This window comes from Zalophus californianus, chromosome 10, assembly GCF_009762305.2.
Source record: "Zalophus californianus isolate mZalCal1 chromosome 10, mZalCal1.pri.v2, whole genome shotgun sequence".
NCBI classification, from domain to species: Eukaryota; Metazoa; Chordata; class Mammalia; order Carnivora; family Otariidae; genus Zalophus; species Zalophus californianus.
The window spans coordinates 48,270,399-48,524,089 of record NC_045604.1 but is presented as its reverse complement, the minus strand read 5'-3'; the positions used below and the strand labels follow the sequence as shown (position 1 = coordinate 48,524,089).

The window sequence follows — 253,691 nt, the reverse complement described above, 5'->3', positions numbered from 1 at the left end:
GCCCTCCGGAGAAGCCCCAGGCCTCAGCACTTGTCAGGGGGCCTCCTCTGTCATCCCCTGTCATCGTCAATAGGCCCTGCTCTTGCTGTCCCTCAGCTCACTTCCTCCAAGACGCCCTGGAGAATTTTCCTCTAAATTCAAAGACGGCATCATCTTCCACTTGGTCCTGCAGTAACTAACCTTCACGACTAACCTACCCGGGGAGATCAGTCTGTAGAAGTTCGGAGAGGACCGGTCTGTAGAAGTTCGGAGAGGTTCTGGCCCCACGCAGGCTCTCCTGACTCAGAAATGACGGGCGAGTACACAGGCCCATCTCAAGGGCTTTGAGCTGGAGGGAATGGGATGGGAGGGCAGACCCCACAGGGTCAAGACACTTTTTCCTTGTGGACTCACACAGCAGCCCTGGAGTGGAGCCTTTCCCCAGGAGGTGACACGAGAGCTGAATCTTGAAAAATGGAGCACGTTCAGGGGAAGGGGGACAGCATTTGCAGAAAGCCAGGAGGCAGGAGTTGTGAGGCCTCGGGCATCTCTGGGGTGTGAAAAGCAGGATGTGACAGTTGCTGAGCCTGGAGAGAGGCTAGGAGCCTGATCACAAATGACCTCGCCTACCATGGTGCGCCCACCACTGCTTAACCAGTAGCTGTGAGCGGAGTTGGGGAAGTCGCTGATTTGTAATGTTTGTGCCAACTTCCGGGACGAAATGTCTCCGGGCAGGTATCTATCTACTGAGAGTTTAATAACCAACTCACAAAAATTCCTGAAAATGGGACAATCAGCTTGTGAGCTGATAAAGGCCGGTTCCAACACACTGCGGCCTCTGGGGTCACATAGAGACCCCTCTCCCTTCCCTATGTCCCTGGGGGGAGGGGCGGCCATTAGTTAGTTAGGCTGCAGGTTTCTGCCACAGGCTTTGGGTGTCCTCACCTCCCCCCTGCCCATAGCTGGTCCTTCTCTACCCCTCAGGGACACAGGTATGGAGCTCGGTCACTTCTCCTGGAGTTCCACACAAAACACCCCACACTCACCCAGGGCAGCCCACCTGTGGAAACGGAGCCCGTTACAACAACGCTAAATCAGCCAAACAAAATATTAAGTTGCCCATTCTTAAAATTTTCCTTAGTCATTTCCACTGTCCTGAGTTTTGTTCTCCCACCGTATTTCTTTGCCCCCCTCTCTCCATCCTTGACTAACTCCCTTTGCCCTTGACACTCCTCCTCCCTAAGTCCTTCTGTCTACAACCAGGAATAAACCGACCCTTCCTCACCAGCTTCACTCAGGCACGTGCTTTCTGGTGCATATTCAGAACACTGATGGCTCATCAAGTCTGAAGAGCCTCTGGGCAATGGAGAGGAATGTTGACTACTATTTACACATGGTTTGATGCCCATTTTAAAAAATTTTTAATTGAAGTATAGTTAACCTATAATATTAAATCAGTTTCAGGCATACAACATAGTGATTCGACAGTTTTATACCTTTGAAAATGCTCACCACGGTGTCTTACAATATTATTGACTATATTCCCTACACTGTGCTTTTCATCCCCATGACTTATTTTACTACTGGAAATTTGTACTTCTTAATCCCCTTCACCCATTCCCCCCCACCCTGGCAACCACCAGTTTGTTCTCTATATTTATGAGTCTTGTTTCTCTCCCTTTTTTGTTATTATTGTGTGCTTGTTGTGTTTTTTTCCACATAAGAGATCATGTGGTATTTGTCTTTGTCTGGCTTATTTCACTTCATATAATACCCTCTAGGTCCATTCATATTGTTGTGAATGGCAAAACTGGATTCCTTTTTATGGCTGAGTAATATTCCATTGTGTATACACCACCTCTTCTTTATCCATTCATCTATCGATGGGCACTTTTGTGGCTTCCATATCTTGGCTACTGTAAATAATGGAGCAATGAACATGAGGGTGTATATATCTTTTCCAATTAGTGGTTTTGTTTTCTTCAGATAAATACCCCAAAGTGGAATTACTGGGTTGTATGGTACTTCTGTTTTCAGTTTTTTGAGGAACCTCCATACTGTTTCCCACAGTGGCTGCACCAATTTACATTCCCACAGAGCACAAGGGCTCCCTTTTCTCCACACTGTCACCAACACTTGTTATTTCTTGTGTTTTTTTTATTCGAGGCATCCCAACTGGTGTGAGGTGATATCTCATTGTGGCTTTGATTTTCATTTCCTCATCAAATTCATTGTAAGCAACAATGAGATATCACTACCCACCTCTTAGAATGGCCAACACCCCAAACAGTGACAGCAACAAATGCTGGTGAGGATGTGGAGCCACAGGAACTTTCATTCATCACTGGGGGGCATTGCTGGGGGGATGGGGGGGGCATGCAAAACGGTATCACCACTTTGGAAGGTAGATGGCAGTTTCTTACAAAATTGAACACACTCCCATATGATCCAGCAATTGTGCTCCTTGGCATTTTACCCAATGGAGTTGAAAACTTCTGTCCCCACAAAAACCAATACACAGATATTTATAGCAGCTTTATTCATAATTTGCAAAACCTGCAAGCAAACGCAATGTCCTTTTTTTTTTTTTAAAGATTTAATTTATTTATTTGACAGAGAGAGACACAGCGAGAGAGGGAACACAAGCAGGGGGAGTGGGAGAGGGAGAAGCAGACTTCCACCGAGCAGGGAGCCCAATGCGGGGCTCCATTCCAGGACCCTGGGATCATGACCTGAGCCGAAGGCAGACGCTTAACGACTGAGCCACCCAGGCGCCCTGCGCAATGTCCTTTTGTAAGCGAACAGATGAACAAACTGTGGCACACCTAGACCATGGAATATTATTCAGCCCTAAAGGGAGAAAAAATGAGCTAGCAAGCCATGAAGACATGCAGGAAACATAAGCACATGTTACAGAGTGAAAGAAGCCAAACTGTCAATGCTACATACTATACGGCTCTAACTATAGGACAGCCTGGAAAAGGCAAAACTAGAGAGGCAGTGAAAAGATCAGAGGTTGCCAGGGACTAGTGGGAAGGAAAGCGTGAGCAGACAGAGCACAGAGGAGGTTTAGGACGTGGGACTATTCCGTGGGGCACTGTAATGGTGGATACATGTCATTATACATTTGTCAAGACTCATAGACTGTACACCACCAAGGGTGAACCTAATGTCAGCTGTGGACTTTGGTTGATAATGATGTGTCAGTGTGGGTTCACGGATTGTAATAAATGTTCCACTCTGCTGGGGAATGCTGGGAGTGTTGGGAGGCTGTGTGCCATTGGGGGCAAGTGAGTATAGGGGAACTCTCCACTTTCTGCTCAGTTTTGCTATAAACCTAAAGCTGTTCTAAAAAAATAAGATCTTTTTTTTAAAAAAATTCAGGCATTTAGCACATTGGATTTTCACAAACATTTAACATTGATTGCCAGCTTAAAGAAACACCTCCAAGCATTTAATAAAATTTACAAATTTAATACAGCAGACCCTTTTAAAAACTCTAAATGTATTAAATATACAAAACATCGCAATTCCAAAACGGCTTAATACCTTTGTTATCAAAACCCGTTATAAAAGTGCTAATAATGTGGATTTCACTCTGTTTCTCATCCTAAATTCCACACCTTCCTGGGGTGCCAATTTTGACACCTTCCTAGGATTTCAGTGATTTTACCAAATACTATTTTTACCTTCCTAGAGATTTTAACAATCTTACCAGACCAAAAGGAAGAGAACCATCCCAAACCACTGGAGTCTGTGAAAATCTGAGTGGTTGAAGAATCGATTCTGGGTCAGGCTGTGAGCCTGGGTTGCAAAGTCTGATGAGAAGAGATCAAATATGGGGAGCTTCCCTTGTATAATTAAATTTTGTTACTTCACTAAGACTTGTCAAGTCCACACCTTTCAGGAAGTTTTTGGTTTTGCGGCATTACATTTTCCCCCTGAAATGAGATGAATCGGCATCTTGCTTGGCCAGCCTTATGTCATGATATATTGCCCTGGTCTGTTAGCGTTATTAAAAATGTGCGTCTCCTTGCTGATGGTATATTATCACCTAGAGGGGCCATCTCGAACTTTCATCCTCTAAGGAAGGAGGTGCCAAATCTCTGCAGTTCTCTTCCCCCCTGGGCCCCCTGTGAACACAGGGGGACCTTGCTTTGCTCAGTTGTCCTGCGTGACCTCAGGATTGAGAAGCCCTGTCCTGGGACAGTGCCCACTTTTTCCAAAAAAAAAAAAAAAAAAAGTTGGCTGCCTCAGAGTTCCCTGCATTTATTCTTTCTTCCTTTCACAGTTAGAAACAAGCACACATCTATCTTTTATAAACAGATTTATAATTAAGAGAAGAAACAAAAGACCTGTTTCTATGAAATGCCCCACTTACTAAAGTCAATACAAATTAACATAGCCCATTATATTCACCCTCTTTGTGATCTCCAACCACTTCTCTGTACACTTTAAAGGGTTCTTTTTTTAGTATTATAATGAATCCACATTCCTTCTCTGGATCAACTTGTCCTAATTAATGCCCTAATGGTCAAGGCTGGGTTCAGGAACCCCTTGGTTTGGCTTCTTGGTCCTCACAGCACTGCCCTTGACATTCTTGAAAGCATTCTTGCTTTCTGGCAACAACAAGACATTCCAGACCCCATCCTGATTTTTTTCCCTGCCTCTTAAAGACATGGAATCAGCTGTCCTCTATGGAATCCTCATTCCTGTTAGTGGAGAATGATATTAGAGACCACAGTCTGGGAGCTTGGGGTGCACGTGAGCATGGGGGGCAGGGGAGGTGAGGGACGGGGGCAAGGGTGCTGCCTTGGTGGTAATAGACACTGAAAAATATTTATTTTTAAGATAAGGTGTTCATAGCCGTCTTTCCAACTTAACACAATGTGCCTTGTAGCTTTCACCTACTTTTTTTACAACATGAACCTTCAGTGACCACTAAGTCTTTCTCTGTGCTGCCCTAAACAGTAAGTCACAAATTCAGCCATTCTCACCTGTTCTCCCCACTCCTTGCTGCAAGGGGAAGGAAGCTGGACAGAGATCTATAGCCCCACTCACAGAGACTGGACCACCACCTCGCCCTTAGAGGGATGCTACCCGGCAATGAATGGTTTTCATTACATTTCAAGGGAGTGGGGCAGGGCACTCGATCGGCTTCATATTTTGGATGGACTCCCCTGGTAGCTGGGTCAAGGATGATTTTGAGAACGGACAGGACAGAGGTAGGATGATCATCAAAGAGTTGGTTGTGACAGTTCAGAATGAGACCCTTAAACCAAGGAAGCAGCAGAAATGGGAAGGAAAATGGGGAGCTGGGGACTGCCTGGTGTCTGGATAGAAGAGACAAGGGTGTGTCCCACATGCCTGGTTCTGGTCTCTGGGAGGAGAACCCGCCACTGAGTGAGAGAGAGACAGAGAGAACAAAGTGGACATATAGGGCTGTCAAGGGTCGGGGGAGACTTTGGCTGTGACCTGTTGAGTTTGAGGTGTTTCCATTCAGATGGAAATATCCACGAGTCAGTTGGACATATGGGTCAGAATTTCTAACCTGAACCACAGGCAGAGAAAATCTCCCTAGTTAAAGGCAGGTGGTGTGGAGCTGGCTGTTGCCAAGGGGTATTCTCCAGGGGCTGTCCACAGCTTGGGCTGTTGTTTGCTTACACTTCTTGGGAAGACTTGGAGACTCTTCTGTTTTTCTAAGTCTCCTTTCGTCTGAGTCCTTGCCAGGGATCCCTGATGTTTTTACTTAACACCGGAGTTCCAACCAAAATTAGCGAACAACCCAAGAGGCTGGGACCCAGAGAAGGGGCTGACCACCTCCCCCATTGCCAACCCTAGAGAACAAGGTGACGGGGTGGTGGTGGAGCCCCAGAATCGAGGTGTAGAGGCTTTTGGAGCAAGCCCCAGCCATTTCAGAAGATGGTCACTGCCTCCCCCGGTTTTCCTGGTAGGTCTGGATCCTCTGGAGGAACCACAGAGGTGAGGAACAGAGGGGGCATTGCAGAGAAAGGATCCTCTCCCACCCCCCCAAGGAGCCATCCTGGTGGTGGTGTGCAGCGGGTCTGACCTGAGCGTCACCGGCCCCCAGAACTCAGCCCTTGGCCAAGGCAGTGGCTAAGCCTCACCCTCAGAGTCACCACCGCTCTTTCCTGGGACCATCTGCAGGACTGCACTAATCAGAGTGTTGTTTGAATTGAGACAGGCACTAGACAGACTGTTTTCACTCAGGGTCTGGACTTGGCAGCGTGGATCTCGGTTGTTTACCTAATCTAGTGTTGGGTTATGTTTTTCCCCTTGACTGATTACAAGAAGGTGCCAAATGTAATCAACCCCCTCGCCCTCATCACTGTTCTCCACTCTGAGCCAGAGAAAGAGCTCTCTCCAGGCTAACGGCTTGTCCAGGGGCCCTGCTTCCAGCCTGATTTCTTTCCCCAACGCAGACCCAACCTAGTGAGTGCTGTCTCCTCACTGGTCCCCCACTCACCCCACACACCCCCTGCCCATTCCCATCTCCCAGCCTGGCTTGCCCTTCCCATGTCTTTATACCAACTGGGATCACACCCATCCTTCCCAGCCAAGCTCAGGAGGCTGGCCCCACCATGGTGGGGACTCATCAATTCTCAAGGTCAAAGTAGAGTGTAACCCAGACGCTGCCTTCCAGAAGCTTCTCGCACAGATGGAGGCACAGCGCATACCTTAAAAATGACAACCACAATGGAGAGGGATAGGAACTTCCTCTCGGGTGTTTGCAGGAAAACCCCAAGTGGACTTAGACCTTTGCCTTCTTCGGCTCTCCCGGGAGCTTCTGCCTGTCACCTCATTGTCATCCCCCCCCCACCGCCCCAACACCCCAGCCCCTCTTCCTGCCCAGTGGGGTGTGGCTCCAAAGTTCCAGCTGCTTCCTGAGGTTGTTGGAAATGACAGCTTTTGCTGTGTTGAGACTTCCTGACTCCCTAGGGCTTGGGAGTGATGGAAAGCCGCCGCGCTGGGACTGGAGCCCCTGATCAGCACCTACCCGCTCCTAGAGACAGATGGATCCTTCCCGCTCCGGGGCCGCCTCTGTCAAACACCTACCCCAGCGTGTGAGACGATGCAGGAAGCTCACTGGCATGAAGCCGTAGTGTCGGGGCACGCGGCCCTCACGCGGGGACCCCAGCGGCACGACTGCGAGGTGCACACTCCCTCCGCGCCCCCTCGCATCCTGTGGACCGCGCACTGTTCTGCCTCCAGCCGCCCTAGTCAATCGCCTTCCGACGTGGGTCGGGTTTTGCAAAACCGTAAGCAGGGAGAGCGCCGCCGGTCCCGGAGCCTGAGACCGCGCAGAAGTGGCCGGGGGTGCGCGGGACGCGGCTGGACGTGGGGCGGTGGCCACGGCCCTGCCTCGGGAGCCTGGCTGGGGCAGACACAGCCCAGGCGACAGAGGGTCTGCCTGCCGTCTTACCCCACGGCCCCACACAGCAGTCCCGGCCTCCCTGCCCCACCGAGGGGAGCGTGTGGACAGAGGTGTCCATCCCGCGCTTACGGGCAAGATGAACCGTCATTTTCGGCTATTGGGGAACGATTTGACCACGGCACAAACTAGGCGACAGAAGACTCTGCACATGGTAGATCGGGTCCGCGTGAGGGGGAGCCTACGAAAACATGTTTATAACCTGGTTAGAAGTAAAAGAAGCAGAGCACAAAATTGTTTATAAGCAATGCGATTAGAACGAAGTTTGAAACAATGTGCATGTCTCCAACTAAAGATTAGAAAGTAGCAGGAAGGAAAACAGCTGTGGAAGAGGAGTCGGTAAGATTATACACTGCACGGTTTTCTCTTTAAATTCCTTTAATGTTATCGTAAGGTTACGTTAATAATAAAAATGTCATATAAAATTAAAGTGCCAGCCCACTGTCCCAGGCTGAGTACGTCCATGTCATGGCGGTGGCGGCCAGTGTGTGTGTATTTGGAGCTGAAAGAAGGCTCTTGGGATCGGGGCGGTGGGGGGGGAGGGGCTGCCTCCTGAGCTGAAGAGGAGCCTCTAGGAGGTGAGGCCGTGGGTGGGATGGAGTGCAGCCAGGGCTCTGCCGCCCCAACAGGTGGGCTGTCTCCTCACCGGGCTGGAGAGTTCCAGGACCCTGGTGGCCATAGAGACCCCCCAGCATGCCTCTGGGCTCCCCCCATGGGCCAGGTCCACAAGGGTCAAGAGGTACCATGCAGGAGACAGACCACCAGGCTATGGTGTGGGTTATCAGGGCAGGAAGTAAGTCACTGAGGTCTCCAAAGACGAGGAGGACCTTGCCAGGTGAAGAAGAGCTCTCAGTTGACAGCAGTGAACAGGGTGAGGCCCGTGCTGGGAGGCATGGTGCTCCACCTGAGTAAGCAGGGACTTTGCAACCTGAGTTTGGATCCCAGTGCCATCACTTCCTACCCAGGTGACCTGGAGCAAGTGATTAACCTCCCTGAGGTTTAGTTTTGTCATCTGTGAAATGGGCATGAATGATCCCCACCTGAGTACGGAGAGGCCAAGGATGAGAAGGTACCGTTCCTGCTCATGGCAGGCACTCAACAAATGTTGTTTTCCAACACGTATTGTTGGTGGAGCTGGAGGGGAAGCAGAGCAGTCCGTCTCCAAACCCCTGATGCTCCCACCGAATCACATGCTGGGAGGGACAGAAAGAGCACTGGGAATCAGAGCCGGAAGCAGAGAGACCCCAGACAGCTTCCCAGAGAGTATGGCGTGTGTGCAGCCTCAGACACCCCACTGCGTGTGGTTCTTTCTTCCAGATTTTTACCCCCGGCGAGTTCATGTTTAACCTTCACCGTCGCTATCAACCTCAGTACCAAGACACTCTACACCTGTCCTCAGAAATTGGGCGATGTCTCCCTGAAGGACTTTGCCCTTTGGGTTTGCTAAAAGTCAGGGGAGGGGAGCGGCTGCCCCACGCAAGTTCTCTGATCAAAGTCAAGTGGGATCTCACAACCTCTCTTGACAAAATCGGCCAACCCAGACCCTTGAGTTGTGACATGCGTGGCTGGAGGGAGTCTCCCCCTGTGACAGGATGAGCACTGGCCTGGGGTTCAGGACCCTGGAGCTGGATTCATATCCTGCTCCCACTGCATATGACAAGTCCTCATGGAGGTAATTTGACCCCTCTGGCTACAGGTGCCTCATGGGCAAGATGGGGACTTTGAGCTTGTTCGGACCTCACCCCTAATGCAAATTAGGATCACCTGGAGACCTAACAAAACCACACAGACCAAAGGATGCCCAGGCACCCAGAGAGCCTATTTTCATTGGTTTGGGATGAGGCTAAGGCATGGGGATTTCTTTAAAGCTCCCTACATCACCTTCTTTCAAACCTGGCTATACCCTGGAGTCACCTAGGGCATTTTAAAGGTGATAGATGCTTGGGTCCCACCACAGCATTGCCGTGGCGTGAAGCCTGGACGGTGGCATGCTCAACGCTCCCCAGGTGATCCTAATGTGCAGCAGAAACACACCTCACCTGGAGGTGGTACCACAGGAGGCTTGCATTTCATTCGTGCTCAGAAACAGGTGCCTGAAGACAGAGTCTGGAGGGCCCAGAGGCCAGGAATGCCCAGCGCAGCTTGCGAAGCTGAGGCCCCAGTGATGGGCCCATGGCCCTGGCTACAGAGATGCATATTGGGTGCCTGCGCCCTCCCCACCCCAGGCAAGGTGAGTGTGCTGGCTGGACATGGGCTTCGTGGGGCCATGTGCCTCTGGCCCTCACCCCCCCCCCCAGGCAGCGCCTACAGACCCCCGGGACAGACCAGGGCAGGGGAACCCAACGCAGCTGACACTGGAGACGGGTTTGGGGCTTGGTTTTAATACGGGGGGGCAGGGGGGTCTTGTGTGGGCCCTCACTCTCCACTTCATTTCTTCATACGTGTTTTCCACCAGCATTTATCCAACGCTCTGCTGGGCCCAGATGAAAAGGATGAAGTGGTGTAGGTGATCGCCGGGCAGAAAGGTGTGGGAGGAGACCACGCAGGCAGAGGAGCGGACCCAGCAGAGGCGGGGGGCTGTCTGCAGCGGGATGAGGGTGGTACAGCCCAAGGGATAGGCAGGGGCCCCACGAAGGAGCTTGGGCCTTCTCCTGTCGGCCTCCACTTCTCGTGCACAGGAGTCTCAGTTGAGTCAAATAGCATCAGACAAACAGTGTTGTTCTCTCTACCCCCACCTGCCATCGTGGGACCCCTGCTTCAAGGGGCCATAGTTCTGGGAGGCCCCTGGGGGTGTCTCAGTGCGTGCAAGACAGCCCTGCAGCGCCCGCCCCACTCCTGCCGTGCCTTCCTCCCAGCCCCTGGAAAGGTTTCCACTGCCCAGTGCTCCCCAGAGCCCAAGAAGGACCCCTGGGCCCCTGGGATGGCCGCTGAGCATGCCTGCATGCTACCTCGTCGTGTGGGCCCCTGATGGCACTTAGCGGAATCCCTCCACCCTTATGTCTATTGACATTTCTGCTAGAGCGCCCCAGAGGTACTTGAAGCCACTCCTCTCCTTCAGACAGCCACCCCTAAGGCCTGCCCCTGCCCCTTCCTTCCCTGAGGACAAGTTCTCCCCTAGGAGGCTCCGTGGTCCGTCCTGGAAGCGCTCCCCAGCCTCCAGAATCCTGGGACCCGCACTTGCTGTTGGCCATGCAGAGCACCCAAGATGGGAAGGTAAGCCAGAGAGTGACAACATCTGCTTTCCTTTGTGGAAAAAAAAATATATATATATATAGAAAACTGTAAATTTGTGTGTCATCCTCGGGGCAGGTGCAGGCTCTTGAGCATCAAGGCCTGAGCACAAAGTGAGATGAGTATCCACTCCATGACAGCCACCTCTAGCTGTTAGAGCTTCACAACTTAAAAGTGGGTTCACTGGCATTTTCTCACAGATTCCCAACGAGCCTGGGAGGTGGGAGTTGTTCTTGGCTTCATTTCACGAATAATGTAAAACAAGGCTCAGAGAGGTTAGGTGATTTACCCAGGGTTGCACAGCTAGGATCAGGAATCAGAATCCAAGTGTTTTGGCTCCAAAAAACTGGCTAGATCAAACTGCTGACAGAATTTTTGAAACTATGAAGTGTTACACAAAGGTCAGGCATTAATAATTATTATCGCTTGCACCACATGGCGCTTGGCCTGACTCCCCCGTAGAGCCTGCATTTCAGGCCCGCTGCACTGTACGTGCTCCCTCCCCACGGCCTGTCCCTAACGGGTCCGTTAGGAATGGGTAGAGCTATCCTGAGACTCTCATGGCCCAGGCTCCCCGACACAAATCTGCATCCCTGTCTGGTTTCACGAAAGCCTTTGTACTGTCTGGTTGTCCCGACTCCAAGGGTGTAAAGAGACTCTGAGCTCCCCGAAGCTGCCTCCACTGTTTCCAAACTAGTGCTCAGGGAGCAGGACACACATGGAGCGGCCGAGGGCAGCCAGTGTGACTCAGTGTGAGGCTCGGAGGTGACAGCCCTGGGGGGAGGTCCCCGGGGCATCTCAGCGGCCCAGAGCCATTAGGCCTTCTCAGAGTATAGGCTTACGGCTTCCCCCCAGGTTCGCCTTTGCTGGAATGTGAATTCCTGTTTCTAAAGTGTTGGGGTTGCAGGAGAGAAGGAGAGGAAGGTGGGGGAAGTCTGAGGATTTTGCAAGTCAAATACTCCCGAGGAAACATTTCAGCGTATTAAAGGTTGAGAAACATATGGATTGAATTTTCCCGGAAAATACATATATATTTGAAAATTAAAGGGCAGGGATAGGGTTTGGATTTTTTTTTTTTTTTTTGGATGATTGGGTGTTTTTCCTCCGCAAAGCACAATTGGAGAATTTTACTGGCAGCCAAACCACTTAAAACATCCTGAGATGTTAACCAGACATAGAATCATCCAGGTGACCCATCACCCAGCTCAGCAGGTTACCAATCTGTTTGCGCCCCGCCCCCGCCCCCCCCCCCCCCCGTTTTGGAGCACACATTCCTGCCTTGCTCCACGTCCAGAGACTGCATGTGTGTAAGGAAATGCGGCTCGCACACTCTGACCGCGGCCTGGGGGCTGGTTGCCTGGGTTCATCCACAGTAAATGTGGGTGAGCTCCACAGTGTGACTAGAAGTCCAGCAGAGACCAGCGGGTCTGGTCTCCACCTATCTGTCCTGCGTTTTCCTCCTCTGACAAGTGGGAATAACCATAGCCCTTGCCGCCCATTTAAAATGAGTAAAGTGGGCGCCTGGGTGGCTCAGATGGTTAAGCGTCTGCCTTCGGCTCAGGTCATGATCCCGGGGTCCTGGGATCGAGCCCCACATCAGGCTCCCTGCTCGGCGGGAAGCCTGCTTCTCCCTCTCCTACTCCCCCTGCTTGTGTTCCCTCTCTTGCTGTGTCTCTCGCTATCAAATAAATAAATAAAAATTTAAAAAATGATTAAAAAATAAAAATAAAATGAAATGAATAATGAAATTCATGACGATAATTCAAAAAAAGATATGAAAATGTCCAATGTGACTGAGAAGTAGGGAAACAAGCAGGCATACATTGCTGGTAGATAGGTGATTTAGGTTACATTTACACAATGAACTATCATTGACCTAGACCTACATATTTATTTAAATGAAATATTCCAAATGAAAAATTACAATAGAGATTACAGAATATATAAAGAGCATCACCTCACTTTGGTAACTAAGTAACTATAAATAAATTTTTATTTAATTCTAATTTATAATTGCACATATTTCTATGTAAGTTTGTAGAAATCTATAGCAAACTGGTGATTTTTATTTATCTAAAGATATTGACATTGGGGCACCTGGGTGGCTCAGTTTGTTGAGCGTAGGACTCTTGATTTCAACTCAGGTCAGGATCTCAGAGTTGTAAGATCAAGCCCCACCCAGGGCTTGGCGCTGAGCATGGAGCCTGCTTAAGATTCTCTCTCTCTGGGCGCCTGGGTGGCTCAGATGGTTAAGCGTCTGCCTTCGGCTCAGGTCATGATCCCGGGGTCCTGGGATCGAGGCCCGCATCGGGCTCCCTGCTCCTCGGGAGCCTGCTTCTCCCTCTGCCTCTCTCTCTCTCTCATGAATAAATAAATAAAATTAAAAAAAAAATAAAATGAGTAAAGTACGTGCGAAATGCTGAGATCTGTGCCTCACAACCTTCTAGGTGCTTGGCACTCAAAAAAATTATAACTATCATATGTAATATGTATCAAGTGGGGTTTTTAAATTCAGGACTTTAAAGGAGACGACAAAGAGATTCATTAAAAATTCATTAATTTAATCAGTATTTACGGAGGGCCTACTGTATCCATCTGCAGTAACAAATATCCCCAATATCCTAGTGACTTAGGACAGGGCCATGGTCACCTCAGGCTGCAGGGGCTCGGCTGCACCCGGTCCCGACCAAGGGACAAGGGCAAACAAAGCCACCACCACCGCCTGGGGAGGCACCGCCGATCCCTGCACCAGGATGACCGGGGAATTGCAACCATCATATACCAGTTCTTAAACGTCCCTTCTGGAAGGAGCACACGTTCCTTTTACTCACCTTTCAGAGCCCAAACAAATGACAAGGCCATCCCAGGGGTTGGGGCAGTGTAGTTGTACGCATGGCAGAAGGGGCAGACCAGAAAGGTCAGAACTGGAAGGGGCAGAAGGAGCAGACTGGGAGTGGCTGCAGAGACCGCTAAGTCGGCCTATAGTCCAGCAACTATCATGGAGGCTGGAAATCTAGCAGTAAACAAAACAGACCAAACCCCTGCCCCCGGGGAGCTTAGTGAAAGGAGAAAGACAAGCAGCTTAGTAAGCTAAGGGCTGCAATTTTAAATAGGATGGTCAGGGTGGGCCTCATTATGAAGGTGAACTTTGAGCAAAGACTTGAAGGAGGCGAGGGAGTGAGCCACCCTGATATCTGGAGGAAGAGTTCTAGATGGAGGGAACAGCCCATGCAGAGCTCAGAGCCTGGCGTGTTTCAGGGAGAGCCGAAGGCCGTGAGGCCAGGATGGGGTGAGCGGTGAGCAAGGGGAGGGTGAGTAACCGCTGGAGAGGTCGGACTAAAAATTTAACAGGATAGTTAAGAGTGGTTTTTGGTCTCCTTTTTTCCTTTGTTCGGTTGTGTTTCTTAAATTCCACATGTGAGTGAAATCATATGGTATTTGTCTTTCTCTGACTTACTTCACTTAGCATGATACGCTCTAGATCCATCCATGTTGTTGCAAATGGTATGATCTCATTCCTGTGGTTGAGTAATATTCCAATATATATATATATATATATTATACCACATCTTCATCCATTCATCTATAGAATTATTGAATCACTATCTTGGACACCTGAAAGTAATATAACACTGTATGTTAATTATACTGGAATTTAAAACTTTTTTTTAAAAAAGAAAGAAACTGGCAAGTGAAGAAACCGTGATTTAACAGGATACAGAGCTGCTCTTTGGAGGGTAGACCATGGGGAATCTGGGAGACCAGTCCGGAGAGAAATGGCAGCTCAGCCACCCTCCATGACAAGAATGCATATGACCTGCTGCTCCAGGACACATCTGCTTGTTACCTCCTGACAAGACGGACACTTGCTCAGCCCTGCTGGTCTCTTCAAACTGGGCTCACAGTCCTGGGCAAGTGGGGTCAGAGTTTCTTCTGCACTTCTCACGTGCAAGGGTGGGGGAGTTCAGGGCAGAGAGCATTGTTAGTTTAAAGAGTTGTTGAAAAAAAGGATATCTTCTTGCTCTTGTTTCCCACATGGATTTAAATTAGGCACCACCTCTGCCCCCTCCCCAAACCCCTGCCAAACATTCTCTCTGGCTGCCCTACTCTCTCCCCTCAGCAACAGACGCACAAGACCTAACTACTTAGTCACACAATGGCATTAGTATGACCTGCGTCTTATTTAGGATGAGACAGGGTTCCTAAGCAGATGGTGGCCAGTGTTCACTGGCCCTCGGGAAATGTGTGGTCACTGAGTCTTCCCCAGGGCTGTGTGGGCCACTGGGAAGGGCTGTGGGCTGGCCATCTGGCCTGGGTGCCACATCTGGCTCTGCCACTGGTAATCCCTGGGTCTGTGTGGAGCACTTTCAAAGAAACCCACCATAACCCTCCATTATCCTCTGAGCCATTTTACAGATAGAGGAACCAGCCCAGAGAGGCCAAATCACGTGAGACCTACATATGACAGAGGTAAAATTTTAACCCAGGTCCCCATACCAAGCGTATGATTGTTTGACTACATCACATGACTGCTGGGAGCACTGCACACCCCTTTCTGCCACTCCCATTGAGGCCTCCCTCTGAATCTGGCCTGGCCCTATGACCTGTTTTAACCACTAAAATGTGGCGGAAATGACACTGCATAATTTCTGAGGCTGGGCCTCCCGAGATCCACAGCTTCTGTGAGTCTTCACCATTTGGAACTCCCCCTCTTGAAAATCTGGTGCCATGTCAGAAGTCCAGCTAGTCCATGGCCACCATTCTCTGAGCAAGTTCAAGCCTCATGGAGGGAGAGAGTCTGCACAGTGGAGCGTGGGAATGCCAGATGTATGAATGAAGTCTTCTTGACCTTCCAAGCCACCCGTCAAATACAGCCAAGTGGATGGCTTCTGCCAGCATGTGTGGAGAAGAGACCCCCAGCAGAGCCCTACCTGGATTCCTGACCCACAGAATCAGGGGCAAATAAAACAGTTACTGTTTTAAGACCCTAAGTGTGGGAGTGGTTTGGGGTGCAGCAATAGATCATCGAAACACCTTCCTATGGCAAGAGAAGAGCAACAGTCAACTTGATTCCTCTCTCCTTCTCTTCCTTCTTCCCTCCTTCCATCCCTCCCTCCTTCCCTCTGCAAATGTTTATCAAGTACCTACTACATGCAAGGCATTATGCTAGGTGCTGATACAGAAATGAGCAAGGCAGTCATGGCCCTTCAGGAGCCTAGGAGATAGTAGGAGAGACCATGTATGGAAAGACATATATGTTAAAGCACAAAATACAAAGCAAAGAAAGGGCACAGAGTCAAGGGGGCTCAACTTCCCAGGAACACACGTCCATGAAGACTTCACCGAGATGACATAATAAAATCTAAAGAAATTGTTACGGAACCTGGACTAGATCGCCCGACGGAAGAACCAAGCAGCACTCAGAGATCTTGGAGGACAAGAGGTTTATTTAATGCTGCAGGCTCAGAGGAGAGTGGTCTCCAAAGGTCTGAGCCTTGAGCACAAACAAAGGGGCAATTTATACACTTCTACTTCCGCATACTTGGCATTTTGGGCGTGGCATGCGCAAAGCGGGGCAGGGAGGAGAACCCGGATTGGTGCGCAGGGGAAGCAGAGCAGGGAGAAGAACTGGAAGAGCCCCGGGGCAAGGACTGGGACTCTCTCGCTGGCTTGGTCAGCCATCTTAGGACACAGAGTTTCCTTATCAAAACGATTGCACGTTTCTTGACTAGACGAAGGCAGAAGGCCATTGTAGGCAGAAGAAAGAGTTCAGAGACACAAGACACAAGAGCATGACACAAAGGGAGGTTGAGGGGTCTGCACAGTGAGTTCCTCCTAGAAGCCAGGCTCTGTGCTGGGGTTCGGTTATCTATCCATCTCCCCACCCCCAGCTCAGGGCAGGCTTCACTTGCGTTAACTGCTTTATCTGTCACCATGCAAATGATTAAGATGTTGAATGGCATAGGCCCAGGGAAGATGCACCCTGTATACGTCAATTTAGGTCTGCCCTGATTCCTGCCACCCCCCCACCTTGATAGAATTTCATTAAGAAACACTTTTTAAGAACTTTCGTTGAGCCAGCCACAAACCCATCTGTGTTCATCTGCTCAGGCTTCCATAATTGAATAGCATAGACTGGGTGGCTAAGCCAACAGAGATTTATTGTCTTGCAGCTCTAGAGACTAAATGTGTGAGGCCAGGGTGTCAGCAGGGTTGGGTTCTGGCGAGAGCCATGCTCCCGGCTGGCTGCCTCCTTGCTGTGTCCTCACACGGGAGAAAGAGAGCTCAGATGTCTCTTCCTTTTCTTACAAGGGCACTAACCCCATCATGAAGGCCCCATCCTCAGGACCTCATCAGAGCCTAAGTATGTCCCAAAGGCTCCACCTTCAAATGCCAGGACCTTGGGGGTTAGGGCTTCAACATGCGGACTTGGGAGGGACGCGAGCGTTCAGTCCATAACACCGTTTCACCAGGTTACCATCCGGAGGGCAGTTCTTCATCCTGGCCTTGAGAGGTCTGGGTGGGAGGCTTTGTTAAGGTTCATGTTTCACCCCAGAGCATGACACCCCAGGAGTCCTCCAGCCTGGAGAATCCCATTATTAAAGGAAACAAGACCATCTCCTCTGCTAATGGCTTACAAACTATGTGTTTAATAATCTTTTCAGAAGGTTTTGCCAATGTTCGGTTCTGTCGGTTTTGGAATCTACCCCTTTTTCCATTTTTAAAAAACCAGTTTAAAAACCTGCTAGTCTCCTGGCACCTTCTGCCTTCCCAAGAGACTCCTCCAAGAGGCCCAAGCAGGGGGCGTGGATATTCTTTTCAGGTTCTTGCCATGCTCTGGGATGTAAAGGAATTAGCTCAAAGATGCTGGGCACTCCCTTCCTTGTGTGATGGGATAATTTCTTGAAGTCTTGATGGGGGCATTTTCATCTTTAAATGTCCTGGTCCCCAGATTGGTGAAAGTAGCTGGATCTGTGTGTATTTCCACTCCCCTTTCTATTTTGAGGCCCAAAACAGAAGTATTTGCTTGGCTGTCTATACCTGGCATTGGTTGAAGAGAAGATGATAAATATTTTTAATGGCAACTGATTCCTTGAGACAAAAAAAAGTCATTAATCACAGTAGAGGAGGGAGCAGGTCTGGGCAGTGCAGAGCGTGTGGTAGGACCTGGGTGGCCGGCTGCACAGTGCCCCTGGGGAGGGCACAGGTGCCAGGGTACCTCATCTTAGCAGTGGTTACCCCACATGTGGCACTGAGACAGCGAGGACCTGCAAGGAGCTACTGCCGGGAAGGACAGGGAGGATGTTGACCACAACCATAATGGCCTGGGGCTGTGTGGCCTCAGGCGAGTTACTGAACCTCTCTGGGTCTCAGTTTCTTCACACGTCAAATAGGGATATTAGGACTACTCGTCTCGGGATTGTAATGAGTTCATATGTGTAAGTACTCAGAACGGTGCCAGGCACAGAGTGGTGTGATGAGGAGGAGTAACTATTCAGAGGGGCAGCCTCTGTATTCTGGGGTAAAGAGAAGCTTTGGTAATAATTTGTGTTTCCTGCCAAATTGGCAGGATGGGAACTTGGAGTCAGGTTGAAGTCAATTTGAAGAAATTAGCTAAATGTGGCCTTTCTTGCACATTTGAATTCGTGAGCCAAGATTCTCATCTGCTCCACTATCTCACTCTCGTGTAGGATCGCAGTGCCCTCTTAATACTGCTCGTGTTCCCTTTGTGGGGCAGGCAGCATCTGCACGGGCTCTGACAGCCACTAACACCTACCACCTTCCCCACGCTGGGGCTCTGCCCCGTTCTTATCCATCTTTCTTATTAACCCTCTTCCCCCAAAAAACTCCCAAACTTCCCATAAAACAGAATGGTCCCCAAAGATGTCCACACCCTCAACCTCAGAATCTATGAATGTCATGCTCCGTGGCTAAGACAATAGAGGTGGGTTAAGGAATGTAAGGTTGCAGGTGGAATTAAGACTGTTAGTCAGTGGCTCTTAAATTAGGGAGATTATCCTGGGGGACCCGAGGTCATCACAGGAAGACAGGAAAGGGAGAAGCAGAGAGACGGCAGCATGAGGAAGACAGGGCTGAACATCCCTGGCCTTGGAGATGGAAGAAGGCGCCACTAGGCAAGGAATGCGGGCCACCTCCAGAAGCCACGGTGAGGACAAGGAAACCGATTCTCCCCTAGAGCTTCCAGAAGGGAATGCAGACCTGTGACACCTCCATTTTAGTCCAATGAGACTGGTGTCAGACTTCTGACCTCCAGAATTGTCAAATTATGAGTTTGTGTGGTTTTAGGTCACTGTATCAAATATACAAACAACAACAGTAACAATGAACAAAAAATTAAACACTTGTCTTGGGCTCCTGGGTGGCTCAGTTGGTTAAGCGTCTGCCTTCAGCTCGGGTCATGATCCCAAGGTCCTGGGATCAAGTCCGGCATCGGGCTCCCTGCTCGGCAGGGAGCCTGCTTCTGCCTCTCCCTCTGCTCCTCCGCCCTGCTCATGCACTCTCTCTCTGTGTCAAGTAAATAAATAAAATCTTTTTTAAAAAAAAAACTGTTTTTTGCAAAGCTGTAGCTTTCCTGACACTACTCAGGAAGTGTTCTTGAGGTCTGAAAGCCTGGAAGCTCCTGGTTTTGGCGCCTGTGGGAGCCCTGAACCACCATGAGTGCGCTAGGCTCCACTCAGTCTCCCCACTCCTGAGTATACGGTAGATTTCCTCACACGTTCACATGTATATATCTGTCTTTTCACTCTCTTCCACATTCACACGCTCAAGTACAAGTCAGCCCCTGCTGACACCAGTTACAATGAAGCACAACCAAGGTTAGCCAAAGACAGTCCTATCTAGCTGCCCTGGGGCCCTCAGCAAGCCTGAGAGCCGGAAGGAAGAGGTAGCCAGCCAGGTGGAAATGCGAAGGAAGGTCCTGGACTGCTAGGATCACTTGGGGGAGCTTCCACAAATCTCGACCTTCGGGCCACTGCTCGTGCCAGTGAAATCAGAATCTCTGGGTGTGGGGCCCCAGGCCTCAGTATTGGCCGGTGACTCCTACAGGCAGCCCAGTCGGAGAACCAAAGATCTTCAGCCATCATCGAACACAGGCCTGCAGGAAGGATGTAGACAGTTTTTAATTGTAAGATTCATAGAACATAAAATCAGCTAATTTAAAGTATACGGTACAGTGGCATCTCGTGCATTCGCAGTGTTGGGCAACAATCACCCCTAGCTTGAAAACCTTTCATCACCCCAAAAGGAAACCCCATACATAGCAAGCAGCCCCTGGCAACCACAAATTTGCTTGGTCTCTGTAGATTTACCCACTTTGGGTATTTCACATAAATGGAACCACACAAACTATACGACCTTTTGTTTCCGGCTGCTTTCACTCACCGTGGGTCCGTCACGTTGTAGCAGGCATCAGAACCTCCTTCCACCTCATGGCTGAGTCGTATTCCCCTGTACGGACACACCAACTGATGGACAGTCGAGTTGTTTCTACCCTCTGGCTATTGTGAGGAGTGCTGCCGGGAGCATTCATGTACAAGTCTTTGTTTGAATATCTGGTTTTGATTCTTTGAGGGTATAGACCCAGAAGTGGAATTGTTGGGTCATATGGTAATTCTATGTCTAAACTTTTTTTTTTTGTTAAGATTTTATTTATTTGAGAGAGAGAGAGCAGGAGAGAGCACAAGCAGGAGGAGTGGGAGAGGGAGAAGCAGGCTCCCCGCGGAGCAGGGAACCTGATGTGGGACTCGATCCCAGGACTCTGGGATCATGACCTGAGCCACCCAGACACCCCCGTTTAACCTTTTGAGAAACTGCTCACCTGTCTCTCATAGTAGCCAGACTGTTTCATGTTCCCCCCAGCAATGCATGAGGGCTCCAGTTTCTCCCCAGGCTCACCAACACTGGTTATTTTTCATTTTTCTGTTCTTACTGTAGCCATCCTAGTGGGTATGGACTGCCATCTTGCCAAGGTTTTAATGTGCATTGCCCTCATGACTAACAATGTGGAGCAGCTTTCGTGTGCTCGTTGACTGTGTGTACATCTCCTCTGGAGAAATGCCCATTCAAGACCCAGATATTTTGTACCCCCCAATCCTCACTCCACCACTGAGAGGAGAAGATCGTCCATGTTTTTATAGATGAAGAAACAGAGGCTCAGAGAGGCTAGGTTGCCCTGGTGGAAAGCAAGGTCAGTCTGATCCTGAAATTCACAGCACACACATGCCCCAAACTTTTAAGTCCACAGATGCTAGTGCCAAATGGAAATTGCAGTCAAAGAGATTTGGGGTGTGGAGGGAGGTGAGCTCACAAACGTGGAGCCCCCCCGGGGGGGTCTTCAGGTGAGAAGTTGGGAGGGGGTGGCACATGGGTTCCCAGGGACAAAGTTCTCAGTGACAGAGGCCCCAGCAGGGCCCCATGAAGGGGACCCCTTTGGCCAGGCCTGTGTCCGCAGCAGAGAAGGACATGGCCGGGGTGTGCAGCTGGGAGCCACTCGGGTTTTGAGCTCTGGGCTCACATCCCGGGAACTGTCCTGGCGTGGTCATCCTCGGCTCCAGCTACAGATTGTAGGACGGGTGCAGACAGACCCAGTCTCACCCCAGGTCACTCACATGGAAGCAGTAAGTCAGTGCCCGGTGCTGGGGGCCGCCAGAGCTGCAGGAAACGTGGAGGTGTGAGATGGTATTTCTGTTAAACTGTCAGCTTCATCAGGAATCCGCGCCAGAAAATGGCTTTACAGTTCTGTGTGTGTGTGTGTGTGTGTGTGTGTGTGTGTGTGTGTGTGTGTGTGTGTGTGTGTGTGTGTGTGTGTGTGTGTGTGTGTGTGTGTGTGTGTGTGTGTGTATGTGTATACATGGACTCCAACACCCTTTAAGAAGTGATCTACCCCAAGAGGTGAGAGAGAGGTGGGGTGCGCTGCAAGGGGGTGAGAGGGCTCAGATGATCTGAGGTTGAGGAGAAATAAGGACCAGAGCGGCTCTTGGGCCCTGGCAAGGAGCCTTCCTCTCTGGAAATGAGGCTGAAATATTTCAGCCTCTCCCCTGGGGCTTCCTGTTTCCTATTTGGCCTCTGGTTTCCAGGCAACACACAAGCACCCCCAAAGTCCTGACATGTGCAGGTCTCCAGTGCCCCCTCTGACTCCGGGGCTCACATCTGTAACGAGTTTCCCGCCTGTGGGTCTCCCCGGGCAGCCCAGCCCTTCTGCTCTCTGGGGAGGACAAGAGCCATTGAAGATGCTTTGTGGCTCGGTGGGGGGTGTGGGGAGGGCTGTTTTCCTCCTCTGTAGGTTCCACCAGCTTAAATCCTCCTGCAAAGTCAGTTTGGCTGGATCTGGTGTGGGGGTGGGGCAGGAGATTTAGGGTTTGCAGCTTTGATTTAGTAAAGCACAGAGTCGTGGCGGGAGGCCAGCAGCCTGGAAGGAAGGTGGGGGGAGAAGGGCAGAGCTTGACCCGCTGGGGCGCTGTTGGCTGCCTTCCTGCCTTCCAAGCTGCTGCTTTAGGTAACCCTGGTTGGCTGTGGGGGCTCTGAGCCCTTCCTTAGATGCACGGTGAGCCGGCTTCCCAGGGCAGAGGGCCTGGTGGGGAGCAGTGTCTCATGACGGCAGGCAGCGTTTTGCGGACCTGCCATTTTTGTGCTTAGCATCATAACCCAGGGTGCATGTTTTTCAAAGGGAAATAGTACTTCAAGGCTCCCGTCCTCCTCTGAGCCCCAACCCCAGGGGCAACCACCTTTATTTCCTTGAGCTATTTTTAAATATTTACCTCCATATTTATAAGACGATTTGTCACCATCATGTTAGGCATTCTTTACAGACTTCCACCATGAGAGATAAGGATTGGTCTCTCTTGCACACCCCCCCACACACACACATACATAAAACCCCCTCTCCCACCTCACGGTAAGCTGTGCGGCCATATTTAAAACACAGTGTTCAGTATTTGCGTCATGACGAGGTACCTGCTGTTCCCAGGGAGACACCAGATAATATTTCCTTCCCTGCACAGTTTCCTCACCTCTGCCCCATTCCCACATTAAGAACTGCCTTGTTTTGTGGGTTCTGTTCTCTATGTACCTATCACTAATTTTTCTCCCAAACCCCTCTCTCTGTGTGTGATCCAGGTAATGGGCCATTTTTGTTTTTCCTCTGAGACATCAGTCCCCCAGCCCTCAGCCTCCTGCTCTTATCTGGGCCTGGGAGAGTTCAGAGCCGTCATCCGGGCCTTCCTGCACCCTTAGCCTGGAGATTTCTGCCCCCTCTCTCCTGGGTCCCTTACATCCCCCATCTTTCTCTCTCTCTCTCTCTCTCTCTCTATTCACTCCCTCATTTTGGTGGGGAGCTCCCACTCCAGTAGCTTCCTAGGAAAAGGGAGAGTGAAGGGTAAATCATTTTGAAGTAATGCATGCCTGTGAAAATGCCTTTAGTCTGTCCTCCCAAGATGAAGAGTTTAGCTGGAAACAGAATTTGATATTGGAAGTCATTTCTCCCCTTATTTTAGAGGTACGATTCCCTGTCTTCGAGTTCCCAGTGGTGCTGGTGAGAAACCTCACCCCCTTCTCATTACTGATCTTCGTATGTGACTTTATTCCTCAGCTGCATACACTGATAATATCATCTCTTTATTCTTGACATTTTGACAATCCAAGATTAAGTACCTTGGTGTAGGTCTATTTTCATTCTTCTTTCTGATGCAGTGTGGGTCCTTTCAAACTGGTAATTTGTGGCCTCAGTGCTGAAAATGTTTCTTGTGTTCATTTATAGATAATATCCTCTCAATTTTCTCTCGTCTCTCCCACTGAAACTTCTTTCGTATATTTGACCTTCTTATTTTCCATCTCCCTTTTTGTTCTCCTTTCCGAGAGATTTTCATGAGTTTATGCTCCATGCCTCCTACTTAATTTATTTTGACCATTGTATTTTAAATTTCTAAGAGCTGTTTCTTGTTCTCTGGGTGTTCCTTTGTATTTATCTATCTATCTATCTTTGGCTTGTTTTGGCTCAGTCTTTAATGTTGGGGGTTGTCTGGTATAGATGAAAAATACCTAAGCAGAAAAAAAAAAAAAAACAGAAATGAACCTCCCTTTAGAAAAAAAATATAATAAAAAATATGTAAGCTCCCCTCTTAAAAAAAATTGGGTTTCTTTTCAACAAAATGCTTTGCTAGGGGGGTGGGAGGGATGGTGTGGCTGGGTGATAGACATTGGGGAGGGTATGTGCTACGGTGAGCGCTGTGAATTGTGCAAGACTGTTGAATCACAGATCTGTACCTCTGAAACAAATAACGCAACATATTTTAAGAAAAAAGAAGAAGAAGATAACAGGAGAGGAAGAATGAAGGAGAGTAAGTCGGAGGGGGAGACGAACCATGAGAGACGATGGACTCTGAAAAACAAACTGAGGGTTCTAGAGGGGAGGGGGGTGGGAGGATGGGTTAGCCTGGTGATGGGTATTAAAGAGGGCACGTTCTGCATGGAGCACTGGATGTTATGCACAAACAATGAATCATGGAACACTACATCAAAAACTAATGATGTAATATATGGTGATTAACATAACAATAAAAAAATAAAAAATAAATAAAATGCTTTGCTAGGTAGTCACTAGGATAAAATTTACAATCCCAAATCAGATTGCATTTTGCTATATATTGTATTTTCCATTCTTAAAAGCTCCTGACATCCAAGAAATAAAAAAATAAGAAAATGTATTTCCATTAAAACTTGTTTTTAATATAAGAAATACATAGAAAACACTTCCTAATCTTGAATCAGTCACCAGGTTTGTAAAACTTTAAATAATTACATTAATCATAAATCTATGGCTATGTGAATAATATTAATGATTCTGTTAAACTTAAAAACTGTCAGTTTTTTAACAGCAAAAAATGGGTCTATTCAGGAATAGCGGAGAATTGCTACTTGGGACGAGCCAGCTACAGCTAAGCCATAGGCAAGTCTGGAGAACAAAGGAGACAAATACTCTTTCTTGGAGGAAAGAGTGAAGTTGGGAGGGCTGTTGTAACAAAAGGCCCATTGGTGTAACTTGGGAGTTTGAAGTATACTGGTTTCTCATTGGCTGGGCTGTTGCTAGGGTGGAGGAAAGCCTTCCTTACTCCTTCTGGGGCCGTCAGGTAGTATCTTTTTTTTTTTTTTAAAGATTTTATTTATTTATTCATGAGAGACAGAGGGAGACAGAGGGAGAGAGAGAGAGAGAGAGAAGCAGAGGGAGAAGCAGGCTCCCAAGGAGCAGGGAGCCCAATGCAGGGCTCGGTCCCAGGACCCTGGGATCATGACCTGAGCCGAAGGCAGACACTTAACCAACTGAGCCACCCAGGCGTCCCAAAACTTCAAATATGTTCTAAAACAGTATTGTCACCTTGAAAGAACTGCTTAGAACCAAATGTGTTAGCAAGAATACCGCCTCTCGGGTTGCAAATCCAGAAACCATGAATGTGGATAAGAATCCAAAGTCAGTTCAGAGTTCAGATGAAGGAAAGGTTTTTGTGAGTTCTGAACCTTCTAACCCTTCCAAAAAGCGTACAGGATCCAGATGATGCTGATTTCAAATCCAAATAAGGGTTCCCCTCCTTTTTGCAAGTGTTTGGGGAATACAAGATCATTTTCTTTTCATAAAAGGGATCAAAGAAGCAAAGAGTGAGAGAAAGTTAGACAGGCCTCGGCCAGACATTATGGGAAAGTTGTCTTGTTGCATGTCGCCTGCTTCAAGTCCAGGAAATCTTTCAGGTCACCAGATGGGTGTGCAAGTCCAGTCTGGTTTTGGTGCTGGCTTTAGATGGGTCACGTGAGGCCAGGAGCCTCTTTCCTGGAGCGTGGCTGCCCACGGGTTGGCTTATGGTCCTTGATAAGGGCCTTTCCAGCGAGGTTGAAAGGAGTCTTTCTGGAGGTGTCTTTTTTTTTTAAAGATTTTATTTATTTATTTGACAGAGAGAGACACAGAAAGAGAGGGAACACAAGCAGGGGGATTGCAGGCAGAGGGAGAGGGAGAAGCAGGCTCCTTGCTGAGCAGGGAGCCTGATGACATGGGACTCGATCCCTGGATCCCAGGATCATGACCCGAGCCGAAGGCAGACGCTTAACAACTGAGCTACCCAGGCGCCCTGGAGATGCCTTTTGCAATAGAAAATATCTCCAGGGGGCGCCTGGGTGGCTCAGTTGGTTGAGCGACTGCCTTCGGCTCAGGTCATGATCCTGGAGTCCCAGGATCAAGTCCCAGGATCGAGTCCCGCATCGCGCTCCCTACTCAGGGTGTCTGCTTCTCCCTCTGACCTTCCCCCCTCTCATGTGCTCTCTCTCTCTCATTCTCTCTCTCTCTCAAATAAATAAATAAAATCTTTAAAAAAAAATATCTCCAGGGTTCAAAGTGTGATGTGTGGGGTCTCTGTCTCCCAGGAGTGCGATACGAGGAGACTGCTCTACCAAAGCATGGTTATTTCTGATCGAAGCACTTAGGCCTTTACAGCATTAAGTAGATCTCCTTTTATCAACTGTGGATCGAAGGAGGCAGAGGCCAAGTACATTGGATGTCCTGTGACTATCTCAAAGCGTGACAGTCTAGAAGTTCCAAAGGGGGTAGATCTGAGATTCAGAAGCACTGAGGGCAATGCTTTCGGCCAAGGTACTTGGCAGGTCTCTACAAAATTTTGCCAGTTTAAGTCCTGATGCTGCCATTAGTGCGTTCAACTAACCCTGAAGATTGAGGATGATGTGCACAATGAAAATGTGGTAAAGTCAGCCAGACAACATGGACTTGTTGAAGCACCTGACTGGTGAAGTAGGCTCCCCAGTCACTCTGAAGTTCAAGAGGGGTCCCCAGGTGAAGATAATCTTTTCTAATGGAATTTTAACCACAGAAGAAGACTTGGCCTATCTACAGAAAGTTTTGGTCCAATGAGAAAATAGACAAACCATGACTAAAATATATGTATATTCATGAGACGGGGCAGCTATAGGAAAATCCATCGGTATAAACAGGTTTCCCTGGATTATAGTTTGGACAAGTGGGACAAGCAAGGTTGGCGATTTTGCAGCCTATTATTACTTCCCCACCCATGCTGGTTCATGAACACTTCCATTTTGTCAGTAGACCAATGCTTTATGGCATATATGGTGGTAAGTAGTGGGAGTTTTAGAATTTCTGGTAGGGCCACATTGTTATCTGGTCTAAATCAGTCTAAAACCAGATAACCAGAATTCTATCTTTTTATTAAACCGAAAATTATTAGATTTCCAATATTGTCTTTCATTTTATGGGGCCAGTTGTTGGGTGCCTCTGTTCAATTTTCCGACGTTATCTTCTAGGGGAACATCCATTTGGAACATGACAAGAGGTTTAACTATTGGTTTCCTTGAGAGCAGTTTTTTTGTTTTTTGGGTTTTTTTTGGCAGAAGTATCAGGAAGGTGGGTTCCTTTGGCCTCCAGTGAGTCAAGTCTTGAATGCCCAGGAATGAATCTTAATAATAGCCAGATCCACTGGCAAAAGTGTGGCATCTCATAAATTTTGAACATAGGAGCCATTTTAAGTTTTGTCCCCATTGGAGGTAAGGATATCTTGTTGTTTCCATAATATTCCAAAGTCATGAGCTACCCCAAAGGCATACTGACTATTAGTATGAATGTTTGTGGTTTTACACTTGGCTAACGTACAAGCTTAGGTAAGGGCATTTACTCGGCCTATTGGGCTGAAGTAGCCAGCGGTTAAGGTGCTGTCTCAATGACTTCAAAAGACGTGCGGTAGCATCCAGCACAATAATTACCATTTTTGTACCATCAGTAGGGGCACCCAGGTGGCTCAGTTGGTTGGGTGACCGATTCTTGATTTCAGCTCAGATCATGATCTCAGGGTCATGAGATCGAGCCCCAAGTCGGGCTCCGTGCTCAGTGGGGAGTCTGCTTGAGGATTTATCTCCCTCTCCCTCTGTCCCACCCCCTACTTGTATGCACTCTCTCTCTCCCTCTCAAATAAATACATAAATTTAAAAAAAAAAAGTCAGTAAACCACAAAAAATCTGCATCTGTTAGAGAGCTTCCTATAAATTGCCACAGGGTCAAATGCTAATCTATCTGCATTAAGCAGTCATGAGGGGTTTCATCTGAATCCAGATGTAGTCCTTGGTCCCAGATCAGATGCCCTAAGTATTGAAGCTGCATCTGAGCAAACTGCAATTTTTCTTTGGAGACTTTATATCCCTTTAGGGCCAAAAGTTTTACCAGGTGGATGCTGTCACCCGTGAAGAGGTTTGAGAAAGGGAGCAGAGAAGCAAGTCATCTACATATTCTAACAAAGTAGAACCTACAGAAAGCTTTCTATCACCCATTTCAGCTTTTAAGGTTTGTGAAAAATGAGAAGGACTCTGGGTAATCCTGGGGCATGACTGTCCAGGTGTGTTTCCGTTCTTCCCAAGTGAAGGGGAGACTCACCATCCTTATCAGCTGGAATACTAAAAACGCAGTGCGTAGATCAGTTACAGTGAACAATTTGCTTCCGGTGAGAATGGACGTCAGTAGCACATGGGGGGTTAGAAGCCACAGGGTGTACAGCAATAGCAGCATTATTTATTGCTCAGAGGTCTCAGACAAGCTTCCATCCTTGGCCATTGGGTTTTCTCACGGGTAGAATAGAGGTATTACAGGGACTGATGGGGGGTTCATGAGGCCCTGAGCCTTATTATCTTCCATTATGGGCTTGGTGCCTTGAAGGACTTCTTTATTTATAGGGTATTGATTAGTTCCAGGGAGAGGTTTTGGGGGATCTATTTGAATCTTGATGAGCGATGCCCCGTGGATTCTGCCAATATCAGTTGAAGATTCTGCTCGTAAAAAGAATGGTAGCTGGTCCCTCAGGAACGAACAATCAGTGTCCTCAGGACCAGCCACAGTGCTGTCAGAGACAGAGCAAATGAAAGATGTCAGAGAGTCACTTAATTCACCTGCTTGGCTAGTTTGATTACTGTCACATTCTAGATTCCTTCTCCCTTTTGGGAGAAAAATTCCAGCATGCCACTTTTCTAAGAAATTTCAGCCCAGGGGCGCCTGGGTGGCTCAGTCATTAAGCGTCTACCTTCGGCTCAGGTCGTGATCCCAGGGTCCTGGGATCGAGCCCCATGTCCGGCTCCCTGCTCCGCGGGAAGCCTGCTTCTCCCTCTCCCACTCCCCCTGCTTGTGTTCCCTCTCTCGCTGTGTCTCTGTCTGTCAAATAAATAAATAAAATCTTTAAAAAAAAGAGGAAAAAAAAAGAAATCTCAGCCCAAAAAATGAATGGGGTGGAGGAACCAAGAAGAAAAGAGTGTGTATCTCTCAAGGGGCCTAGACAAAAGGGAACAGGTTCAGAAACAGGAATATGTTGAGGCTTGTTGGAGACCCCCATTTCTTGAACTGGTGTCATACTTTAGTATAGGGGCTACCTTATAGCAGAAGGGCTGAGCACCGAGGGTGTAGCTCTGGTGTCAATGACAGTAGAGAGAGAGATTCATTCCTAGCTGGGGAGTGGTTTCTCTGAGCCAAATAAGAGGGAAAATTGGGAGGAGCCCCTGCAGTTCCTCAGAGCCCTGTCAGTGGGGATTAGGAGGACATTGGCAAGGCTGGCTAGAGGGTTGAAGGTGCCTGAGTTCTTAAATTTATAATGCTATTTGCCGCAGTGTCCTGGCTCTTTGCAATAATAGCAGAAACTTTTGGTTTTGTTTAGGGACATTATTTGCCGAGTTGAAAGTTGAGAATTTTAGCAGCCTTTCTTTTAGGTGACTCATCTAGGGTGCAAAAGAGCTGGCTTGCCAAATTAATTAAATCTGGAGTGGACATAGTTTCCTAGTCTATCATGGTTTCTTTTCAACTAAAAGAGAGAGATCTCGGTTCAGTCATTTAATAAACAGAGTTAAATGCTACCCAGCTGAAGTCAATATCTAAAGGAAGACCAGAATTTTCTTTGAAGACAATTTGGAGTCAATAATATTAGTCATGAACAGGTTCGTCAGGCCTTTGTGTGCAAGCCTAAATTCTGTTCCAATCAACAGGCTTAGGAAAAGCTACTGCAATTGCTTGGTGGAGGTTTCCAGCGAGTGTTCTAGCATCTTGCCAAAAGTTAGAGGTTTGTTTCTCTACACCCTTTCAGGATGTTCCCATCAGGCTATTTTCATTCAGTGTTTGGCTTGCCCCTCACCAAGAGTCATGTGGATTAACTGATATAAATCTGAGAAACCAGGTTGTTAAGTTTGAGTAACTAAGTTAAATTCTTCAGCAAACCTATAGGGGTCCTCGGTTACTTCAGGAAACTGTGGCTCAAAATTCATCCTTAATCTAGGGAACATAAGAAATTTGGGATTTATCTGGATCCTCAGAACACTTTTTTTTTTTTTTTAATTTTTTAAGAAGGCTCCACATTCAGCCTGGAGCCCAACATGGGGCTTCAACTCCGGACCCTGAGATTAAGACCTGAGCTGGGATCAAGAGTCGGGGGCTTAACCAGCCAAGCCACCAAAGACCCTGAGAACTTAACTTTAAAGAGACAGGTTTTCAGGCACCTGGGTGGCTCAGTTGGTTAAGCGACTGCCTTCGGCTCAGGTCATGATCCTGGAGTCCTGGGATCAAGTCCCGCATCAGGCTCCCTGCTTAGTGAGGAGTCTGCTTCTCCCTCTAACCCTCCCCCCTCTCATGTACTCTCTCTCTCATTCTCACTCTCTCAAATAAATAATCTTTTAAAAAAATAAAATAAGCATCCCATTCAATTTTTGGTTTTGCTTTTTTCAGAGCTGTGGCTTGTCTAATTTAATCTTGAGTAAAACAAAATTTGGGGAGATCAAAAGTTCCCCATAATGGTCACTGAAATTCTAAATGACTCTTGGTTAAGTTGGTCCACTTAGAAATGTGCTTGAGGAGGGACCACAGTTTTTACCCATAAAACCAGGCGAGAACCCAGAAGGGGCGGGGCCGGGGGAGGGTAGACCCTCTTAAGGCATTTTGATGACTGGTATCCCATTTTTTAGAGATTTTTCTCTAGAGTAAAAAGGAAAAATTCCTAAACAATACAGTTTCAACAGGAACAGCCTGGCTCCAAAAGGAGTCAGACCAAAGGCCAAACAAGTTCTCTCAGAAAGGACAAGACCTGAGACCAATTCTGAATAAAACCTGGAGAGCTCAAAATACAAAGAAAGTGCAGCTTAAAAGCCCAGAGCAAACTTACCCTCAGACTCCAGGGTTGGCAAGACGCACTGAGCTCAACTGGTTTTATGGGCACAAGCACCTGTTTGTTCATCAGCCTTGGAGTTGTTGGGGGGATCTTCACTGGATCCCACTTCTGATCACCAAGTGCTGTTAATCTTAAATCTGTCCATTATTGGGGCTCCTGGGTGGCTAAGTTGGTTGAGTGTCTGCCTTCAGCTCAAGTCATGATCCTGGAGTCACAGGACTGAGTCCCACATCAGGCTCCCTGCTCAGCAGGGAGTCTGCTTCTCCCCTGACCCTCCCCAGCTCATGCTCTCTCTCTCTCTCTTTCAAATAAATAAATAAATAAAATCTTTAAAAAAAACCTGTCCATTATTTTAATAGCAAAAATGGGCCTATTCAGGATTGGCAGAGAGTTGCAATTTGGGACAAGCAAGCTACAGCCAAACCATAGGCAAGTCCAGAGAACAAAGAAGAAGGCTCTTTGACAGAGGCAAGAGGGAAGGCGGGAGGGCTGTTGTAAAGGAAAAGTCCACTGAAGTTCCAAGGATACTGGCCTCTCACTGGCTGGGTTGTGAGTCTCTCATTGGCTGGGCTGTTGCCAGGGGAGGAGAAAAACCTTCCTCCTGGTGGGGTTGCAAAGGAGCAGCCTAAGTAGTGTCAATTTATAAGGCATCTCTCTTTCCTTGGGTCTGCAATTGATGAGAAGTTGTAGGGTGTGAGAGCTCCCCCTTCTGGCCTCCTGCCTCCATTATAAATGAGGTTCTCTTATTAATTTTCACAATTCAAAGTTGATGTAAGCCTTTTTTTCATAAAAAAACAAGGCTTTCAACCCTCAGCACAGACTCCTAGCAGATAAGAATAATTTCACTTGTTTTCTGCAGTAGAGGGGTGGTGGTTTTTAAATATAGTGTTTTCTCAGCATTTCCCCTGCTGGTTGAACACAAGGCAAAGTTTGTGTTCGTTTGGCTTACCCACGATTTCCTCCCACCTTGACGACCCCGGACTGTCTGTGGGTGGTTGTATGGGGGCATCTCTGAGCACGGGGACAGGGTGTGGGGACTGCATGCAGAGTATCTGTACAGAGTGACCAGTTTGAGATTAGCATATTTTGATGGGGGGACCCAAATTTCGGTCACTGTAGGTCTCTTAGGCTGGTCAGTTTTTCCAGAGAAGAATCCTCCAGTTGCCTACCTGCAAGGTAGCAGCCAGGCTTACTCCGATCAGAGTGGAAAAGCATCTCCAGGGCCCCAGGGCCCAGGCTGGGGACTTGCACTCCATTGCCCTGAACTCAGTGTGAGCCTTTCTCCCCAACGCGCTGGGCCTGGTGACCTGGAATCTGGGTGTGTCTGGTCTATCTCTGCAGAGGGTGAACTTCCTGTCTCCTACCAGGGTGAGGGGAAGAAAGAAAGATGGGTTCTTAGTGTCCCTGTGTCCTCTGTGACACTTCTTCCCTGACCTTCTGAGGAAGCCAATGTCCATGGCAGCCTTGTTGGCCCTGACAGGCGAGTTCCAATTATTCAATAGTCTACCAAGCAGCTGTTGACATCTCTTATCTTTGTCCTTGGGACTGTACATCGGTTGTGTTTCTTAATAAAACTTCTTAAATGCAGTGTGGGGAAGGAAGAGAGATGTACAGATGTTTTCAATCCATTTGGTTTAACTAAAAGTTTTCATTTTTCTTTTGTGACATCCAGAGATTGTGCCGGGTAGCTGGCAGCCCCTTCCCAAATGCCTTCTCGACTACCCATTCCTTTGCTTATCTAGTAATTTAACCAAGTTGGCTGGTTGGTTGGTTTCAGTGCCCCACCCCAGCCTCAGAGCCTGGTGGCTGGAGTGATATGAACCAAAGAGACATCGACACTCCGCCCACAAGTGTCCTGGCCCCCAAAACTCTCTCAGTCCTCTAGCTTGAAATCATATCCTCACTGAGGCTGGGATAGTGTTTCCAAATTTTTGAACAGATGTTTAATGTCAGAATTCAGGAATAAGAAATTGGAATCCCTGGGAATTCTTGGAAATTCCCCAAATCCTAAGTTGTTCTTAAAACACCTCCAACATTCTTCATATGCTTTACTCATATGTATATCTTAACATTTTTGTTTAACATCTAAGAATTGCTAAGGTTGGTAGTATTCACAAAGCACCACTGCCTACGGTAGATATTCAAACACTGGAAAAAAACAGTGCACATTGTCGGGTGGTGTTTGTATACGCAACATTCGGGTCTTTTAGCAAAGTGAATAGCACTACACACAATCATGTGTTAGAATTTGCCAATTTGGGGATCTATTTTTGCTTTCAAGTCTTTTTTTTCTTGGAACACCACTCATAAGATTTATGAAAGGTATACTAAGTGTATAAACCTATTAATATTTATTTTGTTTGCAACACAACTCAGCACCAGAGCAAGGCCACACACACAATATTAAAACAGCTACAAGCAAGACTGATTATATAATGAGCACATCTCTCCCGTGTGTTCCTGTTCCTGTCCTCCAGAACATCAACCTTAACCTTCAACTTGGCGTTGTTAGCACTTTCCACTCCTGGTTTCACTTGACGTCAATGGAATCCTTCAAACCTGTCATGTCTCTATGTTGATTGTTAAGCTTCAGTTCTCACAGGAGAATTATAGTGTTTTTCCTATTTTCCCAATTGATTTTTCTCAGGATTCGTGGTTTGGAAAAACGTGCTAATTTCCCCCGAGAAATGCTCAGAAGAAATCCCTGCATAAAAACGTCAGGCTGCGAGTTGGTCTTTGCCTGATTTCTAAAGGACGAACCTTGTTAAACAAAATAGCATCACAAATGAGAACATGCACCAAAAAAGGGGATGCAGAAGGTTTGGCCTGCTTACCTAGTTGCTGCCTATTATGGGCAGTCCCCTTGCCTTCACAGGCCTGTGGCCATTCACACCCAACGCAGTCTTTCTTATTCCCTCTGGGGCCATCTGGGGACAGGCAGATGCCCCAGCCCTGTTCCACCCTTCAAATTCAGCATTCATTGAGCACCAACTGTGTACCAAGAACTACGCTAGGCACAGGAGACACAGCCTCTTGCCGCCCTCAGGAAGCCTGGTGTCATCCGGGGAACAGCTCAGGATGGGGTCTGGTGGAGCCAAGCAGAGAGGTGACAGTGACCCCAACCTTGGCCACCAGGTGCCCCGGCCTCTATCCCATTTGTCTACCCAGAACTTCAACCTTAACTCCAGGAATAAAAGCCCCAATAGATCCTAAATCCATTTTCCTTAGAAATATTGTTACTGACTTTAGGCCTCCGATCATAGCTGGGGGTGCATCATAACACCTGTATGTGACTTGGTCTTTCAGGGGCACCCAATGGAAAGAAGGTAATGGCACATTCGAAGAAATCCACTTTATTCCCTATGTCTGTGGTCTCTAGCTGCCAAATCAGTGGAAAGCTTAGAAGGGCTATATGTTTCCTGGAAGGAAGGACGAGGCCCCAGAGGGGCTAGGGACTGAGACCTGCTCTGCCTTCCACCTGGAAGGGAAAAAATTCCTCCACCAGAAGCAACACGAGTTGGGTGGGGGAGAGCAAAGAAGACGAGGAGAAAGGAAAGAGTGATGGATTCCAGATAAGGGTGAGTTTAGCTAATGAAGCTTAGGCTTTAGGACCCCTCACTTGCAAGGACCTCTTCCAAGTTCCTGGGAGAGGCCCTTAGCAATTGCTTACAATTTGGAAAAGTGTGGTATATATAAACCATAGTCAATTAAGACTCCGGTGTTTTCCCACTCTGACATTCTTTGCTCACTCTTCCTGTCATGTTGGGTAGTGTTTGGAGTGGCTGGGGCATTATTAAGTGTCCAGCTAATGAGAAACTGAGTTAAGAGTGCATTTATATATATGATCTTCAGTCACTTCCTAGTACAGCTCAATGATTTCTAGCATCCTTCCCCCAGGATAGGAATGGCTTCTAGAATATTCCTACTGGCCACTGTACTGACTCATGACCCATGGTCACATGGCAGCAGGAATGTGACCTGGGGGCCCCTGGCACGTGAAGTAGGTGGGAAGTGTAAGAGAAACAAGGCTCTGGATGCAGAGTCAGAAGCAAGCTTGTGTGAAAGAGAGTTTTCTTTCAGTCATCATAAATGAAGAAGCAGGGTTTATGCTCACTGAGGTCTTGTCAAAGCTGTCTTCTGCCAGGAGGTTCTCCTCTCAGGAACAGACTTCATAATGCAGCATTTACAATTACACATTGTATTTGTTTTCCTCTTTGTTGGGATTGACAAGACAGACTGTACCAATGTCCCAAGTTTGTAAGCACAAACCTGTAGCACTATTACGCCACATTTTGATCGAGCACACTAGAGAGAGAGCTAGATGGTCTTTCTATTCTCCCTGTAGAGAATGATGTTACCAAATCATTGGCAAGTGAAGTGGTCATCAACCTGGGAAAATATTCTAGAGGTCTGTCAGCCAGTTAATAAAAATGTGATTTTTCTGGATTTTGTGGTATCTGTACTACTTGTCCCCTTTTAAAAATTTATAATTTGATGTAATCTATTTTCTCATTCTAACTAAATATTTGCTTTTAGGCTAAAGTTTACATTTGTAATGTTATACTATTTTTCTTGAAAAGATCCTCAAATGGTATAAACTTCAGGCCACATAAAGCCTACGTGGGGCTCAGGGGTTAATACCAGCCAGTCCTGGCCCTCGGACTCTCTTGGGGGCCCTAGCCCCCTCTGCCCTGCCTCCAAGTCTCCACCCTGACCTTCATGTCTTAGGCCCTGGGAGCCATCAACAGCCTGAGGCCAAGGAACACCTAGTCTTTTGGCGAGTGGGATGGTACATGAGCCAGTGAGACACGCATGTGCTGGTTTCCATCTCTGGGGGCTTTCCCTGCAGCAAAGCCCTGCCCCGCAAGGTGACTGGCCACCCTCCTGGCAGGGTGAAACTCCTGGGTCCTGTGGCCTGGCCTGAGGGTCCTGTGGTTATTAAAAACAGGACTAGCAGAGGTGGTCTGCAGCTGATTGGAACCACCAGATCTTCCTGACGGGTGTGACACCCTGTCTTTGCAAGGTCACATAATTCAGCCGTCGTCCCTGCTCTGGCAGATCTTCCTGGCCACCCCACATCAGTCCACATGAGCGCTTACCGCTGGTTAATCAGAGAGCCCCAAGCCAGCGTGCGCAGAGCATGGGGGCAGGGCCCCAAGTTGCCTCTCAGGGAAAGGACGTGACCGTGGAACCATCTGCTGTTCTTCCTCCTCCCCAGACCTTGGGGTCCCTCTCCCCTAAGGGGCCACATTGCTTGCAGTCTCAGCGAAGTTTTCTCAATTAGAGAATTCTGCAGAAAGACTGCAGAGCTAGCTGTGGAGTTCAGCGCCGTCCCAGGCCGCCGCGCCAGCCCAAGCATGAAAGCACAGTGACCCCGTGTGGCCACTTTTGGAGGTGCAGCTTCAGAGGAGAACCCATGGGAGAGTTGGTCCTTCTTCACGGACACTGCGATCAAGGGCCCCTAAAAAGAAAGTGCCATGCTTGGGACAGCCAAGGAAGAGGCTCAGAAAAGTTAAATACTGTGTCTCAAGTCAAAGCTACTCTGTCTGTAAGCAGCCAAGCTGGGGTTTGAACAACACAATAAAAATACAACACAGGCAAAGCTGTGGGGCTCCTGGGTCCATGCCCAGCCCCCCTGCACCCTGTAGCTTCTAAGGGAACAAAAGCCTAACTAGTTAGCGTCCAGGGCTTCTATCTCCCCACCCTCAATCCACTTTCTCCAGCCATAAAAAAGAATGAAATCTCACCATTTGCAATGACATGGATGGAACTAGGGACTATAACACTAAGCAAAATAAGTCTGTCAGAGAAAGACAAATACATATAATTTCACACACTCACATGTGGAATTTAAGAAACAAAACAGGAGCGTCCGGGTGGTTCAGTTGGTTTGGCGCCCAACTCTTGATTTCAGCTCAGGTCATGATCTCAGGATCGTGGGATTGAGCCCCATGTCAGGATCCACACTCGGCGGGGTGTCTTCTTGTCACTTTCTCTCTCTCTCTGCTCCCCCCCCCCACAGGCTTACTCATGCTTTCTCTCTCTCAAATAAATTGTTTTAAAAAAGAAACAAAACAAACAAGCAAAGGGAGAAAAAGAGAGAAGCAAACCAAGAAACAGACTCTTAACTACAGAGAACAAACTCATGGTCACCAGAAGGGAGGTGGGGGGCGATGGGTGAAACAGGTGATGGGGATGAAGGAGTGCACTTGTCGTGATGAGGGCTGGGTGATGTACGGAAGTGTTGAATCACTATATTGTACACCTGAAACTCATAGAAGACTGTTTGCTAACTTACAGGAATTAAAATTAGAACTTAAAAAAAAAAAATTCTCTCTCCCCATTGTGTCAGGGTTGCTATCTAAAAGGCACATCTGATCATACCACTGCCTGCTCAGAGGAGTTGGCAGTTCTTCCCCGGAGCATTTGTCTTCATTCCTCACCTTGCCCCCCCACTCTGGCCACAGCACTCCATCCTTCTCTACTGCTGCGGGAGCCTTCAGGCAGCCCTATAACTCAGCGCCTCTCAGACCTGGATGTGCAAACCAGTCACCTGGAGATTTTGATTAAAATGCAGATTCTGATTCCTAGGCCTGAGGTCGAGCTCTGGCTCCTAAATTCTAACAAGCACCCAGGTCATGCCATGGTCTGCAGGTCGACAGACCATAGGTGAGTGACAAGGGGCTAAACACACCCTATCCCCCTTACCTTTGACCCCTTACCTTCGACCTCTGCATAAACTGTTGTTTTGGTCTCAAACCTTTTCCCCTTGCCCCATCTCCTCCCCACTCTCACTTTGACTTGGCTGCTACTCTTCTTCCTTCTCCAAGCCTCAGTTTGGGTGCCCCCCACCTCCAGGAAGCTCTCCAGCCCCGTTTGAGACTGATTAGGGCGTGGCTCATCCTTTCAAGCAACAAACAGAAATCGGAAATAAGTGAGATGATAGGGTTATCTGGGATTGGTTTTAAAATACTCAAGAAAAAAAGTAGGGGCAGGAAATGAAATAAGAATGACAGAATATTGACAATTGTTGAAACCAGGTGATGGATACATGAGGATTCATTGTACTATTCTCTCAACATTTGCATTTGTTTGGAAGTTTCCAAAAGAAAAAGTTTAAAAAAAAAAAGAAGGCCTGGGTCAGGAGTCTCTGCTATGTGCCTCCTTAGCCCCTGCCCCTGCCTGTCCCCATCCCCAGGCCAACGTGTACCCCACTGCATGGCGGGTTGCATACTGTGTTCAAGGGCTGAGACTGGGCTGTGTTTTGTTAGCTTTTGTACACTGGCCTCTAGCACATGAACTGGCACAGAGTCAATTTTCAACATCTTTCTGTTGAATGAATGAAAATCCTCCAGTTTGGGTTCGTTGGCAGAAAAGAAGCAAATCCTTAAAAATATATGTTGAAACAAAACAATGCATATTGTTCTGCCTACTTAGATCCATGTTGCATCTGCTCCTTCAATCCTCTGTGAAGGCCAAGAAAGATTTAATAGCACTTGAGAGAATCGGTTTGAATGGTGATGAAGAAAGCGAATGTGGACACTGGACCCATCAGTGTGGATGTGTGTTTCAGAGGTGTTGGAACACAAATAGTATAGATTCATTCATTCAATCCCAGAGACTAGTTCATTGTCAGCATGTCTGCATGTTGGAGGCACCTCTTCAAAGTACCTACTTGGCATGAGTTTACATGAACGGAAGTGTGAAAAATTTTTTTTCAACTGAGTAATTTTTAAAGATCTTCTTGGCATTATTCAATGGTTCATGAGTCAGGCAGCATCTAATCTATCAGACAGAAAGGAACTCCAAGGACCTATACAACAGGAAAGGCTTTTAAAGGCAGGAGGGAGCAGGAGTAAGGAAGTGACAATGGACAAAAATGTGGGTCGGTTACTATAAAGTTACTTTCCTCTCTGAATGGTAGGAGTCTATCAGGCAGATTACCCAAGTAGTGCTGATCAGGTGAGTCCTGGTTGTTTAAGATTCCATTTCTGGGAGAGCTAAAAGTGTAGTTAAGTCTCAGTTCAGTGACATAGGGCTTGGCATAAGCAACTCCATTTTGAGCCTGTTGTCTTGTTTTTAAAAGAAGCTTGTGGTTTGGCCAAATGAACGAGGCAGAAGTGGCGGGGGGCATGAAAGGGGGAGGGGTGTTTTGTTCAGGGGAACTTAAAAAGAAAGAAAAGGGAATAGGGCAATGTGGGATGGTGAGATCTCTGGGCTGCTTTCCAGTTGAACGAAAGGAGTAAGTTACGGCCGGAGGTTAAAGACCTATCTTTGCAGGACCCTGACTATCAGCACAGCTGATAAACCACTCTCCTCCACTCCATTTCCTATACCCATCTGCTCAGACCCAATGCTGCTTTAATGCTCAGTGATCTCGTGGTGGCCATTAGAAGCAGGAGACAAAGAGAGGAGCCTCACCTCAGTTTTTGGGCTTGAACAATGGGGTGAATGGTGATGCCATTCAAAATCACAAGGAACACAGTGGGAAGAGCAAGCTTGAAGGAAACGTGGCAAGTTCACACATGGAGACTGTTCTCTAGATGATCCCCCTTACTGTGGGTGAGGGCAAACCCAAAGAGGAGTTTGCCCAGTTCCCTGACAGGGAGCAAGCTTCCATGACTCATCACCCTAAGAGGCAGGAACTGAGGCTGGAGCTACACACAGATTCACAAAAGGTGGGTGAGTCCAAGAGTCAGGAGAGACAGAGATTAGGGGAATTAGGACGCATCATGGCAAGCTTCAAACTTCTGAAGCAGACAGTAAGAAAGGCACCAGAAAAGAAGACATCCAGTTGGCCAACAGATATATGACAAGATGCTCCACATCACTCATCATCAGGGAAATACAAATCAAAACCACAATGAGAGATACCACTTCACACCTGCAGCATGACTAGAATCAAAAAGACAAGAAATAACCATTGTTGATGAAGATGTGGAGAAAAGGGAACCCTCGCGCATTGTTGGTAGGAATGTAAATTGGTACAGCCACTGTGGGAAAAAGTATGCAAGTTCCTTTAAAAATTAAAAATAGAAATACCAGGGCACCTGGGTGGCTTCCCAGTTGGTTAAGCGACGGCCTTCGGCTCAGGTCATGATCCTGGAGTCCTGGGATCGAGTCCCGCATCGGGCTCCCTTCTCAGCAGGGAGCCTGCTTCTCCCCCGACCCTCCTCCCTCTTGTGCTCTCTATCTCTCATTCTCTCTCTCAAATAAATAAATAAAATCTTTAAAAAAAAATAGAAATACCATATGACCTAGTAATTCCATTATTGGGTATTTACCCAAGGAAAATGAAAAACATTAATTCAAAAATATATATGCACCCCCTATATTGCCAAGATATGGAAACTGTCCATTGAAAGATGAGTGGACAAAGATGTATACACACACACACACACACACACACACACACACACACACACACACACACCCTGGAATATTACTGAGCCATAAAAAAGATGAGATCTTGCCCTTTGTGACAACGTGGATGTAACTAGAAGGTATTATGCTAAATGAAATAAGTCAGAGAACGACAAACACCGTATGATTTCACATATGTGTAGAATCTAAGAAACGAAACAAATGAATAAACAAATAAACAAAAAGCAGAAACAGACCCATGAACGCAGAGACAAACTGATGGTTGCCAGAGGGGGAGCAAGGTGGGGGTTGGGCAAAATGGGTGAAGAGGAGTGGGAGGTACAGGCTTCCCGTTATGGAATGAATAAGTCATAGGGAATATAGTCAATGGTAATGTGACAGTGTTGTGTGGTGACAGATGGTATCTACCCTTGTGGTGAGCATAGCATCGTGTATAGACTTGTCAAGTCACTACATTGTACACCTGAAACTAACGTACATTCTGTATCAACTATAATTCATTTTAAAATGTATGCGTTACATAAGTCCTACGAAAAGAAGAAAGTCAACAGAGTCCTTTGACAGCTCATCTTTGTCCCGGAGTGGCAGAACTTACACACTTGCCGATCTCGTGTTCAGAAGCTGGCTGGCTTCCACAAAACCATGCAATTTTTGCGGACAGTCCCAATGTCCTAGCCATTTCTGTACAACAAGCCCTCGCACAATGTCTACCTCAAAGAGGGTGCTGAGTCAACGTTTGAAAAATTAGACAATGACATGAATGTGCTTGGAATGGTGTTGATTTTAGCTCCGCCCCAAAGCTGGAATGATTCCTCAAGCTCACGCCTATTCCTCGTTGTTGTTATTATCTTGGTGACTGTGTTTATATAGCATTTAACAACTCCCTTGGTCTCCCAAACTTGAGGGAAGTTGAAGCGTCCGTAACAAGGGAAATCTTCACTTGATTGTTTTCTGTGGGAAGTCAGCCTCGGCTCACATCTGGTGGTCTGCGTGAAGTCCTCACTGCTAGTGAGATTTTTGTCTTTCTCCTGCTGCCTGCTAGATCCAAACCTTAAAGAAACAGACTGTCTTTCCATTAAGAGGAAGTTTCGTCTCGTCTGGACTCTGTCTTGGTTAGGGCCTGATTTTAGGTAGGCAGAGCAGACTTGAGCAAAAAAACAGGGCGGAGAGAGGCTCCTGCTGTTTGGGTCAGGTGTTTCCTGGTGAGGGGAGGCCTGGAGGCTAGAAGGAGGAGTAGCCTTCACCTTGGAGACCCCACCTATCTGGGTGGGCCTATCAGATGTGGGCCTGGTACCTGACTCACCAGATACTCCATCCTCTTTTCGTGCCACCTCCTGGTCCTGATTTGTCCCCCGTTCTTCTCCGGACTTCCCTGCTGCTTGCTCACCTAGCTCCCAGCCATATTCCTTCACTCCACATCCGGGTCTATGGACTTTAGGATGCAGCGAGTCTGGTGCCCTTTGAACAATGTTCATTCATTCAACAACTATGTATTGAGCCCCCAAAATGTACCAAGCGCTGTTCTATCAAGCATCCGGAATATAGAGTAAACAAGACAGATACATTCCTGACCTCATACAGTTTATATTCCAGTGGGGGGAATGCTATATTATTGCTGAACGAATGAACATGCTGCAAACTTCCTGAAACAGGATGCGCCGAGAGGTGCCTCCCTGAAAGGTCATCATTTACTCCAACACCCCCCTCACCAACCACATTAAACAGGTAAAGCCTGATCCATGTGAACCACTATGACAATGACCAGCACAGCCACGGCTCACATTTGGCAGAGCTGGGACTTTAACCCAAGCAGTCTGGAGGCGGCACTCATGTATTTGCCTTTCTGCTATACCTCCCAGGGATAGGAAAGGAAAATGATCTCATCAAGGGACAATGTGCAATGCTGAAATGGCGGAAGAAAGGCTTTGGGGTCTGAGGGAAGTGAGAGGGTACAAATGGCCTGATTCCCCTCCATCCTAAACCACTGGTGTGTATGTGTGTGTGTTCGTGTGTGTGCACACACACAGAAGCACAGAAGCACACACATATTCCTTGAGCCTTATACCCAGAACTCATGGTCAGCACCATCTCCTTCTCCTTCCATGGCCTGGGCTAATCCTTCTTCCTAAAGCTGGGAAGAAAGCAGGGCACTCAGGTGACTGGCTGATGGACATGTCATTGAAACTATTCTGCTTAGTTACATTTGTAGGGCTAGTGTTAGTTAGTTGAAGCAACTATCATATCCCTTCTAGAGTAATTAAACATGCTATTTTTAATAATGGAAAACAACACTGAGCATTTATAATGTCCAAATCACTGTGTTGGGATGCTTTAAATATGAATTACGTATTGCTTTTAGAAAAGGCCAACCTGACTTAAAGAGGTTCAAGAGAGCCTGCCAAGTCCTGAATCCAACTTCTTCAACTGTGTTACTTGGAGTTGTGATAAATTTATAAATTAAATTACAATTTCAAGGCCACCTGCCCATTTGGTAGGTGGAATTGCTAGATGATATTTAATACAGGTGAGGCTGACCATGCCACAACTTTTGCATGGCAGAGAAAAGAGAACCAATAAGACGAGGGCCGTGGGAGTGGCTTCTGAAATTGCTCCAGCTACCTTCCCCTGAGCCCCGCCCCCACCTTCAGGAAGCCTGTGTAGATGGAACAGGTTTGTTCTGACACCCCCACCACTAGCTGTCACAACTGAAATGCTTAAAAACCATGATTCCCACCAGAATGGCTAAAGATTGGAAATTGACCATAGCAAGAGGAGCAATAGGAACTCTCATGAACCGCTGCTGGTCAGAGTGGAAATGAGGAGGCCACTTTGACAACTCTCTGGCAATATTCACTCAGAATGGTATTGGTGAACACATGTACACTTTATGAGCCAGCCATTCCACACCTAGGTATAGAGCCACACGAAGTGCATGAAATATGTGCATCAAAAGACATGAGCAAGAAGGTTCATAGTAGCACTTTTTGTAAGAACCCAACTGGAAATAACCCACATGTCCAGCTACAGGAGGATAACAACTCCGTAGTGTAGTCACTCCATGGAGTGATCTATAGCAAGAAGAATAAATGGTCTACAACCACATGCAATTATGTGGATGACTTAGTCAATGTAATGTTGAGTGAAAAGGTCAGACAGAAGAGAAATACAACTGCATGTTTCCAATTATATATATCCCTGCATATAAAGTTCAAAAACAAGCAAAATTCATCTATGCTGCTAAAAGCCAGGATAGTGGTTACTTTTGAGAAAGACCAAGTAGAGATTGGGAGATGCAGGTGGGGGCTCCCGGAATGCTGGAAATGTTCTCTGTCTTGACCTGAGTGGTTGTTACCTGCGTGTGTTCGCTTTGTGCTCATTTATTTATCTGTAAGCTTATGATTTTTAAACTTTTCTGGAAACATACTTCATTTCAATAAAAAAAAAGTTTTCATGATTAGACTGTACTCCTAAAAAGATAGATGATGTACATATAACTTATACAGTAGGATAGCGTCACAAGCCCAAGGGCATAAGCAAATGAAGTCTTCTGGCTATCCCATCAGCCCCCTTGGACACAGGGCTGGAGGCCCTGGATGTGACAACTCCCTCAGGGGTGTCTCACTTCATTAGAGAAGCAATTATATCACTGGACAGCAACCTGTCTCATTCTCCCCATCAGAAAGGTCCTTACTCAATACAGAGCCTGGCCGGTTGTGAAGAGTAGTCAGCACTGTGATCCGGGAGGAAAGGCCAGTCACCCCCTGCCCCCCGCCCAAATCCCAATCTCCCAGGATTTACCAAAGGGTTTGTGGGAAAGGCACTCTGAGGACCTTTGAGGTGGGTAGCCCAGCTATACAGAACCTCCCAGGCCATGCAAGTTTTCAGAAAGGACATCCGCCCCTCCCCCTTCTTCCCACTCACACCACAAAAAGCACCATTTGTCCCCGGACCAATGTCCGTTTTCTCTCTGAGGAGATCACTAGCCAAGTTTACATACTTCATACAGCTACCATTCTCCTGCAAAGAAAGGTCAACACGGATAACTTTTATTTTTATTTTTTTAAGATTTTATTTATTTATTTGAGATAGAGTGAGAGAGAGAGGCAGACTCCCCACTGAGCAGGGAGGCTGATGCAGGGTGCGATTCCAGGACCCCAGGATCATGACCTGAGCCAAAGGCAAACGCTTAACTGACTGAGCCAACCAGGTGCCCCCAGACAACTTAATTTTTTAAAAGAGACAAAAGATTTAAACAGGCCCTCACAAAAGAGGATATCCAAATGGCCAATAAACATACTGAGATGCTCAGCATCATTAGGCATCAGGGTAATGAGAATTAAAACCACAATGAGATTCCGCTATCCTTCCCCTGGAAGGTCTAAAATGAAGACCTAACAATGCCTAGTGTCGGGACGCAGACCACTCTTCCACATTCCTGCTGAGACCACAAATAGGTCCACCCTTTGGAAGACAGTCTGGCATTTTCTCCCCATACTACACATACCCAGTCATTTTATTCCTGGGTATTTACCCAACAGAAATGAGTGCTTGTGTCCACCAGAAACACAGAAATGTTTAGACAAGAATATTCAGAGCAGTCAAAAACTGGATCCGACCCAAATGTCCGTCATAGTAGAGTGAATAAATGTGTTGAGGCATATTCCTATAATGCAACATTACTCAGCTATATAAAAAAGCCCGAGATGCTGTACCACACACACGTGGACCCAGGCAAATTTCACATAATGGTCAGTGAAGAGAAGGCAGACACCAGATTACATACTGTATGATCTCACGTAAATGCAGTTCTCACACAAGCAGCACTCATCTGTGGGGATGGAAGTCAAGAGAGAAATTCCTTTGTGGGACTGGGGGGTATTTACAGGGAGGAGGTGCTGGAAATGTTCCCTATCTTCACCTGGGTAGCAGTTACATGGGTGTAACTACATATCTAGCTTTACACCGAAGATGGCACGTAAGTTCCACTCCAATAAAATGTGAAAGACAGAAAAAACAAAGGAAGAAAAGAAGGCGAGTAGGAAAGAAGGGATGAATGAAGGATCATCTGAACTCTGGCCTCTCAATTGCAAAATGGAACAGCCATTCTGGAACACAGGCACATTCTTAAGAAGGTAAACCGTCGCCTCTCATGGGACCCAACATCCCACTTCTAGTTATTTATCCTAGAGAAATGAGAATTTATTTCACATCAAGCCCTATATGTGAATGTTTATAGCAGCATTTTTCACAATGGCCAAAAACTGGGGACAACAGAATATCTTTCAGTGATAAGCGGGCAAACTGTTAGATCCATACAATGAAATACTTCCCAGCGATGCAGAGGAATGGGCTACTGACGCATGCAGGAACATGGGTGACTCTCCAGTGTGTTATGCTGAGTGAAAACCCAGCCTCAAAGTTTCCATACTACATGATTCCATTCATGGAACATTCTGGAAAAGATAAAAATGTAGGAACAGAGAACAGATCAGTAGTTGTCAGAGTTTAGGGATAGGGGAAAGGTGTGACTAAAAAGCGGCAGCATGAGAGAAATCTCGGGGGTATTGGAAGTGATCTGTATCCTGTCTGAGGTAGCCGTTATGAGAATCTGTATGTGTGTAAAAATGCAGACTGTACACCTCCCCCAAAAAAGTAACTTTGATTATATGCAAAAAAAAAAAAATGTTAGGAAAAGCCAAAACAAACAGGAAAAGCCCACAAAAAAACTTTGCCCTCTCCTCATGGCCTTCACTCCCAGCTCAAAGAAGAAGATGGTAGAGGCCTTCAGGGACTACGACAGGGCCTGACTCAGAGCAGACATGGATAAGCTTCATTTCCTCTCCTACCATCATTCATGCAGCTTAGGAATTGTCACTGTCCTTTGAAATGTCATTAGCTTACCATCCATCCCTACGTGTTTGCTTTTTAATTCTTAGACCTGACCACTCAGAAGCAGCTAAGCTGCCGCCATGACTCCCTCAGGGGGACTTTCTTGTCTGAGATCATGGCGAAAGCAGAGTCCTTCCGGAGACACAGAGGCAAACGCATCGCCCACCAGATCCATCTTCCTCACAATGCAGGCCTCCTCTCAGCTGGTGGGGCGGGGCCGTGAGCTGTTACTGCTCCACACGGAGAGAACTGAGGGCACTTAGCCTTGGTCATACAGCCTGCCTGCCATTCCCCCGAGGGCGTGTCCTGTCACCCCGTTCAGCGCCTGCACATCTGTAAGACCCCACCACAATGCCACCTCCCCCGCGAGGCCTCCCCTGACCACTCTGCCCTCCTTCCATCTCCCAGGAACATTTCCTTGATTCAACAAGGGCCACACCCACCCACTTACTGGGCATCAGGCCAGTGAACGGGTTGCATAAGGACCCTGCCCCTGGAGGAGTTGCCATTCTCCTGGGCAAGACTGCTGATGACTACGGACACCCACACTGTAGTTTGAGAGTAACTGAGGAGCCGGGCTGGAAGGTTCGAGGATGGCGTGGAGGCCTCACCGGGAGAAGCCTCAGAAGCAGGGGCCCCCTCCGTGCTCCTGAGCACTTTGCCTTCTTTATGACCTCCTCTTGGAGGGCTGCCAGATGTAGCAAATCAAATTATTGCATGGGACATACACCAAAAGCGTGTGATTTGTTCATCAGATGTAACTGGCTGTCATGTATTTTATCAGGCAACCCAAGGTCTAGGGTCTCGTACCCTCAGGACCCAGCACTGGGGCTGGCTCACAGCGAGGATTCAAACAGTGAAAGAATGATCCAGCAAATGTTGCATTTTTTATTTGCATAGTGACTTCCCAGGACAAGGTAACTTCCTCCGTGGGGGGGGGGGGGGGGCGGAGACTTGGGGCGGGGGGGGGGCTGTGACTGCCTCCTCTACTTCCCCACATAATAATAAGGAAAACATTTTTAAAGCGGTGATCTATGTAATATGGCAAACCAACATTTTTTTCAATCTTAGGCACATGAAAGCATCTTTGGAAATCTTTGCTATATTTATTCGCGTATGATCTAAGAAGACACTGTTCCAACCAGGTCCCTGGCTACCTGCTTCCAACCCCAGGGGCTCCCCTGAGCACCTCCGCTGTGGCGAGCGTGTCGCTCGCACCAAGAGCTTGCGGGTAGGTGTTTGTTAAATGAGCGGGTAGCATGAACAGCATGAACGTCTTGTGACTGGGTGTCAAGGTCTGTCTCCCCACCAACCTGGTACCCCCTGTCATTCCCGGACCCAGCATGTGGCACCAGGTCAGGGAAATGTGGGTTGAAAGGCTGACTCTCAAGAGCAACAGACGAGAGCTGACATTAAAGCTCCCACCTTGGTGTGCTTGGCCAGAGGAAGGCTACTTCACAAGCAAACCCCATATTGCCCTCTGGAGGTCAGCAATCCTATCAAGGCCCCACCTAAGCCCCGGGGCAAGCAGCGGCCCACAAGGGTGTGGTCTAACTGCCCAGCAAGTTCTATGAATAAGCCCAGTCTTCACTCACACTTCATGAAAGGAGCACTGTCCCAGAGCAGCCTCAGCTCCTGTTGGTTTCAACTCAGAAGGAGAATGTTGTTGCTTGGGTTTTAAAAAGGACAAGGAGAGGCACTGTATAAAATGTTTTACTTCTGAATTTTTTCTTCACTAACTCCAAACTGTTGGACGTTGAAAACCGTGCATTTACTTATGAATTGCTGGTCTGTGTTTGTGTATGGAGGAGGGTAAAGACTGGAAGGGACAAACTTAGTTTCATTTTCCTTGTAAGTTTCTCCATAACTTAGCTTTTCACTGAGCATTCTATATTTATTTCTGTGTAATTGTGTCATTATTTGGTGCATTTTGTAACTGGAGATGCTGAGAGGGGCTCTCCCCCATATGATGTGCTTAAGTCCGATGGGCCAAGATGGCGGCACAGCGCCCACCAGAAGTTAGAAGGGCCCGATTTCTCCGTGGAAGACCATCCTGTCTAAGCACACTGATTTAGCTAGGAGAATGAGCACAGAAACATTGCACGTTATGGTGTCAAAGACCAACTCAAAGACATTAAATTAATTATTAGCACACTGTTTACTTGTGTGCAACGGAAGCCAGTAATAGATTTATTTCATATGTTGAAGGCAAAATTAGGAGTTAAATGAGAAATAGAGGAGAAAGAGAAGAAGGAAAACCTGAAAACAAGTTGAAAATCAGGAACTTTGCCTTTTCTCAGGTACAGGCAGCTAAGAAGGCATTCCGGATGTTCTGCCCTTGGTAGCTGGATGGGCCATCAAAGAAAATTCTAGTTGTTTACGGATTCTCTGGAGCCCCGGGGAGTGTAACTGTGCTGTGTACATGCCAAGCTGCTCTGTGTTGTGTGTCAGGGTCCTGGGTGAGCACCTCCATCTCTGTTATACTCCACGACCCTCATAAAAATGTCTCAGTAACAGGGGCGCCTGGGTGGCTCAGTCGTTAGGCGTCTGCCTTCAGTTCAGGTCATGATCCCAGGGTCGTGGGATCAAGTCCCACATCGGGCTCCCTGCTCAGCAGGAAGCCTGCTTCTCCCTCTCCCACTCCCCCTGCTTGCGCTCCTGCTCTCGCCTCTCTCTCTCGGTCAAATAAATAAATAAAATCTTTAAAAAAAAAATGTCTCGGTAACAAATGCAAACAACCTAAACATCCAACAAATGGAAATCTGCTACTATCCTCAGCAGGGAATGCCAAAGATCTTTTAAAATATTGTAATAATTTAAGGAAATGTTGTAGTAACAGAATATGTAATAGTGGGAAGCTGTTCATGATACACGGTTAAGTTAAAAATTTAAAAAATAGACTTCAAAAAAATATATACAAGGAATTCTGGGTAAGGACGGCTTTTTTGGTTCTTCCCCAAACCCTACTAAAACAACAATAAAAGGATTTTTCCCTAGATATAATAAGCTCTTTATTAGAATCTTAGCAGTGAGGTTAATAAACATAGATCCTATACAAAGGATAACAAGTAAATGAAAATTTGCTTTAAAGCAAGGCCAAAAAAGCATAAACATGGGCCTATAAGGAAAGCCCCAAAAGGTATTTTGAAAGACATACACCTGCAAAGACAGGGAGGAAGAAACAGACAAAAATGACAAAATCTGGAAGCATGGATGAGTGATCCACACAGCAGGCCCCAGATGCCCAACATGATGTAAAAGGCAGACTAGGGAAAAAGAGCAAAAGGTGGTGTGGGAATGAGCCCGAGATCTCCAAGGAAAGATTTCTTAAGGTGAAAATGAGAATAACTAATATGTTTGTGTTTACAGAGAGGAGATACACTTTACGGGCTGACACATTTGGATTGAAATAATAACAGTAGGGAAAACTAAACAAAATGAAAAAATGTATCATTACTCCAAAAAAAAAAAAAACCCACAAAACCCCAAAAACAAAAAACAAAACCAGAAGCACAATCAGAAGAGAGCTATATCCATCAGGGTCCAACCAGGGAGTAGAAACTTAGTAATTTGAACAAAGAAAGTTGAAGACGAAGAATTATTCACTGTAACTGTGGGTTGGAGTAAGGAGGGATTGGCTTGTAAAAAGTGAACAGAACTCTACAGAATCCAAAAGAAGCAGCTACAAAGGGCAGCCACCATCCTGCCCTGTCCGGCTGAGCCAGAGCGCCAGGACAGCCCCTCCCCTCCCGAGGCTGAGATCCAGACTCTGCTGCAGAGGGCGTAGCGGGGGCTCACTTAGTAGCGGCAGACAGATCATGGTGGTGCTGCAATGGAAGACTGGCTAGAAATCTCTAAACTTGCTCAAAACCCACCCTCTAGGATGCTAACGAAAGTCACGTATGCAGGCACCTGCAGGCACCAGGTACTGGGTGAAAACACCTCTTCAGGCGTCTGGCCACCTGAGCGGGTCACACCAGAACCACGGAGGACGTGCCTCACCAGCGCCCTCTACTGACAAAGCTCAACATGGTGCCATCAGCAAAAGAAAAGTGTTTACAAGGTCCGATCTACTTTTGCCGGAGTAGGCAATGAAGCGTGTGGCTTGGAGCTCTGAGGCCATACATTGATAATTGGCCCAAAGATCTTCTCGAGATTGTTGTGGGGACAAAATGAGATAACTTAGGTGCTGCTCTTAGCACTGGGCTTGGCAAACAAAATGAGTTCTCAGTTAATGATAGTTAACTATACTGGGTGATTCGGTGGCTGTTGACAAAGAAGTCATTCAGTATATTCTTGGGCAGCCAAATGGGTTGTCAAAGAAATAATTTGTTTCTTTGGGATTATCCAGAAGACTTCAGAAGTTCAACTGAGGGGTGTCGATGGCAGTTAATACCGCGAGTGTATGAAGGATAGACTGGAGCGGGAGAGCCCCAAAGGAGAACACCCACGAGCAAAGTAAGCAGTCGTCTAGGAAAGAAATGAGGAAGCCCTGGACAAGGGGTGGCAGGGGTAATGACAAGGAGCACGGACCACTCCCTAAGGAGACACGAATGCGGGCGCCTGGGTGGCTCAGTTGGTTGAGCATCCGCCTTCGGCTCGGGTCACGATCCTGGAGTCCCGGGATCGAGTCCCGAATCGGGCTCCTTGCTCAGCGGGGAGTCTGCTTCTCCCTCTGGCCCTCCCCCCTCTCATGCTCTTCTCTCTCAAATAAATAAAATCTTAAAAGAGAGAGAGAGAGAGAGACCCTAATGCTCTGCCCCGGTGGCGATGGGTGACCCACATGTCAGAAAATGGTTGGCCTTTAAAGGGAAGATGCCAATCAGGGTAAGGCCCCTTGACTTGCCCTTGTAGAGTGCCTTAGCCAGCAAGCTCCAGGCTGCATGCAACAAACTCTGACTAGCCATTGCTTAAACACTCATGTTGGAAGTAGATCATTCCAGGTTCGGTTAATTCCGTGGCTCAGGAAGCATACAGGTGGCAAGAATGTGGGGCTACTGCCACTCGTACACTGCTAACATGGATATAAATTGGTTCCACTTTTGGAAAACTGGCACTTTCTACTAATGCTGAACGTAAGCATACCCAGTGACCTAGCCCCTCCCCTCCTAAGTAAACCCAAACATTCTCCATGGCAGAAAGAATGCTCAGGGCAACACTGTTTGTAACCGCCAAAATCTGGAAACTACCCACATCTCCATCGAGAGTAAAAATGGATAAATAAATTGTAACATAGTCTCCCGATGGAACTTTCTTCAGCAATAAGAATGAATGATCTATAACTTTAGGACGCGGATGGCAGTAAAGTGTTGACTCCTTTCTCCCCGGGCTCCAAGTCCTACTATGTCAGATATCTTGTCCTCCCCTGGTCTGAGCCACCCGTCTGTGCCATGAACAGCCATCTTCTAGGGCAGGGTCACAAGCTGCAGGCCTGAGCACCAGACTTCCTCCATCCATGTGATTCATTCGGCCTGCCCCATATTTTAGATTTATATATTCTTAAATGTAAATGCCTATGAAAGAGGGACCAGATTCTCTTTGTCATGTTCCCTCAACACCTCTGGTTGTCTCACCCTTGGTCTGCTCCTCCCATTTCCCTCCCTGCATGGCCGCCACGGGCTTCTGAATGTTTAAGCTCCACTGCAAGGAGAGATGCAGGGGGTCTGGTCCATCGAGGTGAAGCATCTTGACCACCCAGGGCATTGGCTTCCCCGTCCCATCTTTCTCTTTCTCACCCTCCTGCACTGCAGAGCAGGGTTTTGGAGAGAAATGACTGGTTTCCTATGGAATACCTTTCGAAAGACCAATCTTTCCTCCCGCTCAAAAATAAAAACCGATTGCCTGCATAGTAGATTGAATCACATGAAACTGCCAATATTCAACCAGTTTCACCTTACAGAGGTGGCAATTTCACGGGGTTCAACATGATCTTGGCTTAGCCTCTGGTAGAACAGTGGTCCTCAGCCTGGGTTGCAAATGAGAATAAGCTGGGAGCTTTGTAAAAAAAAAAATACCATTGCCAGGCCCTCCCCCTAAGACAATTAAACTCAAATCTTTGGGGGGGGGTACAGGCATAGGGATTCAGATTGAAGACTGCAGCTTTTTTTTTTTTTAAAGATTTTATTTATTTATTCATGAGAGACAGAGAGAGAGAGAGTGAGAGTGAGAGGGGCAGAGGGAGAAGCAGGCTCCCAAGGAGCAGGGAGCCTGATGCGGGACTCAATCCCAGGACCCTGGGATCATGACCTGAGCCGAAGGCAGATGCTTAACCATCTGAGCCACCCAGGCGCCCTGAAGACTGCAGCTTTATCCTATCCCGGGCTCAGTCATAAGAGAGGCTCAAAGAGCCCTCTGCTTAACTCTTCGCACATCACTTGTGGGTGAGGGGAGCTGAATTTGAGGAACCCAGAACTTCCAGGTGGCTGTAATTACCTCATGCAGTCATTAATGCAATTACCTCATGCATTAAATTGGGCTAATAAAAATTAAAGAGCTTCCATCACAGCAAAAAGAAAAAAGATGTGTATTAAATACCCATGTGCATGTGGTACCCTCCTAAGCACATTACAAAATGATTGCCTTGTGGGAATTAGCAATCTGGAGTTGGCAATATTATCTCTGTCAAACCCACTGAAGAGCCTATTGGCATTAGAGGAAGGCACAACAGACTGGAAAATGTTCCAAGACGTGGCCCCCGGATGTTTACTCAGGAGCATATACCACAACAAAGTGTACATCTTGGAGTGGTTAATTAAATGACTACAGCCAGACAACGGCAGTGAAGTGAGCTTCGAGAGCTAGGATTCCTTTGCGTTCTTCATCATTCTAGGAGTTTCACTGTCCCCTTGAGGTATTTTTCTTCTTGGCTTTAATAAGCAAATTAAAAAAAAAACGCTAAATGAACAAATATATTTTCAGAGGAAAAGAAAATAGCCCAAATTACTTTTTGGGGTGATGAACATGTTCTAGACTATGGTGATAATTGCTCAACTCCGTACATATACTAAAAACCATTGGATTGTCCAATTTAAACAGGTGAATGTTATGGTATGTAAATTATATATATCTCAGTAACGCTGCTTTAAAAAAATACTAGGATGGAAAGAAACAACTGAAGGATTTGCACCACTTTCAGATATAGGCATCCTGAACAATTCCTTGGCAGAGAGGCCGGATGGGGTGGGGTGGGGTCTCTGGGGCTTGAGAGGCCCACTCAGATGACAGACACGCTCTGTGAAGGGTTAAGTGGGCAGTCCCAGTTCTGTAAGCAAGCGGTAGACTAGGAGTAGCTCTGTAGAGCCGGTGGCAAAGGGCCACAGCTGGGAAAAAAATGCGGAAGCAGCAGTCCACAGAGACCCCCAGGCAGAGAACAATCCTGCCCTGAGGCAGCGGACCCAGGCTCCAGCTCCCATTCCTGGCAGGGACACCTGTGCGCCTTCACTCAGTAATCCTCCCGTTTCCCTCTCCCTGGCTCCTAGCACCGCGCACCGGGAGAGCTCGCCTCCAGCTCCTTTCCAGCTTTCTTTCTTTTTCTCTTAATTTCTTTATTTTTATTTACATATAATGTTTGTGTCAGGGGTACAGGTCTGTGATTCATCGGTCTTACACAATTCACAGCGCTCACCATAGCACATACCCTGCCCGGTGTCTATTACCCAGCGCCCCCATCCCTCCCACCCACCTCCACTCCAGCAACCCTCAGTTTGTTTCGTGAGATTAAGAGTCTCTTCCCTTCATCTTTTTTGTTGTAGTATTAACTTAGTTTTAGTAGGATCCATCACGGTGGGTGTATTCTCTTAAAAGGAGTGTGTGTGTGTGTGTGTGTGTGTGTGTGTGTGTGTGTGTGTGTGTGTGTGTTCTATTGGTACTGGTGTATACGGGCACCCTCAGACACTACTTCCCTTATACCTTGGGATTGCTGGACTGCTATTTGAGTCCTGGGGCTTGACAAATCGGCAGGGACCTGGAAATTCTGAAACAGGAAAAGGAAAACACAATGATGAAGAGGCCAAGAAAGAAACCTCTGGTGCTTCTGATTCCCCATGTCTACAGGACCTGTTTTTTTTTTTTTAAAGATTTTATTTATTTGTTCATGAGAGACAGAGAGAGAGAGAGGCAGAGGGAGAAGCAGGCTCCCAAGGAGCAGGGAGCCCGATGCGGGACTCGATCCCAGAACCCTGGGATCATGACCTGAGCCAAAGGCAGATGCTTAACCATCTAAGCCACCCAGGCGCCCTACAGGACCTGTTCTAAAACTTATTTTTCAAGTGTTGAATGTTCACCATGGGCCACGGACAGTGTTAGTGCTAAGGAAGATACAGATGTGAATAAAACACTGTCCTTGGCCCTGAAGGGTTTACAATCCAGGGGAAGGGATCAGAGATATCCCCAAACATAACAATACAAACCATACTGCAAAAGAGGCACAAAGGACAGTCTTAGAAGCCCAGGAGTACACGGACAGTTGCAAAGGCCAGGAAAGGCTTCATGAACAAATGGTATTTGAAAGATATATAACATTTTCACAGGAGGAGATGGGGTTGGGGTGAGGTGGGAGCCCCAGAGGAAGAATCTAGATGATTACAACCATGGGTGCAGAAAAGGGGATGTTCTCAGAGCAAGTAAGTCCTTTAGGGTGGAAGGTAAGAGATTAGCAGAACGTGGGCCTGGAAAGGTGCACTGGGCCTGGAAATGCCAAGCAGAGAACTTGCTAATGAATTCTGCAGGCCGTGGACAAGCCACTGGAGGATTCTGCACTGGGCTACTAACCAAGATTCCTCTACTGAGGACAGAGCTAGAACTACATCACAAGTTCTGAAAGAAGCATCCCAGAAGCTTCTGCAAAGTCTCAGACCTTCCTAATGGGGGTTCTGCCTGACCTGTTCATTTCCCAAGACTAGGCTGTCAGCTTCTCAAGGATGAGAACCAGGCTTTCTTCAGCCTTTCCATGGGCTGAGTCCAGCTCAGTGTCTGGCACTTAGTAGACATTCACTGAAGGATGGAAGGAAGGAAGAAAATTCTCCCATTCTCTATCATTGGCTGAGATGTCTGCCTTTAAGTTCACATAGCATGACCTAACTTCGGTTCATATTTTCCCTCTCTTCTCCCACCCATATTTTGCTCACCTTAATCCTCCCTCGCTGGCACTACGAGCCCACACTATATTCCTGAACCCTGCTTCTTTCAGCGATCACAGCGTCTGTGCTGCATAAGTTAAGTCCCCCGAATCCCTTGTAGCTGCTTCCTGGGGTCCAGTCATGTAAACTCTTTGAGGACAGCATCCCTTCTTAAAGGACTGCATCCCTCACAGTACCTAGAATATATTGACGGTCGATTGGTTGGGAAACAAGGTGCATTCCCGGAAGAGAGGGCAGAAAAGAACACGGTGGAGGGTCAGGACTGTGTTGGTGCTGCATACACATTCACAGAGAGCCTGGATCATGTGGCCCAGTGAAGAGAAAAGTGGGGGGCTGAAATTTTGCTGTCTGAAAGCAGGAAGGTCCTGAATCCTGGGCTCACCATCTATAAAGAGAAGAGGAGAGAGTGTCTCTCCTGCAGCCTATGGGGTGGATGGAAGGATCTGACGGATGTGAAATTAAGCCCTGGAATGGCTTGCCCAGAGAAACCATGAACCCACCCCTCTCAATGTCCTTAGTGCCAGAAGGGATCGCCAGGAAGCTGAAGCTGTAGGCTGTGCTGGCCTTCCCCTGAGCAGTGACGGTTTGACAGTCAACCCTCACTACCCTTGATAGAGTTCCAGGCAAGAAAGGAGGAGAGTCCTCCTTCAGGTAAAGGATCTTAGAGGAACTGTGGCTTTGCGCTGTCGGTTTATGATCTTCTGATGTCGTGAACAAGCTTCAGGGAGATTATATGATGGCAATCAGACCAATGTTCCTGTGCAGAGAAATTAGGTAGACTCTCAACTATCCAGCTCATTTCCTTAAGAATTATGTATGCCATGGTCAGAAAATGACCCCCAAGCCCTTTCCACTACAACCAGTAAAAAGCTGATACAGCTCCTCCTGTATTTGACAGTGGACTCCTTGCAGCGACTGTTTTCTGCAGAGGGGCAGCCTCCCTAACTAGACTGTCTGGGACTGGTGTCAAGCCCAGTTATTTCTCTAGGCTCTTCTGATGGTAAGTGCTCAGTAAATACACACATGCACAATAACTCATATATTATACAATAAGGCAAAAGTACTTTCCCCACACATTTCCTAATTTGGCCCTCACAACAACCTTGTTGAAATAGGGACTATGATTAACTCCTATTTTGCAGATAAGGAAACCTATACTCTGAGCGGTTCAGTGGCACACCCAATATCACACTACCCTTAAGGAGGCGTTCTACCCACTACACCCTACTGCTTAAATGAACTACGTAGCCTGAACAAAGTGTTAGCTCGGTCTTTCCCCCCCTCACACATCTTATCCCACAAAGCAACGTGCATTATATTTCAGACATACACTAAGTCCAAGCTTAGCATATGGTGAATATTATACAGCAGATGATCTGGATGCAGTCAGTGGAAAGGAAGCAACTTAAAGGGAAGGAGAATTTTCATGCAAACCATTTACAGGGAGTCTGCTGTGTGTCGGGCATTGGAGACAGGGACACGCTGCCCTGCCCTCGTGGGGCTTACAGTCCACTGCAAGAGACAGACATTAAACAACTAAGAGTTCAGTAAACTGATCACAGTTTTGCGAAATGCTACTAACTGTAGCAGGGAGTTTGCTCTGGTCCCAAGAAAGAGCGACTTGTGCGCGCTGTAGGAAGGCTGGCCTCTTTTGGGCAAGGGGGATACACTTTGATAGGCAGAAGCATCAGTCGAGGCAGATTAAATGGGCAGAAGGAGTAGGGAAATCGCTTCTCACAAGTAGAACTGGACCTACAGGACCTCAACTCTCCAGTCCCGCTGCCTGGTCTCCTACCTGCTTCCGAAAATCAGGAAAGGAAAAGCGAAAGCAAGAGAGAAGTTCGAGGTCAGTTTCTGCAAGCGGTGCGGGCGGCAGGGAGGAGGAGGAGGAGATACGGGAGTCGGCGCCGAGGGAGTTAAACGGGGCTGGCCCGGGACGGGAAGGGTTAAGCGGGGCCGTCCGGAGAGAGCCTGGTAGGCCCGCCCACCGGAGGGCGGGGGCGGGGCCTCGCAGAATGAGCCCTGGGATTGGTCGCAGGGAAGGCGTTACGCTAGGACGGTACCAAGAGCCGGGCGCCGCGGAGGCGGGGGGGGGGGTGGGTGTGGGACCGCCGGCTCTGCGCGGGGAGAGTGGCCAGGGAATGGCCGGGCCGGGGGTGGGCGGGAGCCGCAGTGGCGGCGGCGGCTGGGGGCGGTGAGCGCGGCGTGGGGCTGCCCCTCCCCGGAGGTGGCGGGGGCGGCCGGGCCGCACCGCACCGCGCGGGAGGCCATGGAGCGAGCCTAGGGCCCGGCAGGTGAGCGGCGTGGGGGCGGGGAGGACGCGCGACCCCCGCCCCCGGCGCGGCGGGCGGGAAAGTGCGGGCCGGCCCGCGGGCGGGGTGCGGTGCGTGGCGCGCGCCGGGCGGGGGCCGCTTGGGGGCGGGGCGCCTCCCGAGGGGCCGGGCGCGCCGGTGCCCCGAGCGGTCCCCAAGCGACCGCGGGCGGGTCCCGGATCGGGCCCGGCTGTTGCCTCGGAGACCGGCCCGGGCCGCGCGCCCCGCCTCGCCGGCCCCCAGGCGGGCTCCTGCGGGCGGGCGCGTCTGGGCGCCTCTTCGGCCCGCCTAAGGCGCGGCCTTACCTGGGGCCGCTCGGGGTCCTTCTAGTGAGCGCCCCTCGCGCCCAGGCGCTGTCCCCGGAGGCGACCGGCCCCGGTGCCGCCCTCGCGCCCCGCCGAGCGCCGGTTGTGGCGGCCCGGGGAAGATCGCGCGCCGGCGGGCCCACCTCGTGGCCGAAAAGCGCAAGTGACCACCAGGCCCGAGGCGGGAGGCGGAGTAACTGTGCCCGAGGTCCGCGGTCTCTTGGGGTCGTGCACCCGGCACTCGCAGTCGGGCACAACTTAAGGAAATGATACGGTAGTCCAAAGTGGGTTGCGCTTGAGATTTCATTTCCGGGTGTAATGGCCCCGCGATTAAAAGCGAGCCGAAACGTTGCCGTTAATGATGAATGTGAGTAGTTGTCAAGCTGCGCCCTTGATTGTGGGAATCTGATTAGAGTTTCCTTCTCATCACGCTTCTGTTGTCCGCAAGTCTTCTGGTAGGAAGACAAGGGGTGGAAGGATGTTGGAGGGAAAGTGGAGAGAACAGGGCATGATTGGTCGTTATGGAATTTTAGTCCTTTAAATGGCTATATCATCGCTTGGATGGGTGAGGAGTTTATAATTTGGGAAAATTAGAGATGCTTGATAGTGTGACTTGTGGTTAGCTAGAGCCAGGTATCAGTGTCTTCCCCACCCAGCCAGTTTCCCATCTCACCTTGAAAAGAAGGAATAGGAGTGTAGGATCTTCTACTAGCTTTTAAATTGTAGGACTTATACATTTGTATTCTGGTGATTAAGATTGATGTTTGCTAACTATTCCTGTCCTCCTGGTGTTATAAATTAATACATAAATTTCATTGGGGTTGATTTTAAAAATTGAGGTAGAGACCTCAGTTGCCTATTCCTTGAGTTTATGCAGGACCTTTGAGTAAAGCCTTAGAGCACTTCCACATGCATTATTGATCATCAAGACATGGCTTTGGGAAACTGAGGTACAGGTGTTAAAGATGCTAAATCATTCCCCTGGACTCAGAGCCAACCTCAGGTAGATTTAAAATTAACGTTCTGTGTGAAGTTAATAACTTTCCTGAAGTTTATGAAGTCGTTGGACTTTGCAGTGGAATCAGCCAACAGGAAGGGCTTCCCCATTTGAAAGTGCTTACCAAAGGTGAATAAAAAGGCACAAGCAAGTAATTGGGTTTCTCAGCCTCACTCACAAGAAAGTGAAGCAATAGGGCGCCTGGGTGGCTCAGTTGGTTAAGCGACTGCCTTCGGCTCAGGTCATGATCCTGGAGTCCTGGGATCGAGTCCCGCATCGGGCTTCCTGCTCAGCAGGGAGTCTGCTTCTTCCTCTGACCCTCTTCCCTCTCGTGCTTTCTATCTCTCATTCTCTCTGTCTCTGAAATAAATAAATAAAATCTTTAAAAAAAAAAGTGCAGCAATAGAATGGACGTGGCAAAGATAAGCAAATCTTGGAGCTCACAGCTTCTCTTTAGTGCGGCTGGTGAAAATGTGGCATTGATTTGTTCTCCTGTTTCTCTGAAGCCAGTAGGCAACTAGCTACGATTTGGCTAAAGAGTGAAAACTTTTTTTTTAAAGCTGCTTCTTTTTTTTTTTTAAGATTTTATTTATTTATTTGACAGAGACATAGCGAGAGCAGGAACACAAGCAGGGGGAGTGGGAACGGGAGAAGCAGGCTTCCAGCTGAGCAGGGAGCCCGATGTGGGACTCGATCCCAGGACTCTGGGATCAGGACCTGAGCCGAAGGCAAACGCTTAATGACTGAGCCACCCAGGCGCCCTAAAGAGTGAAAACTTGAAAACACATGCCCTTCTCTTCTTTCTGGGTACTTTGAATCAGGGAACAAACGAACAAATCATTTACGTCCTAGAATTATTTTATGTTGAGTTGAAACTCTTTGACTTTCAGTTGGTTCTCTTCATTTCCATTTGTAGACTCCAGCTCTCTCATGTAGCCTGAAAGCTTCTGCTTTCTGTCTTTGAACTGTGAATTTCTAAATGAAATTTATTTGTTTGTTTGTTTACTTGCAGGGCAGACTTCAGCTTCCTACACTTTGTGTGACCATCATTTCTGTGGTGTGAGCCCTGAAGCCAGATACTTCAGGTCTTGAATTGATAACTTTTTAAAATAGCAACCACAGTGGTTGTCTTGTTTGGTGCAGTCTCATCATAGAGGCAGAGGCTGCTCCCTCTATCCTGTGGCCACAGTTGCAAACAATAAAAAGGAGACAGTCTTCTGAAGCTGATGTCAGGTCACCCTGGGACCAAGTGCCATGTGGTTTTGTAGATTGAGGTAGGAAGTGGCCTTAACAACAAGGCACTACAGTATATTGTAACAGTGATGATAATTGGCATACTTTTTTCTCCGCACCTATAGTGCAGAGTAGGTGTGCAGGAAGTGTTTGGTGGTTGAACGAGTGAATGGAATACAGTATGAAGGAGGGGGAGATACTCTAGTACATAAATTGGTTAGTTCCTCTTTTCATTAAGAAGAAAAAGGACAAGAAAACGTGTTGCAGATTACTGTTGAAAGTTGCTGGTGAGCTGGGTATCTGTATATTGCTTAAATGGTAGAGTTGAAGGCTTACCAATATTAATAATCTGATTAAATTTCATACAAAGGCAGATATGATCCAGAGCTTTCCATTTACTGTAACATCTTTAAGAGTTAAAACTACGTGCTGTTGTAACTGAGCCTCGATTGAACTGAAAACAATCTTTTTTTTTTTTTTAAGATTTTATTTATTTATTTGACAGAGACAGCGGGAGCAGGAACACAAGCAGGGGGAGTGGGAGAGGGAGAATCAGGCCTCCTGCTGAGCAGGGAGCCCAATGTGGGGCTCAATCCCAGGACCCTGGGATCATGACCTGAGCCGAAGGCAGACGCTTAACGACTGAGCCACCCAGGCGCCCCGAACTGAGAACAATCTTGAAAATAGAAACATTTAATAAAATGTATTATATAATAGAATAAAATAGCTAAATATTCCTTTAAAAAAAAAAAAGATGGGTACCTGTAAAGGGTATACCATACTGGACCAGCCTTGCGATTTGACTCTGTGACTGTATGGTATTCTAGCAGTCTGGGGGCAGCCCATGGTGCCCTGGTCAGGCTCAGCTTCACAGACTTGGCTCCTGGAGCCTTTCTGGCTAGACTAATTGAGCAGTTGGGTTGGTAGTCAATATTTTTGCCTTAAGAAAAGAACTGGAGGGCGCCTGGGTGGCTCAGTTGGTTGGGCGACTGCCTTCGGCTCAGGTCATGATCCTGGAGTCCCGGGATCGAGTCCTGCATCCGGCTCCCTGCTCAGCGGGGGAGTCTGCTTCTCCCTCTGACCCTCTTCCCTCTCATGCTCTCTGTCTCTCATGTAAATAAATAAAATCTTAAAAAAAAAAAACTGGAGCTCTTGGTAATGGCCACGCCATTATCATTGACCCTGATTGTCTGTCTTCTCATCCCTTACATGGTGGGATGGGAAAGGAGAGCTGTCCCTCCCCGAAGTGCTTCTCCAGCAGCTCCTTATTGCAGACCTGTATATCTCTCCCTCTTTTCCGTACTTGCACTGCCTCTGTGACCCCCAAGGACTAATGAATTCACTAACACAGATCTAGTGTCCAGGAGACCTTACTTTGCAACTGAAACCAGCTTCTGACCAACTTAAAATGTCACCACGACTGCTAGAGCCATCCCGGAGAGAATATAATGCAGAGATCTCACTTGTGATTTTGTCTTGCCTATTCAAAAGCAAAAGAGGAAAGAAAGGCCTAGCTCCAGGCTTGATGAGTCTTGGGGGTGCATCTGTCATCCCAGGAGGAGATAAGAAATGGAGCCTGATGCAGAAAAGAGCTTTGGTGTGTGTTTGGAGGTTTGTACTTTCTGACACGGTAACAGCCCTACAGAAGGGAGGGTGTTACTTTGGGGACATGATAAAAGAAGGTCAAGGAATCCGGAATTATGCGTGTGTAACAGACCTTATACAGAGCCAGCCCATCATACCATGCTCTCAAATGCTTCCCACCCTACGTATATGGCAGCGCTTCATCTGTCTTCTGTTTTTAGGGAATTAGGTGTTAGGTGTGCAAATTCTTGTTTTGGCTAGACTTATGGAAAAAAAGTTCACAATATATTATGTGCTTTGTTTGCTTTTTAAACAGTATGGTTTCACCTTTCTTTAGTGACTTGAGGTGGTGCTACTAGTATCCATTACTGACCGTAATCGAGCAAGGCTTTGAAGCCCCTGAGACATGCAGGTTGTGTGCCCCCTCTGCGTTTTGAATTCTTGAATCCACTTTTAATAGTCAGTCTCTGCTTTCAGAGGTGGGAAAGCTGGGCTTTTGCTTTTGTTAGTGTCCCCGCTGCCCTCTTTTAAATGGGCAGCTTCTGATCTTTGGTGGAGTAGCCACCCGGCTCACTGTGCTTCCTGCTTAACTGTGAGACAGCTAAGCGGGCTTCTCGAGGGTCTGCAGCTCTTCCCCAGCGGGGATGAGCTTTGTGACCACGGCTTTGGCTAGCCCAAGACCTTTTCTTCGTTGATTCCTCATTTCTTATTCTTGGTTCAGATAGCGACCTTGCACACTGTCTGGGTACATTGATGTTCCTGTGGGTCTCTTGTAGAAAAGAGAAAACGATACGGAAGTACTGTCAGTTCTCATTTCAGAAAGCGTGGCCAGGAACACTTGAAGATCTGGTTCCAGCCCTGTCTCATGTCATTCTTGGGCAATGTCTTGGACCATCTCCAGTCTTCTTAGTATTTGCAGATTGTCTTTACTCCCAGTCCCAACCAACGGCAGGAACAAGGTTGGCAGTAGTTGTTGCCTTGAAGGGTGGAAGCAGGGTATACAGAGGCGGCGATTTAAAGTTGGTGTTTATGTCTGATATTTCTGCATTTTTATACTGTACTGTATATCTGAATTCATTACAGGACTTAGTTTCTCTTTGTCTGTAAAAGAAGCCATCTTTAGACCGAGGAGCTGAAGAAATTTTTCTAACCTTAAAGCTTTCTCTTCCTTGCTCTTCACTCCTTTTATTCGGTATTCATTTATTGAGTACCTCTCCTGCACCCCGCACTCTGCCAGCTTCTGTGGAGGCACAAAGAGAGTAAAATATATCCCCTGTCCCCGAGGAACTCAGAATAGTAGAGGAGACAGGCATGCCCAAAAATGTATGTGTGTATGTGTTTATATTCATATTTTAACAAAGGGATCATGCCTGGAGCCACTCAGCCCCAATTCAGCCCGGACCTGCATAGGGGTTCTGCTGTTGCCGTTTCTAGAGTGATCTGTGGCCCGTCAGCTTGACACACCTGGAACGTAAGGTTAATAATGTGAGGTGTTATTGTTGCATAAAGCTAATACACCTTTCTGTAAACTGTGGTGAACTGAAAGGTAAAGGCGGAAAATAGGAAAATCTGGAGGAAAATGTTATATTCTTTGAAATTCCATATTTCTGCACTCTATGGGAATTACTTTCTATGCTATAGTCTTCAATGGTGGTTATATAGTGACAACTGAGCAGTGAAATACCTAGAACGTGGGAAGGTTCATTGTACCTGGCCCATTTGAAACAGAATGCAAATTCTTGGGCATTTCCACAGAGTTTCTAGATCAGTAAACACAGCCTATGTTGGTTTTTTAGAACAGACCTCACTAGTAGTATGAGCTAAAGATTTTTTCTTTTCATTTTTCAAGGAATAGGGTTAGAGAGTTGCCCTAAATCAGGGTTTAAATGGGACAGGTTACAGGAATTGAATTTTTTCAGAGGAAGCAAACTCTTTATTGCCTGTTTTGTTTTTGCTCTCACGCCCAGGAAGAAAGGCTACCTTAATGCCTCGTTAATGCCTGCTGATCATTTTAGTTGCCTTCCTTCATGAAAAACTGTTAGAGGATTTCATGTAGGGCATTGCGAGTTTACAGATATGAATAAATGTTTAAGTGGAAGTGAAAACGGTGAGGAAAATGTAACACTCAGTAATTTGGACTATGTGGGAGTTCAGTTTTCTATACCTGTAGCTTTAAGTTATTCCTAAGGCTTTACCTTAACTTTAGGACAGGGGCGCCTGGGGGGCTCAGTCAGTTAAGCATCCGACTCTTGGTTTCAGCTCAGGTCACGATCTCAGGGTCATGGGCTCTTGGTTTCTGCTCAGGTCATGATTTCACTGTCCTGGGAGCGAGCCCTGTGGAGGCTCTATGACCAGCAGGGAGTCAGCTTGAAGATTCTCCCTCTGCCCCTCCCCCACTCTGTTGTGCACATGCTCTCTCTTTAAATAAATAAATCTTTAAAAAAGAGCTTTAGGACATGCAAAGCTGTCATCTTTAAAACAGAGAGCTTATTTTCCAAACTGAAGAAGATTGTGAAACCATTTTATTTCAGCCTTTTTCATGGAATAGAATAGAAGAATCCTAATGCTTTTATTAATCATTGACTGTGGTAGAATTGAACTTTGTAGAGAAGAGAAATAGGTTGGTCCCATTAGTGACATAGCCTCCCAGTGTTCTACTTCAGCCCCTCACTCTGCACCCTAGAAGACAACATGACTAGGGAGGGTTATTTTCTTTGTCATTCTTTCTTCTTTCAGGTCGTCCTCTTTGGGTTTTTGATCTGGTGGTAATGACGAACAAGTGATCACTACGGGTTGTCCAGGCACAGTATATGTGGTAATGTCGTCATTCATGTTTAGCAACTCTGTGAGTTAGGTAGTAGTGTTTTTTTTTTTTTTTAATTTAATTTTATTATGTTAGTGGTAATAGTCTTATTTTACTTTTCATATGAAAGAACTGAGGTCCAGAGAGGTTCGGCATTAAATTACTTTCCCAAGTCCCATAGTAGGTGGTAAAGCAGACATTCTGAATCCAGAGCACCCCCCTCTTAACCCTTCTGCCTCGGAAGAGTTTATATTTAGAATAAGCAGGTGAATTAAGAACCTCTTTTTTTTTTCTTTAAATTTAATTCCAGTGTAGTTAATGTACAGTGTTATATTAGTTTCGGGTGTACAAGGTAGTGATTCAACACTTCTCTACATTGCTCAGTGCTCATCTTGATGAGTATACTCTTAATCCCCTATACCTGTTTCACCCATCACCCCCCTCTCCCCTCTGGTAACCACCGGTTTTCTATAGTTAAGAGTCTGGGTTGTTTTTTGTTTTTTTTTTTTTGGTTTGTCTCTTACCCCCACTGCTTTGTTCATTTGTTTTGTTTCTTAAATTCCACATATGAGTGAAATCATAATGGTATTTGTCTTTAAGAAGTATTTCTTAAGCAGAGAATTGGCAGAGAAAGGAAAACTATATGTAGATACTGATTAATATTATTTGGTATTTTTGTTTTAGTTGAAGACCTATTTGAAGATAAAAAGAATACGCTCTTGTGGTGGGCAGTGGGTGGCAGTGCAGGAATGGGCTGGTTTTCTGGGGATACTCAGGATTTATTCAGGTACTAAACACTTGATGCCCTTTGGTATTGGTGCTTTGACTTCCTGTATAGAAAGAAGCATACAGTGCTAAATGGAAAGATTTTTGGATACTCTGATTTTACTTAGAATTGCCAGTAACCATCAGGAAAAACTGCATTTATTTCTAGGGGACAGCACAATGCTCTGATGTCACTACCAATTAGAAAACAAAAGGGAGGGGTGCCTGGGTGGTTCAGTCGATAAGCGTCTGCCTTCGGCTCAGGTCATGATCCCAGGGTCCAGGGATCGAGCCCCGCATTGGGCTCCCTGCTCCGCGGGAAGCCTGCTTCTCCCTCTTCTACTCCCCCGGCTTGTGTTCCCTCTCTCACTGTGTCTCTCTCTATTAAATAAATAAAATCTTTAAAAAAGAAAAACAACAAAAAAAACCCAAAAGGGCATTATATTAGATTCAGCCCAGGGCGAAAGTATATTGTTTTCTAATTTTTTTTTTTTGTACTTCAGTACAGGTTGTGATTTTTGCTATTATTTATGCTTTGGCTGAAGTATGAATGGTAGGTTTTATAAACTGGGCATGTGTATTTGTGTGAGGGTGCCAGGTTAGCCTTGATTATTCTAAAGTATGTAAGTGGTTTTTAGTAAATGATCCAGGTGAGAATATATTTTTTCCTTGTGCTACCTTAAAGAGACCTTAATTATGTATCTTCTTAAGCATCTACAACGAAGACAAAATAAGTAGAAATGGTGTGTAACTTTCATAATGAGTTTATTGCTCTGTAGAAGGCATTAATAATCATTTACAAATAAGACCTAACAATTTATTAATCCAATGTTTATTTATATTTAATGGTTACTATAATGTTTTCCTTCTTTCTGAGAGAATTGTTTTCAGTCACATGATTTATTTCCCTGTGTCTTCTCCCTCAATATTTTTAATGTCTCCAAAATAGTTAATAAGGACAGACTAGACGTGAGAATGTTGGATTTTACAAGCTACCCCAAAATTTAGTGGCTTAAAGTAGTGATTGGTTATTTCTTACAATCATGCAAGTCAGCTGGGCTCAGCCTGTTGGTTCTTCTGTCCCTAGGGTTTATAGACTGGGATCACATGTATGACCCCATTCAACTGGGGCTTCAAGTGGAACTGGAATGGCTTCACTTCTGTGTCTGGCACCTCAGCTGGGGCTGGTCAGACCTCTCTCTCCATATAGGTCCCTCATCATTTAGTAGTCTAGCCCAACCTGCTTTACGTAGTGGCTGGGTCCCAGCTGGAAGCTGCCAGGTCTTTTAAGGACTAGTTCCAGACCTGGCACACAGTTGCTTCCACTGCATTCTGTTGGCCAAAGCAAGTTACAGAGCCAGGCCAGGTTCCGGGGGAGGAAAAAATAGATTCTGCTTTTTTCTTTTTTCCTTAAGATTTTATTTATTTATTCATTCATTTGAGAGAGAGAGAGCACACGAGTGGGGCGAGGGGCTGAGGGTGAGGGAGAAGCAGACTCTCCACTGAGCAGGGAGCCTGATTTGGGACTCAGTCCCAGGACCCTGGGATCATGACCTGAGCTGAAGGCAGATACTTAACCAAGTGAACCCAGGCACCCCTAGATTCTACTTCTTGATGGAAGGAATTGTTGGTGTCTGTCTTTGTAGATAATCAACCAAAAACTCTTAAGTAAATTCAGGCCTTACCTCTTCTTATACTCACCAGGCCATCAGAGCTTTGCTGAAACCAACAGTTACTTAAAGAAGAAGTTTGTAAAACGGTCCTTGTTAACTCCTACCGAAGATCAAGGGCAAGGAGGTTATGTGAGTAAATAATGATACTAGTTATATATATATATACATATATATATATGTATATATATATATACTAGTTATATAATAAATTCCACCTGCTCTGCCCGAAATCTCCTTTGTTAATAGCCTTCTGCATGAAATGTTTTTCCTCTGAACATTTTCCTCACAGTACTTTACACTCGCAGACATGTTACATTCTATTTATGTGAAAGAACTTGATTTGACCATTGAACTGAATACACAAGGAAGGGTTAGTCCTGAAGCTTTCACTTTTCAGTTACTCTGCACAAAGGTTGGGATTTCTTCTCCATGACCTGAGGAGAAATAGTGTGAGGGTGTCCGTTGATCAGAGGGAGATTCAAGGGGGTACTGCTGCCAACAAGACTCGGAAGCTCACTGGTGGCTTGTGGGGAGTCTCTAGTAAGGTAGTGAGTAAGGGGCCAGGTGTTCTCATGTTCCTCAGCAGCCACAGATGTTGTATCTTGTCACACAGTGACTTAGACCTGTGCACTGACATGTGTTTCTGGAAACGTTCCACCAGCACTGAATGGAGGACTTCATACTAAGACTTCACTTTTGTTCTGTGGAATCTGTGTCTCTTCTCCCCAGGCAACTTAATAGTCATAAGTTTGTCCTCATAAAACAACTGTCATGTGTGTAGGATGGTGTGTGTGTGTGAGAGAGAGAGTGTGAAGAATGAGCCTCCATAGCAAGCCTTATTGAGGTGATGGAGCTGTGGGTGAAACCAGGGTTCAGGAGCAAAATTCCTCATAAAGGTCTACTTTCCAGAGCTCCAATTTGAGAGCTTATGCCAGCTTTTAGTGCAAAAACTACCATTTGCATTGCCTTTTTTTGTGCTTAACATTTTTTGACTTATGTTATTGCCTTGAGTCTATTTGTTCTTTGAGCTGGGCTCTGTTCCACATAACAGAACCATTAAAATAAATGACCATAATATAAACTGGACAGTGTTACACTGTTGGAAGCATTTATGGGAGAAGGTGAAGGCATGAAATAGAGCAGACAGAGTCCTCTGGGAATGCAAGTGAAATTTTCATGAGTAAGTTGGAATATACTCAGTGATCCTGCTTTAATTTCCTCAGTATCTGTAATGGGGTATCTTCTTAGAAACCCAGTTTGCAGAGTGCATGGCATGTATGCTGTTGTTTCCAGCAAGACAAGAAGATGGCCCCATGGGTATCCTGGAAACCCCGTCCTGGGTACCCTCCCTTCTCAGGCATACAGGGGTGAAGGGGATCATTGTGAAGAGTAAGAAGTATACCATCACTAGAGGATGGTATGATTCCGTATCATGCATCTCAGACATTTTTCTGGAGTTGGAGAGACTTTTCTTCAGTATAAATTCCACTATAATCCCTACATTGTCGATTTCTTAAATATCTTTGTGCTTGCCCTGTGGGCTGAAGGAATAACAACTTTCCAGCTAAAAGAAAACCTCATTCTGAACTGTGTTTCTTCAGAAAAAGAAACTATAGGGGCACCTGGGTGGCTCAGTCGGTTAAGCATCTGCCTTTCTTTCTTTCTTTCTTTTCTTTTCTTTTCTTTTCTTTTCTTTTTAAGATTTTATTTATTTATTTGACAGAGATATAGCGAGAGAGAGAGCACAAGCAGGGGGAGTAGGAGAGGGAGAAGCAGGCTTCCCGCTGAGCAGGGAGCCCGATGCGGGGCTCGATCCCAGGACCATGGGATCATGACCTGAGCGAAGGCAGATGCTTAACGACTGGGCCACCCAGGCACCCCAAGTGTCTGCCTTTCACCTCAGGTCATGAACTCAGGGTTCTGGGATCAAGCCCCACATCCGCATCAGGCTCCTTGCTCAGCAGGGAGCCCGCTTCTCCTCCCTCTGCCATTCCCCCTACTTGTGCTCTCTGGCTCTCATTCTCTCTCTCAAATAAATAAAAATGTTAAAAAAAGAAAGAAACTATACTCTGAACTAAACCGAGTAGTTAGAGCGTCAGTAGAGAAATAGATTTGCCAAACAAAAGAAGAAAGCTGATAAAGGAGTGCCAGCTTGAAGGTGCCACACACTCGTGATCCCACATATCGAAGGAAGTAAACACCAGAGTCCCAAGATATTTGTATTGGTTTGTTCAGGTGAATAAAGCATCTCCCCTTACTATGCTAGGTACTATAGGGATCGGGAAGGCAGTTGAGATCAGCAAGGAGCCAAGTTTCTGAGAAGGCAATTGAAAACTACATAGGAGAAGATACTGAACAAGGCAGAATGTAGTTAAGTGCTGGTCTAAAGGAGAAAGATTACTCTAGGATGTGGAGAGGGACCAAAAATGGCTTTGGAGATGGCCCTCGAAAAATAGATTAGGCTTTAAACAGGAGTAGATGGGGAAAAAGGGTAGGAGCAAGAATTTTGAGGAAGTCCCAGGGTGAGGAATGACAAGGGCAGAGGTCAGCCCCACACCTGGCGGGGAGGGCAGAGCATGGTCGTGGTCCGTTTGGGTTGAAGCTGAGAAGAGGGATGCCTGGCGAAGCCGACTGGCTGAAGCCATTTAGGGTAGGGCTTTCCCGCCTCGCTAAGGAATCTGTAGAAAGCAGAAGTGGCGTATGATCAGAACAGTGAGTATGGCGCCTCATCTGGTCCGCATCGGAGAACCTGGAGGCCCAGAAGGCGGTTCTTGCAGTGATTCAGTAGAAGGGGCTGAGCACTAAATCAAGGCGGTGGCTGTGGGAATGAAGGGCAGTTGTAGAGAACCATGCCAAATTGCTATCTTGTTCTACCAGGATGTGGTGACTAATTGCGAACGAAACCTCCTTTAGGCTCTCGCAACCTGTGCTCACTCCTGACCTGCAGAGGTGAATAGTGAAACAATCCAACAGCTGAACTCTTCAGTTCACATCATAGAAACTCCTCTCCTAGTTGAGTGGATGCGTTGTTTGCAGCCCCGAATTGAGGAAGGGACCTATTCAAAGGGTAGCGAGGTTTCGGAACTTAAAAGCACACAAAGACTACAGAATCAGTTTGTTGTGTCCGAATTTTGGAGTTGCTGGAATTTCCTATTGCATTAGTAATTAAAACAAAACCTCAATCTCCCTAGCGTTTATGGTGAGTGTTTAGATATGAAATGTTTTATAACATGAGGGAGGAACTTATCTAAATGAAATGAGCAGCATCATCAGAAGTTTAGGGGTTAACCAGACTTGAGTCCTGAAGACTGCGTTCTAGGAGGAGGAAGGCCGCCCACCCTGCTTCCCCCTCTGCACCAGAAGTATCCCAGGCCTGTTGCTTGCTGCAGCCGGAGGGGCTGAGAAAGGGACCCCTGGCAGAGCGAGATTTCCATGTTAACCTTCTGTCACCGTGGCCGTGATGTGTCCCATGGAACGGATCATTGGAGGAGCTGTGTGGTTGAGGTCGCGCTGGGACGAGCAGAAACCTTGGAAATCCGCTCTCCTCGCACTGCGCGTGCCTGTAATCCCACAGAGCCCTTGTGCTGAGTTTCACACCAAACCCGCTACCCTCACAGTTGCGTTCTGGATGCGCTTGAATAACCGTTGCTTCAGCGAGAAGTGTTACGTACTTCCCGGGAGTTGAGGAGGACACAAAACAGGTGGCTGGCGACCCTTAGAATTTGACTTCAACTCTCACCTTCCGCCTCTTCCTGCAATCGAACGGGGTCTCCAGTTGGGGTGGGAGTCTGCCCTGTCATTTGTACTGGCATTATGTCTTTAATGGTCTGAGTTGTTAAAGGAATTGGGGTCAAGCCGCTCCCTGTTACCTTCTGTCTCCTTTGTCTCAGCCCAGGGCCGTGCTGTCCATAGGCATACAGCACAGCAGGCTCGTGCGCGGAGCCGAAAGCCACCTGTCAGCATGCAAATGAGACTGAACTGTGTGTTCTTGACACCCTTGCAGAAATCTAGTGTTTGGAGTCTGTGAGCTTGAGACCTGACCAGAGTGTGGTCTGCTCCACACCGGAGGCAGGTGCTGCTTGATATCTGTGGCATCAGTCCCTTTGTCCTCTGCCCGACCAGTCCAGACTCCATAGTGTTGCTGTAGCACCAGGTTTCTTTCGTTTTCTGGTCGTGTTCTACTAATAGCTAGTTGGGATAGGGATATGTTTTTGCTTTGCTTAATTTATCCAGCTTTGATTACCCCTAATTTACAGGGATTTTAATTTTGGAAAATAATTAGTGGAAGACTGATGAAGTAGAGCTACACGTCTGGGTGTTGTATTTAAATATGTGAACAACAGACAGGACACTTCCAGGGTGGCTGGGGATTCGGATTCGGAGGAGTTAGTACTCTCCTCTGGATCCTCTGTGGCGTTTTTAGGAGTTCCTGACTTACAACATGTCATAAAACATACATTTAGAGAAGATAAGAACTGGAAAGTTTCCTAATACTGGTGGTTTGTTCAGAAGTCCTTTATGGATTTTGAAAGGTAAAAATGAAAGTGAAGGAGTTAGGCATCTCTTCATGTTGCTTTCGTTGTGCTTTTTCTCATTGTGTTGGTGTTCTGGAATTTGTAGGCAGTCCCATGGATCCTAGCTGACTCTGCACCCTATTAAAACGAGAATTTGCTTTAAAAATTTTATTGTACTGGGTTCTTACCTATGAAGTCCTTCCCCACACTAGTTTGTTTTAAACTATTGGATCCTCTCAAGCATGGGATTACCGAGGATGAAACACAATGAGTAATATGGTGGAGGCTTGTGAAAGATTCAGGGGTGGAAGGGACAGAATTTCTGACTGAATTTTGCTTTGTACTTGGGCTTGCAGGAATTGTGGGAGGCGCTTCAGTGAAGAAATGGACCAGTGTGCATAATCATGGACTCTCCTTGCTGACCATCACCACCTGCTCTCCTTGATAAGTGAGAGAGAGTGGGTCAGGGGAGAAGGAAAAGAGGTCAACATGAAGCTAAAGCAGCGAGTCGTGCTGTTAGCGATTCTTCTTGTCATCTTTATCTTCACCAAAGTTTTCCTGATTGACAACCTAGACACATCAGCTGCAAACCGAGAGGACCAGAGGGCTTTTCACAGAATGATGGCTGGCTTGCGGGTGGAGCTGGTGCCCAAGCTGGACCACACCTTGCAGTCTCCCTGGGAGATTGCAGCCCAGTGGGTGGTTCCCCGGGAAGTGTACCCAGAAGAGACACCAGAGCTGGGGGCAATCATGCATGCCATGGCCACCAAGAAAATCATTAAAGCTGATGTGGGTTATAAAGGGACACAACTGAAAGCCTTACTCATACTTGAAGGAGGACAGAAAGTTGTCTTCAAACCTAAGCGGTAAGTCTTCATCTTGGAAGTTCTATGTGCTAGTTGGTTGATTCACATAGCTTGCAATTTATATAAGACTTTATTTCCTTCTCTTGGTATTCTCTTCCATAAAATGAGAAGAGTAGACCACAAGATCTCTGAAGTATTTTCTAGCTCTTAATGTTCTATAATTCTTTGAGTAGGGGAAATTTATGGGAACGTGTTTTGGTTCTGTATAAGACTTGAACATTTTACACTTAAAGCTCTCCTTAATTTCTGAATTTATCAAATGTGTGCTTTGTGCCAGATGTGAGCGTTACAAAATGAACTGGTTAGGAACTAAGTGACTTGTCACCAAAAGTGTGCAGTTGGAGGCTGGATAACTAACCACATGTCAGGGATGCGGTAGAGCAGGAGTTAGCCAGAGCTGGAGTGGGTTTGGGCAGGTGACTAAAGTCCCCTTGAAGTACTGAAGCAATGATTCTTTCACATGGGTTTTGTTTCAATTAATAAACTTTATTTTTTGGAGCAGTTACAGGTTTACAGAAAAATCAAGAGGAAAGTATAGAGAGAGCTTCCCCACCTACCCCCAGTGTCCCCATTATTAACATCTAGTAGTGTAGCACATTTGTTACAGTGGTTGAGCCAGTATTAATTTATTAACTCAAGTTCCTTGTTTGCAGTTAGGTTCACGCTCTATGTGGTACCTTCTGTGGATTTTGATAAACATACAATGACAAGTATCTACCGTTACTGTATCCTACAGAACAGCTTCCGTGCCCTAAAAATCCCCTTTGTTCCACTTACTCATCCTTCTGTCCCCCCACCAAACCCCTGGCAACAACTGATCTTTTTACAGTCTCCATAGTTTGGCCTTCTGCAGAGTGCTATATAATTGGAATCATACCTTTGTAGCCTTTTCGGATTGGCTTCTCACACTTAGCAATGTGCATTTAAGTTTCCTCCACGTCTTTTTGTGGATTGATGCTCATTTCTTTTTATTACTGAACAATATTGCATTGTCTGGATGTACCACATTTTGTTTATCCATTTACCTACTGAAGGACATCTTGGTCCCAAGCTTCCACATTTTGGCAAATACGAATAAAGCTACTACAAACATTCATGTTTGTATTTTTTTTGTAGATGGAAGTCTTCAGCTCATTTGGTTAAATACCAAGGAGCACGATTGCTGGATCATATGCTAAGAGTATGTTTAATTTTGTAAGAAACTGCCAAACTGTCTTCCAAAGTAGCTGTACTTTTTTACATTTCCACCAGCAATGAAATGAGAGTTCCTGTTATTCCACGTCCTCACTAACATTTTGTGTTGTCAGTGTTTTGGATTTTAGCCATTCTGATATGTGTGTAGTGATGCCTTGTTGTTGTTCTACCTGGTTTAAGGAGAGAACTGAGCATTTTAGCTCCCTCAGTCCAAAATCTGAGAAAGTGAGCTCTGAGTCGTATGTTGTTAGACAGTGATCCCTTGGGGACTTCTCTAAGGCTCTACAGAGATAATTTGTGTGGCAATTTTTAAATCGTTTTCTGTGAGTATATGAATTTGAAATAGGTTAACATGATGGTGATTCAGATTCTTTTGCTAGGAATTAGTTACCAGTGAATTTTCTCAAAGTCGGTAATGTCTGAAATTTTCTATGTACTAAACGTTTTTTTCATTCCTTAATAGAGCTTTTGAGTCTCTTGCTGGGATGGGATAAGAAATATGGGGTAAAGATGTACAGAATTCAACTGTGACAAAAGTAGTTAGCTTAGCCGTCTTCACAACCCTACCATCACTTAGATAATAGACGGCCGGAGAGCAAATCTATTGGGATCCCAGAAAGGGAGGAAGTCTGTATTTGCCTGGAACTGGGAAGCGTGATGTATGGAAGATATGGAAATTAGGAAAGTTAAAAATACAGTATGCTTTTGGAGAATAGAAAAGTCTGATTGGCAGGTGATGTGGAAAAAGTGTGGTTATGTGGGCCTTGCGATATATTTTCCACTGGACACACACCGTTCACCAGGCACCACACTAAGTACTTTTGTCTCTGTCCATGCTTTCAGCCTCCATCACAACTGTGGGCAGTTACACCTCTTATTTCTAGAGTAAGAAACTGAGCCTGAGGGAGAATAACTAACTTGACAGGGTCATCCCGCCGTAAGTGGCATTGGGATCTGAGTCTGAGCGGCTGGTGTTCTGCCACACACGTGTAGTTCTCTTCAGTTTGTTTGCCTTCCTGTGAGTGTGATGACAGGCAGCACCCGTCATCAAAAATCACTAGCTTGGTTTTGAAATGTAGTTCTTGACGTCTTGGTTGGTGGCCTGGGCGAGTAGCAGTGTAAGCAGAAAGAAGGCAGAGTAAAAACAAAAATGAAATTCGTGGACAGAGATGAGCTGTGGGCATTTCGTGTTTAAAGAAGAGGATGTCCCCTGCATAAGCACCGTCTGTACTGGGGGCACTGGGGGTAAGGTGGGCCAGCAGGAGGCGTTAGAAGGCAGGTACTCTGGGTAGTGTGCACTGTCCGTGCTAGTCCAGGCGCTTGGCAGGTAGGCCCAGGGTGTTCAGACCGGGTAGAAGTGGAGGGAGGGGAGGCCTGGCTGGTGACCAGGGGAGGTGGCAGCAGAGGACCGCACAAACTAACCTGGTCACTGTCACTTCATCTCCTGTCTCTTCCCACCACCGCAGCTGTCCCCTTACCTCCCTCTCCCACACCCTGCTGAGGGCCCCTTTCATTCCCCCTCCAAATGCCCATGTGAGCACTGTGTTCCCAGCTTTAAAACGTCCAGGGACCTCCGGTTGCTCACCGGACAAAACCCAGCCTCCACAGCGTCATGGTCCACCCCTGGCAGGCCGGTCCTCCCCTCTACACCCTGCTCTCAATTCCTGCCCCACTGGTCCCCGCACCCCCCCAGCCCACGTCACTCCCAGCCCTAGGGAACTGTCCTCCCCCCACCCACCAGCTGCAAGGGCCCTGCCGTGGGGGGTCGCGCCCTTGGTCACGGCCCACGCTGACCTGCGCTGGTGACACCCGGCCCTGTTGCAGGCTGCGGGTGGTGGGTGCACGTCTCAGTGCTTGTAGAAATTGACTCTGGCCCGGAGACACCCAGCAAATTGCTATTCTGACCCTGGGGGCCTCCGAGGCTATTTAGTCCTAGTGTAAGTGCAAATTAATGTCCTTGGTCAGACGCCGATGTCCTTCAGCAGAAGGGTAGGAGTGATTTATTGGCAGTTGGTGTATGAATTTTGCTGCTCTGCCAGTGACAAGATGGATCACTCTCTGCTGAGAGGAGGCTCCGCGCCCCTGCTGCTGAGGCGGCGCGTGCACCCTTCTTTATGAGCCGCTTGTGGTTCCCGCGCTTCCGGAGCCCGGATGGCCGTGTCCTCCTGTCAGAGACAGGAGACGCGTGTGGTGGGTGGAATTTATGGGAAGACAGTGATGCTTTTATTTGCACGTTTTGCCTTACATTAGAAAAGTGATTTTTTTTTTTTTTCCTCAGTGTAGCTGTCGGCCTTCTGGAAGTAGATGGGCCTTCACAGGCAAAGCCTGCAGTTATGGTGGGAAGGCAACAAGATGGCAGGGTAGGCCTCGGAGTGGGGAGACGTGAGGGAGTGATCCTAGCATGTGCGGGAAGGGACCTTGGGGATGGGCCGGCCGGGCCAGCTGTTCCTTTGACGGGTGAGACGTGCCACAGTTCACACAGCCCACGGGGAGCCAGGGAGTTAGATCTCCTGACTCTGCCGCAGCTCTTTGATTCTTATTCCTTCCCTCTTCTTTCCCTCCCTTCCCCTCCAGGCCACCCCCAATGTCCCTGGATTCCCCTAGGGTTTAACATTCCACCACGAGCCGCCTTTCGAGGTATTGGAAAGCTCTCGAACATTTCACTGGAAGGAGTGGACCGCACAGTGTACACATGTCCCTGTGGCTCCGCTGGAGCCCTGACAGAGAAAGCGTTCAGGACTGTCCCCCAGCTCTATGGACAGCCTGCAGCTGTGGTGAAGAGAGACGTGCTCGAATATAGTGTCCGCTTTTGCTGCAGTTCTATTTAAAAATGGAGGCTTTATTGGGGAGGCAGCCAGTGGAATCCTAGGTAGCCTGACTAATGCTTTGACACTAGGAATGAGCAAGCGATGTTTGAGGATGCTGACCGTGCTAAGAAGAAACTGGCCTCCAACCAGGGGGTGACGCACGGCTGTCTTCTCTCAGAAGTGTTCCGTCACTTTGCCTTGAAAATGTGTTCTGTGGGCATGGTTTGTTTCACTTTAGACGCCAAGGTCATTTACACTGAAGCTCACAGCCTTTGATAGCACCGTCTCCCACTCCCGCAATCCAGGTGTCCCCAGCGGAGCAGCTGCCTCTTCCCTCCAGCTTCTGTTCATTTCTGTTTTACACTTGCCTGTAAAGCCTAATAGGTCTTTTGATTTGGGGAAATGCAGGCGAACAGTAGAGGTCATAAGTGGATTTAGTATCTCTTTCTTCCCGATTAACCATTAAATGGTATCTGTCTTTATGACTGGTAGAAAGAAATATGCCAGCTTTTATTTTCTTTTGTTTATGTCATGCATGTGATGGAAAAATCATCAGAGTGGAGTTTGAGATGAAAGAGATCTTGGAAATTGCCCCCTAGTCTAGTATGTTATAGATGTAGAATCTAAGACCCAGAGAAGAGAACAGTTTTGCTCAAGGTTACCCAGACAGGTAATGACAGAACTATACACCTGGCTCTCACGCCAGTCCAGTATTTCTGTCGCTGCATCATCATAAATGTAAACAGACAAAAAAAAAAGATGGTTATTCAAACAGCTTTTTTCAAATGCACCTTTGCTTACTCATTAAACGAACACTGAGGCATATCAAGACCGTTTATTTCCAAGAAATTTAAACTTCTCTTATAAGCCTTGCCATAGCCATTCTGGTAACACAAACATTTTAATTGTATGTTTTCCTTCATTTCTTCAGTTCAGTCTAATAAAAACGTTAGCAAACGTTTATTAAGCACGAGCTGTAGGTAGAGATGCAGAGATAGTCCTTGCCCTCCAGAAAATGACCTTTGAGTTTTACTCAAACTCCATGGAAAGAGGGGTAGAAATAACATCTTGCATGTTTTATTCGTAGAGTGACTGCTGCAGCAGATAGAGAAATCTAGTTTCCCTTCTCCACTTCATCTCCACCCCCTTTACCAGTGATTCATCTGAATCCACACCTCTGCTCAGGTTTGACAGGGAAGGCGTCTGTAGGGCGGAGTCAGGCTTGCTAACGTTCTCTTGTGCTGTCTCGTGCGGTGCCGATGTAACTCACGTCTACATCTGTGCTTCCCATTCACTCTGCAGGTATAACCGAGACTATGTGGTAGAAGGGGAGCCCTATGCTGGTTATGATAGACACAATGCAGAGGTAGCAGCCTTTCACTTGGACAGGTATGTGTCACCACGGAGGGTTACATTTGCTTTGTTTCCTTTTTTAAAAACCTCTTGGAGAGGACTTGTGGACTCCTTCGAAAGGGAGCAACACTCATAACTTTGACTTGGTACCTACGTGAGATAGCTGATGGACGGATCCCACTAAATTTGCATGAGTCCTTAGCGAGAACCTTAGTGGTTCTCGGAATGCCAGAGTAAATATCTTCACTTCAAACTTTTTAAGATCATTTCATTCTGGTATGCCCTCTGCCACCATGAGTGAAGATATTCTTGGTAAATAAAATGGCAGGATGAAAACCAGAGTTGGAACTCAAGTCCCTAAATTGAATTGATCATTAATTGGGCCTGAGAGTACTGTTTTGTTTGTTTGTTTTGCTTTATTTTTGTTTTGAGTAAGTAAGTCACTTACCCCATATGCTAGAAGCATACAGCATGACATATATAATGAATTTTATTGTCCTTCATACAAAATACGCTTGGCTTCGGTAACCAGAATAATTCCAAAAGAAAAATGGATATAAATTCGAAATGTGTAAGCTAACTAGGAAGATTAATATTTTTTCACCGCGGGGCTGGGCTAGCCGGGAGCCTGGTAACAGGAACGTCTGGTAGCCCACTTCCCCGTCTGAGCAACATCTCCATCAGGGCATGTTGACAGACTTTAAAAGAAATATTCACAATATTTGTTAAATGAATATATAAAAACCAGAAGAAAATAAAGGTGAATTTTTGTCGTTTTCTGGATTAGGAAGGATTTTGTAGGCATAAAAGCAATAATTAAAAGATTGCAAAGGAAAAGCTATTCAGTAGACTCAGCTAAATACAATTAACTCCTGTGTCAGGAAACATCAAATGAAGTTTGAAAGCAAACTAGGAGAAAATACTTGAATCTAATGTAATCCAAGCATTAACAACCTTAATATATAAATGTTTATACAAATCTATATATATGCTAAAACTTTAATAGAAAATGATCTAAGGACACAATTGACTGAATAGAAATTATCAATTGCTGATAAATATGGAGGGCAGGGGGGTGGTTCATCCTCACCAGTAACAAGAACAAATCCAGTTGAAACAATGGGATACTATTTTCTTCTGCTGAAAATGGCCAGGATTAAAAAAAAAAAAAAAAAAAAAAGTAGTATTTTATTGGCAGGAATGCATTGAGATTGTGGCATTGTTAATCAGTTCAGTCTTTTGAAGAACTCTGGCATTATGTATTGGAAACCTGAATGCTCCTACCCTTTGGATGAGTAACTACCTTTTTACTCAAATATCTAAGATATTTCTAGGAAGGTATTTCTAGGAAGTACCCTGGAGAAGGAATGAAATCCAGAGTTACATATATCCAGGATCTTAGCTGTAGAGTTTTCAGTAGTGAAAAACTAGTAGCAGTCTAAATATCGAGTGATAATGGAAAAGGTTAAATAAATGTTTGTTCACAATACCATGAATTTTCACTGCCTCTTTTAGGACCTAGTGGTAGAGAATTAGGTAAATCCTGCTCCTCACTTAAAGGCATGCTAGAATCAGTCTTTCCAAGAGCTCATTTGTTTCCCTGTTGTCTTCATTCCCAAACCCTATTTCCCAACTGACGGACACCAGCAATGCATGAAGATCATTTTCCCCTATCTATACCAATATTTCATAAACCAATATTTCATCCAACACACAAATTTGTGTTAATCTATGTAAAATGGTACCTCATTGTTAGTTATTTGTTTTTCCCCAGTTATTATTGTTAGCAAAATTTAACATCTCCTTATCTTTAGGAATAGCATAACAGCTATTCGTTAACTTAGAGTGAAATAGTCTTTGTACAGAAATCACTCCCTTTGATGTTAATTAAATATACTAATGTTTTAGTTCATGACTTGTGCTCTGGGGGGTCTTGCATTTAAAAGTCCTTCCCTACCTCAAAGTCGAAAAGTTCTCTAGCCAGGGCCCCTACCTGTTTTGTTAACTGCTACCCCAGCTGAGCTCAAGTGACGTGGCCCCTCAGCACTCCACTGGCTGCTGGTCGTTGGCCTGGCGTGGTCAGTGGGGGAGAAAAAGGACTTCTCCACTCTCTTTGCCATCCACGGCTCCTGATCCTTTTCTGCTCTGGGTTGCTGTTTCTCCATTACATTAGGATTTAACCACCTTCTCTGGCCCCGGGAGGTTCTCTAGATTTTTCTGTTATTTTGACCCATCTGTTGATCTACTTGCTTTTGTGGCTTTTCAAAGATTGAGTGTAAGACAGTCAGGAGCCCTGAATAATGGATTATTTCTTTGTGCAGCTGTTTCGAAAGGTTTTATCATGACATGAGAAAAGGCTTATAATGATGAGTGAAAAGCAGGATACAAAACTGCGCATAATGTAATCTTAATTGTGTGTCTATACACAAGAGTGTGTATGTGTTTATATATATATGAGTAAAGGAAAAAAATGCTCATATGCCAAAATGTCAGTAGTTACTTCTGGGCTGTGGAATTATGGATGATCTTTATTTTCTTCATCATAACTTTTCTGTATGTTCCAAATCCTGCCCCTCCAACTTTTCTTCAGGGAGTGTGTATTTTTTAGCCAGGAAATTTCATTTTTTTAAAAAATGATTTTGCTCAACCATAAGGTTGTATTTTTAGACCATTAGAGAGAAGTATCTTCCAATATATCTGTATTTAGTTGTCCTATGGGCTTGCCCTTTTAGATTAATCTATATAGTTTTCTGTCAGTGTGCTTTTATCCAAAGCTTTGAACCTTTGTATGGGTTTAAGCCCATTTTTTTTTGATGCTTTGTTAAAATTTATTTAAAACTTTTACTATGAAAAATTTCTAACAAATTAGAATAGTTTAATGAATCCATATACCCATTCCCCAGATTTAGCAGTTGCTCACATTTTGCTAGATTTGCCTTATCCTTTTTGCTGAAGTGCATATTAAAATACATTACATACATCTTGATGTTAAACTCATAAATATATGTACCTTTAAAATATATTGACCTGCAGGGGTGCCGGGCTGGCTCAGTCAGTAGAGCATGGGACTCTTGATCTCAGGGTCGTGAGTTCAAGTCCCACATGGGGGGTAGAGATTACTTTAAAAAAATAAAATCTTTAAAATACGTGTAAGTATAAATATACATATATACCTACCAATCAGCAATATCTTTTCTAAGACTACTTTATAAAATACACCCCCCAAAGATTTTTCTCTTCTGTTCTTCAACCTCCCAAACCAGGATTCTGGGTTTCCGCCGAGCCCCCTTGGTGGTTGGCAGATATGTTAATCTACGGACAGAGATCAAGCCCGTTGCCACGGAGCAGCTCTTGAGCACCTTCCTAACCGTAGGTAAGATTATAGAGGACATTTAAATAGGGGAATAGTTAATAAGTTAAGTGGGACATCATTGAGCAAGCTGGTTTGTGACTTTTAAGAATTGAAGAACTCAAGGGACTACAAAAGTAAATTGGGCCATTTGGGTTTTCAGGCTCTTGGGGGAAATGGATCTAACAGTAGGTGGCCAGAAAGTGAAAATTTTCCCTAACGTGCTTGGTTGTGTCTGTGAAGTTCAGAAGTGAGGTCATTTACTGATAGTGTAAGTAGGTGATAAATAACTTTACTTGCTTCCGCCTGATCTTTTTTTTTTTTTAAGGTTTTATTTATTTAAGAGAGAGAGCGAGCATGAGCAGGGGGAAGGGGCAGAAGCAGGCTCCCCGCTGAGCAGGGAGACTTATGGCGGGACTCGATCCCAGGACCTTGGGAACATGACCTGAGCCGAAGGCAGCCGCTTAACTGACTGAGCCACCCAGGCACCTCTCCTGCTGCCTGATCTAAACTCTGATTTTGGCCTAAATCCGTTATTGTATGTATATCATTGACTTGGTGGTTTTTTCATATACGTGTACTTTCTTGGGAACTGTCCCCTTAGAATTGAGGGAACTGTAAGGCAGCTCTGAAGGAGGGTTAGAAATGCCCTTGGAGGGTTGGGTTTGGGCCTGGAAGGTCACCACTGTCCTTCTACCGTACAAGGGTCAGCCTGTATACAACCCACTGTGCATGGACTTGACCCTGGTCCCTCTGGCCTCGGTGCTCTGTTGTCTCGCTCTGAGTAAGGCATTCGAGCTAAAATTCTTATTCCTATTCTCCTCATGGGCACAGTGAGAATGGGAAGAAGTCAGAGAGGCCGGGGTCTCTTGTCTCAGCCTCATTGTGGTGACATTCTCAGTGACACAGAGCTCTGCTTTACAATATGACTGTTGAAACAGACATTGCCAGATGGATTTCACCTTGCTTTGCCAGAATGAATGGATTTATATTTGAAATGAGGTGAAATTGAATATTTAAAGGACTTGTGACAGAGTCATCTTTCAGACTTTAAACCTCCAAGGCTAAGGCTAAGGCTGCTCTTACAAATAATCCAAAGCGGACGGTGTCACTGATTTGTTTCATATGTTTTCTAATCACTTTTGCTTGTCCAATTTTATGCTCAGGCAGACATGAATTCCTGATGGATGAGAGGAGGTCAGGAAGAATAGGCCAGAGTCCCAGCTCTCTGGAGACTCACAGAAGGTTAACTCTCGTACATGGTGCCAGGTGTGGGGGACGGAGAGGGCAGGCAAAGGTTTGTAGAGGAGGCTTTTAGCAACTAGACTGATTATTGAAGAATCAATAAGAGCTACCCAGGCAGCAAAGAGGAAAGGGCATGAGGCACAATAACAGGAAGTCATAATGAGAACGAGGGCCTAAAGACCTGAAAGTACACAGGATTGGTACCTTTGGGGAATGAGCTCCTGGATACAGCCTGCAGCGCAGGACAGTGTCTTAGTGGGGGCTGCCGTCACAAGACAATCATGGACGATGTGGCTTGAACAGTAGAGATTTATTCCTCACAATTCTGGAGGTGGGAAGTCCGAATCAGGGTGCCAGCACGCTGGGGTTCTGGTGAGGACCCTCGTCCTGGTGTATAGTCAGCCACTGTCGTGCTGTGTCCTCACACGGCAGAGAGAGAATGAGAGAGGAGTCGTCACTCCTGTCTCTTCTTAGAAGGGCACTAATCCCAGTGTGAGGGCTCCTCCCAAAAGTCCCACCTCCAGATACCACCACACTGGGATTAGGGGTTCAACATCTGAATTTGGGGGTACACAAACATTCGGGCAGATAGAGGGATTGCACAGGAGATAGGCTTTAAATAATGAGCTGACCTTAGCACAATTTTTAAAAATATGTTCTTAGACAACTTGGTATTTTTAGATAACTTGATATAATAACAACTAACTTCTGAGTAACCCTTGCAGCTTGACAAAGCACTTTCACACAGTTACCTTGTTTTGATCCTCTTGACAAAACAGTGCAGTAAGTAAGGGAGATTTACCCACAGTTTATACTGAGAAAGAGGCTCAGAAGAGTTCGAGGACTTTCCTGAGTCACATAGCTACTACCTCTTAGCCAGGATTCAGACCTGGATTTTCAGACTCTCACATATTTCATCTGCTTATATTCTTTCAACACAATTTTATTTCACTTCTGTGTGGTAGGCTCTGAACTAGGTGCTGAATATCCAGAAATGAATGACACCTCCCTGCCTTCAAGGAGCTTTGTCTGATGGGGAAACCAGACATGTACAGAGGGTCTATGGCAGTGTGGATGGAAAGGGGAGATGCGCTGGTCAAGGTGTTGGTTCCTTGGTGAAGGTGGCGTTTCATACAGGTCTTAAAGGGAAAATAGCAATCCCCCAGGGAGGTACAGTGGGAAAGAACGTCCTAGGTGTTGAGACTCTTAACCTTTTTTGTACTGCAGACTCTTGGCATGCTAGAGAAGCTTGGGGATCTTTCCTCACAATAGTGTTTTTCAATGCATACATTCGAATACATAGACTTACAAATGAAACCAATAATACTGAAATCTGGTTTTGTTATCAAAAATATACTAGCATGTGCTTCATTATTATTTAACACGTTAAATAATAGATCTCGCAGTGATCCAGTAACTCATAATTTCAGACTGAGTATAAATGATACTTTGCAGTGTCTGCAACAATGGTTGATATGCTATGAAAAGTCTGTGGTTTCTTCTGGTGAAAAAGTCACAGGTAATGCTTATACCACCATGGTTTGCTTCCTACTATCATAGTTGAAGGAATGCTGAAGTTTAAGATGGAACTTAATGAAAGTAAAGGGGCGCCTGGGTGGCTCAGTCAGCTAAGCATCCAGCTCTTGGTTTCAGCTCAGGTTGTGATCTCAGGGTCGTGGGATTGAGCCCCATGTCAGGCTCCACACTCAGCAAAGTCTCTCTCTCTCCCTCTCGCTCTGCCCCTCTCCCTCAACTCGTACATGCTTTCTCTCAAAAATGAATAAATCTTTAAAAAAAAAGTTAATGAAAATAAGAATGTAATTTTGTTCCCGTCCAGTGCACAGGCTCCAAGTTAACCCCGCTTCAGGCGGAGGACAGCACATAGACAAGGGTGATGAGAAGTGAGAAGCCCGTGGCAAGCTCGGGGGACTGTGTAGTTGAGCCGAAGTGAAGGGAGATGTGGGGCTGGTGAGGGAGGAAGGCGGGTGGTCAGGACGGTGTCACTGACGGGCCTCATGCAGCAGGCTTAGAACGGGACACCTTTTCCTTAGACACTCAGAGGCCATGAAAAGAGCTGGAGCTTGGGAAAATCAGATTGGAGTGTTGGAAAACCGGCCGCGGCAGCATCGTGGAGGCTGCCCTGGGAAGGGGGTGAGGTGAGGGCTGGAAGGACGTGGCGGCTGCTGTACCCCCTGTGGGTGCAGGGCGAGTCACGGCTCGAGCAAGGACAGCGGGGAGGAAGCGTTAAGAGACACTCAGCAATTAGAATGGAACGAATTTGGTGAACATTTGGGCTGAGTGGGACAACTGAGAGAGAAGGAAAAAATTAAGAATGACTCCCCAGTTCCTGGATTGGATGACTCAGTGTATAACAAAGCTGTTAGCTGTCTTAGGAATGTATGAAGAGGAGGAAGATTGTGAATCAAATTTTGGACATTTTGTTTCCTTGTGTGAAATAACAAGGAATACATGTATTGGTCTCTGCCTCCGGGTGCCTGACACAGAGCAGAGCTCGTAAAACCCTGGTAAATTCCTAAGCCATAAGAGCACAAGGAATAGCTTTTGTTCTAATGAGGTGACTCCAAGTGGGCTAGTCACCAGAAAAACAAGCCATAATTGGAAGCTTGGAATTTTCAGCTCCCTGCCTCCCATTCTCCAGAGAGGGGAGAGGGGTTGAGAAGAGAGTTAGCAATAGATCATGCCTACGTGAGAAAGCCTCCATAAGAATCCCAATAGTATGGGGTTTGGGAGTTTCCAGGTTGGTGAACCAGGACGCTTCCATGTGTCACTGACCAGGCCCCGAACTCCATGAGAACAGAAGCTCCTGGGTCTGGGACCTTGCCCTGTGTGTCTGTCGGGCTTTTGACATGTATCCTTTGTAATAAACCAGTAATCTAGTGAGTAAACTGGTTTCCTGAGTCCTGTGAGCCTCCCCAGCAACTTTTTTTATCGAGGTATGATTGACATACAACATTTATATTAGTCTCGGGTATGCGTTGTAATGACTTGAAATTTTATATATTGTGAAATGATCACCACAGCATCTGGTTAACACCCATCACTGTACATAGTTACGGAATTTTTTTCTTGTGATGAGAACTCTTAAGATCTATTCACTTAGCAACTTTCATTATAGTATTATTAACTATAGGCGCCATGCTATACTTTCCATCTCCGGACTTACTTATCTTATAACTGGAAGTTTGTGCCTTTTGACCCCTTCATCCATTTCACCCACCTCTGGCAGCTACCAGTCTGTTCTCTGTATCTAAGAACTTGGTTTTGGATTGTTTTTGTTTTTGTTTTTAGATTCTGCGTGTAAGTGAGAACATACGGTATTTGTCTTTCTCTGTCTGACTTGTTTCATTTAGCATAATGCCCTCAAAGTCCATCCATGTTGTTGCAGATGGCAAGATTTCATTCTTTTTTTATAGCTGAATAATATTCCATTGTGTATATATGGCACATCTTCTTCATTCACTCATCAGTGGACACTTAAGTTGTTTCCATATCTTGGTTATTATAAATAATGCGGTGAACATGGAGGTGCAGATATCTTTTCAAGTTAGTATTTTCTTTTCTTTTTTTCAGATACTGAGAAGTAGAACTGCTGGATCATATGGTAGTTCCATTTTTCAGTTGTTTGAGAAACCTCCATAGTGTTTACCATAGTGGCTACGCCAATTCACAGATCTTCTGCTCATTTTTTAATCAGATTGTTTTTTGCTATTGAGTTGTAGAACTTTTTTATATATTTTGGATACTAGCCCCTTTTCATTTTGTCGATGGTTTCTTTGGCTGTGCAGAAGCTTTTTGGTTTGATGTAGTCCTGCTTGTTCATTTTCACTTTTGTTGCTTTTGCTCTTGGTGTCATAGCCAAAAAATCTTCACCTCATCACCCAGACCGATGTCAGGGAACTTACTGCCTGTGTATTATTCTAGGAGTTTTATGGTTTCAGGTCTTACGTTCCAGTCTTCAGTCCACTTTGAGTTAATGTTTGTCTGTGGTGTAAGATAGTGGTCCAGTTTCATTCTTCTGCATATGGCTGTCCAGTGTTCCCAATAGCATTTACTGAAGAGACTGTCCTTTCCCCATTGTATATTCTTCTGCCCTAGCAAGTTAACCAAACCCCAAGATGGGGCTCATGGAAACCTCAGATTTGTAAGCCAGCCAGGTCAGAAGCGCAGGTGACAACCCAGACTTGCAGCTGGCCTCTGAATTGGAGCGCAGTCTCGTGGGCCCGAGGCTTCAACCTGTGGGATCGGTTCCTGTCTCTGGGTAGACAGTGTCAGAATTGAGTGGAATTGTGGGATACCCAGCTGGTGTCCAAGAATGCAGTTCTCCACAATGGAATTGGGTACAGAATCTTACCTTGACAGGAGCATCCAGGAGTAAATGTTGACTGGTCATTTAGGTGCTTTAGACTTAGTCTACAGCTTAGGAGAGAAGTGTGGGCTGGAGGTTTAGAGTTGGTTATTAGAGGTGGTAGTTCATCCAAGGAGAGCACAGAGACCAGGTTGTTGATCAGAAAACCAGTTATAAAAGTTACAAAATCCAGGAAATAATAAAAGATTTCGGAGCCTAGGTAAACGGGGATATTGAAGTCTGGAAAGAGATTGGAGCGAGATTATTAATAATAAATAGCCGGCATTGATTGGTCTCTGACACTATGTCAGGCTTTGTGCTGAGCATTACTGTGGATTTATTTATCTCATTTACTCCTCACAGTCCAGTGGTAGGGGACTGGTATCCATTTTGCAGAGAAAGCTTAGAGAGGTAAAATCACATCCCCAAAGTCTCACGTCTAATGACTGTTGATGGTCCATATTTTAATCCCAGAAACATGACCCTACTTCCCACTCAACCAATACACCATACTCCATTCACTTATGAAGGGTCTTACCAAACTCAGGAGTTTGGATTTTATCGTGTAGGCAGCAGGTTTCCTACACCAAGCAGTGTTTTGCTTTGTTTTTTAATTGTTTTTTCAATCAGTAATACATTCATATAACTCAAAATTTTTAAAAAAATATTAGAAAGATTGCAATGAGGGACGCCTGGGTCGCTCAGTTGTTAAGCGTCTGCCTTCGGCTCAGGTCATGGTCCCAGGGTCCTGGGATCAAGCCCCACATCGGGCTCCCTGCTTGGCGGGGAGCCTGCTTCTCCCTCTCCCACTCCCTCTGCTGTGTTCCCTCTCTCTCTTGCTGTGTCTCTCTCTGTCAAATAAATAAATAAAATCTTAAAAAAAAAAAGATTGCAATGAGAAGTTTTCCTTTCATCCCTCTGTTCCTTCTCCTTCCTCCCGGTGGTCATCTCTATTGGTAATTTCTTTATGTCCTTTCTGTACAAAATAGGAATATATATTTTTATTTAACTGCCATTATATAAAACATCACACTGTACATACTTCTGCATCTTATTCTTTTACCTGATAAATCTTTTACCTAACAGATCTTGGAAATCTATTATCACATAAAGAGCTTCTTCATTCTTTTGTTGTGTCACTAGCTGCAAAGTGCTGCGTCTTATGGATCTACCCTAATTCATTTAACCAGACCTTTAGTCCACATACACGTTCCAATCCTTTTTTTACTACCAGTGTTGCCCAGAATTAACACGAACAGATGTTACTTCACACATGATCAAATATATCCAGAAGTGAAAGCACAGAGTCAAAGGGCACAGGTCAAAGGTTATGTTCCTGGTAGTGACGCGAGAGAAGGTCTCTTTTCCACTAGTGGCACCAGCGCCATGTTTCCCAGCTTTGGCTTTTGTCTGTTTCACGTGTAGCAGCTTTATATTTAAGAGGCATTTGTATTTTCTTTTACCTGTCTTTGTGTATCCTTTGTTCATTTTCAGCTCTGCCCTGATCTTCTCAGTGTATAGGAGTTCATACACAGGGAAAATAGTCCTTTGTGATAGAAATATTTTTTCCCAATTCTTTTATTTCTTTTGATTTTGCTTATGGTAATTTTTTTTGCCTTTATAGACATTTTTGTTTGTTTTTAATATAATCAGTCCATTTAGAGATTTTCTGATTGTGAATCATAGCCTTGCTTACTCGAAGATTATGGAAGAATTCCGCCTTTTTTTATTTTAAGTACTTTTATAGTTTTATTTTTCATGTTTAAGTTTTTGACATAGTTTTAGAATTTATCCTAGTATGTGGAATGAAGTATGGCTCCAGCTGGTTGGGGTTTTTTTTTTTCCACTGAAATAAATTTTCGTTTCTATGTATTTTCATTTCTGGATTTTCTGTTCTCCTGTCTGTTCATGAATTGATCTGTTTTGATACCTGGTAAGATTAGTCCCCTCTCTGCTATTTAAGAGTTTGCTAGCAGTTCTTTCTTTTTCCTTATAACCTTAAAAATCATCCTTTCCAGGGGTGCCTGGGTGGCTCAGTCAGTTAAGTGTCTGCCTTCAGCTCAGGTCCTGGGATCGAGCTCCATATCGGGCTCCCTGCTCAGTGGAGAGTCGCTTCTTCCTCTCCCCACCCCTTGGCTCATGCTCTCTCTCTCTCTCTCTCGCTTGCTCTCTCTCTCTCAAGTAAATAAAATCTTAAAAAAAAATCCGGGGCGCCTGGGTGGCTGTCGGTTAAGCATCTGCCCTCGGCTCAGGTCATGATCTTAGGGTCCTGGGATCGAGCCCTGCATCAGGATCTCTGCTCAGCAGGGAGTCTGCTTCTCTGTCTCACTCTCCCTCTGTGCTCTCTCTCTCTTTCTCAAATAAAGAAAATCTTTTTTTTAAAAATCCATTTTACCCTTTAAAAGATCTGTTGGTATTTCTGATGAGATCAAGTTAAATTTATAAGTTTATATTTTTATAGTTATAAACATTATATATGTGGTATATTGTTCCATCAGTTCAAATATTCTTTACTTAGAAACGTTTTTAAGGTAGAAGAATGATAGCATCAGCTTCGTGGGTGGGTGTGGAGTGTGCGCTGTACCAGGGGTTGGAAACACTAAGGCTTGAGGGCTGCTCGTCTCTTCAGGGACACACGTGCGTGAGAACCGAACAGTCATTAAAGGAGTATGTGAGGGGTTTACAGGCAGGAAATCGGCTCATTTCATTTGATGGCTGTATTTAATAGGGATGGAGCGTCAAGAAGGCATTACTTACCTTTTTAGATCGTTTCGTTTTTTACACTTTTTATTTTGAGATAATTTGGAATTTATATAAAAGTTGCAGAGGTGGTCCAGAGTCCCCCAGATTCCTTAATTAGTAACACTCTCAGACCATTTGAGAATAACGTGTGACACGAGTGCTCCTTACACCAGCGTGTGAAGACTTCGGTACTCCCTAACCACCAGGACCCTCTCCTGCACGACCGCATCCAGTCATCGACAGTGAGGGATGCGCGCTGATGCAGCGCCAGCATCTGACCCATGGACCCCGTCCACGTTTTGCCACTTGTTCCTGTAATGCCCTGTAGAAGTCCAGAACTCAGTCTAGGATCACACGTTGTGTTCGTTGTCATGTCATTTTAGCCTCTGTCCTTCTGGAACAATTCCTCACTCTCATTTTTTTTGTGACCTTGACATTCGGTAGGAGTGTAGGTCAGTTACTTTAAAGAGCATCTCTTTATTTGAGTGTTTCCGATATTTCCTCATGATTTAAAAATGCTGGCAGGAATACTAGAGAAGTGCTCTTGTGCTTTTCTTGGTACGTCCTGTCAGGAGACACACGATGGAGATTTGTTGCTGTGTCCCGTTACTGGTGATACTAGCTTGTATCCCTCGATTAAGGTGGTAGGTCTCTGTAAGGTTTCTCCAGTGTCCAGTTAATAAGTATTTTATTAATGGAGTACTTTGGAGTATATCACTGTGAACTCTCAGACTCTTAATTTACTCAGTTATGATTTGCTATTATTTATTTTGATGCTCAAACTGTCCCAGAGTTGACCAGCGGAAACTCCTACACACTGTCTCGTGAGTCCTTTGGAATGTCCCCATCATTCTCTCAGTGCTTCCTTACCCTGGCATAGCAGTCAGATGCAGGCCTATCTTGTACTTTCTTTGCCCCAGCCCTAGAGTCACCTGTTTGTCCAAGGAGCCCTGGGTCCCTTTAATACAGTAGTAAAACGATATTTAGAAACTGATGTGTGAGTGCTAGGTGTTTACTGCCATTGCTGCCTGGTCTCCATTGTTTCTAGGCTCTCTTGAGGGACAGAGGGAGGAAAGCTGTACACACACACACACACACACACACACACACACACACACACACACACACACACACACACACACACACAAGCATCTGTATCTTTTTCTAGATCTCTCTTCTGACCAGTCGCTCCAGTCCAGTTCTAATTCAACACCACAAGATTTATTCTGGCTTTCTCCCTTTCTATGAGTTAACCTCCCTTCTCCATCTGTGAAAAACTTTGTTCCCATTATCCTCAGTGTATTTATTTATCTGCTTGACACCGCACCCCCCAGTACCCACACTCCTGGCCCAGAGCCTGTCCCTGGACGGGCCCACTCTCCCTCCCGCAGGCACTCTGGCCAAAGTGTCGGCTCTGACAGAAGAGGAGAGGGCATGACTTTCCTTTACTTAGACTTGACTCCTGGGAGAGGGACTGGGTAGCAGGGCCCCGAGGGCAAGGAGACTTTGATATACATCCTTTCCTGCCCTTTGACTTTTTTTTCCCACTGTGTGCTTTTTTTTTTATGACCTGTATAGAAAATAAATGTTTAAATATCATTCAGGATCATTGTTTTCACAGGATCTGTTCACTTAGCTGCTCCCTTCTACATCATTAGGGAGAATTCAGAGTCTTCCTTTTTTCCTTAAGTGTATTTGGCTCCTTTCTCTCCTGTAGGAAATAACACTTGTTTCTATGGGAAGTGTTATTACTGCCGAGAAACAGAGCCGGCTTGTGCTGATGGAGACACGATGGAGGGATCTGTCACACTTTGGCTTCCAGATGTGTGGCCTCTGCAGAAACACCGACACCCATGGGGCAGGACTTACCGCGAGGGCAAACTGGCCAGGTGAGTCTCCCGTGAGCCCCCACTTCGTTCTGTCCACGGAGGTGGGGCTGAGGGCAGACCTGCCAGGCAGGGACGCCTCTTCTCTGTGTTTTCAACAGGGCCAGCTACAGGGGCACCTGGGTGGCTCCGTTGGTTATGCATCCGACTCTGGGTTTCGGCTCAGGTCGTGATCTCAGGGTCATGAGATGGAGCCCCGTGTAGGGCTGTGCACTGGGCGCAGAGCCTGCTGGGGATTCTGTCTTTCCTTCTGCCCCCGCCCTGCCCTTGCGTTCTCTCTCTCTCTCAGAACAAAACAGTGCCAGGTACAGGGCTGGCACCCAGTAACCCTGGTGGTGCTCTTTGCCTCCAGGTGGGAGTACGACGAGAGCTACTGTGATGCTGTGAAGAAAACATCCCCCTATGACTCAGGTCCCCGCCTCTTGGACATCATTGACACCGCCATCTTTGATTACCTGATCGGCAATGCTGACCGCCATCACTACGAGAGTTTTCAAGATGATGAAGGCGCCAGTATGCTCATCCTTCTTGATAATGCCAAAAGGTAGGACCACAGGACCATCCTCGTCAGTTAGGGCCTGGTCAGGGTCTTTGCTTTTGGCACCCATCCTTCCATCCTGCTCAGGGCTCGTACTCCTTCTGCCCTCAGGGTTCTGAGGACTTTAAAAAATGGAGAAGTGGGTTTTTTTCCAAGGAGGCCAAGACTCTATGATTCTCAACACAGACAACTGGACGCCAAGGTCTTTGATGTATTGCTACCTATATCGTTCTTCCTTGACTGTGATGTCTAGAATCTTGAGAGATACATATTTAATAGAACATGAAATTTAGGGGTGCTTGGGTGGCTCAATCATTAAGCATCTGCCTTCGACTCAGGTCATGATCCCGGGGTCCTGGGATCAAGCCCTGGATCGGGCTCCCTGTTCAGTGGGGAGCCTGCTTCTCCCTCTCCTGCTCCCCCTCCTTGTGTTCCTTCTCTCGCTGTGTCTCTGTCAAATAAATAAATAAAATCTAAAAAAAAGAAAAAACATGAAATATAATTCCTGTTAAATTGATGCTGTCCAAAGGCTCATGTAGTTTAAAAAATTAATTTGTTTGATAGGATGTTTTGCTGTATTTATGGCAGTCTAGACCCAGACTTTTTGCGATCATGAGAAGAGTAGTGCCTTTTGATATATAAAAACAAGTTACTTTTGTCTTGATTAAGACAGTCTTATTTATTTTGAATAAATGGATGGTCCTTAATTTTTTTAGGGGTGCGCTCTTTGAAGAGCATATAATGTTTTCAGTTTGCCCTGTGCCTTCTCTGTCGTGCCTGATTCAGTACCGTACTTTTAGTGACATTTAGTGTTTGCTAAATAGAATACTTCCTTGGAGCCCAGAATTGTCCAGGCTCTAGGTCACTATCACTAACATTGGTTGCTGAGAATAACCTGAGACGGTTAATAACCCTGAATAACCTCAGCGAATAATGGCCGAGTGGCACTTGTGGGTGGCGCCCCCGTATTATCCCGAGCAAGGGCCTGACGCCTGCAGAAAGTGGGTGCCGGCACACACAGCAGAGCTGGTAGGGGCCAGTGCTACGTGTGTTCCTGAAAACCTGCACTGTGACTTACACACATGATCTTTTTGTGTGTGTTTAATGAGTGTATGCACTGTGGAAATACACATGGAAATAGTCTTTGCTGTTTACTATTGGAGGGCTGCACTGTGCTCAGGGCTCCCAGACCTTCCAGCTATCACGGTGAGCTTCCAGGAGAAGAATAAAAGTTGAGAGTTTTCCCAGAACCGGTTCTCCTCGTGTAACTCTGAATTACTGCTAAGGTCATTATTACAGATGTTTTGAATTACTGTTTTCTCAGCTTCCGTGAGCCGTTTGTCCAGTTTGAATCTGGCCATATACTTACTTGTAGGGGTAGGATAATCCTGCTCTTTTCTCATGGGTGATTTCAAGGTAGAAAACTTGTTACAAGTGACGACTATCTGTGTGTTAGTGGGAACCATGTGGATAGCCTTTATTTCTCTCTCCCCCTCCCCGCCCCCATAAAACCTCCAGGTCTTGGGGTCCTCCCTTTGGTCCATGGGCTCCGCACTGTGTTGTGTGGTTATGCTTCAGCACCTCGCCGTAGCTGGCAGAAGACAGGAGGCTTGTAAATGAGGGCATTTGTTTTTGATACCACGTGCAGACTGTTAGGAATCCTGTGTCTGATTGGTCGCGCCCCGTTTATTTTTAATTTAAGTGATTTGAGCCGTGGGAGCATGAAATTATCTAGGATCACATTTGGGTCGTCTTAGAGAATTTGCTCTCGCTTTGATGCTAAGAAGGCAACTGGTGCCACTGAGTAATTCACTAAGTTTTAATTTAATTTTCAGCTTTGGGAACCCGTCGCTGGATGAGAGAAGCATTCTTGCCCCCCTCTATCAGTGTTGCATGTAAGTTCCGCACAGCAAATACATGGGCCTGTGTCATCTTCCTTTCCAGGCTCACGTAACAGTACATCCGTTTCCTGGGCCTTAAAACTTCCTAAGACCTGAGCAAGTGCTTTTCATGCTTTTCCATCCCAGAACCCATGGAGCTCAAAATTCATTTCAAATTTTATATGAATAGGAATCTTCAGCCTATTAAATAATATGTATTCATGTTTGTTTTAATATCAGAATATGATCCTTTGCCAGAACTCTAGTACAGTCTGTGTCCCTGGCTGCTCTACCGTGTTTACCTTGGGGTTTGAAGTGCTCTCACTCCCCACCACAGATCATCTGTGGTTTGCAGATCTCAATTTGAAATTGTATAAACCAGATGTAACTTTTTCGGAGGCATTTAGTCATGTGTTTTTTTAAAGACTGTATTAGAAAACAAAGAAATTAAAAGGTAAATCAAAATGAGATGAAGACCGGGCTCTAAGGAGCTCCTTTTCAGAGGATTATTGCTGGTTTAAAATTTAAAGGGGAGCATTAAGAATCAGCTGGGTTGTACATCGCTCAGCCACAAGGAAACAGGAATCCAGGAGCACACCACATCCTCCCGGGTAACTGCCCGAGACATTCACATCACATCCGACTGCCCCTCCTGGCAGCCGGGCTCTTTCTCTTGTCTCTCTTTTTAATAGCAGCAGTACGGTATTCTGCATTGAGTACTGACCCAAGCACCCCTTGTTTTCATTAATAGGAGGCGATAGTACGGCTAGTCAAAAACCACGTCTTTGAAAGAAGATGTTTTTGTGTAATAGTCAGTGTTGTCCGTCTGATCCAGTCAGAAGCTAGAAAAAACACAGTAGGTTAAATGGGAAAGTTGAGTATAAAGAAGCTCTGATACAAGCGTAACTATAAAAGGAAACTTCTTAGGGCTGAGGGAGAGTACCCTAGGAAGGACAAACTTGGAAGGGAACCCTGTCCCCAAGGCTAGGGTGTGGACCTCCATGAAGGACAGTCCGGTCCACAGGAGAGTGGAGAAGTTGGCCAGTTTGCAGGCCCTGGGCGAGCAGGAAGCAGCCCTCTGGGGTGCAAGTTGAGGCAATGACTTGCACCTGGGGTCAGGGCATCATGGAGGGAGGGACGAAACCACCTGGGCTGCAGGCAGGGCACATGTGCGGGCCTGCAAAGGGAGTTGGGGCGCCAGCATGGGCAAGTGGCCCTCGGGGCCCGGGTTTCCATGTCAAGAGGGCCTGCTAATCCTGGCACTGTGGCCGGGGCGGAGCGACGTCTGGTGACACCTCCCCCTGACTCCCGACCCGCTTGTGCAGCAACCGGAAGTGTCTGCAGTATCCCTCCAGTGACATCGACGGAGAAAGCTTGACAGGAGAGATGCTTCAAGGAATTCTCCGCGTTATAGCAGAGCATACATATATGGAGAGCAAATGTGGGGCTGAGAGGCGGACAAGGGATGCCTTAGTCACACAAGGGAAGCTCTGATGCTCTGGGCATTTATGGACTTGACAATAGCAAAATCACACCCCTTCCATGCTTTGTCCAAAGGTCGCTCTTCCTTTTTCAATAGACGCAGGACGGGCTGCCTCTTGCAGAGTCAGACTTCTATGTCTACCTCGTAATTCCCACATTACCCACAGGAAGTGGGTAGAATTATAATATTGATATTATAACTGAATTATAATATTAATGGTAGGAATTTTTAACATTCAGAAACACAAAAAGAAGAAAATTAAAACTATCCATTAAGATGTAAGGGTAACTCCTGTTAACATTGCAGTGACTTCATTCCAGTCATGTGTGTCTGTCTGTATATGTATGTATGTGTGTTTGTACATACATACACATTTTCTTTCCCCACAGATTTGGAGTAAAACTTTCTCCCTTTAACTTTTTTCTCCCACCCAATATTATATCACAGGCATTTTTCAAGCCACTAAATTTTCAAAACTGTTTTTAACAGCTGCATGGTATTCCCTTGAATGGATAAGTCATACATTTGTTTCCCGGTAGCTGAACATTCAGATCTTTCACGTTTTTCCGTTACAAATTTAGTACACATTGGGATGAACATCTTTGCATATACCTCTGATGAATTACCTAGAAAAACATATCAAAATGTGGTAATGTGACTTTTTCATCATGTAGAGGTCCTTCAGAAACAGATTTTTTTTTTAGTTGAAGCATTTTACATAATTATTTCCCCAGCAGGCTTTCATCTCCTCTCGATAGTAAGAGGTTTCACATAATCTGCCTTAAAACCCTCTCTTCCAGCATTCGGGTGTCCACCTGGAATAGACTGAACTACCTGAAGGATGGTGTGCTCAAGTCTGCCTTAAAGTCTGCCACGGCCCACGACCCCATCGCCCCCGTGCTGTCTGAGCCTCACCTGGACGCCGCCGACCAGCGGCTCCTGAGTGTCCTGGCCACTGTGAAGCAGTGCACTGACCAGTTCGGGGCAGACGCCGTGCTGGTGGAAGATAGGATGCCTCTTTCCCACTTGTAATCGCACCACAGGATAAGCGAGACTCCTTTTTACAAAGCGAGAGAAACAGCACAATCACTTCCGAACGGTCTGGGGTGGATCGGAAACGGCCGGCAGCAAGCTCTGGTGACGGGGGCGGGGGGTAGGGGGGCCTTGGATGCCTTTGGCGATTTCTGTAGGAGAAGCGAAAGCAAAGACTACAGGTGTCCGAGCACAGGAGCGTTGCTGCTGAACCACCCGGCGTCCCCGGCCTCGGCCCCTCCAGCGGCAGGCCTCCTGGCTGGTCCGGCCTCCCTCGCGCGCTGCGGGACAGACAGAGGTGTGACGTTTGGCTAGGCTAATGCTGGGATTGGTTCCGGAGTGTGTAGTTTGAGTTCATCCTTAGAATCCTTTCTCCGCTCGTGTGGAGTTTCTGAAAACACTTGGCCAGCTCTGGAGTCCTTTTTTCACTGGGACTAGTCCAACTGGGAATTTGACGGCCTCCTGAGGAGGGGCAGCCGGGAAAACCTGGCCTTCTCTTGAGCCAGAATAGCATGCTCTTTGGGAAGGGATACGTGTTTGGGATAGAATTAGTGGGAACGACAAAAGCAGGCAAGATGCTTGGGCTTTTAAGCAATTGGCTGGTAGTGCTTTTCCTGATCTCTTAGAGGAGGGAGGAAGAGACGGCACCGGAAGCGGGGGGGGGCCTCCCAGTATTTGAGTTCTGCGGGTGTGGAAAAGCAAACATGACTGGAACCTCAGTAAGATCTGCATGCTCACAGCTGTGTCCCAGTTAGCCCCCAAACTGTCCAAGCAGGATTCTCTCATGGAGACTTTTCTTTCTCCCTTTTGCCCCAAGCAGGCAAATCCTTTCTGAATTAACAAAGCAAACTGAGCTAACCCCTTGAATGAGAGTTAAGTTGCCTGCGATCTCTGCCACCGTGATTTCTCATCTGAGATGAGTTTCCACCTCAGCCTTTAAGGCATTCACTCACTGAAGCTGCTCTTCCCAAGAGATTGGCAGTCCCGTCTGTATCTTTCTCGTGGGAAAAGTCAGCTCCCTGGCTCGGCTGACCGCGCACGTTCTGCTGGTGGCTGGGCCTGTCTTGTGATGTGGGCCGTGCCGATGACGGGGAACGAAGAGTTGAAGCTCTCAGAGCCTCAAAATGAAGGAGGTTACCAGGAAGAGCCTTAAGATTTTGATTTATGTCAAGCCCTCATTTCCTTGTTTAATTTCATCGGGCATTTGGAGGTGGTGGTGGAGCGCCGGTGTCCCTGGCCCGGGCGACAGAAGCCCAGGCTCAGCTCCGTCTGTGTTCCAGCAGAGCCTCTCGGACCTGTGAGCCGTCGCAGCCTGCCTGGAGGCCGGGCCAGCCTTGCACTCCTGTCAAGCAGGGGCTGCTATTTAAACAGTGTGGGGGAGCAAATGTAATGCCAGCCAGTGGAGACCAGTGTGGGGCAGCTTCCCTTTCAAAAACAGCCTAGAATCTATGTTCTCACTTTCTCGCATTGAAAGACAGCTGAGTAACCTATAACTGTTAACAGCGTGAGGTCAGGATGCTTTTGTACTTTGTATGTACATTTTGAGACATCCACAAGAATGGGTTGAGTTATAAAAAGAAGGTATTGAACTTAACTAAGAAACCAGGTATTAGCACTAAACACTGAAACGGTGTTAACAAAAGGAGGCCTTAGATTCCAATTTTAAGGTCATTTCCTGTGTGCGTCAAGTAAAATTCCCAGTTGAGCTGGAGAATACCGTGGATGGTGCTCACGCAGAGCGTCGGGGAGCTGGCTGGAGGGAGGCAGCGGGCAGGAGGCAGCGCGCTCGCCTGGGTGAATGTTGGTTCAACTAAATGATGGACCAGTGTTCTTGCAGACACAGGGTGCCTGTAGTCTGCCACAGTGGAATGAGTAAGAATTGTTCCCCAACTGGGAGCTTCATTCATAATGTTGAAGGCAGAAGATATTGCTAAGGAAACGGGAGGGAATGTCGCATCGTTTTTTCAAAACACTGCAGAAAATGTATAATTTCATTCTCTTTCCTACTGTTTTAAAATTCATGATCTTAAGAGGTGTTCAGATCTATTGAGGTTGAAGTCTTAAGCTGATAGGGTGGTGTCACAGGACTCTTGGAACATAGATTTATGTTCTCATCAGGATTGGATTAAGCTAAGTTTAGGCAAATCTTAGAGAAAACCGACCAAAAGCTTATAGCCATGAAATGCACAAAAACCAAATTCTGTTTGAAAAACAGAGGCTGATATCTTTTTTTTTGTAAGTTTTGTCACCGGGTCCTCTTTGTGGTTTCTTTAGCACTAATATACTCAGACAAGTCACTAGAAGGGTTCTTGGGCAGCCCTAGGTTGGGTGTGCCTAGCCAACATCTAAAGGTAGAGGTGGATACATTTTATATAATCCCGTTAGGAAAATGAGAACTGACTGCCATTTCCTCATCTCCTCCCACTCCATAAATACGTTTATTCCAGAGTTAGAGTGGGGAAATATGGGTATAGAAGTTTTATTCTAAATTGTTCTTTTAATATGAGGCTATATTGTGGGTTTGGGTGTAAATAATTTTCTGTGCAAAACAAATTAATAGGATCTGTGATTTGCTCAGAGTGTTGTTCGATAATATATTAATAAGGCATTTCTCCCTGTTGCACTCAGGACTAATAGATCAAATGAAATTTAAGGAGGAAATGGAAGAATTCAGGTACATCCATTGCATATTATTTGAGGAAAGATGAATCCTGTACGTGGCAATTTTTCAGTGTCACCTGAACAAGTTCTTCCAAGGAAATTCGTCTTTTCTTTTCCATAAAAAAGAAAAGAAAAAAGGCTTTTGGCTTTTCCTTCGCATCCACCATATTCCTTCAGTGTCCATTCTCAGTGGCCCCTGTATCATCTCATTTGACTGTAAGTGACCACACCTCAGTGGCGATAAAACCGCGTCTGTCAGTGAGCTGTCCTATAGGCGTGATCTTGTGAGCTTGAGCTTCAGGAAACATGAGTAAAGGCATATGTATGTATATAGTCATATCTGTATTGTAGCAAGAAAAAAATGTATTTATTTTGACACAGGGAAACACTGACTTATGTTGCTGAAGAACTTGAAGCTAGTGAAAGGGTCACTCCTCAGTCTCTGCGAGTGGCCCCGACGTGACATAAAAGACCATTCAGCCGGCACCTGCTGGGCAGCTGTGGTGAGCCGGCCGCAGCTAGGCACACGCGGGAGCCAGACACACCTGACTTCGTGCAGCCTGTTGTCCAGGGGAAGGCCAGTTTCTCTCCCTTCGATGCCTCCAGTCTGGGTTGGAAAGGCAGGGGCTGGGGAGCCACTGCCACAGGTTTTTAAAGGAACTAAGGTGTTACTCACAAATACAAACATAAGGGGGGGAGCTGGGAATAACTTACTGGGAAGCTAATTTATTTGCTTAAAAGGGATGTGTAGGAACCACTACCCTCTGTTTTGATCTGCCAAGGATTTCCTCTCAGCGCTGCCGCACGGTAGGGGATTGGGCTTGGTAAGACACCATACAGGACAGATACGCACCGAAATTTCTAATGCGTTCTATGGGTTTCAATTCTGAAAAAGAAAAAAAAAAAGAATAAAGATTTTAATAAGTATCGATGTATCATCTTTTCCTCTTACTCCTTTTTCCCCTTTCAAGCTATTTTCAATGTTCTGTTCCAACTTCCTGTTTTGTTAGGGGACGGAAAAAGACCCCTTCTGCTCCCACTTCAACCTTCGCAGGGACTGTTCCATAGTATCTGATGAGTAAGACCTTTGCACGTGCTCGCTAGCCTCCAAAAGGCCAATCCCAGGTTGTGGCTCTACCAGAAATTTCCATTGGATAATTCTTGGGTGCTTTTTGTATATTTGGTATAAGTTCAGCCCATTCCTGCAGCTTTTATAAGTAAAACATTATAAATCCTGAAGAACATGTCAGCACAGTACTGTACAGACATGGGAGAAGACCAGGGCCCTGATTATTATTCTTCAGACAGCCAGATTTTTAACTTTTGAAACAGAAATCCAGCATCATAAGCCTCAACTAGACAACGAAGCAGACTTCTTAAGTTTTTACTTGGTTTGCCGCATTTTTGTTTGCGCCGCCTTTTGTCCCGTGCACTTGGATACCGGTGGGAGGCTGCCACCTTGTGTTCTTCACTGACTCCCCTGCGATCCTTTTTCAGGTGGGCTTCCGGCTTTGCTTCTCAGGCGTATTAGAAGGACTGGTATTAAAACTCGGGAAAGGCAGCTGGGAGTAGGGAGGGTTCCTGGAGTGTTCAGTCTTCGGTAGATATTTGGGCTTTGGGAGTCCCCTCAGAGAACTGACGGTCCCAACAGAAGGAAACTGTGAAGCGCCCAATGTGTCAGGAATGATGTCAATGATTTACAGTAGAAATGCAAGCAGGAACAAATCACTGGGGGTCAGAAGGGTGAGAGGTAGGCAGAGCCCACATGGAAGAAAGGGAGAGTGAGCCAGGCCTGCTGTGTGTGTAGAAGCCCGATTTCCAAAGTACACAGCCTCCTGGGCCTGTACCCTGTTTCATCCCTTCAGGGCTGCGGGAAACCATGGGAAGGTTTTCATCGGGCACGTCCTGTCTCTTGAAAGGACCCTCCGAGTCCACTGTCGTTTCAGTTGCTCCTTAGTAATAAACATTAAACAAGCCACTGGTGTAGAGATGAGCTGTGAAATATTGATTTTATGTTTTCAGAGTTTGCTTTTTACATGCCAAGTGTAACGAGATAAAGGCTTGATTTTTACTCAGAGATTGTTTTCAGGGCAGAGAGAGTTCTGCCTGCCTCCAGCCGGGTCGGTGTGTGGCAAAGCTTGGTGCCATTTCAATGACCTCAGATAGGTGTTGCGTGTCCATTTTCTCTTAGACTTCGTTAAAATGCAGATTTTGATTGAGTAGGTTTGAGGCCTGGGATTCTGAATTTCTAATGAGCTCCGGGATGAAACCAGTGCTGCTGGTCCCTGGAGCACGCTTGAGTAGCAGCAGGAGCGGGGTTTGCTTGCTAAGGAATCATGGCGACCTGTAGTTTTCAAGACAGCCTCTAGATGTCCCCATCGTCCACGAGATCTCGCTCCTAGACTCCGAACCAACTGCCTCCAAGCCCTGAGAATGAAATGTTGGCGGTTTACTGAAACCAGAGGCTTGTCTAAAAACTGGTGTTTGGATCCATTGTTTCTGTGTGGAACTGACAACGGTGGAAAAAAAATGTTTACTTTTAGGAAAAAAAAGTCATCTTGAAATCAAGATGTTTGTCCAAGAACTTTCCAGCTATCTCCTTTATTTACCACTAAGTGCCAAATTCAAATCAGAACACTGCAGAAATTAGCAGTTAGTCCTACATGAAAGTTAAAAGCAGAGACTGTTATTTTCACAGTCCTAAAACTTGGGTTTTTAAAAGAAACTAGTGTTACTATTGGTAATTTTATCACCATAAATTCACTTGTAAACATCACTACTATAAAATCATCCAAGCCTCCTGTGTAGACCATCCAGAGCCTCATACATAATAAAAGTCAGCATGTAACTGAATGAGCCCATGAACCCTTAGAGCCTCCCGTCAAGTGACTGTTTTATTCTGCCATTTGATCGGTGGGGAATCAGGCATAGGGCAAATAATACCCGAGGTGACACACAGAAAATGGCAGGGGCCATACTGGGTTGCCAGTCACCCGCATTCACTGGATGAGTTCGTGTTTTCAATTTCCAGATAAGCAGAAGGGCATGTTCCTTGGTAGCGGTCCGCGCGAGCTCTCCTGGGCTTGATTGCGCTCGCAGCAGGGCTGGGAACTGGCCGCGGCTCCGTGGGAGGCTTGGCTTCGGTGTTCCCATCACTCGGAGGGGCTGAGACCTACAGTACGCACATCCCTAAGCCCTCTGCAGTCTGTGGTGGTGTCCTAACAGGTGCACGGCTGAGTTCCGGTGCTGTTTGAGCGCGAGCCAGGGCGGATGTGGTGAGCGGCTGCGGGACGAGTGGCCGCGGCACCGAGTGCGATCTGAGAGACGGGGACATCGTGAGCTGGCCCCGGGATGCCGCAGAACCCAGCCTCGAAGCCGCGGAGCCTGTGCCATCAGTCGAGTCCCACGACTTCTAGACAGCACTTTGTTCCAAGGGCAAGAGGGCCCCGATGGGCCAGTGGCTTCAGTCACTCAGGTGATTTTGAAAAATGCATTAAGCTCTTCTGAAATGCGACAGGCACGCGGCAGGCTCATGCTGTGGAGAAGGGGCCCCAGAGGAAAGGCGCCCTCAGGTCTTGCCTGTGGTATCTGAGGAGCTGCTCAATGTCACCAGCGCTTCAAAGCGGCAAGCGGGGCCGAGAGAGTGCACACAGTAATCAGCCGAACTTCCTTCCGTGATGCTCCCCCGGCTGGGAGTTTCCAGAAGCCGAGGATCTCCAGCCTGGAGGCTTCGGGCTTCCACTGGCCCCGGGCGGACTCCCAGCCGTGGAAACCTGGGGCTGCTCGCAGCGGTTTCACTTCCCGGGGTGGCGGACCCGTGTGGCTCCCCGCCCCCCGCCCCCAGGGCCTCTCTCCACCCGGCGCCGGGTGACACGCCGCCCGAGCCGGCCCGGGGCTGAGCTGCCGCCAGGGGCAGGGCATAAACGGGGGGCCCTTACTGGGTCGGCGTCGGACGGGCCCCGGGGCTGCCGAAGGGAGTCGCCGGGTGGCCGGCGGTGACCTTTCCGAGGCCTGACTGCGCCTCCTCGGCGACCGCGGGCTCCCCAGTTCAGCGCGCGACCGGAAGAGAGCCCCGGCGGTGGGCGGTGCCTGCGGGCGGCCTCGGGGTGCGCTCGGGCCGCGGGCCTAGGCCTCGGTTCCCGCGGCCACGCCCGCCGCCGTCCGGGCACTACCGGGAGCGGGGCGGCGGGAGAGCCATGCGTCGCCTGCGCCTGCTGCTGCTGCTGCTGCTGCTGCTCCTGCCGCGGCCGGGCGCCCCGGGACCCGGCGACGACGCGAGCCCGCCCGACGCGGCCCAGGAGCCCCTCCCGGGCCTGCGCGAGCGGTTGCGGGAGGCCGCCGCCCTCTCCCGACGGTACTGGGCGCTCCTGCGCTGCCGCGTGTGGCCCAAAGACTGTGAGCGCGCCGAGGAGGCTGGCGCGGGGCTCCTGGGTAAGAGCGGCCGCCCGGGCTCCTCCGGCCGCGGCCCCCGTGGGGGGGGGGGGGGGCCTGGGGGGAGGGGCAGGCGGGGGGCCGGGACGTGCGCTGGCCGGGGGAAGCCGGGCGCCGCTGTCCCAGCCGCCGGGCCGCGGCCACCAGGCAGGCGCCCAGGCTGCCCGCCCTACCGCCCCGCCCGGCCTCGGGCGCCTCTGGGGACGCGGCCGCCTCCCCGGCCTGTGTCCGTCACAAGACCATCTCCTTCCCCCGGGTGCCCCGCCCTCGGCGCCCGTCCGTGACCCCTCCAGACAGCTCACACTTCCTTGAGTCGGCCAGCCCACCTGGCATTATTCCAAGGAGCTGCTCTTTCCCGCCTTCTTCTGGGCTTTTCGGCAAAGTCCCCGGCTGGACACCTGTGTTCTGATTCCCACTCCGTCAGTGACAAATCTGGCATGGACCAGATGCTCTCTGAGGCTCCTTGCAGTCTGTGGAGATCATTCTAGGTTCCTAATGCAATTCTGATGGCAGTCCTACAATGGTGCTGTAAATGTCTTTCATTTCAATCAAAAGATTTCTAAATCCCAGTGGTTGGGCTTTGTTTGGTTGCGTTTCTGCTAGTGCTGGCAATGTTCAAACTGACATTTGACAAAAGAATTGAGAGGCCCTTGGGGTTGGCTGGGATCACACCATTTTGGAATTCACAGCAAGTAGGCAGAATGATCATCACCAGCGGCTGTTGGTCTCCCTGCCAGACTTCAAACTCCTTGTGGGCAGCTCTGGGTTTCTTACGCTTCTGGCACACGGTGCTTAAGGCATATATGTTGAGCAAATTGACCTTTGCTGGATCTGTATCCGCAACAAGGCCATCGACTTCCTCCAAGCTGGGGGCGCCCCCTCCTGCTCAGTCCCTGGCTAGGCACAAGGAAGGCCCAGGGAAGAGCAGTCAGGAGCAGCCCTGGAGGGAGGACCAAGGACAGGAAGAACTGCTCTGCTTGGTTGCGGGGAGACAGTGTCCACCTTCCCCGTGGCCCTGGGTTCTGTCCCAGTCTCACAGCTCCCCCTTTTCCAGGCTGGAGCCTTCCCCTGTTGGGCCAGCAGTACCTGGACATCCTGACCTCGTGGTACTGCAGCTTCCAGGCCTGCTGCGACAGTGGGGACTGCAGGATCTCCAACAACTTCACAGGTGGCACCTTGCATGGCCCTGAGGGGCTGGGGATCTGTGGGGAGGAGAGGCAGTCCGGGGGCAATGCAAGGCACCCTTCATCGTCCTGCCCCCAGCTGACAGCACGCCCTTCCTGTCTCCGCCATGGCTCCCAGAGCCCCTGTCTCCACACCCTGTAACCTCATGGCTGGAAGGAAGGCATCGCAGAGGACTCTGAACACACTAGCTGCCCTCAACAAGTGTTTGCTGAATTGAATTTATTCATGTGAGGGAGTCTCCATAAATCACCTAGGGGTTCCTGAAACCTCTGGGTGGGAGCAACCTCTTGGGCATCAGGGATGGGCTTCCTTCTCCAGACAGGACTCTGCCAACCATTCTTTTTTTTTTTTCAAGATTATTTTTTTGAGAGAGAGAGAGCGTGCACACGAGTGGGGGGAGGGGCAGAGGGAGAAGCAGGCTCCCCGCCGAGCAAGGGAGCCCCTAGGGGGCTCGATCCCAGGACCCTGAGATCATGACCTGAGCCAAAGGCAGCCGCTTAACCAACTGAGCCACCCAGGCGCCCTCTGCCAACCCCTCCCCCAGCTCAGGGATGTTCAGAGGTGTCTCCCAGCCATCACGGAGCCTGGTGGGGACCCCATCTGTGCCACCGCACCATGGCGGCTTCTTTCCCCCTCCTAGGCCTGGAATGGGACCTGAGTGTGCGACTGCACGGCCAGCATCTGGCCCGGGAGCTGGTCCTGACGACGGTGAGGGACTACTTAGAGCTGCCCCGGCCGGACAAGGCCCTGGCTCTGTCGTTCCACGGCTGGTCGGGCACAGGCAAGAACTTCGTGGCTCGGCTGCTGGCAGAGAATCTATACAGGGACGGGCTGCGGAGCGACTGTGTTGAGACATTCATCGCCACCCTACACTTCCCTCACCCGAAGTATGTGGACCTGTACAAGGTGAGGCTGCGGGGTGCTCTGCCGGGGGGCTCTGCCAGCGGGTCGGGCCCGAGGCTCGGCCAACCTGAGCCGCAGCCTTCTGGGATGGGACGGACGCCCTGAAAGCAGCCCTTCCCTGCGAGGGGGTGGCCTCGGAGACGCCTGAGTGTGGGCATTGGCGGCCCTGGTGACAAGCCCTGTAACCCACAGAGACATCCACTCCACAGAGATACGGCCCTGAGCGTGTGGAGGAAAGATTCATATTCAAACACTGCGCGTCTTGAGCCCTGTCTCCTTATCAGCTGCCCACTGAGTTTAAACAGAGAATCCACGTGATAGTTGTCTGTTCTCGAAGTAGTGGTAATTGTGCAGGAAATGGGGAACAGACAAAAGCAAAAACTTTATCGGAATCTCCACACACAGACACAAGCACAGTTCGCATTTGGGTGTACTTCCTTCAGGTTTTATGTCATTGTGATTAATACTGGACAGAAAGTTGTAGATCCTGTTTTTTTGGGAGGCTGTGCAAGAGGGAGAGGGAGAGAGAATCTTAAGCAGGCTCCACACCCAGCGTGGAGCCCGATGCAGAGCTCAATCTCATGACCCTGAGATCATGACCTGAGCCGAAATCAAGAGTCAGGCGCTTCACGGATTGAGCCACCCAGGCACCCATATCCTGCCCTTTTTTTTTTAAGAGGCGTATCATATAAGATTTTCCATGTCTTCCCCAAATCGCCAACAGGTAGGGAGACAAAAATTGTCCTTGCCACTCTGCTCTTTTGGCTTTCTTCCATTCAGACATGTATTTCAGATAAGCCGGACGATGGGCAAAACCCCATTGCAGCGTGACAGAGAGGACTACATTGTCTCTGGGTTTCCGTCCCACTTTCTGCAGTGTGTTACCCTGGGAAGATGTTGTGAGGCTCCGAGCACAGAGCCGGCTGAGCCAGCTGCAGGTGCAGCACGGTGCTGGAGGGCCAGCGACTGGTGGCTAGTCCGCCAGGCCTTCCCAGAAAGAACAAACGGGCTCTGTGGCAGAACTGCTCTGGATCTCTGCTTCCCCACTGTGAAAACAGACCTGTGCACTCTCTCTCTCTCCCTCTCTCCCCCCCACACACAGTAGGGTGATGAGGGGCCGAGGTCAGACCCAGGGAGGCCAGAGGTGGATGGAGTGGGGGCTCTGCTGACACACCCACCAGGTTCGGGAGCTGGCCCCCTTCTGCTGTAGCCTTCAGAGGGCTTTCGACTCTCTGGCCGGGGGTGGGGCACCCCTGGGGGCCAGTTGGCTGAGTCCTGGACAGGTCCCACCCAGGCTTCTCCCCTGAGGTCTCAGCCTAGCCTGGGTACTAGTGAGCACCCAGTCCGGGGAGTTCAAGACAGGGGGCTGGGGTGGCCTGTGGGCACGTGAACCTGCTGTGCCCGCCTCCCCGATATTAGAGCCTGGCTCCTGCCCCCCAGGGAGGCTGATTGGACGTTGATTCTGGGATGGGACCTCATCCTGGAGCGCGGGGAGCAGGGCGAAGCCTGGGGCCTGTTTCCAAGGCCAGGCCAGCCCGCTTCCTCTCCCCAAAGCCCAGGATGCGTGAGAATCACCTGGGAAGCTCATCAGAGGTGTGGGCCCTAGCCCCACCCCGACACGTGTGGATTGGTAGTTGTCGGGCGGGACCCCAGGTGATCCTTTGCAGATGCCAAGCGCGGCCCTCAGGGCTGGGGGATGGGAACGGCCGCCCCCCCCCCCCCCCCCCCCCCCAGCTCGCAACAGCTCCCTGTATTCCGTGCAGGAGAAGCTGGCAAGTCAGATCAAGGAGACGCAGGAGCGCTGCCGCCAGACCCTGTTCATTTTCGATGAGGCCGAGAAGCTACATCCGGGAATGCTGGAGGCCCTCAGGCCACACCTGGAACGCCAGGCTCCCGAGAACCACAGGGTAGAGTCCCAGAAAACCATCTTTCTTTTTCTCAGGTGAGGTCTGAGGAACAGTAGTCAGGAGGGCTGGGGGAGGGGAGGGAGGCGCCTCCGTCCAGGTGCCGTTTGGGCCGGGCTTGGGAGTCAGCCGACGGAGGGGCGGTGCTTCCACGCTCCCCGGGGCTGCAGACCCTTCTCTGCTCGGGAAACCGAGAGGAAACAGGAGCCTGGCTGCTTGGGTGGTAGCAGCGGTGCGGAGCCCTAGGCTCCCTGGTCCTGCCCTGATCCTACCGCTAAGGCTCCTGGAAGGACTGACTCCCACCTCCCGGCCCCCCATCGCCGGCTCGGGCCACCCGCCGGAAGAGCAGAGCAGCTATCCCTCACCTGTCCTCCCCTGCCCAGCACCCCCGTGGCTGTCTGAGGGCGGTGAGGCTCCCCTCCGACTCCCTAGAGCACACAGCCCCCTCGGGGACGGACCACTCACATATAGGAATCCCCCCTTCGAAGGGCATTTTGCGGGCCTTTTTTATTGACCTATAATTGACAGACAGCATTAGTTCCAGGTGTGCAACATGAGTCAGCGTTTGTGTATGCGGTATTGCGAAATGACTGCAGTAAGTCTGATTAACACCCGTCACTATACATGATTACACAACTTTTTTCAAGATCTGCTCTGGGCAGCTTTCAAATATGTGATGCGGTGTTACTAACCCCGGTCGCCACCACGCTGTACTCTGCGTCCCATGACTTACTCATTACTTAACGCCGCCGGCCTCCGGCAGCCGGCCCTCTGTTCTGGGTCTCTGTGAGCTTGGTTCCTTGTTCTTGTTACTGTTTTAGGAGTTACTGTTACTGTTACTGTCTTTCTCTTATTTCATTTCACATGATGCCCTCAAGGTTGTTGTTGCAAATGGCAAGATTTCATTGTTTTATGGAGTTTTATGAATAATACTCCACTGTGTGTGTGTGTGTGTGTGTGTGTGTGTGTAGCACATTTTCATCATCCATCCGTCAGTGGGCACTTAGGTGGTTCCCATATTTTGGCTAGTGTAAATAATGCTGCGGTGAACATGGGGGCATGTATATCTTTTTAAATATTTTTGTTACCTTTGGATAAATCCCCAGAAGTGGAATGGCTGGATCATAGGGTAATTTTTACCTTTAGCTTTCTGGGGAGCCTCCACAGTGTTTCCCACAGTGGCTGCACCAGTTACATTCCCACCCCCAGCGCACAAGCATTCCCTTTCCTCCACATCCTCAATAACACTTGGTATTTCTGGTCTTTTTGGGTATAGCCATTTTCACAGATGTGAGGTGGTATCTCATTGTGCTTTTGATTTGCATTTCCCTGACAATCAGTGATGTTCAGCACCTTCTTATCTACCTGTTGGCCATCTCTTTGCCTCCTTTGGAAAAATGTCTATTCGGATCCTCTACCCATTTTTAATCAGATTATTTTTTGCTACTGAGTTGTATGAGCTCTTTATATTTTTTTATGTTAACCCTTATCAGATATATGATTTGCAAATATTTTCTCCCATTCAGTAGGTTGCCTTTTCATTTTGTTGGCTTCCTTTGCTTTGCAGAACTTTTTAGCTTGATGTGGTCCCACTTGCTTATTTTTGCTTTTGGTGTCAAATCCAAAAAATCATTGCCAAGACCGATGTCAGAGAGCTTACTGCCTGATTTTTTTCTTAAGAGTTTTATGGTTTCAGGTCTCACATTTAAGTCTAATCCATTTTGAGTTAATTTTTGTGTACAGTTTGAGGTAGTGATCCAGTTTCATTCCTTTATATTTGACTGTTCAGTTTTCCCAACACCATTTATTGAAGAGACTGTCCTTTCTCCATTGTATATTCTTGGCTCCTTTGTCATAAATTGACTATATGTGCCTGGGTTTATTTCTGGGCTATTTTGTTCTACTGATCTATGGGTGTCTGTTTTTATGCCAATACCATATTGTTTTGATTATTACAGCTTTGTAATAGTTTGGAATATAACTCACATACTGTGAATCCCTTCTAAATAGGGCATTAAGTTTTCAAAGCAGCACATTTGTTGAAAATTAAGTACAAACTATCCTTGAAAATTCCCAAGGTAGACTCAGTTGGAGGATGGTGTCCCATTAAGTCCAATGTGGCTGGTTCTTTCTCCAGCCTTGGAAGGTCTGTTTCTTCTCTGATCACGAGAGGAAGTCACTGGCTCAAAATTCAGGGTATGTTGTGTTGAATGAAAAGCTCATGCTTTCACACCTGTGCTGAGATCTGCACCCTGACCATGCAGGACTCTAATGTCACTATATGACATTACCTGTTTTGTTTGCCTGTATACTCTGGAAGTGGCTTTGTAAAAAGTGAATTGAGAAAGCAGCTTGTCCAATCCTATCTTTTTTGTGGTGGCTCCAACTGGGAAAGTCCTGCCCAACGTCTGTTAGAAGTCAAGTTTGGGTTCTTGTTGGCCCAGCCTGAAATGCTTCACAAGCCGCTTCTTACACTCAGAGTGGAAGAATAACCCATTGCTCCCGCTCCCCAAACCCCTTTCTCCCGTTTGGTAGTACGGGCTGGCTAGGGGCTTTTCTTCAGTTTTGCATGCACCCTCTGAAGGTAGAGAAATAGGGAGTCTGGATTTTCATCCAGTTTGGAACGTGTGGAGGCAGATCCTGTGTCACTGTGGACCCACAAGACAAGATGGAACCAGTTGAAACTTGCCCCGTTGGGATTTCAGTGTGGTGACGGCAGCTTCACCGCATTTCCTAATGTGACCCAGGTGACCTTGCGGTCTCTAGGCAACTGTTTGCCTTTGTAGTATTTTGGTCATTGACCTGCGGGCAGTGCCCTAGTCTCCTTTAGCCCTGCCCTTTCCCCCAGTGACCTGGCCTCTGTGCAGTGTCCGAGGCCAGGCAGTCACCAGGGAATGGACAGGAGGCTGGGGTGGCGGCCGGGCCTGTGGGGAGAGCCACCGGGGGCGGGGGGAAGCCACCCCGTGGGACCCACACTTGCTGGGGGATGCAGAGGCTGTGCCAGCTCTCCATGCGGAACCCCTGGGGAGGACACACACCTGTGACAAGGCTCGAGGGAGTGGTCTCCGGTTCCAGGGGCTCTGGTGCAGGCCTGGGCCCGGCCTAGGGAGTCAGTGGGGTTTGACAGGCCTGGGTGCCAGCTGACCCCGTGCAGCTCAGCGCCATCCCCACCCCTGCCCCCGGGCACCCAGAGAGCAGCACTTCTAAACCGTGAAGGTTTCCAGGTACAGGTCTTCATCAGTTTGCAGTGGGATTATGTCCCAATAAGCTCATCTAAGTTGAAAATGTATTTAACACACCTAACCTACCGAACACTACAGCTCAGCCTAGCTTACTTTAAATGTGCTCACAACACACACATTAGCCTGCAGTTGGGCAAAATCATCCAACACAAAGCCCATCTTCTAACAGTGTTGACCGTCTCATGTAACTGGCTGAATGGCGTACTGACAGGAAGAGCGTGGTTGTGCGGGTGCAGATGGTTGTAAGGGTGTCACTTGTCAACCCCTGTGATCGCGTAGCCGCTACCCAGCATCACGAGTCAGGATCAGACTGTGTGCTTCGCTAGCCCAGGAAAAGATCAAAATTCACAGTGAGACTTCTGAATGCTTACTGCCTTTGTATCCTTGTCAAGTAGAAAAATCGTTAAGTCAGGGGCTGTCTGTATTCTAGGGATGGGCCGGGGAAGGCCATATTTGAGTCTCTGGATTTGAGGTCTACGGTGGCCTCACCCCTGTGCTGAGGGCTCTTGTGTTTGAAAGGAAAGCACGGCTGATTCGAGCTGTTGGTGGGAACAAGTCACATTCATTGAAGGCCAGCAGTTTAATCCTGACAAAACTCCTAAACGTGCTGCTTGAAGTGAGGTGCTGTGGGGTTGCAGTCCTGCCCCGTGATGGTGGCAGTCGGAGCAGGGGTGTCCTGGGCGCCAGGCTCGAGGGCCTCCACTAACGCCGAGGACTTTCACCTGTCTCTGCCATTCTAGAGAGTGCTCCTGGAATGGGGTTGTGGAACTCTGGTCCTCTTCTTAGGGAAGCGGTCCGTGAAAGGAAAGGAGAGAAAGGACTTTGAACAATTAAAAGAGCAATACGAATGTAAATTGTTCATGGAATCAAAAGCCTTGTAGAAATGTGTATTTGTTGATGATTGAACCTAAGGTGACATAAGGGGGCAATCAAATTGGTCCAATTCTCTTATTTTACAAATAAGGACACTGAGGTTCTACAAGATTAGTAAGTGTTTGTTTATATCTCTTTTAGAAAGACTTAGCAATTAAGGTTTGGGGTTTAAGAGTTCTGGAGAGGCCTCTGAAGTCCCCTTCCTTTGGGGTCTTGGGGCTAAGGGCTGGGAAGAGGACATGTCCTGTCCCAGAGCCAGGGGACAGGCTGGGCTCCAGAGGTGCCTTCAGTGCCTTCAGTGCCTCAGCAGCCAGGGACGACCTGGGAGGATGTGGAGAACGGAGGTCCTCCAGGAAGGCCCCAGCTCTCTAAAGGAGCAGTCCTGGTGCCAGAGGAGCAGTCCCGAGGAGCTGAAGACTAGGGCAGGTGAATAGAGACGGGGCTCAGGGTCTGTCTTGGTGGGTGAGAGAGAGGAAGAAGACATGGGCGATGGGACAAAGAAGAGAAATTGAGGAGGGATGCAACAGTGTAGACAAATGTGCAGACCCATGTGTCGATTTTTTAAATAACGTTTATTGAGCACCAAGCACAGCAGTCCATGCTCCTGGGGCTGGATGAGTGCATCGCGCTCCAGTCCACCCCTGTGTCCACCTGCCCTTGCCTCCCGCGGGGGATGCAGGATGGGGCAATCCCTTGGCAGGGGACAGCTCTTGCCTCTGGCCTCTGCTGATGGAAGATGGCCTGCCTGGCAGGCCTTCCTACAGCAGCCTCCCTGCGTGCAGGTGTCACGAGAAGTCTGGCTGGGCAGCTGAACTTGAGCAAGGGGTGGGGGCGAGTCCCCCAGCTGGGACTCAGGCCCCCTGGGACAATCTGGCTGGGAGGGGTGCACCAGCGCCCACGGGAAGGAGGCACTGGATCACTGGGCAGTCCTGGCTCACACAGCAGCGGCGGCAGGCAGGGGGAGAGCCTGGCACACGGGACACACTCTAACACCAAACAAGCAGACAAATGGGTTAATGTACCTGTGAGTGTCAGATGGCCAGCCAGAGCTTCGGGAGAAGAGAACGGAGTTACCCCCTCACGCTGGGAGCCTGAGCAGGGCTTGGTTTAAGGAGCTGGCGGGGGGGGGGGGGGGGGGGGGGAGGGCGCCACGGAGGAAGTGCTGCCGGCCCCAGGTCCCCACCTCCTCCTAGCTTCCCCGGTGCTGGCTTTTTTTTTTTTTAAGATTTTATTTATTTATTTGAGACAGAGAGAATGAGATAGAGAGCACGAGAGGGAAGAGGGTCAGAGGGAGAAGCAGACTCCCCGCCAAGCAGGGAGCCCGATGCGGGACTCGATCCCGGGACTCCAGGATCATGACCCGAGCCGAAGGCAGTCGCCCAACTGAGCCACCCAGGCGCCCTACACCCATATGAGGCTTGAACTCACAACCCAGAGATCAAGAGTCGCATGTTCCTCCAACTGGGTCAGCCAGGCGCCCCTGATTTCTTCTCTCCTTACCCCGTCTCCCCCATCTCTCTAACCCGGTCCTCTCTCTTGTGCTTTGGACCCATCCTTCCAGTTGCCTATTGCTGTCACAACCCTTAGCTCGCAAGCAGGTGTAAAATGTGTGTGCACGCGCATGCGTAGATCCAAGCTTTCATCACGACCCTTCTCCTACACTCCTGCCACCCAGCGGCGGCTGGGAAACAGCAGGCAGCTTACGACAAATGCGTGTGTGTTTTGATGACTTCCTTTCCCTCACTTCTCACATCCCTCAGTCACAGAGGCCTGGCCATTGGGCCTCAACTAGTTCTTCAATTCTTCCCTCTACCTCTAAACAGGGACTGTTGCCAAAAGCTCCCTGACCTACTTTCTGTAACCATCCCATGCCTCTTCAATCCAACCTCTGTGGCCCTAGAATGATCTTAGGCAGTAAACCAAATCAGGTCACCCCACCACCCTCCACTCCCACGTTCAAACCCCTGCAGTGGTTCTCTCTGGCCTGTAAGCTAACTTCTGTGTGTGTGTGTGTCAGACAGTAGCCTCCACCTACCTCCATGCCTCTGCTGCTCCAGCCCTGAACCCCACACGCCCCCTGCTCATCCAGGCTGCGACATGCATGCTGTCCCGTCAGTTTGCACTCAGAAGCCACATCCTTCCTCTTAAGGCTTCTCCCTGGGCCTTAGGCGCTCCTGCTTTAGCACCTGCCCTGCAGTCCTGGAGTCACAAGCCCTGTCCTTCCCCATTGAGGTCAAGGGAAAGCTCCACATCCTACCATTGCTGTGCGCCCTGCACTTTGCATGGACTTGTGTGTCAAAAGGGAACAAGACCGGGAAGACAATGTCTTCTGTGCAGACTTGGGGGTGGGACAAGATCTCCTGGAGAAGGAGAGGCCTTCGACCTCCATTCTTCCAGTCATGCATGCAGTGGCCTCAGTGGGTCTGTACAGCTAAATAGGAAAAGAATAAGATGTGTTCACAAGCTCTTGTCTCTTTCAGTAACATTGGCGGCAATACCATCAATGAAGCTGTCCTGACTCTGCTTCAGGCCGGAGGGGCCCGGGAAGAAATCAGGCTGGACCAGCTGGCACCCCAGCTCCAGGCCGAGATGGCGGAGTCCACAGGTAAGTGGCTCCCAGCCTCTGGGGACGGCTGCGGGGGGGGGAGGGGGTCTGGACTGGAAGGTGGGCTTCTGAGGTTGGCAAGGCAACCGTATCATCACCTAACTGTCAGCTCCAGGTAGACACAAGAGAAGGTCCAAGAAAGCTGAACTCCTCTGAAAACGCTTTCAGAGTAGTTGCCCCAGCCCTGGAAACCCAGGCAGCAGACCCTGAGCAAGAGTGTCTGTGAGCTCAGTGGTTCGTGCTATGAAATGAAACCATAAACATGCAGGCAGTGTCCCACTGTCCCGCTTCACCTGGGGCACACATTCGGAGTTAGCCAGGACACGCTTTCGCTCTCAAGTTCTTGACATGGGCTTTAGGGTCGGGGACACCTTAAAACTCCAGTTGGGGTCAGCCCCAAGGTAGGCGTCATGTAACTCTGCTCTTGATTTCAGACACTGGCTTTGGCCACAGCTGTCTTGTCAAGGAAAACCTGATTGACTTCTTCATCCCCTTCCTGCCCCTGGAGTACCACCACGTGAGGCTGTGCGCACGCGACGCTTTCCTGAGCCAGGGACTCCCGTACACAGAAGAGGCCCTGGACCAAATTGCCAAGATGATGGTGTATATCCCCAAGGAGGAGCAACTCTTCTCTTCTCAGGGCTGCAAATCTATTTCCCAGAGAATTAGCTATTTCCTGCCTTGAGGGCTCGAGGAAGACTTCCTGCAGCTGCCGGTCTTCCACCACCAGGACCCTGGGGCCGGTCAGGGCACACTGTCTGGGACTCAGGGCAGGAGGATAGGCTGGCCTCCAGCCGTCACTCACGTACAAAAGGTGTGTAAAAAGGGAAGGCCTTAAATCAGAAACAGAGCCAACGCTTTAAATCACTTGGTGCCTTAAAGAGCCACATTTTAAAATGTGGGCCAGGCGGCTGGAGAAAGCCATAGGCCAGATGAATCCCAAGGCCTGGCTAGCATCTCTGCCCTTGCCCGCAGAGGCCTGGACTTGGGGGTGAGGCCAGAGGTCGCGGGGTCCTCATTGACAGGGAAGGGAGAATCAAGCTCTGCTTACCAGTGGCCAGGCTGCACCTCGGGTGTGCAGGCACAGGGGCTTAGCTTTCAAGTTGTTCCCACAGGGAAGCGGAGCAGGTTTGTCAGCAAAGAGCCTCAGGCTGAAGGAAAAGTACACAAAGGAAGAATTTTATATATATGTATGTGTGTGTGTGTGTGTGTGTGTGTGTGTGTATAAAATCATGTCAGTGGAGGTTAAGATTTGTACTCAGATTTAAAAGAAAAATTTAAGCAAGGGGCTTTGACATGGCTGTGTCATGTGTAAAGATTAAAAGTTTGTATTTTTCTAAAACCCTCAGCCTCCTTTCTTACTGAGACCTAGTAATCACGCTCACTCAGCTGGGGGCGGATGCTGGTGCTGAGGGCGGACGCGGTGACTGCCCGCTCTGCCAGGTCACTTCTTGTGGCTTCGCGCAGAGGCCGAACCGTTACTTCAGCCTCTTACTGAGGGGCCTCTCACAGCAGAGCGCTCTGTACATGAAAACGTCACTCCCGACCTCCCAGCTGTAAAAAGAAAGTCATTTTTGAGGTTTGAATGGCCACACATAAATGTGTACATTGTATTTCTAGACACACAGGGGATGTGCGTTGTGTCTTTTCCCTTCTCTTGTTCTTTTGCTTTTCTGGAATTGCACACAGGTCTATTTGTCATCACCTCACGTATCCCTTATTTAAAGCCTTCCCCAAGCCCTCCTACCTTTAGCCCTGGAAAAACAGAACGCTTCGGGCTCTCTCCGATTGAGCACTTGATGGCACGCACTCATTTACACTGTCTCAAGTCAGGGAGGACCTATAGCCTGAGCCATGTTACGGATGTTGTCTCAGTCTAGAGTATCTCGGGAAGAAGATGCAGGATACCTGATCCTGTTACAACCCCAGCTCTATACTCTGTAAATACAATTTTATTTCTTTAAGATTTTGAGAGCAGTGTGCATGAGTGGGGGGAGGGGGAAGCAGGCTCCCCATTGAGCAGGGAGCCAGACCCAAGGCCTGATCCCAGGACCAATCATAGGACCCTGGGATCGTGACCTGAGCCAAAGGCAGACGCTTAACCAACAGCCACCCAGGCGGCCCTATAGACAGACACTTTACAAGGTATACTCTCTGTCTTTAGGTTTCAGAGCACACTCCAGCAGCCATCCTTTTAGCACTGGCTAGCCACAGCTGATGGCATAAATATAGGGTCTGACCCACTCTGCACCTCAGGGACAAAGGCAGGTAGCAGGACATGGTGGCTCTGCACCCTTCTCGGGCGCCCGGCCCACAGTGCGGGGGCTCAGCCGCCTAGCACTGTGAGACCACAGAAGGCTACCAACCGCAGCTGAGCCTTGCTTGCTAGTTTTGTAAAAGTGAGCATCACTGCACTTCCCTCACAGAGTTGCTGTGAGGATAAAGCCAATCCATCTTTATAAAGTGCGTAGGACACAGCCCTTTGGTGTTTAATAAAGTACAGTCTAATAAAAATGCTGTCAGTTGGCACCATACTCCCAGCCAAGGGGGGGCGTCTCCCCCCACCCCCGTTCTAGTCCACGTGACCCCAGCTGAAGTCTGTTGTCGGCAACCAACATTTGAGAACTTACCACGTGCCCCGCATGCACTGCGCTAAGCACTTTATAGCCATTACTTCATGTCACCTTTAACGCTGGCTTCGACGATGAGGAAATTGAGGCTCTGAGAAGTAAAAGATTGTGCACAAAGTCACAGAGCTAGTCAGTGGATTGGAGGGGCTCAACCCAGGCAGTCCGAATCCAGCTTTCCTCGACTTGTTCCTAAAACAGATTTCCTCAGCTGTGCAGAATGTTACAAGTAATACAAAAGAGGGAAAAAATCAAAATGGAAGGTTCTCCTCCGGCGATTCTAAAACAAGATTTCCCAACTAAACCAAAAATGGGCAGGAGGAAAGGACTGCAGGGGGAGCGCGAGGAGGTAAGATGTTTAACAGCCCTTCCACCTGGACCTCACTGTGCACCACATGAATACAGCCTACTCCTACCTAATTACAACAGTACTTCTAAAAGCAATGACTCACGTTTTTAAAAAACTGAAGACCCAAGTCAAGCAAGGGTAGAATGTTCCATGTGACATTCTACACATGCTCTATTAATGCTACTTTGGCTTAAAACTTTCAGAACCAAGGCGTCTGCCTTTGGCTCAGGTCACGATCCCAGGGTCCTGGGATCGAGCCCCACGTTGGCCTCTCTGCTCAGCAGGGAGTCTGCTTCTCCCTCTCCCTCTGCCTGCCGCTCTGCCTACTTGTGCTGTCAAATGAATAAAAAATCTTTAAAAAAACACCTTTCTATTAATACAATTGGCACTTGGATAAAAGTTTTCAGAACCTATTTGGAGTGTCCTCAGAGTGGACTCTGAGAGAATTAAGTCTCCCTTTACAGTCACCTTATGTTAGACACAGACATGCACGTACATCCATTACCCACCATATGTACCTGCTTGGCTCCAGATGATGCCTTTGGCCGTTTCCAAAAAGTTTAATTCATCGAAGAACGAGCATTCACTCCCACACAGGACAATCTAAAGAATGTGCCAGAGGGATGTTGCCAAAACCAGCTTCACCTTAGCCTTCTGTTTTATTGTGGGAAAAGATACATTCTGCACAGATTCCCTCTCAGTTAAAACTGTGGGAGAAACACTCCAATCAGAGGCCTACTTTGCCAATAAAATATTGCAACCTTTATTTAAAATAAAACACAAGTTGGCAAGCCTTGTGAGACAACAGGCAGACAGCATTCCCCTTTCAAGGGCCTCATTTATTTACATCAAGTTTAACACTGTTAGCAGTTCACAGTCAGACAACAGGGTGAGAGAATTAAATTAGAAAAACAAAACACCTGAAAATATATTACAAGAACAAATACCTGACAACACTGGTAGTGTGACCCATGATTGATGTGTTTCCAGTGAAATCCCGTACTGTCTCCCTGTGTCCCCTCAGCGATGCACAGTGCCAGGCCCTCCAGGCCTCACCCCCGTGCATCCACCACGCATACACCTGCGGAGCGTGACCTTTGGTATAAACGTTAAACGAGTTTTAAAGACTGAATCATAGGCTGTAGGACAAAGTTCCGTCAACCACCATGAAATGTTCAAACTTCTTTTTGACAAACAAGCATAAAACTGGGTTTCTCCACTGATAGTCATTTCAGAATCAGATTGCAAGAAGTAAAAGTGTGGGGTCTACCCAGGAGATGGGGCGTTCTGAGGATGCATACACAGTTCAGTCAGCCTGCTCGTGGCCAACACACCAAACCAGGGCACAGCTTCTCTTCACCACAGGGAAAGATCTGAGTAACTCCTCTTTCACCGACTCCCCTCCTTTCTCAGCCCAATGGTGTAGGTACAGAATGTGGACAGAAGACAGACCCTCTATATAGATCTGAGAGCTGAGGGTTTTCAAACATATGCCCTAAAGAACTCTAAGAAGAGTACCTCATTGTCCTTTCTAGTTTCTGAATACTAATTTCTCTGAAGGATAATCACCCTAATCAAGGTGATTTCTCAAGATCTCAGAAAATTTCTCTCATAACGGAATCCCAAGAACAGTGGCCACAGTGAAAAACAGCTTGTCCATATGGAGGCAGGCTGGCTTACCTGGCCTTCACCTACAAGAAACATCTCGGTCTCTTGGCAGGCCTGCCAACTCTCAACACATGGTATGGTACTTCTGAATTGTGCAGAACAGTATTTGGGATTCACCAGTGAGGATACTAAAGCCCTACAGGATCCTGCAATATCTTCTGAATCAAGAATAAATTTATTAGGCATACCTGTGTTACTGTTGGGTTACAACCGATGAAAACTATCCTTACATGTGAAAATTTTATTAACTAGAAGTCCCATTCTCCAATTGAAGTTTACGGTGCTTAATTACATGATTTGAAACTTCTATCCTGAGGCTCAGAAGCAAACCTAATAAGCAAGCTTCAATGAGACGAACTATTTCCTTTCTTGAAGGCCACCAGCATTGGACCACTCACCTCCACCATGTCCTAAAGAATTGACTAGAATGCTCCCAGACCTCAAGCCCTGCATGTAGAGCTCAGCAGCTTGGAGTGACATGCAGGACCCAGAAACTTGCTCCTCTGAGTAAAATGATGAACAAAGGATTTCACAGAACAGACACAGAGGGCACGAATTGGGTGTGGTCTGAGGAGAAAGTGGAGCCTAAGCTTTCGACTTAAAGGAGACACCCTTTCCTTCAGATGGTCTGCAGGTTAGATCTGTTCACACGCCATCTGTGACCCTGGGCTGTTACCAGGGCCTTGTTACTGTGCTCACTATGTATACTTAACAATGGGAAAGTTAAAGGATGTAATTTTTCTAAGAGACGTAAACAGTTTCAAATTCCTAACTGAAAACAAAAGCAAAGAAGTTCACCTGGAGGGAGGGAAGGGTCTAGTTAGAGCAGCCTTCCCCCAGCTCCCCAAGCGGGCTGGAGAAAAGTGCAGTCTGTCACATCAGCGCCCTGTATGGGGGGAACATCTCAAGCAGGGACTCTCACTGACTGGGGCATTGAGCCCCCGCCACCCACCTAACCAGTTCTAGCTCACGAAGTGTGCACCATCAACCCAGCTTCCAAGTCTCTCCTCCGCAAAACGCACAAAACCCATCTTTGAAGGCACAATCCTCAGAGTGACTTCTACCACTCCAAGTCATCCTAGAATCAAGACGACCTGCCTAGGCCTCCTCACCCAGGGAGCAGCATGCGCTCTTCCTACCCCATCCTGCTCTTGCGATCTAGGGTGCAGAGGCAGAAATGAAGGAAATAGCGCCTTACACATGTGTTATCTTCAAGATGAACCCTTTCAGCTCCGGTATGGCATGGGAAAGCAGCCCCAGAGCAGGAAAACCCCTCCTATGGGGACGCTGCAGTAAACGTCAAGCCAGACAGACTTGGAGGCTGTCTTAGACACCTGTGTAGACACTGCACAGGTGGCGCGCTGCACAGCCCGGAAATCCAGCCACACTTCCCGGCGATACAGGAGGGCAGGGAATGGCCCTAAAGTTCTGGCAGTAACAGGGCAGGTAACAACAATCATCGTCACTCCAGGTGCTTGCCCAGAAAAGCAAGCCTTGCATTTGAATTTTCAAAATTCTGACAGTTGGAAAACTGGAATTCTATCCAAAAGAATTAACTATCCTGACTGTTATGAGTGGGACAAACTTTAGAACCAGCCCCAGGCCTCTCCTCTCTGACTAGTGAGGCCAGCAGCAATTTCCTGGGTTGTTGCACGGATGGGACAGGCATCTGTGGGGCTGCCTTGCCCTGCCTCTGTCAGAAGGATAGAGGCTCCCTCCAGGCTGCCTTTCCAGCTCTCTTTCCCACTCCCACACATCCCAAACCAAAACAGACATTTACAGAAGAACTGAGCTACTGGCTTGACAGAGATACAGACAGCTGGGGGTCTATTAATTCATAAGAAACTTACATCCAGAGACCCATCTACATAAGAAAACTCGTCATAACAAATGCTTAGGGCACAGAGTGGACCCAAATCCAGATAAAACAAATTAATGCCAAGCAAGATGACAAAACCCAAAAATCGTGATGAACGAAAACGTTGACAACCCTGTCAGCCCAATGTGAACTCCTGTGGGAGCATAGCCTGACAGTACGATGACATCCATAACAAACATTGGAAGGCAGAGGTCAGAGTGCGGTGATGCTCGAACTCAAAAGTGGCCACCAATGCGATTTACTCTGGGGCATTTTATAATCTAATAGGCAAATCGTGCTTAGCTACTCATTTTAGAAAAACACACACACACACACACACACACACACACACACACACACACACACACACTGAATGTCAAGATCACTTCTAACTGGTAGGAAATCCTAGAAAATTCCCAAAGTGCACTGGTTCTACGGCCATCCAATCCCACACCTCCGCTCCCCTCCAAGAAACCCCAACAAAACCACGCTGGACATCCGTTAAAAAAGACACCACCAACATCGACAGGTACGAGTCTGCGCCCACCATGTCAGGATGCTAACTGGCTGAACACGTAACCTAAAAGGTTACGTAGGATAACGCAGGATAAAAGGGCCTCAATTCTTCCTGAGTCAAGGTCCCTGGAAGAGCCTCTTTATTCTGGTACACATTACTACTTTTTAATGATTATAATTAAACCAGAAAGTTGGTCCGTAGTTTTCTGAAGTTATTCGGCTGAGCTACAATTTTAGCAAAACACTTACTATGCCTGCACATATTCATTTAGCGGTTTCATATTTACAAATGTGATAAGTCACAGGGGTGATTATTTATATATTTGCATTTTCTGGTCTCCCACAGGTAAAAGTGTATTAAGTCAATCAGCATCTAACCAACTGTTTGATCTTCTAAACAGACAGTAATAACACAACCTTATAGTTAAATTATATTTGATACTTTTCTCAAAGTGCTTTCATATACATTACCTCATAGTCATTAAAATGATACGATAAAATTGTTTTGTTTTGAAGAAAAAGGAATGTAGGACTAGGTTTTTTAAAACTCGAGTTAGTATTTCTTTATTACAAAGTGCACAGACTACTGCTGTGTTGCCGGGGTCTGTCCAAAAGAATGGCCCCCCCCACATTTTTCTAAATTACTGAGCTCTACTGCATGCCTGCTTCGCCAGTGTTGCCATTACTCAGTACGCAAGCCCCTTACAGTCAGAGCGTGCCAGAAGCGTGTGCTTTAGAAAGTGTGCAGCACTGTGCAGACTGATTGTCTATCTGAGCCACTTTTTTTTTTTTTTGCAGTGTCTCACAAGGCAGCAGGAAGGGTGGAAAGACCCCACAACCAGAAAGTCATGAGACCTGAACCCTATAGCCTTGGCTCTGCCACTAATTAACTGAGATAATGGGCAAGTAACTTCACCATCCTCTCTTCCAACTTCTGAAGCTATGAAGGAAAGGGTTGGGGTCCTGATAGTGTTCAGACAGTGCTGGGTATCTAAAACACCTGGAGGGATTCTCGGCTGAGACCTCACCCCACTGGGAAGTCTAATCTGGGGTGAGCCAATGCATCAGACTGTTTTTTTTTTAATTCCAGGGATTTTGTTGCCCATCCCTGGCGAAGACCCACTAGACTAAGTGGTAATAACAGCAGGAGCAGTGACCATTTATGGAGTGCTCATTATGCGCCAGGCACTCAAGCTAAGTATCTTACATACATTATCTCATTTAATCCTTACAACAACCCTGAGGTAGTTACTATTATTATCCCTGTTTTCCAACGTGGAAACTAAGGCTCAGGAAGGTTAAATGACTTGCCTTCTGGACTGGCTTCAGAGTCTCAACTCTTAATCACTATCTATACTGTATCCTTTAAAACTCAAAAGCTCCAGGACTTTAAATAAACACGGCCTGTACCTTAGCTAAGTCAGCATGTTTTATTAACTGGGTATGATTTTACTAGCCAATTTTCAATTGAATTGTAAGAAAATTCTAATTTAAACCCCAAAAATGCAACTGGCAAAGGATCTCTACTCTAATGATATCAGTGAATAGGGGTTCATTTGGAAAAACACTGAATGAATTTCTTAGGGCCAATCTTTTTTAAGGCTATATCTCTGAAAATCACAATGGAAGTCTGTAGGAAAATATACATACACACTTTAATTTTACACAAAGCCTTTTAAGAAAATACTTCATGTAGAACACAATCAAGATGTATTCCACACAAAACACTGCATTTTAAGGTAAGAAATATAAGCTGAAATTATATTGTCTGTACGTGAAAGGACTCAAGTGGTGCCAGCCCGAAGGTTATGTATACCAACCACTTTAGAGAGTTGTCAACACCTTGTAGAAGGCCTCTTGCTCCTGGCTTTGCTTTTAAACTAGAGAGACTATGTTTTTAGTTTCGAGAAGCAGTTTTCTCTGCTTTGAGTTCAAACTTTTGAATTTACATAAGGTTATTTTAAAAATCTGGTCCTTTTCAATTAGAAAAAGGAGCAGTCAAGTGATACTTTTCTAGTAAGTTGACAGTGCCTCTTTCACCTGACCCCTGGAGTCCCACACAGTTCAAGCATCATGTGGATGGGCTGTGCTACAATCGTTCATGCTGCTTGACAGTGTTGAGAAAAAGCAATTCATTTCATGAACTTCTTGAGCACCTACTGTAGGCAAGACAGAGCCAGGTGCTGCCCCTGAGTAAGACACAGTCCCCGCCCTCAAGACTGTTCTGCGGTGAGAAAACCAGGGAGCTTACACACACTCAGTAGTGTTCCTCTAAGGCTTATTTTCAGAGCTCTCAAGGAAAGATCCCTTGCTTAAAAAAAAAAAAAAAAAAAAAAAAAAAAAAAAAAACCCCTAAAAAACACAATTATAATTAACCCCTCAACTTGCATCCCACAATGACAGATAAACTTAAAAAGCAGCATAATATTCTAAAGTTTTAGCTTTCCCTGTCCCACCCTTAAAAGGCTAATGGCTAAAACGATTTCAAGTTCATGGAAATGACTGCTGACGGGGAGCAGCAGAGAGGAAGGTGGGATGACCGTGGGCCTCCATCCATGTTGAAAGGAACTCTGCCTTCTCGTCCAACCACCACGGAAAGCCCGGCTGGATGGCTAGCCGCCTGTGCTGCACCTGACCGTGACCTACGGATGCAGCTCACCCATGCCCTGCCAGCGAGGCCCGGGACTTTCTCCCCCCGCTCCTGGCCTGGGCCTCCTTTGGTGCAGTCACAATAAGATTTTCTTTCTAATGAAAACTAAATTTCCTTCTTGGTCAAAGATGACAAACTGTCCAAAACATAGCTTTTCCTCCTTAGTATTCAAGCCCAGTTAGCATCATCTCAGCAGTTCAACATTTCCATTATCTGCTCCTGAGCGAAAAACAATGGAAATCTTTCAACGTAACAACGCTGCACTGAAGTGGCTCTCAAAGGGACAGCTATACACTCATTTGCAAAAGACCCCTGAGAAGATGTAGCATTACCTTCATTTAACAGATTAAGAGATGGGGCTGTGGCTTGACAGTGGATCGATGACAGAGCCAGGAAAAAAACTCACAGGTCATCAATGTTCACTTCCTATCTTCCTAAGTTAATGTTCCTTTGGGAGGAAAAAAATAGTGTATTTATTCTTTTGTATCAGGTTCTCCTTGGGCGGGTGGGGAGTGGTGGTCGTAAAGCTTTAAAAAGAGAATGAAGTGTTAATTAAAATTAGACCTGATATCAAGAATATGAGTAGTATCTAACCGATTAGGTTCAGTTCCATATGATCCTAATTAGTTTCCATAATAATAACTGAATAGGAAAGGAAAAGGCCCATTTTTCAACAGCAAAACATATTTGGGGGTTAAGTCATTAGGTCTCTAGGATTTAATCAGTGTTTCCTGGAAATGACCTGCCCCTTCAATTATGCATTCTTCTAAGAGAGGTGAAATGACAAAATAAATATCAAAGCGTATTCCCAATAGGATATTTACAGACAAGCACAGCAACGGGGCGGGGGGGGGGGATATGTGAAAGGAGAAAAGCATATAAGAATAATTTGGGGTGATTCATTTGAAATCCACAGAGAGTGAGAGAATGTTTCTCCTTGCTCTCTACCTAGCCTGGGTCTAAGGTGATAAGGGAGGAGAAAGGTACAGAGAAATGGCCATTGGGACCGAGTCAGCTTCTCGAAAACTCTCAGTCACAGACCTCTGGACCTGGCCACTGGATTCCTAGAAGAGACCTCCCTCTCTGGTAGTTTAGCTGATAAAGAAATATAGAGCTGCTCAATTCCTTGGCCAGTATGTCAGTATGCAGGGGCACCGTATCAGAAAAGGATTCCTGAGAGAACCTGTACATGACCACTATTTTCAAAATCAACGTTGGTCAATGCCCTGAATACTGCCAGAGATAAAGGAGGACAGCCTGCCCAGCAAAGAGCAGAGAGGAACCACTAAGGAAACCCCTATGCCTATGATTTATAGACGGGCACCAGCAAGCAGAAAGCCAATCCTGGTCCACTAGGAGATAACCTATGAGACGGGGAGAAATGACTTTTGCTCATCAGTGGAGAAGATGTGAGGAGGAAGTTTCAATCTCCCTGACGACTTCCTGCACCAGCTAGCACCCCCATGGGCAAGAGGGCAGGAGCACACCCTAGCAATCTGATCCGCAGTTCTTACTGCAGCAGGGAGCCCTGTGGAAACAGCTGCATTCAACAGCCTCAAAGGAAAGGTCCCTCGGTACATTCCCAGCTTTCCCCTCCTCTGTCCCACCCGATTCATTCGGCGAGGTGGCGCGTCATCACCGATCGTAACCCCCTGGAGCCCCAAGCCAACACCCCAGTGTGTGGTGTGGAATGAGTGCCACCACCAGTCCCCGGGCAGGCACAGGCCTGCGGCCTTGCCGAGAGCAGCCCCGTGTCACCAGCGCATGGCATTCCGGGTAGGAGCAGGCTGGACTGGGTTCTTCGTGGCCTGACACACACACGTTCCCTGATGTTCCGGTGCACCTTCCAATCCTGTCTGCGACTGCTCCGCCCCATCTCATTTCCCTGTCCTATGTGTTTTGCTTTTTGTCGTTTTTGAGATGAACCTGTAAACGTGAGAACTCAGAGATCTGAGGTACTTCACATAAACACACTCAAGTATCAGTCTTTCATTTTTTGAAAACAAGAACACAGGAAAACAAGCCCCTCTCCCTCTCCCCTCAGAGCTGTGAGCGTCTTCCCACGAGGCTCACAGTGGCTACCTCTGTACCACGTCGCTGATCTCCTGTACACATGACAATAAGTTATTAAGGACAGGGTTGGCCCCGGGCACGCCGGCAGCCGCTGAAGACACCTGCAGCTCCTGCAGGCTGAGTTCCAGTTTGCTCACAGCCTCTCGGAAAGCAAATTTGTTGCGCGTTTGAGGGATGCAGTCCACATAGCCTGAGCAGTAGTCGAGGAGCTGGTGGCCAGTGTCCACGAGCTGGCTGTTCGGCACAGGCTCCGTGATGGCACTGGACAGTAGGTCAGCACATTCCAGCAGGGCCTCTTTGCTGATTTTGTCTGCTGAGATTTTCTCAGCCACCTGTTTGGTTTTTCTCAGAGCCACTTTAGTACCTGCTGTGCCATTAGCCATTTTGGCTGGCGAGATGGAAGATGTGGGCAGAGGCACTTGAGGGGGAGGCATCACTGGCCTCCCGGCTTTCCCACCGCCAGGCACTGCCCCCGGAGCGGCCTTTTTCCCTCCTTCCTGTGTTTCTGCCATGGGCTGTCCTGCAGTTGAGGCGGTCGGCTCTTCCATGGGGTCTGCGCACATGGACGGATGCTGCAGTAGTCTCATCACTGGGGGTGGGGGTGGGGCACACTTTGGTTTTACCCGTCGGGGTCGGTCCTTGTCTCCAGAGGATGTGACCTGATGCTCAGATAAGAGTTTGAATTTATTGCCCTGAGAGTCTGTGCCAATGAGCTGCACGTCAGCTGGAGTGTGCTTCAGAGTGGGTGAGATAAGGACTGGCACTTTGTGGTTGTGAGTGGTTGGGAGGGCTGCTGCAGCCTTGGCCGGAGAAGACCAGCCTGTCTGCTCGCCATCCTCTGGGACTCCAGCCATGCCAAGTCGCGCCCCACCATTCCTCTCCTTGCTCTTTGGGGCGGCTGCCACTCCAGCCACCCCCGCCCCTGGAGAGTCCTTCTCTGTAATGGCTGGATCCCCAGAGGGGGTTCTGAGAGGAAGAGCCGTGGCTCCTCTGGGCAAAAGTTTGGCTTTTGGTCTCTCCCTACTTGGAGCAGCACCTTCCTCTGATTTTTTTGGAAGCATGTCATTGGCCCTGTCCACATTCTCTTCTGGCTGAGAAGAGGTGGACACTGTCCTTTCCAGCTGGAGTTTGGACCTCTGGCAGTTCCTGGGAAGGGTCATTGCCATCCTATCCTGCTCTGGAAGCCCTGAGGACATGGAAGATGTAGAGTTTGACCTTGGAAAAGGCTTGGAAGTGTCATCACTGGCTGTGGGTTTCCCCGCTCGTAAGCCCAGTGTCTTTTTGATTAAGCGTGGTGTAAAGAAGCCTGTGATGCCAGACCACCCGCCCCCAGCAGTGCCACTGCCCCCGCCCCCACCACCATCGTCATTACAGAGGTTCCTCTGTGCAAAGCTCCCCCCAAAGCACTTGGGTGGCACCAGATTCGCCTCTTGCTGGGCAGGAGTGAAAGAGAACCCATCAGCATGCTGTAGAGAAGCAACAGATGAGAAGTTACCCGTGAGTTCATATTTCTTGTGGGGTTGATTCTCCATTTCTCGGAAGGAGCTGCTGCGTTTGGGGGGTGTGGGAGCATTTCTCTTTTTCATGAAGGAGCTGAAGAAGCCTCCCTTCCTATCCCTGGTGAAGCATGTCTCTTTGGCATCTTCCAAGAGGCTGCTGGGTGACTTGTCTCTTTGTTTTCGAGGCAATGCTGGGGACCCACTAGGGGCCTGTACACCTCTAAGGAACCCTGATGAGAAATGGCCAATCAGTAATGTGAAAGACAAACAGTGACTCCATTACACTTGAGTAACTAAGGCTTCACTGTAAGTTTTGTCAGGATCTCTTAAATGTCAGGTATTAGCAGGACTCAGAGGAAACTAATAAATATGTTATTTCACACCGATGAGTTCCAAATACAACATGGGATATAAATGCGAAGAAACAACCTGCTGGTTTTCACCTTGACATCTGTCTTTTCTCTAAAAACCACAGCACACCCTGGCCTCATCTATCAGGCTCAAAGAAGCAGTTTTTGCCAGAACTGTAAAGACGCTAAGCGTCTGGGACTTGGGAGCTGAGGAAAGAGAGCGGGAGGCCGAGCTGTGGGGCGGACGGAGAGAGCGGGACTACCGCTGGCACTGCGGGGCCGGGCACAAGAGCGGGAGCTGTTTCAACGCCAGCCGGTCCCTCCTCAGGGAAGACGGACAGAAAGGGGAGATCGAGCATCATACCCCAAGGTTCTTGGAATGAGACGTTTCATTCTACTCGCCTAGTGACCCATACCTGGTGCTGAACTAGAAGCAGAATTTTCTGTGGCGTCCTGTGCCCCTTCGATATTCTCCTTGTTCTCCCCCTGCTTCTTGAGTGTCCGCATCTTGGAAGGAAGTACCGGCAGTCGGGGCAGGTATGGGACAACAGATGAGGCGGCGGCGGCTCGCCCAAGCTCCTCAGCTACCTCTGTGAGGAAGAAGGGACTGATCAGACCAGTGTCATGACACAGAAAAGGTTTTCTTTTCAGAAAAGATATACAACTGAGAAAAAAAACTGGAGAAAAGAGCACCAAAATATGTAATGGAATCACAGAGTATGGACTCTTTTATGTCTGGCTTCTTTGGCTCAACACCATGACTGCAGATCCCTCTGCGCTGTTGCACGTGGCAGGGGCTTTCATGCGTACTGTCCAAACGTGTGAATCTACCAAAATCAGGCCGTTCCTCTTTTGATGGATATTTACGTTATTTCTGGTTTGGGGCTATTGTGAATATGCCACTAGGAACACCCGGCTACGTGTCCTTTGCTTCAGAATCGTACGTACGTCGGCTGGGTACATACCCAGAAGCAGGACCGGTGGGTTACAGGGTGCACATAATTCAGCTTCGCTGGGTCCTGCCAAACTGTCTCCCAAAATGGCTGTATACTCCCACTAGCACTGTATAAAAGTTCTGGTTACTCTGCATGCTTGCCAGAGTTTGATATTATGAGGTTTTTGGGTTCGATTTTAATTTTAGCCATTCTGGTGCTAGGATACAGTGGTATCTCATTGTTCCATTTTGGACTTCTCTGATGAGGAGTAATGTTAAGAAGCATGGTTTCATAGGCTTTCATATCATTTGACTAGACTTGTTTACTGAGTGCTTGTTCAGAGGCTGAACAAAGCGGATAGATTTCTGGAGTTACTTTTATTTTGAGGTTGTACCTTACACCAAGAAGGAGGATGGATACATTTCATTTCATTTCATGCAAATGAAGCAAATGAGGCTCCTGAAAAAGTGTTCACCCTTTTGAACAGGGTTATGTGTTTTGTGGCTTCTACTAGGGCAAAGGCATGCTTTGCTATTCATTCCTGAACAAAAATGAAGCAAGTGAGATCAACTAAATTGTGATATATTGTGATTTTTCTTACATTTTTGGGCAACTATTTTAAAAATTGACTCCCCCACAAGAATGGGTACATGGCATATAACCCAAGCCAGGCCAGCGAGACTCCTTTCCTACGCTGCTATATACAGCATCTGGGAGACAGACGTAAGCATGAAGATATGACCTCAAGGATGCTAGCAACTGTGCCCCATGCCTCTTCGAAGATTCTGAGGATGAGATCAACGTAGAGGCAAAAGTAAAGTGATACTGGGTGGGAGTGGCTGGGGAAGGAGTAAGTTCCGAAGCTACTTGAGTCTGTGGCTTCTACTGACTCTGAACCACACAAGGGTCTGGTTATGAGCCAATAAATCCTCCTTCTATTGCTTTGGAAAGCTTGAGTTAGGTTTCTTCCACTCACAACTAACCAATAAATACATCTTTTTAAGGTAGGAACTATGTCTTATCCCTGTGTCTTCAGTAAAGTGCTTGCCACAGATTAAACGCTTAATAAAATACGGGTTAAATAATCTTAAATTTCTTGTTTAGCAATTTTGAATTGCAATTACCTTTGAAACTTGATAATGGTTGATTTTCTAAAAGGATAGAACATTTTCAAGAGAAACAGAAATATTTAACTAAGGATTCAACAGAAGTTAAAAGCTGACACAGAAGCACCAAAGAAATGGAGCCTGTGATTCCTACCACTTGAACTCCACATGAGGCAAAACACAGTGAGGAAAGAAGAGGGCCGTGAGGGGCAGCTGCTCAGTCTGGCCCAAAGGGTGATGTGCACAAGTTTCAGCTAGCAAAGGACTAAGAAGAAAATACTTTTCATTCAACTTCAATGTTGTACTTTTCCCTTTCTTATCAGAAATGATATTTCGCTAATGGAAGACAACAAAATTCAACTTGCCTGATTTCCTCTTCTTGTATTTTAAAACCTGAACTTAAGTCGTAAGCTCTATGTTCAATTATGAAGGAAAGAAAAAATTTGAAAAATATGTGCGAAACTCTGGAGCTGTACTGAAGAATCCAATCAGCACACATAACTAAGAATTCTGTTTTTAGCTCTCTAGGAACAGCCTGTCTACATAACAAGTGTACTGTCTGACTTCAGCATGTAATTGTAGAGTTGCCGTGTACTCATGTCAGAAGCTGCCTGCAGGCACCCATACACCGGTTTTTCAGATACGAAAAGGGCTCTCACTGTTCATAGCTTAATATGCTCATTTTTAAACTATTTTCCATGTCAACATATTTTAGAATATCATTTTAAATATTCAATTGTGTGAATGTAATAATTAGCATCCCACTGGATTTTTAAATTGCTCATTTTTCAATATTAAAAACTACACGCTGATGTAACATCCTTGTAGCTAAATCTTTATTCATACCCTTAATTATTTCCTTAAGATCTATTTCCAGAAATGAAATTTCTGGATATTGCTTTCATGATTTGAGTTTGCTACTGTCTTTGTAGATATGGTTCAGGGAGGTGGAATATTCTTCATACTCATTTTTTCTTCCCTTCCATATATGGTTAAGTGTTGGTGCTTTAAGAACTACCAAACTTCTTCTCTTTATGAAGAGACTGAATTCCTAATTAAAATACAATTTCAATGTTAGAAATAAGCTTGAGACATAGAGACACATTTAAAAATAGCAAAAAAAAAAAAAAAAAGGACAAAACAAGAATAAAGGCCAAGAATTAATTCAGTCCCCTGAGATGGAGTCCCAAACTAGAGGAGCCTATCATTTTTGAAATGTTAATTATCACCCCTACCACCACCCAGACCTGGCCACCACCAGTAAACTGCCAGATTCCCACCTTCAGAAATGCTGGAGTCATGGAACATGGTTTCAAAAGCCTGATGTGTTTCAGCAAAAGAAGGCCTGTCGGCAGGGCTCCACTTCCAGCCTATGTAACAAAGAAGGAAATACTGAAAGCTCCTTTCAGAAATTAAATATCCAGTGGCACACCTGTGAGTGAGGCTACTGAGGCAGAGGTCCAGGATGTTCACAATGACAGTGAGGCGGCTGCTTCTCAGTTCCAGACTCAGGTGTAATAAACCATTTCCTAGGGCTGGTCTTTCTATTCTTTCTACTACAGGGATAAAGAGGGGTAGGGAAATGGTTTCTAAAATGGAAAGTTGTTTTCTACTGGAAAAATGAAAGAAGTGAGACCTATCTTCAAACTCATTCTAACCTTATAATCAGCTGTCCATGTTCAGAAATATAACGGGATATCAGAAAGGAGGAACTTAAGAGTTCACTTTGACAAAAACAGGACAATAGGGAAAATAACAAGACATATGCTTAAACACAATGCAATTTAATTCCCTACTCACCTTCCAGCTTTCTCATCTGTAAGAAGTCAGATGCTTCTGTTTATTCATGAGAGGTTACTTTCAAGTATTCTACAGTCTTTGGTAATCATTTTTATCTGGTTGAAAGCAGCCTTCCCCTACCCAAACTCTAAACCCAACTTTTTTTTTTTTTACAGATTTTATTTGACAGAGAGAGACAGCGAGAGAGGGAACACAAGCAGAGGGAGTAGGAGAGAGAGAAGCAGGCTTCCCACTGAGCAAGGAGCCTGATGTGGGGCTTGATCCCAGGACCCTGAGATCATGACCTGAGCCGAAGGCAGAGGCTTAACGACTGAGCCACCCAGGCGCCCCTAAACCCAATTTCTTATTATCCTTATTATGCAACTGGTTTGAGGAAATTTAGTCAATACATGGACCATGGACAACTGTTGTTAGGATTCCAATTAAACTTGATGGTTTATCATATATGCCAACTGGCCGATCAATGACCAACCTTTTTTTTTTTTTTTAAGATTTTATTTATTTATTTGAGAGAGAGAGAGCCGGGGGGGAGGAGGCAGAGGCAGAGGGAAAAGCAAACTCCCCGCTGAGCTCAGAGCCCAACGTGGGGCTCAATTCCAGGGCCCTGAGATCATGACCTGAGCTGAAGGCAGACGCTTAACTGACTGAGCCACCGAGGCGCCCCTGACCAACCCTTTATATGTCAGGAGGTTGGATTAAATCTAACACTGAGAGGAAAACAGTTTCTTATTTTGTTAATCATGCTGAATCACTGACTTAACCCTTCAAAATTAAAATATAAAAGAAAACACTCACATGCTCTCATAAGTTCATAAACCTTAGGGGGGCATCCTTCAGGTTGTTCCATTCGATATCCTTTTTCCAATAGATCATACACCTGAGACAGGTCAATACCTGGATACGGTGACATTCCATATGTAGCAATTTCCCACAACAGTACCCCGAAAGCTGCAAAAGGGATTTTAAAAAAAAAGCTGAATGTTTCTTCTCTGATTTGTTATCTATTTTATACTATTAGGTAACTTCTCTTCAAATTTTGGATAACATTCACACTGTTACAACATTAGTATACTCTTCTAATTCTTACAGCATTCTAGTTCTTACAGCTGAACTTGTCCTTCTAAGATACCTGCCACAAAATGCTTCAGATATAACCTCAAGGCTGTTTCTGTAAGTTTCCCAATTTTTTTTTTTTTACAGATTTTATTTATTTGACAGAGAGAGACACAGCGAGAGAGGGAACACAAGCAGGGGGAGTGGGAGAGGGAGAAGCAGGTTCCCCACTGAGCAGGGAGCCCGATGTGGGGCTCGATCCCAGGACCCTGGGATCATGACCTGAGCTGAAAGCAGACGCTTAATGACTGAGGCACCCAGCCACCCCCAATTTCCCAATTTTTTAAAAAAGAGTTTTTATTTAAGAGAAAGAGCATGCATGAGCACACATCGTGTGAGTGGGGATGGGAGGGGCAGGAGAGGGACAGAGAATCCCAAGCAGACTCCCCACTAAGTGCGAGCAGGGCTCGATCCCACGTCACCAAGACACCAAGATCACAACCCAAGCCAAAACCAAGAGTCCGATGCTCAACCAACTGAGCTACCCAGGTGCCCCATAAATTTTCCAATTTTTATTTAGATCCCTTTTACTGTAGTGAGGGAGAATAAATTATGACCATAAAAGTCTGGGACGGAACCAAACTACTCTTAGAACAGTCTATGATCTATTTAATGAGTTCCAGTTTTTAGATCAGCTAATATTAAAGGAGTAAAATAGAAATGAACTCCTTTAAAATCAGGGGGAAAAATCACACTAGCAAAGAAAATTTGGTTGATTTTGTCACACATTATTTCTTAGTTTGAGATTTCTGGTAAAAGTGATTTAACATCTTACAACTATTTCTGCTGGCCTACAACCCAAATTTCTATACCTGTTCAGTCCATGAGCCTCTGCTAAATGAGACTGCTTTCCAGGGCAACCAAAACAAGATGAGTTAGTTACAAGGATAAACTCTAGGTGCAATTCCATCATGCCTTCTTTGAAAAGAAGAGGCTACTCTGTGTCACAGTACTCAGAAAATGAGCTATGGAAAACAGGGAGCTTCACAGAGAGAGGATCAGTAAAATTCCAATGCAATCCTAGATCTAGACTATGAGCTTCCTGAAAGCAGGGACTTGTTTTTTTTTTTTTCCCCACTTTCTTCTTTACATTTTTCTATGCTAAGTGCCTAACACAATGCCTGGCAGATAATAGGTATTTAATAAATTCTTGCTGAATGACTGATGAAGGATGGGGGTCAAGGCAGAGTTTACTGATTACATAAATGAGAAGCTCTAAATAATTAAGAACATTTGTTTAAAAACATAAAATGACAGACACAGAAGCCCCTTCCGACCTTACCCCAGACGTCAGATTTAATTGAGAAGGTATTGTAGGCAAGACTCTCTGGTGCTGTCCATTTAATAGGAAATTTGGCTCCCGCATGAGCAGTATAGGTGTCTCCAGTCATCAGTCTACTCAAACCAAAGTCAGCCACTTTTACCACATGGTTTTCTCCCACTAGGCAGTTACGGGCTGCAAGATCTCTGTGGAGAAGAGAACCCTGATGTGATTCCATTCAGATGGTGAGGAAAATGGTCATGAACACTCTCTTCTCGGTTCTCTGCGCTACAAGCAGAGTTGGTAAGTCCATGCTGACAGACACAGCAGCATCTGCTGACAGCTGCTAACATGGCAGAAAGTCACTAATTATCTGTCACTTGTAGAGTCATCATCAAGAGGCAGTTGTGATACTAGAATGAGGCAGACTTCAGAAAATGGCTTCCTATTTACGAGTACACTGAGAGAGGTTTCAGAGGTGAGCAAAAGATGCTTTTCTACAAGGCTTTACTTTAAGTTCTTTACCAAGATAGAAAACTATTTTTAAAATTAAGCCATTAGATAGAGCAAAAGGCTCTTCGAAATGGTCCTGGGCAAAATAAAGAGCATTCTGTTTTGAGAATTAGCAAAGGCCCATTAATACTTTAACCAAAATACAGTAGGTTTATAAGCTGGAAATCACATTATAGTAGGCAAGCCCTATGAAAGAGAAAATTGCTTTTCTGAATCATCTGGAAATTTCTGGGAAGGTTCTCACATTCTTTTATTTGCACCTCAAGCAAGGTAGCTTCATGGTTAGTCACAGGCAATAACCAGGCTTTACATACCTATGGATGAAATTCTTCTTCTCTAGATACTCCATTGCAGAAGAGATCTGAGTGGCCATGTACAGCAGGACAACTGCAGTCACCTCTTCTCGACTGCATTCTCGGAGATAATCAAGCAAGTTGCCATACGGCATGTACTCAGTCACAATGTAAAATGGTGGCTCCAAAGTACACACACCTGATAGTTGAAGAACAGAGCTTGTTTTATTAGTATATTTCCAAAAATTCCCAACCACTTCAGCAAGAATAACAGACACATTTTAAAGTCTAGCTCAGCAGTTATCTTTTCCCTTCTCACCATCACATTCTCCTAAAATAACACAGCAAAGTTAAGATGAAGGTGTTGTTGGCTTCCACGACATCATTCTCTGGAAATCCACATGCATCTGAGTATTTGCCTGTTTGGGCAAAAGCATTAATTCCACAAGGGGTCAAGAAGACCAAAATGTCTTGAGTTCTGTATATGCCTGTGATTCCCATCCTCACCTGCACACTAACAATATCTATCCAAAACTAACAGCAACTGTGTGTATGTTGAAGAGCATGTGAGCCCAGCTCGTATCATGCTTTGTAAAAAGACTGCTTCCATAGTCAAGGATTTCACTGATACACGGCAGATTCCTTGTAAAGAATCAACAAGAGACTATTTCCTTTGGGACAATTTGGCTCAAGGTGAACCCCCAAAGAAACTGGCCCTCCTCTCAAAAGGGCTGAGAGTTCAGTCACTAGTTTCTTTGTGACCTGAACAGGTGAGGAGCCATTCTACACAGGCTACCACCTGCTGCTTAGCAAGGTAAACCGATGGGTGTGGCCACAATTTGTAATCTGCTTTTCAACAGTTCTTTATGTCTCTTTATTTTGTAAAAATATTTTGTGACAATGTTTGGTTTGGTATCATTTTGAGTGATTCTAACCTTGAATCTGGGGCAATTACCACAAGCTGGGCAGTTATATATATTGTAATCAATCCAGGCCATTTTTTCCTGGGCAATTTTTATTAAAATCTGTTGAATTAATTTATGTTTGTAATCTCTACACCAAACATGGGGCTTGAATTCATGACCCCAAGATCAAGAGTCAGATGTTCTACTGAGCCAGCCAGGACCCCGTTCCAGGGCAATTTTAAACAGAGAGCCTGCTGATTAAAATGACAACCATCTACTGAAGCAGATTTGCACCTGGAGCTTCCACCATGGTGATTCAAAAGCAGCATTTGCAAATTACGGGGATGGGAGACAAGGACCTTCAAGGAAACCTATGGTTCAGGCAAGCTTCCTCACCTAATAGTTGGACCAGATTAGGATGCTTGATTTCCTTCATCACTGCAGCTTCCTTCAGGAACTCTTCCACCTCCATGGTATCTTCCTGGAAAGGGGGAAAAATAAGAGAAAAACAAAAAACAAAACAGGAGAGGGACAAACCCCCATTTTAATCATTTGAGTCAACTCACAATCCTAAAACTACAGCTTTAAAAGGAGGTATCTTTTGAATATTTTAGCTAATATTACTTAAAGAAATTTTATCAGAACCAGTAATATGCTCCAGAGACATCCAATTAAGAAAGAAAAATGTCCCCAAATTTATCCAATATTTGAAACTGGAGTGAAAATTACAAGGGCAAGCAAAATTCAGCCACCGCATCCTATCACGACTGAGACCTAGGAGACCTGGATGGATAACTCAGTGCTCTTGACAGTTTACTTCCCTAGATAGCTAAGCCTTCAAAAGAGCAGAGAGAAGAGTTAGCTGTTTACACATCTGTCTTCCTGACAAATTCCTTAAGGAGCAATACATGTTTGCAAAGCCATGCATATTGTCTCAGACTCAAAATATGCTTAATAAATGTTTGCTGACCAGAACTGATTACACTCATAGCCAAAGAGCAGCTCTTACACAGGATACGCCAGAGCTACGGAGGCATATGGGAGATCTTCAGAGAATGGAATGAGTGACAACACTGTAATTGGATACTAGGTTGCTTAAAGAAGACAACGGCATCAGGAAAAAGATTTCTGTGACTGTTAGGAACAAGAAAAAGTGATCTAAGAGAGATGGGGGAGCACAAGGCAGAGAGCTCAAGGACAGAAGAGAGAGCCCGTGATCCTTGAGCACTGCATGAACAATACTATCCAGCAGGGGTCATCCTCAGGAAGCAAAACAGCTTGTTTTGCTTTTATAACTTAAAATCTGCTCCTAACCTTCCACTAAGACCTACATCAACAGCCTCCAGAGACCAACCTTCCCCACATGTGGGTTTCACTGCGTTGCAGTGAATAATCTGCCCCTGCACTGTCAGCAATGGCACTAAGGTTAATCATCAATTTGTTGATGTGCTTGGCACCAGTGGGTGGAAAGCGTTCCAAAGTTAAAGAAGGGCACACTCATATTTCCAAGTGATTCAGCACAAATTAAAAAAAAAAAAGCCTGGAAACTGTAATTCTCAGCAACCCACCTTCAATGTTTTCACAGCAACCGTAAGGCTGTATTTCTTCCAGACGCCAACATAAACTTCTCCATACTGACCGCCCCCAAGTTTGTGCTTCATGGTAATATCTGTTCGTTCCATTTCCCATTTGTCATGGATGGGGGACACACCATAGACTGTGGGCTTATTACACTTGGGCGCTGGGTAGTGTAATGTTGTCACCAGCCCGTCGGCCACAGTGGAGTGATGGTGCACGAGTTCCGCCAGGGTGCTAAAGCGGCTCTCAGCAGTGACGTACACCTGGTGAGGCAGGCAGGAGAAAAGCTAAAGCAACTAGAAAAGAGGGCAGAAAACCTTTTTCAAAGCCCATTAATTTCACTGGTCTGAAGATACGAAGATAGGAGGTTATCTTACAGAGGTAAATGAAAGAATTAAATGATGATGAGAAGGGGAAACACAGAACTTAAGTTTAATCCTCTTTACACCACTCTTCCCGTGTTTCCTAAAGAAGCTTGGGGCGAGGCGGGGTGCGGGGGGCGGGTGGCGGGGGCAGCTTCCAAGCTATCAAGATCACTGGTCTTCAAATATTTTGAAGCACCAAGACTGTGAAACCCAAATCCGTAAGACAGAGGCAGAGATGCTGATTTAAGTAGGGAAGGGGGGAGACCTGCCCTCTTCTGAAAGGCCATGAAATACCAACTCAGAATCTTGTACAGAACATAACTTGAGAACCACTGGTTTCCATTTTTTTTTGGTAGGAAGAGAGTATTTAGGATCTTACGATTTTTACTTAATTAGGATGTGCTTTTGAGTAGCTAGGCCATTAAAAAAAGAGCCACAATTTTATATCAGGGTTGTTAACAAAACAGTTATTTGTGACAAGTAATTAAAGTACAAAAGATGAGCAGTCTTTGAACCCTATCTCCCAAGGGAGCTAGCTTATTTTTTAAAAAGAAACTTGTGTTGTATACAGAAGAATACATAGTACATGCAGAATTGATGATTTTTACAAGGTGAGCCACCCACATAAACCTCTCCCACACCAAGAATTATAACACTACCAGCACCCTCCCAGCTAAGCTATTCACTCCTTCAAAGATAACCACTCTCCTGACTTCTAACACCTTACATTAGCTTTGCCTGCTTCTGAACTTACACAAATGGAATCATACAATATGCACTGTTGTGCCTGCCTTTCTTTCATTCCACTTTTCTTTATTGTGATATAATTCACATACCATTATATCCACCATTTTCAAGTATACAATTCAGTGGCTTTAATACATTCACAAAGTTGTCCAACCATCACCACTATGTAACTCCAGAACACTTCCATCAGCCTACAAAGAAACCCCATACCATCAGCAGCCATTCACATTCCCTTCACGCCCAACCCCTGACAATCACTAACTCCTTTCACTCAGCTTTACATGTGTGAGACTCACCTACGACATGGGTCAACACACTTCTGCAGAGGGCCAGAGAGTAAATATTTTAGGCTTGTGGCCATGGTGCCTCTGTCATAACTACTCAAAGCTGCTGTAAGAATGAAGAAGCAGCCAGACAATACATAAACAAGTGAGTGTGGCTGTGTTCCAATAAAATTTTATTTACAGAAGCAGGCAACTGGGCGGGCCACAGATTTTCGTCAGACTGTATACAGTAGTACTACATTCATTTTTTGTTGTTGTATGAGATTCTATTTTATGAATACACAATTTATTAATTCATTCTGTTGTTAGACAATTTTGTGTTTCTAATTTGGGACTATGACAAATAATGTGACTACGAACATTATGTACGTGTCTTCTGTACATATATGCACTCATTTCTGTTCGGTATGTAACCAGAAGTAGAGCTGCTAGGTCCCTCCTACATTATCACTTATCTGATTCTATGTGGTTTCATCAGGAGACAATATGTCTGTAAGGTGATGCAAAAGAGAAACAGAATTAATAATTATTTCCTACTTTGTAGCAGCCATTATGTTTTAAGGAAATTACTTCATTTAATCCTCATGACGATCCAGTAAATTGGGATGAAAAATTGAGGCTTAGAGTAAGGTCACAAAGTTAACAAATATCAACGGTGGAGGTACCCAGCAAACTAGGTCCGCTTGCTCTTGGCAAACCCTGTGCTTTCCCCTACTATGCATATCACACAGATGGAAAGAACAGAACAAATGACTCAATGTAAATTTACTGTTCAACAGAATGGACATAAACCTATGTATGCTTCACAGTTTATAAAGTAAAACAGCTCCATTCTAACACAACCACTCTACAATGGTTGGTCTTTCCAACATGTACATTGCTAAATGGCTGATTAATCTATTTATAGTAACATACATTACGCATCAATCCCAGTCTCAGAAGCCCAAATTCTTACTCTGTGAACTTTCTGGTAGAGATTATTATAATTTTCAAAGATCCAAGGCTTAATTTGTCAATTCTCTACAACATATTGGAAGTACCTATATCTGTATATTGATGATGATTAGACTGCTAACTTATAACCGTTTCCTTCACTCACCTTCAAATCTATCTCATCATTAAACTATTAATGTAATACTGTTTTTAATTCCCATTACCATATTCTTTTGAAAAGAGTAAGCTCTCACATGCCAAATAGGCCAAATTCACATCAGTGATTATTTTATTTCATGTCTGACATAAAAACTATATTCTTTAGTCATTCTGAGTATTTTTTCTAAAGAACAGCCAGTCCACACCTACAGGCGGTGCTGGCCAGTCTTACCTTGCCATCCGTGGTGGTATTGATCCTGTAGTGATACACACGCCCCTCATACCTGAGCGAGATCGACAGCTGCCCGGGGCTGCTCTCGCTTTCTCGCACCAGGAAACTGCCATTGATTAGACTGCTGAGTAGATACTCTGCTGCACTGCGCGACACTGGTCCATGGTACCAGGAATGTTTCTCCAAGCTGTTCACTGGGGTGATGTAGTTGCTTGGTACCCAACCTTGTCCATTCTTGGAGCGAACTTCACTCCACTCACCATTCTGGTTATAACCAAGGACTCGCAGCTTTTCACCTAGCCAGGAAGTCATCAGAGAAGAGAAGATGTTAGGGCTTTACCTCAAGCAGCAGCAGTCTATTGTCAAACTCAGAACTCAGTGAAAAATCAATCATGAACTCTTATGCCAACATTTTTTTAAAAAACAATGAAAACAAACTTGGCTGTTCATCATATCCTGATTGATCTCTTTAGCCTGTAGCTTAAACAGAGCAGCCTAGTTAGATATAACCTTCTGGCACTTACTAATGGTTTTTACACCAACTAAAAAAATTTCTTTAGGAAACCCCATGTGTGGTATAGTATGGTGGCATACAAAGATAGAAAGGTTATGAACCCATAAATACAAAGACAACGATGGTTGCCAGAGGGGAGAGGGTGGGGCAATGGGCAAAATGGGTTAAGGGGAGTAGGAGATACAGGCTTAAATCCCTTTAGAGAATGAATAAATCACCAAGATAAAAGGTACAACAGCATAGGGAATATAGTTGATGGTATTGTAATAGTATTGTGTAGTGACAGATGGTAGCTACACTTGAAGTGAGCAAAGTATAACGTATAGAGTAAATCACTATGTTGTATATCTGGGAGTAATGTAATATTGTGTGTCGACTATACTTCAGTTAAAAAAAAGACAGAAAGGTTATTCTGGAAAATGACACAGTCTCACCCCTCAAAAAAAATTCATTTTTTCTCTTAACAGTTTGTCAAGGAATATATCTCATATATGGTTCAATGTTAATAACAATCAAGGTTTAGGGATAAGAAATATGAAATACAAAGTTACTTCTAAATTTCAGTTGGCACCGAGTCCACAAAACCATTTATGTAAAAAACAAAAAAATAAGAAAACAAAACAAAATAGAAGCACAGACCATAGAGCTACTGCTTGGGGGGTGGGCAAGTAGAACTCCCAAAGCACATTCCAGGACTCAAGTTTTAACAGTTATAGTTTCCCAACTTCCCTCCCATTCCCCATGAATATGAGTCAGTCCTATTCATTCCTCTAAAATTAGTATGTGGGAAGGGAAGCTGACACTGAAGCTGGAAGCCAAGACAAGTTACTCAGAATGTCTTTGCTTGCTATCAACGTCAATGTCCTTGATCTCTCTGTTAAAAGTTGTGAACACCAACTTTAAACTCCTTAATATACATTTTTCCCCTAAACTTGCAACTCAGACAAAACAGGAAAGGATGAGAGATATCATTAGTAACAACTAATAACCTAAAGAAATGCTATAAGGTCTTAGGCCCTTATCTCTGAGAGATGCACGCCTTCCTACAGAGTTCACACCTACTTCTCAGTGTCAGCAGAAGAAAACCAAACCAATTAAAAGCACATGGCCCACTAGTTATCAGACAAAGGCCACTGAGGAAAAGCTCAAAATCATTATTCTGGAAGTCATCAAACTTTTCCAGCAACCCAGAGAAATGTTTATCATAGGACAACTTTATCAGCTCCCACTATCTCACATTGACACCTGGATGTGAGACATTCAATGACAAAAACCTAGGAGTATGTACTCATAAAATACACGTATGTACAGATGGATAGATAGGTGTGTGTGTGGTGTGGTGTGGTTGCGGAAATGCACCAGTGCACAGATAAATACTCCCCAGCCATATTTGCAGGAAAACAAAAACAAAAAACTCAGTGCTACTACAAAAGCTAAGTAAAACTTGTTCCTCTGCAGCTTTTCTCTATTGTACCACAAGAACTAGAAAAAATAGACATCAAGTATATCATTGTTGCTTCCTGACAAATAACTGGTAATGGCAGGTCATCATAAGTAGGATACAGTCAAAAACCCTAGGTTTTTGTTTGTTTTCCTCCCTTTGGAAGTTAGGAGGAGAATTTCCTACTCTGGAAGTTGAGTACCATGGAAATTGACAGGGGTATGACTAATGGGATGTACTGACGGAGAAATGTTGGGAGAACTCTGTTTTGTAATTCAAGCAAAAAACAATCTCAAAGAAGGAACTAAAATAAGTATCATTATTTTTCAAATATATTTTCTTGTCCTTTAAAATAAAATAGCTTTAGGGCGCCTGGGTGGCTCAGTTGGTTAAGCGACTGCCTTCGGCTCAGGTCATGACCCCGGACTCGATCCCAGGATCAAGTCCCACATCGGGCTCCCTGCTCAGTAAGGGAGCCTGCTTCTCCCTCTGACCCTCCCCCCTCTCATGTACTCTCTCTCATTCTCTCTCTCTCAAATAAATAAATAAATCTTTAAAAAAATAAATAAATAAAATAGCTTTAGCATGACATTTTTTTTTAAGATTTTATTTATTTATGTGAGAGAGAGCATGAGTGGAGAGGGTCAGAGGGAGAAGCAGACTCCCCGCTGAGCAGGGAGCCTGATGCGGGACTCAATCCTGGGACTCCGGGATCATGACCTGAGCCGAAGGCAGTCGCTTAACCAACTGAGCCACCGAGGCACCCGCATGACATCATTTTATATCAATAAGAACCTGATAGAAAAATCTGACATTTCAGGGAGTTTAAGACAAATCACTGTTCGCCATGAAAGAACAAGAATCCCAGCACTTGAGCTGCACACTAGCAGTTGCCATAACCGGTAACTAAGGTATCAACAGACTGTCTTTATCGATGTTTCCTTGGTGACGGAACTATCTTGGAAAATGGTGACATGAAAAGCATATCTAGGAAAGAATGTACTGAGTCACTGCTTCACAAACTTCTCCACTGAAGTACTGATAAAGGTAAAAGGGTGTGTTGTAGCCCAAAGAAACTACTGCACAGTATAAAATTCTTTGAAATCCTGTTTTATCCTAAAACTTTGTGTAAAATTTTCCCTCAATGCATAAACCTCACACACATACAAATACTACCACCATCCCCCCCCCGCCAAAACCATCCAAAGTCTTCAAGTAACTTGACACTAGGGGATCACACACATTACTTTTCCTACACCTTTGACACCTCCTGGCATAGGTATATGTATCTGCCTCACACCCACTCTGGAACACGTCTCTACCCCAGTTTGAGTTACAGGTTTCTGTTCTTGATTAATGTGGCTGGATTTAAAAAATGGATGCATATAAAAATTTTATAAAAGGGTAAAATTCCCTGAATGGAGGCCTATCTTAATTTGGTATATTCACTCCCATTTAATACCTCATTCTGAACCTTACAAAAAGAAAAGGCATATGTTTGACAAATTATCATTTAAATTACAATTTCACTTAAGTTAAAAATTATCCTGAAATAGGAGGAGGCATTCATAGGTTCAAAAGAACAAGCTTATGCAGATTAGCAATCCAATTCAAGGACACAATGAGAATGTCCCATGCTGCTTTCTTTCATTTTTTTTTTTAAAGTAATCTCTACACCCAATGAGGGGCTCAAACTCATAACCCCAAGATCAAGAGTCACACACTCTACCGACTGAGCCAGCCAGGCATCCTTTCTCATAAAAGTTCCACATTTTCTTTGTTCAAAAAAACTAATAATGGATGATTTTACTTGGTCATGTTCTTAGTCCTCCCTTTTACAAGAATTTCCTACTGAAATAAACTACTACTCTCTTGAGAGCATTACTACAATAGAAACCCTTCCTATGACTCCTTTCACTAACCCATTTAAACAGAGATGAGACATTTGTCTCGGCCAGTGCTACTCAAAGCAAGTCCACAATAAGACACATTGCGCCAGAATATGAAATCACTGGACTACTTTCTTCTTGTTCAAAATCTTGTTCCCAAAAAAAAAAAAAAAAATGTCAGCTGAACTAAACAGTAAGTAGTATGCTTAGTGATATAGTCAGTTTACATATTGGGAACAAGTACTTAATCTTAACAATGAGGACTGGTAACGAACTGTTCTCAGACAGGCAGTCAGCTCAGGGACAACACTAAGTAGCACCCGGCTATGGCAACATGACTCATCTCAGCCACAGCTCCATTAGAAGAGGTGTATAGTAAACCTTACCGTCACAAAAGATGAATGCTGGCATATTACAGAGAGTACTGAGTCCTGAGAATGAGAAAAGTTTATGTATATACCGTGAGGCGCTTTTTCTAAAGTACTTTATCTCCTCTTACCCTTAATAAGCCCTATAAAGGAGACAAATTAACACTATCCCATACACAGGTTTTTTTTAAAAAACAAAAATAAAACAAAACCAAGATAATGAACCCAAAGTATTTGGGCCCAAATCACCTAATTTTAGTCAGAGACAGAATCTAGAACAGACCCCTTTATTTCTTAAGCATTAATGAAAACTGAAAAGTGAAGCTCACCTTTAGTGATGCTGAGTGTGTTATCACCACTGGCTACAAAATCATAAAGTGCAACAAAGAGATTAGGGTCGCTCTCAGTGGCTCCAAGTAAGTTCTCCTTGGAGCTCCACCTGATGGCTTCGTTCAGTGCCTGGGGTTCAACATCACAACCATAGGGGCGGTGCAAGGCTTCTGAAAGACATAAAAAGAGAAAGGAATTCACAGTAAGTTCAACAGTTAAAAATTCACTTGAATTCAGTACGTACATAGTATTTTAGCTGCTGGCATGTATACACTGATGGCTCCAGAGTGGAAAAGAACTGTATAATATGGAGCCATGAAGAATGAGCAAATGGCACTGTCTCCTAAGCTTGAGAGAAGTCTACTTGTTGAAAATGTAACGAGACAGAGAATAGATCACAAAATGAGCATTTAGCTGTGATTTATATGTACTCACCAAAATCAGAAATAGAAAAAGCAGTTTTCTCAAAATGGAAAAAAAACAAAAAATGGCAATTCGTTTTATAAAACATATAGGCTATTTTGTGGTGATGGCGGTTTTAAGTTCTGTTTTATAAGTCCTCCCAAACTACCCTTCTTCCCTGATTCTCTCCACATAAAACAAACTGTGGAAAAGATAACAGAGACTTTAAGAAATATGAATATATTGCATAAATCCAGATCCTCCACTTACACATAGAAAAATTATAGAAACAGTGCTTCCAAAAAAAAACAAAAATACTAAAATTATCTGTTAAACAACAGAAAAATCTTTTGGCTTTATACAAATATTCTTGGCACTCCAAAATACCTTTGTATTACTATGCACTGTCTAAAATATAACAGCTTCCAACGGTTGTTTTAAAAAGTTTTTACCTTATTTTCTTTTCCTAGGTGGTACATTTTTGTAAATATCTTGAGAACTTAATTGAAGGCTCTAGAAAATATCACCAATAGCCATCTGAGTATCTACCATGTGTAAGGGTTGAAGCCTTGTAAGACCTGGTTTTTTCCTCAAGGCTTTATGGGTTCCTAAATTTAGTCACACTACACAAAACAGGTGATCCCTATAAAGATCACCTGCTTCTTGCAATCCAGGTCACTTACACAAAAAATACACTGTCTTCAGTAGTGATTTGCTCGATCACAGGAACTGTTTATAGCGGCTGTCTGCCACTCTCCAATTACCTATTGTGATGTAACAACACTTTTCTAGCATCTCTCTCTCTCCTCCCTCCACTCATTCTTAATTTAAAATTGACTATTATATCTGAAGGAGAAAAACCCTTGAATCTGTGGCTTTATTTTTTTTCAACCCCACCCCCTCCTCTCCATCTCTACTGCCAATGCCTCAGATCAGATCCCCACCATCTCTCACCTGGACTACTGCCTCCAGTCTTGTCTCCCTCAAAGCCATCCTCCACACAGCTGGCAAAGTGATCTATTTAAAACAAAAATTTGACCAGGTCACTCTTCTTAAGATTCTTTAATAGTTCACCATCACGCTAAAATCTCTTTAATGGCCTTCAAGGTCTTTTATGATCAGGTCTCTCCTACCTACTTCTCCTGCTTACACTTCCCCCCTCCAAACTTCAAATTCTAAACTTTAACACACACCACGCTTGCTCCTTTTTTGTGCCTTTGTTCACATAGTCCTGGCTACATGGGATGTGATCTCATCCCACCCTTCTTTTGACTGGCTCACTTATTTTATAACACTCAGCTCCAACGTACCCTCCCCTAGGAAGCCTCACACGCTCCCTACTCCCTATATACACTTGCTGCATTTGGACCCTCTATCTTTATCTTTACAATATCCTCAACTGATGTTTACTTCCCAAACTTTACAATATACTCCTTAGCATGAAAACTGTATCTTTTTTCTAGCAAGTTACATACTATGTGTTCAATAACTGCTGACTGACCAAATTATACAAAAATATAAGTGATGGGAAATAGTGAGATGTATTCTAATCTTAAAACAGCATTAACCAATGTTTTAAAAATGGCTCCATAACGGTCTACAGAAATTTCTGTAGTAGGTTGGATTGTAATTTTCCTAATAGTTTCAGAGTTCACTTCATCACATTCCTTCCTCCTCTTAAAAGGAATGTATCTTTATAATTTCAGAGCTAATTTTGTTTCCCATTAAGAATATTAGGACAGGAGCAGCCTGGGTGACTCAGTCGATTAAGCGGCTGCCTTCAGCTCAGGTCATGATCCCGGAGGCCTGGGATCACGCCCCACGTCGGGCTCCTTCCTCAGTGGGGAGCCTGCTTCTCCCTCTCCCTCTGCTTGCCACTCCACCTGCTTGTGCTCTCTATCTCTATCAAATAAATAAATAAAATCTTAAAAAAAAGATTATGACAAATCTGAAGGTATGCCCAGATGCCCTGAAAAGTTAATATGAATCAGATGTATTGCTCCTTGTTTAAATGCAGTTACAAGGAATGAATGGAAACAGCTATATTATGTACTAAGATAACCAATTAGGATTACCAAACAAAACACCATATTCTATGATACATCCTTCAAACAAGTCACATGTACTATGTTTCTCTTTATGCTTGGGAAAGTATCCACTCAGAATTTCCATGGGGCTACAAAATGCCAATCCTTTATTAAAATGAAAAGAACTGCCAAAAGAGTATAGAGAATATTTTAATATTTATTAGATTCTATACTGAGTATCACATGATCCTCACTAATAGATGTTTCTTGCCAATGATGGTGTTAACATTATAATGTTTGATAACAGTTCAAGTACACGTTCTTCTTTTTGGACAGAAGTCCCCCTTGTTTGCGATTATAAGAGGAACAAAAATCAAGGGTAATAAGAATTTCTGTACTATCAATGATGAAGTTAGAAACAATAATTAAACAGATATTGAAACTAACTCTTAAATCCTAGCAGGCCAAAACCAGTAAATGCCATACAATTATACTTACTTTGTGAAACCCAACATATGAACACTTAAGGTTTACAAAACTAATAATTTTAGTGAACATCTACTATACGTCATTCTGAGCTTCAGAATATAAAGATTATAAATCACTAATAACACTATTTGGGCTTAGAGAAAAACACTCTCCGTTCTTTCCCCAAATCTGCTTCTCCCCCCAGAATTTCCCATCTCAGTTAGAGGCAATTTCTTCTTTTCAGCTGCTCAGGCCAAAAACCTTGAAGTTTGAATACAAACTTCTAGCTATAAGATGAGTAAATTCTGGGCAACTAACATATAGCACAGTGATTATAGTTAGTAATACTGTATTATCTACTTGAAAGTTGCTAAGAGACTAGATACTAAATGTTCTCACCACAAAAAAAGAAATAATTTTGTGATGTGATGCAGGTATTAGCTAAGGCTGTGGTGGTAATCACTACGCAATATGCAACTATCAAATTGACAAACTGTACACCTTAAACTTACACAATTAATTTGTCAATTAGATCAATAAAACTGGGGGGGAGGACACAAAAGGAAAAACCTTGGAATCACTCAGGACTCCTTTTTTGCATCCAATCCATAAGGAAACCTTCTTTTGGCACTGCCTTCCAAAATATACCGAGAATCTATCCACTTCTCACTCTCTCCACTACTACCCTGTTACCACCATCATCTCTCTCCTGGGTTTTACCACACTCCTGATTTCCACACTTCGAGCCTTGTTCTCGGTCTATTCTCAACATTCCAGCCAGTTTTTAAAGCATAAGTCAGACTGTGTTCCTCCTCCACAGCAAACTCTTTGATGGTTCCCTACCTTAGAGTAAAAAGCAAAAGCCTTATGAGAGCCTGTGAGGCTCTTCACAACTTGTCTTGCCCATACTTGCCTACACTCCCTCCCCCAGTTTACCTCATTCTGGACACTGGCGTCCCTGCTATTACTTGAACAAGGTAGGCACCCTCCTGTCTCAGGATTTCTGTACTGGCTATTTCTTCTGTCTAAAAAATTCCTCCCCCAAGACATTCACTTCACTCAAATGTGACCCTCTTGGTACAGCATTCTCTGACTCTCCTATTTTAAAATGGGGCTATTCCTGACAACACTCCCACCTCCCCCCATGTCTCCTTCCCTATGTTCTCTCCATAGCTCTTATTACCACAAACGATATAATTTACCTATTATATTTATGTATATTATCTAACTCCCCCCAACCAGAATATCAATTTTATGAGGACAAGGATTTTTGCCTGCTTTGTTCACTGATAAATTCCAAGCACTCAGAATAGTGCATGTATATAAGAGTCTCTCAAAAAGCAAGGAATCATATGTACTGTTATACTCACATGCTGTACTGCTATGAGAGGACAGAACAGAAAACAAAACTCTGGATCAAAAAAGGTTTCAGAGAAGAGAAGGCATTTAAATTAGATGAGCAGGAATTGTGCACCGATGACAGAGTGACAGGCTGTCAACATGCAAGGACATGCGATTCATCTGTACTGGAGACAAGCTCCGTCAGCTCAAGGGAGGTTTGTTAAAGGCAAGTTCAGCTTCTTAAAAACCATGTTATTTGAAAAAAGGCAAAGAGCACAATTTGATGTAAATTTACAAAGATGTATATAGGCCAAACAACACTGTACATTTCTCAAATATACAAAACAACAAATACAGGATAAAAGCAATTTTTGAGGCCAAAGTACTAAAAGAACCATGACTTGGAAAACAATACTTTTTATTCCCCACTCCCTGTCTTCCCATCCCTGCTTCTATGATCTTTTTGGTCAAGTCAAAGATCTTATTTCCTTCCTTTCTTCTTTCTTCCCACTCATGCTTTTGTTCTCAGAGAACTAAGGGTCAATTTCCTGTACAATCCATCTGCACAGGATATCCACTTAAACACCATCCTATCTGCTAGCACCAAACAAAAGGGAAAATATTTCAGAGACAAAAAACAGCATAACATTTTCCTGAGGCCAAGAATGAACATGTATTAAATCATAAAGAGTTAAAGAACTAAATGCAGGAGAACAAGCCAAGGAATAAAGGCCAAAAAAAAAAAAAAAAAGCCTATAGGAAGGGCAAGTAAATGTCACAGTGTTATCCAGTGGGTCTAATCTATGCCATTTTCATTAGCTTAAAACAGACACAGCTGGATGCTTCAGATGTACTGTACCCGCACAAATGCAAGCGTGAAGGCTGGGAATGGGTTTTTATGAACAATGTGAAGTGACTACTATATATTAGGTGCCTTAGTGGGTTAATCTTTCATTAATCGCTGTTACTGAGGTAGATCACGGACTTAAGATGAGACAACAAGAAGACTTGATTTTCACTTATGTAAACAGGACCCAAGTAAGAGAAATATGATTAAGTGAAGGCAATTTTATTACTTTTTTTCTGATAGACTTGCAGAAGACGATAAAAATAAGGCAAAACATAGAAATAGCAGTTTGTACAAAGTATATTACCAGGATTAAACAAGTTAAAATCCTGAATAAGACTCAGACTCAAATCCAGAGATAATTCCTAAATTTAATGTTTAATTTTATTAAAAAACACTGTCACCAATTAGTCATTCAATAACTTTCATCATTTTAATTAGAAATTTGTCAGGTAAGTAACTGGAGAAATAAATATAAAATTTTTTCAGTTGAGGCATTTATTTCCAAGCATTTTACAAATCCTTATCTTGCCAGAATTCTACTTTATCTGATTGCTTATTCTCTAAGAAACCACTACTTTTTAATACCTCTTTTAAAAACTATGTAAAGTGGTTGGATAAATCATTCAACAGTTCTCAATATAGCTTAAGTTCTTCATATCAAGCCATATATCTTAACACCACAAAATATTACCTATTATTCACTTGTTCGTTCTTTCAGTAAGTTCTTACTGAGATCCTACTATGAAATACCAGAAACAAAGCACATAATTATAACTTCACCGGCCAACAATGAGGACAGTAAAGGAGAGAATTTTTTTGAAATCTCCGTTCACGCTTGACTGCTGTGATTATCTACCCCCCCCCCAACCTATCACCTCTGAACCATACCTGTCAAGTTGGGTACAGCAGTGTCTGAGGCCTCACTACTACACAGGCAGCAAAGCGACAACGTGTCCTGATCTCTGCCATAACTATTGGGTGGAAGCAGGACTGTTCCAAGGACCATTCCTCTGCCCAGAAGCACAAAAGTTAAACTGTTCTGTGTAGAGAAGTCTTAGAATTCCACTCCCTGACAAGCAATACCACATGCATGTGGCGTTTACTCATGTACTCAGTGGCCAGAGGGAACCAATAGGAGGGTAAGCATTTACAAGTCCCCAAGTGGGTGGGGAGTAACCTAAAGGAAAATGTCTAGTAATCAGCAAAGACTGAGTCAGAACAGGGTTATTTAGAAGATCCTCTGGGAATGTTTTGAAAAAATAAGTAAAATAAAAAGGAAAACACATGAGTCACAAATAATAAAATATGTAGGGATCAGTCAGTACATATTGATGGGATTTTGTTCCTAAATGGATGATGAAGTAAGCCTGTAGAAAAAAGTTTCCTTGGAGAAAACCTGTTTACAATAAAACACCAAATACACTTTTAAAAGAGGAAACGCCCTAAGGAGACTCATCTTTTGCATCACTTAAATTAGCTCAAGTAACCACAAATCCAAAGTCAAAGAAATAGTTACAATCTGATTCATGAGCACAGAAACCAGGAAATAACTGCCTTCACTAACATTTGGCTCTACAGCTTAATACAGTTAAAAATATGGCATAAAAAAAATACGGCATGATTGCGACAACATGGAGAGACCTAGAGGGCGTTATGCTAAGTGAAATTACTCAGAGAAAGACAAATACCATATGATTTCACTTAAATGTGAAATCTAAAAAACAAAACAAACGAATAAACAAACGAAAAGCAGAAACAGACCTATACAGAGATCTGATGGCTGTCGGGGGTGGGGGAGGGGTGGGGGGAGGGGGGATGGGTGGGTGACACAGGTTTCCAGTTATGCAATAAATAAGTCACGGGGATGAAAGGTACAGTGTAGGGAATACAGTCAATGTCACTGTGCTAGCACTGTGTGGCGACATATAACTACACTTGGGGGGGGCACAGCATAGCATATAAACTTGTTCAATCACTCTGTATACACCTGAAACTAATGCAACATTGTGTCAATTAGACTTCAATTTAAAAAACAGATAAAATTTTAGGGGCGTAGCTGGCTCAGCTGGAAGAGCATGTGACCTTTTTTTTTTTTTAAGATTTATTTATCCATTAGAGAGAGGGAGCATGAGCAGGAGGGGCAGAGGGAGAGGGAATCTCAAGCAGACTCCTTGCCAAGCGTGGAGCTGGACACGGCTTTATCTCACAATCCTGACATCAAGGCCCCAAGAAGACGACCTGAACTGAAAATAAGAGTCTGACGGTTAACCGACTGCACCACCCAGGTGCCCCAAAAGAGTGTGCAACTCTTGATTTCAGGTGGTGAGTTTGAGCCCACGTTGGGTGTAGAGATTACTTAAATAAACTTAAGATAAAAATAAATTTTTTTAAAATAAATAAAAACATGGTATGACAGTGTTGAAAACTTCTGAATGTTAAAACTTTTAAAAGCAAATCTTTACTAATATATAGGAACAAAGTTAAATAAAATGTAAAAATCTGAAGATGAGAGTACCTTGTTGAGAATTTAGTAAAATCTGCAAATAATACACTGAGTTATTTAGTGGTATTATCTACTGAAATAACACAAGAATGTTTCTAACTGGGCGCCTGGGTGGCTCAGTCAGTTAAGCATCTGCCTTCGGCTCAGGTCATGATCCCAGGGTTCTGGGATCAAGTGCCACATCAGGTGCCCTGCTCAGCCGGGAGTCTGCTTCTCCTTCTCCCTCTGCCTCTCACCCCTGCTCGTGTCCACTCTCTCTGTCTCTCTCAAATAAATAAAATCTTAAAAAAAAAATACTTCTAACTGTACAGCTAAGAAAACTCATTGATCAATATTTAATAAGCACCTACTATTACCAGCCACTGTGCTATGTTTCAGGTCCATAAAGGAAACAGGATAAAATTATAATATACCAGGACTGAAACAGCCTTCGCTAAAGTTGAAACAAAATTATAATGTAATCTTAGAGAAAGAATGCCTCTGAAGTAGCTAATTATTAATAGCTTAAAAAAAACAAAGCTTATACTTTCAATGAAATTAACCTTTTATAAAGCCAGTATTGTTAACATCATGGGAAAAGCAAGAGTTAAATGATTAATGGTTACCTCAATTAATGACTCAGTGTTTCAAATACCAGGTCGAATTTCTCCTTCCCTAGATAATCTTTAAAAATAAAATGGAAAGGAGCTCCATAATCCATATTCTATACATACCTATATTCCATACCATATAATTTACTAGTCAGTAAATCTGCTCTTCAAATTACCAATAATTAATAGTTACAAATCAGAAAACTAGAAAAATTGACACTATGAAAGTATAATATAAAGAAAATAAATACTTTTGTGATTCTATGCTGCTTATAACTATCTAAACCATCTAATAGCTTTTAAACAGTTTAAAGAATAAAATGAAAAAGAATGCACGTAGGGGGCACCTGGGTGGCTCAGTTGGTTAAGCAACTGCCTTCGGCTCAGGTCATGATCCTGGAGTCCTGGGATCGTGTCCCGCATCGGCTCCTTGCTCAGCAGAGTCCGCTTCTCCCTTGGACCCTCCCCCCTCTCATGCTCTCTGTCTCTCAAATAAAATAAAATCTTAAAAAAAAGAAAAGAAAAAAAATGCACGTAAAACTGATCACCAAAAATTGATACGTTTGAAACCTAAGATTAAACCCCAAACTATTAGAAAGACATGTTATTTTTTAAATTGTTTTCAGTTTATAAAAGTGACACATGCTCATTATAGAAAATTTGGAAACTATAAATAAAAAGACAACACATCACCCACTTCTACAGCCCCAATTGTTATATTATTAAAATAACATTGATACCTTTGCATTTGGCCCTTTTAATCTGCATAATGTTTCATTCATTCAGCCAATATTTCTTGAGTAGCTACTATGTGCAAAAAGCACTTCACTAGGCAGGAAATATGAGGTGCTAGGCAAGAAATAAAGTCCATAAGAGATGAAGATAACGGGTTGGGGAGGAATTTCACTACTTTAAAGAAGGTGAGGGGTGCCTGGGTGGCTCAGTCAGTTAAGGGTCTGCCTTTAGCTAAGGTCATGATCCCCAGGGTCCTTGTCAGGCTCCCTGCTCTTGCTTCTCCTTCTCCCTCTGCCCCTCTCCTGCTCATTCTCTCTCTCTCTCTCAAATAAACAAAATCAAGAAGAAAGAAAGAAGGAAAAAGATGGTGACACTTAAGCAAATGCTGAAAGCCAAAGAATCTAAGCCGGGATAATGTAGCAAGTGCAAAAATCTGAAAGCAGGAAAGAACTTACTTGCCATGCAGAGGAAATGCAAAGTGTGGCTGTAATTGAGAAAGTCAGAAGAGAAGCATGAAAAGAAGTTAGTAAGACCATCCGGACGGCCAGACCAAGCCCATAAAAATTTAGAATTCTTTTCCAAGTACAATGGAAACCCATGAACAGTTTTAAGGAGGGAGATCATATGTTCCAACTCCCATTTGGTAAAAGACCACTCTGGCTACAGGGTGGAAAAAAAATGGATTAGATAAGAAACAAAATTAGAAATAGGTAAATATGCAGTAGTTCAGGAATGGGTTCAGGTTGGCTTCGAAAAGAACGGGGTCATGAAGACAAAGAAAAGTCGAAGAACTTAAAAATCCGGTTTAGAGATGGAACTGACAGGGCTTGCAGATTACTTGGATATAAAATAAGAAGAGACAGGGTAAAAATAAAGAATGGCTGCCAAGCTGCAGGCTTGAGTGAATGGGCAGATGGCCATGTAATTCACTCAAAAGCAACAGCAGTATAAATCAAAAGTTCCACTGCAGACAAGTATATGTGAGGGATATAATTAAACACCTTGATATATAAATCTGTAGCTCAGAGAAGATCCTGGGCTGCAGACATCAGCATAAAGAGGGTATCTAAAACCATGCATCTGGATGAGATTACTTAGGGAGACTACAGTCAGATGAAAGTGCAGGATCATGCTTAACGGGGAATCATGACTGGAATTCTGCAGATTTCTCGTTTGAAACCATGGAGGCTAGAAAGAAGTGAGAAAACATTAAGTGCTTAGAGAAAAAACCGTCAACCCAAAATTCTATGTCCACAGAAAATATCCTTCAGAAATGAAGATGAAATAAAGACATCCTCAGTAAAGGGAAGAACTTGTTGCCAGTAGACCTGCTCTAAAAGAATTCAATTCAGACATAATGGAAATTTTACCAGTAGGAAATTTTGGAACATTAGGAATAAAAGAAATAATGATGGTAAACAACAGACTATTGAGTTCTTAATATACGATAGTTGAAAGCACACAGTGTAACACCATCGGTAGGGACTTCTCAATGCATGTAGATATAATATATGACAACTATATAACACAGGGAAAAGAAAAATCTGTATGAGGGCAAGGTTCCCGTATTTCAACTGAGGTGGCAAAATACTGAATCTAAGTAGTGTGAAAAGTTCACTATGTATATTGAAATCCCTACAGCAACCACAGGAAAACCTATACAAAGAAATACAGCCAGAAACAACAGATAAGTGAATATGAATATTAAAAAGACATGTTAATAATCCAAGACAAAGCAGGAAAGGGAAAGAGAAGAAATAACAGAAAAATAATATGGTAGACCTAAATCCAAGCATATGAATGGTTAACATTAAATGAAAATGACCTAAATATAATTATAAGCTAGTTTGTCATAGTAGATATGTATGATCCAACTATAGACTATCTAAAAGAAACTCACTTCAAATATAACCATAGAAGTCGGTTAAAAATAAAAGGATGAAAACTTATGTCCACAGAAAAACCTGTGTATGAACCTTCATAGCATTATTAATAATAGCCAAAAGTGGAAACAACCGAAATGTCCCATCAATTAATAAATGGATAAATAAAACAGCTCAGCAATAAAAAGGAAGTACTAAAACATGTTATAACATAGATGAACCTTGAAAACATGCCAAATGAAAGAAGCCAGTCAAAATGAACACATGTTGGTGTGATTCCATTTAGATGAAAGGTCTAGAATTGGTAAATCCATAGAGACAGAAAGTAGATTAGTGGTAGCCTAGGGTCGGGATGTGAAAAGGAATATGGAATGATTGCTAATGGCTATGGGGTTTCTTTTTGGGGTGATGAAACATAAGAGTAGACTGTACTGATGGCTGAAGAACTTTACACTAAAACCACTGAATCATATACTTTAAATGGGTGAATTTTATATGTGGATTTAAACATTAGCATTAAAAACATTATGCTATGTGAAAAAGGCCAGATTTAAAGTCTACATATTGCATGATTCCATTCATATGAAATACCCAAAAGAACATGTATATAGAGACAGAAAGCAAATTAGTGGTTACCTGGGACTGGGGTACGATTGCCAACTGACTATAAAATAGTACAAGGAAGCTTTTGGGTGATGGAAATCCTCTAAAACTGGATTGTGGTAAGGGTTACACAACTATGTACATTTTTAAAAAATTATATATCTTTTAAAACTTAAGTTTTAGGAAATGGAAATCATAGCTCAATAAAGCTATTTTTCTCAAAGCACAAAAGGTACAAAACAAGCAAAATCAGACTTTTGTTCTCTGAAAGATATTGTTAAGAATCAACGATAAGCCACAGACAGGAGAAAATATCTGCAAGTTATATGTCTGACAAAGGATACAGATCCAGAATATATCAAGAACTCTCAAACTCAACAGTATGAAAACAAACCACTCAATTTAAAAATGGATAAAAATTCTCTTCAACAAAGATAATACAGGAATGACAAGATGCTCAACATCAGCAACCATTAAAGAAATGCAAATTAAAACCACAATGAGATACCACTACACATGTATTAGAGTGACTAACTTAAAAACAGTAAGAATACCAGGTGGTAACTACAGATGCAAGCCAACTGGAACTCTCATAAATTGCTGGGGTGAAATGCCAAATGGTACAGCCAATCTAGAAAGCAATCTGGCAATTTCTTGTAAAACATCACTTATATGACCCAGCAATACCACTCCTAAGTATCTGTCCCGGAGAAATGAAAACCTACATTCAAACAAAAACCTATATATAAATACTTATGGCAGCTCTATTCCTAACCACCCCAAACTGGAAATAATCTACATGTCCTTTAATGGATGAACAAACTGTAGTATGTCCATACAATGGAATACCACTCAGCAATAAAAAAGGAATGAACTACTGATACAACAACCAGAATGGATCTCAAAGGCATTATGCCGAGCTTCCCAAAGAAGCTGGTATTGAAAGCATACGTTCTGGGGCACCTGGGTGGCTCAGTCATTACGCGTCTGCCTTCGGCTCAGGTCATGGTCCCAGGGTCCTGGGATCAAGCCCCGCATCTGGCTCCCTGTTCGGCAGGAAGCCTGTTTCTCCCTCTCCCACTCCCCCTGCTTGTGTTCTCTCTCTCACTGTGCCTCTCTCTGTCAAATAAATAAATAAATAAAACTTAAAAAAAAAAAGCAAGCAAAAATTCTCCAGAAGACAAAACCACTGTGGTTGCCAGGGGTCAGGAGTAGGGAAAGTGTAACTACAAAGTGAGCCAATGGACATCTGGGGAAAATGATATGGCTATTCTGTTTCCCGAGAGTGGTGGTGGTTACACATATCTATGCATGGGCTAAAACTCACAGAACTGTACCTGCCCCAAAAGAGTTGATTTTACTACATGTTAGTTAAAAAAATTTTTTGAAGTTCAGGATCCAGTACTAAGCCCTAAAGAACAGCCACATTTAGAGAGCAAACAGAAAGAGGAGAAGTCAGCAAAGGAGACTAAGAACAGTCAGCAAGGAAGGAAAACACCAAAAGCTGAAAAGGGGGACTGTATGCGGAAGGAGGGAAGGATCGACAGGGTTAACTACTGCTGACATGTTAATAAATGCGTACATAAGAGTATTCATTGCTTTTATAAGCTATATATCAAAAATTTCCCCATATTCTTATAAATCTTCAAAATCTTCTTTTTAATGGTTATATATATTTCATCTTGCAGAGGTACCACCATTTCCAATAACACTTACATGTACCTAGTTACAAGTCACCTAATAATACCTATATGTACTTCATAACCCCAATTTTTCTCTGATTAACATGACCTCATTAGAACAAATTTTCTAGTCAAAGGAAATTTCAACACTCATGATACATATTTCCAAACCACTTTCCAAAAAGTTTTACCACTTTACACTCACAACGATGTATAAATCTTCATTTCACCAAGGTGTTTATATGTCTTTTTATTTTAAAGGCAAACAGTAACTTGTTAAATTCACAATTCACTTCCCATTTCTTTTGCTAACTACACAGCAACTTATTCCTTATTTCTCATTTCTTTTGCTGTTATGTTTCCTATTTTGCAAGCTATTAGAGGCACAGGCAGTAAATCAAAATAAACAAATGGGAAATATACAAAATATAACTTCTAGTAGCACTCTTACCTCTAGAGATGGCAGAGAAAAAATTCTGATTCTTCCCTATGTAGGCCCTCAATTTCAAACACCTCACAATTGGAGCTATCATTTTTATAACAGCATGTATTCTTCGAATGGACAGTCACACCAGATGAACTATCCCCCAACAGCCCACCTATCACTTTTCCTATCAGCATCAGACAGACAGCAGTACAGAATCCAGTGCACACACAGGTACTTCTAAGACAGGGGTCTTTCAAGTAATATTTTGGGATGGAATGGTAGACCTTAAAACATGTTCAATTCCATTATTATTGAGATGAAGAAAACAAAGCTAGTGTCAGAACCAGATGATCTCCAGGGTGGCAGTTGCCACAGTCCTGCCTGCTATTAACCCTCGCCCCTCTGCCTCCCAACACAGCAGCTGACTAGAATTCTAAGAAAGCACAGCACCAATTCCATGTCATGCTACTTCACTCTTAGTTTTCATCTCCTTACCTTTCCTTTTATGAACTCAAGGCTTTAGGAACAAAACTTGGCCTCTCATTACAAAACCAATCCCTAATGTTAAGTTTTTTGTATGTTTTTCTTAATCCAAGAGCTCAGGCCCTCTATTAAGTAGCCCTGGGCTCTGCCATTCAAAAAGTGAGGTGTCAACTTGGTTATTTACAATATCTGAGCATAAAATCTTCATTCGTAAAGCAGGAAGAAAATGGTTAAGTACTTTTACGGAGTCCTTAAATGAGATTAAACGCATGTAAAGTGCTTAGTGGAAAACCTGATACCATAACTTAAAACTTTAGTTCGTTCTGTAATCTAAAAGGGGTGCGTTCCTGCCTGGAAAAGACATCTATTAAAAGATAAGAATAAATGTTTTGGGTTTGAGTTAGACTGTATAGCTAATAAGAAGTCAAAGGTACAGAAAAAAAGCAACTCTAAACTTTTGCAAAAGTAACCCTCTTAAGGTCAGTTAGTAATAGTATAGATGATCTCCCCAGCTCCCATATACTCTCTATTTGAGTATATCACAAAAAGTCACAAAAATCAAAACGCTATTTTAGAGGTATAGGTCTGTGATTCATCAGTAGACCTGTACCTCTGAAACAAATAATATATTATATGTTAAAAAAAAAAAGAAGAAGAAGAAGAAGAAGAAGAAGATAGTAGGAAGGGAAAAATGAAGGGGGGAAATCGGAGGGGGAGACGAACCATGAAAGACTATGGACTCTGAGAAACAAACTGAGGGTTCTAGAGGGGAGGGGAGTGGGGGGATAGGTTAGCCTGGTGATGGGTATTAAAGAGGGCATGTATTGAATGGAGTACTAGGTGTTATATGCAAACAATGAATCATGGAACACTACATCAAAAACTAATGATGTAATGTATGGTGATTAAAATAATAAAATAAAATTTTTAAAAAATAAATAAAAAGAGCAAATAAAAGTAAAAAAAAAAAAAAAACCACCAAAAAACGCTATTTTAATCAGGACCATGCTTACCCTCCTCCTGCGTCTATTCAAATTCTGTATTATCGGGACACCTGCGTGGCTCAGTCAGTTAAACATCTGCCTTCAGCTCAGGTCATGATCCCAGGGTCCTGGGATCCAGTCCCGCATCGGGCTCCCTGCTCAGCGGGGAGTCTGCTTCTCCTTCTCCCTCTGCCCCTCCACCCTGCTCACGCTTTCACTCACTCTGTCTCAAATAAATAAATAAAATCTTAAAAAAAAAAAAATTCTGCGGGGCGCCTGGGTGGCTTAGTCCGTTAGGCGTCTGCCTTTCGGCTCAGGTCATGATCCCAGGGTCCTGGGATTGAGCCCCGCATCAGGCTCCCTGCTCAGCCGGGAGCCTGCTTCTCCCTCTCCCTCTGCCCCCCGTCCCCGCTTGTGATCTCTCTCTCTGTCAAATAAATAAATAAAGTCTTTTAAAAAAAATTCTGTATTATCTTTCAAAGTGTAGCTCAAGTTCCTAGATTCTCCCTGAACCTGACCTCTCTGACCATTTCTGATTAAGTAATCTCTGCCTTTGCCTAGAACAGCAACTGTCATACTATATTGGGACATCGTCTAGAGTGTATTTGCTATAATTTATTACTTCCTTTTTTGAGTGTCTTTTTTCCTCCAATAATATTAAGTTTCTACAGGTACAGAACCATTATGTTTCTCTGTCCAATGAAACCCAGCAAAGTGTTTTACTAATAAATAATGACTGGTAAAAAGGATTAACTCATTTAAAAAATTCAGTTCCAGAAATAAATAAATAAAACCTATTAACAGCATCTTTTCCCTTTCTCTACACCAGCGTTTCTCAAACTTTCATTTTCATTACCACTATGCTAAGGACTAAAATTACATTTAACTTAACTAAATAATGTAACTTAATTCAATTTCTCCCTAACAAGAGAAAATAAAAACTAAAAGGATAAGATTTGGTAGGGTAGCACTGAGCTTTGGAGGGTCAGAAACCACTGTATATACCTAAGTTATTATCACTCCTGTTGAGAATGCATGCTCTATATTTAACCAAATCCTCCAAACACTTGAAGGTCCAAATAGGACTCATTTGTTCCTATTAGAGTAGGAGCTTTCTCTAATTACAAAACCAAAGATGTGAACATACTTTGGACTCAAAGTTTTCTGTTACAGAGAGAGGAAGAGCACATTTTTCTAAGCAAGGGGTAAGACCATAAACACACACACACACACACACACACACACACACGCAGAGAAGAAAAAGCATTGAGTATTGTAAGTTTTACAAGACCAGACCAAGAATGTGGGAACCTGGGTAGGCTAATAATTAATACATCTTCAAAACAACACTCCTTAAATATGTATTCAACATTTACTCGGCAAGAAGCCTGAAGTTTGCGCTAAGGAAGAAGGGAAAACAGAAATGAAGACGTAGTCCTGAATAATTCATCTCTGGCCCTAAACTCAGGAGTTCTGACTCAGCAAAAGACCCTGCAGCTAACCAGAACTACCCACCTCAGCAGGCACTGTCCCCTGCCCTTTGGTGGTCTCAGGCTCTAGCCCAAACAGCTTATGAAATATTCCCCAACATCACAGATAATATCCTTTATGAGAGGATTTTTAGAAAACAACTTCTTCTCCCTGTTACACTTCCAGTGAACCTTTAGAAATCGACACTCTGGAGAGGAGCCCAGCTGGCCCATTCCTTAATCCAGCTCAGTGATTTTGCTGCATGAGAAACTTGGCCTGATTAGAAGAGAAGAGAAGCCTGGAAATGTATGTGTGTCTTAGCCAAATAATGTGAGATATTTGTGGGCCAAATGACAGACAACCTTAACATCCAGAAAAAAGAATTCACACTATATTGGGATATAACAGTTAATCACTGTAGATTTGTGAGAAGTAGTAACACATTGATTGTGCTATTTAGAGAAGACGGCTCTAGGACACCTGGGTGGTTCAGTCAGTTAAGGTTCTGATTCTTGATCTCAAGGTCCTGAGTTCAAGCCCTACATTGGACTCCATGCTGGGCATGGAGCCTACTCGGGGGTGGGGGGTGGCGGTGAAATTTGGGGCGCCTAGGTGGCTCAGTCAGTTAAGTGTCTAACTCTTGGTTTCAGATCAGGTCATGATCTCATGGGATTGAACCCGGTGTCAGGCTCCGGGCTCATTTGGAGTCTGTTTTAAGATTTTCTCTTTCTGCCCCTTCTCACACATGCGTGCTGTCTGTCTCTCTCTCTCCCTCTCTCTCTCTTAAATAAATAAATCTTTTTAAAAAAATAAAGAAGACTGGTCTATAATGCTCCTGATGGACCCCCTGCATTTACAGAAACTAAAAGTTTGCTGCAGAAAACTAAGCAAGGATAATAAGGGCCTGTTCATGGAATAGGCAATGACAGATTCAAGAATTCTTTTGTAGAAGGGAATTGATAATTATCTAGTAATAGAGGATATAGGAAAGGACACTAATAAATCTAACTCTGGTTTGGAGCAAAATGAATAAAAAGTAACATCGACACTTCAAAGCCAGAGTTATAAGACTAGAGTATAACTGAGGTATATCCACTGAGGACATTATTTTAGGAGTTGTCAACATGGTTCAACATTTTATACAAAAGGCAAAGGAAAGTAGTAATATTCCATCAAGACATTTTTTATCAACTAAAAAAGTGGCAATAATCACAAGGTTTTGTATTCAGTTGCCAAAATACTCTTTAATCCAAAATCATTTATTTCTGGATGGTACCAGGTAACAAAAACTTGTATCATCATTTCTCTTTCCTTCTTCCATGCATCCTCCCTCGGTGAAATCATTCATAGCCATTACTATTAATCATAAACTCTAGGCTATTAGCTCCTGTATTAGTTTCCTGTGGCTGCTATTAACAAATCACCAAATTGTTTGACTTAAAACAACAGAAATGCATTCTCTCATAATTCTGGAGGCCAGAAGTCAGAAACCGGTATCATTGGGACAAAATGGTATCGACAAGGCCTCAGCCCCCTTTAGAGGCTCTAGCGGAGAATCCATCATTTGCCTCTTCTAGTTTCCAGTTGCTACCAGCATCCCTTGGTTTGTGGCCACATCACTCCAATCTTCAAGATCAGCATCTTCAGATCTCTCTGCTCCAGCTTCCTATCTTCTCCTCTGTATGTGAAGTCTCCCTCTGTCTCCCTCTTATAGGGATACTGATTGCATTTAGGGCTCGCTTAGATTAACGCAAGATAATCTCTCCATCTATAAGGACATCTCCCCTCCCCACTTTTTTTGCCATCTAACATTTACAGGTTCCAGGGATTAGGGCACGGATAGCTTTTAAGGGGGCACTTTTCAGCCTACCATAGCTCCCAAATCCCACCAACCCCAAATCACTCTCCTGGCCAGCTGACTCCTATAGCCTATGGGTAGGTATACTTAGACATCCTAAAAGAACCAAAAACCCATTTTGTTCCTACTTCTGTTGTCATTTCTTTTCCAGTTTAGCTGTGTGCATGCATGTGTGTTCTTACTGTTGTTAATGGCATACCCATTCACCCAGGTATCTAATCCAGAAACTTCATCATCATTCTAGAATTCTTTCTTCCCTAATTCCCTCTAACACTATTATCCTACAGATTCCAGCTCCTAAATCTCTCTCAAATCCCTTACCACTGTCCTCATTTATGCCCTCTTTATTTCCTTGCCTGAGCTGCTACAACATTCAACCACCTGATCTTCCTGACTTTAGTTTCATTCTGCTCCAATCTAATATCCACACTGCCTCTAAAATGGTGTTTTGAAAGGGCAAGACCATCTAGAGTTATGTTCCTACTTAAAACCTTTAAGGGTTTGGGGGGCTCCAGGGGGGGCGGGGGCACGCAGTTGGCTGAGCATCTGACTCTTGGTTTCAGCTCAGGTGGTGATCTCAGAGTCCTAGGATTGAGCCCCGTGTCAGGCTCCACGGCAGAGTCTACTCGGGTTTCTTTCTCTCTCTCTTCCTCTGCCCCTCTTCACCCACGCTCATGTGTGTGTGCTTTCTCTCCAATAAATAAATCTTAAAAAAAACACAAAAAACAAAAAACCACCTTTAAGGGTTTGGGCTCTCTACTGCAGAGTTAAATTCCAAATGTCTCAGCATGGTATGAGAAAGATCTGTCATGATCTGGCACTTAGCCTCTCCTGCCTCTCCTCATCAATCTTGTATCTTCTTTTCAACCACTTACAACTCTACCAACAGTTCTCTGAACATGTCAATTTGTTCAATCTTTGCTGTTGCTAATTCTCTCCTCCTACAATCTTCCTTTCCAGTTACCTAGTGAACTCATTTAACACAATTCATATTTCTTCTGTTAAATGTTCTCAAAAGTATTCTCCCTCTCCCCTAAAATTAAGTTTATAACTCTACACTGCATCACAATCACACCGATTTTTGTTATTAGTAGTTATTTGTGGGGAGGAAATATTGCACAATACAGAAAAATACAAAGTACTACTATTTGCAATGTATGACTCCAGCCTCCCCCCCCATGTAAGGGCAGGGATTATGTCTTATCCATATCTATTTTCCTAGAACATGTATTCAATAATTATTTGATGACACATCATTTTTTAATTATAGAAACAATACTTGCCCATATTTTAGAAACTAAAAGACACAGTAATGAAGACAATTAAAAGCAGTCATGATCCCATCACCCAGAAATAATTACTGATAATGTTCACACATTTTAATCCAGCCTTTTCCTTATCTTACTCCTAAAGATGTTCCCTAATATATAGTCTTACAGCAATTTTAGCCTTAAGGATAAAATTAAAACATAACCTACCAATTCCTATAACTTAAGATTTGGAAACTTGGAATAGAAGGAATTTAGTCCACAGATTTGTTTGGGAAAAGTGCAAATTTGATTTATTTCATTTAGATTTCTGTTCTAGATATTCAGATCCCTAAGATCAGGATCTGTAGAAGTGATACGGTTTTAAGGAATTTCACTGCAAACTTCATCACTAGGTAGTTTTTATACACTTATAAAACAAATAACTTTAATTTTCCAGGATGAACAAAATTTAAAATAAAACACAAGATGTGATCCATTCCTGAAGTAGTTTACCCATTTTGTGGCCAAAATACCAACTGCCCAAAAGTATAAACAGTCCTTACATGTTGTCAAAATCAAACTACAAAGTTTTCAAAGTGTTCAGAGATTTATTCTAAGGAGCTTATAATTTTATTTTTAAGTGGCATGCTTAATTATGTACTGGTCTTTACGAAAGAGAAGTTGAAGGCTCCTCTCTCCCTTCCCAGATCTTCATTTCCTCACAAAGTTGAATCAGAAGCTTGGCTTTCAACTCAACCCTCAAGGTAATGGAGGACTTGTTGTAATTTATTACATTCGAGACACTGAGTAAGCCACATTTTCCCCATCTCTTGTGTTTTCCTCTTTTTCTTATTAGAAGGTATAGTCTTTTCATGCAGCTAGAGGGAAGATCTATAATTTGATCCTACCTAATTGTATTTCTTCATTGGGGTCCAAAGCCAAAACTCTTGCTAACAAAGTGTTATCCTGCCTTGCTTAGTTCCACATGCAGATGTCATTCTTGAAAGAGGATCCTGTATGAAGGGAGTAATATAATGTGGGACTTAGGAATTCCTGTGCTCTAAGAGCACCTCTTAGAACATCTACCTAACAGCACCCACTTCTCATTATTATCTTTTACCCTCTGTTTGAAGGTATAGTTGTCTTGAGATAATATTAGGATATGTAATGGGGAAAGGGTCACCCAGCCACAATCAGATCAGACTCTTTAAACATAAACGTTTGCATTTAACAATGATCACTAATTTTCCTCTGTATTAATCACTGTATCTTGCGCATAGAAGGCCCTCAAGGATTTTTAAATTAATGTTTACAAATTTCTACCAGCATGAAGTTTTCATGCAAACTAAAAATGACTCAAAGCAATTCTAGCCCTCTACAGTAGGACTGTGACAGCTACCATTTATGGAGCACATACGTACAAGGCACTTTACACACTTTCATTGATGTATTATAATTTATAATATTACATACAGCTCTGAAAGACAGGCATTATCACCACCAACACACAAATGCTCAGAAATGTTAGGTAACTTATTCAAGTTCTAAGAGTTGGTGAAGCCAGTTTACAAAACCCTCACTCTTGTCTAATTCCAAAGCCCATGCTCCTTTCACAATTTCAGGATGCCTATCTCATTCAATAGAGAGTGATACCAAAACCGGAAAAAGTCCTTTTGCCTTCTAGAGAAGAATTTCAGAACAGCCAAACTCCCCAAGTGAAATGACTGATTCCTCTGTCCATCTGTAAGAATGACATTTAAGAACCAAACCTGAGGGGTGCCTGGGTGGCTCAGTCATTAAGCAGCTGCCTTCGGCTCAGGTCATGATCTTGGGGTCCTGGGATTGAGCCCCACATCAAGCACCCTGCTCGGCTGGAGGCCTGCTTCTCCCTCTCCCACTCCCCCTGCTTGTGTTCCTGCTCTTGCTCTATGTCAAATAAATAAATAAAATCTTTAAAAAAAAAAAGAAAGAATCAAACCTGAGAGACTAATTAGAATGATAAACACATGCTTACCAACTAGTCCATTCCATCACAGAAAACTGAAAATCTCTGCCATTTATTTCCGGCAGAATAATCACAAATTTTTCCAGAATTAATGCACGATGACTCAGGGAAGAGTTCTAAATATTTGTATGGGTCATGCCAGAATCCAGAATGCATGCAAAAATATAACCTCTTCTCTAATTAACTGGACAACTTTCATCTCTTTTTTGGAACAATCTTATTTAGACCAAAATGGAACAGATGGTACCTTTTCTTTTGATTTGTCCTCGAAGAAAGGAAGAGCTGAACAAAAGTCTTCCCTTAATGTATGGCTCATCTCACAAACATCACAACCAAAAAGTAATGTATATGTGGGTATTCATTAGGAAATAATTCTTATTGTTCTTAAGGTCCTCTAACCTTATCTTTTAGGACACCTGTCACTGCCCTGCAGATAACTTAGTAACATAACAATCCTTTCAAGTAATGCTCAAAAAAAAAAAAAAAAATCAAAAAAGCTGGTTTTTCCTTTTCAGATCCATGAAGCTAGTTTTCTAATTATCTCTGAAGAGGCGGGTCTATGTGCATATACTACACTCCCTATACTTGGGTCCTGGCTGCAAGCTTTTTCCTGCTGAACTCAGATATTTCCCATGGCCTTAACTAAGAGAAACAAAGACCTTATTCATGACCCTTATTTCAACAGCTACTAGCTGTCCAAAGCAATAGAATCCTCCCTGCAGCATGAGCGTTAGAGGTAAGAAGAAAAAAAACCATAGTTCAAATTACAAAATTCTTTTGGGTTTAGTGCTCATATTAATATATACGTTTTGTTCAAATAATCATAAAAATCATGCTCAGGATCCAATCCCTATGATTTCACTGCAAAACTCTGTATCTCCAGCTTAAAACAAGGCTATCATTGAAATTACAAAATTATTGAAAAATTTTAATGATATACCTTTGTTAATAAAGCTCTCTATTAAAGTTATTTTTATTTGGACATCTGTCAGCATCAAACTGTGAGTCCCTAGTACGCTAAGTACTATGTGAATACTATGTATTCACATGTCTGTGTACTAGGGACTCACAGTAAAGTTGACTATTATCACTGGCTTAATTTATGATGCAAGGTAGAAAACCCCAGAGCAGCAGAGAAGTATGCATTAACACTACTACAACTACCAATAATGTCTTCCCAGACCACTAGTCCAAATATCACGTGAGAGCCATAGAGCATTCAAAAAGAAAATGAATACTTTAGATGTATCTAAAGATAAAAATACAGAATCCTTAAGAGCAGGAGCCAGCAAAGTTTCTTCACCAAGATAGATGGGCCCAGGTCAAGAAAGGAGTGGCTTCGTGTATTTCAACTATCCCAAAGGTACAACTAATTTCAATTTTCCTTTTCAGTTTTACTAGATTTCCACTGATTCTACCCTGATGACAGAAGGACAAAATATTGTGCTCAGTAACATCTGTAGGACAGACGAAGAAAGAACATAAATCAGACATCAAAATTCCTCCTAAATGGTGGGCAAGATTGTGAGGAAAAGGAATAAGGGACAGAAAATAGTAAGAGGCAGGGGGGAAAAAAAACAATGTTATCCTAACCCCATAGGAACAAAACTTGAAGTTTGGACTTTTTTTTAGGTTTTATTTATTTATTTGAGAGAGAGAGCGAGCGTGCAAGCCCAAGCAGGGGGAGCGGCAGGCAGAAGGAGAAGCAGGCTCCCCACTGAGCAGGGAGCCTGACATGGGGCTCCATCCCAGGACTCTGGGATCATGACCTGAGCCGAAGTCAGATGCTTAACCAACTGAGCCACCCAGGCACTCAAAGTCTGGACTTTTGAGCACCAGGTAATCTAGTAGAGAATAGAAGACAGAAAAAGAAAATTAAAATCTAACTGTTGCTGAGTACTTGCTTATATAAGCCAGGGAATTTACCTATATTATCACTAATTCTCATCTTAACACTGATATAGACTATTATCCCGTTTCTCAGATGAACAGCCATTCTCCCTGTAACACTGGGAGACAATTTTGTGAAATTTTTAAAAGATTTATTTATTTATTTGAGTTTGTGCACAAGTGGGGGGACAGGCAAAGGGAGAGGGAGAGAGAGTCTCAAGCAGAGCTCGATCTCACAATCCTGAGATCATGATCTGAGCCAAAATCAAGAGTCGGGGGGGAAAAAAAAGGAGTCAGATGCTTAACCAACTGAGCCACCCAGATGCCCCTACAGAGACACAATTTCAGAGTAAGATTTGAAATTCTGCCTCTAGCACTTATGAGCCTTGAAACTATGGGTAATTAATAACTAAAAATAAAGCCATCCTATTATCAGCAAGGCACAACGGAACCATAATAGTCTTGCAAAAGCGTATGTGCCTTATTAAATATTCTCCTATGCCAAAGATCACTTGCCCTGGGCTGCCAAAGCCAGAATGTTTTAAAGGTCCCCATAACCGCCTGATTAATTTGGCTTTCTGTATTTATGTAGTGAAATTGACCTCTGACCTATGGCTAGAAATGGGTGAGTAAAATAAGGCCTCTTCCATGATGGGGGCAAAGAGGGTAGAGAAGGACTTCAAGAAAAGATAAAGCCAGACAAAGATATCACAAGAAAACAAAAAAGAACAGACCAATATCCCTTATAAACACAGATGCAAAAATCCTCAATAAATTACTAGCAAACCAAATCCAGGAGAATATTAAAAGGACTATTCACCGTACCATGTAGGATATACCCCAGGAATGCAAGGATGGTTAAACACACAAAAATCAACGTAATACACCAAGTTAATAAAATAAAGGGGAAAAAGCATATGATTATCTCAATATAACTCCTTGTTATGTGAAAAAATATTTAAAGCATGCATTCTTGATTTAGATATGTAATTTCTGGGTTTTTTTTTTTAAGAGATGTTTAAAAGTTATGCTTTGCAGAACTCTTCCTAGTTGTGTTTAACAAAAATATATAATAATATCCTCTCTCAATTAATGAGTATCTAACACATGTGAAGTGTCAGGTACATGAAAGTTAATTACAACCATCCTGCAAGGCAGCTGTTATAGGAGTATGAACAGGCAGAACACAGATAAGAACATAAACTCTGGAGCCAGATTCCCTGGGTTTGAATCCCAGTTCTACCACTTACTAACTGTGTGACCTTCATTAAGTTGACGTATCTGTGCCTCAGTTTCTTCATCCAAAAAGAGTGTAATAGTACTACTTCTCTAGAAATGAGTTAAGAATTAAATGTTGATTCTATGTAAAGACCATAAAACAGCGTCTGATATGAAGAGCTGTATAAAATGTTATTTAGCTGATGAAGACAAAAAGGCTAAACAGAAGGAATGTACATCAAGCCCTACCTTTAAACCTTAACAATGAAATTTCTGTCCTTTCTAACAAACTGCATGGGATGCCTGGATGAAAGCTGGTTTCAATTTAATGCAGATAATATGCATACTCTAAGTACAGACAGTCTTTAATCTGGAATCCTTAGAACTTGATGTCCGAGATCAATTAATTTTCTATTTCACAGAGTCCTTTTTCACAAGGTAATGCATGGTAAAACAGTCACAGAGTACATGAAGATTATCACATCTTGCTGGTGAAGGAGTGGTCAGTAGTCCTAGAAAAGACCGCGGCTCAAATATACTGACGTTTGTTTCATGAATTATCAGTAACAGATGTTTATAATGGAATTTCTGGCTCAGGTGATATCTTGATTTTTCTGACCATAAATTTGAGATTACTCTGTTTTCGAAAGAACTAAAAAATACAGTGTGAACTGTGCCTATCCCTTCAAAATTTCCTGTTTCTTGTTGTTTTTGTAACGGATTATCATTACCTTGCAGCCTTCCTGAAAAATCTGATTAAAAGCTATAAGAAGATATACTTTTTTATACTTGGCTAACATAGAATAATATAGAATTATATTAATCTCTCAAATAACCTGGATTGATGTAATGTGTTTAAATGCTGGCTTCTCTGAAGTGGCTTATATTGATACAAAATCATTTCTTACACAAGTACTCTACCTTCTGCACTGCTCCTATATATCAAAACATTTCTTAAACCAAATGAGGCTTTGAAAAATGTATCAGTATATATCTAATTATCGTATTAGTATGTATCTAATTGGTACATATCTAATTATCAAATTCTCCTAATAATCCTATCAGGTAAAGAACTTAACCAAGATTATACAGATTTGCTCCAATTTCCTTCATCTTCCCTATATGTTATATTTTATGATAAAAATTCATCTTTGAAAGATAATACTGAGACACAGGTCTTTTTAAAATAGTTAGATATGGGGCACTTTAGTGGCTCAGTCGGTTAAGTGTCCAACTCTTAATTTTGGCTCTGGTCATGATTTCAGGGCCACGTGGGGCTCCATGCCCACCTTAGAGCATGAATTCTCTCTCTCCCTCTCCCCACCTCCGCACTTCTTCTCTCTCAGAAAAATTAAAATTAAAAAATAAAGTACTTAAATATATTTTTTGTAAAGATGGTATTTATTTATTTGAGAGAGAGAGAGAGAGAGAGAGAAAGCTTGAGCCAGGGGGAGGGGCAGAGGGAGAGGGAGAAGCAGACTTACCACTGAGCAGGGAGCCCAAGGGAGGGCTAGATCCCAGGACCCTGGGATCACGACCTGAGCCAAACACAGATGCCCAACTGACTGAGCCACCCAGGCGCCCCTTAAATATATTCTTAATAAATACTATTATGTACCTTATATGACAAATTTACCATTTTTTTTCAATGTAATCATTTAATCCAAGGTTTCTCAACCATGACACCACTGACATTTGGGCCAGATAGTTCTTTGTTTTGTAAAATGTTTAGCTGCATCCCTGGCCTCTCCCACTAAACATCAGTAGCACGCTATCACCACTTGTGACAACCAAAAACGTCTCCAAAGGTTATCTAAAGTCTCTTGGAGGGCAAGTTAAGAACTACTGATTTTATCTTTACAACAATCCTGATATACAAAGCTTTGACAAAAGTAATAACTGAGTGGTATACAAACCCAAGTTTTCAGACTCTGAATCTAGGGCTCCCTCCTCTACAACACACCTTCTTCCCCTTATATGCCCCCAACTCATAAGCCACGGTAAAGAAAACGTGATAGTGTGACATTCCATACAAACATGTGCAAGTGAAATAAACTCATAAAAGTTTTTACTACAGGTGATGCACTCATGGTCTCTTTCCCTTCCCTCTCTACCTTCTCAACTGCTGGTGGCTTCCCACTGAATTGATTTCACAACCTGCAACTGGAAAACTACTATCCCAGGCAATAAAATGAGCCCATCTGTTGTATTAGTGTTTTGTTTCAACAAGTTTTTCAACATTAAGAGAGTACAATAAGGTGCTCTAGTTAATCCAAGTCACACCCAGATGATCTGAATATTCTCTTCTCAGATTTTGTTGCTCTGCCAACAAAACCCCAAACTGAATGATTCCCTAGAGTTCTGCAACTTAAGCATACACAAGAATCACCTGAAGGACCTGTTGGAAAACAGATTATAGGGCATCATTCTGAGTTTCTGACTTGGTTGGCCTAGGGTGGGACCTGAGAATATGCATTTCCAATCTCACCCAGAACTGATATTGAGGCTAATGGTCTACGAATCAAACTTTCAAACCATTGCCCAGAACTTTCTTAGAAATGGGGATAAGGAGATGGATGAAACAGATGAAAGGGATTAAGAGTACACTTATTGTGATGAGCACTAAGTAATGTACAGAACTGCTGAAATCACTATGTTGTACACCTGAAACTAAAATTATGCTGGAATTGAAAAAAAAAAGAAATGGGGATAAGGAGTCATAAACAGAGAATATTTTAAAAAGAGGAAGATTATGATAATCTACATAACCCATGCCAAATTAAGAGTTAATATATTTTTTAAAGATTTATTTATTCTAGAGAGAGCGAGCAGGGGGAGGGGAAAAAGGAGAGGGAGAGAGAGAATCTTAACAGGGTTCAATCTCAGGGACCAAAACCAAGAGTTGGATGCTTAACCAACTGAGCCACCCAGGTGTCCCATTTTTAAATGCTTATTTCAAGACTTAAAACTAAATGAATTGTGTGTGTGTGTGTGTGTGTGTGTGTGTGTGTGTGTAGTTGATAAATAATGAATAGTTATCATATGCCACACTATTTGGGATAACCTGCTAAGTCAGTATTTCCCAAAGTGTGTTCCATAAAAGTAGGTTAAGTAGATGTCATAGGCCAAGTATTCCCATAGTTAGTAAGATTGGAAAATGCTAAATAAAAGCAGTTCTACAACAAGTCTAACTTATTAGAGCCAGCAATATATTCATGTTCATAGTAGCCCTCCAAAAAGCAGCTACATCATATAGCCTATCTCAGATTTCTTTTCACTGAGCATTTCAAAAAACCAGTATTCCAGGGAATGCACTCTAAGATATGAATTAAAGGGGGGAAAGAAAGGCTTAGATACAGCTATGTGTCAAGCACTTCATGTACATCAATTAAAATTTTCTAATTTTCATATAATCCTGTCAGGTAAATAATTTGTCCCATATCACAAGGTGATTTACGGAGTAACCCACATTTAAAACCCAGCTGCTGGTCTATCTCCGAATTCCTGTCACATTGTCTTTTAGTAAGAAAATAGGAAAAGTGATGGGAACAAGAAACACTACTTACTGAGGATATACAAAGGCCAAACAAAAATGGGTGAAGACACTAGGAAAACACACACACACACACACACACACACACACACACACACACACACACACACACACACACACACACACAACAAAAACACCAGGCATGCTGGTCTATCTCCGAATTCCTGTCACATTGTCTTTTAGTAAGAAAATAGGAAAAGTGATGGGAACAAGAAACACTACTTACTGAGGATATACAAAGGCCAAACAAAAATGGGTGAAGACACTAGGAAAACACACACACACACACACACACACACACACACACACACACACACACACACACACACACACACAACAAAAACACCAGGCATAACTCTACCAAAGAGGTTATATGAATGGCAACTAGGCATATGAGACGGTGCTGGGAGGCAGCCATTAAGGAAATGCAACTTAAAACCACCAACTACCAGGGCGCCTGGGTGGCTCAGATGGTTAAGCATCTGCCTTCAGCTCAGGTCATGATCCCAGGGTCATGGGATCGAGCCCCACATTGGGCTCCTGGCTCGGCGGGAAGCCTGCTTCTCCCTCTGCCTCTCTCCCTGCTCATGCTGTCTCTCTCTGTATGTCTGTGTCTCAAATGAATAAATAAAATCTTAAAAAAAAAAAAACCCACCAACTACCACCACATGCCTGTTCGAATGGCTAATATAAAAAACACTGACAATATCAAGCGCTGACGAGGATGCTGACCAACTGGATCTCTCATATTTTGCTAGGGAGAACATAAAATTATATAGCCACTCTGGAAAAGTTTGGCAGTTTCTCATAAAGTAAAACATACACTTACCACATGAGCCGGCAATCCCACTGGTCAGTGGGGACTTCACCCCAGAGAAATGAAAACTTCTATTCACAAAAACCTGTACAGAAATGTTTATGGCAGAGCTATTTATAACTGCCCTAAACTGCAAACAACCTAAATGTCCTTCAATAGATGAGTGGTACATACACACAAGGGAACACAAGCAGCAGTAAAAAAGGAATGAACTACTGACATGCACGGCAACTTGGATGCGTCTCAGAGGTCCTGTGCTGAGTTTCCAATAGACACCAGTCTCAAGAAGTTACATGCTGCCTGGTTCTTTTTTAAGTGACATTCTGGAAAAGACAAAACTACAGTGATAGAGAACAGATCAGCAGTTGCCAGGAATGATGAGGTGGGAGAAGACAAGACTACAGAGGGAATGCACAACAAAGTTCTTAGGGCTGATGTAATTCCTCTGATTGTGGGGTTAAACAAATCTACAGGGGATAAAATTCATAGAACTGTACAAACAAAAAGTCAATTTTACTGTATGATAATTTTAAAAGTAGAGAAAAAAGGCAAAAATGTGAAGCACATTTCACACCAGTTACAAGAAAAAAATCAAAACCATGTCATAAATATCACATGCACAAAACACTAAAATTTAGCAATACCTACAGATGAGAATTTGTGGCTTAAGAATTTAAAATTTCCATACTTATTTTTAGATATAAATACCCTTCTGTTCAGAATTGTGACAGAAGTTTAGAGGAAAGATCCTTCCTAAACACATGAAATTTGTGGAATTTAACATTCCAACATCTTTGCATCTTAGCAGAGACACATCATTGCCTATGTTATTATGGCAAAAGATAATGAAATATCTAAGGGATGAAAGGAATGTGCCAATCCTCTTTCCCTCGTGGAATTCCCAAAGTCAATGTAGCTGGCACCTGGTATAATGACTTCAATGCTAGCTCAGAGCTGACATTCCTAGGAAGGGACTCACAAATAAACCTAGATCATGCCTAAAGATCTACAATACAATCCTCTGTAATCCAAGCAGTCAGCTGTTTGAGACTATGGAAGTATGTAACAACTGCTTTTACACACACACACACACACACACACACACACACACACACACACACACACACGCTTTTCTGTGCATGGAATGTTTATGAATGTGTCTGTATACCCAGAAAGAAACAAAATAACTCAACCCACAGAAATACTGAAATGCCTAACTCTGAATAATACATTGGTGATTACTGAAATATTTACTGAACATCCACTTTGAACCAAGCACTATTAACAAGCACCAGAAATATATCAGTAAAGTGGAAAGATGAAATCTGGCTCTCACATATCACCTCTAGTTTAAAGACAAGTCTTCTATATCAACCATCTGAAGCAGGTAAAGTGAATGAGGATGAAGACATTCCAAGTAAAGTGTGATTAATGATAATAAGCTGCATAGTATATTCTATAAACTGGGGAAAGAAAAAAAAAAAAGAGCGTGGCCCAAGGTTTTTTTTGGTGGGTGGAGGGGGTGTGTGCATGAAATGAAGTGCCAAGAAAATTAAAGCAGGAGATGGGGTGCCTGGGGGGCTCGGTCGTTAAGCGTCTGTCTTTGGCTCAGGTCATGATCGAGCTCAGGTCCTGGGATCGAGCCCCGCTCAGGTTCCTTGCTCGGCAAGGAGCCTGCTTCTCCCTCTCCCATTCCCCCTACTTGTGTTCCCTCTCTAGCTGTCTCTCTCTGTGTCAAATAAATAAAATCAAAAAGAAAAAAGAAAAGAAAAGAAGAAAGAAAGAAAGAAAAAATTAAAGTAGGAGAGGTAAGCAAGGACCAGATCTTGGAGAATCTTGACTGCCACACCAAGAAGTTCAGATTTATTTTGTTGGCAATTAGAAGCCATTAAAGAACAGTAACAATTTCAAGAGTTTTTCTTTCAGACAAACAGGTGCTTTGAATTTTCTGGATTATGGAGGAAAGGAAAAATAGTTAAACCAAGGAAATAAAAAACACACAATACACACTAGGTCAGAGATAATAGTGTTTCTCTACTTCAATAAAATAATATATTCACTTATTAATTCTTTTCCCAAGGAATTCAACAAAGAACATCCTAAACATACATTGTTAACATTCACTGTTTCATAAAACTAAAGACTGATGAGATGTAGTGAAAAGAAGGGGCACATGCACCCCTATGTTCATAGCAGCAATGTCCACAATAGCCAAACTGTGGAAGGAGACGAGATGCCCTTCAGCAGATGAATGGATACAGAAGATGTGGTCCATATATACAATGGAATATTACTCAGCCATCAGAAAGGATGAATACCCACCATATGCATCGACATGGATGGAACTGGAGATTATGCTAAGTGAAATAAATCAAGTTGAGAAAGACAATTATCATATGGTTTCACTCATATATGGAACGTAAGGAATAGTGTGGAGGACCACAGGGAAGGGAGGGAGAACTGAATGGGAAGAAATGAGACAGGGAGACAAACGATGAGAAATTCTGGACTCCGGGAACCAAACTGAGGGTTACAGAAGGGAGGGGGGTGGGGGGATGGGGTAACTGGGGAATGGGTATTAAGGAGGACACATGTTGTGATGAGCACTGGTTGTTGTTCACAACTAATGAATCGTTGAACACTACATCAAAAACTAATGATGTATTATATGTTGGCTAACTGAACATAATAAAAAAATTAAAGACTGATGACATATATTAATTGAAAAATTGCCCTTGTTCTAACATTCAAATCATATATAAGTGAGAAAATGTGACTAAAGTACTCCTTGGCTGAAAATAGTTCAAATTAATTCTCTGTGGCTTAACACCATCTCTTCCTAGCCCTAATTCCACTCCCTTAGTTTAGGCCATCTTCATTCCTCACCTAACTTCCTGCAATGGTCTAATAACTGGTCTCTCAGACTCTGGTCTTCTCTAACAACATTCTAATGTGCATAAACAGCCAAGATGATTTTTTTTTCCTTGAGCACAAGAAAGTCTGATCACATCACTACTCTGTTTAAAACATTTCAATGACTTCCCTACTGCATTCAAGTTAAAGTCTAATCTCACTCACCTGCCATAAAAGGCTCTTTTGCAGTGACCAAGGCCTTACCCTCCTGCCCATTTTCTTTTTGATAAACACCTGGCCTCTCACCCTATGCTTTGGACATACTCAACTCTCTAGTTTCCCAAACTTTCTTATTTTGGCAAATACCATTCCCTCAGCCAAATATTTCCTGCCCATTGTCCCCACTGCCACTTTGCTTAGCTAACTCCTACTGCTTCAGACCTCAAACGGGTGTCTCATTCTAGTAAACAGTATCCACAAACACAAGAAAAACATTTCTTTATTTTTTTTTAAAGATTTTATTCATCTATTTGAGAGAGAGAATGAGATAGAGAGAGCACGAGAGGGAAAAGGGTCAGAGGGAGAAGCAGACTCCCCGCTGGGCAGGGAGCCTGACGTGGGACTCGATCCCGGGACTCCAGGATCATGACCCGAGCCGAAGGCAGTCGCCCAACCGAGCCACCCAGGAGCCCCGAAAAAACATTTCTTTAAAAGATGCACAAAAGAAGTTTGATTATTGTTCCCAATTTTTCAGTCCCTCACTGTTATAGAATTATACATGCATATCTTTGGCCAAAAGACTTTGAAGTTCCTACCACTGGAATGGGCAAAGTGTATTTCCCTTCCCCAATGATGTTGGGCTTGGTCATGTGACCTTCTCTGCCCAACAGTGAGGGCAGTATGCCAATTTTGAACTGGGGCTTTAACAGGCCTCATCTGTGTTTGTTTCTCACCCTTCTTGTGCTCCCGCTATCTCCAGGAGATGAGTCTCTAGTGAGACACGCAGAGCAGATCTGTGGGCGTGGCGCCAAATCTAGCTGAACCTAGGCAAGCTCAGCTGGGATCAACCAAATCCCAGCTGACCCGGAGACGCATGAGGAAAAAAAAGAAATGCTGTTTTAAGCTACTGAGATTCAGATTATTTATTACATAGCATTTTTGCAGCAATGGCTGATATAATGCATTTCCAATAAAATTTTACTTTTAATTATCAAAATATATTCTTACATTGTCTTGATTATGTACTAATAGGTTAAAATCCCAAATCAATCATAAAAATGCTAAGATATTGAAAAGAAAACTCTAACTTCAATTTATTTACCCATCTTAGGTGCAGAGAATTATGATACGATATTTGGGTAGTCAAAATACAATAGGATAAACTTCTATGAGGGAAGTGGAATAGAAATACAAATCCAAAGAAAAACAGGAATAACTTAAAACTCTCAGCTATTAAAAAAGAGCCTGTTCGTGTACTTCGTAAAATGGATTATGGTAATGATGAGCCACTATAGTATTTAGATTCCTAGATACATTTTTTAAATGATGTCTTATTTTAGGGACGCCTGGGTGGCTCAGTCGTTAAGCGTCTGTCTTCGGCTCAGGTCATGATCCCAGAGTCCTGGGATCGAGCCCTGCATCGGGCTCCCTGCTCGGCGGGAAGCCTGCTTCTCCCTCTCCCACTCCCCCTGCTTGTGTTCCCTCTCTCACTGTGTCTCTCTCTGTCAATTAGTCAAATAAATAAAACCTTAAAAATAAATAAATAAAAATATCTTATTTTAAAATGTCATTATTTGTAACACACCAAAAATTACATAATTTGCGTTTTTAAACATGATGAAAACTGTTTTTATTATCACCCAAAATATGTGCAAGAGAGCAGACAGCTACTTTTTCTCTTGGTGTACCGTTCTATGAATGTTATGTTAAGCAATACCTGACTGTATAAGATACAGAAGCAATACCTGACTGTATAAGATACAGAACAATCATCCCCTGATGCTGTCCCTTCACAGTCACATCCTCTTCTCACCTAGATCTTTTAGAAGTTCTTTTAGGAAATATGTGAACAAAGAAGTTTGAAGAACACTGCTATATGACACTAACTAGCATGATTTACTAGCCCAGTTATGAAGGCTTCAAATTTTTAGCCAAATTCATTTAGTAATATTAATAATGCCCAAAATATCCAATAAGCAATAGTAAAATCTACTCTATGGGCCAAATAATATATCCAAGTTAGCCAATCTTGAGTTAGTTAATATACTTACTGACTCATAGTCCACTGCAATCAAGACTTAAAGTTTCTCCACAATACTCATAGAGGATGATACAGACTATTTTCATATGGAAACTAGTCTTTTAAATAGATCTGCTTGGTTATATTGGACAGTATTAAAAGACCTCCAAGTTAGAATTTTCTTACATTTCTGCTTGCCTTAATTTTACAGGAAGTTGAGTGGCGCCTGGGTGGCTCAGTCGGTTAAGCATTTGCCTTCGGCTCAGGTCATGATCTTGAGGTCCTGGGATCAAGCCCCGCATTGGGCTCCCTGCTCAGCAGAGAGCCTGCTTCTCTCCCTCCCTCTGCTGCTCCCCCTGCTTGTGCTCTCTTTGCGTCAAATAAATCTTTAAAAAAAATTTTACAGAAAGTTGAGACTTAGATAAATATCACTTCTAAAGAGAAATTCCAAATGAAAACCAAAGTAGTATAATATAAACAAGAATAAACCTTTTGCACACAAAAGGGTTTCAACCAGTCTTTCTCAAAACACCAAGCATACTACCACTAGGAGAGCTATCAAAAGTCAAAGCCAAGCAGGAGCGCCTGCATGGCTCAGTCGGGTAAGCATCGGACTCTTGATTTCGGCTCAGATCAAGATCCCACAGTTGCATCGTGAGGCTGAGCCCTGAGCCTTGGGCTCCCCTCTCAGCGTAGTCTGCTTGAAATTCTGTCTCTCCCTGCCCCTCCCTCTAGGTGTGCGCATGCACGCACACACTCTCAAAATAAATAAAATCTTTTAAAAAAAAAGTTAAAATCAAAGGACTTCAAACAATTATAAAAACTATAAGCAGGTAAGGTCAAATATAGGACAAACCTAAAGTGGTTCTTGTTGAATTATTTAAGATTATTTTAATTCTAACTAACTCTCACACACACACACACACACACTCACACTGGTAATAAAGATGGATTTAGTCATTAAGACCAAACATTAAAGGGGCGCCTTGGTGGCTCAGTCGTTAAGCGTCTGCCTTCGGCTCAGGTCATGATCCCGGGGTCCTGGGATCAAACCCCGCATCGGGCTCCCTGCTCAGCGAGAAGCCTGCTTCTCCCTCTCCCACTGCCCCCGCTTGTGTTCCCTCTCTTGCTGTGTCTCTCTCTGTCAAATAAATAAATAAAATTTTTTTAAATAAAAATTAAAAAAAGACCAAACATTAAAAATTACCTTGTTCTAAAAAACAAAAAAAACACAGTATAAACCCCAATATCGTTGTACTTGAGAATAACAAAGAATTAAATGGAAAGTAGGGACTTAATAATCCGTATTAACACAAACAGTAATGCTCATTCAGTCAAAAAATTCTGAACTTACTTTGCTCAAGAGACTATAGTTCTGATATACTATGGTGACTGGCTCTATGTCTACTGACCATATTGATAATTTTATTTTTTTTTAATTTTATTTATTTGAGAGAGAAAGAGAGAGCCCACACAAGCAGGGGGAGCGGCAGGCAGAGAGAGAGGGAGAAGCAGGCTCCCCGCTGAGCAGGGAGCCCAACACGGGGCTTAATCCCAGGACCCTGGGACCATGACCTGAGCCAAAGGCAAATGCTTAACGACTGAGCCGCCCAGGCGCCCCAATTTTACTAACTTAATTATATACATTTTGGGGTGCCTGGGCGGCGCAGTCGTTAAGCATCTGCCTTCGGCTCAGGTCATGATCCCAGGGTCCTGGGATCGAGTCCCACGTCGGGCTCCCTGCTCAGCAGGAAGCCTGCTTCTCCCTCTCCCACTCCCCCTGCTTGTGTTCCCTCTCTCACTGTCTCTCTGTCAAATAAATAAATAAAATCTTTAAAAAAAATTATATACCACATTTTGGACCCCACTTACAATAGGGTTCTACGGTTACTTAGATACTGTGGGAGATGAAAGATACGGACACTACACTCAAGAAGTTTCATGTCTGAGAGATTTGGTTAGAATAAATTCATTTTACACTTATGAAATAAAGTACAACATGTATTAAATTATGAAATAGAAATACAATTCAAGGAGCTCCATGAAACTTCAAAGAATGGGTGTTCATGTTTTTATACGCCCAGAAAAGTCCTGCATAATTTATGTTCTCATTTCTAAAAAAAGAATAAAATCATCAAATCTAAGTACCATTGATCACAAATGTCCCTTATTGCTTGCTATGTTATTTCCCCAAGAAAAAAAATCCCAGCAGAAACCACAAATACTTTTCTCCTCACTAAAACTGATCACAGAGTTAGAACTCAAAAGAATTCATGACAAAGTGAAAAAACAAATTAATGTACCTCAAAATAAATAACAGGTAATAATTTTCAAACGGCAGACTAGAATTAAAAGTTGGTGTATGCTACACTTCAAGATAAGGTTAACTCCTTAATTTATCCTAGAGAAGATAATAACGTAGGCCTTGACAGGTAGGTACCCTCCTTTCCTGACCTCTTTTCCTACCTTCCAAGGACTTTAACCCCTCGAGATACTCTTACTACACTGTATACACACATAGATGAATGCACATACAGACTGCCCCAAGAAGTTATTTTGTTTTTCCATTTATTTTAAGTAGGCTCCAATGCGGGCCTTGAACTCACACCCTTGAGATCAAGACCTGAGCTGAGATCAAGATCAGATGCTCAACAGACTGAACCACTGAGGCGCTTCTATTTATCTTTGATTGAAGGCTAGTAATAGGAATAAGAGAGTGGATTCTACTACTTATTTTAATAAAGATCTAAAGGTATTTACTCCTCCAAGCAAGGTCTCCAGAACAATTGTGCTCTAGAGCCTTAGAATTCAAAGATAATCTATGAAATTTAAAGATAATTTGACAAGTAACATTTACATAGAATAATGGTACTGAATCTCTCCCACCCCACCCCCCCAACCCAACCTCCCCAGCCTCCTCACACTGCCAGCCACTATAGTAATATTTATATCTTAATAGGTTAGGCAGTTAGGGGCGCCTGGGTGGCTCAGTCGTTAAGCGTCTGTCTTTGGCTCAGGTCATGATCCCAGAGTGCTGGGATCGAGCCCCACATAGGGGCTCCCTGCTCCATGGGAAGCCTGCTTCTCCCTCTCCCACTCCCCCTGCTTGTGTTCCCTCTCTCGCTCTCTCTCAAATAAATATTTAAAAATCTTTAAAAAAAAATAGGTTAGGCAGTCAAAAATAAAAGAAATGTCCCCAAAGAAAGAATTTTAATCATTAACAAGTAGGCAGAGAGACACTGCTGGTGTTCCTTAAATCATGCCATAAAGCTTATTCTAGCCCTACTAGGAATATATGGGCTAGTTGTTTTAACAAGCAAATCTCCACTAAAGATACTAAATTAACAGGGTCAGACAAAGGTCCTCCCAGAATATTATGAGAAAACTTGTAGTATAAAATATGGATATAACATGCCCCATCTGGACATAAGAAGAAAAGTTTCAGTTTAAGAAAAATTTCCATATGCATTCTTCCAAAACCATTAAAGAAATATTTTGGAAGCATGTTCTAGGAAATGGCTGATAGAATAATGAACAAATTTTAAAGCTACAAAAAGCTTTAATGGCTTTTTAAAGATTTTTTATTTATTTTTGCAAGAGAGCACAAGCAGGGGGAGGGGCAGAGAGAGAAGCAGGCTCCCTGCTAAAGCAAGGACCCTGATGTGGGCTCTGCAGTCTTGATCCCAGGGTCCTGGGATCATGACCTGAGCCGAAGGCAGACACTTAACCGACTGAGCCACCCAGGCACCTCGCAGAAGGCTTTAATGGTTTTTTAGATCTAATAACCCCTTCCTTTGTGCAAAAGGAAAAATGAAGGCAGAGAACCTACAGAGATTTGAGATACATATTGATTCTATTAGATATATTAAATAATTATATCAATTATTAAATATATCACTGTGACAAATAGGTCTTATCTGGATAGTAACTCAAATAAACTGAAAAAGAATGACATTTGAACACTGAATATGGGACTATATAAAAGCAAAACAAGTGTTTTTTTAAAAGTATAAATTACAATGACACCCTGTCAAAAAAACCCTGAAGCATGATATTGTTATTTGCAAGAAAAAAATTTTCAAATGTACTGGCAAACCAGCATTTTTTTTTACAGTTTCCCCTTATTACTGTGTTTGTGTTCATATCAAATTTTTTGTGAAGAAAAAAAATTCTCATTTTTTATATGCTGGACCTATGTAAAATGACCTAAAAGCATCTGCAGAGCCTCCCTCCTTCACCCCTATCAGGTTCTCTTCCTTTGTTTCCCTCTGACGTTCCGCCCCTCTCCCCTGCATGTTCTGGCAACATATGATGCCTCCTTCTCCTACGTCCTCACCTTAGATCAGGAATAAGAAGCTTAACCTAGGGCGCCTGGGTGGTTCAGTCGGGTAAGTGTCTGCCTTCGGCTCAGGTCATGATCCCAGGGTCCTGGGATCGAGTCCTACATCGGGCTCCCTGCTCAGCGGGGAGTCTGCTTCTCCCTCTGCCTCTGCCCTCCCCCCTGCTCATGCTCTCTCTCACCCTCTCTCAAATAAAAGCTTAAAAAAAAAAAAGAGGCTTACCCTACAGCTGTACTTACAGATGAAATGCAAAGCCTTTCTAGTTACTGTAGTTCCTCTTTGATATTGCCCACTGAAATTTCCACATCTATATGATGTACCCTTGAAAATTAGTCTGAAATACTTTCACATATATATATATACACACACATATATATAGAATATTACTTCATTCAGTCCACAGTGTAGTCTTTAAACCTACAATTTCACACCCCTCAACTTTTCTACTGATTCTAAGCAAAAAAAGAGAAAGAAGGCTTATATAAAAAGATAAAAGAGAGGGGCGCCTGGGTGGCTCAGTCGTTAAGCGTCTGCCTTCAGCTCAGGTCATGATCCCAGGGTCCTAGCATCGAGCCCCGCATCGGGCTCCCTGCTCTGGGGGAAGCCTGCTTCTCCCTTTCCCACTCCCCCTGCTTGTGTTCCCTCTCTTGCTGTGTCTCTCTCTGTCAGATAAATAAATAAAATCTTAAAAAATATATATATAAAAGAGAGACTATCCCCTGTCATCCTCTTAGTGTCTTTACCTTTTGTTACTCCCTGTGAAATTTCTTGAAGCACTTTTTATCTCAGGAAGAGGAGAAAAGATAGGAGATGGACTGTTTTGTTTTGTTTTTGTTTTTGGCACAGATTGGCAAAGTAGAAAACTCACATGGCCAGAGCAGCAAGAAAGCTAGGGATGCCAAAGCCAGAGACAGAAAATAAAGAAGGACGGGATGTTAGTCCAGGCTGAAAAATGTTCAGCTAACTCCTTTACCCTATTCCCTGGACCAGTGAATTGGGCTTCTGTCCCCTGTCCAACTCAGAAAAGAAAAGCCATCACCAGTCCCTTGGAACCGAGAGAGACCAGACTTCTCCTAAGACTGTTTCACAATAGTAGAAGCTTAATAAATATTTGGTGACATATTTAGAATATTAGAACAGACAAGTGTGAAGCTACCTAAAAGAAAGAAATTAGCTATTTGAAGAGTGGGGTAAGAAGGGGAGGAACTACTCTCCTTAAATGGATGTCCTTAAGGAATAAACATCTAGCTCTTAATTTTAGTCTCCTAGCAGACAGATATCCTAGGAAGTTTTACTACTGTCTGGCATGCCACTGTCTTGTAAGTCCAATAAATGGGAATGTGAGCTCATGCCCTAGGCAGTAACACATAAATGCTGATGAAAGGGAATGATGAAGCAAATTAATACAGATCACAGGCTAGACAAATTCCTATCACAGTCTCTACAATCAAAAGAAGTTATAACAAATTAATCAAAATCAATTATCACTCCTTTAAAATTATATGCATAAAAGAATTTTTAAAGTTCTAAGAGTATTCCACTTGGCAGATAAAGGAAAGTATCTGGGAGAGTCAAATGCTATTCAATAAAACAAAAGTAATAAGGCTGTTATTAACAGCAGCTGGTTTTAATTTTTTAGTGTTGTTACATTTTCTTCTCCTAAGAAAAATACAAGCAGGTGAGCATTTTTTTTTTTTTTTAGAATTAAAACGGATTTTGAGGATTCAAGCTTAGGAGTCAGTATGCCAACAGAAAAAAATAAGCTAATTTCATACCCTAGCCCAAGGGATAAGATGGACTAGTAAGGAGGCTTCTGTTCAAGAAGAAAAGGATTAAAAACAGGTAAGGAGTAAAAACTAATCAAACAAACAAAAACATTGTAAGGCGACTGAGCCCTGGTGCAAGCTGGGCTGCTACACTAAGCATCTTGATTATTCCAAAGATGCCCTGAGATCCAACCCAACCCTTCTGGCTTCTGCCAGAGAAGCACAGTTAACAGCCAAGTCAAGTTCCAAGAATAGTCATGACATACCATCCCCTTCTAACTACAGTTATCCTCAGGGAGACTGTCGGTCTTGGGAAGTAGACTGTCCTGGGACTAAAGGCACAATTCACTGAAACCCAAATAAACAGAATAAGAAACCTTAAATCTAATAGCAATTAATTCATTTAATAGCAATTACTTCATGTAATTTATTGGGGGTGGCGAGAATAAGCTAAAACTATTACCTCTTGGGGCGCCTGGGTGGCTCAGTCGTTAAGTGTCTGCCTCTGGCTCAGGTCATGATCCCAGGGTCCTGGGATCGAGCCGCGCATCGGGCTCCCTGTTTGGTGGGAAGCCTGCTTCTCCCTCTCCCACCTCCCCTACTTGTGTTCCCTCTCTTGCTGTGTCTCTCTGTCAAAAAATAAATAAAATCTTAAAAAAAAAAAAAAAACTATTACCTCTTTCACAAACCTTATTTTCAGGGGTTATCTGGAAAACATAAGTACTAAAATCAACTTTTAAAATATTTAAGTATACAAGGTGGCCCTTTCGCTTAAATGTTGGGGTAGACTGTCATATATTAACAGGTTACATAACCAGTTTAAAAGGGGCTTTTAGAGAAGGACTACTCATAGTGTTCTCCCAGTTCAGGCATCATAGCCAAGGGAAAATTTTCTACTGAAAGTTCTTTTCTGGGGCGCCTGGGTGGCTCAGTGGTTAAGCGTCTGCCTTCGGCTCAGGTCATGGTCCCAGGGTGCTGGGATGGAGCCGCGCATCGGGCTCCCTGTTTGGCGGGAAGCCTGCTTCTCCCTCTCCCACTCCCCCTGCTTGTGTTCCCTCTCTCGCTGTGTCCCTGTAAAATAAGTAAATCTTTAAAGAAAAAAAAAAAAAGTTCTTTTCTGTAACCCATTAGGACCTACTGGGGCATCGTGGCCTTCTAATAGGATGCCTATAACACAAGATCCTAGACTTCTGGTCTCCCTGCTCATTGTACCTATAATATATTCTGGTATGTAATTCAGGTGCTATGAAAATATACTTACTTGTATGTCATCATCATATAATTACACAGAATGGAATACAGTTTTGGCAATGAAAGGTTCAAGTTCCAACATGCCAAAATTCTACTGAAAGCAACAACTGTATTATCAAGCTTATACTGACTTAAGTTCTTGCTCATATGTCAACTAAATATACTTCTATTTCAAAATTTCCATTTTTTATTATGAGAACTACTCTTCTTTCAGGTTTTAAATTTGCAGTTATCCCTGATTCCATTTTGCCTTTATTTCAAGTTTTCATTAAGCATCTAGAGATATCTTTATGCAAATGGTGCTACACTCTTAAAAATCTTATAGGGGCACCTGGGTGGCTCACCTGGTTAAGTGACTGCCTTCAGCTCAGGTCATGATCCCAGGGTCCTGGGATCGAGCCCCGCGTTGGGCTCCCTGCTCAGCTGGAAGCCTGCTTCTCCCTCTCCCACTCCCCCTGCTTGTGTTCCCTCTCACGCTCTCTCTCTGTCAATTAAATAAACAAATAAAATCTTAAAAAAAAACTTATAATTAAATATTTTATACTATTCTAATTATGTAATATCTCTAATATATGTATTTACACATATAAATTATATAGCACAATTACATATAAATTATATATAAATACATGTTTATATATATCACTAATGTAGAATAGTGGATAACAAAACTTTTTGTGACATAAATTGGGCAAGTAATAAATTTTCACCCTAGTTATGGTTTTTATATCCATAGAGTGCAAATTAATAAAAGTTTATGATATTTCAATGTAGATGTACCTAAAAAAGTCTTCAATAAACTAACATTTGTAAATTGGCTCGTACATACGAAATAAAAATTTAAAAGTAGGGGCACCTGGGTGCCTCAGTCGTTCAGCATCTGCCTTCGGCTCAGGTCATGATCCCAGGGTTCTGGGATCAAGCCCTGTATCGGGCTCCCTGCTCTGCGGGAAGCCTGCTTCTCCCTCTCCGACCCCATCCCCCCGCTTGTGTTCCCTCTTTCACTGCGTCTCTCTCTGTCAAATAAATAAATAAAATTTTTTTAAAAAATAAATAAAATTTAAAAGTATTTGGAGATTTGAATACACTCACCAGGCATTTAAAGGTTCTGCCTCCCACTATACAAATTGCTTGTTAAAAAAAGAGAAAAGGACTAAAGAACTGCAAATCATGGCAATTCTTTGTAGTATCACAGAATTGTAGAGATAGGAGACACTTTTTTGATTATCTAATTCAAGCTCCAATTTTAACAATGAGATAACAGAAATACAAAGATAGGTTAAGAGACACATCCAAGGTATACATAACTAGTTAAAGATGCTGTAGGTAGAATTCCCTCTTAAGAGTCCCAGGACAGGGTGCCTGGGTGGCTCAGATGGTTAAGCGTCTGCCTTCAGCTCAGGTCATGATCCCAGGGTCCTAGGATCGAGTCCCGCATTGGGCTCCCTGCTCAGCGGGGAACCTGCTTCTCCTTCTGCCTCTCTCTCTCTCTTATGAATAAATAAATAAAATCTTAAAAAAAAAAAAAGAGTCCCAAAACATTGCAGGTAGGTATGTAAAATGGTACAGTCCTTGTGGAAAACAGTTTGGTGGTTTCTCAAAAAACTAAACACAGAATTATCAAATGATCCAACAATTCCACTCCCAGGTATATACTTAAAAGAACCCAGAACAGGGATTTAAACAGAAGCTTACATGCTAATGTTCACTGCAGCACTATTCCCAACGGTCAAAAAGTGGAAACAACCAAAGTATCCACCAAGAAATGAATAAACAAACTTCTGTAGATACATAAAATAGAATATTATTCAGCCATAAAAAGGAATGAAGTTCTGGGGCACCTGACTGGCTCAGTCAGAAGAGCCATGTGATGCTTGATCTCAGGGTTTTGAGCTGGAGCCCCACAACAGGTACAGAGAGTACTTAAAATAAAACTTTAGGGATGCCTGGGTGGCTCAGTTGGTTATGCATCTGTCTTTGGCTCAGGTCAAGATCCTGGGGTCCTGGGATTGAGCCCGGCGTCAGGCTCCCTGCTCAGCGGGGAGTCTGCTTGTCCCTACTCTCTTGCGCGCTCTCTCTCTCTCTGTCAAATAAATAAAACCTTAAAAAATAAAACTTTAAATAAAAAAAAAAAGAACAAAGTTCTGGTACACACTATAACAGTGAACCCTGAAAACTGTGCCAGTGAAATAAACTAAACACATTTATGTGAAATATCTAGAATAGGCAAATTCTTAGACACAGAAAGTAGACTGGAGGTTCCCAGGGACTACAAGGAGAGAGGAATGGGAGACATTTTGTTTGGGTTGTTTGAAAAGGTTTGCAAACAGATAGTGGCGATGGTTGCATTACATTGTGAATGTATTTAATGCCACTGAATTGCATACTTAAAAATGATTAAAATGATGAATTTTATGTTATATATATTTTTAAAACAATAAAAAATGTTTTAAAAGCGTATATCCCATAAAAGCTTACCTGCTGTAGGCAGGTAGCTCTGGCATAGAAAAGTGGGCCTACACCAGGGAAAAACGTTATTAGAAATGTCTTCAGGGGCGCCTGGGTGGCTCAATCGTTAAGCATCTGCCTTCGGCTCAGGTCATGATTCCAGGTCCTGGGATTGAGCCCCGCATCGGGCTCCCTGCTCGGCAGGAAGCTTGCTTCTCCCTCTCCCACTCCCACTGCTTGTATTCCCTCTCTCGCTGTGTCTCTCTCTGTCAAATAAATAAATAAAATCTTTAAAAAAAAAAAAGTCTTCAATACCATATGCTAATTTTAATTTTAAAAAAATATTTAAATAAATTTGGGATTTCACACAATTGCTGTTTATATAATAAATCTCTATTGTACTTAGCTTCCTGCCAAAAAAATCCAAGACATATTCAGTATGCCTACAGTTTCCTTGACTATTATTTCACACTAAAATTAGGAACAGAGAGAGTAAAACTTATGGTAAAATGATTAAGATTCTGGACTCTAAAAAGGAAGAACATCTAAAAGAAAGCCTTCTCATATAAACAAATAATGAGTCACCTGCTAAGTCGTTAATTCTAAGGAATACACAAATGACACAACTTTTGATGTCAAGAGTAAGAAAGAAAAGGGGCATGTGGGTGGCTCAGTTGGTTAAGTGCCCAACTCTTGGTTTCAGTTCAGGTCATGATCTCAGGGTCATGAGATCGAGCCTTACCTCAGGCTCTATGCTCAGTGCAGAGTCTAAGATTCTCTCTCCCTCTCCCACTCCGCCCCCCCGACTTGCACGCTTTCTCTGTCTCTCTCTAAAATAATAAATCTTTAAAATAGAGTGTAAGAAAGAAAAGCAATAGTGGTAAAAGAGAGTGGAAATTAGGAAACAGAAATGCATTAACAGTACTTACATCTTAAGTAGGAACAATTTAACAAGTCACCAATTTAAAATGCGCAAACATGGGGCGCCTGGGTGGCTCAGTCATTAAGTGTCTGCCTTTGGCTCAGGTCATGATCCCAGGGTCCTGGGATCCAGCCCCGTGTCAGGCTCCCTGCTCAGCAGGAAGCCTGCTTCTCCCTCTCCCACTCCCCCTGCTTGTGTTCCCTCTCTCACTGTGTCTCTCTCTGTCAAAAAATAAATAAAATCTTTAAAAAAAATAAAATAAAATAAAAATAAAATGCGCAAACTCACTTCATCAAAATAAAAAGCTTTTGCAGGGCAAAGGAAACAGTCAACAAAACCAAAGACAACCAACAGAACGGGAGAAGATATTTGCAAATGACATATCAGATAAAGGGCTAGTAACTAAAATCTATAAAGAACTTATCAAACTCAACACCCAAAGAACAAATAATCCAATCCAGAAACGGGCAGAAGATGAGAACAGACATTTCTGCAAAGAAGACATCCAAATGGCCAACAGACACATGAAAAAGTGCTCAACGTCACTCGGCATCAGGGAAATCCAAATCAAAACCTCAACAAGATACCACCTCACACCAGCCAGAATGGCTAAAATTAACAAGTCAGGAAATGACAGATGTTGGCGAGGATGCGGAGAAAGGGGAACCCTCCTACACTGTTAGTGGGAATGCAAGCTGGTGCAGCCACTCTGGAAAACAGTATGGACGTTCCTCAAGATATTTAAAATAGAGCTACCCTACGACTCAGCAATTGCACTACTGGGTATTTACCCCAAAGATACATATGTAGTGATCCGAAGGGGCACCTGCACCCCAATGTTTATAGCAGCAATGTCCACAATAGCCAAACTATGAAAAAAGCCCAGATGTCCATTGACAGATGAATGGATAAAGATGATGTGGTATGTATGTGTGTGTGTCTGTGTGTGTGTGTGTATACACACACACACAAATGGAGTATTATGCAGCCACCAAAAAAAAAAAGAAATACTGCCATTTGCAACAACATGGATAGAATTAGAGGGTATTATGCTAAGCGAAATAAGTCAATCAGAGAAAGACAATTATCATATGATCTCACTGATATACAGAATTTAAGAAACAAGGCAGAGGAGCATAGGGGAAGAGAGGAAAAAATAAAACAAGACAAAACCAGGCAGGGAGACAAATCGTAAGAGACTCTTAATCTTAGGAAACAAACTGAGGGTTGCTGCAGGGGTGGCTGGGTGATGGACATTGGGAGGGTATGTGTTGTGGTGAGCGCTGTATGTTGTGTAAGACTGATGAATCACAGACCTGTACCCCTGAAACAAATAATACATGTTAACAAAAAAAGATGAAAAAATATATCAAAAAAGTAAAATATGCAAACCCAAATGTACTGATCTAGAAGGGTAAAGCTTATATAATCTTGTCCAGCTTCTTAAAGTGTTCAGATAATTCTTCTACAGGAAATGAAGTGTGAAATTCTAATTTTCCTACCCAACACCCCAATCCCACAATAAGCAAGACTGTACTAATTATGATGTATGATATATACTCATTAAAATATTTATTATTTCACAAGTTAAGTGTCCATGTAATTTTCACTTAGGAAAGCAAAGAAATGAAATAAAAAGGGCAGGAATACTGACTATATAACATTACATAATGTAAACATCAGGAAACAAGAGCAACAGCTAACTTAAAGGCTTTTAATAATAGAAGATGCCTATGAAGAAGAGGCCAAGAGCTATGGGGTACTAAGGTAAGTAACACATGGTCCCTGGCCCTCAAGCATCTCACATACTAATAAGAGAAACAAAGAAGTCAATCAGCAATCATATACAGAGATGTGGCCTGAATGTTCTGATATCGTAGAGCAAGAGTGCTTACTAGTAGAGACAAAAGCAGAGAAGGCCTCTTGATACAGGATTCTTGGTGTAAGTCTTAAAGAGTTAGCCATGGAATAAAAGTTAGCATGTAAAAAAGTACAACTTCAAGATACAGAGACAGATAGACAGGGCTAAAGAGGGAGAGAGAGACAGATATTCATTCTCTCCAGAAATATTTCTGGACCATCTATGTGCCAGGCACAGACCATACTGAGGGAACTGCATGTATTATAGTATGGCTGGAACCTAGACAGCATGTATGAGACGATGCAGGTACCAGATCATGAAAGCCTTGGATGATGCTCTGCTAAGTAGTTTAGACGTCATCCTTAGGATGGTAAGAAATGAAAGCTCTTAAGGAAGTAACAAGATCAGAGCTGTATCACTCAGACTCAGGTTTTCTTATACATTCTCTCCAAGGAGCTGGCACGAAGGCTCCAGAGCAAAGGAAGAAAGGAGCAGAAACAAGCCCCATTTCACAGATATTGTAGGAGGGAGCATCAGCTGCCAAGGTTTATCACTTCTCTACCCTCCTGTGCTGTCATGAGACTCCATTCTAGTGAGGTAAAAGGTTTTAGTACCAGTAGAAGGAAGGAGATAGAAGAGTGGTAACAGATAGGAAAGGGGAGTTCCTCTGGCCAAAGTGCATTTAAGGATCATCCACAGGAAACTACGCCTATTTTAAATAGAGTATTATAGGAACAAAATATATATAATCTAAAGTATACTAAAACATTATCTGAGAAGATGATGAGTTTGATGTTATGTGTATTTTACTATAATTAAAACAACTTTTAAAAAAAGAAAAAATCTGAAATTTAGGCATCCTATTTTTATACTCTGGCAAACATTAAAAATGGTAAATATAAGTTCATATTATATTTAATTACAATTCCTTCATTCTTCCTTCCCATTTAAAGAACTCTTCAAAGTCTACCCCCAAACACAAAGCTAAATGATTAAAGAACACAAAGAAAAAGCATAATTGGGCGCCTGGGTGGCTCAGATGGTTAAGCGTCTGCCTTTGGCTGTCATGATCCCCAGGTCCTGGGATCGAGTCCCGCATTGGGCTCCCTACTCAGCAGGGAGCCTGCCTCTCCCTCTGCCTTTCTCTCTCTCTCTCTCTCTTATGAATACATAAATAAAATCTTAAAAAAAGAAAAAAGAAAAAGCATAATTACAATCTTACTGGGGGAGAAAAGACAATCATATCCCAAACGGATGTTATCCAATAGCCAACTATCCTTTCCAAGAGACTGGCAATGATGCAAATTGCCACCATAAAGAATGCACATGGATTTGGGCAGACGCATTTGACAGCACAGCTGTCTGTCCAGGCATGCTGCTGAAAGAATAGTACATTCCTATTTGTCCTGTCCCCCACCCACCTTAAGTCTCCTTACAAAAAGGAGTTTAAACAAAACCGTCATATTTAAGCCTTCAATGTATGGGGGGTGTGTTTTCAGTAAGATCAGTTAGATAATAACAGAAGCAATGAACCAACATCACCCTTACCCCAAAGTTACTCTGAAGATTTCTGAACAAAATAATTCTGTTCATGTACATTTACTAAAAGTCCTGATTTGAGGTTGCCCTACAGTTTCAAAGGGAAGGTACTAAGTCACTAACTTTCAGAAAATTGATACAGTATGGTAGAGGAGTGCATACTGAGAATCAGAGTAATAGACTATGAGTCCTACCTAGGTTTGTGACCTTGGGGCAACTGTCCAACGTCTCTGAGCTTCAGTTTTTTCATCTATAAAACATGAATAATGATGCTTACGGTATTTACATCAGAGAGTTGCTTGAAGATCAAAGAACTAAATGTAACCCTACCTTAGCCACACACTACAATGCACCCTTCTCAACAATTTCAATTTCATGCAACCACTTTTGAATACATCTTCTATCCTACTAGCTCATTCCTTCTTGTACATGAATTCCTGCCATCATTTGATCCCAGCAGAACTTCAAATCTACTGACCCAACTATCTTTTCACTCTCCCTCCCCACCGGAAGTACTCTCTTCTCTCCTTACCCAAATTCCATGATGCATCATTATGATCATTCGCTCCTCTCTCACTTGGGACATACTCACTTTGCAAAACCACAATGCTGCTTAAATTCAATTCTCTGTTCTCCTACTACTAAAGGAGCAAAAAAGCACACAACCAAGCTGACTGGCCTCACTTAATTCATGACCTTTAACCTCAACTGAGCCCCGAGTTCTGCCTAATCATAATTTATTTCCCTAGCCCATTCACTCTCCCACTTTTCTAAACACTTACATGCTCTCTCCTCTCTTCTCAAACTTCTAATATCCTCTGCCATGCCCTTTCTCACTCTCAGCTGATGACTTGCTTAGAAAATTAAAGCAGTCAGAAGAGGATTTCCAGGAATTATCATTGTGTCCACCCACAGTATCAGCATCTATCTGCATCCATATGCTCTACCTTCCTTCTTGTTATGATAAATGAACTACTATCTATTCTTTTCTCTATCTAACCCCCCCTCCTGTACCAGCTCCAATCCCTACCACAAGCTCAGCAATTCTCCTCTTATCATCAGCTTCTTTCCTTCCCTTCTCCCACTCTCTACATCACTTCCATGAGCAGACGAAATATGTATGAAAATGCTCTAACTCCTATCACAAAAACTGTATGAACAGTGGAACTAAAAAGAGACAATGCAAAATGAATACAGGCCTCTGGATCCCCACATCTCTGAGCAGGAAACAGGCTAAAAAAAAAAATAACTCCATTGCAAACACAGGCTTCCTTTATGGAAGACTCAAGAGGACTGAACAAAGGTAGCTAGGAAGGGCTACATAACTTTTACAAGGTCATACAACTAAATAAGCGGTAGAATTGGGATATGAACTCAGAAAGCCTACATTTCCCTCCCCCCAGGCTTTAACTCACTTTATTTTTCTTATATAAAACTATGTGGTGGCCACAACTGGAGACTCTGGTGTGGGTCTTTACAAGATAGTCAATAAATCACTGATAAGGAAACTTGGTGAACACAGTCTCTTTCCAGAGGTCAGGGGAAGGGGGGGTTGAGACAGCTATAGGTCTTGAAAATGGCATCCAAAGTGGCCTTGGCAAAGTTGCCCAGGGTGACAGTGCAGCCCCTGGCCAAGGTGTAGCAGTTTCCACACCGGCCATCATCAGGAACTTCTTGCGCACAGGAGGTAGAGATGAGACGCACCAGCACAGAGCCACAGAGGCTGGTCACCTTATGAGGGACAGTGTGGGCCTTGCTGATCTTGTTCCCCTAGTAGTTTCACAGCACAGGGACAATGGAGAGCTTGGCCAGGATGATGGCTCCATGGATGGCAGTGGCTACCTCCTTGGAGCACTTAACACCCAGACTGGCGTGTCCACTGTACTCTCCGATGGCAACAAATGCCTAGAACCTGGTCCACAGGGCAGCATGGGTCTGCTTTCGCACAGGCATCATCCTCAAAATCTCATCCTTGAAGGACACGCCCAGGGAAGATTCCCGATGGGCTGGAAGAAGAGATCTCCAGGGACTTGATTTTCATGTCCTTGACCAGGTGGCCCAGATTGGTGACCAGGATCCACTCCTTGACCTCAGCTTGGCCTCGGCTCCCCCCACCACCCACAGCCAAGACTCCACCCTGGATGCCGCTACCTCGGCTTCCCACTGCAGCCCCCCACACCCACCCCGGGTCTCTGGGCCCCCCCACAGCACCAGCATCATCTGCAGTTTGCTGCTTTCTAGGAGAAGAAAAAGTCTACATTCTTAACACACATTATCTCATTAAACCTTTACAATGCTGTGACATAAGTGATAGTATTATTCCCATTTTACAAATGGGGGAACTGACTCAGGTAGATTCAAGGATTTAATACACATCCACAAAAAAAAAAAATGTATTTGTTTAACAACTACACTATATTCAGAATTGAGGTAAAACTTAAAAAACAAAAAGATACACAGGATATATATTACATTTACAGTCCTCTTAAGTATGCTTTTACAAGAAAATTTACTGCATCAAAACTTATTGATTCTCAACAGCTTCATTACCTCAAAGCTCTGGAAACTAAATATTTTATTGGGAATTAATAAAATTTGTTTCTACAAATCTGTAAAACTCTGGCTTGCTAAATAATCATGTCAACAAGATTTTAAGGATAAAGTTACTTAAAATTTAAAAGTTAGTTGTAAAGACACTTTCTCCATTTAAACTATTAAGCAAATTAAAATGGTACCAAAAACATCCTTAGCTGTATGTTAAAATCAAGTATCCCAAAGATTTTTACCAGCAAAACCAAAATGATCTACTTACAGTTATTTGTACCTCAAAAAAAAAAAAAAAAAAAAGCAATGATTACCTGAAAATATTCCATAAATCAGATATCCTATAAAGCCAAACTGGTCCTTTTTACTAAAATTAGTAAAGTCCAGGGACGCCTGGGTGGCTCAGTTGGTTAAGCTTCTGCCTTCTGCTCAGGTCCTGATCCCAGGGTCCTGGGATTGAGCCACGCATCATGCAACATCATGCATCATCAGGCTCCTTGCTCAGTGGGGAGCCTGCTTCTCCCTCTGCCCTTCCCCCTACCCATGTGCACTCATGCTCTTTCTTTCTCAAAGAAATAAAATCTTTAAAAAATAAAAATCAGTAAGGTTCTAGAAGCTTTTAACAGAGAAATTTCCACTTATACTTTGCACACTTAGCTCTTCTAAATAAATTTAACTATGCAAAATACTAATTCAGATCAAAATATATAAGGAAGCAAGAAACAATCCTAAAGCTGGCAATTAAGACTGAAAGTTTAGATAATGTATTCTACAAATCACAGGTCAACTTTCGCTTGGAGGAGGATAATCACGAGACTGTTACCTTCTTAGCAATTTAACAACAACAAAATTCCTTTGTTAATATACAACTGAAATAGAAAACTGTAACTCAATACAAACATAAGGCAAAACATTGTGGAAGAGCACTGAACTGGAAGTCAGAAGACCTAAATTCTAATCTTTCCTCCATCATAACTGGATATGAAAATTTACCACTGTGTGTCTACTTCTCCAACCCGTAAAACTAAGGGGCAGGGGAAGAGATCACTCTAAGGTTATTTTCAGCTCAAAAATCTTATGATTCCATGAACCAAACTGAGGTATATATTTTGTTTTCATATTTTAGAAACTCTAGACAAGCAGAGCAAATTAAAAGAAGTCAAGAGTAATATTATCAATGCCCTTCCAGGATATAACTACAATTATGTAGTTATGCATAAGATGTACAAGATAACTTTAGTATCATTCTCAGAGTTCTTTTCATATGTTAAGTCATTTTAACACACTCTCTAAACTTGAATGGATCCAGCAATTCCTTATTTAAAAGTTTCCCTAAACTCTCAATATGCTAGGCTTTCCCTTTAACTTTCATTTTCTATTCCTCTTCTCCTTCCAACACTATTATATTTAAATATGCTTCACAGTGACCATTTTACTTATCTACTTCCTATACCTTTACCATGCCTGGTTTTTATGCCTCCCTTATCCATGATTTCTTTTTTCTTTTTAAGACAGAGTGCACATGTACACCTGCAAGGGGATGAAGGAGGGGCAAGGGAGAGGGTGAGAGCAAATCCCAAGCAGGCTCCACACCAAGGAGGTAGGGCTCAATGTCAGGACCCTGAGATCATGACCAGAGCCGAGATCATGACCTGAGCCATGACACGAACCAAGATCCGAGATAAGAGTCAACTGAGCCACCCAGACGCCCCCATTTCTTATTCAAAGTGCCTCTATTAAAAAAAAAAAAAAAAGTGCCTCTGTTGACCCAGTTAGCTATTAGAGTTCTGAGATCCTCAAATTTCAGATTTATATCCTATGATGCAACTCCTTTCCACACTATCAGACATAGCACGTTTGCTAGCAAATTCAGACATATTATTCAGTCATTCAAAAGTTTAAATTTTACATGTTGACATTTTTATATTCCATTTGTTTTCATCACTAGCAACCTGCTTGCTTAAAGTCTAAAAATTCTGACTTTTAAATATTTTTTAGCATATTGATACATGCTGGATAAACCAAAGCAGTTTCAAATTTGAAATGTCACCTAGTAAAAGTAGGGGAAAAAATAGCACCCAATATTTAATTTGTCAAAACTCTGCCACTCAGCCTTTTTTGGAAGGCCTAAGGAAAAAAAAAATTATTGCATGCTATAACTATAAAAGGTATTGAAGATCCTTTTGGGAATCTTACCACATTTCTTCAAGATCCAAGTGATATGTAGGGGATCTATACAAATTTAAATGACTACAGAGTTTAATTATAATTCCTAAAGTTACCATTTAAAAATGTAAATACTTATTACGAATTCACTTTTACTTCATACCCCTTTCTTCAATGGTAGAAGTCAAATCCCAGAGAGAAATGACACCTAACTAGATTTAATAAAACCCACTGTATCTGGTACAGTGCTACATATTCTATGGCTATTTTAGACTCATAATGTGTCTCTCTGCTTTCATCCTTGTCCCCAAGAGTTTATTCTCCATAAAGCAGCCAGACTGAATCTTTTAAATATAATCCCATGGCCCAGGATTTCCATCCTAATCAGAATAAAGTTCTAATTCCTTATGATGGTATGCAAGCCTTCTATAAACTGGCCCTCAGCAGTCTCCCTCATCCCACATGAAACTTTTACCTTTTTTCTCCTTCTACAGATTATCTCCCAGCATTCTCCCACCAGGTCAGTCCTCTCTAGCCAGTCCTCCTCTACGACTCCAGGATACCTCTGCCTTGAAAATGTTCTCCAAAACTTTGTCCTTGATGGTCCTCTCCCTGGAATACTTTTCTCCTGAAAGCCCCTAAGTCCATTCCTTCAGATCATTCAATTCTCTGCTGAAATGTCACCCTACCAGCCAGAGGCTTTCTCTAAATCCTATCATAAACAGCACCTGCCCTATGGGTCTGTTCTTTTACCCAGCTTTATTTTTCTCCTAGAACTCATCACCACATGAAGTAGTAAATAAATAAATGTTCAGTGCCTGTCTCTACCCACTACAATGTAATCTCCACAAAGGCAGGGAGTTTCATTTGTTCACTAACATATTCCCAGTGCAAAGAAAGTTCCTGGTAGATGCTCAATAACTGTTAAATAAATGAAAATCTGAAATGCCTGACTCTAGAAGCCATGCTGTCAACTTTAATTATCCATGCACACTAAAGAAGTCCTTTAAATAATAATATTAAAAGTGTTATTTAAACTGGGAATGTTGCTTGCCTCTAAGGAAGAGAACCAGGTAGCTGAAGGTAGAGAGATGTAGGGTAATTAAATGTATACCTCTTAAATCTTGAACTGTATTAATGTGTTAACACTATATTAAGGTGCTAACTTCATTAACTGTATCAATGTGTTAACTTAAACCTTGTACTGTACTAATGTGGTCTTTTTCTTAATATTAATAAAATTTTAAAATTTAATAGTAATATTGTTGTCTGACTTACGTAAATGCTCCAGTTCAATCCTACATTTTCAAAATATGGAACACTACTGGCAAAAATACGACATGGCAAAAATACTACATTCTTTATGTTGTTCTAGAATGTTTTAATATGATTCTTTGGGAATTTCCCAGAGCACAATAAGTTATACATTCCTTCTTTAATGCTCCCTTAGGCTTATTTTTTTTTTAAGATTTTATTTATTTATTTGACAGAGAGAGATACAGAGAGAGAGAGGGGACACAAGCACGGGGAGGAGCAGAGGGAGAAGCAGGCTTCCCGCTAAGCAGGGAGCCCGATGTGGGGCTCATCCCAGGACCCTGGGATCATGACCCGAGCCGAAGGCAGACGCTTAACGACTGAGCCACCCAGGCGCCCCCTCCCTTAGTCTTATATTAACTAGCAATCACCTTGCCACTGGGAAATTGTTAGCTACATTCACTAGTTCACTAGTAAAACAGGCAAACAGTTAAGTATGATAATGCCTTTACTAATTATAGGGTTGTGTGCCAAAGATATTGTTATCAGAAACTTTATCACTAAAGGCAGCAATAACAAAGACTATTTATTCCAGGACAGGCTCTGGTATATCAGGAACGTAAAGTCCTAGCTCTGGTAATGGGACTGGGTGGGAAGAGTGATGGAAAAGGAGACATGGAAGCAGCTATTGTCACTTCCCATTATCCCTTATCATCACAGCTAATCCACCAGTTAGCCAGAAAGTCCCTCCCAGTTCTCCTGAAAACAGTGCTCCTCTCAACAGGACATGAAAGACACACAAAGAAGGTTACTTTCAAAAGAGGAAACCCAGCATGATAGTAATAAACTCCTTCAAGGACCAACACTAGACCTAACAGTCTTCCAAGTACTTTCTACTTGTATTAGATCACAAAGGATGAGAATTATAAAACCAATTTGGAAAGAATAAGCACTGATTTCTTTTTTTTTTTTTTTGCTTTTTTTTAAAGATTTTATTCATTCATTCATGAGAAGCAGAGACCGAGAGAGAGAGGCAGAGGGAGAAGCAGGCCCCCAAGGAGCAGGGAGCCCGATGCGGGACTCGATCCCAGGACCCCGGGATCACGACCCGAGCCGAAGGCAGACGCCCAACCATCTGAGCCACCCAGGCGCCCCTAAGCACTGATTTCTGCCAGCTATAAGGTAATAGACAACGGCCCTTCTTCATTTTCATTTTTTTTTTTTTAAGATTTTATTTATTTATTTGACAGAGAGCGAGCGAGAGAGGGAACACAAGCAGGGGGAATGGCAGAGGGAGAAGCAGGCTTCCAGCGGAGCAGGGAGCCCGATGGGGGCTCGATCCCAGCACCCTGGGATCATGACCTGAGCCGAAGGCAGACGCTTAACGACTGAGCCACCCAGGCACCCTTTATTTTCATTTTCAAATTCAGATAGTACTGCATACTTTTCCAACTCTTGTATATTAAGATATTAGGTATTACATGGTAGTATGACAAGCATAATCTTTCTGTATTTAATCACTTTATATATACCTATCCCCCATCATTTAAATAATCTCTATTATTAAAAAAAAAGACTTCTCCCCCTGAAATTATTAAGAAACAGTCTACGTAGTATTATATGAAAGATGGAACCATTAATTACTCCCTAAATTGAAATTAGAAAAAGGTTTGGCAATGGATTGGAATCTGTCATATAAAAACTAAGTTTAGGGGTGCCTGGGTGGCTCAGTTATTAAGCGTCTGCCTTCGGCTCAGGTCATGATCTCAGGGTCCTGGGATCGAGCCCCGCATCGGGCTCCCTGCTTCTCCCTCTCCCACTCCCCCTGCTTGTGTTCTCTCTCTCGCTGTGTCTCTCTCTGTCAAATAAATAAATAAAATCTTAAAAAAAAAAAAACTAAGTTCAACTGTACTTTAAATAAATAAATAAAATTAAGTTTGGACCTAAACAAAAGCACCATAAATGGTCTTTTGTTTCCTTTAAGAGAAAAAAAAAACCACATTTTACTGCAAACAAAAAAATATAAAAACAAAAGAGCAACTGTAATACTCGGGACATTCTGCCTTTCCTCTATAGCCAAAATATGTAACAAAACATGAACCAGTCACAGTTCAATGTATTGATTAGTCACTGTATACAACAGGGAGCTTACTAACCAGACTCAATAGTTCTAGAAACAGTTACAAGAAATGGCTCATGGGACTATTCTGGCTCTCACTGTACCACAGGTATGTACAGCTGGCATCAAGGTGCTGCCACCTGATCCAGAAGCACAACCAAAAAGCCTCATTATCCCAACATTCTCTAGCTCTTTCCCCATTTTGTTAGGGAAACAGATAAAACAAAAAAATATGGTATCAGAAAGTCAAATATAATGCTTCCACCCAACATTGTTATAATACCCTGTAAAGTTATCACCCAAACTCTAATTAAAACTGAATAATTCCTTCACTGCCTTTATTTTCAATGGACAATAAATATACTTGTTCTTATCCCAGCCTGCCTTTCCATTTTCTAAATCATGCTGTCATGATGGCACATCATTTCACCCATTTGTCGTATTTATAAATAGTAGAAATCAGGTAAATTAAGGTGTTAAATCAGACAAGTCACTTAACCTAAACATAATTTGTGTGCAGACACAGAGAAATCATGCACATGCTATGTAGAAAACTCGTACAATCATGTAATAGACAAAATTTTTTAAATGAATGTAGAAAAAATAGAGAATAAATTTTTTGGTTAAATGAAGTACTTTCTGAAACATTTAGTATGATAAACTTTTCCTAATTCAAGAGACTAAATTTTTTTGAGACTGAATTTCTTGAAACTTTGCTATTTTAAAAATAGAACTCAATATTTTATACACTTTTCTTGAGAGCATTAAGTAATTGCATTGTGCCTACTTAAATTACCAGAAAGAAATCAAGATAATATTAAACTCTTTTGAATACCTTTAATAGCAGCACGAATGATCCCGTGTTATGTGTACCCAAGGCCGTATTTCATATTTCTAAGTTAAATGTTTAAAAGAACATACATGATACAATGGAGAAATTTTAACAAATAAACCAAATATCAGCTTTTCTGCCTTTCCAAGAAAAAGCACAACATAGAAAATAAATGAGAACCCTTACTTTCCTGTACTAAGAAATAAAAATAAGTTTTTCTAAAGCGCTCAAAGAAATATGTTTAAGGCACTACCATCAGAAAAACTGGCCAACGAATCACACTGAATTTCCACACTTTAAAAATGCAGCAAGTCCCATGATCTCATGTATATGTGGAGTCTAAAAATAGTCAAACTCAGAAACAAGAGTAGAATGATGGTTGTGCTGGGGAGAGGAAGGGAATGAGGAGATGCTGGTCAAAGGGTACAAAGTTTCAGTTATGCCAAAAAAATAAATTCTAGAGAACTATTGTCCAGCATGGTGACTACAGTTAATAATAATGTGTTGTATACTTGAAATTTGCTGAGAGTAGATCTTAAGTTCTCACCATACCAAAGAATAAAAAGAAATGATTAGCTTGTGTTCACTTCACAATATACACGTATATCAAAACATCATGTTGTATTGTCAGCATACATCAAAATATAAACCTACAACTTGATATTTTTATTTTACTTATTTGAGAGAGAGAGAGGAGAGAGAGCACAAGTGGGGGGGGGCAGAGTAAGAGGGACAAGCAGACTCCCTGCTGAGCAGGGGGCCTGAGGGCTCCATCCTAGGACCCTGGGATCATGACCTGAGCTGAAGGCAGACACTGAACTGACTGAGCCACTCAGACGCCCACAACTTGATGTTCTAATCAAATGTATACAATTCCCATTTGTCAATTATATCTTTAAAAAGCTGGAAAAATGCTGCAAATTCTTCCACAGGTGACTATTATTGTCAAATTAATAGCCCAAACAAGACCTAAAAGTCTTTTTTTTTTCCATGTAAGCAAATAGGAAAGTAATAATTTTATTATGCAGGAGATAAAAAACTATGTATAGTGGCAACTGGATTTTCTTTCTAAGTCCTGGAGTATCCCCTAGTGGACTGGTAAGGAACAGGTTTTTTTTTGCTAAGTTGAACTTTGTTAAGTCTCTGATCATAACAAATTCACTAACAAAACTAATCCCAAAAGTATGTATTTTTCCAATTTTCTATAATAATTTCCTAATAAAATAATTTAAAACAAAGAAAATTATTTTAGAAATTTCATACCACCTCACTGATCTAAATGTCAACAATGAAATTATGAATATTAAGTAGAGTGCCTCCTAAAAAGCCAGAGACCACCAGAAATGAATTTAGGAAACTATGAAAGGAGTTTGAAAATGATTCTTTTACATACTATAATTTCTGAAAACGTGGAATTTGAGGAACGACTAAAATATAATTTTTATGGCATCAACAACCTATACACAAATAAAAACAAAACAATGACTATGTCATGTTTTTGCAAGCAATCAAGCAAAATCTACTGAAGAATACAAAGTATACAAACCCTTTCAATCATACTCGCACACACTGAAAGCAGTGCTACCCTGCTGCTTCCATCCGCACGGCCTTTACACGTTCCGTCCCCTAAGACACTCTTCCCCACTCTGATCCATAGACCTAATTAATAGCTACCCACCCTTCAAATTTCAACTAGACCAACACTAACTTCCCTGACTAGATACATTCTACTATTATTGCTTCTCACAGCATTACGTACCTCGATTTTTACTGATTTAAGTAATGTCTGCTTGTTTTGTTACAGGATTATTTAGAGAGTTCTATTATCGTACAAGGCTGCTGTGACAATTAAGTGATACCTCTATAAACCACCTTTTAACAATGCCAGCCATCATGTAAACACTATTAGTACTGGCCCCATTAAACCTGTCAAAGATAAAATGTGCTTCTGTCATCTAAGATTATTCCTTAGAGTTTTATTCTGTTGTTAAAAACCACTTTATTGGGGCGCCTGGGTGGCTCAGTCATTAAGCATCTGCCTTCAGCTCGGGTCATGATCCCGGGGTCCTGGGATCGAGCTCCACACATCAGGTTCCCGCTTCACGGGAAGCCTGCTTCTCCCTCTCCCACTCCCCCTGCTTGTGTTCCCTCTCGCTGTGTCTCTTTCTGTCAAATAAATAAAATCTTAAAAAAAAAAAAAAAAAAACTTTATTGGGGCCCCTGGGTGACTCAGTCGGTTAAGCGTCTGCCTTCGGCTCAGGTCATGATCCCAGGGTCCTGGGGTCAAATCCTGCATCAGGTTCCCTGCTCAGCGGAGAGACTGCTTCTCCCTCTGCCTGCTGTTCCCCTTGCTTGTGCTCTCTCTCTCTTTGGCAAATAAATAAATAAAATCTTAAAAAAAAAAAAAACCACTTTATTATCAGCATTGACACAGTACTGGAGTTGTTCTAGTTCATTCCTTGCCAAATTCTTTGATATCCCTCCCTTCAAGAGGCAGAGCTTGATTTCCCACCCTATGAGTAGAATTAAGGACTAGCTTCTAACAAAAAGAATAAGATGGAAGTAAATTTGTGTGACTTAGGGACTAGGTCATAAAATGTACTGTGGCATTCTGTTCACTCTCTCTAGGATTACTTGCTTGGCAGAAGCCAGTTGTCATATTGTGAGGCCACTCAAGGTGTTGAGTTGTTGGTCTTTTTTCAGTAGAGTCTATTATTCTTTGCAGAGGGATCCATGTGGCAAAACCTGAGGCCTCCCACTGGCAGCCATGTGAGTGAGCCATCCTGCAAACAGATCTTACATCTCTAGACAAGCCGTCAGATGCCCACAGCTCCAGCTGGCAGATTCACTGGAACCTCACAAGACACCCGTAGCCACAACCACTGAGATAAGAAACCTCCAGATTTCAGACACTGAGAAATCATGTGAGATCACAAATACTTGGGGGTAACTGGTTACTCAGCAACAAGTGCATTGTGTTTAATAGGTTTAAAGAAAAAAGAATAATAGACTCTACTGAAAAAAGACCAACAACTCAACAACAAAAAAATAAATCCAATTCAAAAATGGGCAAAGGACTTGAATATCCATTGCTCCAAAGAAGATGTACAAATGGCCAACAAGCACATACAGAGATGCTCAATATCACTAGTCATCAGGGAAATGCAAATCAAAGCTACAATGAAATTCCACCTCTCACGCACCAGAAGGGCTACTATCAAAAAAAAAAAAAATGGAAAATAAGTGATAATGAGGATGTGGTAAAACTGGAACCCTTGTGCACTATTAGTAGGAATGTAAAATGGTGCAGCCACTTTAGAAAACAGTATGGCAAGGACACCTGGGTGGCTGAGTCAGTTAAGTGTCTGCCTTCAGCTCAGGTCATGATCCCAGAATCCTGGGATCATGTTCTGCCTCTCCCTCTGCCTGCCGCTCCCCTTGCTTGTGCACTCACTCTCTCTGGCAAATAAATAAATAAAATCTTAAAAAAGAAAAGAAAAGAAAAGAAAAGAAAACAGTATGGCAGTTCCTCAAAAATTAAAATAGATTTACCATACGATCCAACAATTCCCCTCTGGATATATACCCCAAAGAAATTAAAGCAGAACTCAAAGAGACATTTGTATACCTTATGTTCAAAGCAGCACTATTCACAATAGTCAAAACGTGGAAGTAACCCAAATGGTCCATTGACAGATGAATAAAATGTAATACACGCCTACAATGAAATATCATTCAGTCTTAAAAAGGAAATTTTGACACACGTTACAACATGGAGGAATCTTGAGGACATCATGTTAAATGAAATAAGCCAATCACAAAGGGACTAATATTGTATAATTCTACTTTATGGCCACTACCTTTCTAAACACTGATTCTAAAAATTCTAATAAGGTAATATGCCCATAAATTAATCCAAATTGTCCATTACCTAGAAGTAGTCATGGTAAGAGAACAGAGGTCAGATGTGTTTAGTCAGTTATTAAAATGTGCTAACACACAGCTGTCAACTAATTCATGACAACCTCACCATAAAGTTATGGAAAACAAAGTTTCTGTGCCTCCCACCCCCTTCTTTATTTTGTACTTATGATATTCTTAGTTTTTTTTCCAAGTTTTTAATTCCAGTTAGTTAACATACAGTGTTTTATTAGTTTCAGGTGTACAATACAGTAATTTAACAGTTCCATACATCACCCTGTGCTCATCACCCAAAATTCTTAGTTCTTAAAATATTCATAGCTCTTAAACCAGGAATAGTTCCACTGGGCAATTTTAGAGATAAATTTAAAATTCCATTTTCTAAAACGTAATGTTCTAAACCTTAAACTTCTAAAAGGTCTAAAATATCCTCTTCTTTACTCACTAACCTTGCTACACAACCTCACACCAAACCACAAAAAAAAGAGAAACCCAAACTTTGCTTTCTCTTTTTCCTGTTTAAACTTCTCCAATCTCTCCACATCTTGGAAGAGCAGAAAAAGAATAACAATGTTTCAGTCATTTTGTGCAAGACATAATGGCAGAAGCTTTATATACATTATCTTATTTCTCAGATCGCCCTATACAGCAGGTATTATCCTCATTTTATAACGAGGAAATAAAATAAGTTCAAACACAGTTAAACCAAATTCTAACCCAAATCTGCCTAGTTCCAAAAACCTTGTACTTCTACATCATAGTGCTTTCTTGAGTCACATGTGTCATTTTCAGTTCTCCTTACAGAATAACATAGTTCTATAAATTACAGAAACTTAGCAGAGAACCTGACACCAAGATCCAATTTCACAAAAACAGAACCGTAGAAGTTTCTCAGTCACAAATTAAGAACTTTTTTCCCTCTTCTACGGACCCCAAACTTATTTTTAGTATCATTTGTTCTATTACCCTATTTAAACACATCTTAAACCAAAAAATGTCATCTACCTATTGGAGACTTCTGTGTCTAGAGGCTTTATCTGAGCATAGTGACTCCAGTTATAAATTTACCTGATCTACTGTTGTGTTGAGGAGGGAGGGTCCCATTCCACCTCCAGCTTTTGATGATTCACTAGGCAGACTCAGAGGACTCACCACATTTTCAAACCAAAAGGAAACAAAGCAAAAGCAGTAATAAGAAAAGGCAGATGAGGCCAAGTATAGAAGAAACCAAACACAAGTTTCCAAGAGTCTTTTCCCAGGGAAGTCATACCAGATACACTTAACTCCTCCAGAAATGAAGTTTAACATGTGTAAAATATTGTCTACAGGGTAAGCTCTTTAGCGATTCAGCAAGGTTTTTCCTCGGGGCTGGTCAGGTAGGCACTCTCTGCCTACCATGTACCAAAATTCTAGACTCCTAGAGGGAAAGCAGGTGTTTCACATAAACCACATTTTTTGTACAGAGCTTAGGCACAGTGAGTCACTCTTCGCAGTTCCGGGAATGGTGGGAACCCTCTTAAAATCCAAGTTCCCAAACATCAGCCAAGAGCCAACCTTATGGGGTGCCTGGGTAGCTTGGTTAGTTTAGCATCTGCCTTCAGTTCAAGTCATGATCTCAGGATCCTGGGACTGAGCCCCGCATCAGGCTCCTTGCTCAGCAGGGAGTCTGCTTCTCTCTCTACCCCCCCGCGCCCGCTTGTGGTCTCTCTCAAATAAAATCTTAAAAAAAAAAAAAGCCAACTTTATTGTAAGCAGGCTATTCTAAAGAAATCAGTCTCAAGTCCGCTATGTTAACTCTTTTCTGCAGAACTGAGATGTTCCTTTTAGAAATAACATTTTGTGGAATGCCTGGGTGGCTCAGTCAGTTAAGCATCTGCCTTTGGCTCAGGTCATGATCCCAGGGTCCTGGGATTGAACGGCGCATCGGGCTCCCTGCTCAGCCGGGAGCCTGCTTCTCCCTCTGCCTGCTCTGCCTGCCGCTCTCCCTGCTTGTGCTGGCTCTCTCTCTCCGACAAATAAAAATTTTTTAAAAGGGCACCTGGGTGGCTCAGATGGTTAAGCGTCTACCTTCGACTCAGGTCATGATCCCAGGGTCCTGGGATCGAGTCCCACATCAGGCTCCCTGCTCCTTGGGAGCCTGCTTCTCCCTCTGATTCTCTCTCTCTCTCTCTCCGTCTCTCATGAATAAATAAATAAAATCTTTAAAAAAAATTTTTTTTAAAAGAACATTTTGGGGCGCCTGGGTGGCTCAGTTGGTTAAGTGACTGCCTTCAGCTCAGGTCATGATCGCAGGGTCCTGGGATTGAGCCCCGCATCGAGCTCTCTGCTCAGCAGGAAGCCTGCTTCTCCCTCTCCCACTCCCCCTGCTTGTGTTCCCTCTCTCACTGTCTCTATCTCTCTGTCAATTAAATAAATAAAATCTTTAAATAAATTAAAAAAGGAACATTTTGTTTTGTTTTTGGCGATCTGTTTTTTTCTATATAAAATGGGTCCCCATTTCCTGTCATTTTAACTAAGATGTCCTTTTCTGAGATTTATGTTTTTTCTAACTTATCAGCTACTTATGTCCAAGTTCTAAAACTCTTTTACAAAACCACATAACACGGTATGATTAAATTCTGTATCTATCCTTAAGAAGAATACCTGTGAAGAAAAAAAATCCTTTTAAGATTTAAAGACACTAAAAAATTAATCTTAGCACACTGAATATATACATCATTTGATGCAACTTAATACATATTACTGATCAGGGCGCCTGGGTGGCTCAGTTGTTAAGCGTCTGCCTTTGGCTCAGGTCATGATCCCAGAGTCCTGGGATCAAGCCCCACATCGGGCTCCCTGCTCCACAGGAAGCCGCTTCTCCCTCTCCCACTACCCCCGTTTGTGTTCCCTCTCTCACTGTGTCTCTATCTGTAAAATAAATAAACAAAATGTTAAAAAAAAATACATACTACTGATCATCTATACTGTAACAGAATCAGTAACTGTTAATGTTCTTAAAAAAATTTCTTAAGTAGGCCGCAGTCCCAGGAGATTTCTACATATTACCAGTTAATATGTACATTTACAAATTAGCTGTTAACACTGTGGGAGTGATATTCTTTTATAAATCGCCACCTAAAAACTAGACAGTAAACCCACGCTTCCTTCTTCTTAAAAGAAATTAAACAACTCATGACATTTAAAAGGAATAGAATATAACCCTGCTGTCCTCCTCCACATTTTATTTTCAACAGAGTTAATGCCTCAGACTAAGTATGTTCTGTTCAAAGGAATATATAAAAAATTATAGGAATATTTTACTCCAGTTTAAAAAAAGGAACGGATTTTAAATATACGTATACAAGTTTGTACTTAGTTTTTGGTTATATCAGCAAATTGAACAATGCTGGACTGTAAGTGATTTAGTGATTGATCTATACCCTGCGATAATTGATGAAATGTCTTCTACTTGTTTCCCTATAATCTCTTCCATTAACGTACATCCTGTCCTTAAATAAACTTAATATGAGCTCAGCAGAATGAAGAATACAGAAGCCTCCAAAGAACTTAATGAGGAAACAGGAATAACAATAAAAATTGTAGGGGCGCCTGGGCGGCTCAGTTGTTAAGCGTCTGCCTTCGGCTCACGTCATGGTCTTGGGGTCCTCAAGCCCCGCATTGGGCTCCCTGCTCTGCGGGAAGCCTGCTTCTCCCTCTCCCACTCCCCCTGCTTGTGTTCCCTCTCTCGCTGTGTCTCTCTCTGTCAAATAAGTAAATCTTTAAAAAAAAACACACACACAATAAAAATTGTAAGGCAAAAGTATGGATATTAAATAGTGTGAGAAGTAAATACAGAAGTCCTAAGAAGAGGCCCCAAAAAACCCTTTCTCCTTTAAGATTTATAAGGTTCAAAAATACAGCTGACCCATGAACGACATGGAATTGAACTGCATGGGTGCACTTATACAGGGATTCTTTTCAATAAATACAGTACAGTACTATAAATGAATTTTCGTTAGGACTTTAATTTTGTTAATATAGTTGACACACAATGTTACATTTGTTTCAGGTGTACAACAGTGATTTAACAACTCTATACATTATGCTGGGCTCACCACAAATATAGCTACCACCTGTCACCATGCACTGACTATATTCTCTACTTTGTGCCTTTTACTCCAGTGACTTATTCCATAACTGGGAGCCTGCACCTCCCACTCCCGTTCACCTATTTTGCCCATCCTCCCATTTCCCCTACACTCTGGCAACCATCAGTTTATTCTCTGTATTTATAGATCTGATTCTGCTTTTTGTTTATTCATTTCTTTTGGTTTTTAGATTCTACAATGAGTGAAATCATATTTATCTTTCTCAGTCTGACTTATTCCACTTAGCATAATACTGTCAAGGTCCATCCATGTTATCACAAATGGCAAGATATCATCCTTTTTAATGGCTGCATAATATTCCATTATTACATATACCACATCTTCCTTACCCATTCATCTATTATGGGCACTTAGATTGTTTCCATATCTTGGCTATTATAAATAGTATGGTTTTCTTAATTTTTTTTCTCTATTTTATTGTAAGTATATAGTATATAATATGTGTAGCATACAAAATACGTATTAATTGACTGTTTATGTTATCAGTAAAGCTTCTAGTCAACAGTAAGCTATCAGTAGTTAAGTTTTTGGGAAGTCAAAGTTATACATGGATTTTTAACTGCAGAGGAATTGGTACCCTTAACCCCCATATTGTTCAAGGATCAAGTGTAAAGTGAAAAAAGTAACAAAAAATTGCATGTATGTTTTGTACACATTTTGGTTAACAATACAAATTACATGCATAAAGAGGGTTTCAGAGGATACATATCAAAACTTTAATGACTGTTGTCTCTAAATAAGGTGGGTTTGGGGGTTTGTTTTTACTTTATGTTCTTTTATTCCTGTAATGAAATATATGCTTTTGTAGTAAGAAAAGGTTATTTTCCTTTCCCTTTAAAGAAATAAAGGAAAGAGTAGTAAGTTAGCTTTTTTCCCTTTTTTCTAATTTAAAATATGAAGCAAGGGATTTATAGTTTTTTTTAAAGAGTTTATTTGAGAAAGAGAGAAAGAGAGCACTTGTGCAAGTGGTGGGGAGGAGAAGGGGAGGGAAAGGGAAAGGGAAAGAATCCCAAGCAGACTCTGAGCTGAGCGCAGAGCCCAACGTGGGGTTTGATCCCACGAGACCATGACCTGAGCCAAAACCAAGAGCTGAACGCTTAACCAACCGAGCCACCCAGGCGACCCACAAGGATTTATATTTAATAAACATGTTATACTTGGATAAATAATAAAACACAAACATATTACACCTGGTCATTCTGCTGGCTTTGTAAGCTGTCCCTTAAAACAGTCAAATCTAAAACTAAATGCTCCAGGAAAGATCTTCAAGTGAGAAAACAGTTAATATGCACCATCACCCTCCCTGTTAGTACAGACTGCCCTCTCACTGAGGTCCTCAAGGTAACTTTCTTAAATCATTCTTCACTTCACTTCTATTATTTTCCCAAAGACCATCTCGAAAGTAAACAGTTTTCTGTTTGTTGCAAGTAACAAAAAAATCTATATTATTTTTAGAAAGTTATACACAAAAACCCATGCATTAAAAGCAGCATCTTGGTATAGTAGAAAGCACTGTGGGTTAGAGTCTTACATTACATTCCAGCTCAGGTTGTGCCACTTATTATACATTATTTAATTTAGTATGAATAGGAAATAAGAGGATTGTTTTGTGGTAGGTTGTGTTAACATTTCTCTTTAAACAATATACTCACTGTGAAAAAGAAATTCAAATAATATAGACATATGTCGAGTTAAAAGTGGAAGTTCCCTTTACATCTCCACTCCCACCACCCACCAAGGAGCCTAAGAAAATACTAGTAAAGTGTTCTAACAGACCAGCCAATTGACCTGTTTCATTCACAGCTGTTTGGACCAAGAGGAACTTCCTCTGAATCTAAAAGAGTCTGAACATCACTCAGAGATTCTAGAGTTTGAACTTAACATAGTTACTAGATAGAAATTAGGGTTTTTTAAGGGCAGGGGTTAATGTGTTGCATATAACACAAACAGTTAATATTTAGCAAACAGTAAAATTAGGGTAGTTATTACTGCTCTCCAACAAATATTCTAGCTGCCTTCCCAGGCACATCACAAAACTGTACCTTCCCCATCCCCTTAACATGATTTAAGGCCATGCAACTTGCTTTGGCCAATGAAACAGAAGAAGTGATGGGAGCACCTGGGTGGCTCAGTGGATTAAGTGTTTGCTCTTGATCTCAGCTCAGGTCTTGATCTCAGGGTCATGAGTTCAAACTCTGTATTGGGCTCTGCATTGGGTGAGGAGCCTACGTTTAAAAAAAAAAGTGATATATGCCTCTTCCAACTTTTAAAGTTTCCACTAGTACTTGATTCCTCACTCTTTTTCCCCAAGCAATGGCATCGGCCAGCTTTCCAGAATGATAGGTGAAGACTATCAGTCACGGGTGTCTGGTTACAAAAGATGGGCATAGCCCCTCTCCCACCTCCCACCAAGCCCCTCCACCAACACACATGCAATGATCCACACTGAACATGTAGTGTGAGTGACAAACTTTTAATGTGTTATTCCACTAAGATGGGGGGGGCTATTGTTACCAACCCATAACCTAGTCTACCCTAACCAGACAGACCAACTGATCCTAAAGTTAATGTAAAAAACTAGGCAAGCAAGAATAGCTAGGAATATTCTGAAAACAAAGAGCAGTGAAGAACCAGCCCTACTGGTTAGCAGCAACAATAAACTAATACAACTATAATACGATGCTGAACACTATTCTAAGCACTTTACATAAATGAACTCATTTACTCCTCATGACAACCTACTCAAATAGATATTATCATCATCTCCAATTTACAAATAAGGACATGAAATTACAGGGATGTTAGGTAACTTGCAAAGGACACACAGCTGAGGAAGTGGTAAAGAAAAGATTTTAAAGCAAGGCAGTTACTTTAGCAAGTGTCCATATTCTTAAGCATCATGCTATCCTGGCACATTATAAAAAGTACCAAAATTAGGCGGCACCTGGGTGGCTCAGTCAGTTGAACATCTAACCCCTGGTTTCGGCTCAGGTCATGATCTCAGGGTCATGAGATCGAGCCCCACATGGGGCTCCGTGTCTGCTTCAGATTCTTTGTCCCCCTCCCTCCATCTTACTCCTCCCTGCTCACACATGCACTCTCTCGCAAATAAATAAAATCTTAAAAAAAAAAAAAAGGTACCAAAATTAAAGCAGTGTGATACTGGCACATAATTAGGCAAATCATCACAGAACATAAAATTCAAAAGTAGAATTAAATGTGCACAGGATTTTAGTATACAAAAATGTGAATAAAAGTTTATTCAGGGCGCCTGGGTGGCTCAGTCACTTAAGCATCTGCCTTCGGCTCAGGTCATGATCTCAGGGTCCTGGGATCGAGTCCTGCATCGGGCTCCTTGCTCAGCAGGGAGTCTGCTTCTCCCTCTGCCTGCCACTCCCCCTGCTTGTGCTGTCAAATAAATAAATAAAATCTCAAAAAAAAAAAAAAAAAGATGGGTGCCTGGGTGGCTCAGTTGGTTAAGTGACTGCCTTCAGCTCAGGTCATGATCCCGGGGTCCTGGGATTGAGGCCCACATCGGGCTCCCCCTGCTCTGCGGGGAGCCTGCTTCTCCCTCTCCCTCTGCCTGCCACTCCCCCTGCTTGTGCTCTCTATCATATAAATAAAAACAATCTTAAAAAAAAAATAGTTTACTCAATAAGTAGTTATTATGAAATACCCATATCCTTTCTTTTTTTTTTTTTTTAAACCCATATCCTTTCTTGTCAGCAAGTCCAATTCAAGGCATTTATCCTATAGCTACACTAACATGTTTGAAATAAAACATAAGGTTTTTCACTGCAGCACTGTTTTAAAACAACCTAAATATATAATTCATCCCTATAATGAAATGTTATCCACTCATTTAAAATTTTTTTAAAAAGCAAGTTTTTTTTTTTTTAAAGATTTATTTATTTGAGAGAGCGAGAATGAGAGAGAGAGAGAGAGCACATGAGAGGGGGGAGGGTCAGAGGGAGAAGCAGACTCCCCGCTGAGCAGGGAGCCCGATGCGGAACTCGATCCTGGGACTCCAGGATCATGACCTGAGCCGAAGGCAGTCGCTTAACCAACTGAGCCACCCAGGCGCCCAAAAGCAAGTTCTTTATTTACTAACATGGAAGAATCTCCAAGACAAATTAAGTGAAAAAAAGCAAGGTGCAAAACAGGGCATATAATGTTTCCACTGGTCTTAAAAAAAAGGACTGGGGAGATACACAGGCATACACATACATATATATCTCTGGAAGTATACACAAGACACTGGTGAACGGACTGCCAAAATGTGAGTGGCCAGAGGAAAGGAAGTGGCAGAAACACTTCTGTACCATATGAATTTTAAACCATGTAAAGTTCTGACCATTCAATAGACAAATGATTTAAATTTTAAAAGAGAAAGACTGAGCCATTTAGCAGCAAGGATTAATGCCAAAAGAATATATTGGGAGTTTTCATGATAAAGAGAAGCTCAGGGGCGCCTGGGTGGCTCAGCTGGTTGGACAACTGCCTTCGGCTCAGGTCATGATCCTGGAGTCCCGGGATCAATCCCCACATCGGGCTCCCTGCTCGGCGGACAGTCTTCTTCTCCTTCTGACCCTCCTCCCTCTCATGCTCTCTCTCATTCTCTCTCACAAATAAATAAAATCTTTAAAAAAAAAAAAAAGGGCGCCTGAGTGGCTCAGTCGTTAAGGATCTGCCTTCAGCTCAGGTCATGATCCCAGGGTCCTGGGATCGAGTCCCGCATCGGGCTCCCTGTTCAGCGGGGAGTCTGCTTCTCCCTCTGCCCCTCCTCCTGCTTGTGTTTTCTCTCTCTCTCTCATAAATAAAAATAAAATCTTTAAAAAAAAAAAAAAAGAGAGAAGCTCAACAGCCATTACACTCCATATACAAGCTAAAACCAAGAAAGCCAGCTGGAAGAAAAGGAAAACTGAACAGATGTACACAGCAAAAAAGATGCCAAAACGTTGCAGCCTCTGAAAGAGAAAGATGGAGTATGCAATCTTAATTTCTAATTGCTTACCAGCTCCAGTTTCCGTGAGGCCCAGCTGCACAATGATCCCTATCTATGGCGTGTCATGATCTCCAGTGTACCCACATACAACACTCTCTTCTAACTACCTTCTGGAGTTAGCGCCACTGGTTGACCATTCCTTTTCTCCTTACGGCCCCTAACTAGCTTTTCTACCTATATGACTGAGAAAATACTTTAGGATGATTTCCAAGTGCCCTTTGTAGAGAGGAAAGATTATGGTTTACCTAAGTGCTAGAAACAACTAATCACAATGCTGATAACTGTATCAAAACAGAATAAAACTACACATTATGCTCACCTATATATCCAGAAGCACTGAAATCTGGTAACCAAACATAGGCACAGAACAAGCCTAAGTGCAATATACTGCCTTGTATTAAGGTTTCAACATTATCATAATTGTTATTTAAATGCATTTAGAACTTCTAAAACTTAAGTATATTAACCAATAAAAATATTAGCCATTTTTTTTAAGTTGCTTTTCTATCACTTTTTTCTATCGCTTTTTAGTTTTATCATTTGTTGAGCACTTTTATCATCCACCATGTACTCTCTAGGAATTTTAGTAATACTAATTTTCACAACTCTGTAAAGTAGGTACTATTAGCATGACTATCTTACAGATTAAAAAACACATAGAAAGTAACTTGTCCAGAAATTCAATTCCCAAGGTCTCTCAGGTTTCTAAATTTGTCATACCTATGTCAAGATACCAGAGTCACAAACGTAATCTAGGCTTTAAACCACATAGTCTAATACCAGAATCCTTGCTGTTAACAGCATGCTTAAAAATGGTTGCAGCTCTGACTGATGTTTACAATCGAAAGCACTCAAGTAGGGAACCCAAATGCTTCAAGAATTCTAAGTGTAAAAAAATCTGTTTACATCAAGATCAGAGAACACACACAAAGTCATTCTTGGTAGATCAGTAATCTCTTAAATATATTTTTTTAAAGAAATATTTTCCTGCTAATAGTAATTAGCTTTCTTTTATTAATTTCTTTCAAATTCAATTCTAACATATTTTTTAAGATTTTATTTATTTGACAGAGAGAGAGGGAGACAGCGAGAGAGGGAACACAAGCAGGACGAGTGGGAGAGGGAGAGAAGCAGGCTTCCTGCCGAGCAGGGAACCCGATGCGGGGCTCGATCCCAGGACCCTGGGATCATGACCTGAGCTGAAGGCAGGCGCTTAACGACTGAGCCACCCAGGTGCCCCTCAAATTCAATTCTAAAATATACCTGAGGAAGGCATAAAAATAATACATGAAACTTAGTCTCAAAATGAACAGAACAGTAATATTTACTAATCCTTATTAAAGTGAATTATACAAGTTATATTCTCTTTTTCCTTTTATTATCATGAAAGCTTTAAGAAGACAGTGGAGCATCACTATAGGATATCTTCCTGTAAGGGCAAGAGAGAATTGGGAAACCCACAAAACTTAAGCCAACTTCTGCTTCCTACTAGCTCTGTGGTCTTAAAGCAGACTTAATCTAACTCAGCTAAACATCTTCATTTTCACCCTAGCTAAAACTACAAAGTATGTATAGGTCTCAGGCTTTTTTTTTTCATGCACTGTATTTTTTTTTTACTAAGTTTTTTACTAAGTTTACTAAGTTTTTTAATTTTAATTCCAGTATAGCTAACATACAGTGTTATATTAGTTTCAGGGGTACAATACAGTGATTCTACAATTCTATACATTACTCAGTGCCCATGATGGTTGACTCTTTAATTCTCATTACCTATTTCACCCATCCCTACCTACCTCCCCTCTGGTAACCATCAGTTTGTTCTCTATAGTTAAGAATCAGCTTCTTGGTTTGTCCTTTTTTTTCCCCCCTTTGTTCATTTGTTTTCTTAAATTCCACATATGTGTGAGTGAGATGGTATTTGTCTTTCTCTGACTGACTTACTTCGCTTAACATAATGCTCTCTGGCTCTATCCATGTTGTTGCAAATGGCAAGATTTCATTCCTTTTTATGGCTGAATAATATTCCATAGTGTGTGTGTGTGTGTGTGTGTGTGTGTATGTGTGTGTGTGACACACACACACATCTTCTTTATCCATTCATCAGTCAGTGGACACTTGGGCTGCTTCCATAGTTTGGCTATTGTAGATAATGCTGCAGTAAACATACGGGTGCATTACAGGTACATGTATCCCTCTGAAATAGTGTTTTTGTATTCTTTGGGTAAATAGTGCAATTACTAGATTGTAGGGTAATTCTATTTTTAACTTTTTGAGGAAGCTCCATACTGTGTCCCACAGTGGCTGCACCAGTTTACATTCTCACCAACTGTACATGAAGGTTTTTCTCCACATCCTTGCCAATACTTGTTGTTTCTTGTGTTTTTTATTTTAGCCATTCTGACGGGTGTGAGGTGGCATCTCACTGTAGTTTTGAATTTTGAATTGCATTTCCCTGATTAGTTGAGCATCTTTTCATGTGTCTGCTGGTATTATGTCTTCTTTAGAGAAATGTCTGTTCATGTCTTCTGCCCATTTTTAATTAGTTATTTCTCAGGGTTGTTTTGAGGATTAAATGAGATTGTAGAATAAAGTGGCACACAAGCACCCAATTCTCTCCCAGTGCTACTATGCTAGTATGAAAGCATAATGGTTAAAAGCATAGCTTTTCAAGTTACGTCCTGCCTTATTTTGAGACCCATTTTCATTATTTATTGGATTAAGATTAAATGAGATTCGGGGCGCCTGGGTGGCTCAGTAGTTAAGCATCTGCCTTCGGCTCAGGTCCTGATCCCGGGGTCCTGGGATCGAGCCCCGCATCGGGCTCCCTGCTCTGCGGGAAGCCTGCTTCTCCCTCTCCCACTCCCCCTGCTTGTGTTCCCTCTCTTGCTGTGTCTCTCTCTGTCAAATAAATACATAAAATCTTTAAAAAAAAAAAAAGATTAAATGAGATTCTCGCAGCAGTTTGGCACATAAAATGCTAAATACTATATAAATAATACTACCAAAAGCAAAAAATAGGTTTCAACAAAAGGTAACTAGAAACTAAACCTAGAAAAATAAGACTCCAAATCTTTCTGTGCTTTACTGCTAAGCTATGTGTCCACGATCAACTTGTTTCACCTCTTGAAGCATTAGTTTACCCATCTGTAAATCAAGTGTATTAGAATACAGGATTTCTAAGGTCACTCCCAGTTCTAAATTTTCATACCTATGTCTGTTTGGCTACCAAAACCATACATTTTATATTAAAACAATCAATGCCCTGGGGCACCTGGGTGGCTCAGCTGGTTAAGCATTGGATTCTTGACTCTGGCTCAAGGCATGATCTCAGGGTCGTGAGATCAAGCCCCACGTTGGTTCCACTCTCAGCAGGGAGTCAGCTTGAGATTCTCTCTCTCCCTCTCCCTCTGCCCTTCCCCACCATGTATGCACTCACACACGCTCTCTCTCAAATTAAAAAAAAAGCCAACATCCTCACACATACACACACACTCTGAGGGAAAAGAAAAACACATCAGCAGGAGATTGAGAAATTAAGAGATTGAGAGAAACGGTCAATAATGGCAAGCTCTACAACTCCAGCTGAAGTTTTATTTTAAAGATTTATTTATTAATCTGGGGGGGCATGCAAGCACTCATGTGGTGGGGAGGGGACGGGAGAGAAGGAGAAAGAATCTCAAGCAGACTTCCCGCTGAGCAAGGAGCTGATGCAGGGCTCAATCTCCTGACCCTGAGATCAGGACCTGAGCTGAAATCAAGAGCTGGGACACTTAACTGACTGAGCCACCCAGGTGCCCCTCCAGTTGAAGATTTTAAGTTTATTTATTTAGAATCTCTACATCCTGGGGTGCCTGCATGGCTCAGATGGTTAAGCATCTGCCTTCGGATCAGGTCATGATCCCAGAGTCCTGGGAACAAGCCCTACATCAGGCTCCCTGCTCTGCAGGGAATCTGCTTCTCCCTCTCCTTCTGCCTCTCCCCCTGCTTGTGCTCTGTCTCAGATGAATAAAATCTTTTTTTAAAAAAAGGGAACACAAGCAGGGGGAGCAGGAGAGGGAGAAGCAGGCTTCCCACTGAGCAAGGAGTCCAACTCGGGGCTCAATCCCAGGACCCCAGGACCATGACCCGAGCCAAAAGCAGACACCCAACAACTGAGCCACCCAGACGCCCCAATAAATAAAATCTTTAAAGAAAAATCTCTACACCCAAGGCGGGGCTCGAACTTATGACCCTGAGATCAAGAGTCACATGCTCTACTGACTGAGCCAGCCAAGTTGCCTCCTGGGGAAAAAAAAAATTTTTTTTAAATAGGCTCCACGCCCAGCTTGGAGCCCAAAGCATGCCTTGAATTCACAACCCTGAGAGCAAGACCTGAGCTGAAATGAAGAGTTGGACACTTAATTGACTGAGCCACCCAGGTGCCCCTTAAAAGTGATACCTAAAAATAATGAAAAAGTGCTAAATTTGTAGTTGCTACAAAAAACCTGAAAATATAGGGTGCCTGGGTGGCTCAGTTGGTTAAGCGACTGCCTTCAGCTCAGGTCGTGATCCTGGAGTCCTGGGATCGAGTCTCTCATTGGGCTCCCTGCTCAGCGGGGAGTCTGCTTCTCCCTCTGACCCTCTTCCCTCTCGTGCTATCTCTCATTCTCTCTCTCGCAAATAAATAAAATCTTAAAAAAATAAAAAAAATAAAAAAACCCTGAAAATATTTATCAGATGTTTTGAGTACCTACCTAGCTCACAATGACTCTCCTGAAAAGTCCTTCTCACACATGGTATGCCCACAGCAGCCAAACACATTCTAGGTCAGTAGTTTTCCACCAGGGGTAATTTTACCTCCAGGAGGATACTGGCAATATCTACAGACATTTTTTTGGTCATCTTAATTAGAAGGTGAGTGCTACTGACATTTAGTTATTAGGGGCCAGAGATGATGCTAAACATTCTACAATGCACAGGCCAGTCACATTCTACATTGCACAGGACAGTCCCCACCACCACCACAAAAAAGTCCAGCCCAAAATGTCAATATTATGGAGACTGAAAAACCCTATTATAGGTGATCTGACCACCAATCACAATGACTGTCCTGGGAGTTTGGAAATGAGACTAAGAAATGAAAGTTTACTATAAACCATCCTCTTGATCAAAGAGATTTTTAAAAATTGTAAAGTGTGATATAAATTGAATGTCTAAGAGGGAAGAATAAAGTGAGTAAATAACCAAAACGAAAGAAAATAAATATTGCCTGAGTTTCTAGCAGCCTTTCACTTCCTGTTTCTGGACCAGCCTAGCTGCATTCCTGTCTTGAGCCTCCACTGTCCCCATATAAATTTTCCATAGATTACATAATCTGGAGTTGGTCTCTATTACTTTTAACCAAGAGTCCTACTCTCACACATGTCACCCACAGAAAACTGCTAAGGTAGAAGACTTGACTACAGTAGAGTATATAATAGTTCAACACTATTAAATCAAAAAATTAATAAATAAATCAAATAAATTTGGTGAAATTTTATAATAATGAAAACCAGTGGTGAGATAAAAAAGACCAATGAATATTAATCTATAAATATATGGATATCAGAGGAAATAGATTAGACAAATAATGTGATAACCAGGAAAATAGTCAAAACTTTCTAAACTAGCAAGACAACCAAAATCCAAAGATATAGGTGGTATATTATGTAAAGATTCAGAAATAATCCTTTAAGACAGACTTCTCAAAGATCTACCTATCAAGTTCTTAAGCTTTAAGAAGAATTTTATACCAACTCAATAGCACAAAAATTCTATTAAAAAATGAGCAGAGGAGGGGCACCTGGGTGGCTCAGTTGTTGGGCGTCTGCCTTCAGCTCGGGTCATGATCCCAGGGTCCTGGGATCGAGCCCCGCATCGGGCTCCCTGCTCAGCGGGAAACCTGCTTCTCCCTCCCTCACTCCCCCTGCTTGTGTTTCCTCTCTGTGTTTCTCTGTCAAATAAATAAATAAAATCTTAAAAAAAAAAATAAAAATAAAGGCGCCTGGATGGCTCAGTCGTTGAGTGTCTGCCTTCGGCTCAGGTCATGATCCCAGAGTCCTGGGATGGAGCCCCGCATCAGGTTCCCTGCTCAGCGGGAAGCCTGCTTCTCCCTCTCCCACTCCCCCTGCTTGTGTTCCCTCTCTCGCTGTGTCTCTCTCTGTCAAATAAATAAAATCTTTTAAATAAATAAAAATAAAAATGGACAGAGGAGATGAACATTTTTCCAAAGACACACAAAGAGCCAACAATACGAAAAGGTGCTGAAAAATCACTAATCAAGAAAATGCAAATCAAAACCACAGTTATCACCTCACTATAGAACAGCTATAACCAAAAAGGGAAGATAACCAGTGTTACCAACCTTGTGCACTGTTGGTGGGAATGTAAACTGGTACAGTCACTATGGAAAATAGTATAGGGGTTCCTCAAAAAAATGAAAAAATAGAACTACCATATGATCCAGCAATCCCACTTCTACGTTTGTATCCAAAAAAATTACACTTGCAATTACAACAAAAATTATAATGCCCACAAATAAGCCTAACAAGAAATACCTAAAAACAGTAACTGAAAACTCTTTTTTACTTAAAGACATTTTTTACTTAAAGGCAAAGTGATACCATTCTTGGAACTAAGTACACATTGATGCAACAATGTCAATTTGCCTGCAAATTAACCAATAATTCAATAAAATTACTATCAAAATCCCATTGAGATTTCTAAATCTTAATCTAATCCTAGTGATCTTTGAAGGACATAACAACATCCAAATAAATTCTGAAAAAGAACACAATAATGGGGAGTTACCCAGATAAACATATATGCTTTAAGCTTATAATCAATTATAATTAAAGTAATATGTAAAACAATGCATAGGAAGAGAAAGATGAATGGAATCATGGAGATAATTTTTCAAAGAACTGTGTACATTTGAGAATTTGATATATGAGAAATATGGCTCTTCAAAGCAGTGGGAATTGATGAACTATTCACTTGTTAGTATTAGTACAATGCAAAAATATTAAGTTGGTTCCAACCAACCAACCATCAATGAATGAATGAATGAATGAATGGATGAATATTTCACAGAGGTTCAAGTTGGTAATGCAAGGGGAAAAAATACCAGAGGAGAAAAACAGGAGATCTTTGATAATCTTGTAAACAAATATTCAGCAACTTAAAAAAACTGTTAATATCTAAACAAAATGGTTATATATGTATCTAAAGCATGCAACATTATAAAGCTGTTGAAAAGAATGAGAGATAGACACATACTGGCACAGAAAGATCTTCCTGATACATTAAATACAAAAAACAGATCTGGGAGAAAAAAATTCATATAGTACAATGCTATTTATGAATAAGCAAGAGAACTACTAATATGTACACTTATATACATGTAAATATATACTAAGTTCTGGGAAAACACACATCAAACCATGAACAGCAGTTACCATTAACAAGGGAATATGGGAGAATGGGTGGGGATATCAAAGAGGATTTTCATGTCTTGGTTATATGCTTCTGTATTGATTTGGTCTTTTTATATTGAGATACCTCTTCACAGGTTTATATACAATTTAAAAATACAATTTCGGGGGACTCCTGGGTGGCTCAGTCGGTTAAGTGGCTGCCTTCGGCTCAGGTCATGATCCTGGAGTCCCAGGATCGAGTCCCACATCGGGCTCCCTGCTCAGCAGGGAGTCTGCTTCTCCCTCTGACCCTCTTCCCTCTCGTGCTTTCTATCTCTCATTCTCTCTGTCTCTGAAATAAATAAATAAAATCTTAAAAAAAAAAAGAAAGAAAGAAAGAAACAGATGGGTGATACCAATTGTGCCTGTTAGTATTGCTAGTTTTAGGAAAATGTTTTCTTAGTAATTATCTAGAACCACAAAATGCTAAGTGGCAATCTTTAGTCCTAACTCAATATTGTTATTTTAATTTGCTGGAATTAGCATAGAGAGAGAAGAATATACTAACAGACTGTATGCATACATACCGTATAATATGAAGCCACAGATCATTTTCTTTGACCTTCACCACATCAAGTGAAAGGTTTCTAAAACCTCCCGCTCCTTGGAAAGCAAACCAGGGAATATAAATTGCCTGGGCCTGCAGATCTTTGTGTTCTGCTGGATCAAAAACCCATCCTGGCAGAGTTCACCATGGAGAAGCCAGCGGCAGTACCACCGCCACAGGCTCAGCACATTTACAGCATGAAGCAAAGGGGCAGGGGGAGAGCTTAACAGATTCTTATCTTTTTAGCAACCAAAATGAAATGTGGCATAGTATTAGATTTAATGTGTATCAATCTATGTATTTGAGTCAAAGTTTAAGCAAAAACAATACTGACAAATTTTTCTAACTAGTGTAATAATCACAAATTTACATACTGGAATTATGCACTCAACCCAAAACGGCAAGATCAGTAACCAAGGGTTATTGTATACAATATCACACTTCCACACATGCAGACACACAAAACAGTTTTGTAATTGTTTCATTAGGATGTTCACCAACATCTATTTAAGCAGCATCATTCCTCTTGGACAGCAGTTCTAAATTACACCTGAAAAATTCTCTCAGAGGCATTCAAATAGGCAATTACTGGGGATGCGTGGGTGGCTCAGTCAGTTAAGCATCTGCCATCGGCTCAGGTCATGATCTTGGGGTCCTGGGATCAAGTCCCACGTCAGGCTCCCTGCTTCTCCCTCTGCCGCCCCACTCGTTTTCTCTAAGTAAAATCTTAAAAAAAAAAAAAAAATTCTAAAAAGCCGAGAAGAGAGTTGTAATCTATAAGGAGAAAGTATAAAATTATATAAATATATGACATATATTTATATATTAATATAAATCTTATGTTAAATTATATAAAATATAAAATTTTAAGGGGCACCTGTGTGGCTCAGTAGGTTTAGTGGCTCCCTTTAGCTCAGGTCACGATCCCAGTGTCCTGGGATCAAGCCCCATATTGGGCTCTCTGCTCCTCCAGGAGCCTGCTTCTCCCTCTCCCTCTGCCACTCCCCCTGCTTGTGCTCTCTCTCTCTCTCTCTGTCAAATAAATAAAATCTTAAATACATATACGTATGTATATATACATGTATATACATATATATAAGATTTTAAGTATGAAATATTAGTAACACTAAGCCTAGAAGTTAGGGCCACAGTTCACCACTACTGTGAGATTCCAAACAGCACCATGAGTACCTACTGCTCCCTTCGTTACACCATAATATCGGAGTCTCAATCCATAGCCATAGAGTACACATATCCAACTCTGGTCTACCATTCTGAAAACCTCATCACTGGTCTCTAGAGAGAGACTTTAAAAACCTAAAACTCAGGGGTGCCTGGGTGGCTCAGTCATTAAGCATCTGCCTTCGGCTCAGGTCATGATCCCAGAGTCCTGGGATCGAGCCCTGCATCGGGCTCCCTGCTTGGCGGAAAGCCTGCTCCTCCCTCTCCCACTCCCCCTGCTTGTGTTCCCTCTCTTCGCTGTGCTTGTGTTCCCTCTCTTCGCTGTGTCTGTCTCTGTCAAATAAATAAAATCTTAGGGGCGCCTGGGTGGCTCAGGCGGTTAAGCATCTGCCTTCGGCTCGGGTCGTGATCCCGGGGTCCTGGGATCGAGCCCCACGTCGGGCTTCCTGTTCGGCGGGAGGCCTGCTTCTCCCTCTCCCACTCCTCCTGCTTGTGTTCCCTCTCTTTCTCTCTGTCAAATAAATAAAATCTTTAATAAATAAATAAACAAAATCTTAAAAAAAAGAAACTAAAACTCACAGATATATATGTACATGGACACATCCTCCAAAAGACCCAATATATACCAAAAATATAGCATTACAAATAGGTATCCTAAATTCTTTGGTCTCTAATTTCTTTCAGTTGGCAAGTAGGGGTTTATGGGTTTAAATGAAAAACCAGATAGTACATACTGAGAGCACGCGTGGCACACAGCACTCAATAGATGGCAATTCTTTCTTCACCACTTCTTCTAAGAACTGAGGCCCACCCTAAATCTGTCAGCAGAACCCTGTGTCCTACCTCCCTTTTCCCTGATACTCTAGATTCTTTCAAAAGTGTGTCTCTCAACAGACCTCCAAACATATGAACTTTCAGAGATTAAAAAAGTTGAGGCCAAAGCAAAAAGACATCTCTTCCCGCCACCAAAAGATGGTGTAAGACAGTGGACGCTTGCATGTGGACACACTCGACTTGGAACAAATGGACTTTTGAACCAGTTTTAAGTAGAACAGAGTCAATATATTACATTTTCTGACACAAATGACAATCTTTGAATAACCTTGATCCATTACTCTTCTTAATTTCACATTACTCAGTGTTCTCACAGGTCCCAAAGTGTGGCCCCCAACAAGCAGCATCAGCAATACCTGGAAATTTGTCAGAAATGCAAACTCTTAAATCCCACCTCACACCTGAATCAGAACTGCTGGGGATGGGACCCAGCAATTTGTGTTTTAACAAACTCCCCGCACTGAAGTTTGAGAACTATTCTATATAATCTGGTGAAGAATCTACAGTGAAACTCCAAATTTACCTATCCCAAAAGAAATCTGTTAACATTATCAAGTATTCTGAAATCTCCTATGTGTAGTATATGACAAAAAGCCTATTTGACTCACAAAAATCAATACAAAAGTCCTACTAAAACATGCTTTTAAAAAGAAATTTTATAATGACAGGTAAAAATACAGGGAGGCACAAAAAGGTCTCAAAGGATATCTAGACGAAGGAAGTTATATTATGAAGTCATTAAATATTGGGGCGTCTGGGTGGCTCAGTCGTAAGCATCTGCCTTCGGCTCAGGTCATGATCCCAGGGTCCTGGGATCGAGTCCCACATTGGGCTCCCTCCTCCGCGGGAAGCCTGCTTCTCCCTCTCCCACTCCCCCTGCTTGTGTTCCTGCTCTCGCTGTCTCTCTCAGGAGGGGAGAAGGTCAGAGGGAGAAGCAGGCTTCCCGCGGAGCAGGGAGCCCGATGTGGGACTCGATCCCAGGACCCTGGGATCACGACCTGAGCCGAAGGCAGACGTTTAACAACTGAGCCACCCAGGCGCCCATAAATAAAATCTTTAAAAAAAAAAAAATGAAGTCATTAAATATTAACCAGAAAACAAATGTGCCAGCTTAGAATGAGGTCTCTACCTAAACGTTACATTTGCACTGGCCTGTGCTTCTGGTTCACCTTCTCTGAAGAAAAAACATTCCTATGAAAAGAGTGAGTGAAAAGGAACCATGAACTATGTGTCCTCTGACTGACACCCAGCCCCTAGGACAAATCATTCTAAGAGGATAACATTTAAAACACTAATTCAAAAATATATGTGCAACCCTATGTTTACTGCAGCATTATTTACAATAGCCAAGATATGGAAGTAGCCCGTGTCCAACCATAGATGAATAAATATGTGGTGCGCACACACACACACACACAATAGAATATCAGCCACAAAAAAAGATGAGATCTTGCCATTTGCAACAACATGGATGGACCTGGAGGGTATTATGCTAGGTGAAATTAAGTTAGAGGAAAACAAATACCAAAAGATTTCACTTACATGTGGAATCTAAAAAACAAACGAATGAACAAAAAGCAGAATCAGACCTGTAAACAGAGAACTGATGGTTGCCAGAGCAGAGGGAAGAGGGGGGAGGGATGAGCAAAATGGGTGAAGGGGTGTGGGAGATACAGGCTTCCAGTTATGGAGTAAGTCACAGGAATAAAAAGCACAGTATGGGGAGTATATTCACTGGTCCTGTCACAGCACTGTATGGTGACAGATGGTAGTTACACTTCCAGTGAGCATAGCATAATGTATAAAATTGTTGAATCTCTATGTTGTACACCTGAAACTAATGTAACATCGTGTATCAAATATAATTCAAATTGGAAGAAAAGGAAAAAAGAGGGTAACATTTACTTTCAGGGAAAGTAAGGTCTAATGTGATTTCAGGTCCCCCAAATCCCTACCTTTTTGATGCTTTCTGAAAGTTCTTTAATAATCAAGAGTCACCTGAGAGGAAAAAAGACTTAGAGAAAATAGAGACTTAAAACGTAAGTGATAAGACAATTCTACCCTTTAGCATGCCCTCAAGATGACAAGAGCAGTGTTTTAGTTTACAAAACATGTTCACATACAACTGACATAATCTCTACAACCATCTCAAGATAAATAACAACACTGCTACTTACTGAGTACTTGGTACATAATTTTATGAGGCTGGGAGCTGTAAACTCTTTACTAATGCCTGACAGAAGATTTGGGGGTGCCTGGGTGGCTCAGTTGGTTAAGCGACTGCCTTTGGCTCAGGTCATGATCCTGGAGTCCCGGGATCGAGTCCCGCATCGGGCTCCCTGCTCAGCGGGGAGTCTGCTTCTCCCTCTGACCCTCTTCCCTCTCGTGCTATCTCTCATTCTCTCCCTCTCAAATAAATAAAATCTTTAAAAAAAAAAAAAGACAAGATTTGAATCCAATTCTACTTCTAAAAGCCATGTTCTCTAAATCTCTACACTAGAGCAAAATTTGGAGGCAAAGGCATGAGTTTCAGGTCCATAATTTAACAGCTATGTGACCTTAGGAAGTCATTTAATTCCTTTAACTCATCATCTATAAAACACGAAGATCAATACCTACCTATTTCAGAGTAGTTTTAAAGATCAAATGAGATAAAGGACATAAAATGTCTTCACAAACTCTAAAAATACATACACAAATATAATTATTATCATCATTCCCAATTTTGATAAAGAGTGAACAGGAGAAAAAAAACAGTGAAAGAGGGTTGCAGGGGGAAAGATGCTTTTGTTTGGCTTTGCTTTCTTTTTAAGTATGCTAATGACCTTTAAGAAGGATCTTCAGACTTCATTATTTACCTGGGACCTTACTGTCAATTGGGCTGTGAGAAAAGAATCTGTATCATTTTGTCACTTTGCTGTAAGTTTAGACACAGTTATGTATCTGTAACTTCTGCAGATTTGGAGGTTAATAAAAATGTAACAGCTTATTTCTTTTTAAAAGTTTAGCTTCTCATAAGAATCAGTGACCATGGAGCACCTGGGTGGCTCAGTCTATTAAGCATCTGCCTTCGGCTTGGGTCATGATCCCACAGTCCTGGGATCGAGCCCTGCATCAGGCTCCCTGCTCAGTGGGGAGTCTGCTTCTCCCTCTGACTCTCACCCCCACTTGTGCTTTCTCACTTAAGTAAATAAATAAATAAATATCTTAAAAAAAAAAAAAAGAATCCGTGACCACATTGGGGCGCCTGGCTGGCTCAGTCAGAAGAGCAGGCAAGTCTTGATCTTAGGGTCCTGACTTCAAGCCCCACGTTGGGCGTAGAGATTACTTAAATTAAAAAAAGAAAAAAGAAAAAGAAAAGAATTAGTGACCACTGTACTAGGCCACCATAACCATAATTAAAATTGTCTTGCAACAGTCTTCTTATTCTTTTCTACAGTATCATTTTCAACCTGGGGTGCCTACATCTTTCATTCTGCAAAGATTAAAACATGAAGTAAATCAGTCCACTTAAAATGATGAGTTTAAGGGAAATTATTCAAAATTTCACAATTTAAGGTTAATTTTTATAGTATTTTCAGCAAATGAGAGAAGTTGAAGTGAAATCACTCAACTGTTGCAAGGTCTGTTAGATATTAAAAAACAATTAAGTATCCAACCCTAGATTAATAGTCACAAAACATCAATTCACCAAAAGGTTCAATAGTTGAGTTCAGAAGTCATACAACCCTCACCCCTTTCGTACCAAAGCCAGTCCTATTATTTTTATTCCTTCTAAATTATTTCCATAAAAATCACTTTTGACAAGGCAAATTATTACAATGTACCCATATATTAACAATAAAAAAATCTCCCTCTGCCTCTCTCTGTCTCTCATGAATAAATAAAAAAAAGTTTAAAAAAAATAAAAAATACCATTTCTTTCTACAGAAGAAAAATCATGGGCTCTGATAAGCCATTTCTAAAACGTCTGTACATTTTTACTGATTACAACAAACAATATTTGATCTACATTTAAAGCTACATGTAAGCTCAAAAGCCTGCCAGACCTAATAATTTCATATATGAAATTATGTGCTAATACCTCAATACTGAAACTCAAGACAGCTATTTGTACACTACTTCCAGGATTCAGATTTTTTATGTAAATGTCAAATGATAGGTTCAGGAGCTTTTGAATCTGATTCATTTATTCATTCAATTCAGAATCTGCCATGGTTTTTTTTTTTTTTTTTTAAAGATTTTTATTTATTTGAAGGAGTGTGAGCAAGAGAGAAATCACAGGAGCAGGGGCAGAGGGCAGAGCAAGGAGCCAAACTCCCAGCACCCTGGGATCATGACTTGAGCCGAAGGCAGACACTTACCCGACTGAGCCACCCAGGCACCCCCTACCACGTTTTTCTAAGCAGTTCTCAACTAGGCGCAATTTGCTAAATGTCCCCTGGGGTGGAGGCAATGTCTGGAAACATTTCTGGTTGTCACAACTGGAGGCGAGGGTTACCAGAAAGGGGTGCTACTGGCATCTAGTGAGTAGATGCCAGGATGCTGCTAAACATCCTACAAAGCACAGGATAGTCCCCCCTCCAACAAGGAACCATCCACCCCAAAATGTCAATACTGCCAAGGCTGAGAAACTCTATCTATAGAAAAGTTGATAAACACTGCAGGGCACCTGGGCAGCTCAGCCGGTTAAGCATCTGCCTTCGGCTCAGGTCATGATCCTGGGAGTCCCAGGATAGAGCCCCACAACGGGTTCTCTGCTCAGCTGGGAGTCCGCTTCTCCCTTTGCCCCTCATCCTGCTTGTGCTCCTGCAAGCGCTCTTTCTCGCTCTCTCAAATAAAATCTTAAAAAAAAAAAAAAATTAAGTCACAAAAATTTTTAAAAAAGAAAAAGCTTATAAGCATTCATCTGTCTAGCAAGAGTACTCACTTCACCTTTGTTTCCTCTATTATTTGCTAATGACAGTCTTTTCATACTTGTTTGTTACATACTCAACAAACTTACCCTAGTCCCATCCTCTCAATCAGCTTCTAACTTCCAAACTTGTTGACAGAATAATCATTATCTCAGCCAATTTCAAAACCTCATAGTCTTTGACTCACCCCTATTTTTACGAGTAGTGGTAGTAAGAGCAGCAGCTAACACATATTAGCTCTTACTATGTGTCAGGCAGTAAGTGCCTTATGTATATTAACTAATTTAATCTAGGTATTATTATTATTGGTGCTCTTATCCCTATTTTACCAATGGAGTCCAAGGCATAAAAAGGTTAAATAACTTGCCCAGGGTCACACAAATAAGCAGCTGAGCCAGGTTTCAAATCCAGGCAGAACGGCCCCAGAGTTCATGCCCTTAATAAATATTCCAAAGTGATCTCTCTTCTTTCATCCTCTATACTGAATCATGAAGCCCTTTAAGTTCTACAAGGACAGGGACTCTTGTTATGTTCACAGCAACATTCCCGGAACCCAGTTACATAATAGGTACTCAAAAATCTTGTTCATTGAATCAACTATCCCTCAAACTTACCCCTACTATTTCCTTTGCCTCCACTTAAGGCCAGTCTTGGAAAATTCACACCTGGGTTTGTTGATATATCCTATGAATCAGCCAATCATGTAAACTGATATAAGCTCCTCTGCCACATTTTCCATCACCCAGGCCCAATCAAACATACCCAAAGCTTTCTTGTGGCCGCTTCAATCAGAATCATAAAATCCTAGAGTCAGAGGCTACCTTAGGGATCCTCCAGTCCAATATTTTGCAGATAAAGAAACCCAAAGATGGCAAGTAACTAAATTACGCAGCCAGGTGGAGCCAGGACCAGAACTTGATTCTTGCAATTTTTGCTCTAGGATTTACTCCTGGAGGACTTGCTTCACTCCTGCCAGATGTCTCCTCACTATCCCACCAACAAATCATGTTAATTCCCACTGTTTATGCTCAAGTTGTCTCTCCTGCCCAGCCTGCCCTCTTTTCCTTGTTGCATAGATCCAAATCCTATCCACCCTTCAAAATTTCTTCCTATTCCATTCTTCATGACATTCCTCCTTCTCTGAAAAGTTTAAATCTTCAGTAAGATGCTGGAGGAAGAGAATCACTGTCACCTATTGGGCCAAGTTTAATGCATACTAACACTTCCCACAAAGCTAGGCTACTTGATGATCTTCCTTGAAAGCGTGTCATCCATTCTTTCCTCCACTGTTTTAGAAAGTGATTTTAATAAAGACTAACTCATACACAGTGCCTTCATAAAATGTTCATATATCTGGAAGAGAACCTCACTCACATCTTTTAACAGTAGACATGTAACACCTGAATGGCCCCAAATCACTTATATCTTCTCCATTTAGAAACGACTCAGCATATTCACAAAGCCCAAACCCAGAGCTCTGATACAACTTAGCTAGCAGCCACAGTTCCTTGAGTTCACCTTTCTTTGCATACTACCATCTATCATTACTTCCTCCAAAACTCCCATTTCTAACAAATAGTTCACACTTCTTTTTCTTCCTCCTCTTCCCTACATTGTGCAATATAAACACCCTCTTTTATCCTTTATTATTAGTGAAACTCCAGTTTGCTACCGCTCATCCAACCTCAACTATCCAGCCTCTATATAAGTCATAACTATCTCTTCAGCCTAAGGTCTTATGGTATCCCAACCCCATGAAGGTCAATTTTGTTTTTCCTCCTTCTCTCCTCTTCCTTCCTCTAGAAAAGTGGTCTCAAAAGTGGTGTGGGTACAGCTCAGAGGAAGCGGAAAGGATCCCCTGGGCTGCAGGAAAAAAAGTATATATTAGAACTCTCATTATACTTATTTTTTCATCTCATCCCTTTTAAATTCTATTTCTGTGTGCATTTATAAGTTACATAACATATTGGTACAGCAGAACAAGTACATATATAATTAACAGATAATGAATTCTTGGGGTATGTGCTCTTTTACTGATAAGATATGATCAAAGAACTCGGAGACAACCATTCTAAAAATACCTTGATAATGAGGCCAAAGTAATAGGTTCCAAACTAAACAGATTTATGTACATATGCACACTGTAGGAAGAAAACTCTTGTTCATGTCCAAAGTCCTAACCATGCCCACCAACCTCTAACCCCTGCCAGCTTCTCAGAACTGCGTCCTACTCAAAAGAGAACACAGGAGTCTGGCAATACCTTTCATTTCCAGTTTTGGGGCGGGGGGGGGGGGGGAGAGTCTCAAAAGCGCTGAGATACTACCCTTATCTTTGCCGTATTAGAGTATTTCAAGTCACTGCTCACTATTCTGACACTGCTCATAGTCTGAGTTATACGTGTATATGCTTTATATGCCACTAACTCCTGAGATTCAGTTCCTATTTCCAAATCCCTCGAGGCACAACTCGTTCCCTTCGCTAACGACCGATACACTAACACCTACTGGATTGACCTCACACCTCCCAGCATCCTTGCCACCCCTGGGGATACTACCTACCATCTTCCCCAAGCCACACAGTCTGTCCCAGGGTAGAGGACAGTCCATCCACCGTCCCTAAGACCACTTCTCTTTCCTTCTCCGCCCCCGGGAGCTGCCAGCCAGGCTGGAGACGGGAGGGGGGAGGGGTGTGACTCGCCTCCCGTGACTGGCCCAGATGGCAGCGGATTCCGCCCCCACTCTCAGGCACCCCGCCACCCCTAGACCCCCTAGAGCTGCCTGTCTCCTTCCCACCCCGCCCCAATCCCACCCCCGGCCTCCCCCACGCCCTCACGCCAGCTCCCAGACACACTCACCATGCTGGGTGAAGACATTGAAGCCGGCCTCTGTGGTGCGCCCCGCCAGGTCCCGCCTGCGGCCGGAGGGCCTGGCTGCACTGCTCACCCGGATCCCGCGAGGTTGCGGCTGCTGAAGCCCCGGAGCCTCCCCGACGCGGCCCACCTGCTGCCCCATCCCTGCGCTCTCGTACTCCCGCGCCCACACCGACCCCAGGTCACATTCCTCCTTGGCTCCGGCCTCAGGTTCCCGGCGCTGCTCCGGCCTCTCCTTCCCAGTCCAGGCCCTGGCCCCGAGCGGTCGGGCCGCCGGCGGCTCCGCGGACTCCTCAAAGCAGCCGCCGCGCTGCCTCTCAGCGACTCACAGATTCTCGTTCTCCCTCCTCCTCCCGCGGCTCCGCGCCCCCAACGCCGCAGCCGCCGCCGCCGCCATCTTTAAACCACCGAGCGCTGGGAGAGCGTGGGACAGAGCGTCTCCCGCCCCCCACCCGACCAGTCACCTCCGCTACTCGGAGGGAGGGCTTCCCCGCGGCCCCGCCCCGGCCCGGCCCCACCCCGCCTGCGCCGCCCCCGCCTCCTCCCCGGGTGGGTCCCCCCAGTGCCCACCTCCTTGGCACGTCCACCGCTCCTTCAGGTCTTTCGGTCCCTGTGTGTCTTCGCGCCACCTGGGCCTCCCAGGTCTGACTTCGTCTTAGCCGACCCCTCCCAGCTTCGGCGCTACAAGCTACCGCCTTTTGGAGTTGGACGGTCTAAAGCCCTGTCCCACCTCCACCTGTCAAATCAGTCAGTTGCGCTGAGCGCCCCAGGTGCCCGGTTGAGACAGGAAAGCACAAGTCATTTGCTACTTGCCATCCAAGTGAGGATCCCTGAAACGCCCAGGAGAATCCCTTCTAATACCATTGTCAGCAGCAGGCCTAGAGTCTAAGATTATACAAAATTTACATGAAGGTAGTAAAAAGGTACATTATTATTATATTGTAATTTTTTGAAATTATTTCATGATGTTAAACTGCACTCGCCTCCGTTGTCTGTATTCTGCGGTCTCATTGGAGAAGCAGTTATGGCCCCATTCCTCATATTATATTACCATGAATTCCTCTTGAACTCTTTTACCGTCTAACCACGTGTTTCTGTTACCATTACAATGCTTGACAGTAAAGCTAATCTTTGCACTGGTGTGCTTTATATACCGTGCTCGGGGTCAGGTCTTCTTTTGATGACAAAGGGGGAAAAGAAAATTTCTCTTTGACTCTGTTTCTGAGTCAGAACTTACTCATCATTATATTGTCTAAAGAGAGTGACTCAAACAGCAGTTTTTTTAAACATGCACACACATACATATGTACAAACATTCACTAAGCATTGCCCCATTGCACATTCTTGCATCTTAATATTGACCCAGTTTTTTTTTTAATTCTCAAGGAACTTGATAACTATTCTCTTTCTATTCCTTTCACTCCCTATTTCCCTGATAAAAAGTATCAGTTATTACAGGTACCACACTGAAAATTTGCTTAAAATTAAAGCAGACAGGATGGGAGACCTTGCAAAGAAGCAACAAAACACCCACTGGGAAGATAGGTTCAGGGGGGAAAGGTGGATGCAGCTGTCCTTTACACATCTTTCATAGAACCAGGGTGACCTTAGATGAACCATCCACTGACATTGATACTACTATCAGAGCGTTATGGAATTATTCCATTGCCATCCAGGGTGTAACCAGAAATAACTGAAAGTCTCCCCCCCAAGAAAGGGAACAGAAACACTATGCTTTAGCACTAGATAGAATATGAATTTTCCATTTAGATCAAAGTTTTCCTGTGTTTAAAATATTTTTTTCCTTTTAATTCCCAAAGTGTTTGCAACTACTGGGGAAAAAAATCATTTACAAGGGACAAAGGTTATCATACAGCTAGAATTTGGTTTGTTGTTTGGTTTTTATTATCTGAGAGAATATTAATTTGGGGATAACAGTCTGGCCTCTCTGCTAATTCACGCATGGCACATAGTAGATGGGTACAGGACAGTAGTTAAGGGCAGGGACTCTGAAGCCAGACTGAGTTCAAAAACTGGGCTCTGATACTTATTGGGTATTTGCTCTTGGCAAATACTTAACCTTTTGTGTGTCAGGTCCTCATCCATGAAGTGATGGTGATAACAATAATACCTACCTGATAGGGCTGTTGTTAGAATTAAGTTGGTTGGGCGCCTGGGTGGCTCAGTTAGTTAAGCAACTGCCTTCGGCTCAGGTCATGATCCTGGAGTCCCGGGATCGAGTCCCACATCGGGCCTCCTGCCAAGCAGGGAGTCTGCTTCTCCCTCTGACCCTCTTCCCTCCCGTGCTCTCTATCTCTCATTCTCTCTCTCAAATAAATAAATAAAATCTTTAAAAATATATATATATCACTTTATTAGTCATTCCTACGTGATTATGCACATGTGGACTATTATCTAATACCTTTGTTTTGCATATGAAGATTCCTCTACCACTGATTCTTAAGATCCTATCTAGACTAAAGCAAATATCCTATAAGTGGCGATTTAGGATATATGCATTATCTTGTAGGTATTTTCCATTCTTTCATTTTCAAAGTGAAATGGGAACTTTAAGAATGGGGAATGGTGATAGACTAGGGAGAAACCTATTTCATTAGGCATGGGAAATTATTTCATCTCAATATAACGAAGGCATAGTGACTTACCTGAGGATTACATTTCAACATTTAAAACAATTACAACATTTAAACAATCCCAAGTAGTACCATCTCAAAGTGAACTGAGGGCAGCTGTGAGCTCCAGGCAGGGGCAGAAACCAGGTGGGAAAAAGTAGCAGGGATGGTGCACAGTAGCCCAGGGACAACCTCAACCAACCGATAGCCAGCTGCTAGCATAAAAGATCAGACAGACATATCACTAACATTAACAAGGCACATTGAAGACGTAGATGCTTATCATCTTTACCTTCCCTGTGATAGGAGCAATACCACTATTTCCAGAAGCAAGGGACGTGTGAGCAACGCTTCACTGAACCCTTTATCAGTCTGCGTTTCTAGGCTATTGCCACATTTTTACATTGTCTGTCATACCTACTTCTTCTTCTACCTCTGTATGAACACAGTGTTCATTTAGATTCAGGTCATCTTTGCTGGATTCTCCTGCTGTATAAGCCTTTTCTTCCTAGCTTCCTCACCTTTAGTACCAAGCAACTCACTAAAACAAAAATATTTCTTTCTCTCATCTCTTTGACGACTGTGTTTCCCCTCCCCTTCATTATATACAATGTCCAAATTTTTCACCTGCTTCAAAATTATTTTCTAGGACACCCTGGATTATAATTGCTTAATATGGGTCATCTCTTGTTCCTCAAACCCCCACCCCTCCTATGGCAGGCATGTGTGTTTCATCCAATTAGCCTATTTCATGATATCTTCTTTCTTAGCTACGACTTTTGAAATAATCGTATTCTCCATAATATGGCTCCCAAGTGACTCCTCTTACAGTACTCAGAATTCTACTCAAATCCTGCCTCCTTTGGGGTGCCTGTGTGGCTCAGTCGTTGGGTGTCTGCCTTCGGCTCAGGTCGTGATCCCAGGGTCCTGGGATCGAGCCCCGCATCGGGGTTCCTGCTCTGCGGGAAGCCTGCTTCTCCCTCTCCCACTCCCCCTGCTTGTGTTCCTGCTCTCGCTCTCTCTCTCTCTCTCTGTCAAATAAATAAAATCTTAAAAAAAAAAAAAATCCTGCCTCCTTTATAAAAGAATCCCAGACTCATCTACAGATACTTAGTGGTTTCCCTGGATTCTACCGGCCCATACCTAAAACAACCACAGCTGGTAACAATTCTCTGCCTTAACATTCAATTACCTTCCTCTAAGGTAATTGGAGGGGCCTGGGGGGGTGTTGCAATCTCCACTGGTCCCTCTTTTTACCAGTCTACATTTCCAGGCCGGTAAATGTGTTTAATTTTGACATGTGGCTCAGCATCACAGGGTTGGAAAGAACCTTAGAGGTCACCTAGGCTAATCTGGAATTCCCTCGACAATAACTCCAGTGAGGGAACTCATTTATTTTGAGGAGTTGTTGTTGTTGTTGTTGTTTTTAGAGAGAGAGACAGGGACACCTGGGTGGTTCAGTCGGTTGAGTGTCTGCCTTGGGCTCAGGTCATGATCTTAGGGTCCTGGGGCTGAGCCCAGCGGGCGTTCAGCTCCCTGCTCAGTGGGGAGCCTGCTTCTCCCTCTCCCTGCCCCCCACTCATGCTCTTTCTCTTTCTATTTCAAATGAATAAATAAAATCTTTAAAAATAAAATAAAGAGAGAGAGAGAATGAGCAGGGGGGAAGTGGGGGAGGGAGAAGCAGCCTCCCAGCTGAATAGGGAGCCAGACGCCTGCTGGGCTCAGTCCCAGGACCATGAGATATGACCTGAGCCCAAGGCAGACACTCAGCCGACTGAGCCACCCAGGCGCCCTTAAGGAGTTCTAATTGCTAAAAAGTTCATTCTAAAAATGAACTGACACATGCCTCCTTGAAACTTCTACCTGTCTCACCCTGGTCCTAGTTCTACCCAGTAGCTAAACAAAACAAATCTAACCTTTCTTCTACACAACCGCCCTTCAAATATTTGAGAACTGTCATGTTTCCCCAAATCTTTTCTTTTACTACTTGTATTCATGTATATGCTTGTCTAGTTATGTTTATCTTTGTTTATATTATCCACACAGGCTAAAAATATTTATGTAGATAAATTGGAAGAAAAAAATGTCATTTTATATGTAGCCTTTTTCCTTTTTTCCCCAGCTTTATTGAGATATAATTGACATACAACATGTGGTTTAAGTTGTACAATGTCGTGATTTGACACACATATTTTGCAAAATGATTACCACCATAGCTTTAGTTAACACCTCCACCACATCGTATAATAACCGTTTTTGTGGTGAGAACATTTAAGGTCTACTCTTTTAGGGCGCCTGGGTGGCTCAGATGGTTAAGTGTCTGCCTTTGGCTCAGGTCATGATCCCAGGGTGCTGGGATCAAGTCCCACATCAGGCTCCCTGCTCCTTGGGAGCCTTCTTCTCCCTCTGCTTCTCTGTCTCTCTCTCTCTCCCTCTGTCTCTCATGAATAAATAAATAAAATCTTTAAAAAAATAGATCTACTGTTTTAGCAACTTTCAAGTATATAGTACAGTATTATTAGGTATAATCACCATGCTGTGCGTTAGATCCCCAGAGCTTATCCCCAAATTGGATGTTTGTATCCTTTGGCCAACATCTCTCCATTTCCCCCTACTCCAAACGCTGCTAAGCACCATTCTAGTTTCTGTTTCTATGGGTTTGGCTTTTTTATTTTTACTTTATTATTTTTTAAAGATTTTATTTTTAACTAATCTCTATACCCAACATGGAGCTCGAACTCACGACCCCTAAATCAAGGACTGAGCCAGTAAGTGCCCCAAGTTTTGACTTTTTTAGATTCCACATTTAAGTGACACACAGTATTTGTCCTTGTCTGTCTGACTTATTTCACTTAGCATAATGTCCTCAAGGTTGCAATTTATGTTGTTGCAAATGACAGGATCTTATTCTTTCTCATGGCCGAATGATATTCCCGTGTGTGTGTGTGTGTGTGTGTGTGTGTGTGTGTGTGTGTGTGTGTGTATCACATCTTTTTTATCCATTCCTTTTAAGCTGTTTGTGCATGCAGTACTTTAGATTTATGTGTGGTTTGTCTCTGCATTGTTCTTATATTAAATCTTTAAGGGCCTGCACAGTGCCAAATACAGTTCCATTTATAGATCGACACTTTAAAAGTTTTTTTGGATGACAATGAAGAGGAGAAGGATTCTTATCTGGCTGGGAGAGAGTAAGTCATTCTCTTTGAAGATAAGGAGTTGGATTAAATGACCTCTTGGTTTTTGGGGTTTTTTTTAGCCCCAAGGGTCTATGATTCAATATTTCTTTGATTAAAAAACTTTATAAATTATTAAAGAGACTCTTTCAATTAGCAAAGTGCTATATAAAATGTTACTAGCAGTAATAACATCTATTCATTGTAAATTAATAAATTAGTACTCCCTCCTTTTCTCTGGTAACAATGAATAGCTGACTGAACAATCCATTTGACATGTAGCCCATCAGTAACTGTAGTGTGGTGGAATTGGTTTAGAACCTATGTGTCGCGGGCACCTGGGTGGCTCAGTTGATTAAGCGACTGCCTTCGGCTCAGGTCATGATCCTGGAGTCCTGGGATCGAGTCCCGCATCGGGCTCCCTGCTCAGCAGGGACTCTGCTTCTCCCTCTGACCCTCTTCCCTCTCGTGCTCTCTATTTCTCATTCTCTCTCTCTCAAATAAATAAATAAAATCTTTAAAAAAAAAAAGAACCTATGTGTCACTATACACATTGTTTTAATTGGGTCCTCGATCCCAGGACCCTGAGATCATGACCTGAGCTGAAGGCAGACCCTCAACTGCTCAATACACAAACACATTGTTTCTGTTTTTTTAAGATTTTATTTATTTATTTATTTGAGAGAGAGAGAGAGAGAGAGAGAGAGATGGCAACAGACAGTACAAGGGAGAAGGAGAAGCAGCTCCCCGCTGAGCTGGGAGCCCAATGCGGGGCTCGATCCCAGGACCCTGGGATCATGACCTGAGCCGAAGGCAGACGCATAAGCGACTGAGCCACCCAGGCCCCCCTACATACATGCCATTTCAGTTGCATAACAAACCATCCCCAAACCTAGGGCTTAGAACAACAGTGATTTATTACTCCTTGCAATTCTATAGACTGCTGGCCAGTTCTGCTAAAGGCACCTCAGCTCACTCATGTGACAGCACTCAGAGGAAGGGTCAGCTGGGCTGGAATGTTCACCTTGGCCTCATTCACATACTGGCAGTTGGTGCCACTGTTAGTTAGTGTCTCAGTTCTCCTCCATCTGGCTTCTTATGGGCTGAACTGTGCCCTCCCCCAAATTCAAAGGTTGAAGTTTATGACTCTATTTGAAGATAGGATTTTAAAGAGGTGATTAAGTTAAAATGAGGTCATTAGGGTGGCCCCTATTCTGATATGACCCATGTCCTTATACGGAGAGGAAGTTTGGACACAACCTGCACAGGGGAAGACCACGTGAAGACATGAGGAGAACATGGCTATCTACAAACCAAGGAGAGGTCTTGGAAGAAGCCAACCTTACCGAAACCTCAGTCTCATCTTTTTAGCCTCCTGAACTTTGACAAAATTAATGTCTGTTGTTTAACTCTCCCAGTCTGAGGTACTTTGTTATGGCAACACTAGCAAACCGAGATAAACAATCTAACCTTAGAGAGTAAGAGGTGTATTGGTTTGCTAGGGCTACGGTAACAACATACCACAGCCCCAGTGACTTACGCAACAGAAATTCATTTTCTTTTTTTTTTTTTTAAAGATTTTTTATTTATTTATTTGACAGAGACAGACACACAGCGAGAGAGGGAACACAAGCAGGGGGGAGTGGGAGAGGGAGAAGCAGGCTCCCCGCCAAGCAGGAGCCCGATGCGGGGCTCGATCCCAGGACCCTGGGACCATGACCTGAGCCGAAGGCAGACGCTTAACCGTCTGAGCCACCCAGGCGCCCCCAGAAATTCATTTTCTCACAGTTCGGTAGGCTGGAACTCCGATGATGCCACCAGTGTCAGCAGGGTTGATTCTGAAGGCTATGAGAAAGAATCTGTTCTCTGCCTGTCTCCTGGCTTCTGGCGGTTTGCTGGTAATCTCTGGTATGGAGAAGCAGCACCCCCCTTCTGCCTGCACCTTCACATGCTTGCTGTTCTTTCTGCCTCTGTCTACATCGAAATCTCCCCCCTTTTTAAGGACATCAGTCCTATCAGATAAGGGCCTTTCCTAATGACCTGATTTTAACCTGACTGCCTCCCTACAGACTCTATCTCCAAATGAATTCACATCGTGAGGTACTGGGAGTGAAGACTTCAACATACGAACTTCGGGAAAAAATACTCAACCCATAACACGGAGCTTCCTCATAGCATGGTGGTTGGTCTCAGGATTCTAAGACAGCATGACTATAAGCTGCAAAATCTCTTGAGGCTTAGGCTCCAAGACTCTCACAACACCATTTCCACCCATTCCATTAATCAAAGTAAGTCACAAAGCCAGCCCAGACTTAAAGAATGGGTAAAGAGACCCCAGGCCTTAATAGGAAGATTAGCAAAATATTATAGCCATGTTTTCAATCTTCCATGGGGTCTTATCCTTTTTTATAATTAACTATGTAACCTTAGGCTAATCATAAAAGCATAGATTCTTAGAATCAGAAGGGAACAAGGCCAGTTTTATTGCCACTAACACATACATTTCCTCTGCCCCTTTCTTATTCCCAGGCCACCTTCTCCATCCATACCATGGGCTACTCCTGCATGAACCCATCAAGCCTCTGTGCCTGAGCTTAGGCTGTTACCTCTGCCTTGCAAGTCAATTATCTCTTCCTTTATTTCCATCTTTTTATTGAAGCATAATCTTTATACAGGAAAGTGCACACGCACGCTTACTACTTGATGAATTTCACAAACAAAACACATCCATGTCGTCAGCATCCAAATCCAGAAGCATAACATTAACAGCACCCCAGAAGCACTCTCATGTCCTCTCCCAGTCTTCACCCATACCCTCCCCACTCCACAAAGGTAACAAATCTTCTGACTTTAATAGGATAGGTTAATTTTTTCATGTTTTTGTACTTTATATGATGGAATCATACACTATGTAATCTTTTTCTTTAAGATTTTATTTATTTATTTATTTTTAAGATTTTTTTTAATTTATTTATTTTACAGAGAGAGACACAGTGAGAGAGGGAACACAAGCAGGGGGAGTGGGAGAGGGAGAAGCAGGCTTCCCACTGAGCAGGGAGCCCGATGTGGGACTCCATCCCAGGACCCTGGGACCATGACCTGAACCAAAGGCAGACGCTTAACGACTGAGCCACCCAGGTGCCCCAAGATTTTATTTATTTATTTGAGAGAATGAGAGATAGAGAGCACGAGAGGGAAGAGGGTCAGAGGGAGAAGCACACTCCCTGCCGAGCAGGGAGCCCGATGTGGGACTCGATCCCGGGACTCCAGGATCATGACCTGAGCCGAAGGCAGTCACTTAACCAACTGAGCCACCCAGGCGCCCCAATATGTAATCTTTTGTGTCTGACATCTTTTACCCAATATAATGTATGTGTGATTCATTTCTATTTTTGTTTATACTTGTAGGTTATTTATTTTTTAAGTAAGCTCTAGGCCTAATGTGGAGCTTGAATCCATGACCCCAAGATCAAGACCAAGACAGGCACCCCATATACTTGTAGGTTCTTTTTCATTGCTGTATAGTATTCCACTGTATGAGGCTATGTTATACCTTATTTAACCATTCTACTATTGATGAACATTTGTGTAGTTTTCATTTGGGGCTATTATAAATACTGCTGTTATTAATATCCTAGTACGTGTCTTCTGGTGACCATAGATTAGCATTTTGTTAGATATTTACCTAGAACTTAGGACTAAGTGAGAACTAGATACTATCTAATATTCCAAAGTGCTTTTACCAATTTATACTCCCACAAATAGTGTGAAAGAGTTTTAGTTGCTCCAGATTATCGATAACCTCCATCCTTTAAGATTTTAATCCATTTTACACTTCTTTTGCTGCCTAACTCCTATTTGTTTTTTTAAGACTCAGCTTAGGAGTCACCCTCTCTAAGAAGCCTAACTGACATGCTGGATTAGAAGGAATCACCCTTATCTGTACCCTAGTTGTTTGTTTCTTTAAGACTTTATTTATTTGAGAGAGAAAGAGAGAGAGAGCAGAAGCAGGGGGAAGGGCAGAGGCAGAGGGAGAAGCAGACTCCCCACTGAGCAGGGAGCCCGATGTGGGGCTCGATCCCAAGACCCTGAGATCATGACCTGAGCCGAAGGCAGACGCTTAACCAACTGAGCCATCCAGGCACCCCTCTGTACCCTAGTTTTTAGAAGCTATCTGTTTAGAGTTGTTGAGGTTAGTGTGAAGAATGACAAACTGGTCCATGTATAATCTGGAACACATCTTTGGTGAACGATTTAGCAGAATCTATTATTACGTACACTCAGTATATATACACAGTATATCAATCCATATATCCAAAATTCCTACAAATTTTTTTTCAAAGATTTTATTTATTTATTTGAGAGAGAGAGAATGAGAGATAGAGAGCACGAGAGGGAAGAGGGTCAGAGGGAGAAGCAGACTCCCCGCTGAACAGGGAGCCCGATGTGGGACTCGATCCCAGGACTCCAGGATCATGACCTGAGCCGAAGGCAGTCGCTTAACCAACTGAGCCACCCAGGAGCCCCCTACAAATTTTATATGTACACAAAGATACATGTTCAAGTATGGTCACAGTATTGTTTGCTTTTATTTTATTTTATTTTAAGATTTTATTTATTTATTTGACAGAGAGAGACAGCGAGAGCAAGAACACAAGCAGGGGGAGTGGGAGAGGGAGAAGCAGGGAGCCCGATGTGGGCTCGATTCCAGGACTCTGGGATCATGACCTGAGCCAAAAGCAGATGCTTAACCGACTGAGCCACCCAGGCACCCCTGTTTGTTTGTTTTTAAAGATTTTATGTATTTATTTGTCAAAGAGAGAGAAAGAGAGAGAGAGCCCAAGCAGGCGGTATGGCAGGCAGAGGGAGAAGCAGGCTCCCCGCTGAGCAAGGATCCTGGGATCATGACCTCAGCCAAAGGCAGACGCTTAACCAACTGAGCCACCAAAACCCACAATATTGTTTGGTTTTTTAAGATTTTATTTATTTATTTGACAGAGAAAGACACAGCGAGAGAGTGAACACAAGCAGGGGGAGTGGGAGAGGGAGAAACAGGCTTCCCGCGGAGCAGGGAGCCCAATGTGGGGCTCGATCCCAGGACCCTGGGATCATGACCTGAGCCGATGGCAGACGCTTAACTACTGAGCCACCCAGGCACCCCCACAATATTGTTTTTAATAGTGGGAAATTGAAAGCGACTAACTTTCTACCAATATGTAAATAGTTAATGTAATGCTAAGCCCTGTTTTTTTTTTTTTTTTTTTTAGAGGAGGATAAAATAGGTATATATGTAAGGGCTTAGGAAGATCCAAAGTATACTGGGAAAAAAAAAAAACCCACAAGTCACAAAACAATATGAAAGCCTCCCCGGGCAGGGTATTGGGGAAGAGTTCCCAGAGGAAGGAATGTAGTGTTGATAACCAGGCCTGCTACCATCTTGTTTGGATGAACTTCAGCATTTGCTACTATGTTTATGCCTCTTTCTGAAAACTTCTCTCTGTTTCTTTACCTATAATATGAAGTTAATAATAACATCTATTTTCAAGAGTTGGATGAGGAGTTAATATATGTGAAGCTCCTAGAACAGCCACAGGAGATTGGTCTAGGGATGGTCAGCTGACTCAAGCTTGACTGATTACAATCCTTCCCCCCAAATTTTGGCATTGAAATTGAGAGGCCAGCCCCTCTTCGAGAACCTGGACCATGAGATGTAAAGAACAAAATATTTTGGCAGCCATGTTTCCCATATTTGGAGTAGAGAAGAAGAGGGAACTGGCATGCAGGGAGAAAACCAAGCATTTATCTTTATAATCTATTTTTTGCTTCAGCCAGCTTAAGCTGATTTTCTGTCATAATCCTAACCAATACAATCAATGCAAATGCTCTGCTACAACCATGTTTATTTAATGCAAATTACTTATACACAATTGGTAAATTGGAGAACAATTTCAGTAAAGCAAATAAGTTGTGCATCATTTGGACCTTTCCCAGCGTGTTAATGTTTTGAAATGATCAGTAATAACCTTCCTCACAATTAAAGAGAAAGCTTTAGCAATAAATGAAGACTTAAAAAAAAAGAGAGAGGGGCGCCTGGGTGGCTCAGTTGGTTAAGCAACTGCCTTCGGCTCAGGTCATGATCCTGGAGTCCCAGGATCGAGTCCCACATCGGCCTCCCTGCTCAGCGGGGAGTCTGCTTCTCCCTCTGACCCTCCCCCTCTCATGTGCACTCTCTCTCTCTCTCTCTCTCTCAAATAAATAAATAAAATCTTTAAAAAAAAAAAGAGAGAGAGCTGAAAATCCCGCAGTCCTTTATTGTAAATATAAGTGCCTTCCTTTATAAGTGCTTTCCTTTAGTGGGCAAGTGACTAGTTTATTGGTTTCAGGAACTGCTGTATTTTCCACTGAGCTACTGAGAAAAGCTCCAAGTGCTGATGAAGGAGCTGCAAAGACATTTTCACATGTTTTCCTTACGGATGCCTTGCCAGGCCTTCCTTAGCTTCCTTGCTTCCTCTCCAGCTTCCTAACCATATCTCTTGAGACTGCTTTCTGCAAAAGAAGCAAGCTGAATTTATTTCTCAATGTTCCCTCTGCTAAAATATAGTTCCCTTTCCAGGATGCCTGGCTAATTACTACTTAGCTCTTAGGCCCAGTCTTCCCTTGGGAGGACTTCCCAACCCCTGGTCTAGGTTAGATTACCTCACTTTCACACCACTGTGTGTTTCCATAGCAACTTCTTATTCCCTACCAAACATCCCACATTATTGTAATGACTTGTTTATTATCTGTCTTCCTAACTAGATTCTAAGCTCTATGAGGGCAAGAAGAGGGTCAGTCTCATTCACCAGTCTCATTCGCTAGCAACTAGTACAGTGCCTGGTATACACAAAATGCTCATTAAATATTTATTAAATAAAATAGAACATTAGAAATCCCTATTTTCTATATATTCTACAATTCTACAAATAATTTTAAAATATATTTCTTTTTTTTCTTAAAGATTTTATTCTTAAGTAATCTCTATACCCGGGCGCCTGGGTGGCTCAGTTTGTTAAGCTCAGTCTGCTTCTCCCTCTGACCCTACCCCCTCTTGGGCTCTCCCTCTTTCACTCTCTCTCTCTCTCAAATAAATAATAAATAAATAAAAATCTTTTAAAAAAAAAAAGTAATCTCTACACCCAACATGGGGCTCAAACTTACAAGCCCAAGATCAAGAGTCGCATGCCCTACCGACTGAGCCAGCCGGGTGCCCCCTCAAACATATTTCTTTTGAAAAGTTAAGTAGAAATCTGTCAGAGTAATACATTTTCATTTTAGGAGATTTGGAAAATGTGGAAAATTATAAAGAAGAATGACAATGTTGTCTACAATCTCCCCATTCAGATATAAATATTTTTGGTGGTTTTCCTTTCAGTTTTTTTCCTTTGTGCCTATATATGCATGCATTTAAGTTTTTGTTATTTTTTTAATATTTTTAAAATTTATTTGACAGAGAGAGAGACAATGAGAGAGAGAACACAAGCAGGCGGAGCAGGAGAGGGAGAAGCAGTCTCCCCGCCAGACTCAAACAACTGCTTATTTCGACACTCAAATTTCCCAGATTTGGAAATGAGAGTGCATTTGAGTGAGCCCTTGTACACTTTGGACACATCTCACCATTCTTCTGGCACAGCCCAGAGTCAGCTATTTTCCTGCTCCAAATCCGTTTCAGATCATTTCTTCAAGGAGCTCTGGTTCCTCTCAGTAGAAGATGGTATTCAGAAGCCAAAATCTAGGCACTAGAGGTGCTACTGCTTTTGGAGTGTTGCTAATCTCACATATTTTCATGGATAAAAGCAAGGAACATTATATATTTTAAATTATATATCACATTTCATAATTGTAAATAAATATAGATGTACATTTCCATCTATATAAATAGAAACACCATGAAAACACCGGGGGCTGTCATCAGGGGCATCAGACCTGTAGTGACATAGTACTCTGCACTTAGAACCTGGTTTAATGAGAACTCAGCTCTCGGGGTGCCTGGGTGGCTCAGTCATTAAGCATCTGCCTTCGGCTCGGGTCATGATCCCAGGGTCCTGGGATCGAGCCCCACATCGGGCTCCCTGCTGAGCGGGAAGCCTGCTTCTCCCTCTCCCTTGTGTTCCTTCTCTCACTGTATCTCTCTCTGTCAAATAAATAAATAAAATCTTTAAAAAAATAAAAATAGGGGCGCCTGGGTGGCTCAGTCGTTAAGCATCTGCCTTCGGCTCAGGTCATGATCCCAGGGTCGTAGGAATGAGCCCCGCATCAGGCTCCCTGCTCCACGGGAAGCCTGCTTCTCCCTCTCCCACTCCCCCTGCTTGTGTTCCCTCTCTCGCTGTGTCTCTCTGTCAAATAAATAAAATCTTTAAAAAAAATAAAAATAATAAATAAAAACTTGGCTCTCACCATCTCGAAATTCTTCTATTTACTTGTTTATTTATTTATATTTTTTATTCTTTTCATTTTTTAAAATTAATTTAGTTTTTAAAATTTTATTTATTTATTTTAAGTAATCTCTACACCCAACATGGTGCGCGGACTCATGACCCCAAGATCAAGAGTCACATGCTCTACCGACTGAGCCAGCCAGGTGCCCTGAGGGTTTCCTTTTCTCCACATCCTTGCCAACATTTGTCATTTCTTGTCTTTTTGATTCTAGCCATTCAGACAGGTGGGAGGTGATATCTCATTGGGTGGTTTTGATTTGTATTTCCCTAATGCATCTTTTCATGTGTTTGTTGGCCATCAATATGCCTTCTTTGGAAAAATGTCTATTCAAGTCCTCTGCCCATTTTTAATCAGATTATTATTATTATTACTATTTGGTTGAGTTGTATAGGTTTTTTACCCTTTTTGGATATTAATCCCTTATCAGATATGTCATTTGCAAATATCCTCTGCCATTCAGTAGGTTGTCTTTCAGTTTTGTTGATGGTTTCTTTTGCTGTGACAAAGCTTTTTATTTTGGTGTAGTCCTAATAGTTTATTTTTGTTTCCTTTGCCTGAGGAGACATATCCATAACTATGTTGCTAACGCCGACCATCTTGAAATTCTTTTTTTTTTTAAGATTTTAGTTATTTATTTGACAGAGAGAGAGACAGCGAGAGAGGGAACACAAGCAGGGAGCGTGGGAGAGGGAGAAGCAGGCCTCCCGCTGAGCAGGGAGCCTGATGCGGGGCTCAATCCCAGGACCCTGGGATCATGACCTGAACCAAAGGCAGACGCTTAATGACTGAGTCACCCAGGTGCCCCCATCTTGAGATTCTTAATTCTGAACGAGGGACCCCATGTTTCCATTTTGCACAGGGTCTCATAAATGAAGTAGTCTGTTCTGAATATACTAAAGCCTTCCATTATAATGCAACACTATAGGATTCCTTTTAGTTCTTTCCCTTTCTATAACAGGTAAGTCCATTCTCTGCTAGTAAGAAACCTGGTTGATTTTCTGACTATATTTATTTCTTTGACCATGCCCCTTGTATGTAATAGATCTCCCGTGAGTGCCGCTGCTTCCTCCCTTACGTGGGTACTCTCCTCATGAAGTTTAGGCTCTGTCACCTCAGACTGGGCCACCCTTCCACATGGTTGCTCTTCTGATGCTATTCGGGTTCTGACAGTTCATGCAAGGCTGTTGCTCCACAAAGATGCTGTCCTTAGCCCACTTGAACTCTGACTCACCCCCACCCCACTGGCTGGCTGTCCTTCCAATACGGATTCTCCTTCTACCCTGCCGGGGCTCAGACAAGATATCCTGAGTCGCCCCTCTGTCGGCATAGTGCTTAAACAAACAAAGAAATGGATATAGACCAGACTAGAAAATATGAGTACATTACAAAAGTAAGTGTTGTTTCCTGAATTTTTTAAAAATCAGATATTAGTGTATGTGTGCAGGCACAGGTGGGCATGCACACGTGTACATAACTGGATTGTAATGTAAAGTACATTTTTTACTTTGGAATGAAGTAAAACAAAATTCAAAAACCATTTATACACAGTATGATCTCAACGTTGCTTTTATTTTTTTTAAGATTTTTACACGCAGAATTACACCACCTATTTTTAAAAGTAATTCATTTATTTATTTGACAGAGAGAGAGAGAGAGAGAGAGCACAAGCAGAGGGAGAAGCAGGCTTTCCTGCTGAGCAAGGAGCCCAACGTGGGGCTCAATCCCAGGACCCTGAGATCATGACCTGAGCCAAAGGCAGATGCTTAACCCCCTGAGGCACACACGTACCCTCAATGTTGCTTTTTTAAAAAGGATCACATACACCTACACAAGGAACAGGAACTATGTGAAGTGATGGATGTGTGTGTGTGTGTGTGTGTGTTTTATGGATGTGTTAACTAACCTTATTATGGTAATTGTTTCACAATATAAACACAGATCAAATCATCACTTCTAACAATTGGGGGCAGTTAAAGGACAACTTTCACTATTTAATCTATGTCCTACAATACTTTAAATTCTTAGGATGGAGTTAAGTTGCATATTATTTGTTTAAAAAATAAAAAATAGGGACGCCTGGGTGGCTCAGTCGTTAAGCGTCTGCCTTCGGCTCAGGTCATGATCTCAGGGTCCTGGGATCCCCTGCTCAGCGGGGAGCCTGCTTCTCCCTCTCACTCTCCCTCTGTGCTCTCCACCCCCCTCTCAAGTAAATAAATAAAATCTTAAAAAAAAAAAAAAAAAAAGAGGGCCCCTGGGTGGCTCAGTTGGTTAAGCGACTGCCTTTGGCTCAGGTCATGATCCTGGAGTCCCCGGATCGAGTCCCACATCGGGCTCCCTGCTCAGCAGGGAGTCTGCCTCTCCCTCTGACCCTCCCCCCTCTCATGCTCTCTCTCTCTCAAATGAATAAATAAATAAAATCTTTAAAAAAAAAGAAAGCAATTTTGAAAAAAGTAAATATATTCAGGATAATGGGATCCAGGTTTCTCACTATTGGAGAAAGATGTTACAGACGTGGAAAGGGAGAAAACCGTTAAATAAAATAAGGGACCATAAGTCCATGCTGATATAAATCAATATATAAATAATTCAAAAGTTGAAATCACAAGTTATGTATATGTTTCAAATTACCTCCCCACAAAATATGTATTAATACATACTTATTAATGAAGAGACACTCTACTATGGAGAAAACTTGATAGACACCATCTTAATCAAGTAATTGAAATAAACAACATCATTGTGGGGCTAATGAAAATCATGCTCCAGCCAACAGCTTGAAGGAGAACATGGATCTTCCTACCAAAAATGAGTCATCTGAATCTAATCATCAGGAAACCCAAAACTGAAACCCACTGAAATCCCAAATGAGGGACATTCTACAAAACAACTGTCAAGTAATCTGCAAAAGTGTATCATGAAAGTCAAAAGACTGGGGAACTATTTCAGAATGAAAGGTCTAAATGCTAAAGAGACATTGCAATGTAAAGACAACGTGATCCTGTACATTTATTTATTTATTTATTTATTTATTTATTTATTTATTAAAAGGGATGTTGGGCAAAATTTGAATGGGATCTGAAGTAAAAACTACCAGTATGTGAGTGTTAGTTAATTGTGATTATATGGGCGAATGTTTATAGAAAATGCATGCTAATGTAGTAAGGAATAAAGGCACATCAAATTGGCAACTCACTCTCAAATAGTTCGGATGCCTCCCCACCACCCAAACAAGATATATAGGTCTATAATATTCCCCTCATTGACTAATCTAATAATCTTATCAAAAAAGAAACAAGGTTACCTTAGAATGACTTATTTATAATGAACACTGACTATCTGTCTGTTGCAGGGTTGTGGAGCTCAAAGGCCAAGAAAGAATTCTTGAGACATTGTATGGCGCAACTTAGTAAGTTTATTTAAGTGGCACAGGGACAGGACCCATGGGCAGAAAGGCTGCACTTTTGCCTTATGAAGCTGGTGGTTATATGCTTAGTGCTCAATGGGGAAGGGACATGCAGGGATTATTAAATCATGGATGTTTTCTTTGAATTTCTACTGGTAAAACTACTCCTGCAAGATTTCTCTGGTGCTTATTGTTCACTTGGATATTAACTATCAGTGAGGTATACAGGCAGTCATGAGACCCTTTAAGAATGTAGAAACCAGTGATGCCTGGATGGCTCAGTCCATTAATCATCTGTTTGCCTTTGGCTCATGTCATGATCCCAGGGTCTTGGGATCAAGTTCCGCATCATCGGGCTCCTTGCTCAGCGGGGAGCCTGCTTCCCCCTCTGCCTGCCATGCTCTCTCTCTCTCTCTGACAAATAAATAAATAAAATCTTTTTTTAAAAATGTAGCAACCACAAGTGCCTGGCTAGCTCAGTAGGAAAAGCATGCAATGCTTCATCTTGGGGGCATCAGTTCAAGCCCTGTCTTGGGTGTAGAGACCACTCAAAAAAAACAAAGCAAATTAAAAAAAAGAGAATGTAGCAACCAGCACCTATTTGATCTTTATTGAAACCATGCAGGCTATAGGTCAACCTTCTGGGCTAAAGGTGAACATATTTCTGTTTCTATCCCTCTTGTCTGTAGTAGTTACTGCCTCTGTGTGTGTGTGTATGTGTGTGTGTATCCTGCCAAATTATCTATTAATTAGCTTTTGGTCAAGGACTGGGATTACAGTCTCAAAGGGACATATTTCTGAAAATTTCTCATCTCCACATCTCTGATATTTTAGGGATTGCTGTCCATGCTAGAGCAATCAAGCTTCCCAGTTTGCTGGGGATTGTCCCAGTTCTAGCCCTGAAAATCCCACTTAATTGGAAACCCCTCATGGGACATGAAAAGTGCCAGTTGTTCCCCACCCCTGCAGTAGGTGTGGGGAAAAGTGCAAAAGCCATGTGACAGCTCACAAAAATGGAGGCTGAAAGCATTTGGTGTCTAACAGCTTAGACACAAATTAGCCACCTTCTGTAGTACATGGTAGCTGTTTTTCCATTGAGGCTGATGTTGACAACCTTGATGACCAGTTCACAGTAACAGATCATCCATTGTTGCCTTACCATCCATTGTTGCAATTTAAATGGGAAATTTAAATGCCTTGTGTAACAATCTGGTTTGGGTTTTGCCAGTGCATTAACTATTGTGCTTTGTATCAAGATAGCGCTAGTTTAATTTTTAACACTGTGAATTTTGTGACCATACTTTCTAAGAATTCAGATAATGAAAAACAATTATAGTCCCTACACCAGCAAGACCTGCACATCACTGAAAAAGAAAGCTCAATAACTGTGTTATTTTAATGAGAGGTAGATAGGAGGACCCATATCATAGGATTAAGGAGGTCAATAATCAAAACAGGGTGTACTGCACAATTTGCAGAAAAGAATTTGGGATTGAACATGGTAAAAAGCAAGTGAAAGTACTGACTTTGACAATCTCACAAATTCAGGATAAGAAAGGCAAGTGCTTCTATAACAGTACAAGTTTTTCATCTCCTCAAAAGACACCATTACTCAGTGTAAACAGTTGTTATTTAATTAGCTTGGGTGCACCAAACAAGCTGACTTTGATGGCATTATTTGTATCTTTCCTTGATTGTTTTATGAAACTGGATAAAGTTATATTTCCTAATTCAGAGGTAGCAACTACAATGTCTTGTTAGGGGCGCCTGGGTGACTCAGTTGATTATGTGTCTGCCTTTAGCTCAGGTCATGATCCCAGGGTCCTGGGATTGAGCCCCAGGCTGGGCTTCTTGCTCAGGAGGGAGCCTGCTTTTCCTTCACCCCCTCTGCTCATTATCTCTCTCTATCTGTCTCAAATAAATAAATAAAATCTTTTAAAAAAAAGTCTTGTTGGCAAACGAAAGGGAAATTTTTGATGGCAGATATGTTGGCCCCTTAGAATATAGAGCTGATTCTGACAGATCCTACCAACAATCATGCTTTCTTTTTTTTTTTAAAGATTTATTTATTTTGAGAGACTGAGAATGAGAGAGAGAGAGAGAGAGAGAGCGCACATGAGAGGGGGGAGGGTCAGAGGGAGAAGCAGACTCCCCGCCAAGCAGGGAGCCCGACGCAGGACTCGATCCCGGGACTCCAGGATCACGACCTGAGCCGAAAGCAGTCGCTCAACCGACGGAGCCACCCAGGCGCCCAACAATCATGCTTTCTGCAATGTATCAAGGGATGCCTCAAATCACAGGAACAACAAAAAACATTCCCCCTAGCTCTTAGGCATTTTGATTTTTAAAAAGGAGTTTCAAAAGATCTTCCTGATTTGGCTGAAGATTTTAATGAAGCAGCATAATACATAAAATAAAAGATTGTTTATATCTTGTCTGAATGCAAACTACGCTTTGGTCATCTATCTGCATATTCAGCAGATAGTGTAAATGTACACATTGGCAAATTCCAGTTTATAAACTTCTTACCAAAGAAAATGAAAAGAAGTTCACCTGCTAACTATTCTGCATTGCATACGTTGTACACAACACTGCTTTTAAATAAGTGATTTGTTTACCTCTGTTATTGAGATTTTTACAAAAATGTATTTGGTGACTTTTAAGTTTCCTTAAAACACGCAGAAGCACTTAATGAGATATTTGACTTTATAGAAATGTAAAGAGATAGTATCCTTGAAACGTATGCCTTCAAGATGACTATCATTGTCTGCCATAGAAAAGATGTTGGCCCACTATAACATCGTATTTTCAAAGTGTGGGACAAGAAGAATAACCTCCTCTACTTTGCAAATACATTGAGGATGAGAATGGAGAAAAGGGATTATAGTAAAATAGAGACTTATATGCTGTTTTTCCAAAACTGTTGATTTTTAAACGGCATAAGGAGCTTTAAAAAAAAAAAAGATTAATTGACTACTCTGAGTTGTTCACTGTTATGTGTAAGTTGCAACAACAACAAAAAAATCACACAATAAAAAAAAAAAGACTCATTTTTGGAAATAAGACTGCTTCAGAATGACAACAAAAGTCACCAGAAAAGGATAGCCAAGTTAAACAAGACTGTCAATTTCACTGCTAAAATGTAACCAATTTGGAATCCGACTTTGATTTTGCAAGTTCAAATTCAATCATTTCCTTAGTTAATACAATTAGCATAATAAACTATGTTAATATATAGAAATCTCATATTGAAATATAAGATAAAATGAAGACAATGATAAGGAAATAAGTGCCATAAACCTAAAAAGTTGTTGAGTTAGCAAAGAAAAAGAGACTACTGAATGCTAATAATTCGTTTCCTTTTCTTTTTGGGGGGAAGGAGGGGCAGAAGAGAGGAAGAGAGAGAATCTTAAGCAGCTCCACATATAGTGTGGAACCCGTCATGGGGCTTGATCTTATGATCCTGAAATTGTAACCTGAGCCGAAAACCAAGAATTGAACGCTTACTGGCTGAGCCATGCAGGTGCCCCATCATTTTATTTT

General features: G+C 43.6%; 3 protein-coding genes across 14 annotated transcripts; 2 read left to right on the top strand and 1 right to left on the bottom strand.

Annotated features, from left to right (window-relative positions):
* The first annotated feature begins 57,410 nt into the window (after positions 1–57,410).
* On the top strand, positions 57,411–99,801 carry FAM20B (FAM20B glycosaminoglycan xylosylkinase). Of its 5 annotated transcripts, none has more exons than XM_027610735.2 (9): positions 57,411–57,580; positions 66,990–67,087; positions 71,829–72,338; positions 77,642–77,728; positions 80,956–81,065; positions 91,112–91,283; positions 91,633–91,824; positions 93,654–93,713; positions 95,982–99,801. In XM_027610735.2, the coding sequence occupies exons 3-9, from the start codon at positions 71,962–71,964 to the stop codon at positions 96,211–96,213; spliced, it is 1,230 nt and encodes a 409-aa protein (XP_027466536.1). In that variant the 5' UTR covers positions 57,411–57,580; positions 66,990–67,087; positions 71,829–71,961; the 3' UTR covers positions 96,214–99,801. The 5 variants fall into 5 exon arrangements, with proteins under 5 accessions (XP_027466536.1, XP_027466538.1, XP_027466537.1 ...); XM_027610736.2 differs by lacking the exon at positions 57,411–57,580 and adding an exon at positions 58,128–58,270; XM_027610738.2 differs by lacking the exon at positions 57,411–57,580 and adding an exon at positions 64,472–64,532.
* A 2,391-nt stretch (positions 99,802–102,192) lies between these two features.
* On the top strand, positions 102,193–115,359 carry TOR3A (torsin family 3 member A). Of its 2 annotated transcripts, none has more exons than XM_027610742.2 (6): positions 102,193–102,349; positions 104,360–104,473; positions 105,131–105,396; positions 107,157–107,335; positions 113,893–114,017; positions 114,452–115,359. In XM_027610742.2, the coding sequence occupies exons 1-6, from the start codon at positions 102,226–102,228 to the stop codon at positions 114,700–114,702; spliced, it is 1,059 nt and encodes a 352-aa protein (XP_027466543.1). In that variant the 5' UTR covers positions 102,193–102,225; the 3' UTR covers positions 114,703–115,359. The 2 variants fall into 2 exon arrangements, with proteins under 2 accessions (XP_027466543.1, XP_027466541.1); XM_027610740.2 differs by lacking the exon at positions 102,193–102,349 and adding an exon at positions 103,051–103,305.
* A 2,272-nt stretch (positions 115,360–117,631) lies between these two features.
* On the bottom strand, positions 117,632–232,875 carry ABL2 (ABL proto-oncogene 2, non-receptor tyrosine kinase). 7 transcript variants are annotated; one of them, XM_027610732.2, is made up of 13 exons: positions 150,350–150,480; positions 145,730–145,792; positions 144,373–144,543; positions 139,832–140,127; positions 137,102–137,374; positions 135,930–136,014; positions 134,650–134,827; positions 133,844–134,028; positions 132,244–132,396; positions 130,929–131,018; positions 128,024–128,197; positions 127,254–127,487; positions 117,632–126,944 (listed from the first exon to the last, which is right to left on the bottom strand). In XM_027610732.2, the coding sequence occupies exons 1-13, from the start codon at positions 150,465–150,467 to the stop codon at positions 125,764–125,766; spliced, it is 3,201 nt and encodes a 1,066-aa protein (XP_027466533.2). In that variant the 5' UTR covers positions 150,468–150,480; the 3' UTR covers positions 117,632–125,763. The 7 variants fall into 7 exon arrangements, with proteins under 7 accessions (XP_027466533.2, XP_027466528.2, XP_027466534.2 ...); XM_027610730.2 differs by lacking the exon at positions 150,350–150,480 and adding an exon at positions 232,450–232,875 and having other exon boundaries at positions 117,633–126,944; XM_027610727.2 differs by lacking the exon at positions 150,350–150,480 and adding an exon at positions 232,450–232,875 and having other exon boundaries at positions 117,632–127,487.
* Between the last annotated feature and the right edge of the window lie 20,816 nt (positions 232,876–253,691).

Excerpts from the sequence above, each read along its gene's own strand:
- FAM20B (XM_027610737.2), top strand. The coding sequence starts at position 71,962 with ATGAAGCTAAAGCAGCGAGTCGTGCTGTTAGCGATTCTTCTTGTCATC. Across the intron at positions 91,284-91,632 it reads CGCGAGGGCAAACTGGCCAG|GTGGGAGTACGACGAGAGCT; the intron begins GTGAGTCTCCCG and ends CTTTGCCTCCAG. Across the intron at positions 91,825-93,653 it reads CTTCTTGATAATGCCAAAAG|CTTTGGGAACCCGTCGCTGG; the intron begins GTAGGACCACAG and ends TTTAATTTTCAG.
- TOR3A (XM_027610740.2), top strand. The coding sequence starts at position 103,071 with ATGCGTCGCCTGCGCCTGCTGCTGCTGCTGCTGCTGCTGCTCCTGCCG. Across the intron at positions 103,306-104,359 it reads GGCTGGCGCGGGGCTCCTGG|GCTGGAGCCTTCCCCTGTTG; the intron begins GTAAGAGCGGCC and ends CCCCTTTTCCAG. Across the intron at positions 107,336-113,892 it reads ACCATCTTTCTTTTTCTCAG|TAACATTGGCGGCAATACCA; the intron begins GTGAGGTCTGAG and ends TGTCTCTTTCAG.
- ABL2 (XM_027610727.2), bottom strand. The coding sequence starts at position 232,606 with ATGGGGCAGCAGGTGGGCCGCGTCGGGGAGGCTCCGGGGCTTCAGCAG. Across the intron at positions 136,015-137,101 it reads TTGCTGTGAAAACATTGAAG|GAAGATACCATGGAGGTGGA; the intron begins GTGGGTTGCTGA and ends CCCCCTTTCCAG. Across the intron at positions 132,397-133,843 it reads AATTAAATCTGACGTCTGGG|CTTTCGGGGTACTGTTGTGG; the intron begins GTAAGGTCGGAA and ends TCCCTTTTGCAG.